We start from the raw sequence: 277,624 nt of genomic DNA on the forward strand, positions 1-277,624 counted from the left end.
GCTGGTGTAGGCAGCTTAAAAGTACCTTTTTCTAGAAGGTTGGGTAGGTTTTTATTCGTTTTTGTTGCTTTGATCTGGGGTTTTTGCCAGCAGAGGCTGCTCTTTCGTTTTAGTTCAGAAAACACACACCAGTCCCATAAGCACAAAAATCCAGGGAACCAAGTCTTGTGGAAATTGCTCGTTCTAATGAAGTCAGGAACACTGGAACGTTAAGAAAACAAACATAGTTTACTCTAAATCCTGCCCCACTCATTTATCCTCCAATGCTTCTCAGTGAAAGTTTAATAATGTCTGTTTATTTCATTCAGGTCAAAGGATTTAAAAGCTGCAACTTCATTCAGCAAATATATTGATATCTGCAAATATATTAATTTCTGCAATTAATTTTCTGCTACAGGTGGAATCCCAGTTCCATTTGTAACAACTCCTTTTTTTGTGTGTGTGAACTAAAATAACCAGGCAAAGCCCCCACCGTGCTCGGATGCACGATGCATGTAGAGCTTTCCTAAAAATTAAAAACAAACAGCCAAAAATCTTACGGCTTCAATGGCCACTTCCTATTCCTGCAATATTTATTAGGGGACTGAAGAACACGTTAAAGATAAAATAAGGGTCAGACCCATCTCAGGGACCTTTCCAAAAAGGGTAAGAGGCAACAAGAACAGGGTGCAGGCAAGGAAATTTCAACTGCACATGAGAAATAATATTCTTCCCACTGGGAGCGTTCAAACAGTGCCAGAGATGCAGTGGAATTGCGTCATTTGAGACACCCAAATCTCACCGGTTAAGAATCCAATCCAGCTTGAAGATCAGATCCAAATTTTCCATCTGGAGTAAGGGATCGGACCAAAAAATGGCCAGGCACGATCCCCTTCACCCTTCATTATTATGTAAATGTACAATATTTACCTTTCCCACTCCCTCTGGGAACTCAAGGCTGGGAGTGCCCCTCCTCCAGCAGAGCTGTGGGTGCCAAACCACTGAAAAATCCTGGGCAGTCCAGGGAGAAATCCAAACCAGAGGGCTTTTTGCATCCTGTCAGAAGGAAAAGGAAATGACTTCTTTGTCAGAGTGATTTAATATCGTATTACCCTTAATGAATCACATTTGGGGAGATTAGTGAGCTGCACAACCTTTGTGTAAAACCAAGAGGCAAATCAGAAGCTGTCAGAAAGAAACCAGGGAATTTGGGAGGCCCTGTCCAGGCTTCTGGCATACGAGAAGGAAGCTGAAAGATTAGGGAATAAATGTCCAGCTAAATGTTTATGGCAGAATCATTAGAAGCAACACAGGAAGTTAGGTGGCAGGGTAATTATCAATGCACCTTTCAAACAACGCCTCAGGGTTGGAAACATGGGGTTTGGGGATGGGAAAATGGGATTTTAAATAGTAACATTTTATTGCTATTAAAGGAAAATTAATTTCTTTTCTAAAGTAGATAGAAGAATCATATCTTCTGCTTGATCTTTCACAAGAGGGTATTAAAGAGCTGGGCAGAGCATGAGAGAGAAGAGAAGAGAAGAGAAGAGAAGAGAAGAGAAGAGAAGAGAAGAGAAGAGAAGAGAAGAGAAGAGAAGAGAAGAGAAGAGAAGAGAAGAGAAAGAAGAGAAGAGAAAAGAAAAGAAGAGAAGAGAAGAGAAGAGGAGAAGAGAAGGAAAAAAAAGCCTCCCCCAAAAAAACCAACAAAAAACCCCAGTTCCTTTTATTCTTACAATTTTTACAATTATGTGTAATATGCATACAGATAATAAATGTCCTTATTTTTTCTCCAACAAGCCAAATTCCTGGAAAAACTTAGAGGATTTCAGGCAATTCAAATGGCCCTGGTTTTCTGTAAGTGGCAGGAGCCTGTGTTTGTCTTAAATAGTCCTGGAAAGATTCAAGTCAGTTGGACAGTCCAGAGGAGAAAAATAAAAGCATTTGTGTGTCTCAGAAATAGAAAGAGAGAAGAAATGGATTGTTTCGTGAGGAAGCAGCTGCAGAATCTGGGTGCAGGGAGGCAGAACTTCCTCACACCACCCACGACAAAGAGCAGATAGCAATGGACTGAGCTGCTGGAAGGGAAACACTCCAGGTCTCAGGAAATACTGAATTGACAGGATTTTCAAAATTGCTTAAGACTTTCACCTACAAAACCTTCCTCTGGGATTATTTACCTGTCTTTTTTCAGAGGCTGGGAGGAGTTTACAGCAGAAATTTATGTGTCAGTCCAGCAAGAGGTGAAGCAACTTACAATTCACAGCCCTGCTGTCTGCAGGAACAGGCAGTAGCCAGAGCAGTTCTGAAACCAGCAGAGATTTCAAAACAATTTCTTATCAATTTCTCAATTGTCTTTCAAAGTCTGGAAAAGCTTTCCTCCCAGAGCTGTTGGAATTAATTCTGAATTATTATTTCACAATGTCTTACTATTATTTGAAATAAAACATGATATTTAAAACCATCTGAAGAAGAGGGTTTTTTTGAGCACTTCAAGAAATCCTTCAGAAGTGTGCTGGTGCTTCCTCAGAACAACAGAGGTTCATTGTCAGTAACCACGGACACAGGAAGATGCAGTCAAACAAGAAAAAGAAATTAAGTAGCTGCATAAAGCAAAGGTCGTGATCTCAATTCTATTTTCCCCCAGAACGTTTCCTGGGAAAAACCAGAAGGTAACTAGAACTCTTCACTTTTAGCACTTAGATCCAGTTCTTAGTGATTTTCCAGATCCTTCCATTATTATTGCTGCTGAGTATCACCATGAACAGATTATTTTTAACTGTAAACACTCCCAGATGAAGCATCCACGCAAAAAAACCCCACAGCAGCAGGACCTGCATTTGTCGTTCCACGTGCTGCAAGGAGTGTCAGAGGTGATAAATTTTATTACTTCTATTTCCCTTGCTCTTGGTCCAGCAGGGGCTGTTCAGATTTCCTATTTGTAGCCCAGCACCAGGGGAGCTCTGTCCCCCAGCAAGGGACACCAGGAAAACGCCCATTCTGCAGCAGCTTAGGAGGCAAAGGAGGTGGGGAAGCAAACACAGCAAGGTGAAATCGTATCCATGTATTTATGGTTTTTATTCCCTTTAACTCCCCAACAATAAGGAACAAAGATGTAATTCCTCATCTAAATCCTGAAGGATTTTTAAAGCCCCATCTTTTTCCTCACACACTTATTTTTGACACGTGTATTTTCACCTTTAAATACTCCTGCACGTGCAGATTTATCTCCAGCATGACTCTGCTTTGAAACAGACGGGATATGGTGAAAGAGAGAACCCTTCTCCCTGCCTGCAGTGCTTCTGCCTGGATTTACAAAGTCAGGATTTCCTCTAGAAACCTCATTATGAGGCTCGAACTTGTAAAGTGTGAGGTCAAATCCCATCCTTTGCAACTTCCCCATAAATTCAGCATTCTGTTCTCTTCTCTTGTGCTGCCTGCAATCAGCACAAGCATCAAGCATTTCACTTTTTATCTGCAAACACCGTGACTGGCTGATGTAGATCTGCCACCAGGACACTTTCTGCACACACAGCTTCTCTGGGAGCCTGTAAAAATCGATGAGAACATTGTTTGCACTGTCAGCTGATCATTTGGACAGACACATCCAGTTCAAGCTTCCTCATGGATCTTTCCAGGGACATTTTGTAGATATCGAATTACTGATTAGAGCTGGAGGTGACAAAAGCACTGAAAGATGAACATTCCCAGTCTCCCATCTCAGCAGCAAAGTGAAAAGCCAATAATGCCAGTTTTCTTGACTCTGTTGCTTTTCCTTACCTCCCCTCTCTACAGGTGTCCACTTCCCTCTCCCTAGAATTCCTTTGTTGTTCCAGGGCCATTGTCCTGAAGGCTTTCCCAAAGGTCACTGTGCCAAGGCTCCTTCACCTCTGCATGCAGCACTTCTCCCCACAATTCAATCCTACCATTAAATCCCAGCTGGGACTCCTTAAAGCTTTTTTAACCCCTCACTGGCAAAGGTTGCACAGAAATGCAATGTAATAAAGCACAGATAATCCAACTACCCTCCATCCCCTCTTCCTGTGGGTATCCCCAGTGGTTCTGGTTTGGAATCCAAGTCAGCTGAAAATCAACCCCAGAGGAGCCCAGACCTCTTTTTCTGGGCAGTTCATGCCCTGCCTGTGAGGACACAGCTGCGAGGAGGATCCAAGGGACAGCGTGGCCCTGACACACACCAAGAGACTGATGCTCCCTCAGTGCCAAGGGGATGAGCTTTTATTAACATCCCAGGCTCCTCGTGGGCCTTTCCTGACACTCACTGATCCAAAAGGCAGTGCCTGGAGTTCAATTTCCTCCTTCTTCTCTTCACCCCTATAAATTGTCCCACTGCCAGGGGACAGCAGGATGCTCCCTCACAGGACTGGCAGCTCTTTGAAGAGGCAGTGAGAGGTGAAACTTTCAGAGACTCTGTGCTAAATGGTAGATCAACAGGGACAGAGGGGAAAGTGAGTGTTTAGAAGGTACTTCTGTATCTTTTTTCCTTTTCTTTTCAATGAAACATCACTGAGAAAATACTCCTTGGTGTAAAAAGTTAAATATCAGCCAGGTTTTCATTTAAGAGAAGCCCTGCACATGCTTTTGTGCTTTTGTCTGTCTTCCTTTCTTGTGAACATTAGCAGGGAAGCCTTTAAAGTTATTTCTTCAAAAGTTTTCCTCCAGGGCTGAATTTCTGGGCAAACTTGGAGGGAATGGGCTAAAACCTGTGAACACCTGTCATTTCCAGGATGAAATCCGTGCAGTCTCTGGACACCATGCCAGACCTGCCTTCACTGGCTTGCCCATACCTGCTTGCTGCTCCAACCCAGACACTTCCTATACTCAGGTTTTCATCACCAGCTTATTGGAGGAACAAATTCTGTGGGGAAAAAAGAATTCAGGGCAAATGCAACTCTGTGCACATGGGCTGGCCCTTCACTGATGCCAGTCTGCACCAAACAGAGCTCCCAAAAACAGGGACAGTCATTCACACACGTGTTCCTAACTGCAGCCTTGCCCAAGACCAAGCACACTTTGAGGTTACAGCATTAAATGCCTTCCAGTTCTGCAGGTTTCAGAGATATTCTTTGTTTGACTCGAAGCAGCAGTGGCAAACAACACTCCTGGGTTTGTTGATATTGCTGACGGCCCATTATTCCCTTCTACTACCAACACTTTGGTTTATTTGCTTTAAAAACCAAACAGACCTGGGCTGCTTCTTTTTCTAAACTTGAAACAAAGTCTTCAGCCACTCTTCCTTTTGGATTTGTCTCCTCATTGAAGCTGGTTGTTATACAGACTAATAATAATAATTATAATTATTCTATTTCTAGGTTCTTCCTGTAGTTTTCTTTCTTTCCATTCCCTCTGTTTTCCCAGAATTCTTCCTTCCTCTGATGTCTTCATCATCTTTATGACAAAACAAATGGAGAGAGAAAGAAATTAGGTTCATGAAAAAAAAAAAAACCAAAGCAGAAAGTTCCTTCTTTGCATTCAAAAGTAGCCAAGAATGACCAATTTTAAGGACACAAACAGGACTTCAGGTAAGCCATGGTCATCAATTCTGGATCTGCAGCAATCCTGAGGTAACCCTGGGACAGGGTTTGTGTTACACTGGGCATGGCTCCCATTAAAAGTGGAAACTGCTTCCATGCAGTTCTGACCAGGATTATGACTTTATTTAAGTTTTTTCTGATTATTTCCATGGTGTACATTCAAACCTATCAGTGTGCACAGAAATGTTCTATATATTTATTATGGAAATCTTTCCAATGAGTAATTTGCTTCTGTAAATTTTGCATCACCTCCATCTGGACAGAGCATTACCAAAGAATTCCACCATGGAAAAAGAAAAAAATCCTCCTCCTGTAAATCAAAGATGTTTCCTCATTTCCAAGAAAACAGCCAAAAAGGAAATTATATACCTGACTTAGTTCTATTGTATGAGATTCGCCTGAAGTATCCTTGGCTAAAATTAAAAATTCTCAGTATTTGCTGGTGGTGCCTGTATTACCCAGGAAATAACAAGGTTTTAAAGCAGAAAGGAGAGCAGCATCCTGTGGGGCAGCTTCTGCTCTGTAACTGTACTTCAGAAAGGCCTGATGGAATCAGTGACTGTTGTTCAAAGCCACTTCCAGTGTGCTTCTAGATAAATTAGAGGATTCTATAATGAGCTAGCTAAACTTATGCAGAGAAGTATATTGCCACCTTTCCTGTGAGCTGCACTGTGTGACCCACTGGAATGAAGAGATCACTCCTTATCAAAGGACCACGATGATTTCCCTGGGGGCAGGCTCAGGGTTTGCTTGTTTTCTGCTCCTGTTCTGATCCCCAGGAAGAACAGGGGACTGGAGGGCTCTCAGGAAGGAAACAGCTGCGCTAATTTGGGATCCTAAAGCTCTGTGGCTGGAAAAGTGAGGGGATTTATCCCTGCTCATTTACTGGGGGAAAGAAAGTACAACGTTTATAAAAAAAAATCCTTAGTTTGTAAATATTCTCGATTTAGAGCAATGGCTACAAAGTGGAATGATGACACAAGTCCCAGGAGGGGCTGAGGGAGCTGGAAAGGGGCTCAGGCTGGAGCAAAGGAGGCTCCGGGGGGACCTTGTGGCTCTGCACAAGTCCCTGACAGGAGGGGGCAGCCGGGGGGGTCGGGCTCTGCTGCCAGGGAACAGGGACAGGAGGAGAGGGAACGGCCTCAGGCTGGGCCAGGGGAGGCTCAGGGTGGACAGCAGCAGGAATTTCCCCATGGAAAGGGTGCCCAGGCCTTGGAACTGCCCAGGGAGGTTTGGAGTGCCCACCCCTGGAGGTGCCCAAGGAATTCCTGGAGGTGGCACTCAGGGCTCTGGGCTGGGGACAGGGTGAGGACTGGGCACAGTTTGGACTCGCTGACCTTGAAGTCTCTTCTAATTTTTTATGATTTTATGTGGAGAAAAGCACTTTGGGGACATATCACCATTACTGAGCACTTCCTAAACTCTCAGGGCACAAAATAATTGGATATAAATTTCCAGTGTCACTCCAGCCGCTGCAGCTCTCGGCTCACCTGCAACAGCACAAAGGTTCCTGCTCTGGAGTGGAGTCCACAGTGAGACTGTTTGGGCATAAACAAAAGGCCTTTGTTTCTCTCTTTTACAGGGGTGCTAACATTGTATTACCCCTTCAATTCAAACACCCCTTTACGGCACAAAACTCGTACACAAAACTGGTGCTGCAGGCAGAAAACGGTGGGATCAGGCTTCACATGGAGGCAGAAGAGCTGAAGAATATTATATTTTGCTCCCCATACCCCATGGTGTACATTAAATGTTCAAGTGCATGCCTGTGAGCAATGGACAAAGTTTATTTAGCAGCTTTCTTCCCCTGGAATCATTTTCTACTTTGTTTCAGTTTACCATAACTGAATATAATAAATACAGTAAATATTATATATATTACAAATATATATAATAAACTTGTTCCTAGGCTAAGCTTAGGTTTGTTAACTTCAGACTACTTCAGAGCAGTCTATTTTCAGAATGCTTTCTATTATTAAAATTCTGCCAAACTTTGCCTCAAAACAAATTTCTGTGAGGACAATAACATTAATGTTACTTGTATGAACAGAGAGATAGCAAAATAACTTCAGAGAAATACACAGAGATGTGTAAAGAAAGGAGAGGAAAGGAATTTTGAGTTCCAGCAATCCCTTTCTGAGCTCAGCTAAAGCTGCTCTAGAAAAGTTTGCACCTTGAACCCCCTCCCAGTTCCACCCCAGAGCTGCAAGAAAAAGTGCACAGATGAGACCAACTATTTTGGAAGCAAAATAATAAACAATACATGCAGTAGAAGATGAAAATAAATGGATAAAGTGCCTGAAAAGGCACTTAATCTTCCACTGAAAGCCTGTCTCCTTGAATCCATCTTGCAATTATTAAGGACCCTTTTTATCACTCATAAATATTTATTTTTTACACAGGTTTTATACCCAGGGCAGCATGGCTTCTAAGTGGACTCTTAGATCCAGGGCAGTGCAATGAATTCCACAAACACCACACAACACAGCACCAAAACACCACAACAGTTTCTGGTGCTATTCATTGGGTTTTTTGAGAATACAAGGCAGTTGTCAGCGCACCTTTTTTTCCCCTCACGAGTACAATTCACTTTGTTTACCACAGATTCTCCTGGGTGGCCTGATTGCTCTTCCTCACAGCACAGAAAAAGAAAATCACTCTGATTCATGAGGAGAACAATTCCCAGATTAGTCAAGACATGAGGATGCTACCTTATATTATTCTATATTCTTATATTATCCTGAAGTTAACATACGTATTTTACTGGAAAGAGCCCTGAATCACCTAGAAAAGTGAATTTATGTGACTGTATCACAAGGATCTGTGAGAAATTTTCTACCCATTTTCTGCATTTTCTACATTCCTACATGTCAAGAAGCTCTGTAAGAACCAGCAGGGATGTTAAATGAAACCTGCCACCAGATTTTTAGTGCCATCTTTGGTCATATGGAACACAACTAAACCAAATAATTTGGATTCAAACCTCCTTGAAGTGTTTCAGCATTTATCAGCTTTCAGCCCTGAAAAGCTTGTGAGGAGCAGCCACGAGGAGAATTCCATTGATGGGAAGAGACAGCTCCCAAAGCCAATGCTTGCAAAAGAAATATGCAAAATGCTGCCAAAACCAAGCCTGAAAGTGACTCAGATTCCTTCTAAGACTGCTGCAAAAACAAAGGGGGAAACAATCTCTCCCCTCAAAAGCTCCAACATAACCTTAATTGTGAGAACAGCTGAAACCCATGCCTTCCTTTGAAGTTTAATCCTGCTGAAAAGGGATTTGGAATTTTATCAGCTTTTCCTTCAGTATTCCATAAAACATTTTCTGGAAAGGATATGTAAGCTGCAAATAAAAGTATTTGCCAACTCCACATGCCCCAAAGGGCTGACACAGCTTCTGCCAACCCACACTGAGGTTCCTCAGATGCTTTTTGTGCCATCCCCATCCTCAAGAAGCATTAATGAAACATTCCAAACTCCACATCCAGAGGAGCACCCCTTGGTTGATTTTCCTCTGCCCTCAAAGCAGACTCGAGTGCGTGATCAGAGAATCATTTAGGCTGGGAAAGGCCTCTAAGATCATCAATCACACCCAAAATGGTCAAGTCCACCACTAAATGATGTCCCTGAGTGCCACCTGTAGCTGCCTCTTAAATGGCACAAATACATTTATTCCTCTGTCACAAAGAGCATAATGGAAAATTAAAAGATAAGTATTTTGTTCTGACTGCCAGATTTCCTCCTATTGCTTCTTCAGAGCCAAGCAATAATTAGGGGACAAAAAGGATTTTAAAGGGAGGAAATAATCCCAGTTTAAGTAGTTCAAGGTTTAGACCCTGCATTTATGACACTGCAGAGATCTGACATGACCCAGGGTGCTTCCATTTCATCAACCCTGGCGCAGCTACAGCACCTTTCTCCACAAGTGATCATATTCAGAGATTGTATAAAATAATTTTCCTCACAGAAATTGTTGGCTTGGTTAGGAAGGCATCTTGGCTTTAACCTTAATTCTTAGTGTGGACAGATTTCACTTTCTCACTGAAAATATCTGCCAGTTTTTGGAACCAAATCCAGTATAAAATAAAATAAAATTTTAAGTTGTTCTGGTAATTCCAGTTAAGTTTGAGTATTTTCACAGGTATTAGATTGAATCAAGTTACATTTTACAAATATTAAAACACCCACCAATTTGCAAACAAATCCAATATATTCTGTGTTACAAGGACAAGGATCTCCTGCTCTTTCCTCTGTCAGATATAAGAACTGGAAGCACGTGGAGTCATTTATAAGAAAGGCAGCCTGATTTTAGCTGATCACATCTTAAAGACTTGGTTTATGGAACATAGATGTCTAATAAGAAAAAAAAATTCCCAGCACTACGAACCTGCCACAACACCACTCATCCACCAGCAAAGGAAACTGCACTCAGACTCACAATAATATTTTTAGAATAATATTCTATCCACTTTTCAGACAAATTAGAACCAGCTAAGGCTCCACTTCTTGTAAGTGAGGCAATTTCAGTGCATTTGCTACTTTAAACTGATTTGCCTCTCAGACAACAATGTAGATCTGGATAGCAATTAGTGCCTTTGAAGCTCATTAAGATATCTGATGTGTGCCACATTCCCACAGCAGTTTCTTTCTGCAGCATCTTCTAACTTCAGAGAAAACTTGTTTTGCAAGATACTGACTGGTTTGGTTAGGAAGGGACACCAGAGCTCATCCCATTCCACCCCTGCCATGGCAGGGACACCTTCCTCTATCCCAGGCTGCTCCCAGCCCCAATGTCCAGCCTGGCCTTGGGCACTGCCAGGGATCCAGGGGCAGCCACAGCTGCTCTGGGCACCCTGTGCCAGGGCCTGCCCACTCTCCCAGGGAACATTTCCCTCCCAACATCCCATCTAAACCTGCTCCCTGTCAGTTTGAAGCCCTTCCCCCTTGTCCTGCCACTTGTAAATCATCTCTCTCCATCTTTCCTGCAGCTCCTTCAGGCTCTGCAAGGCCACAGTTCAATCACACAAAGCTTCTCCTCTCCAGGCTGAACAATCCCAGCTCTCGCAGCCTTTCCTCCCAGCAGAGCTGCTCCATCCCTCTGCTCATCCTGGAGCCTCCTCTGGACTTTTTCCAGCAGCTCCACGTCCTCCCTGAGCTGGCCCCAGGGCTGGGGCAGCTCTGCAGGTGGGGTCTCACCTGGGCAGAGTAAGGGTGGGTTGTACAGGTTGCTACCAGGGTTCAGAAGAGTGAGAAGCACACAAACATTACCCAGCATCACAGGCGGAAAAAATCCCAAACAGAGAAATGAAAAGGAAAGCAGAACTCGGGATTTGCATGGAATGCTGCCCAGGAAATGCAATCAGCCACTGTTGCTTCCTACTAAAACCATCTCAGGACAGTCTGAAACACGTCATAAATAAGTGAGCTCTCCTGTCAGCTCCATGCCATTCCCTACACGACTAATTCTGAATATATCATCCAGAAATGAAGTGTTTGTTTATAGATATCTCTCATATATTGCACACATCCATATCTGGGATATGCTGAACTTCCCAAGGCAAGGACTATCGGCCAATTTTCAGGATGAAAAGTTTTTCAAAAACTTCGTAATGAAGGAAAGCAGGGAGGGGGAAGAAGCAAGTTTGCATCCCTAAAAACTCAAACATGTTTGTGAAAACAACTCAGTTTCTCTTTGCTGAATTCAGTCAAGGCCATATTCAAGTTTCAGCTCCTCCAAGTCTCTTCAGGATCTAAAATAATTACCTTTCCTCTTGCCACTGGCCCCCTGCCAGTGAAAACCAATTGAATGTTCTCATTTCCACCACCTTCCTTCAACATGGAGAGCCAAAACATTGTTTCCCTTATCTTGAAGATAAAAATCTTTCTTCTTCCTTCGCAAAACACAGTTACCAAACATTAATAACTTGCCTAAATATCTAAAACTTAGGGCTTTTGAAAAGGAAAAGTGAAGTTTCTCAAGATTACACATTCCCCCAGGCTGCTTTTCAGGACGTGAAGTATTTTCTAGTATCAGTAAGAAACAGACTAAAATTATTATTTTAAAAGTGTAAGCACCAGACAGTGCCTACGAGCACTTTCATGTGGTTTATGGATGGTTAAATGGCTAAAAAGAGCTCTGTGGTTCACTAAAAAAGCACTTGTGTGTTTTAAAAAAGCATTCATGTATCAGTCCCTGGTGTGGAACGAGGCTCACCTTTCAGCTCCAGCTAAAACCAGATCCATCTCCTGCAGACAGATGGAATTAAAAAAGAACAGACTCCTCTTCCCGGCCAGTTTATGTTCATCCACTGAGACAATCAGCCAGTGTTGTTTAAAGTTCGTGGGCAATTACTCACCTTAACAGCTCCAGTGTGGAGGTAAGAATATAAATAACATTTATGGTGGAAATTGCATCAATGTAAAGCCAATATTCACTCGACAAGCATCAGAAATAAAGAAAGACAGTGGGAAACAGCAATCAAAGTCCAGCACAACATTTCTGGAAATCTCCATCAGAGCCAACTCTTAGATGCTCAAAAGCAGAGATGCAAATCTCCTCCTGCACAAGAGTCCTTAGCAGGAGGATTAATAAGAATAATCTATTTATATGGTGGCTGAACACTAGAAAGCACAAACAAACCAAAGAAACCCCCAAAAAATTCCCCTCCAAGGTGTTTCCATTCTTTACAAAAACGATAAAAAGAAAAAATTGCATAGTCAGAGATTTAAAAATAAAACAAGGTTATTTTAGTCTCTTCCTTTCAGCAGCTTCCACAATGCTTCCATGTTTTGGAAACTGATTTTTCTTGTCTCTTGTCTCAGTCTGAAGAACAACTAAACTCATCTCCATTGGAGAAAACTCAGCATAGCAACATCCGTGCATGGATGGAAAGATGGAAATATTTTCACTAGGAAATATTGACTTTGATTGCATTAGAAAATTGAATCTGGTTCATTTAGTTGTCATTAATCACAGGTGTGGCCTTTTAGGTTTTGGATTATGTTCTGTTCATTGCAGAAAAGTTGGAGGGTCTGGAAGGAGCATTATTTGGTTTTTTCACCAGAGATTCAATCTCTTCCCTTTGTATCCCTGAGTGTTCCATGTGGGAAAGCTCAGGTTGAATTGAAAGACACCAAAGAAGTTAATGACAATGAAATTTTGTCCAACTTTCCCAAACTGGCTTGTTCTGTGACTCCATCCCATGTCCATGACCATCATGATTTGCAAGATGACAGTGTCCCCTGGCTCTGTGCAAAGAGATTTAAACCATGGGTGAAAAGAGTGGTCTCAGCATGAAAGTGTGATTTCCCACACCTAAAATCATCTTTCCATATTTAAACTTAATAAGTAAAATAGGATTTTTAAAAGGCATCTGTAATGACACTTTCGTAGCCTTGTTCCCTTGGTTAAAATGTGAGAGGTTTATTAAATGTATACACAACCATAATAAATATTCTATGGTGTTAAAAAATGCCTACCTCATTCCTTCCTCCACTTCCATCCCAGTGAGACCCCTAAAGGATGATCACAACCCTTTTTAGGGTTTTACCCCATAACCTCATTCATTCAGTGCCTGAACTTCACGTCAGGGGAGCGGTGCAATACCAGAGTCACCTACACAGAGAGGAGGTGGAATTCCCATCCCTGGAAGCTTCCTAAAGCTAAACAGAGCCAGGGCTGGCCAGCTCCAGGAGGGGCACGAATCCCACTGGGACAGAGTCTGGATTAGGTGACCTCCAGAGCTTCCTCCCAACCAACCTCTCCACGAGTTTCCTTTTGCACTGTGCACAGCACAGAAAGCAAAGCAGATGCCACCCTCCCATTTCTGCCTGGAAAAGCTGGAACTGGGAGATGAGGGTGTAACACCCCAGTTCAAACAGCATCTACAATCCACTGGGAGGTGGAGCACAGTGAATGAGCAGGCTTTTCTGCCTCCAGCAGGCGCTGGATGTCTGGGAATGTGCAGCTGAACGGTTACACAGAGCCTTTGCCCCTCAGCACGCTGCTTCCTCCCCTATTCCAGAACCAAGCAGCTTTGAAACTGCAACACTCCTTTTTTTCCACCCCCCCGCTTATGGTTAATGTGTATTCAGCCCTCATGACACAATAGAGCCCTTTGAAGGACTAGAAAGCTGTTTCTTATCTCCACTGGTTTATCTTTACTAGGCAGTTTCTCTGACAGCAGTGTTTTATCCCATTCCAGAATAAATCACCAGCTGCAAGCATAAAGAAACATATTTATACAATAGAATAAATCTCCCTGTTTATCAGGATAAGGGCCTGTCACAATCTGCAAGACAAAAATCAGGCAAATTCAGTCACAGAAGACAAGTTCTCAAATGTTTTCTGAATACTACTATTTTGAGATTTCTAGGGAAATCTTACATCACAGACCTCGAAGAGTGTAATCTCTGTTAATATTCCCAGGAACTTGGAGTCAGCTTTTCCATGTGAATGTGCTTGACCTATGGCTGAAAAGCTGACCACTCAAATGGACAGGTAGGAGATTCACCTACACTTAAAAGACTTCCCAATGCATCTGGCACGTTGAAAGCACAATGGGAATTTTAAATGTCCATCCCAGAGCTCTGATCTCAGAACCCAGCACTGTCCAAAACCCACCAGACTGTCCAAAGAAAAAGCCAACCAAACAAAAAAAATCATTGGAGACTGATTAGCAAAGATACCATAACATCCATTATACCTCTGTTAATTGACTTACATTAAAGGCAGTGACAGAAAAATTGGCTGTATTAAATACTTCATGTTTATATAAAAATGCCATGGATCCATTGATAACACTGGTAACAAAGCAGCCCCCTAAGGACAAAAATAACACCCAACAGGTGGAGAACCTACAGCACAGAGGTTGTCCAAAGTCAAAGACAAATGTAGAGTCGGAGCCCAAACCTCAGTGCAGAACTCCTGGTTGTGGAGTATCAAACTTAACCCACCTGACCCATTTTCCTGCAGCCCTGAGCTGAGGGAAGGGGGATATGGATGGACCCAGCAGTGTCCAAGGAAAAGCATTTATAAATTCATTTAGAAATTCATTTATAAAAGCATTTATAAATGCACAAATGTGGCTGGGACCCACCTGTCTCCTCCTTCAGCTACCTGAATGCTTAGGATGTTCTTAGGATGACATTTTGCACCTCAGCTTTCGCTTTGCAGATGTTTAATTTGAGACTAAGGACTCAGGGCTTAATTTTCCAGTCCCAGAATGGCAACTTGGGATCTTTAGAGGTGCACAGCTTCCCCTATTTCTCCCCATTTATTGTGCTCCATCAGGAACAGCCAGTTTGGATTCATGGATTCCTTTGAAGCCAAGGTTATGCTTTGTTCTACACCTAAACATCCACATTGATATAGAGAACGAGCAACATCTCTCAGCTACAGCTCCAATGTTCTTTGCTCTGTTCCAGGATAAAACCCTAAAACACACAGAGTAAAACTGAGTTCTGCCTGACCAATGGATTTCAGTCCACCAAGGACCATGAGCCACCCACTCAACCCCACCCCAGCGGGATGAGAGAACTGGAAAAAGGTAAAACGTGAGGGCTGAGAGAAGAACAGCTTCATAATTGAAATAAAGTAAATCTTAGACTAATTATGAAAAGAGAGAGAGAGAAAGAGAGGGGGATAAAGCCAATTCAACAGGCAGCTTTTCAATCAGAAAACAAAAATTGCTGAGTGAGTTTAATGACAGTAAGTGGTCTAAGGTATAACAATAACTGAATAGTTTATGTGCTTTGGGAGCAGCAAGCCATGGATATCACTAAAGGCATAAAGCTTCCAGTTATTTCAAATCCCTGCTGCCAACAGAAGATTGCTTCCATCCAAAAGAATCATGGAAGAGAACTGGTAAGAAAATACAGAAAAACAACGCCAGCACAAATTTTGTCTACCACATACCACTACTCTTGACATACAAGGCAATCAAAAAGAACTTCCAAAGATTTACTCATCTGCATGGGTGGATTAGTTTATTACTTATTATAAAGATGAATCTTCAAATTAAATCAAAACCCTACTTTAACAATCGCTTGCAGCACTCTGAAGTTTAATACACAGAATTAAAAACAAGGAGAGGGGGCATGCAGACATTCAATGAACATTTAAACAAACTTTAAAAAACACTGACAAACACTTCAACACTTGTACTATTATTAGCCTGTTGCAGAGTTTTCCCAGATAAAGAGTAATGGCAGTGTAAATAAAGAGGGCTCCATGTCACAAACCATAATCCATTTGCTTTGTTTGAAATTCCACCAGAGCTTGTTTGAATCTCTTAATAACTCTCCAGCAAAAGTAGTCTGGGTTGGAAGTTTTTAAGAGGAAGTTTGAAAAGCCTGCTATATTTGTAATTCTGTGAAATTCTTATTTATATGCCTCTGTGAACCTGTTGGCAGGCACAAGTTAGGACAACTTTTGCAGCTTTGCCTGGCAAGAAAAATTACAATTTCACAATAAATACAGAGCTCTGCACATGAGACAATCCCTCAAGCTCCTTCTAGTGACAAGTGTAGCTCCTTCAGGCGTGGTGACCAGCAGAGTGTCCTGGGGACAAGAAGGCCAATGGGATCCTGGGGGCAGCAGGAACCAGCCCTGGGGGCACCTCTGGAGTGACCCTGTCCCTCTGCCCAACTCTGGGGGCACCTCTGGAGTGACCCTGTCCCTCTGCCCAGCTCTGGGGGCACCTCTGGAGTGACCCTGTCCCTCTGCCCAACTCTGGGGGCACCTCTGGAGTGACCCTGTCCCTCTGCCCAGCCCTGGGGGCACCTCTGGAGTGACCCTGTCCCTCTGCCCAGCTCTGGGGGCACCTCTGGAGTGACCCTGTCCCTCTGCCCAGCTCTGGGGGCACCTCTGGAGTGACCCTGTCCCTCTGCCCAGCCCTGGAGGCACCTCTGGAGTGACCCTGTCCCTCTGCCCAGCTCTGGGGGCACCTCTGGAGTGACCCTGTCCCTCTGCCCAGCTCTGGGGCACCTCTGGAGTGACCCTGTCCCTCTGCCCAGCTCTGGGGGCACCTCTGGGGTGACCCTGTCCCTCTGCCCAGCCCTGGAGGCACCTCTGGAGTGACCCTGTCCCTCTGCCCAGCTCTGGGGGCACCTCTGGAGTGACCCTGTCCCTCTGCCCAGCTCTGGGGCACCTCTGGAGTGACCCTGTCCCTCTGCCCAGCTCTGGGGGCACCTCTGGAGTGACCCTGTCCCTCTGCCCAGCTCTGGGGGCACCTCTGGAGTGACCCTGTCCCTCTGCCCAGCCCTGGAGGCACCTCTGGAGTGACCCTGTCCCTCTGCCCAGCTCTGGGGGCACCTCTGGAGTGACCCTGTCCCTCTGCCCAGCTCTGGGGCACCTCTGGAGTGACCCTGTCCCTCTGCCCAGCCCTGGAGGCACCTCTGGAGTGACCCTGTCCCTCTGCCCAGCCCTGGAGGCACCTCTGGGGTGACCCTGTCCCTCTGCCCAGCTCTGGGGGCACCTCTGGGGTGACCCTGTCCCTCTGCCCAGCCCTGGAGGCACCTCTGGAGTGACCCTGTCCCTCTGCCCAGCTCTGGGGGCACCTCTGGAGTGACCCTGTCCCTCTGCCCAGCTCTGGGGGCACCTCTGGAGTGACCCTGTCCCTCTGCCCAGCCCTGGAGGCACCTCTGGAGTGACCCTGTCCCTCTGCCCAGCTCTGGGGGCACCTCTGGGGTGACCCTGTCCCTCTGCCCAGCTCTGGGGGCACCTCTGGAGTGACCCTGTCCCTCTGCCCAGCTCTGGGGCACCTCTGGAGTGACCCTGTCCCTCTGCCCAGCTCTGGGGGCACCTCTGGGGTGCCGTGCCCAGCTCTGGCTCCTCAGCCCAGCAGGGCCAGGGAGCTCCTGGAGCGGGGCCGGCGGAGGCTGCGCAGCTGAGGAAGGGCCTGGAGCAGCTCCGTGCCCAGCACAGGCTGAGGGAGCCGGGGCTGCTCAGCCTCGAGAGGAGCCCCAGCTGAGAGGGGCCCTCAGCCCTGGGTGTCCCTGGCTGCAGGGAGGGCTCAGGGCAGGGCCTGGGCTCTGCTCCGGGGCCCGGCAGCGGCACCAGAGCCACGGGCAGGGCCTGAGCCCGGCAATTGCCCTGCCCAGGAGGCAGAACTGCTGCCCTGGGCAGGGCCAGCCCTGAGCAGATTGTGCAGAGAGCCTCTGGGGTCTCCTCCCTGGGGTTGTTCCAGAGCTGTGTGGGCACAGTGCTGTGCCCTGTGCTCTGGGATGGCCCTGCTGGAGCAGGGACGTGGCACCAGTGACCCTCTGTGGTCACTTCCAACCTGACCCATCCTGGGATTCCATGAGTTACTTTGGTCCTTTCTACATAAATGGAAATTCCACTTCTGCCTTCAGCAGCACAAAGCCCCTGCCATTCTAAAGGAGGTTAAATGCAGTTGGGAACAAACGTGTTTGCTGGGAGACAGGAACAGCTCACAGCAACCCCTCAGCATGGGTTTAAGGCCTCCAGTCCATCTCTGATAGTCCCTGCAGAAAACATTCCCCGGATGGAAGAGGTCCAAAGGAGGATAAACACAGGGAGCAGCTGCAAATTAATGTTATATGAAAAGTTATAAACATTCCTGATTTACAGCGTTCTTCCAAAGGAACCCACCTAAAACCTGTTTGAAAAAGGTCAAACAACAGCGAAGGAGACTGAGCAGGAAACTGGTGCAGAAGTGAAGCGAAACATCGTGGAGTGGGCAGTGGGCAGCATGACCTGCGAGCACAGAAGTTGTTCTTCAAATCACTGTGTGAGAGGCAGGAGCAAGAAAGGACTTTCATCTCTTGCAGAATTTTCCAGTGCAAAGCCTCTCAGCACAGAATCCCAGATCAGGCTGGAGAGACCACAGTGGCTCAGTTGGTGTCATCTCCCTGCTCCAGCAGGGCCATCCCAGGGCACAGGATTTGTCCACACAGCTCTGGAACATCCCCAGTGAGGGACACTCCACACCCTCTCTGGACAATCTGTTTGGTGCTTGGTCACTGCCCAGGGAAGAAGTTCTGCCTCCTGTCCAGGTGGAAGTTGCTGGGATCACCTCCTGCCTGTTGCCTCTTTTCCTATTTCTCACCACCACTGAGCAGAGCCTGGTCCCTGCTCTGACACCCAGAGACAAGACCCAAGCAAACATCTGTTTAGAAATTGGGTTTATCATAATTGCAATGGGATAGGGAACAATTCAAGGGCAGAAAAATTGCCTTAGTAACACCAAAAAAAAAGTAGTTAATGGCTGTAACACTTCTTTGCTGATAGAGCTGCACTTTTTGGCAAAGGATATTATCCTCTTAGACTGAGGGAAGGAACATGGGGATATCCTGTATTTTCCTGTTTGCTCATGGTGGGGAGGAATTGTGCAAAATTTACTATTCCTCTTCACCAGTTTAACAGACAATGAAGTTACCAAGTGCCCAACAATGCTGTTTGCAAAAACACCATTGCACAAATTCTTCGTGACTTACATGACAAAATTACCCCTTTGAATCCACGGAGACTTTTGTGCAACATATTTCTAAATATTTTTAAAAGTGAGGGGGAAATAAGCATGATCTTGAAGAAAGGAATGAAAATGGGTAAGTTAGTTGCAAAAACATCCCCCAAACCCTGTGTGCATGTTTAACACGGAGCAGATGTACTGGAACTACATGAATCACAAAAACGTCAGTTTAGCTGAGATATCCAGAAATGTGTTACACACTTGGGGTTTTCCAGCTCTTAAAGTAGTTGTATAAGGCAGCTCCACTAAAAGAAACTCCGTCTCTACTTCAGACCCAGTGCTGGTTATCAGAGAAGAGTGACAGTCCTGTGGCTGCTGAGGGCTGGGATGATCCCAAAGCAGGATGTGGTGTCTGATCCTCCGCAGACTCCTGGGTTACCTCAGGTGAACCCCGGCGTCACCTCCCGGCTGCAGCCAGCTCAGATCGCCACAGGTTTCCAGCCACACCCGGAGCTCTCAGGCGGGCGGGGAGAGCGGAGCTGCGGGCAGCGGGCGGGCAGAGCCGGGATCTTCCCGGCAGCGCAGCCCCGGAGAGAGGGGAGCATCACTCTGCAGCGTCCCGGAGCCCCGGGGTGGCACGGGGCCGGGCATCCCACCGCATCCACCGCCTCCCATCGCATCCACCGCCTCCTATCGCATCCCATCGCATCCACCGCCTCCCATCGCATCCCACCGCCTCCCATAGCAGCCCATCGCTTCCCGCCGCCTCCCACCGCATCCACTGCCTCCCACCGCCTCGACCGCATCCATCCCATCGCATCCATCACTTCCCATCGCGTCCCACGCCCCCTCCGCGTCCCGGCCGGCCCTGCCCAGCCCCGCGGCAGGAGGAGCGGCTCCGCCCGGCCCCGCTGCCCGAGCTGCCGGAGCCGCTCCGCGCTCTCCTCCTCGCTTTGGTGAGTGAACAGCGGCGGGGAAAGCGGGGAGGGAGCGGGGCCGAGGGGAAGCGGGAGGGATTTGAGGGATTTGAGGGATTTGAGGCTGGGGGAGCGCTGGCGGCTCCTCGGAGATCGCTCGTCCCGGCTGAGGCTGCGGCGGTACCTGAGCGCAGCGAGAGGAGCGGGGCAGGAAAGCCAGAGCAGCACAACTCAGCAACACACCCCGCTTTTGATAACTCCCCCCCAGCATTAACTGGGAGCCCTTGGCAGAAGTTTTCTGCTCCTTACCCGGCGCATCCCAGCCCAGAGCAGCAGAGGGGTGCGGGGAGCAAAGGGTCTCCCGTCGGGGCAAACAAATCTGAAGAGAAATCCCCAAAGTGCGCCAATACACCGGAGGAAGCTCAGGCAGCTTTTCTCCCCGGAGGACACTTGTCCCAGCTGCAGATCCAGCAGCTCCAAAGGCTCCCAGGTTTGCCCCCTGCCCCCGGAGCAGAGAGGAGTCGCTGGGGGTCAGGCCAGCAAGGGCCAGAGCACGGAGGGGATGTTCAGATGGAAATGGAAAGGAGGGGAAGGAAAACAGATAGATAAAGTCCGGATTCTCCATTGTACTTAATGGGCACACTTGAATTAAGATGGTTTAAGCAATTAAAGGGGAGTTCCTGTCTGTCTGCAAAATATTTACGCTCTTGTTTTAAGCATCTTTCTGGTGACTAACGGTGAGGGAAGGGATGGGGACACGGCTGGGAAAAACAGGCAGGGAGGGGTGGGTTCCTTGTTTTGAGGGAGAACGGTGGCTTGGCTGAAGAAAGAGGAAGATAGAGAACTTAGCCCTCACCCCCTCTGGAGACAATTGTGCTCTCGCGAGGTAAATGCATTCTTTTCATACAGATCTTTTCTCAAATACAAGTCCAGCACATCCTGAGGGGGTTGACACTAGAGCAGGGACATAACCTGCCCTAAACCTTATACCATTCTTGATGTAGCCTCCCCAGGCTTTCCTTTACAGTCAGGAATGATGGAGAGGAGTCAGAATTCTTGGATCAGCTGCTTTTAAACTGTTTATTTGCAAGGCACCAGGCTCTTTCACTGTAAGAAACCCTGTGGTCCAGCAGTGCCCCTTTGCCATCTGCTTAATTCAACAAAAAACATTAAAGCTGCCTGCAAAAAGAAGAAAAAAGAGCTTGTTTAACTCATATCTGTATCTCTATAAAGGAAAAGCTTTGTATTTTCAATAAGTTATTGCTAAAATATGAAGGAACTCATCATATTACTACAGTAATATAGTAATACAGTAAGTAATACAGTAAGTTCACCTGCTGTTTGAAGAGATTGATAATATGTGCTTCAAATTAAAGGTGAATTTTTTTTAAAAATGACCCAAAATAAATCTTTCAGTAACAGGGTTTCCTTTTATTGCCAGTACAAGGAGACAGTGACTCCTCAAACCCACTAGGATTTTTAAATCTGTGCATTTTTGTGATGAAGGTTTTCATACAGCTTCAAAGCACCAGAAGTTCACTCGAGCTGAATTCAAATAAATCCCCAAAGAGTTTTCATAGTGGTCAACCTCAGCACTGAAAGAACTACCAACTCTTATTCACACACATTGGCTTTTACTTTTGTGAGTAGTGGCTTACCAAGTCACTTGGAAAGAACCAGATCTTGATGTCTGAATGACAGGGTGAGTTACCTTTTAAAAAGTATATTTACTTTTTAAAAAGTTAATTGTATGTGAGTCATCTGAGTGAGAATAGCAGGCAGGTTTACCATGTTTTTTCATTTACTTTTTATCCAAAATATTCCTTGAATATTGGCAGGCATTGAATAGGGTTTGTTCCCTTACAGAGAAATAAATGAGTTTTTGAGAGGGAAATCAATCAATTGTAATCAATGTTACAATTATGTTAATTAGTGTTAAATGATTCAGAGTGATTAAACCCACTGAGTTTTACTGTTGCCAAGGGTTGGAGTCAGTAGTAGCACAAGGTGGAGTCCAAAAAAATCAAGGTTTTTTTGCCATTCCCGTAGCAAAGATGTCCTGTTACAGTGAGTTGGGATAATGGCTTCCAAACCCAGAACAGAAAGGCACCACTGCAGCTGCTCAGCTTTAAAGGAACCACATTCCTGGGAAACTCCCCTGGTTTATAAGGGATTTTACAGCTAATGGGTTTGTTTGGTGCATCACAGCACAAATTTCTTCTATTACAACAGTTACTGCACAGCTCTAGCACCCACAGCAAATGCTCTTTTTACACACAAGTAATGGAGTAAAGACTATGATTTCTCCAGCACAGCAGTACTTAAAGAAAGTAACACTTAAACACTGTTTTGCTGAGAGATCACATTGATGAGCAGTTAGTTGATACTGATAGTGTTTAGACTAGCAGGGAAAATTAATACCATATCTGGAAGCTTCAGGATTCTAGTCAAGATATGAGGTTGTCCCCCCAATCTCTTGGCAAAAATAAACCATATTTGGGAAATACTATCACAAGGACAAGACTGGACTTTGTCATGGAAAAACTGACATTTAGAACAACTGAAACTAGAAGATTGAGCTGCTGGAAGAAGAGTTTCTGGAAGTCTGAGATTACATTTTGAAGGCCAAAACATTCTTTGGAATGTGTCCATCTTCAGCTCTTTCTAATATTCATGGCATATAGGCCAAGGGTTAAAGAGAGTTGTTAAAAAATGCCAGCCAGAGTCACAAAAGTCTATTTCTATCTCCTGATGATTTCAGGTTAAGGCTCAAACTTAAAAATAATATATTTATTTAGAAAAAAAAAAAAAAGGCAGTAAATACAGATGTAGTATTTAATAATAAAAGCAGATTTATTTATCAAATAAAAGCAGAAATATTTATCTGCAATCCTGACAGGCTGTACCCTAATATCCAGATATACCAATTAAAAGAAATAGTGGGAGCACAGCAGAATCAGTGGACTGAAAAGAAAATATCCCTATATCAGCAAGTTACAAATTCAGTATATCACACAGTTATAATAATAAAGACTTTTTTCTCCTTGAAACACTTCACGAAGTTACTTAAAAGTTTCCATCCTCCTTCACAACAGGCTCTGCATTCCATCTGCTTGTTGTTCATAAGGTCTGCTTGCTCTCCTTAGCACATCACCATCCAAGCTGGAGGAGTAAGGATAAATTTAATGGCCCAGCCCAGCCCACAGCCGAGCAATACAGCTGCTGTACAAAGGGGCAGAGGGGTTGACCTTGCCCTGGCCCCTTGGCCACCTGCATGAAGGGGTCACTGCTCTGAGTGTGAGGGGACCTTTCACAGTCCAGAGCAACTGGATAAATTCATTTAAAAAACAGTCCATCTGAAGTATTTTAAAATTACCTGTGATGTGTGTTCCCAGACATAACTGAATAACCACACAGCCTGTTCACCTTCTTTAGTCAAGTGACAGGACCAGGAGAGGGTATAGAAATGCAGCAGTTATGGCACTGGGCCCTCAAGTTTGGAAGTGAAGTGTGGAGAAGGCTTCAGAAACAGCCTCTTGCCCTTTCTTTCCCCAGGAACAGCACCTTTCCCAATCCCACCGGCACACAGCATCATTCCCGGAGCATCCAGCTCCCAAATCAGCCTGCAGATCCCCAACCCAACAACTCAGACAGCAATTTGCTCCGCAGTCTGCTCTGTAAAGTAGATTTCAGCACATCTGCTACATTAGTCTTGGCCTCATTTTCCCCCTAGCACAGCATTTCCTACAAAAGCCACTGAAAATTCCCTGCCACCGAAGGAATGCAAAGCAATTAATGCAAAACTGGACAGCCAGATGTCCAGAGCTGTCATTAAGGAGCTCCTCCACCCCAAGGAAGAGTCATAACAAGACAAGGAATTAAATTTTATAATATTTATAAGTCAGGCAGCGTTGCTTGTTCACACAGCAGAAGATTTATTTATAACTCTCTTAAAAGAGGTATGTGAGGGGAAAAGGACAATCCAGCAGACTGGCAGAATTTAGCTGGTCAGACACTGCATCTTCAGATTATGAATCTTTTCATTTCAGGCTGCCTAGGGGAGACAGCTCGAGGGCAGACAGAATTCAGTCTGTCCTTTGACAGTGCGAGACACTTTTCTGGAATAAAAAACCAAAGCCTGGTCCTTGCTGGACTCAGACATTGAGTCATCTGAGTGGGAATAGCAGGCAGGTTTACCATGTTTTTTCATTTACTTTTTATCAAAAATATTCCTTGGATATTGGCAGGCATTGAATAGGGGTTGTTCCCTTACAGAGAAATAAATGAGTTTTTGAGAGGGAAATCAATCAAACTTCTAACATGCTAATACTTTCAACACCTAAAGAATACTTTTTTTAAAAATCACTAGAAATAAATGGGTTTCTTCAGTACAACAGAGTGAGTAAAGGCCATCTGAATAAAAATCTTAATTTCTGCCTTGAATTTAGTCTGATGAACAAGAATTTTGCTCTTTGGACCTGCAGCCTCTTAAAAATCTCTCAGTAAAAGATGCGCCAGCAGCTGCTTCTAGAAACTTACTCCCACTTAGGGCTTAATAGATTGCACCTGCACTAATGAGGCACTGAGGCACCCACTCAGCATCTCCCAGTAGAGCCTTGTTCCTTGGAACTGTAATACAATAACAAATGATGATTGCTGAGCCTCCTCGTAGAAAAAGCTCTTCACAGACAGCAAAAATTAAAGAAACATTCCATGGTGAGGTCATGGTTTAGAATTTCCAAAAAGCAATCCAAGGTCTTGGGCTGCTTTCTTTAAAATCTGTTCTTAGTGAACTTTGTTTTGGTGTAATTAAACTGTGCAAACACTGAACCCCATGTATTCATTATTATTGCTCTCCTCTACTGGCAACTGAGTTACAGATAAGGAATTACAATAGCTCCTGAAAAAAAGGCACCTATCCTTCTTTGGAGCAGGACTACTCCAGCTCAAGATCTGCAAGTTGCTTCCTAAATCCTGCCCTATCCAACCACAGCAGTGCTGAGGAGAAAGTTTGGGGAGCAGTCAACACCATTGACTGTGTTCTGCTCTGTTTTATTCCCAGAATCACAGAACTGTTAGGGCTGGAGGGACCTCTGGAGATCATCCAGCCCAAGCCCAAATGCAGTTCATGCATTCCATGTGCAGCTCACGAACAGCCAAGGGGAGCTGTCTAACCAGGCAGCTTTCTTTGCTGTTATTTTTCTTTTTCAGTTGAAGACTCAATCAAAGTTGCCTTTTCTCCCTTTATTTTACCACACATTTACATGGAAATACCTGGGGGTGAAGATGAGTCATTCCAGGTTCTTGCAACAACTCCTTGCCTTGGCCATGCCCTGTACACTTAAACACACTTGAAGAGGTGGAAGAAATACCGGGATATAACCATTTTCTGGACAGGCTGGTTTAAAATCCATGGAGTAATTTCTGTCCTCATTCTCAGGAGATGCTCGAGGCCTCTGTCATCTGTGAGCAGCTGCCACAGAGGAATTGTCCTGGCAGAGCCTGAAGGAATCCGGGATCACAGCACTCCCCAAGGTGCTCCTGTTCCCTCTGCCTGTGGATGCTGCTGCCACCAAGGACACAGCTCTTCTCCCAACAACACCCACCCGTAAGTAAAGCCCAGGCAAGAAGGAATTTGACCTCTCATAAGGAAGCACAAATCATTTCAGCTTAAACCCTGATTACTGGAATAAGAAAGATAAAGTTACATGAATTATTGCATCACCGGATTTCAATAGAAAATGCTGATTATTGAACAATCTCTTGCATTGTATTGCTCTGGCCATGTTTAGAGTTACGAGGGTGAGAAATCCCATGCATATCTCAGTGTCAGTTGTGTAAATACTTTGAGCAAATATATTTACAGTCTCAATTTCCTTCCTTATTGCTTTAAGAGATTTACCAGGACATAAACTCAGAAAAGCTGTGACATGGCACAAAAATGTGTGTCACCATCACAGACATTTTTCTTCAATGTACTGGAGGCAGAATTTGGTCAATGGATCATATGCTCCAAGATGTAAAATATTATTAATCAATTCTGGACTGTGCATCAATACATGAAGTTAGCAGCTGGGAAGCAGAAGATGCTTATTAATCCTGAAAATTCCTATCATTTTGTATTGGATCTAAAATAGGCCTGGCATCTTTAAATGTTTGAAATCTGTGTGAGCCTAAACTGTGTAGGAAGAGATTACTCATTACCTATAATTGAATGACTGCCTACTGACTGCCAATTGCTGGATTCTCCAACTGCTAGATGTAGGTTGTAAATAAGCACTGGCTTGTTTAAACTATTTAGTGCAAAATACGTTAATATGCTTTTTACTAACACATTTTAAATCAGTTTGCCAATATGGAGTTTATGTTCTGGTTCATGATCAGCTGTTTAATGAGATGTAATGGATTAAAGCTGTGAGGAATTAAATTTCTTCTTCAGATTCTGGGGTCAGAAATATATGAAGCCCTATGAAAACTGTTTGGGATTGGTTATTTGGGTTTCATAAAACACAAATTACCTCTGTGTAAAATGTTGTAAAAATTTGTTCTGTAGGAAAGCCCTAAAAGGGACAGTGCTAAGCTGAGGCACAAATTAGCTTTATTATCTTATTACTACAGTGATTGAGCATGGTTTTTTTTTCTTTTCTGTAGCTCTGGAAATAAAAATCCCCAAGCAACCCAACACATTTTCATCCAGGAGTGCAGACCACAACTGAACTTCCAAGGCCTGGACGTCCGCTCCGATTCTCACTCTGTGTGCCCGTGAAGAAGATGTCCAAGAACACAACAGAGAACTCAAGCAATGCTCCCTCAGCTCTTCTAGGCCTGTTCCTTGGGAGCATTTCCCTGATCACCATTGTCATGAACATTTTAGTGCTGTGTGCTGTGAAAATGGAGAAGAAGCTGCAGACAGTGGGCAATTTGTACATCGTGAGCCTGTCCATCGCAGACCTGATCGTGGGGGTGGCTGTGATGCCCCTCAACATCGTGTACATGCTGAGCCCCGTGTGGCCCCTGGGGCTGGCAGCCTGCTTGTTCTGGCTGTCCATGGATTACGTGGCCAGCACCGCCTCTATTTTCAACCTCTTCATCCTGTGCATGGACCGGTACCGCTCGGTGCAGCAGCCGCTGAAATACCTCCAGTACCGCACCAAAATGAGAGCCTCGCTGCTCATCCTGGGGGCCTGGCTGCTCTCCTTCACCTGGGTCATCCCCATCCTGGGCTGGCACGTTTTTGCCAACAACGGGCAAAGGAAGGTGAAGGAGAACAAGTGTGAGACAGAGTTCTCCGAAGTCACCTGGTTTAAAGTGCTGACAGCCATTTTCAACTTCTACCTGCCCTCCCTCCTGATGCTGTGGTTCTACTGTAAAATCTTCAGAACTGTTCGGAGACACTGCCAGCACCGAGAGCTCACCAACAGAGCTTATTGGTCTTCCTTGGAAAAAACCACCGTGCATCAGACTAAGATAAAGGACGAGAAAAATATCTGCCTCCAGAAGCAAATCTTATGCGAGAACACCCCTGGCACAGAGAAGCAAAGCTCCCCAGAGCCCCAAAGAGTGGAGGCAGAGCTTTATTTCAGGAATCCTGACAAATCTTCAAAGGCACTGAGTAATGGGAAAGTCCTGAAGTGGAGCTGTTTCTCTATCACCACGGCCAAGCCTGGGCGTGGCTTGGATAAAACAGGGAAGAAGGGGGTGTGTGCCACAAAAAAGCCTGGGAATAAGGAGCAGCCTGGCTGCCAGGACAGTGACTCCAGCGCGGCATCCGACAACCACACCTTCACTGAGGTGGCACCCCGTGCACAGCACTCCAGTTCCAACCCTAAAGGAGCCTGCTGTCCTCAGGGAAAGACTGAGTGCAGGGATTCCAGAGGGCTGACATTCCTGAGGAAGACCTGGAACACCCTGCACGGCCATCCCAGGAGCGCCCACCGGCACGGGAACAGGGAGCGGAAGGCAGCGAAGCAGCTGGGGGTGATCATGGCAGTCTTCATGCTCTGCTGGATCCCCTACTTTGTGTTATTTATGGTGATAACATTCCACGACCATGAACGGCTCTCAGAACTGCACATGATCACCATATGGCTCGGCTACGTGAACTCCACCCTAAATCCATTCCTGTATCCTCTTTGTAACCACAATTTCAAGAAGACTTTCAAAAAGATCCTTCACATTCACTGATACTGGTCTGGGTTTTTGGAGCTCAAATGCAGCTCAGGAGTTCAACCAAACAAAATAGTCCAGTTTCGAAGGACGAGTAAAGTAAAAGACTTTGGCAAACTGTAATTTATAAAGTGTTAGTAAAAGTGGGAAATGTGCATTTAATAGTTTTAACACATTTGAAGAGCTACTTCAGGTCAAGAATCTGAAAAACTCAGGGTCAATCTGTGAACTGTTACACTGTTGTCAACATTTTACCATTTGAGATCACCTCTTTCATCACAGAAATGGAGATACAAATAGGCATCTTCAGTGATTATAAATTATTCAGCCCCAGAAAAGGAAGAAACCACATTTCTGTGATTGGCCAAAACCATTTTTCTCTTTCAACTTACTCCATTACACGCAGGAACACATTGCTTGTGCAGTGAGATTTGCAAGTGGAGGTACTTTGCACAGTCAAATAACAAACTTTCAACTGTTTAAAAAAACTCCCTTATTTATTTATAGCTTCCTCCAAATCACAAACCTTTCATCAAACATCAAGTTTAAGTGTACCCTACTGTATCTCTTTGATATCACACTTACATTAACTGTACGTTAACTTTGCTGAAAAAAAGTAGTATTTTTATGTCCTAAAAGGGTTTCCATGCTCAACCTACTGTCACCATCTTCTCCAGAAGGGTGTGCTGCTGTTCTAGAATTGCAGAATACAGTTGCTTATACATGAAGTATGTTTCCCTTTTCTACCCTTCATATTTAATTGCATTTTGTAAACCTTGCTGTCAAACATTTCAGGAGAAACACACAATAATGGAATACTCTAAGTTGGAAAAGAGACCAAGAAGATGTTGAAGTACACCCTACAGCTGAAAGCTGGGCTGGATTTGATATTACAAAGAAAAAGGATGTGCTCTGATTCACTTTGTAGTGCTGATGCATTTCCCACATCCTGAACACTTTCTCGCTTCTGAAATTGCTGCGTTAACAACAAAGTTCTGACCTGTAACTCCTTCAGCTGAGAACTGCCAAAAGTTTGGGGGGGGATGAGTTGTAGGGGTGTCCTGTGCAATATCTTTATTACATCAGAAGCAAAAAGGAGTGGTTTAATGGTAAGAGGAGAAATTCTGGATTCTCTTCTCTTCGGGATCTCGAGCTGCTCAGAGTCCCTCTGTGCCACATGTGCCTAGTTCATAAAGTGAGTAAGACAAGATCACAGCAACAATGCAACACTAAGGGGAATGTGGGAAAGACTGCTCATAAATTTTGGATAGAATACTCTAAATGCAAAGTATTATTCCTCTGTCCATGTCATTTCTCTGAATTAGACACCCGAGTGTTTAATTGTATTTAAAGTATTCAATATTAAACAGAGCCCTAATACATCTGCATTTTAATAAATTGGGAAAATGTGCTAAAGGAATAAACTCCAATTCAGTCTATTTCAGTGTATCCCACAAGGTTCAGAGATTAATTGACTTTGGTTTCAAGTTGCATGCAGGAAAAACTGCAATTAGGAAACTTAAATCTGGGAGAAATAAAGGCAAAATGCAGAGAGAGAATATAAACCCAACAAAATTCATTGCAGAATTCAGGCAACTTTTTCACTGCAGGAGGAACACCTGCCCCAGTAGTAAAAGACACCTTTTTGGGGTACAGAGCAGAACCTTTTGAAACACATGCTCTAATCCCTGGCCTTTCACAAACAATCACTGAGATTCACAGCCATTACATTGTTTTTTTCTACTGTGATTTGCAACAGCAATTCTGGCCAAAATGGATGGTAATTTAGATGATCCCTGAGGAAATAAAAGTCAGCCACAGTTATTAGTGCTGAAAAACACATTTACCCAAGGGCTGCTGAGAGTCATCAAGAAATCTGTCCTGTTGATCATGAAAAGCCTTTTCTGACTTTACAATGTACCAATACACGACAAAACCTAAGCAAGGTCATCAAAAATTGGTCTAAAAATGATGGTGACTGTAACGACAAAAAATAAAGAACATTCAAAGAGCTAAACCCAGGAAAGTAAAGCTGCCTGAATATTTTTTAATCTCACTTCATTTTACCCATGATCTTAGTGTCACTGTGTTAATAACAAAGACAGGACTGGTGATAGCCACATTTTATAGCCATTAGATAATTGTAGTGGTTTGGTCCAAAATACTCATTACTGTTTACCTTCTGTGAGCAGAGAATTAGGAGAAACGCAAAGCAGGCACCAACCTTGAAAGAATATAAACAAGTTTATTAACAGATCTAAAAGAAGAAAAAATAATAATAATAAAAAATAATAATAATAATAAAAAGGGATAGTACTTATTTTAAATAGCAAGGTACCTAAGAGGATTTCTCAGTTTATTTCACTGAACAGGCAATTCCAGAGGCTCTGGATGTAAGAAAAGCAAAGCAAATTAGGGTCAGGACTGGAGATGCCTCCCACCACGTGGGGCCAAGGCTCAAGAGCATATTCCAGGCGTGGTTTCCTGTAAAACATTTTCAGTGCTTTCCAGTTAACAAACAAGGTCGGAGGACACGGAGCTTCCAGAGGACACGACGAGAGACTGGGGATTTCTTGGACTGCAGTTGTGCTGGGATTAAGGTGTGGTGGGAGGGACCAGAGGCACAAAACTCCGCTCTCGCAGCGTTGCCTGCGCCAGTGGGGACATCTGGTGGGAAAGGAGCGAGCCCCGGGATGCTGCGGGGAACTCCTCGGAAGATCGGGAAGGAAAGGTGAGTGCAGGTGCACATTTTGGCCTCTCTCCATCCTCTGAAAGGATGGGTCCGTTAAATTTCCTGCGAGACCGCTTTGTGAAAGCAAAAGAAATGAAACCGATTGAAAGATTCTCTGTAAAAACACATTTCTAATCCTCAGGTGTTAATGCAGAAGCACTGCATTAACATGTATCTGAACATTTCTAGGAGGCCCTGAGCTCTGCAGATTTTCCACTGCTAGCAGGGGTGCTGAGGACTACTCTCCTCACTTAAGCTCCTGCAGAGGAGGTGTTAAAAATTTAAAATTTAGAAGTTAAAACTGAAATGTTTCAGTGCATCCTTTCCTTCAGCCAGAATGCCAATTCACTTGGAAGTGCCAAGCTAAATTTAAATACTGTACAAACATATTTGCATTCACTGAGATATCAAATACAATGACAAAATGATTAATTTTCATCAAATTATGTGTCTACTGAAGGATTAGAACATAAAGAAAACAATTAATGTCGATGCAGTGTGGAAATGGCTCCTGAAAATAGTTTACACTCCTGATACTGAGTTGAAAAATTATTTTAAAAACATGGTGCATGTCTGATATCAAAATAAATCCTGAACTCAGTTCTTTGAGGGGTAAAAGCTGCTTCTCTGATCATATCAGGGTGTTCTTTTGGAGCATATTCCTGCTTTTTTTCCTCTACTGACTCCAACATTCAGTGCTCCAACAGATTTTTACCTTTGCAGTGTCCCACTCTTGCAGCAGTAACAGGGGTACAGCACTAAATTGCGCTTTTTTTGTAAATGAACTGATAGTTCTGCCAGGTTCTGCTTGTATTTTGTGGTCTTGCTCACTGAGAATGCTGTAAAAAATTGATTTAAGTCCCAAAATGGAAAACATTATGTGAACCTAACTAAATATTATTTTTATTAAAATCTGTAAGACAATTCAATCTGAGTTTTGGAGAAGAATCCGAGTTCTTGTTCTGAGAAGCTCTCCAAAAACATGCTGAGCCCGTAATTCCCAAGAATTGATGAGCTTGAATCTCTTCTTTTTAATTCCCAGGGTTTGAATCTGCTTCCTTTTAATTCCCACTTTCAGTCCCAGGATGGTTCTCCCTTGCTGCAAGATTTTGCTCGGGGAAATCCAAACTCCTACCTATGGAAATAGGTGCCAGAAACACTCAACAGATTTTTGTCTTTGTTTTTAAAGAACCTGTTTTCTAGTTGCTTATTATTCTTATGTTTATTACTTCCTTTTATTTGCCTATAGGAAGATGTAAAAAGAGGATACAAGGACCAAAAAGGCATAAAATAAAACCTTTTCAAGCCTGGGGGAAAAAAAATGCAGAACTGAGTTTTAAGTTCTTTATTCCAAGAGAATAAAGGCATTACCAATACTAATGAAGTGAGTGAAATGCAAAAGGAGGAATTGCAGGATTTCACTCATGTAACAGAGGTGGACACAAGGATGCAACCATCTGTAGCAAACTCCCACATTTATTCCAATCTATTTTATTTGGGAAATTCCTGGCAGGTCCATCCAGCCCATGCTCCACAGCAAGGTCCTCTATCCAAACATCGTCTCTACAGCTGAAACTTAGAATTTGCTGAATTTCAGCTCCGAAAATTTCCCTGGCCAATTGTCATTACGTGGCTGTGCCCACACTTAGCTGGTGGCTTTTCCTCCCAGGCTTCCTCCCCATTTTGGGGTCAGTTTCTGCCATATGGGTGTGACTGTAAATCCAAAATATAAGGCAGCTCTGGCAAATTTATATTCCTGATACAAAGGCATAAAGGACCTGCAGAGGTGATGCCTGTTTTTCAGAAGACGTATTTTTGTTTCGTATTCTAGAGCTGGGGGGGAAAAAAAAAAAAAAGACAAAAAAAGAGAGAAATATCTCAATAAAACTCATTAAAAGCTTCAGGCTGGAAGGCATCTCTGGATGCCATCTAGTCCCACCTCGGGCTCGAAGCAGAGCTAAGATCAAAGCTAGATCCCGGTGCTCAGAGCTTGTGCAGTCAAGTCTCCCTGGAGACCTATTCCAGCCACACCAGCCAATTTTTTCTCTCTAATAACTCGGAATTTTCCTTGGTTCGACAAGTGCTCTTTTCCTCCCCACTTTTTGTTGTGCACCTCTCAGAATTTGCCTCCCTTTCCTCCCCTAGGTCAGACCCCCACCAAACCCCCTGGAGCTCTGTTTTCCCTGGCACGCTCTAATGCTTTACCCTCAGCCCCGGGGCGGTTTAGAGGCTCCTGCGGCAGCCTGAGGTCGGGACACGGCACAGGGCTCCAGGTGCTGCGGGCCACGGTCCCACCTGAGCCGGCGGCTGTGGCTGCGCTGGCCTGGCCAGAGGCGAGCAGAGGCATGCTGCCGAGAGCGTGCGGGCACCGCCGCACCCCACCGGGACCGGGACCAGGACCAGGACCAGGACCAGGATCAGGATCAGGATCAGGATTAGAATCGGGACCGCGGCCGCCTCAGGCCTGCCCACCCACCGCGGCTCGCGGCGTCATCAGGCGGCGCCGGCCGCCTCCGCCACATGCGCGCTGTGGGTGCCGTCGCAGGTGGGAGCCGGCCGGCGATGCGGGAAGTGCGGAGCGAGCGGCGCAGCGGTGATGGGGGAGCGGGGACGGAGCGCTGCGGGTCCTGTCGGCCGCGGGGCACCGGCGCTGCCACGGCCACGGCCACCGGCACTGCCCCCCGCGGGGTCCCGGCACCGGCACAGCACCGGCGCCGTCCCCGCGCTGCCCCTTGCAGGCTCCCGCGGTCGGTGTGTCCGGGCCTCAGCCGGTTCTCCGGGCGGCAGCGGGGGCTGCAGTCACGCACAGGCCGGCGGTGGCTGCTCCGTGCCCAGCGGCCGGGGCCCTGTCGGTGCCGTGTCGGTCTCGGGGCCGTGTCCGTGTCCGTGTCGCTGTGCGAGGCCGTGTCGGTCCCGGTGCCGGTGTCGCTGTGCGGGGCTGTGTCGGTCCCGGTGCCGTGTCCGTCCCGGTGCCGGTGTCGCTACGTGGTCCCGGTGCCGTGTCCGTGTTCGGGTCCGGTCCTGTGTCGGTGCCGTGTCGGTCCCGGTGCCGGTGTCGCTGTGCGGGGCTGTGTCGGTCCCGGTGCCGTGTCCGTCCCGGTGCCGGTGTCGCTACGCGGTCCCGGTGCCGTGTCCGTGTTCGGGTCCGGTCCTGTGTCGGTGCCGTGTCGGTCCCGGTGCCGTGCCCACGCTGTAGCCTTACCGCGTTTATCTGCTGTTGCAGGGTTCTGTTCAGCAGTGATCAGCAGCTGGAACCATGGCCGCTGCCAGCGGGGATCCCGGGGATCCCGGGCTCTCCAAGCTGCAGTTTGCTCCCTTCAGCAGTGCCTTGGATGCGGGGTTCTGGCACGAACTGACCCAGAAGAAACTCAATGAGTACCGACTGGATGAGACCCCCAAGGTTATCAAGGGCTACTACTACAATGGTGGGTAGAGGCTGAGCAGGTTTTGGTAGTTCAGGGTTCTCCTGATGCTCCTCTAAATATGCAACGTTTCTCATGGTTTGCTGAGACATTAGAAAACGTGACTGTGAATTTTGAATGTTTCACTGGGTAACTTAGGTCAACAAAAACGAGGGGAGATAACCTGCACATGTCAGTTTCAAAGGAGCTTTGTTGCTGCTTTTTGTCCAGGTGATCCTTTGGGTTTGCCAGCTCGCTTGACACTGGAGTTTAGTGCCTTTGATATGTGAGTACATGCTGTGGTTTACCTTCCTTTGCATAAGATTGATGTATTAGTTAGACAAACTCTGCATGAAAATAAAGACACATTTTCATGAACTTTATAACAGTGGAGAGGCTCCTTTGAGTCCCCAACATGAACTCCTTGTGTCTGAAGTAGTGTATTCATCTGAGGGCTGAATTTAAAATATTCTTAATTCTTAAATTCACTCACTAGCTGCATGTATGTTTATATAAAACACAATTTTTTCCTATTTCCGTAGCTTTTTACATTAGGGAGGCTTTTTTAGTCATCTGACTCCTTCCCTTATAGCTTTAATTAGGATTTCAAATAGTTTTTGCAGTTCCTGGTTGGTACACTGTAATCTCTACCCAAGTATTTAACTGTTATGACTGGAAAAATACCATTTTTTGAGAACAGTGTTACAGGGGGCAATGAAATCAATCAGGTCTGTAAATTAAGGGAATATTGTAGGGTTTCTACCTAATTTATCTCAAAAATAAAACACTGTTTGCTAACAGCAGCTTCTCCAGCTGATGATGTTACAAACTATAGAAGCTGCTCAATCTTCTGTCTGGTTTAGGTTTTCTTTGGGATGTGTTCTAAACATCGAATTTTAACTAAATCTTTATGTGAGTACAACACTGACATCTAAGTTCAGCCTAAGTTAGTTTTTCTCAGGGAAAATCCCATTTGTCATGGGTAGCTTATATTTGAACAGCATTTAAAATCTTCAGTCAGTGATTTAGTGTCACCTTGCTTAGAGAAAATACCTGATCTGTTTTTGAAGTAGTGATGGAGATGTGTGTTGGCACTGGTTATTATTCTATCAATCCCTGTTCATAAAGATGTTTTCATTAGAGATGAATTTTGTTAATTTTGTTGCTGTGCCTCATCATTTGATAATTCCAGGGCAAGGTTACACCACAAGGTAGATACTGCTGCTGATGATTCTGTTAAAGGTGTTGGTATCCAATTCTCAAGAGTTTTCCTTCTTTTTTTTCAGGAATGCTTCAATACCAGCACGCTGCTGTCCTGCTTTTGGAACGTTGTATAACACCAACACTTTTGAGACTTTCAAATCTTGTGATAAGAAATCACTTCTGGACAAAGAAGCAAATGAGGTAAGATTTAAAATCAAATCACAGAGTGTTTCCTAAATCCTTTCTACCAGTTGAAGTGCTTTACTCTGCCCCAAATATTGGAGATACTCCAGTCCTGAGTAACCTCAGGATTCAGCTTATTTTGGAAAGAAGAGTTTGGTGTTTGCTTGTTGCTGTTCCCTACAAGAGTAGTACGTAATATAACCAATAATAACTAATTATGCTTGGAGAGCTCCATCACATTTTAAGCTAAACAATGCTCTTGGAGCTGCCAGGGACTTGAATTCTGTAGAGTGCATCTTTAGAATTTGTCTTGACACCCAGAAACCAGCAGGGCCTGGTTTAAACTTCAGATTACTGCAGTATATCTGTGTGACAGAGAGATGGGGAAGCTCCACAGCAGCAAGAAGGCTGAGATGAAGCAAGACAAAGGTGGGTCAGAGGGGCTGTCTGCCTGCTCTGTAACCAGGTAATTTAATGTCATGGCCTGGGGAGAGGTGAAAGTCAAATTTAAGATGCTTTACTTTGACCAGGCCTTGATTGCTTTAATTGATTGCCTTGGGTAACAAAGTTTTGATGTATATCTTCACTCAAAACTGGGAATTTTTGGCATTCCTGTGGCCTCGTGATTCCCTGTGTCTGACCTTTACAATTCTTTTAATGCAGGCAGTAGTCTGGGTAAATTCAGTTAGAAAAGATGGCAGTGAATGTTTTTTTTCCATGCTCTAAAGGTAGCTAGAAGAATTAAAGATTTTTGCAGCTGTTCTGATGTTCTCTTGGTGTTTCTCTGCCCTTTCTCTTCCTTCTTGTCCCCACAATCCCTGGCAGATCTGGGAATCAATCAAATCTGGAGCTGCTCTGGAGAACCCAATGCTCTTGAACAGGTTCCTGCTGCTGACGTTTGCAGTGAGTAGAGAGAATTTGTGTCTCCTGCTTCGAGCTTTGTAGTGGAATGGTGAAGAAGTGCTTTCTTTTTAGGAGAAATGCTGTATTAATATATTTTGGTGTTATTTTCTACCCATGTATAAGATTGCCTGATGGCCTTACAGATATCAGTAAAAGCAGAGCAGCTGTTTCATGTTTAACAAATTGAAAGTTTTACTAAATGTTCCAGCTAACGAAAACTGAAGGATTGTACACACACTGTCTGTTTAAATCTTAAATCAGGACATATACAGAGAAGGGAAGTCTTTTAGTATTTTTATGATCTTCTAAAATCATTGTGAGGTAAAGATTCCTGTGGTTCCTATGGTTAGGATCATAAACCATTAATTCTAATTAGCATTGTATCATTTACTTTGATATATCTCTTTATTTTCTAATTTTACAACTTTTTTTTTTCCCTAGGATTTAAAAAAGTATCATTTCTATTACTGGTTTTGCTACCCTGCCCTCTGCTTCCCTGATGGAATTCACGTAACTGAGAAACCTGTGTGTCTTGGGGATAGGTTCTCACTAAATCAGGTATCCAAAACACTAAATATTGTGAAGTCTGTAATGCTAACAACTTTTGTGAGCTGTAAAACTCAATATTTTGTGTTACCACACACTGAATTAACTTGAGACTCTTAATTTCTTATGAAATCTTCACTTTTTTTCGTTTCCATGTGGGTTTTTTGTTTACCTTTTGTTCCATGATTGTTTAAATTGTCTCAGTTAAATGCAGATATGGCAAACAATTCTCGAAGAGGTGGTTATGTTAAGCTATATATTATATCTTTATTTTTGATATGTATTAAGCTATACATAAAAATTAAAATGGGTGAATATATAGGTATGGTTTTGAAGCTCATTTAAAAGAAACCTTTATGAAGGAGCAGCCCCTGAGTGAACCTGCTCATTAAAATTACAAAATTATTGATAAAATGCATGATTGGACAAGAAAAAGAAGTTAATTTTTTTTTTTTTAGGAGAAAAGTTAAACAATTTTTAGTTTCTTTCATATTACACTGCAGAATTGTTCCAACTGTTGGTTCAGCTTCTTTCCACTTTCAGATTCAAGCCCTGCAGAAAGCATACGATGACCTCTGCCAGCAGGAGGGGGTGACAGCCCTGCCTTATTTCTTAATCAAGTACCATGACAATTCTGTCGTGATATCCCTGCTAAAAAAGTGGGATGGCTTCTTTCAAGACCAAGGAGGAAAGGTAATGAGAATTTTATACAACTTTATTTAATTACAGGTTTAATTTGCAAATGGTTTGAAGCTCTAATACTGAGCTGGGCACAGCAGTCGTGTCTTGAGGTTGGCTGTAAAGTGATTTTTATGCTTTTTTCCCTTTGCTTTCTTGGCTTGCTGGCCTGTGGATACAAAAATGCTGCTAGCAAGGATTTTCTTGCTATTTTCTAAGCCTGTGTGAGAGACTTTTCTCTCTCACAGAAGAGGCAGCAGAGTTCTGTAAACAACCAAACACCTGCAACCTTGAAAAGTTTTGTTTATAGTACAGTAGAAAAATATTTTGACAATGGATGTTTTAGGATTTTGGCCAATCACCCCCAAGGGGTGGCTGATCCTTTGTCCAATTAGATTATGGAGAAAAAAGTCTATAAAGAGTTTGTAAAATAATTAAATCAGTCCATCTTGCTGCACAATTCCTGCCTGCTGGATCTTCTCTCCTCCTCCTCCCTACGGCTGCGGGATACGGTGATATACCCTAGGGCATTTTAATACTGGCCTGTACCCTTTCACTTCTTGATCATCTCAAAATCAATACAGAGTTTTGGTTTGGGAGAAAGGCTTCAGCTGATGGGCTTCCCTCATAATTGTGTTTTTAAGGTAATGAGGGTGCATTTACTGCAGTGAACAACCAGTGTCCCTAAAGAAGCCAAACTGAATAAATCTCAGGGCTGTGGCAAGAAGAGTAAAATCTGGTGTGACCATATAAATATTTATAAATATGCACAATGTGTGTGTAGGCCTTCCCTGTCCCGAATTTTTATTTAAAAATGCCAGATAACATTTGCTGTGAACTGAACAGTGGATGGATGGCTTCTCATGTGGAACAATTTTATTTGCAGGTGACAGTTGGAGTTTATGATCCATGTAATTTATCCCAGTACCCAGGATGGCCACTGAGAAATTTCCTGATCCTGGCAGCCCAGAAATGGTATCTGTTTAATTCTTTCCCACAAAAATGGTTTACTGGTTGGTGTCAAATGAGATATTTTTCTCCTCATGGCATTTCACTCATATCATACTCCTAAGATTTTGCTTTTTGCCTTGGCATTACCCACTTTGAGCGATTCTGATTTTGTGCATTATTCTGTTTTTTCACTTCTGTCAGTCACAAATTCCTATTAATCCTAATCCTCACATGGATGCATGTACCTGGAAATGCCTGCTTCACCCCCTGCCAATACCCTCCAGATGTTTCAAATCTTGTTTAAAATATTCTGTGAACTTATATAATTAATTAGTGTCAGGTAATAGCAGAGTTACATTTTAAAAATCAGATTTTCTTTGGTTTTCTCCTGGTACCATCTAGAATTTTTTCGTGGGGTAGAGGATGGGAAGACAGGACACAGTTTTACACTCTGGTTTTTGGAAAAAAAAATATTAAAAGTAACAAAGAAATTGGGGTTGCTGTAACAAAACTGTAATTAGGTTGCACTTGCATAGTTTTGAGTGTTACATTTTATTCCAGAGCCCTCAGGAAGGGGAAGTGCTGGGTTGGGTGAGCTGGTTGGGCTGTACAAGGAGCTGTAAAGGCCCAGAGAGTCCTGGCATTCAGAGGGGTTTAGGCACTAAACTTCTCATTTTTGGGGGGTTTGAATCATAGGGAGTAAAATTATATTTATTGAGAGCTCAGAGGATCTTGGTGCCACAGCAAAGTCCAGCTGATGTGTGCTGTGGTGCTTTTCTGCCTTTTGTTCCTCTAAACCTGCAGTTTGTCCACTGCTGGATAAATGCAAGGACAGGCTGGCAGGGGCATTGCTTTGGAGCTGTTTCACACCAAACCAGTCATTTTCTTATACTCAAGGAATTGTTTCTCTCTCTGTGCCTGGTACAGACAACAGTGTTCAGTACCAAGACAAAAAGCCTCATTCAGAACCTGCAAAGGACTAACCCATGTGAAATGGTGTTTAAAAGAAATCCCTTTTCTGTTAAAGAAGTTGGATGTCTGTCTCTATTTATCTTTTTTTTTTTTTTTTATGGCAGGGGCAATGTTCTTCAGAGGATTGAAGTGCTCTGCTTCAGAGACAGGACCATGCAAGGGGTGAGAGACATCACACACAGCATCATCTTTGAAATCAAACTGCCAGAGAGACCCCTGGGCCCAGGTAAGCCATTAAAAACATTATTTCCCTTTTTTTATCTCCCTCCTTAATCACTGCAGACATGGAAAAATGAATTACTACTACAAGATCTTTGCTTATGCTGAGTTATTTCAAATGGATTTTAAGTTGTTTGAATTTCTGTTAAATGTCTTTAAAGGAAATGATTGTTCCTTCTTCAAGAAAGAAAGAAGAGAGAATATTCTCTCTTAATTTTTTCCTCCTGTAATTGTGCTTCTAATTTAAAAACAAGTCCTGCTGGTGTCATATAAAATACAATAAAACAGCAATCAGTCTCATTTTTTCTTGTTAAATTTGCATACAGTCCCTCAGGTAGGAAAAAGGTGATAGTGAATTTATGTGATGCAACATTTCTGGATAATTTCTAAAAAGGTTAAAAACCTGCCCCAGTGGAACTGTTCCTTCAATCCTATAGTGACACATCCAGGTGTATTTTAAAGCAATGGACTTGAAATGTTAGAACATAATCTCAGAATTAATGTTTGGGTACAGGACAGTATCACAAAATTTCTCTACCTCGTGCAAAAAGTTCTGAATGCTTCACATGTCATTGTTGCAGATTGTTTAATTACATATAATTAAGATATATAATTCTCCACTGAATCTAGAGATGGGGTCTAGGGAACGTGAAATGATGACTGAACTTGGCAAAATTTACTGAATTCTGAATTAAGAATTTGCTGAGCTTGACATTAACGATCTGATGGGGAATGATGCCATCTCTGTGCTGGGTGTGAAGCTGAACAGGCAAAAGCAGCACAGGGGACACCTGGGAGCAAGGAAATTCTCCAGGAGCTTTCAGCTGATGTAAACAGCACCATTTGTGTAGCAGGTTATAGTAGGTTGTTCAAATACAGGTTATTTACTGGCAGGTTTAAAATAAGGGTTTTTTTCCTACAGGGTTAAATCCAATAAAATTTCTTTCTTCTGTCCTGTGATATTAAGGTTTTCATTCTTTCTTTCCTTTTTTCTTGCTTTTTTTTTTTTTTTTGTTTGTTTCAAATATTTCAAACAGATTGTCCAAAAGCTGTGGGATGGGAGAAAAACCAAAAGGGAGGCATGGGGCCAAGGATGGTGAATCTCAGTGAATGCATGGATCCAAAAAGGTTTGCTTCTTACCTTTTAAATTCCCATACTTTTCATTACTTGGGTTTAATCCATACCAAGCTGAAATGTGAAATAGGTAAGAACAGACAGTAACACATACTCTGCCTGTTGTTTGGACATTCCTTTTGGAGGTGAGGACCTTTACAGAGCAGTGCACTGCCTGCAGCAGAAATCTTGGCAATTTTGGACTCCAGCTTCAAACTCTGAATGCATTTCATTTAAAACTGAGTGAAACGTAGGTCAGAGTGTTACAGGCCTGTGGTCATTTCATTGAATTCTGTAACCTGCAGGTTGGTAATGAAAATCAGCAGGGGGGAAAGTTCAGCCTTTGGGGTTTGTCAGATTGTGACAGGAAAGGGCTCAGGAAATGTGACCTTAATGGAAATGTGACCTTAATAATTGTTATCATTCTGCACATAATGTTTGGGCCATGGATTGAAAAGAGTGGGGTTACAGAGTGACTGCATCTGTGTCCTTGCCTTGGAAAAACTTGTTGGTCTCATGGTTCAGGTTCACATTTTGCCCATCAAGCAAAGCCATTTTTGTTAAGCATTTGTGGAAATTCTCAATGTCTTCCTAGACATTCAATAAAGTTTACCTCAGGGTTCTTAATTCTTTAGGTAACTTGACCTTCTTTACTTGTATAAATGATATAAGTGCTTCCCACAGAGGTGTTGGTAAAAAGCCAGCCCTGACAACTGCTATTTCAACCCCTGTTGGACAAATAATTTACTGGATGCTGAAAAAGTTTTGTTTATCATGTGTAAGGGAATGAAACTTGCAGGAATCTGAGAGCTGTGGTGGCCTGGCTTGATGGGAGTTTTAACACCCTGTGTTCTGATGAATACAAAAATCTGCCCCTTGCTTGAACACAGATTTCCTTCCTCATTTTCTTTCTCAAGCTTCCACAAAGAACTGCCCACGTGCTTTAGGGCACAAGTGGAACGTTTCATGTTAAGGGCAGGTGTAACTGGGTACAGGAGACCAGTTAGTTTAAAAAAGAAACAAAAATTTATGGACAAATTACCTGTCTTGGCACTCAGCTTAACAGGAATCTTGGCTGAGACACCATTTTTATTTTCATGCTTGCATTAATTTTGTTACTAAAATTTTAGTTTTGGATTGTTACTTCTTCAGAAGCCCTTGTATGTTTTTCATATTGCCTGTGTGTTAAACTGCTGAATTCTTTCTCTCCTTTAAAAAAAAATATAAAAATTAACTCCTTCAGCTGGACTGCCAGTAATTGCTTTGTTGCAGAAGCACAGGAGGGTTCAGAAGTTGTTGTTGTTTATTGCATGGCACAGGTTAGCAGAATCATCCGTGGATCTGAATTTGAAGTTGATGTGCTGGAGGCTGGTGCCTACTCTGGATTTGGAAAAGATTGTGTCTGCCAAGTGTCTGCTGCTGGGAGCTGGGACACTGGGCTGTAGCGTTGCAAGGACCTTGATGGTAAATCCTTAATCTTACAAACAATCTCCTGTTTCTCATAAATTCTATATTTCTTCCCTTTTTTTGTCCAGCTGCCGTGACACATCAGAGAAAAATTGCATTCTCTGCATCAAAGTACATATAATGCACACTAGTTGGTGTTATGAATTGCAGGGAAGAGGTAGGAGCTGTAGCTGTTGGAAATAACTGAAGTTCTGTGAATATGAGATAGTAAGGGAACCTTGTTAGAGTGGTACTTTATTTTGAAGTTATATTAAAAAAGAAATTCTGGTACAAATTAACAAGCTGTAAAGACCAAATTCACAGTGAAGCCCTTGAAGTAAGTGTGCTGATAATTCCTTTCAGGGATGTTCACCATAGTCCACTGAATTCAGCAGGGTTTGAGGGATTTCTGCTAAATGCTATATTTGGACCAAACAAATTTTCTGTTCCCTGATTTCTGCTTTGAATAATTGCAAAAGCTTTTGCAGCTTGAAAAAGTGGACAAAACTCACTTCTCATTATTAAATTATCTTCTCCTCTAGGGCTGGGGGGTGAGGAAAATCACTTTTGTGGACAATGCAAAGATCTCTTACTCGAACCCCGTGCGGCAGCCGCTCTACGAGTTCGAGGACTGCCTGAGTGGGGGCAAGCCCAAGGCTCTGGCAGCAGCAGACAGGCTGCAGAAAATCTTCCCAGGAGTGGTAAGATCATTATTTCTATGTTACTATCACTGGGGAAATAAAAAAAAAGTGATTTTAAATTGCTATTCCAAATTCTGGTAATTAAACATTAGTGGGGAAAAACACGACGCAGGTGTTACGTTGGTTACTGAAATCTTTCATTTCAAATCTCTGTAGCTGGTAACTTTAGTGACGCAAATATTTGGAGTAATGAAATATAATTAAGGATCATCTAAGTCATCTGGTAGCTTATTGATAGCGAAGGAAAATTTTTTCCTGTCTAAGGAACTTTGAGTAATGCCAGGTCAGACATACTAATTGTCTACTGTGGGAGGAGGTCTTGAGGGAAGTAATAAATGTATTATTCAGGTTTCCTGTTATGTTTTAGACCCAAAATTTGCAATCCTATCTAAAGTGATTTTCTACATTAGAAGATAATAGCTTAGTATTTAACCTCCAGCCAAGGGAACAACATATAGTCCCCTCTTTTTAATGTCATCCTTATATTTTATGAGATGGCAACTAAGTATTTTGTCTTGGATAATTTGGAGGCATTTTAAAACTTTTCTTAGATTCCTGAGATTTTGGAATTCTGTGGAATGAGCAAGACCTTCCTTTGGGGAAATATATGGACATTTACTCCTCCTTAAAATAATACCAGTGTGCCCTTTGAGCTTTTTTTGCCAGTGTTTGGCTGCCAAGGTGCACCTCAGCCACTCTGGCTGGTGACTGCTGTCTTTTTTTTGGGGATGGTCATTCAAATAAAATTGTTGAAGCTGCCAGACTTGTCTGTATTCCTACAGCTACAGTCCCTGGATTGAGCTTTTCTTCTGAATTCCAGTAGGATTTTAGTATTTTACAAGCCTCATTGACCATGTTTTTGTGCAGCTAACATCCAACTTATTTATTGTAATTTATTGAACAAAAATTGCCCTCCTGAGTCACCAGCAGTGTCAGCTGTGCTTATCTAATCAATCAGCACCTGTGCAGCACAGGCTTGATGAGTTATCTATGGACACATGACTCAGGTCCAGCATGGATTAAAGTTTTGTGTTCCTGCCACAACCTTTTGGAGGAGATAATGACACTGAAAGTAAAGCCTGCTCCAGAAATTTCCTGATGTCTGTGGTGATGGTATAGAGGGGAGTAAAGGTGTATCCTCTGGAATTGTTAATGCAGGTATTACCCATACTCATTTCTCCAGGCTGCTAAATGGGCCTGGTTCTTTTTATCCTCAGGGATATTTATCATATTCAGAATTATAGTCACCCTTCTGGTTAGTTGAGTCACCTGGATTTATGAGTTGTGCTGGTAACTGGTCCGTGTAAAAGCACATTCCACCAACCTTCCTTCCCTCTCTTCCCATGAAATTTTATGCTTGGTTCATCCAGCTTTTACATTTTGGCTTTTAGTTTGTTAGCTGCTTAGAGTGCAGTGACAAGCAGGGAGGCTTTGGCAAGGCTTGTGCCTCTGTAACATAAATGAGGGATCCATCCTTCCCTTCCAGCAGATGGCTGGCAGATTGTGCTCACACATTTCCAAAGGAGTGAATTAATTGTTTGCATTGTATCTGCATTGTGTATATGCTTATTTGGCTCAATATTTGCTCTCAGTATGTCTTGCCCAAATAAGGGGCTGGAAGAAGGAAATGTTTCTGCCACAGGAACAAACTCCTCCAGCATCTGCACAGTGCCAGCCTCCAGTTCTGCAGAAACAAGTCTCAGAAGTGCTTTTCTGCTGTCTAAAGTTCACACATGGCTGGGGGAATTACAGGGGAATCATCTGAAGCTGTTATTGTTCTCCTCGGGAACTGAAACTAAGGAGCAGAGTGTGTGATACTGCACACGTGTCTGACTGTGACTGAGTCAATGTTCAGCAGCAGAAATGCAGACTGCAGCCTGTTAAAATCCTCTGGGAAGGGGCTGGAAAGAGACTCCAGGACACAGGTTTTAGATAAGTTTAACAGATCATAATCATATGTAAATGTGGCTGCTTGGCTTTGTGGTGATGTTTGTAACCCCTGGGATTAGGAGCAGTTCCACTGTGTTCTTGTAGTGATTTGCGAAGCCTGGCAAAACTTTCTGAGTCTGTTCTGCATAAATACAGACTCAGAAACTTCAGCACAGTGCTTTAGTGCCCAGCCCTGCCACACAGAGAGAGGGAAAGGGCAGAGCTGCCATTCTGACAAAGAGGAATTGAGTTTGTACTGTGATTGGTGTTGAATTTTATACCAATTCAGTCACAAGGTTACCGTTTGAGTGCATGATTTTCTGCCTGCCTCCCTCCAGAGCTCAGAAGGTTATAACATGAGCATCCCCATGCCAGGCCACCCAGTGAACTTTTCTGAGGTGACAATGGCCCAGGCTCAGAAGGACGTGGTGAAGCTTGAGGAGCTCATTGATGCCCACGATGTTGTTTTCCTGCTGATGGACACTCGGGAGAGTCGGTGGCTGCCTGCTGTCATTGCAGCCAGCAAGAGGAAGGTACTGTATTATTCCATTTATTTCCTTTCCTTTCATTCTTCCCTTATTTTAAATACATTTCTGGCCCTGAACAATGGGCTTTTATTTTGTTATGAACTTTCCTTTGCCAGTGGAGAGAGCAGTGTGTTCCTTTAGCGAGGGCTTCGCTGAATTATAACTTCAGGTGTAAGGGTGTGGAACTTGATAACTTCACCAGCTCCTCCTTAATCGTCCTGTCCTTTCTGCAGCTTGCACCTGTGCTCTTCCAGCAACCTTTCAGCTGTTTAAAAACAGCACAGAAATGTCAAAAAGAGTAAGTTTGCAAAGCTGGATATTGACCTGGGAAGTGCCAGTGCCAGCCTACTCTTCCTGTTTATGATGGTTGGTAATTTTTAGCAATATATGCAGTTTTATTTGCATATTTTATATGAATCCTGTCTGGTTCAATCAGGATAGAGTGGCTTTATGATCTCCAAAACTTCCCTCTCATGTTTGCTTAGCCAGCAATGCCCCTCTACATTTTTCTTGCAGCATTCAAATCATTTTGAGGATAAATTTTGACATTTTTGGAGACATTTCTCTGTTGCTCAGTGGTGCAGTGTGTCTGCATCACAGTTGGTTGATTTGATAACATCACTTTGATAGGAGGAGATGGAATTCTCTGTCACTGGAAAAGCACAGCAGGGAAATCTCAAGATGTCCAAACAAATGCTCAGTATCTTATGTTGGTAATCACTCAGTGAGAGCTCTGCTCAAATGTGGTTTTGTGTGGCACCTGCAGATCTCAAGCACTGCACAGTTTGCTTCCCAAAGTCTCAAAAAGAAAATGAAGAACATGCTGAGTGATGGTTTGTGTGAGATGCACAAAGCCAGGTCCTACAGGTAGCAGTAAGAGTAGGTCTCCCCACTTCATCATCGAGTTGCCTTGATGATCTTTGCCATTCCTTCCCCCCAAACAAGCATCTCAGACAAACAAACCCCTCACATGTTAAATCCTCATGTCACATATTAAATCTCTGTTCTGCTGAGCACTGGAATTTGTAAAAATTTACTTGTTTTTTCTTTTTGTTAATTCATGCCAGAAGATACTTTTCCACTGTGTCTTTATCAAAACCCGATGATTTTTTTAATTAAGGGTCAATCAGCTAGAATGAAATAGTTACCAGCCAGTAAACTGAGAAGAGAGAAACAGTTGATTGCAGTGGGAATTGTTTAGCAATATTATTAATTTCTGCTAGTACCAGCTGTTACTCATATTTTGGAAGTGGAGCACCACATTCAGGTTTTACAGGTAGAGGCAGTGAGAAATGCAGTCTTTTAATTGCTGTAGCCCTGTGCAGATTCAGCAGCAGGGTTCCACTTCAGGACTGAGGAAAAATAAACTGCTACAAGGCTGAAAGAGAATATGCAGAAATTATTGGGAATACTGAGAATGATGATGAGACTCACAAGCTTGCTAATGAAGATGACTAATTCTTGAGAGAGCTTCCCTCAGAGTTGTTCTTTTAAACAATTCCTGGCTGTAAGAATGGAAAACGAGAAACTGCTGCACCAGAATTTCTATCTAAAGTATCTGCAGATGAAGCAGCACATCTTCCTTTATATTTTACTGGCTGCAGCCATTATTGTATTGATATTGTGCTTCAGATAACTCTGTGCACTTGCCACAAAGTGGAGAGCAAGGGGAAAATGAGGACAGAGTAATTGTGTAGTAATTGTGTAGCACAGCTGCTCCTGCTCCCCATGTGACTAAGCAGATGCAGATGAAGCCCGTAAGTAATCATTAATTGCTTTCCTTACTGAGCAGAAATTGTTTTGGATAACAGATGGCATTTCAGTGCTTGAAGTTGTTACTTTTTTGTCAGTGTAACAACTAGAGGGAGTCGTTCATTTCGATCAGATTTGCCTGAAAGGCACAGAAAAAGGCAAGGGGTTGTGACTTTCTGAAACAGACTTTTATTTTGCTTTTGTTTTTTTCTAAGTGCTTGACAACTGGCATTCTGCACCTTGCAGACACTCAGTTTATGGCTAAGATGGTAAATATGCAGTTAATGGGTTGTTCATCCATCTACAGTGTGTGGGTTTTTGGCATTTATAGCGAAAAGCCTCGAGGCTTTTTTTTGTTTTTCCCCCTCCCTTTTTGGCTCACTTAATATCTGTTGTTCTCTCTTTATTGTTCACAGTTGGTCATCAATGCTGCCTTGGGATTTGACACTTTTGTTGTTATGAGACACGGCCTAAAGAAACCAAAACAGCAAGAATCTGGTGATTCACGTTTCAGCAATGCCTCTGCTTCTTCTGATCTTCTGGGATCCTCACTCTTCTCAAATATCCCTGGCTATAAACTGGGCTGCTACTTCTGCAATGATGTTGTGGCACCAGGGGATGTGAGTAGAACCTTATGCAGATGGTGATTATAGCTCTCTTTTGTTGTGACTTGGATTTTTATTTGATTTTAATGGTGTTTCAGGGAGGGATCTGCTTTATGTTGACATACACAGGGGTGAAGAAATAGCTCATTTTTATTTGGAAGATGGCAGATATGAATTGCACAGCACTAGAGGTGTTTTGTACAGGGCAGCTGGTTACTTTGGAGTTATTTTTTCTTCCCTTCAGAACTGTCTGTGTTTGTAGTCCACCAGGGATCGGACACTGGACCAGCAGTGCACGGTCAGTCGGCCTGGATTGGCCATGGTGGCTGGAGCCCTGGCAGTGGAGTTAATGGTTTCTGTCCTCCAACATCCAGAAGGGTGAGCCATTACTGCTGTTCTGAGGTGTTCTCTGAGAAATAAGACAGATTTAATACAGTCTTTAGAGAGGAGGAGGAATTACACCTCAAGCAGGACAGTTCTGTAACGTTGTCTGTAAAATAATGTAGTGTGCAGTGCTTGAGGGAACTGATTCATCAAGTCTTGAGTTTTTCTTCTCTCTCTGAATTTAACCATAGAAAAGTATTGAGAATATCTCAAAAGAAGAAAATGTTGCTGTTAGTGGATCTTGGCTTTCCTTTGCTGAACGGTGTTTGGGTGAGATGAGGAGCTGTTGTAACGTGTGGCACATGAAGGGCTTCCAGATGAGCAAAGCTTATTTAAAGTTCAGCGTGTGTGATACAGAAATTACTCTGAAATTCTGCACCTTGGAAGTGAGGCTTGTTTTCTCTCTTTAAAACCCGTGAGAGAAAAAGTGACTTAGGAGTCGAAGATGAGTCTCAGACTGATTTATATATATTTATCATGCTGAATCTTGCTTCCTGTGAAACAGACTTTCCACATGGATTCCTTACTACATTCCAAGCTGTAGCAAAATTCCTGGAAGCTGACTGGAAATTCTGAGTGTGTTGTCTTGCTCTAATTTTCCCTGTTGGGTTTTTGGCAGTGGTTATGCTGTGGCCAGCAGCAGTGATGACAGAATGAATGAACCACCCACTTCTCTTGGACTTGTTCCTCACCAGGTACATTATTTCTGATAAATGCTTTTGTTTAAGAGCTGGGAACTGCTCATCGCAGATGTTGTCTCCTTAACAAAAATCAGATTCCATTCCCCAGAGGACTGACTCTCCATGCTTGTTAAAAAATAAATATAAATGATATTGACACATCACACAGGCCCAGGCAGTGTGTTCCTGGCATTGTGTTTGTGTTACTCATGGACACACAATTCCTGCTACCTGCTAAGGAGGAATTTGTTTGGAGCAGGAATGATGTGAATAAAGCAATTTCTGACTTCTCTGTTCTCCATCAGAGCTGACAGTATGAGGATCTTAAAGTTCACTTTTTAAATCTCTTCAGAGTTTGAAAACAATTCAAATAAGCCAACTCACAATTATTATATTTCTCCAAAATATTCCTGTAATTTTGGTACATTGCAGCACTTTTTTCTTCTACTCAACCCAAACTCTAGTTACAATGTTGATGATACAGTTTTTCAAAAATTCAGCTTAAAAACTTCAAAATTAAGGTATTATTGTTATTTGTATAGCAGAGTTACTTAAGTTCTATTCCTGGTGGCATCTTTTCATTGTAATAAACAGAATAAAAAGGATGGTCAGTACAAAGAGTTCATAATTGAAATGATCAAACCCTGCTGCAAAGTGCTTCCAGTGCTCCCTCTCTTAGCAGAAATAGTGGTCTGGAATTCTAAAATCACCTATCAATAATATCATATTAACATCATAACTGAGGAGTGCACAATAGCTAAATTTTCAGATTCTGGGTTATAGAGACAGGGAAAAAATGTGTTTAAGTGGTCACACCATGGCTTTTTGTTTTTCATGGCCCTTTGCACTCAGAGAAGGCTAACTGCAGATGGTGCTGTGCCTCTATTTGTGGTGAAATAGTGCTGCATTTAGGTAGTTGTGCCATTATTTGTGTATAGAAAAGCAGTAATGTTGTGCTTTGTAGAAATTTACTGCAGGTTTTACTGGGGGTGACTGTTAGAACATTATAGATATTCCTTTTGTTGAATGTATGTGTCCAGTTCATGTTGAGTTTTGGAAATGTTTAAAATAGCAATGTAATTTTTTTCTTTCATCTTCTAGATCCGAGGATTTTTATCCAGATTTGATAATGTTCTTCCAGTCAGCCTAGCATTTGATAAGTGCACAGCCTGTTCAGCCAAGGTAAGGCTGAGTTTGTCTGTGCTTTCTATTATTTTTATATTTCTAGGTCAGTTCTGGGGTACTTTTTGACATTTTCTCTGACTTCCTTAGGGCTTGGGATCTGTTCTCACTTCAGCTAACGTTCTTTTGCCTTCATACCCTTCTTTTTTACGTGTTTTCCAAATTCCTTTGGCATCACCTCTCAGCATGCTGCACTGTTTATCTTCACACAAATGCTGTCCTCAGCTGAAGAATCCAAGCAGAGATTGACCAAGACATTTCTGAAAAGTTTATCACAGAAATACTGTCCATATCTTTCAGCTTTGGAGAAAGGAATGAGATTGGTATTGTTTAAGAAATCCTTTCTGATGCCTGCTGAATAAATATCTCTTTATTTCTGGGGCTTAATGTCTTTACAAATAGGCAAAATTGTCTAAATTTATGATTTGTGATACAAAACAGACAAATAATGAACAATTGAGGGGGAAAACATTGCTTCTTACCGGTTCTTTATTGACCAGATTGTTCATTTTGCTGCTGGTGCTGCCAGTCCTGAGTCACCTCAGAGTTCCCAGCTGTTTCTTGGCTCTCTGGGGCAGCTCTTGCATTGTTTCCCTCTCCTGTGGCCTTGAAAAGTTCCCTCTGGCAAGTTTTTTCTGGCCGTGGAGTGCAACTTCCAGAAGTTTTCCCTGGGATATCTCAGTAGGGAGATGCAGAGGGTTTGACTCATGGTTTGAACTGCTTGGGAGTGCCATTAATTTAGTTCACTCTCCTGTACCTCGAGACTGACTGCCAGAAGTTCTTTCTGTTCCTTCCACTGTGCTCGTCCTCCTTTCAAACAGCCATCAAAAAATAATGGGGCACTGGCATCTTCTGGAGATCTCACACAGTATCTTCTCCTACAGTATTCCTTTTTTTCCTCTGGGCTGTCTGGGTACATTTGACAAGTTTTGAAGGATTCTTAATGTGCATTTTCTCTTCAAAAGCTGAAGCACTAAACTTGGATGTTTCTAAAAATAGCAGCAGTTTTATCTGCCCTCTCGAAGAGCTGAAAGCTCAGCAGTAGCTAAAACCTTGATGGTGGGTTATTTAAAGTGTTAGAATAAGGTTTTCTTTCTTTTTCTTTTTCTCTTTTCTTCTTCTTATCTCCACTTCAGGAAACACTGATATGTAAAAACAATAAAAATGTACATCCACGCAGATAAATTCAATGCAAGTATCAATTTTTCATTAGCAAATCATTTCCTCTTGGAGGTCATTTTAAGAGAGCCCCGTTTTACATAAACAGACTCGATGATTTAATAAAAACTGACTTGGATTTTAGCAGCTGTGCTATTCCCAGAGAGATCACTTTTCATGTGGTTTGGGTATTGAATTACTTGTGTGCTGAAAAGGTTGCTTCATTGGCTCACAGATTTCCTTACAGTAGAAACACAGCCTCTGTTTACTTTGCTAACTTTCTATTTATTAGCATAAGAATATGTCACCCTGCATTATGTGGAAATCTGATGCTGATACTTTGAAATGATAAATCCAATTACAATTTAATTGTACTCTGTCTGTTGGTTTGTTGTGTGAGGGTTTGTTTGGTTTTTAATAACGTAATTTAGCATCATTTCATCCTGCTCTATGTCAGATTTGCTGTAGATTCAGACTTTCAGCACATAAGTGGCTCTGCTGATAGAATTGAATTTGCTGGCGTTGTATTTATTGTGTTTTCCTATTGTCAGCGTTCTCCTTCTTGAGCTCTTGTCACTCTGTAACTCCTAAAGCATAAAACTAATGAATTAGGAATTTTAGAAGAATTCCAGTACATCCTGAAGCCATCCAGTCCAGCTGGAGGACTCAGGAGAAGCTGCTAATGATCTGCATGTTTGGAGATTTGAGTCCTTTTCATTTTGACTCAGTCATTCCTTCATTTCTCTGCTGTTGAAGCTGGAGAGGCCAGGCTTGCAAGCAGCCAACTTTTCTTTACCCAGAATTGTCCTGCCCAGGCCGTGTGCCAGAGAAGCTTCCCGCAGGCAATTGTTCAGGAATTTTGGGGTGGTCGCAGCAGGAAACCAATCTATTTTTATTCTGGCCAAATTTTCCTTTATGATTCCCCCTCTGTCTTATTCTGGTTGTGCAGAAGCTGTGCTGGAATGTCAAATATCCCTGTAAGAGCTCAGGGCACAGAGAGCAGGGAGAGCTCCTCTGGTGCCAGACTTGTTCTGGCATTGACAAGGGAGACTCCAGAGTTCTTTAGGATGGATATTTATTTGTAACAACTGCTTTACTTACAGGGGAAAATGTTTAGCTTATTACTGGCTGTGCTAACTAACCTGTTTACCCTGTGGAGAGCAAAATGAGGCTGTTTTCTCATTACGTTATGGTGAGAAGCATTGCAATTCCTTGGAAAAGTGGGTAGATCTGATCCTTGCAGAAAACTGGTTCAATCCTTGGATCATGAGTGTTAAAATATGGATGGATTTTAATGCAAAACTGCCAGTGTTTGTATTTTAATGAGGGCAGTGAAAATTTCCTTTTATTGCTCCCCTTTATTTCCTGTGCATCATGGTATGAACGAGGAGGCTCCACAGCTCCAGAGTTCAATGTTACAAAAGATAATTGCCACCAACCAGCCTGGGTATAGAGATGCCTCCTCTGTTTTTACACATAGCTCACATTCCCTCCAGAGTCAGGATTTAGCATCCATGTGCTGGAAAGCTGATTTGTTCTCCTTAAAGAGATTTCTCTCCTTCCCCTACAGCCGTCATTCTCACCTGTCATTATCCCCACTATGAAATTGATAAAAACCAGCATGAGCATCTCTGCTAATTTCCAAGTTCTTTCCCTACTTTCTGCTCAGTGTGCTGGGAACTTGAGCTGCTGAAGTGGCTTTTTAACCATGGAGTGAATGTCCAGTGTTTCTCAGTTCATTGTGTGTGACGAAGGGGCAGACGCTGGGATCAGGGATGGTACTGTTGGCATTACGTTACAATTTCTGTTTTCAGTCAGGATGTTCCCTTGCCCTTGCAGATGTTTTCCCTTTCTGCCATCCCAGGAATACATTAAACACTTCTGCTGTGACATTTACTGAGTGCTTGGGTTGCGTAAGTTATTTATGAGTGTTTCAGTTTTGAAATCCATCATCGTGTAGCCTCAACAATGCTCTCATTGTTCTCCTCTGCTGACTGCTGTGCGTGCATTTTTATGTGAAATCATTCTGATCACTTATGACAGCAACCTGCAAGGTTCTGTCACTTACTGATGTTTTTCAGTTGAGATAATTTTTTATTTCGATTCCAGGCCCTTCGGATTTGTCCTAACTGCACTAAGACATTCCTATTTGCTTTCTCCCAGTAGCAATGGATGATCTGTCAGGGACACTCCTTTGAATCTTTTTATATTATACATTTCTCATTTCAAGCATTGTGTGGATGTAGAAGTCATGGGGGGGGGGGAAAAGCCGTGGTCTTTCCTGTGCTAAAAAAAAAGAAAATCCTCCTGCAGAGCTTGCAGAAAGGATGAAGGAAATGGGGAGAAATGTTTGTCCTTCAGGAATGAACATTTCAAAAATTAAGAGGATGTTTTAAGAGTTCTTTCTGTAGCTGTGCTGTAACGTGAAGTCAGTGAAACTGAGTCCATTTAGAACTTTCCTTATTTCCCTAATTTACATATGTGAACATTTGACAAGTCTGCACAGTGCAGCCTCTGTCTTAGTACTGGCTAGATTTCATGGAGACTTGAAGAATGCATCATTAATACACCTGGGCATATTTGCAGCATTCTGAGTTAAACCTAGGACTTCTCTTACTCTTAAGGTGGCATAGAAATGAATTTTCCCGTTGTTGCATTTAACTTTAAAAATAGTGGGGTTTAAGGGAAAGAAGAAACCTGCCATTGTTTAAAACAGTGGAGTCATATTTCGGACAGGTTGTATTTCTGTTACATTTAAATGAAATTTTGTGTATCTAAAAGGGGGGTTTGTTTGGGTTTTTTTCCCCAATATTTCTTCTTCCAATTCAATTAAATTCTAACTACAGTTAGTACAAAGTAAAGGATTATCAATGAGGAAAAAGACAGCATCACTGCAGTTTTCTAGTATTGACATGTTCAATTATCTACCTGTGCCTAGAATATAATTTTTAATTATTTATATTAATGGCAACCATGTGCTCTCCTGTTGTCTCTCTGTGAAGCTGTTACACAATTCCTTTTCTGTCAGTTAAAACTGAACTAAAAAACTTTGCCTTGAAATACCTGCCTACAAGAACTGCAAAAACAAACTTGGAGAACACTAAGCTGGATTCAAACTCGGGAATATTCAATGTGGGGTTGCTGGGATGATGATGATGATGATGATGGTGTTCATCCCACCACTGCTGAGTGTAGGAACAATTCCAGCCCTCATTCTGTAGGATTCCATCTGGAACTCAAAAGCTCAGTTTTTTGTTTGGCTGGGTATGAGCAGTTTGTAGTCATTCTTTTTCACTTCCATGAGATTTTTGCATATTTGCAGCCTAGTGCTTTCTGTTCCCAAGTTTATTGTTCAGTTATTCCAAGGAATCAGTGCATATTCATGGAGACACAATATGCTTCTCTATTTTAATTATTATTGTTGTTGTTTCTCATATGTTTTTCTGCACCCTCATTGCAGACTTTGACAGGTGTCTGTCTACCCCGATGCTTATTTTTTTTAAACTTAACTGATCATCAGCCTTGCTTTTTGGAAAACTGATCTTTGTTTGCAAATATTTTTGAAGAGTTTAACTTAAAGTTTGACTTTTATTCAATTTGTCCACGTTTTTAAAGTGCTGCTATATCTGTGCTTGCAGAATTGTTTGTTTCATTTGAAATAGGAAGAGTGGAGGGAATTGAATTGTAAAAGATGGTAAAATAGCAGAAACTGATGAAATGCAGTAAATGTGGTTTTGAAGAAAACACTGATGCTCCTCCAGTGCTGTGTGCATAGGTATTGCAGCACATCCAGATCATAAAACCCTCTGCTCTGGAATGGTCTGCGAAACATGGATTTTGAAGCTGGAGCTGTGGGTTTGGGAAGCACTGAGCAGCTGCAGTTTCTGCCTGAGGCAGCGACAGCTTTGGGTGCTCAGTGTGGGACAGATCAGCCTCGTTGTTGAAGTGCTGCTGGCAGGGGAGGGCTGGATGGAATAAATGACTTTTCCTGGGCAGTACCCAGTCATTCCCAGCTTCTGGCTGGCTCCAACCAGCCCTGCAGAGCTGGGGCCTCTGGGGCACCCATTTGTGCAGGCAGCCAAAGCATCTTTCAGCATCAGGCAGTTGCTTTGCTGGGAGGAGAACATTCCCTTGGGTGTTGAGGAAGTGCCCGTGCTTCCCTGCCAGCGTTAGGGGTTCTCTGCAGACAATGGGGGCTGCTCCTGGACTGTTCCCTCAAGGCAAAATTGAGGGTTAGGTGCCTGTCCCTGTGCACGGATAACACAGGATCCTGCCCCGAATTGTCCTTCCCCTGGGCTGGGGCTGGGAGGGAGCAGGGCTTTCTGCCTCCCTGTACAACAGAGGGTGACTGATGCCAGAACGAGCTGGAGCCAAGCATGCTGCAACTGCTGATGAGCTCATCAGCATCACTTTTGGACAGGAAGCAGAGTGGGGATCAATGGAGTTGTAAATATCCATCCAGTGGAAAACGTGGAGCGGGCAAGGGGTGGCTGGGAGGGGGCTGAAGGATGTACCCACGTGTTCAGGGGAGGTCAGGGCACATGATCTAATGGTGCTGGCTACCAGAAAGCCCTTTTGTTCCTCTTTCTCAGTCTCTAAAACGGAGATGTTGATTTTCTTGTGCTCTCTCTTCAGCCCTTTCTTTCCTCTCACTTCTCTGTACTCCTGTTTTCAGGCAGGGAATGCCTTCAGCTTGTGTGCCGTGCAGTGAAACTTCCTTAGGCTGGCTGGAATCTGGGGATGCTGTTACATTTGAAATAATTTGTGTGAAGTGTTTGAGAAAGGGAAGAGTGGTTAAAATGAAAATCCTGCAGTTTTATCTGTCAGTTCATATCAGAAAAAATGGTTACTTGATGAAGCACATCGAGATCATTCCAGAAAAGAATGTGTGCAGCTCCCAAGAACTAAATGTTGACAAGACCATGCTTAGACTGTTATTTCTTAAATTTCTAAGATCTCTACTTTCCTCCTTTTCACCATTCAAAAGAAACTGAAAAATCCCAAGCTAAAAAAATCCTTCAGAGCTGATTCTTCAGTAAGTTAATTCTCCATTTTCCATCCATTGCAATTCAAAGTCAGGGTAGGAAGTAGCAACAGGAAAAGCTCATTTGTATCACCCCTTTCCTACTCTAAATTAAAACAGCAATCTCTTCCTTAAATGATTTTCCAGCACATTGTACTTGGATTAATTAAGGTTTTATACTGATTTGCTTTCATTTTTAGTACTGATTATGGGAAGGAAAGGAGAGACTTGTGTATATGCAGAGGGTGATTTAATGATTTGGACATGAGCCCAAAATTAGGCCATTCTTGCCTTGTGGTTTCTAAGTTTCCAGTATTTCCAGCATGGCCTTGTCGGGTGCACACCTGGAGCACAGCTTTCTGCACAACTTTGTTCTCAAAACTTAATCATGTGTGAGTGCACAAGTGTGTGTGACCATTCACACACACATTTGGGGCAATTCCTGGAGTATTATCTTTTTTTCATGCAATATTGTCAGACTTGCCTGCTCCAACCCCGTGAACAGAGGCCCTGAAAAATCATTCCATGATCCTCAGAAAAGTGCAATTTTACTGCCTTCTTTTTCACAGCTGTATCACAGCATCAGCTTATTTGGCTTTGCTTTATGACTTCTTAGGATCAAATGGCAATAAAAATTGAGAGCTTTGTGAAAAGGCAAGAGTCTGGGAATGAGGGGTTTTTTAAGGAAATCAGAATTATGGCTGTGTGGTCAAATTTTGAATATCAGCAGTGCCCAAGGTCCCAGTGGCTCAGCTTATTCTCTTCTCATTCAGGATTCTTCACAGCACTGTTGTCTTTCATTAAATTTGCTGTTTTAACAGCAGATACCTTGAATTTTGAAGAGTGGAACTGGCAAGACTTTTTCATGTCTGTCTTATTTTCCAAATGTCTCTTTTCAGCGAGTGAACAGTAGTTTTCTCTCCTTTCTGCATGGCCTGTGATAACCAGGGAGTGAACAGTGTGCAAAAATAGAAATTTGATGGGCCTGGATGTAAACAGAACCTTGAATATTGGGATTCTTTTGGGACTCTGAAATGTTTAGTGAAGTATCTGCCCCATTTGTGGGAGGGAAATGTTTAAATCCAAGCAGAGTGTAAAGTGCAGCACCCTCTTGTTTTGGGGGTAGAAATCTTATTTAGTGGAAATAATCCATCTGGTAGCATTCAGTCCTTATTTTATTTTTCCTGGGAAGTAAACAGCACCGTTTCAAGCTCCACAGATGCAAATGACTTTGAAAAGAAAAAAAAAAAAAGCCAAACCAAATGTAAAATACTGGTTAAAAAGTTTTAAATTGATGTGACAGAAGTAAAACAAGAGCCAATTTTGCATCAGTAGCCAGTTTCTTTGGGTTAGGAGCTTGTTTTTTGTGTTTTTGCTTACCCAGATATTAACTTTTCTGCTATAAAGCAATCCTGGAGCCAGATTCTCTTTCTGAATGTCTTTGTACCCAGCAATTGAGACTTCTTTGTGCAGAATGCTGTTAAAAAGAATATAACACCAGGGCTGCACATCTGTTTCTCATTTCCAAGCAAGTTCTTTTACTCCAAGCCTGTATTTTTTTCCTTCTGCCATGAGATTTGGGGGTTTTTTAACTTCAGTAAACAGGCCAGAATAAAAAGATTGCTCATAGGATGGGTTACTGGGTATCATTTACTCAGAAAGCTTTGGCAGTACATGAATTTGGTCCTGTTGTGATGATGTGCATCCACAGCTTGATTTGTTCTGTTAAAATGCCATCATGTAGAAAAGCAATTATAGAGCTCTGTGAAATGGAGACTGAAGGCAAGGTTGTGGCATCAACCTGAGAGATTTGCATGTGGCAGGAGAGGGTGGTGTGAAAATGTGGGTTCTCCTGGCAGTGTTTGTAGCAGCCATGAAATCCAGAAGGAATTGGTGCTTTCCAGCTCTCCTCCTAAGCTCTGACAAGCGACCTGCAGGTGAGGAGAGGATAAGAGTTCCTTAATAAATCCTTCCTGCTCCAGCTTGCCAGGCTGGGTGCAAGAATTATGTATTTTGTTGTGCTTTTATAGTTTTGGGTCTTTTTCTGCTTGGAAAATGAATTGCTGCATAGTGACACATCCCTGAATGACTGGGGAGGGATATATTTATTCCCTGGAAGAGTTCAGGTGGGATTTTTTACATCTGTGGTCAGACAGTAACTGGTTTGAGATCAATAATCATAAAAATTATAGCATCTCTCAAGAACATTCCTCCTGTAAAGCTATTCCTCAGGAGGATCACAGTGGGACCAAGGATGGTGTCAGCAGCAAAGGGAATTGTTCAGAAGTGCAAAGGCAAATTCATGCCAGCCATGGGCCTTTGGGCTCTGCTGGACATGATTAAATAGGAGAAAATTTCCTTTCCATGCAACAACAAATCAGTCACTTATTAAATCTGGAAACATTTTTTCGAGTTCTTTCGTGTCTATTTGTTGTCCAGACTGGCTTTATTCCTGTGTGATTATTCCCTGGGTGGTCTCCTGGCACAGGAATCTGAGATTATTTTGCCTCATTCTTTTTCCTTTCTGAGGTCTGCTCAATGGCTGCTGAACAAATCTGTGCCCTGTTCCATTTATCAGAGAAAAGCTGCTACTGAATTTGGGTAGGAAGGGTTGGATGTGGGCAGCTTAATGGAGTTCCTCCCTTTTGTGGCACTGGAAAGTTTTAATCATCTGAGCTGGGAAATAAAGTCCCTGAGGGCGCCAAAATGTTCTCCCAGTCACTGCCTGTGTTGAAAGGATTTCATTATAGTGGATATCTTCTTTAATGGTACCTGCTCAGGCAGCAAATGTGGTGCTGCAGGTGATTCTGTGGCTCCCTGATCTGATGTTTGTTGGCTGGAATTCTGGATTTAAAACTAGTTAACAAATACTTCCATTCAGCAGGCTGTCCCCATTCTAAAAAGCAAGTCATTATAATCAGCAAGTACACTTTTTAATACAGCTTTTCAGGCTTCTGTGGTTGCTGCTAGAAGAAAAAAATGTTCTTTATTGTTGTGCTTTAGGTTTTTAAGATATGGGGTGTGTGGTGAGATTTGTTACCCAAACCTGAGTTTGCCATTGTGGCACTATGGAGGGTCTCTGCCACACAGCAGAGTTGCTACAGGGGGAAAATAAATGTGGAAATCTTTCCATAGCAATAGATTTGGTCACATTAATGTATCCCAGTTCTACCCAACAAAAAAGTCTAAAAATAATGTACCTGCAACTCCTGCATCTGTGAGTTTATTAATATTAATACTTTAAAAGGCACTTAATGGGAGACTTCCTGGCATTGTCCGTGCTGCTGATGACACAAAGGGCTCCTGGATTTAATGAAAGCTGTTCCAGGTGCTCCATCCCCTGGCAGTGCAGGACCTTGGGGGTGTCAGGGTGCCTCTGGGTTAGCTCAGGAATTCCTGCCTGGCCTTGGCAGGGACTGGGCACATCTCTGAGATTAACCAGGGCACCTCATGCTCAGCACCCTGGCACTCCAGACTCGTGCACTTACTGAGGAAGCAGCACCTGGAAATTCTCACTCCAGGCTCGATCGTGGTTTTTGGGAGCGAGGATCAAAGCAGAGCTCTCTGAGTAACAAACCCAGCCAGGTTTAAGGGCTGCTTGATAGACGAGCTGTGTATAGAAAGGTTGCACTCAATTCCCCGCTCTGCTCATAATATTTGCATAGCCCAAGGTGGTTTACATCTTCTACCCCTGGAAGGGACCAAAATATCTCGCTGCTGTTGTCCCTGCATTTCTCTGAGGTGCTGTAATATCTTAAACTAAGGCTGAGCTTCGTTGTGTGCAGGCTGGGGATGGTTTCAGGGGGCCATGAACTCTGATCTGTCCTGCATCCCCAAAAATCTGGGTTGTGCTTCCCCCAGACTCCAGCAACGGGAGCATGTCGGATAACCCTGCTGGTGTGAGGAATTCCCACAGGCAGGGCTGTGAACGCACTCCAGGGTTAGAAATTGGTGTCTGTTCTCCACAAAGAGCCACATGCAAGAGACTGCTGCACTTGGGTTGTTCTAGTAGAATTCTGAAACCCAGAATAGTCATTAAATGTATCAATCCCCAGTGCAATCCCACTGTATTTAGTGGATAATATTGAGAGGACGCATCCGAAATGGAATGCTGAAGTTGTCCAGTTCTCTGTATTGCCTTGTGAACATTCACGTTGCTTCGTTTATCTCAGGAATAAAAAAACACCAAGGAAAATACAAAGAAATGCTCCCAATATTTTTTTTTTTTAAATCCTGTTTTCTTTTTTAATTTATGATTATGTTTACCAGTCATTGTACAAATCCACCAAACCCCTAAATAAATCTTTAAAGTATGAAGAACAATTTCTGTAGATTCAATAAGAGAACATGAAGTGCTGGTTTTGTTTGTTTTAGAAGAGTAAGTGTGGTCAAGAAGGCTCCAAGTGTTTGATAATCACCTACATCTGTCTCTCTGTTGTAAGGTATTTGAAACTTGATAGTGTGCCCCAGCCAAACCATCTTTAGCTATTCTTAGAGCCCTCAGAGTGGGACCAGGCTGGAATTACCCTCACGAGCTTCACCTGGCCTTTCCACCTTCAGCTGCAGCTCATCAGCCCCAGAAGGGGTTTTTAAGCTCCAGTCTGAAGGTTTGAGGGGAGAAGAGAGACAGGTTTCTATCTGCTCCCTGTCCTTTGCTGGCTTGTTGTTTGGATTTCCTGGACTAACTTGGCTGCTGAGCACTGGATGGGTTTTGTTGCCATCATCATCTCGGTGCTGCTTGCCTGGATCAGGAGCCCCACCTGTTAGAGCCCTCAGGAATTCATCGAGGACTGAAAGGTAAACTGTGCTAAATTGGGAAAGAATTGAGAAAGAAGAAGCTGAAAAACTAAATACCAAGACAGCAAGGAATAGGTAAAAAAGGACTGTGCTGCACTAGATTAAAACCAATCATATTATCAGAAAAGTGTGTGTGGAGCTCATGGACAGAATAGAGAAACCAATCCAGCAATGTGGGAGCTCATACACAGGAGTTGCAAAATGTATACGTACTGTGTTATGGATAAGTGATAAAATGTGTAAGTAGAATATCATGTAAAGGTTGTAAGATGTGTAAGTAAAGTAACATGTGTAAGTGGGGAAAATACATAAGTACTGTGTTATGTAGAAGTTGTAAAAAGTGTAAGTAAGGAAATGTATAAGTAGAGTGATATGTATAAGTAATATAAGATAAGTAGGTAGAATGTATAATTAAGCAAAGTGTCTAAGTAGGGTATGATGTCAAGTTGTGAGATGTGGGAGTGGAGTGTATTTTAAACAATAAAAAGCTTCTGCACAGTCATACTGATTCATTGATCAGAAGGCACGAGTTCCCACATCTTCCTTTCCACATCTTCCTTTCCACAGTTGTGTTTCAGTTGTTTCTGTTTGTGTTTTTTGATATCCAAGTATGCATCAGATAGCTTTGCATGAAGGTCTGAGTGAGGATCCCAGTCTATTTTTAACGATAAACTTAGAATTCTCTCATATAAATATAAATATGTTTTTTAATGAGCTTGAATTCCTGTAGGACTCAGTGGAAAAGCTCACTGGATGTGTTTTGCTGAAGAATGTTGTTGGGCTGTGCAAGTTCCCACAGTTTTATCAATGAAATGTGTATTTGAGACCATTAGGATTTGTCAAACTAGGAAAGAGTGAGATTGTTGAGAGTAAGTTGTGATTTGATGAATTCTAAAGGAACTATTTCCACTCTTGTGAAAATCCTGCCTCTTCTGGATCCAGGGTGATCCTGGTGATCCTTCCTCTGCCTCTCTGTCTCCATTGTCAAACATTCTGCTCCTTTCTATTTAAATATTGTGTGGCTTTGAGGTCCCTGCATACATCCTGCTCTGCTGCCTGAAGTTCTGTAGGAAAAGTTGTTTGGAATGCATCAAGCTCAGCTGCTTCATCTCTGAGAGCAAGGCATTAAATGACCAGAACTTGGAACAAAAATAAGGAAACAACGGATACTGGGATTGCTCAGACATAAGTTCCTTATATTTTCTGACTACCTGCTGTCACAAAACGTGTAGAGTTGTGTTCATGTTTGACGTTTATCTTCTCTTCCCTCAATCTCCATCCCACTGGGTTGAAATCAGCCTGGCAAATCCTCATCTGAAGCTCAAATAAAGCTCTTCATGCTCAGGGGTTGAGAGGGGCATAAGCTAAAACCTCACAGTTCTTGTAGGAGCCTCTAAGATTGTCCAAATGAAAGATAAACTGGGAAAATTAAAGCAGAAAAATAGAGCCTACTTTAAGATACAGCAAGCACAGAACCACGGATCTCTGGAGACTGGGAGGATGTTGGGCTTGGACACCTACTCGGGGAATTTTCCAGGCTGTCCCAGCATGGTTCTTTCCCTGAACTGATACCCTGGAACAGGCTTTTACTGTGTTCTGTGGAACTCAAATGCTCCTTTCATGGCTTTGCAGCCAAATTTTCCTTCTTGCTGTATCATCTGTCTCTTTTTAGGCTTAAAAAATATATTTAAACCAGGAGATCTTAAACCCCACTTCTCTTCCCTCTTACTTCCACCTTTCCTCGCTTTAGAAATTGAGTTGGGGAAAATGATTGTTCTGTTCTCTGTCATTTTTACCTGTTTGCAATATCCAGTCATTTTCTGAGTGTCCAGAAAGATTGTGCCTTTATTCTGTGAGCCAACTACGAGGATGAATCAGATTTGGGGTATTGTATTTGAAGTACTTTTCTGTTTGTTTATTTGGCAGGTCCTTGACCAGTATGAACGAGAAGGGTTCAATTTCCTAGCTAAAGTTTTTAATTCTTCACATTCCTTCTTGGAAGACCTGACAGGTCTAACTTTATTACACCAGGAGACACAGGCTGCTGAGGTAAGCAAATAAAATTTGGATCTTAAGAATTAACCATGTGGTCAAATGAATCGCTGATAGAATCAAGCTGTGGTATTTGATTTACAGAATGATTGACACGATGGTTTAGACATTCTCTTTAATTCGTTGTCACTTTCTGGATCTGAGTCCTTAAATATTGCTTTTAAAGGAAGCAAGTGGCTTGTGTTATGTGGTGTGAGGAAATCAACTGCAATTTTAGGTCAAGTAAAATGTAATTATGCTGCTTGATGGATTGTAATATGGGGCAAACAATGCTGTTTGCTTGCCCAGTGACAGAAAATGGAATGTGGGAAGAAACTGGGGTGTGTTTGACCTCATGGGCAGCAGCACTGCTGATAACTCAATACTGAGTTGTGATACTGAGCGTGTTCCTTAAAAAATGAAACAGATCTCTGCCCTAATACTGCATTTTAACAATGATTTGTATTCCTTCCCCCCTCTGCCAGTATCTCTCCCCTTCTACATCATAACTGAATCTTGGCGTGGCTGTATCCCAGGGATGTTTCTGAAGCTGGCTCTGAGAAGTGGTTGTTCAGTCCCTGCAGCCTGTGCAAGTGCTGGAGCTGTTTTTTCAGCTGGAAAGGGCTCCACAGTGTTGCTTAATAAGGTTTTGGGGGGATAACGATGACTTGGCTCTCTGTTTCATGTTTTAGCCTTTGAAAATAATGGAAGCAGATGCTGGAAATGTGAACTGTAAAATACCTAATGCATTCTTGAATCAGCATGGTCATACCTAGGAAAAATTTAAATATATATATATGTATGTGAGAGGGATCCAAGAAGGGAAAACAAGCACCCTTTAATGTGTGCCACTCATTAATAGTGAGAATAATTAAAGTCTGATTGCCAGGCCTGGCTTTTAGTGTCTAGGCTGCTAATGGAAAATGTAAAACCAATTACAATTAGTTAGTAATGTATTATTTTGCAGGTATTAATCCCTCTTTCAGCTTCAGAATGTGTACAGGTGTTTGTTAATGAAATTTTAGATACTCTCTACAAAATCTCGAGTCTGGTGTGAGTTTAGTGCGACTTACTGAAGTCAAAGTTTAGCTTAAAACCCAGAATTAGCATCCTTTCAAAAATCCTGGGGTTCTTTAGTGAGGTTTATGCAGTGAAATCACTGCTCAGGGGTGGAAAATCTGACATACAAAGTATTTGCAGAGCTAATGCTTTCAAATTAGGTTAACTACCATAAAACCAGGGAGCTTTCTTGATTCTTCCCTATAGGATTGCTGTATTTTTGGGAAAATCCATCTCTTTTAGCAGGGTTAACCAATCTATTGATGAATCTGTGTTTATGAATGGCAAGGGCTGACAGATTATTTGTAGATCCTGGAGCACTCCTGCTTGCTTTGGATTAAAAGCCAGTTTTTTGTTACATTTTGCCACTGCTGGCTCTGAAAAACAAAGAGGTTGTTTTGTGGTCTTCCACAAGTCTCTGTTCATCAGCTGGGACAATTTTTATATTTTTTAGGTGCACAAGAGAGTGCTTTTAATATCTTTTCTGTGGAATTACTCTCGTATCTGGAGCTCCTTTTCTCTTGTATTTCGAGCTCCTTTTTCTCACGCTGCGGCTGGGGAGTGTGAGGTCTGCAAAAATGGTTTTTTGGGTTTCTGGCTGCTTTGAAGCTGCTCTTGGCAGAATGTAGTCCTTAAAATGGAGCCATTAGATAGATTTGCTAAGATTGGTGCTCCTTTGATTTGAGATATTCTTGTGACATTCTAAAGGCTGCAGCAAAAGCAGTGAGAGGTTTCATCAGGTGTGTATGGCCTGGTTTGTGATGGGAATGTTTCATTTTTCTGGTAGGAAGTTATCTGCCTTTCTCCACTCAAACTCTTCAGAGAGATTTTGTGGATTATTGGTGCGTTTGGAGACCATAAAAATGGCTTCTGGTAACTGCAGATTTTCCTTTCCTCCTGTCTAGTAAAATGTGTCCAGTGCTATTCCAGAACTATAAAGAAAATAGACTTGTGAAGTTAGATGTCATCCAACCTTATATTTACCCAGTAACATCATAATTGGCTTGTAATTCCATATATAAAATCCCTGATATTTGATTAATAAACCTGCATCTGATAGGGGAACTCCTCAATCTTGTGCTGATTTTTAAAAGGTTCACTGTTAAAATGTGAGCATTTCATTGAACATTTCACTAAGAGTGTTTTGTTGTGGTCAGAAAGGCTGTCATGCTGCTCTTCAGTGCAATCACACACTGAACCTCTTTTATTATTAGTTTTTATTTTTAATTCACCTAAATGCTTAGCAGCTTTCATGATGTGTGTGTAAAAGTGCTTTAATGAGAAATTGCTTCTAAGTTTTGAGTTTGCCTGAAAGAGAACCTGGATAAGTTGTGCACGTTCTGTAGGAGTGACTGTTAAACACACCATTTTTGGATGGCCTGAATTTCCATGAAAACTCCCCCCACATTATTAGCTCAGAGTGTGGTTGCCCAGATTTAAGGAATACAATTTGCAGTAAGATATGGGAGACTTTTCACTTAGTGAAAATCTTTTTTTATTTGCACTGTTTAATTCCTATTCCAGGGCTGTGCTGTTGACCAAAATATTTTAACACAGATTTAGTGTGGTTTAAATTTGATAGTAGTTGCAGGGTTTTTAGTCAATAGAGCACCTATTTCTTCAACATGAGCTGCATCAGGAAATCAGAAATGTTCTCCATGACTTCCTTAGCATTACAATTAATAAATAATAACATCAACAAGCTTTTCTATCCTGTCTTGGATTGACAGTACATTTCAGGCATCTGCTCTTTCTACATCTGGCTTTAATTTAGGGTCTCTGGAACATTTTGGGGTTTGTTTTTTTTTAATCCCAGTTAGATATTTCTGTGCAGCTTGGGCAGGAGCCTCTGGTGACACGCCTGGCTTTGAAGGTCAATGGAAGCTGTGGGAAACTCCCATGTCAGCACTCAGGCCCTGTTTCCACTGGATGCAGTTCATCTGGGGAGCTGCCCAAGCTCATGGAAGCACTCAATTTCTGTTTTCCACATCACTTTGTTTCCTTTCTGCGAACCTCAACTTTTAAACTTGACCCTTGCTTGCTGTGTAGTGGAGTTTAATGGCTGGGCTTAAAATAGAGACAGCCTGAGCATCCTTGGGTTGTTAATCAGGGGCTGGAGGTGTGGAATTGGAAGCAGAAAAGTGAATAATTTCCAGGTCCGAGCTTGGCTGGGCTACCCAGGACTGTTCCAGCTCAGTGCATCCCTAAACCCAGCTGTGTGCTCCCCTCGTGCTCCAGATTAACCCTCCAAAGGGTGTTGGGTTTGCTGCTGTGAAGATGCTTTTCCTCTAAAATCTCTAATTCAATCTAAAGTTTCCTAACCCTAAATCACAGCTTTCCTGATATGCACTCAACTCATTTCTCTCTGTAATAAGACACAAATGTAAATACGCTTTTCTTACTCTGGATTTCAATTCCTGAATTACTTGGATACTTTACTGCCCTTCCTGCTTCCATCAGGATGAAAGAAGATTCTAAAACACACACCAGAAATAAAATTTTCACTTGGTTTTCTGACTGATTGAAAAACAAGAAGGGGTAGAAGTCTTGCAATCTAAGAGGGTCATAAAGAGCTTTGGGAAAAAAAGATCAAATCTGGAGCACAGTTCCTATTTTTGAATGTGATTGTAAAGGTCAGATTTGGGTGCTGGTAGGTCCTGTGTCTGTGCTCTTTTACTTCAGTGATGTTGTACTTCAAGTTTCTGTCTCTCACAAAAAGTGTGGTGTCTGTAGTTTCTGTGACAAGTTCTTGTGGTCTCTGAATGAGGCCTGTTTGGTATTTCCAAAATGCCTTTTCTGTGCTGGTTTACTGTATCCCAAACATTCCTCCTTATCCTTATTAATGAAAAAAAAAAAAAAGGATTTTTTTTTAATCTAGTCAGATACTCAGAGAAAATACAGACAACCCTATTTTATCATGTTTCTGAACTTATATGAGGTTTGTGCCTGACCATTTTTCAGTCATTTCTTGAGGAGCAAGGCTGTAGAATAAGCAGCTGGTATTAAAAAGGAACTTTGTGCTTGTCCAAATTTGGAAGAAAATTCAGAATTTCCAGTGTGCTTTGCTATTAAAAATATCCTGCTTGTTTCTGATTCTGCATTGTATTATGCAGTGTATTTGATGCTGAAACAATAACATTTGAATAGCCAAAAAAAAAACCAAACCCCAAGCAAAACAGAAAAACCCAGCTACAACAATATTGTAACAGTAACTTCTGTAACTTGACAATTTTTCTGTTAGCCAAGTATTATTCAGAATTTAATTTTATTTGGTGTTATGAAAACTTCCTAAAGAAATCATTACTGATGGGTAGCCCAAAATTAATATTTGAGACTTTTCTCTGTGTGAGCTTTTGTTTTCCTTCATGTTTTTAATCTGGTGCATTTCAGGAGAAATTCATTTTGACAGATTCAGGCCTGCCCTGGAATTTCTTTCTTAAGAGATTAAGAGATTAATTTGTTTTCTTTCAGGAGGTGGGTTGGTTTTTTGTTTTTGAGTTTTCTCATGATGTCAATTAGTGTCATCATTTCTCTTCATTCACCAAGCAGTGTTTCCCAGATCTTTGAATAATGGTAAATTTTTTCTGTGCTGAGCACAGTCCAAGTGAGAAAGAAGATTTTCAATATAAGTAAATTTGCATTGCATTGGGGTGACTGTGCTGGGTGATTCCATGCCTAAAATAGATTTAATCAATGTATCCCTCACACAGGGCTCTGCTGAACGTGGGATTTCACTGCTGCCACTTGGCCAAGGAGGGGTAATTGTTACATCAACACACAACACTGCAAACTGAGTTTTCCAGCCTTTGGACAAGCCCCACACTGGGCTTTAGAAGATACCTTCTGCTGCTTTGGGAAGGGTTTAGAAATACCTGTGAAGTGGTGCCTCTGTTTGCTGGCAAAACATGAGCTCCTTGTCTTTCCCCTGATACCTTCACTGATAACTTCAATTATTATCAGTCATTATATTGAAATGCTCTTCCTGGGCCTTACATCAGTGAGTGATGTGCACAAATACTCCTGGTTCATGACGTATCTGAGTAAATGTGTGTTTGTCCCTTCAGGGCTGGGAGGGGCTTGTGCAGTCCTTTATTTTGTTGGAGCCAAGGGAAGGACAGTTGGCTGGTAGCCAGTTATCATTTTTGTGTGAAATGTCAACTCTATGGAAAAGAAACCCACTGAAAGAAATGGAATAATGGCATTTGGGTTAGCAACAGATTCTGTTATTTAATATGGGGGTTTTTTCATGTGTTTAACTGAATTGCTGTCATAGTGTCAAAACACTGATAGAGTTTAAATCTCTGTGTAAAATTTCACAGTAAATATCATGCAACTATAAAATGGAAAGTGCTATTAGGAATAAATTTATTATCTCATCACTTTTTATGTGAGGGGAAGAAGCTTTGCAGCAAAAACCTGGGCAAGCCCTCAGTACCTTCAGCTGCGGTGAAACTGCAGCAGCCTTCATGTGCATTCTGTGTTCCTCATGAAGCTTCTGCAGACAGTAATTCCTGGTTGGTTTTTGACACTGAACCGTGCCATAAATCAAATCCCTCCTGATGGGAGAGAATTTGCTGAAAAGTCCTTGCAGGGAGTTTGAGAGATAAACCGAGATTTTTCCTTGAGTTTCAATGCTTCCAGATAGTTGTTTATTAAGTCTTATCAGAGGAACAGAACCACCAGCGTGACCCAGGTACAGCACAGAGCACAGAAAAGCAGGAGTGAAGACTCTCTATCAAGATTTATACAGCCTTTTAAAGATATTTTAACCAGTAGTTACTAAAAATGTACATTATTTTCACTTTCCTACCAATTATTCAGTAACACGGGCAGGAACTGCGGAATTCTCTATCCAATCATTCCAAACTACTTTTACTGCAAAATATGGAGTAGTAGAAGGAGGAGAAGAAGGTTTAGAGAACAACAATCCTCCATTTTGATATTTTTTACTCTTATCTATGTACTAAAAAGAGAAGCCTAAAACCTCTAAATTTTTCACCCTGTGACAATCTTACATAGTAGTCTATCACCTAATTCACACCACTGTATTTTCTAGTTCTTGTCTGACTGTTGGTAATTTTTTCCAAGGTTTGAAGCGAAACCAGTGTTGTTCAGGGGGGTAAGAACCCTTAAAAACAGGCAGAGAAATATTCTCGGCACTCTGGGCTCCTACAGGTTTTCCTCATTCTGACCAGAACTGATCAGTGCAGGTGATCAATATCAGCTGTTCTCTCCCAAGGGGACTCTGGGCTTTCCTCTTTTCATAAGAACTCCACCTCCAGTAGCATTGCAAAGGTGCACTACTTTTCTTTATGACTCATTTTAATTGCCCTCATTAGATCAGTACCTAAACAGGGAGTATTTGAACTGATGAAGTAATGTTTTGATTTGTGCCGTGGTAGTAAATGATATTAAATTGTACTTTATTTAAGGTTTTAGAGTAATTTTTGCTAATGATGAACACAACATCCCAAAATTTTGAAGGGAACTGCTGTGCTGAAGCTGCAAAATCTTTATTTTGGGGAAGCAATTCTCTTCTAGAAAGATTTTCAAACTCTGTTGACTCCTTTTCTTTTGAAGGAAAAATCTCCAGTAAAGGAGACGTAAAATAATTTAGGGATCAAATCTCTTCCATTCCAATATTCTTTGTCACAAAGAAGAATGAATAAACTGTTCAAGATGCATTCTATTATTCTCTTGTGAAGAATAAGAAATTACACAACACAGACAAGCACGCTGATGAACTTTTTCATTCTAATTAAGAACATAAATTCTACAATGTGCTTCTCAGTCCAAGAGTATATGAGCCCTTGTAGATCATTCAAATTAAAAAAAGAAAATTGCTGCTGGACAAATCAGTGCCAGATTTCAATAAACACCAATTGTTGCAGCCTTACCCAGAGGTGCTGTGAATGTCTTGGGGCAGGGCTGGCTCAGCCTTCCATCAAGTGTTAATTGAGTTACTTTATTAGGGATTAATGTGCTCTGGTCATCTTGGAGCCCACCAGAGTATTTCATTGTTACCCGTGTTTGCCTCCTCCCGACAATCCAGGTTTCCTCTGGAAGCATCTCCCGGCCTTCTCTGAGGGCATTCCTGTCAGGCTGAAGCCATGCAGTCAATTATCACATCCCCCAAGTGCATGGGTGGTTTGTTATTGGCAGCATCTGATTCAGACCACAAAACCTTTCTGCACAAACAGCAGTGGCTTCTTTTCAACTTTGGAGCTGATTTTCCTGTAAATATAGGTGGAACTAGGAGATGGTCATAAATGAAGTGGATTGCAATGTGAAGAGTTGCTGAAAAATCCTGGGGATTTAGCACAGCCTCTCTTTAATGCCAGTAGTTGCTAATTCACACAGGAAATTAAGCACCACAACTTTTAAGAACAGAACATCAATTTTAAGACGTGCTTCTCTGTGGAAATCTCATTTGGAAAACGGTTTGTGAACTACTCCTCAGCTGAAATTTTCACCATCTCTTAGGGTTTCTTCCTTTATGAACTATGGAATAATTTTACCAGCGTGAGTGTTTAAAGATTCTCATCCACGTTGCTGCTGTAATGCAGATATTGTTGGCTGAATTTTGGTTGGCACTAATTTATAAAACAGGCAGATTTGAGTAGCCTTTAAAATTAATACTAACCTAGCTCTTACTGGCCTGAGCTCTCTTTCCATTTGAATATTTTCCTGGTATTTGCACTTTAATGAACATCTCTGCAGAGTGCTGGTGTTTCCTTTCCCTTACTGTAGTTCAGGTTCTCCTGAAGTGTCCTTTTCCCAACGCTTTTTTGGAACACATTAAGGCTTGGCTTCCAGCTGAAATCTGCCATGCAACATAGTTGTTTTTGTGGAATTGGCTGGATTCCTGGAGAAACCACCTGATAGCTTAGGAGTGATAAAAATTAATGACCAATGCTGTAGTTAAAACCCAGATGTGGTTCCAAGATGAGCCACTTTGTGCCTGAGAAGATAAGGATTGGTTCTCTCTTATCGCTTCAGTGCTAATTTTTCCTTAGCAGTGACTTCTTTTAGTTGATTTAAGGTCCAGTTAGTTGGAAAGTTACATCTTGTAAATTGTAAATGGAAGTTGTTCCTGACCTCATGAAGAGACATCATAAAAGTCTGCGTTGTTATACATAAAATAAAAAACTAGCCAGGAGGAAAGTGTCTCACTTTTAAGTTTGGAGAGCATAGCATTAAAAAAAAAAGTTTTAGGATGAGTTTCTGTTTTCTTGGTCTCTCAACCTTTAAAAACCCCACTCTAGGGATTAAATAATGTGCTTCAAATTAGTGATGAGTTGTTGCATTTTGTAGTGTTGAGTCTGGGACACCAAAGCTGTTCCTACATGTGATATTTCACAAAGCCAAAGCTGTTTATGAGTTACTGAGTTTGTTGTTATTTTCACATACAGGAAAGCTTTTTGTTGTTCTACAGGTGTGGTGATGATTTTTAGTTGTTTAGTTGTTACACAGCAACCTTAAAATAATGCAGTTTTACTGGATAAATAGGAGTGGTTTTGGTAAAGGGGAAAATGCCAGACCTGGAAATGTAACAACAGAACTTTTTAAAAGTTGGGTTGAGCTGCAAGCCCTGGTAGGAAGGAAATCTGTGGCTAAGATGTGATAAGGATCAGCTCCCAGAGCTGATCTGGAGTCTGTGTGTAGCAGTTCTGCTGCCATCTCTGTGTAGGAAGGTGTATGTGCAGATGTTGTCTGGTTCTTGCAGTGTAAAATATTGCAAAGTGGCTCTTTAATGGCACAGGCCTCTCTAATACAAGAGGCGAATGGACTCTATTCCAGTTAAAACACAAAAGTAAACATCATAAAACTGGTCTAGTTGGAATGACATTAAGGCTGTGAGATTCTGGAAATAAATTTGGAGAAAAACTCTGTGTGTGCAAGTACATCAGTACTTTGTCATCTGAAAATAAGGGCTCTGTTGAAGTACTTATTATACACAAAATAAATTCCTGTAGCTGTAAAGTACTGACTCAAGCCCACCAGACAGTGCATTTAATCCCCTGCAAGTCAAGTGTGAAATCCAATAGGCTAATCAATAAATAACCAAAAAAATACATGGTTAGGGAAAAGATACAAACTGTGATTTAGGTGGAGATAACGGCTAAGAGGCTTATTTATTTTTTGGTAACTAAAGAAAGTCAGTCACAGAAAGGGAGAAGGGAGGCACAAGTAAACCTGTAAAGAATTAAGCAATCACTTTCCACCCTCTCAAGGGGATAGGGGTTAAGAGATACAGTTTTAAAAGCCTTTATGTTGTTGAAAAGTTTATTTGTCTAATGTCTACTGAGACAGTGTGCCAACAACAGCAAACCCAAATGCAAGTTAGAGAGAGAAAGAGAAAACTACTACTGGAAGAGAATATGAAGGCATAGCAAAGATATTTAGAAGTATTACAGTGCAGCAGCTGGTTTTGGTAATGCTTCTTGGTTATTTAAAAAAAAAATAATCATCTAAGTCCTAATTCCCTTTCTCTTCTCCCTCTGAGTAGCTGCAGTGTGTGAAGCTTGCTGGCCCATGACTCATTCTTCCCACTAAAGCTATTTCTTTGAATAGCCCCTGTAAAAACATGCATTTTTGTGTTGGTTGTCTTAGCTGGCAACTGGGGAGGCTTTTTTTTTTCCTCCCTGGGTGAGTGATTTATGTGTGCTAATCTCTGGATCTGCCTTTGCCACACATGGTGCCTGTGAAAACACTGGTGGTGCTGTACCTGGGAGTGCTGTGCTCGCCTTTCTGCAAGAGTAATTCAAGCACTAAAACTCATTTAATCTCTTCCTCCACAGGCAATAGGCTCATATCTAATAAATTCTGATACCTTGGGCTTCTTTTCAGGGACAGGCAGTCATGAACCTGAGGCTGGATTTTAATTCTTACTAGATCTGAAAAGGGTAACAGGCAGAGAAGATGCAAATGCAAAATAAGATGTTATTTCCAGCCTCTAAAAGAAACTTCTTTGCATGAGTTTGGTTCACTGCAAGAAATATGGAAGTAAATGACTGAGGTTCATTCAGAGGAAGAATTAAAGAGCCTCTGTTGAAGCTTTTGTGTGTGAGGGAGTGCTGGGTGTGCTATTTTAGCTGTCCCACTGTGGGCAGCCCTGGCAGTGCTCTAAAGACCGGTCTGGGGCTGCTTTCCCAGCGCTGCAGATTTTCTCTGCTGCCCCAGTGGAACAGGCAGGCTCCTGTGAGAGAATTCTCTCCTGAATTCTGCCTGCTGCCCGAGCCTGCCAGCACACATCCATCACACGGATATTGATACGGGCAGCATCCTCTCCAGCTGTCCTGGGCTCCCCAAAGGCAGGCCTGGATTAACTGGGGACAGCCTTTGGAGCGAGTCCAAACTGTAAAACACAAGCTCACATTTTTAGGTGGGTAATGAAATACCTCAAAGCCTGCCTGTCTTGGAATTACAGCTTCAGCCTTGGCTGGGGCTACTTATTTGATACTTCTGCTTTCTGGATTTAATCCAGACTTTAGTATTGGATCCAATTGTTGAATGCATGTAAGATGCAATTTAATATTGTTTAATTCATAGATTTGTGCCTGCAGATTATATTTGGATTGCTCAACAAAGTAAAATCTTGATTATAGCCAAACATGTCGATAAAGTTCAAGGAGCTGACTGTGACTTTTCTTTTTATGTGGTGGACATTAGGGATGGCTATGGGAGATTTGGGAAAAGGAAGTAATGCTGTTAAATATCATTTAGTTAAGTTGGGGTGTAAAGGTCACAAAGTTTTCTGCAAAGTGAGATAAATTCAAGCAAGGTTGGTCAGTAGTAACATCCCTGTGAGTAAGAGCTGCTGGAGGATGCTGCAGGAGTTTTCAGGACAGTACTAGAAAGAAAGTCTGTGTATTTGGAAAATTGCTAGGATTTAGGGTCACTTACGAAATAGAAGAATGTTGTTTTCATTAAGAAATTTCTAAATTGAAGAATAAATGTTTTGATCATTGAGTCCTTTTCATTCAAAGGCGAATGATATTCTCAGCTCTAGCATGAAGTCTGCAATCCTTCATTCTGGTGAGTTTTTTTCTTTACTCTCTTCTGGTTAAAAGCGGAAGAAAAGAGCTTGTGGCAGAGAGAAGTGCCTATAGAAGAGACTGTGTAGAGTTGTTATTGTAATGTGAAGGGATGAGGTAATAAAGAACAGCAATAACCAACAAACTGCAGTGTCTGACTCCAGCATCAACAACTCCGCAGGCCTGATCTTTATTGGACTTTGTTTTAAATTTGGGGGGTTGGGGGGGCTCTGATTGGCATATCTGTTTCAGGAAGAGGATCAAGAGTTCTCTAATTTCATATTTAAATCTGGGATCTGATTAATACTCGAGGCATGCAAGAGAACTCTAACATGAAGGCTGCTGTTACTATAGTGAGATGCTATTACAGACATCACAAGACTTGTTATACAAGGAAACATGATTACTCTGGATTAAAGGAGTTGCCAAAGGCTTGAAGGATTTATTGGTGCTGCTGCTTTGAGTTATATATAACTTCATTATTTTGTTGAAAACATTTAGATCTAGAATTAATGAAGCACAGTAAATGCTGGTGAAATGAATCAGCAGGTTTGACAGCTTTGAACTGACGCTGAGCAACTGATGAATTTTGTGGGAGCATTCCTTAGGTCTCCAAATTGCTGGATAATGTACAGAAAGTAATAAATCCAGCTTTTGCACAGAGAAATGAAGCTTAATGAGTGCAGTGGGGTGCATCAGAGTTGATGTGATCAAGATCTTATTTCTGAAATGATTTGTAATTCCTGAGCTTGTGGTGGAGAAAAGGGCCTGAGCTGCTGGGGATGGTCTGGATCTCTGGGATGAAACTTTCTGGGGGCAGTGGGATCTGCAGAGGTGGGAGGAGGAGGCACAGGAGGAGTGACAGCAATTTTCATGTGGGTCTGAGCAAGGCAAGGGCAAGTGGGGAATTGTGGTTTTAGAAACAAAGGACTGGAATTGGCTTTTTTCCCCCGCCAAACTTAGTCACGGGCAGTGTAATTAGAGAGGAAATGCAGGTGTGTAACAGCTCTGTGGTGTGCTGGGCTGCTGCAAGGTCTCTTTTCTACGTGAATTAGGAGTTCAGTGCATCTCACATCCATTTGATCATTTCGTTAATCTCAGCTGTGTAAAACTGGCAGCGTTTTGACATTGTTTCCCTAAACCCAGCTCAGAGAGTGCTGTGACATCCAGAAACAATTTCTAGGCAGCTGCATTCATCCCATTGCATGAAGTCTGTAGCACTGCAGAGTGTTTCAAAAGGATTATTGTTTTAACAGATGATTAATTGCAAATTATTTATTGCTTTCTTAAGATTAGCTCAGCAGTCATCATTTGCTCTTGATGCCACGATGCAGAATTAGTGCTGTGGGTACTAACGTGAGTCTGAATGAGAAATGAGCCATAATCAATGATGAAAGGGTTTCAAGTTTTGAAATAGTCTTACAACATTAATTCCTCACAAGCAATACCATAAAGAGAAAATATGGAATGGCAGAAATTGTTCTTGCGTTCCCTTTGACTCTCCCCTCTGCAATGTGACTCAGGAATTTAGTTAGGTAAAAAATATGACTAAGTCCCTTCTGCCTTTGAGGTACAGACCTGGGTGAAATCCAGAATGAGATTGGATTTCAGTGAATTGGATAACTTCTTTCCCAGTCTTTTTAACTTTGAATTTGGGACAAAACTACATCAAAAGATGGAATAGCTTCCTCATCTAACTATTCTGGGGCCGAGTGGGTTTGTTTTTTTTTTTTCCCTCTTCAGATAGTGCCTGATTACTAAATTAAGCTCTCAGCATCAATAAATCATTCCCCTGCAGAGTCAAACCTGTAATTTTTCATACCTGTTGTCCTTTGTACCTTTTGAAATACTGCTCGTGGGGCTGTGGAGAGACTCCCTGGGTAGGTACAGCAGAGAGAGAGAGAGAGTACGAGGGACCCAGGTGCATGTTGTAGTTTGGTGGGGTGACAAGCTGGGCACATTCCAGAGGATTTGCAGGAGCTGTGTGAACTCCTGGGAGCACATTGGGGTTATGGGGGTTACAGAATGAGGAGCCAAGTGAAAAACCAAACGAGGGGTTTTTCAGGAGCCTCACACACTGTGTGGTGTGATCCCTGTGGGACTCACCAGGGCACTCCAAATCCCAGGAAACGGAGGTGGGGAAGCCCAGAGGATCATTCCTGATCCTGCAGGAGCGCAGGTTAGAAACCAAACCAACCCAAATTAGGCTTGGAATGTGTGGTGGTGTCACCATTTGGAGGTAAAGCAGCATCTGCAGAGCCACCCGTGTGGGAAGGGTGGCCTGGTTTGAAGTGTTGGCTCTCAAAACCCCTTGTCCAAGTGGCACTGGAATATTTTAATTTAGGATTTCTCGTTCCATGCTGTGAGGGACATCACAGAATCAAAACTTCAACGTGCAAAAATCTGTTTGTTCTGGATGTCAGAGAGTTGGAGGGCAGAAGGGAGGAATGGCAATAATCTCTTGCCTAGATTATATGTTAGTGACAATTAGGAAAAATCTGTTGGTCCACAAAGCCCAAGAGCTGGGATTTCTCCTGCCCTGCAAGCCCTCAGCTCATTTTTCTCTCTGTATCCCACCCAAAGGTATTTTTAAAGCTGGATGGAGACAGCTCTCTGTCTCTTATTGTGCCTGGATTGACACAGTCACAGATGTCACTGCTATGCAAACCACTGCTATTATTTTTTCTCCTAAGTACTTTCCTGGTTTCCCTTTTGCTGTGACAATTTTGTCATTGTTGCTGGGAGCTGGAACTATTTCATTCATGGGCCACAAATGTTTTCTGTTAAGCATTCAAAACCTCCCATCCTCCTATTGTGCTTTTCCAGTTTACTATAAAGTGCTCCAGCCCCATCCAATAGAGTTTGGTTTAAACCTTCCTCTGTTCCTGTTATTTTTAACATTTTCTCAGTTTTGCTTTAGTTCTCCAAGATGGATCATTGCTGTGAATTTAGTGATGAAATCCTCCTGTCTCATTCACTTACTTCAATCCCATCTCTTGCTTCCTTTGTATTTCCCTGCATCCCAACACTTCTCCTCTCATGTCCTCTGTGGTCCATAATTTCTGTTTGGTTCACGCCTGCTCGCTTTGAATGTCTCCTTTGCATCCTCTGGATGTTGGATTTTAAGGGGGCATCTGCATGGCTTGAAATAAAAACATTAATCTTTTCATCTTCCAGATTTGCAAACTTACTTCAAGTTATTTCACAGTAAACTCTCAGAACCAACAGTTGTAGCTTCCTGTTATTTTTGTATTTTTTTGTCCTAATGGTAGTTGTGAGTTGATATAGGAATGCTTCTAAACAATTTACTTCTCAATAATGGACTTGGTTTTCTACCAGAATGTTCTAAAAAAACGCTGTTCATTACTGGCCCTTTTCCCCTGAGCACATTGTCATGTTAAAAAAAAACACCATAATTTTTCTCCAGTCTTTTTGTTCTTTCACAATAATCTGGTTGAGTAATGCAGCATTTATTCTATTTATGCTTGCAAACACTTCCATTTTAAACAGCTGCTAGACAAATGAATTGCACCAGTAATACCGTGGTGCTGTTATATTTAAAAGTATTTGGATTGTATTTAAATATTTAAATTTGTTCTTTACAAAGACTGGACTTAGGGTTAGGATCAGGTCCTGTGTTTTATTCCATTTGTTCCTTTAGTGACTTGCTGGCCTCACAGCACCATTGCCTTGCCCAGCATTTGTCCTCTTCTCCCTATAAAGTCAATTTACTATTCTGGTTGATTTTCCATTCTTCTTGTACAAACATGCAGCTCCCAATACTTGCATCCCCGTTGAGCAATAAGAAGTTGTCAGTACCTGTTTTTCCTGACTGTGGAGTATCAGGTGTAATTTAAGAGTCATTTTTGGGCAATATTCCTTCAGCCCATTGCCCCTTGTCAGCAGCCTCCCTCAACCCTGTGTGCCTGGGGAGTTATTCTAATCCACAGCTCTTGCCAAGGCCTGTTACCTCCAGATTTGACAATTGAACATCAAAAGTTACACTTTAAACACTAACATTTATATTTTTTTTTAAAAAAAGCCTTTTTTAATCTTGTTTTTTCTTTATCTTCTTCATAATGTAATTTCTTGGGAATTCAAGGCTGTCCACAGAATACTGATGGCCTGAGATACACCTTTTTTAGAAAATACTGTATTTGCATTGTCAGAATTAGATGTGTGCCCTCATTCAGACTAGTGAGTCCATCAGTTTCTGCCCCTGGTTTTTCTGTCAGGATTTTGTACAGGCCTTTCTGGACTTTTCACTGGAGGTTTTGCTGTTATTTCACCCCAGTTCCAAGGAAAGAGTGGAGCACAGGGAAAAGCTGAGCTGAATCTCTTGTGCTGAAGCTTTTGTGCTAAAGCTGCTGTTGGGCTCCTTGTGTGTTTTTATTACAAACCAGAGCATGTTGGCATCACTGACCGTTCCCAAATCTGTTTGCACCCCCCTCACAGAAACAAAAAGGAGAAGGAGCCCCTTCTATTCCCATTTTTTTGTCCAGCTCAGGTCTCTCCATGGCTTTTTATTGAGCAGAAGAGCCAAGGAAGTGAAATAGCAGAGAGGAGTTTGTCATCCTTGTTCTCACCATCGACTCCAGCACATTTAAAGTCGAGTTTTTATCTCTGGCAATTGAGTATCTCTTCACAGGAAAATACTGGAAGTTCTTGGAATTGCAAACATATCAGGCCACGAGCCAAGCTTTCCCTGGCTAGGCAGTGACAAAAGCTGCCAGTGGATCTGAGTTTTATGTGGTGTTTTTTTCTGTTGAGAAACTACTGTTTGTTCTCTCTGAGGTCATCAAAACTTATTGGAACTAGGATTTGATATTGGATTTTAATCATTGTTCCGGAGTTAAAATGGGAATTCTCACTTACAGAACACAGATCAGAGCTGAAGTTGTTCATCTGGAAATTTTAAATTAAGTTTTATCCCAGTGTATTAGTAATTTTAGCAGAGTGTTCTAATCCAGAATGAAAATCAGATGTGCTTCATGGAAACAGGGAAGTCCAGACAATGGGTATTGTGTTTAGGTTACAAGACTTGTGGTCTTCCTTTTTTTAATTTTATTTTCATTGTTTACATTGCAGGCAAGTCTTTGTTCATTTTAAGGAATAAAGCTAGTAGTGTTAAAGCACTATTTTTTTTAAAGTTTGTATCCAAAAATATTTCTCTTGAGTTGTATAAAAAAAAATCGGGTTTTCTAGAAATTCATTGCCCTCATGAACAGACTCCTGGTGAGTGAGGAATTTTTATGACTCCCTTAAAAAACAATTGCAAGCATTCCACAAATAAATAATGCATTGATTTGGGGGGGCATTTTAATGACTGTTGTATAATTATTTGTTCTCCAGTGTTTATTTCAGTGTGGTATGTTGTAATTTTTAACTTAGTTATCCTAAGAATTCTCTTGTACAGCGGAGAGAGCAGAGCTTTGGAGCAGGAGCCAGTTCCCAAGTGCAGACACAGGACTGACTGATATTCCATTGATTTCCACCAGTCCTGGAAGAAGAGCTGGAATAGTTCAGGCCAGCTGCTTTCTCCTTCTTTTTGCATCTTGTTTTGGCAATTCTGATCTCTTTTCCTCAGTTAGATTTTCCTCCTGTGTCTTTCATTAATAAATTTCACGTGTGATTTTTCCTTTGTTTTACTTTTCTCCTTTCAGGGCTGTTTTTGCTGAATAGTTGACCGTAGTCACAGCTCCATTGGAGTTGGCTTTTCCCCTGTCCCAAACCCTTGGGAGTGACAGTTCTGATTTTCCTGGCACAATGATGCAGTGCCCCGTTCATGCACACAGCAGCAGAAACCCTGACATTGCACAAGATGCTTGATTGTAAAATTGGGATAAGGGGGACTGAACATCTCTGGATTGCTCCTTGTCCCAGAGGGAGCAGCAGTTGCCTGCCCATTGTTGCTTTTGCACAGGATTTGCTTTCTGCTGCTCAATCTGCAAATAATCCAGCAGATGCTGTTATCACCACAAGTACAGTTTGTGATTCAGCTCACGCTCAGTTGCTGCAGTGTTTTTGCTGATTTGGAGTCACATCAATAATGTTTTGTTCACCCAGAGGAGAGCTCAGAGGGAAAATGCTAACGTTTAGAAACTGAAAGATGTTGTGCAGCCAGGATGAACCTGGTGCTCGGCGTTTCAGATGTTTGGGGTTAATTTCCTCTCTGTCAAACCTCTGTGTGTGTCACTTACGTTCTCAGCAAGTTTTTCCTCAGCTCCTTTAATCCATGAGGTGGAAATGTTGCAGTTTTTTACAGAAAAAAGCAGATTAACTGGCAGCTTTAGTGCTTGCAGCAGTTCTTGGTGTGTGTTTGGGAGCAGGAGGTGGCTGAGCAGAGAGAGCGAACGTTCCTTCTGTGTGTGCACGTAAATAAGGCAATATAAATATGGGCAGTACTGACATCAGTGCAGAGGCTGATCAGATTTTGTCAGTCCTTTCTCATTCAAGGGAGCCTGGCAGACTTTCAAAGGTTGCTGCTGTCAGAAAATGATGAAACAAAAAAAATACAAATCAAAGATTCCGTGATCTCCTTCCAACTCTGCAAGAGCATAAAGTCACTGTGTAAGAAACCAGATCACTTCTCAATTTTCCAGAGCAGCACAGGTACAGCATCAGAAAGCAGAGCTGACAGGGCTGCTCTGATGTTCAGGGGCTCAGGGAGGGAGCAGGATGCTGTGGAGCAACATTATTCCCTGGGACTTGCCCGCTCTCTGTTACAAACATGCTCACAAGGGTTCCTTATTTTTCTGTCTGCATCAGTATTTCTGACTGTGACAAAGTGATTTATGTCACAGTTCAGCACTGGCTTGGCCTCAGCAAAAAGATCAAAGAAATGGGTGTAAACATCAGAGCAAGAATAAGTAGGTGTCCAAAATGGGGTCTCGTTGGGTGTTTTTAGAAGGTGAAGTGAAGCTGGGTTTGTGTAAGTTCAAACTTGGCAGGACCCTATGATTTCTAATTAATTGATGAATTTTACAGAGGTTTTATTTCATCAACATAAAAACTCTTAGCAAAAGATAAATGTTTTTATTGTAGAGGAGCTGAGCAATCAACTTCTTTGTGTACCTCTCCACGCTGGGGTTTCTGCAAAACCCCCAGCAGCAGAAAGAGAGTCATTGAAAAGCAGAGCCTCTTGCTGCTTTATTGCTCTACTAAAAATGGGTATTTGTACTTTTTAGTCACTAAAGAATCATTGGAGGGCTTTAGAAGCACTCAGCAGTTTAGGGCTATGACTGTCCCAACTCATGGAGTGGGTGGGATGCTGCCAGCAGCCACGGGCCTGTTCCCACACATCCGAGGACAAGCCCAGAACGCTGATGCTGAGTGGGGAATCTCCCAGCCTCTCTGCTGACTGGGACGTGACTTGGGGAGAGCCACTGGTGCTGAGCAGTGTGTCAGCCCTTCCAAGGGAGTTAAAGCAGAGGGGAGCAAACTTGGGATGAAACTTGGGTGTCATCTGTTAATAACACAATACTGAAACTAAGGACCTTTCCAAATTCCAGTTGCAGTGTCTTCAGTTTTACTCAGCTCTATCTTAAAGCTACATGCACGCTGATCTGAAATAATTTCATTTATTTTGCAAACTCCTTGAAAATTTTATTATTTAACTCTCCAAACAGTTCTGCCAGCAGGGAGATTTCTTGCTGCTTTCTTTTACGATAGAAAAGCTAGTGCATGAGTGGATTATCACAGAGAAAGCAACGTGCTCCCGTTGTATTTCCCTCGGAGTTCTTCCCAATCCAAAGTGAATGTGCAGCCTCTGTTTGAAATAATTAGCCGTGGTTTGCTGGGGGAATTTTGGGACTTTCATGTTGCACTAGCTTTTGATCAAAATTTCCCTGCACTGCCTTGTTTAATTCTGGCCATCTGGATTAAAAGGCTCTCTTAATCTTAAATACAGATTGTAACTCTTTCTTTTGGAGTGCGCTGCCATAAAATTCGGGCGCGTTTCCAGCTTTCTTCATTAAAGCTTTCTTTATTATGGTTTGTCGGCCATTAAATGATTGTTATGCACAATGGGCACTTGATCATAATTTGCTGGAGCTGGGAATCAGTTACAGCAGTAATGCAGTTCTGTAATTAAAAGAAAGCGTGTTTATACCTGCCAGCATCTCCTGAGAGCTGCTGAGGGTGAGGAGAAAACAGAGTTGAAAGGCAACAATTTCTGCTAATAAGACATTTAAGGGCTTGGATCTACCAGTGTTTTGTGCTGTGCTGTGGAAGTGTGATTTTTTTTTTTTCCATAATCACTGGGTTTGAACCAAAATCTGTGGTTTGAGACAGGGATAAAAGGGCTGTTTTATTTGCCATAAATCTTCTCCCATCTTTTATTTCTGTTTGGGGTTTAGAAAGGAACGTGCATTCCTCGCAGAGAAGGAGCAATTGGGGATCCTCGAATCCTCTCCCAGTTTTGTTTCTGCTCTTGTGTGGCTTTTATCAGGGAGCTCAATCTCACTCTTACTGGTTTTTTCACCTGTAAAGTTTGAAAAATTGTGAGAAAATTGCTAGCTTTGAAATTATTTTAAAAGGGAGTTTTGTAGGTGTTTGTGCCATTTACTTTTATATTTTGGCTGTTGGGAAATGGAAAGAAGTGTCAGTTTGACCAAGCTGCACAGTTGAACTGTTATGGACGAGTGTGGCATAGCTGATGATGTAATTTAATCTGATTTTAGCAGTATGTTATGGATAACCTAAAGTAGATACATGATAATTTCATAAACATTAGAAAATATTTCCTTGTAACATTGAAGTTATGCAGCAGCTTTCTATAGTTTTTTTCCTGAACTTGTGTCTGCCCTTTCTCCTAAAATTCCATCTTTGAGATGCCTTCTAAAAAATCTGCACCTGGAAAACTTTAGTGGGAGCTGAGCTGGTGGATGTTTGGTGAGATGAAGCTGCTAAATGAAATCATTTCATTTTCGATTTTACAAGCATCTGTTTGGCTGAAAACAATTTTCTGCCCCAGCTGAGAACTCGAGAGATGCAAATGCTGTGAGTGCAACAAATTCTTGTCTTGCCATGAACCATTGGTCTGCAGGAACTGTGCACACAGGAGGTCAGGAGTTTGCTTTTTAACATCTCTCAATTTGATCTCAAATTGGAGCTCTCAAATTAATAATTAAAACATTCCTGATGGACTAAAATAGATGAATAATGTAGGTTGTGGACTAAGCAAGACTGTGCAAAAATCGAGGAAACCTGCAGAATTTAAGTGCTCTCTCCCACAATTCTAATCAGAATTCTAACAACAATTGCAATCAACAAAACCAGTTCTAATCAGAGTTGTTGATGATTTAATCAGGAGTTTTCAGTCTTGCTAAACAAGTGAGGAACACAGACTGGAATAAAACCAGGACTTTATGATTCTGCTGTTCCTCAGCAGGGGAGCCCTGACATTGTGGTGGACGCACAACTGAGATGTGGAAGTCTTCTGAGGAAAATTTTAATAGCTTGGAAATTCAGAGTTACCTGAAAAATCCTTTCTGTTCCTTTTTATGAGGGTTTTGTTTTTGTTTTTGTTTTTTTTAATACCTTTGTTGATTTTGGAAAAAGTAGAAGGCTTTCCTTGTGAATCTCATCTTCTCAATGGCAAGCCCTTGCAGTGTCTTTGCCAATAGTTTATTTCACATGTATTCAGTCCAGTTTTCTTTTCACATATGTGAAACAACGTTTTGGCAAGTGGTAAACAAAATATATACAGCGAAGAGAAAGAGACTTGTGCTTTTTATTTAAAGTGAAAAGATACACTTTATGAAATAAGCCTTCCATTGAAGTGAATATGAATAATTAAAGCTAAAATAAATAAGATCTTATAAGAGATTGCACAGCAATTATGTAACTTTTAAGAAAGGAGAGTTGATGGTAATGAAGTCTTTTCACTTGACTGGGTTTTTCTTGGAAAAGTGCAGTATCATGTGATGAGGTACCACAGTGTGTGAGAGCAGTTTGCTGGTACAAGATCCAAACATCACAAAGGCATTTCCAGAGCCCAGATGTTTATCAGTTCTCTCTTCTGGAAGGGAGCAGGGAGGTTTTTATTCCAGGTTTGCTGAGTGGTTCTCCACGGTGGGCATTTGTCCAGGGGGACTGGGCACTTGTGCATGGCCCACAGAGCATTTATGGTCGAGGAAGGAAAGATGCCCCTGTGGCTCCCTGGAAACTGTGAGAAAATCTATCCCGAGCTATTCCTGGGTCAGGAAATACTGGGCATGGCTGTGCTGCACTGTGGGCCCTGCAAAGCCTCTGATCCTTTGGGAATTACAGCACCTTTGGGATTTAGCCAAGCCCTCCTTTCCTCTTCGCAGTTTTCTGAGCTGACTGAGGGACTCATTAAGGCAGCAGTTAAAATACAAACATGCTGAGTTTTTAGGATTTTGGACCTCTCTAAGAATTTGACCCACATCTGACAGTTCATGAATGTTTTCCTGTTATATTGAATGTGAACTGAAGCAAATCAGGAGTGTCCCCAGAGTGTTTATCTGACCCCCAGAGATATTCTGAGGTGATTTGTTTTATCATTGGCTCAGCTGGTCAGAGCAAGGTGCTAAAAACAGCAAAGTTGTGGGTTTGGTCCCTGTGTGGGCCATTCCCTCAAGAGATGGACTTATATTATCATAACTAAAGATACACTTAAGATATTTTAATCACATATCTCCTTGTCTGCTTTCGCAGAATAACTGAGATTTATTAAGTTGATTTAGATGCCTAATCCTACCAGATAACATGATAATTTCAGGGGAGAAGGGAAGCTAGAAAGCAAGCAAAACCTAGTTTAAAATATACAAAAAAAGATGTCAAAACAAACCCAAGTGCTGGTCTTTATTTGCTGTGTGATAGTTGTAGTACCAAAGCAGAAAACAAATGACATTGAAACTGCATATTCTGAGCTGGCCATGCATTCTTTTACCATTTATTTCTATAATCCAGCAAAAGAGAGATATTTTTCCAAAAAACTTCTTTACCATCTATTTCAGCATTGCTGTGTTTGCTGTGCTTGGTTGGAAGTGTAGCTGTACTTGATTTGACATGGGCAGTTACAGTCTGACAACACCACAACAAAAATTCATGGCGAATTAAATGATGTTTTGGTTCCTTTTAGTTCTGAAATGTATATGTCAACCTATAATTGTAGCAAATAGAAGAATGTTTTTACAGGAACATGCAGGATCTTGGTGCTAATCAGATATGTTGAGGTCACTCCTATGCAAATATTGTGAGGTTTTGGAGGGTCTTTGTATAAAACCTGCTACCACAAGCCAAGGGTTTGCTTTCAAAAATCCAAATCAAAGAGTTGCTGAGGGCTGTGGCTCTCTCAAAAAGGCTCATTTGAGCTTTCCTGTTGTGGTTATTGATAATAAAGTCAGGATTTAAGGCAAGGTCTTTTCATGACTGCAAGTCTAAAATTAATTTATTCCTGCAGTACTTTCCAAAGTGCAGGCAGATCCTGTTACCCGTATTTAATGTAGGCATCTGTAACAACCAATTGCTGAAAAATTAGAATTTAAAGATATTATGGTATTTCTCTCTAATGTCATAAGGTGCAGTTCCTTTGCAGCCACTGTCCCATTCCAAGGGCTGTGTTTCTCTTGAATCATTTCAAACAATTTCCATCTTTCCAGGTAACTTTACAAAATACAGCTCTGTTTGATTTGTTCTGCGGGAGGGAATTAGAGGAGATAACATCTGAAGCATTTATGTGATGCTTGCAGTACAACTGTGTCTTTTTGAAGGATTAATTTGAGAAGTGAAGCCTCTGGGGGGGATTTCTCAATATCTATCAGAATTTTCACACGCAGGCATCTTGAGCTCCTTGAAGTTACTCAATGCCAGTCAATATCTTCAGGTTATAAATTAGTTCCTAATTAACATAATGGAATTTTGACAGAAATTCATGAAGTCTTGAGAGCTCTTGCTTGTGCAGCAGACTTTTCCCACCTGTCCTCTATAACTTCTCTTGGGAAAATCACAGAAATTCAAACTTAATAAGCAAGAGTGCTGCAGGTATTACAAGATTTAATTCCTAATTGCATCGTCCTACACTTCAGCTCAGTCACCGTGTCTCAAGTGTCAGTGGTTTCACACCATTCTCACATTCCCCTCTCCCAGGAGGAAGAAATGGAAGAAATACAAAGAAATTGTACTTTCAGCAGCTGGGACCCCAATATTGTCACTTCTCCTTCAGTTCACTGAGAAATGCTGTTCTTTAGGGAAATCTGTCACATTTTGCTGCCTAGCAGAGAAAAGACACTTTAGCAGTGAAGATGTAGGTGACAAATTCACTTTGGTATTTATCTTTGTTATGTTTTGTTGCTAAGGAAAGGATTTGAAAAATCCAAGCATAAAAACTCTGTTGGAAGTGGCTGAAATCTATTTTTCTCCATTCAACAGTCAAATGTATTAAAATTCCGATGTATTAAAATATTCATCTTCAGCTATTTTGGGGTTTTTTTTGTGGGGTAAAAATAGCACTAAGTGCAGATTTGGACAGTGCCTCTTGTATGCACTTAGCTCCTGAACTGTGCTACCACGTGCTGCTGCCAGTGACATTCCTGCTGCTGTTTGAAGGGAGGTTTTGTTGTTAATTCTTCAGCCAAACTGCTGGAGTTTCACATCTGTAAAGCCTCGTATCACGATTTAAACAGAGCAGTGCCAGGGTAGAAACGTCAGGCAAACAACCCAAACCTGAAAGCAGGACGTTGTCTCACCCTCTGCGTGGGGACTCAGCATTTTGGGAGCTCTGATGTTGTTATTCAGCAAATATTTGAGTGAGAGCACAGGAGGAGGGGTTTGGCTGGTGGCTCCCAGCTCCTCCACACAACAGGAGCCCTCACTTGTCATTTCCAGGCAGAGCCACAGGAAAGCAGTTTGTCAAAATCAACCCAGCAAGGACACACGACTGCAAAATAAACTCCGAGCAAGGCTTGCAGTTCACTCATGAAAACTTGCTGCAGATGCATCTGCCTGGTGTTCCCTGAGGAGCAAACGTGGAGCTCATCCTTCCCCCCTTGTCCTCCTCCTGCTCCTTCCCTGCTCATCCCAGCGTGGTTGGAGGCTCCTGGTGCAATTCCAGGCTGCCAGGACATGGTTTTATTCTTATTCTGCTCTGTTTTGGCTTTTTAGTTCATTGGCCAACTACCTGTGAATCAGAGCTGGAGCTTGTGGCACTGTGGGCCTCGGGAATGTGGGAGACAGATGGAATTCTTTGTTGGAGGGCTTGGTTTTGTTTTGTACGGAGACTTCTCTGGCGCTGGGTTATGTAAGATGCTGACCAAAATCGAGCATGTTAGAATGTATTTGCACGTAGAAACTCAGGCTTCTATTGTATGTGGTGGTTTGAAAATTAACAGGGAAAACCTTCTCTGAAAAGGCTTAGTCAGTGCTGATTTTGGGAGTATTTGTGCTGTCATGCTGTCTTTGTTTTAGTTGTCTTAAATAGAGAAATATATAGCAATCAGGGAGTTGTTCTGTGTTATATCCAAGTTGTCTTTTGGGGGATTTTCATAATTAGGAGTGTGGGATATTTTGATACTTAAAGCAAAAGAAAAAAAGGAGCTGTCATTTGACTGTAAAAATACTCTTTTTCATTTTCTGCCAGAAGGAAAGTAATCTTAAATTGAGAGGTGTCTTTGCTTGTTTGGACTTGTTGGTCTTAACTAAATAAAACAACCTCTTACCTCTTTGTTTTGACGGTGTTTTTCCTCATAGTACGGTTCCACCTGTCCGTTGTTGCCTTTATAGGGTTTGTTATGCTATTGTTTAGAGGGAAGTCACACCCTTGAATGAGTACTGAAACCTGGTTTCTGATTGGGGTTAAACTTAAAGAAAAGGAGCACTTCACAGGACAGGCTTCGTTTGTGTGAGGCTGAACAAAAATCATTCTGCTGTTGTGAATAAAAAAACTTCAGTCATAAATATTTGTGACTTTACAAAGCAAAAGTCTTGGGTTTTGTTCACAGGAGTGTGGTGACTGTTGAGATTTTGATTTTAAATTTCCAATGCAAGCAGAGGGGTCTTCATTCTGAGGGAACTTCTCATAGGATGCTGAGGAGTGGGTTTGGTTTTAAAAGTGGTTTCATTCCACACTTTCACACTCGTATCTAATTTAATTTTTTTTCTAAATAATCCCACAGTTAAGCTGCTGCACTTGGAACACAACATTTCTGTCTTTCTAAGCAGAAAACTCTGTCAAAGGTGGGGAAGCAAAAGGGTGAAGGCAGTGATGTTATCCCAGGAGGAGAAGGTTTAAATGGGATGAGTTTCCCGTAGAGTAAATGACCTCCAGGTGTCCCTAACTGAATTTCTTCTATAATTCTAAGCAAAACTCGAATAATTCACACATAGATCTGTCACTGTATTCAGTTCTTGTATTTCACTAAGCCTGCACTTGTGAAAGCTTTCGTCATTTCCAACATTTGAGCTACACTGAAGTCTCACCTTGAGCTTAAGTGTTCAGCCATGATTTTGAGTGAGCACAAATAAGAGTTCACCTTGATGGTATTGCTTAATTAAGTTTTTAATAGCACTTCCCTAAGAATCATTTGAAAACTTTTTAATTCATAGATTTGGAGCTGATGGCTTGGAGGGTGAATGGTTTTTTTCTGCAGTAGGAATGAGCTGATTTTGTGGATGGTTGGACATTCAGACACATTCTAACAGGGTTGTTTGTAATACAGGATGTGGTACTAGAAAACAAATGTTATTGTCCATATCAACTATTTGTGAATATCCTATTCTGAAATTGGGAGCTGTGTTGACACGTGCAAAAACCCCCAAAATCCTACTTTTTTTTGCTAAACTTCAGCTTTATAATTATTGGAGCTATCTCTGGTTTGAAAGCCCTCCAGTCTTGCCCTGCTGTTTCTGCTTTGTCAGGATGAGAAGTTTTAGAAAATAATTGCTGTTCTAAATTGGAAAAAAAAAAAAAGAAAAAAGAAAGAAGTCCTAGTGGACAGCATTGTTCCCTTCTCTGGCTTCCTTTTTGGAGCAGTAATTTATGCTCACAGTTCTGGTGCTTTCTGCTGCTGGGAGCAGACTGACAATTCTATAACCCTTGCATTTTCCTCATTAATGGAATATACTGTGCAGCAGACGAGGTTGGTGTGGGCATGGCAGGACTGCCCAGTGCCCAGATCTCTGAGTGCAGAGCTCACCACGTTCTTTTGGGGCTCAGCCCATGTTTTACTGCTTTCTGTGCATGGACAAAAACAGCTTCAAACTGTGCTGAGCAAGTCCAAACTGCGTTGAAACCACATAGGAACAAACACACAAAACCAGTTTGGAACATGTTGAAAATTTTATAAGGGAGCCAGAGGAAGTTTTGCTATTGAGTTTCACCCAGGTTCAAGCCCTTCTTCATCTCTTTGGAAACTGGCTCAGCTCGTGTGATTTTGGAGATAATCTAAGGGAATAGCATGACAATGGCAGCAATTTTGGTGAACTTGGGAGCTGCATAACCTTCCATAATTTTCACTGTGATCTCCATAACCTGTTTTCCATGCAAATCACATGCAAGGGAACTTGTGTCCTTCGAAAGAAATAAATATTCAGGTGTGTTGAGAAGCTGATAAAAGATTCATCAGTTTGTGTTTACAGGTACAGAAAAAGCTTCAGCAATTTAGAATACACACTTCAGGCTTGACGGTGTGGAAGTGGAGAGTTCTAGCACAGGGTATTCCAGAGGAAATTCCAAGCTGTGCACTTAGGAATTAATGGCACTAATTAAAGCACTGGTTAAAAATGTGCCCATTAATCACGTGGAGGGCAGATGGAGATGTACAGCTTTATTTGAAAGTTTAGCAGGATGTTATGTGGTGTTGAACAGGAATATTTTTGAGTTTCCCTTTCACTACATGAATAATTGAAAATCGGTTCTGGCTATTCCTGCTGGAAATAGGTTATAAACTAAATTGCTTTTCTAGATTAACTGGGAATGCAGCTTTTAAAAGTACCCCTGGGTGTAAATAATGCAGGGCTTGTTTAAACTCTAGTTTAAGCCACCCACAAAACAGTGAAAAACACGGATAATGTGTCCTAGCCCTTAAGTTTTTTGGGGAAAAGGCTCTCAGTTTCCTTGGCAGACTTGTATTTGACACTCAGAGCCTGTATCTAAATCCAATACATATCCATATATTGATTCAGGTCCTGGAACTTTTTTATAACCCAGTGAAATGGTGAAAGATCCATGGTTTCTGAGCTAATTTTCAGCACGTGTTGCAGTATTGTGTCGTGCACCGTTGAAATCCGTAACTCTCAAAAGCAGTGTTCAAATGGTTCCTGTTTTCTGTGGGTTTGCTTAACCTGGGAACAGATTTGGAGACTCAAACAGAATCGACTTCAGCTCCTTTTCCCTCTTTGCCTCAGGCTGCCAAATCAACTTTGCCATTCTCTGCATGGGTACCCTGACAAGAAGCCCCCGTTTCCTGCTCTCAGTTCTTGTGAGGGTGAGCTGGGTGACTCCCCATGAAAATGAGGTGCTGTGAGTTCCTTCCCAGGCAGCAGCCACATCTCCCTACTCCAGGAAACACCACCCACTATTGTTTGCAGATCTGATGTGCATTAGGTGATTTAATTGGGATACAGTCATTCAAACCAGAAGTTCTTTTGCTCCCCACAAAAGCACTGTATTTTTTCTTGTAATATGTATGCAAATCTTAAAACCAATTAAAATAGTCACATGGTTAGCATGGTTAGAAGTAGACACAGAGATTTCAGAATTACATTGGAATTTTATCACATCTGTATTATTATATTATCTATATTGATGGCTCACTGTAGAATATTTGGTGGTTCTTGCCACATTATTGGCTGTTAACACTAAGTGTTCTTAGGCAGGATAAAGAGTTGTTGTTTTAACATCATAATTCCTTATGAACAGAGTATTAGAATATTATTCCCTGATTTCTTACTAACCCTCAATTTACAGATGCTTCATTTTTGTTTTGGTTGTTTTTTGTTTTGGTTTTTTTTTCAGATCAGTTCACAGCTCTGGCAACTGGTTTTAAATTTTGCATTTTAAGTAAAAAATTGGGTTGGGTTAGTTCTCAAAAACCCTTGACATAATGGAAAGGAGATTTTAAGATGGGTTAAGTATGAGGATGGAGACTATGTGCTGGTCTTTGTGTCTGTAACAGAGACAGCGTGATGGGGAAACTGATATTTATAGAAATCTTGGAGCTTTCAACAGAGTGGAGAAATTGAAATTCTGGAGAATTCATGCATGTAAATAATCCAGCAAGAGAAAAAAGCAAGATTACAAGAAATGCTGTTATGTCTAATAATCTTTTAAAAATGTATTCATGCAGGATCTCTCAGAGCTCTGGAGTGGTTGTGCTGAGGATTTGCTTTCATTTATCTTTTCACTTGTGCACTCTGCAAATGCATCAAACTATGCAGATATGAGAAATGCTTGATGCTTTTTCTCTTTCCCCCAGAAGCCTTCAGCTGTCCTCACTGCTCAGCTTCTAATCCTATCTGTGATTCTAAAAAAACCTGGAAAGCAAATTGTTCTACTATGTGGTGCCCTGAAAATATAAGGACGTGGTGGTAACCAGCCACCATGGAAAAAAGTTATAGTTTCCACTCTAATTATTACTTGGTACTTTTAGAAAGTAGTGGTAACAATACCCTCAACGTTTTACTTTTTTTTTTTTATTCTTGTTTTTCATTGGAGCAATAGAATTAATTTTTGAAAAGTAAATATCCTAGCTTATCTTGAGCAGGATTCTTCCTCAAGGGGAAAACCTTGCTAAGTTCATGAACTTCTTCCAACCATAGGATTAAGATCTTGCTGGGCCAGATTTATCAAAGACGTTATTCCATTAGTGAAGATGAGAAACTGAGCAGTGTTTCAGCCCTGCTAAGTCTTTACAAGCTTCTGATTTGAATGCTTGCAGGAACAGGAATGTTGGCTAATGAAATGTGGGGAACATGTTAGTGCCTCTGCCAAGCAGCATCACTGTGCACGTCAGCTGGAAAAGAAATGCCAGATCCTGGGATGAGTCTGGGAGTCTGCAAATAAATATTTGGGTTGGCCATGTCTTTAAAATGTGTTTCGATTGATTTTATTAAGGCTGGCATCTTTCCAGAACTGCTGAACAAACACTTTGGGATCCGATCCTTCATCATTGAGATAAATGCCAAAATTCTGATTGACTTCAAAGGGAGCAGAGTTAAGATCTGAGTCCCCAAAAGACACAGTCTGATTTTTATCTCCTGAGCAGGAGGATCACATGGGAGGGTTTGTTTGACAGGCAGGAATCAGGACCTGGAGGGAGGTGGCAGTTGCGTGAGCGAGGCCTCGGTGTTCGGTCACCACTGGAGGCACGTGGCAGCCTGGCTGAGCCTGGTTTTAAAGATGCTGTCTCTCACTGGATGTGTTGTTAAGCAGTCAGGATGTAACAGCTTGCACTTAGCAAGAAACCTCCTTCAGTGATCCAATTGTCCAAATTATTGCTTGCTTCAATCTTTTTTTAGTCTGATTCTCCAGCTGGAGTTGGTGACGTGGAACAATTAATGTCATACAGCAGTGGCAGGCTGAGGGATGAGCACAGCAAGGCTGGCAGAGAAGGAAGGACCTTGGATTAGGGGGACAGAGTAGCTGGAGAAGTAGAATAACCTTTGATGTAGAATATTTATGTGTCAAGGGGAAGCTGAAAAATTTGGGGTGGCTGGAGTTCAGTTGTTTGCTGTGAGACTGATTGATTACAGCACGGCCCCGGCCTCGGCCCCCGGCCTCGGCCATCCCCGTTTCCCGTTTTTCCTGTTAGGACTGGTGTTGGGTTGGGTTTGGGTTTTGTTCCTCCCAGGTCACTTTCCCACTCCCTTCCCCAGCTGTGGCTATCCCTCCAGGGAGGGTTTGGGGCCTGAGTTCAGCAGGTGACTGGAGAGGGTTGAGGGAGGCCTGAATGAGGGGTGTGAGCTCAGAGATGGCTGATGTGGTGGGCATTGCTGGATGATTTGATGGAAACTCCTTTGCTGTTGACAGCTGGATGCTTCTCCTATTCCAGGCCGCTTTTCATTTATCTTGAGACTCTTGGCTGTAAAACATTTTCTGGAAAATTGTAGATAAAAAGCTTAAATATAGCTCCTTGTTAACTTCCTCCTTCCAAATTCTCCACATCTCCTCCCCCTTCCTGTGTCTCACTTTCTCTTCTGAGTCAATGATGGCAGCTATGCTCATTTATAATTCTCCAATTTAAACACAGTTTTCTTGCATTGTACCAAGCCAGGCACCAGGATTGTTAAGTTTTTAAGCACTGATTGAGAAGATCATTATTTTCTGTATATTACTGCTCACTACTCAGTTAATACATGGCTTCTGTAAGAAATGATCTATTTAAGAATCATGAATTGAAGAGAAAATTTTCACTAATTATCTCTATTATAAAACATTTAGGAGCAGCCCTGATATTAGTAACAGTAGTTAAGTCTCCCACACTCAATAACCTGCTTCTTTTCTTGCATCTCAAAGTCAGAATATACAGATATTTGTGGGGAGAATGTGTGCAGCATCCCAAGACCCAACTCAGAGGTAAAGGCTTCTCCTTTTGATGAGTGGCTTCTTTCTAGTTCAACAAATAAACAAAAAAAAGTTTTCCTTTGAGCCAGAGATGGGAATTTCATTCAGCTGTGGAGACAGCTGAGGTGCCTTGGGGCAAAATATGGGAAGAAACAGATGGCCATAAAAGGAGAAGCACTGGGGAATAAAATAATTGAAAATTCCAAGCAAGAGTTTATAAATAAAATCTGTGAAAGCTTACTGTACATAAACAAAAGTCCAAGTTCAGAATCCTGCATGCCGTGGAGTGTCTTAAAGGGATAACCCAGGTAACTTACTGGGGTTGCATTCACAAGCTTGGTTTGGGCTTTGTGCTCTGTGGAAATTTTTGCCATGTTCCACAGGGACATGCACATCATGTAAATAAAAAGTGTATTATTTTAGATTGCAACTTCACCTGCATTTGTCTGCAGGATGTTTTGACCGTGTTTGTTAGAGGGTTTTCTGTTCATAAAAATTAATGGCAGCGTGAGTCAAAGCATTCAGAAATTCAAATTGGCATTGCAGAGTTATGAACTCCCTTTGAATTGTGCAAATTCCTCAGACACGTTCTCTGTGGGCCTTAAAATGTCTGCAATTATAAATATTTCTTCTCAGGTAGGGGAATAATTCTTCAGGACTGAATAAGTGACTGTTCAGACTTTCTGTTCTGGCTCTTGGTGAACACCTGTGTGCATCCAACCCAGGCCATTTTATGATTCTGTGATCTTAGTCATTATTGTAATTACTGTATTTGAAAAGTCTTATTTGGGTGTAATTTGGACATTCCTGTGGGTCCCTTCCCACTCAGAATATTCTGTGATTCTTGAGTACTGTGATAAGCCACTACAGTCTGTTGGGGTTGTATCTGTCTGTCCTTAATTCTAATTTATGTGCTGTCAAAGAGGTATTCTCCTCCTGAAACTGAACTTTTGCTCACTCATTGAGGGGGCGAAAAAAAAAACCTTCCTTACCTTACATGTGTAGGTCAGCATAAAACATTGCATTTTGGCTTCCTCTCAAGAAATCCTCTTTATTTCCTCATTGGTTGTGTTTCTGAACGAGGCAAACCCTGACTAAATGAGCACTGAATGCATATCAAAGGTGCAGAGCTGTTTCCAGGGACGTGTCTTCATTTTTATGTTGTAAGAATAATTATAACGAGTTTGATTTGTAACTGCTGCCAGGGCAACTCTTCCAGTCTAGTCAACTTAGAGAAGGTTAAAAATACGGTGGGATAAGCCTGGGCTTCAGCCAGAGAGAAAAACTCTGTTCCTACTTGCCCAGCATGAAGTGCAGAGCTCTCTCCTGCCCCTCTTTTCCTTCCTCCCCCCCTGTAGCCACGAGCACTCTGTCATGTTGACACTGGCACTGCAACTGTCTTGCTTTGAGTTTGAAAGAAGCACTTTTATCATTTCTAATATGCAGCCTCAGGCCAAAACAGACAAAGCAATTTGGAAGGATGAGGTTCAGCAGGAGGCTGGAATTCCCATTGTGCAGCCCTTTGGGAATAGGACTGTGGAGCAGTTTTTTAATCAGAGTCACAAGTGTTGCTCTGCCCTGCTGGGGCAGCTGAGCTCCACTGGGGTGGGGACGAGCTCGTGGCCACCAGTCCTTGGACACAGCAATGGTTTGTTGTGATCTGGTTTGTTAGAGCTGTCAGGGTTCACCCACGTCGTTTAATCTGGTTCTTAAACTCCGAAACTCATAATATTCCCATATATCACAATATTTCAGATTTACTTGTTTTGTTTAATCTGGTTCTTAAACTCCAAAACTCATAATATTCCCATATATCACAATATTTCAGATTTACTTGTTTTGTTTAATCTGGTTCTTAAACTCCAAAACTCATAATATTCCCATATATCACAATATTTCAGATTTACTTGTTTTGTTTAATCTGGTTCTTAAACTCCAAAACTCATAATATTCCCATATATCACAATATTTCTCAAAGATGCTGGTCCAGATCATTGCTTTGACCCTTCCAGTGGAAAAGTTATTTCTTCAGGCAGATGTGCCACCAGTACTGAAGGTGACTTTACTGATGCAGGGGATCTTTGTGTGGCACTGATATTTTTTCATCTCCAGGATTCTCCCTTTTGTTAAGCCCCCTATGGCACTGTCCCTACAGTTTTTGTCTCCAGTGTTTTACCCATGTTTCACACAAAGGAATTTTTATAATTCTACCACCTCTGTGTCCTTTATGTTGTCAGCCACCATGAGCTTCTCCATGTTCTGATCTGTGCATCTTGTGACCAAACTCTCAGCTTGTCTTAAAAATGATTTTATTTTATTTCAGTCTCCTTTTGAGCTCTCATCCCCAGTGCTGTCAGTGTTCTGACACCTTCCTTCTCCTGCAGGATGCTTCCAGCCTGCAGTGATTTGAGAACCCAGTTACAAGGTTTTTCATCTCAGTTTCTATGAAACATTTCGAATAAATCTCATTTTTCAGAGAGCTGTCACCAATAATCAGACAACCTAAATATGTTTATCCTTCAGTCTCACTGCTGCATGATTTCACCAGTTTAGGTGCTGCCCTTTCTGAAGATGCTTCTAATTTCCTTTTTTTCTGGATTGTAAATCAAAGTGACACCACCGCTTTCTCCAAGTAACAAAAATTCCCTTTATTAATGTAATTGTGCCATACTCTATAAGTCACAGAACACAACTGCATCACATTGTCCTGCTGGTCTGATGTCCTTTGAGTCCAGTTACAAACATGAAGAAATGCAGGAGTTACATCATTCCCTGTTGTCTTTTAGTAACCCTTGACTCACTGCATAATTTTCCAGAAGTTTTTATGGCACTTTCCATCTTTGCATGAACTTTTCTAATTATAATAACTTGGAACTTGTTCTGCCTTTTGAATGATTTGTTGGCATTTGACTTCTTTCTTCTTGTGAGCAGCAATGCCACAATTTAAAATGCAAATTCCCCCCAATGAAATAATGGGATGTGCCTGCCCAGCTTTGTACTTGGGCTCCATATGAATTTCATTTCTCCTTGGTGTGGGAAAAGTTCTAGTCTAGAGATAAATCCCTTTTGGATTGGCTGCTCTAAATAAAGCAAACAGCAATTGTCTCTAAACTAATGGCACTGATGTTATCACTGCCCCAGATTAAGACATTGATGGAGATACATAATTTCTTTTACTGAACCTGATCTTTTAGGGTTTTCTGCCTGTGAAAAAATAAATCCTACGTAGTTGTTTCATGAGACAGAGTTTTTTGTTCAGAAGGGATGAAGTTTAAAGTAAGTTTAAAATATTGATTAAATGTATTTTTATATATTAATTAAGAATTTGGTGACATACTTATAAATTATTTGTGTCTGTGTCACATGCAAGGCTGAAAATTCTCCAGAATGCAAAATGAAGCTGAAGGAAAGAGTTTATATTTCCATATAAATATAAAAAATCCAACAGAATCAGTCCACCTTTGGGTCATACCATGCCCTCAGTGAGACAGAGAGCTCCAAACCCAGTAAGATTTGTGTGCTAACTTATATATTATTTATCATTTGGTTTAATATTCTGCTGGTCGTGTGTCACCAGCCTGGCTGAGGGTGTCCATGGAGGGGGGATTCTTGGATGGAAAAAAAGGGGTGGAGAAACAGCCTTGGAGAACTGATTGACCTGTGTGGAAAGAGCCAGTGCAGATGTGTTGTAAGATCCTTGCCCTGAGCAGACATGACTAAACAGACTTTGTCTGCTCCCAACAATTAAGGAGTTTGCCAGGGCCCCATGCAAGTTCCAGCTTGTTTCCAGCTGGGAGAGGAGTTTTTCAGTTTGTGCACAAATGTTTTAGCTGTTCATGGGCTCTTCACTTTGGGGTTTACTCAAGAACTGTAACTTTTCAAGCAACACCGTAGTCTTCGCTGCCAGTCTTTGGATTTTTGAGTTCCCTGGAAGCAGTGCTTTGTGTAGCCCAAAAAGCAGGCCTTGCTTTATGTGAGAACAAAGTCAAAAAATCCAGTGATGTTTGGTCATGACCACAGAAGGACCCTGAGAACCTCTGCTCAGGCTTTGCTTTATCGTGGAGACTCCTGAGCGCGAGTGCAGAGCTCTGCAGTGATATCCCCAGGATGCAGATTGAGGCCTGATGCTCTGCTGCTGCTGTCAGGGGCAGCTTTTGCCTAGTTAATAAGAGAAGGAGCAGGAAAATCACAAATTACAGCCCAGACAGGAATAAATGAGGTCTGTCATGCTGGATAGAGTGATCACCTGGCTGTTGGCCCAGGGACAGGTGGTTCTAGGTGGGTTATAGGACTCCACTGCCACTGAAGGTGTGGTTTGCTTGTGAAAAATAAATCCCACTCAGTTGTTTAGCAAGACATGAAGCCTAGACAGAGTTTTTGTCCAGAAGGGATGAAGTCTAAAGTAAGTTTAAACTATTGATTAAATGTATTTTTAGATATTAATTAAGAATTTGGGAGCAATCCCTGCTGTGCTGGGAGCAGTTGGAGAATCATTCACCTGCTGAGGAAGGCTCCCAGGCTGGACACACACAGGGGTTTTTGACGAGGACTTCATGCTCTCATAGCCCTCATTTTCTCTGGTAATTGGAGAGGTTTTCTGAAGTGAGTCTGACGTCTTGCCTGCTCTTCAAAGCAACCATCCCAGAAAATGAAGCGTGCAGATCCAAACCTGAGATAGGATTGGTAATGGCTGGATGGTTTTTAGCCCCTCAGTATTGCTGGTTAATGTTATGGAACTTTTGTTGTTGTTGTTGGGGCTTTAATGGGGCTGCACAGAGAATACAAAAGTTTCCATGAGCAATTCCTTCCTTCCATCACCAACGTCACTCTGAACAATGTTTCAGTATCAGATCAGCAGGAAATGAGTACATCCCACCAGGACAGCTTCATTTAGTTTTTTAGGAACCTTTTGAACTAGAAAACAGTTTCCTTGACTTTCAAAACAAGAATTGTAAAGCATGGTTTTGTACTAATTATAGATTATTTATTAAAATAATTAGGCAGTCTTTGGTTAAATGTTTAAATTTGCTGTGTAGGTTTTTCAGCTGGAAATGGAGCTTCACTACAGTGCATGCTGAGCAGCACATGAAAAACAAATGCCACCCCTCTTTGCCATAGCAATCCCCCCTCTGCCACCAAAAAAAAGATTCAGTTAAGATGCTAAACCCATTGGAGGATTCAATTGTTCATGACAAATGTGACTAATTCATCTGAGTAACATCATAATGTCAGTACAGCTTAATTTGTTTAATAACTGAAGTTATTAAATTGAGAGTTTGTCTTAGAGAAGGAAGAAATTGCTTTTTAAAAGGAGGTTATTCATTTAGGTGAATGATTTGTGACCAGGAAGGTTCTTAAAGCTTGCCTTATCTAAAAAGTGCACTGATAGAGCTCTGATTTGTAAAAATCACCACTGTAACAAATTTATTCTCTCCATTATAACTGTGTGTATCTGGAATAATTTATCAAGGTTGCCTGTGCCAGGTTTTGGGGACTATGAACTTTTATCTGTGGAAGAAACAGCTCATGTCTTTAAAAATGAAGGAAAACTTTGCTTAATCTACAATGAAAGTAAATGATATTAAATGTTGTGCAGAGGGGCAGAGAAGAATGTCTCTAATGTCTCTAATTCAGATTTAGCTCACTAGAAAATCTCTTCTGCTACCCATAATAAATAATGTGAGGTAAAACAGCTATCCCTGATGTGGAGGAAATCAAAACCTCAGATCTGAGTTGCAATATAAAAGTTTTATATAGTTATGAGGACAAAGAACTCCTTCAGTAGAATAATGATGCTTTTATTTATCACACCACAAGAGAAATATCAGCAGTACATAACAGCTCTTAGATAAATTTTGTGCTAAAGCACTTGAAAGGTTAATGCGGGAGAGGGAGTGTGAAAATACAAAATCCACTTTTCTGAGCTCCCAGTGAGGATGTTTGGGTGGAATACTGCTCCTGGGAAATGGTACTTTGTGTTACATGTCTTCTGTGGGGTTGTTTGGGTTGGGGTTTTCTTGAAGTCTCTGTGTTACACAATAGTTGAATGCAGCACTGGCATTTTGCAAGAATGTTCCATTGAGCCAAAAAAAGGGAATGAAATTTGGTGTGGAATCAGGCTGAGAATGAGGTGATTCCACGTGGAGCTGAAGATGGGATCCAGCTCATCCCTGGCAGTGCCCAAGGCCAGGCTGGACAGGGCTTGGAGCACCTGGGGACAGTGGGAGGTGTCCCTGCCATGGCAGGGGTGGCACTGGGTGGGCTTTAAGGTCCCTCCCAACCCAAACTGGTCTGGGATTCTGTGATTCCAGAAGTGTAATATGATTTTAAATGTTTATAAATGAGTGTAAACCTGGTTTTGATCATATATACATACATATATATATATATATATAATGATGAATTTTATGGAAAATCCATTGAACAGCCTAGATCTGTAGTCCCATTTTGAAACCATACTCACCCCATTTGCTGCCTGCAATCCAGCTTTTAAAAGCAGCTTCTCACTGTGTCGCTCTCAGCTGGACTCACGCGTTCTTTGTGATCCCATAAACTCATGGAATTGCAATCACAGAATAGACCCAAAGATCAAAGCCACCCCAGATGGGGGGAGAAGGGAATTCTGAGCCAAAACAAGCTGTTGGGCTTGTAAGCAACTGGAAGCCTCTGCTGGAGCACATCTGTGCCATCCCCAGAGCTCCGTGGGGTGCTTGTGTTCCTGGGATCCATGGAAGGGCTGCAGCAGGGCTTTGCTAAGCCTGACTGGGCTAAATAGACCTGGAATAGGAGGATTGGATTGTGCCAGCTGGATCAGACTGCAGGGGCTGTGTCACTCTGCTTTTTCAAAGCACTGGGGCACAGCCAGGGAAGTGCAGCAGGGTGGGTTTGGTTTGGGATCGCTGAACAATTTGCTGCCCTCCGAGAAGCCAGTTGGTTGGTGTGGTCGTGGCTTCATCCAGCAAGCTTTGGAATAAGGTTTGCCCACCACCAGGAGTTTGGGAAAGCATTGCTTTGTTCCTGGGAATGAAAAATCAACAGCAGAGCAAGTGGGACCCCAATTTGTTACAGCAGGTCCAGCAGGACAGATAAAAATTGGGAATTAAATAAGGAGATTTGATAGCTGGGACACAGCTACTTGCAGACAATCTGTTAGTCCAGCAGATGTTGAAATTCTGTGGTCAGAAAATCAAAAGCAGTTTTGAAAGGGCTTGCGGAATCCAGAGTCCTGCAAGACCCTCCAGGCCCAAAATATCGGCATGGTCTCATCAAAATTCTTGTTTGTTCAGTCGTGCCTGTATTAATTGAAGTGTTAGAGGAATAAATCCGACACTTGGACAAGTTTTTGGCTGGATCTGGGTTGGACATACGGTTTTAAATCAGTACATAAGTTTTTGAGGGAAGTGGAGGCTGCCTCTGTTACTTATTGTGAATTTATTGCACGGGCCTAGCAAATGTTCCCAGAGCAAGGCAAGGTGCTTGCAGAGCTCTCTTACTGCTGGGCACCTTCTGCTTTTTCACACTTTTTCTGCTTTTTTTGTTCTGTCCTTTTGAAACAAAACCAAACCAGAACCCTAATCTGCCTCCTCTGTTTCTAGAACATCACTGTCATTACCTTGCCTTTAATAACTGATTTTTTTCCTAGTTGAGCTTTTATACCAGCACTTGCAATTTTCTGGGTAATATTTTTTTTTTTTTCCTGTTTGATAAACCTGATGGAAAAAGTGACAGGGTTAATCATGAGGGAACCTGGCATGGAAGATTTTAATACAAATGTATTTATCTCCCCTAAGTTTCTCAACTATATATCATGAAATATATCTGATAATCCCATATCTTTGAGCATTTAACACTGCAAAACATGTTCTTTTATTCACTCAATTAATATCTTCAGAAATTATTTTAGTTTCTAACTATATGGAGAGCATTCCTTCAGTAAAAGAGGAGAGAGGACAAAGTTTTCCCTAACTTCTTGCTGCCTCCTCCACAAGATAGAAATGTTGTGTATACACCACACGTATCTCCATGGAAGCAATGATGAGATTAGTGAGGTCACTGGATAAATCAAAGTTTTAATGAATTAATATTTTGATTGCATTTCAAGTTTTCTGTTACTTACGTGTTACAGACAGCGCATGAGAGGAAGTCTGGTTATACTAAAGATGTGCACAGAACTCACATGTAAGATGACATAACTGCACGTGGGACATGTGTTAATTTTTTCTGCCAAATGTTATTTTCTGATCATGGGAATTGAGCTGAAAAGGATCCCTGTTGTTGGGTTTGGAATTATTGAGAATAATGCATATTTTGCTCGTGTTTGCCAGCTGCACTTTGTGAAGATGGAGCGTGGCTGATCAAACACGCAAACGCTGTAGGATTGAAACTTGATTCATATCTGGGTTAGGTGACCTTCCAATAACACTTTTTATTGTTATGGGAATCTCTGTCTCCTCTGAGGATGATCTGTGCTCTTTAATCAGTCAGTAAAGCCTGAAGGATTTCTATGGATCTTTTTTCCCCTTGTAGAATTTGGGAATATTTTGAAAAGAAGGGGAAGATTTTCCCAGTTCTCGAGGCGCAGTGTCTCTTCATGATACGATCTGCAAAAGTCAATCTGAGTTCCTTCTCCCACCCAAAATCTCTGATTCCATGAAGAGTGGTGAGATTGATCCTTCCCACAGCAATGTGTGCTCTGTCTGGCCAGCCAGCTGGAATTTCTTCAGAATAAATGAGGATTATCTGGGTTTTAGGTGAACAGAGCTGTAGAATTCAGCATCTTTAAGCTGTTGGAAGCGTGGATGAGTGTGCTGGTCCTGCCAGGAGGGTGTTGCTCTGTCAGGGGCTGTAAAGAAGCATTGTGAGGGTGGTGATGGTGATGATGATGATGGAAGACATATTTATGGATATGTGGTAGGTATGGGCTAATTTAACAAAGATGTTACAAGGGATGATTTAATCTCATATGTGGATGTCAAAACATTGGAGCAGGGTTCTTGGAGAGGCTGTGAAATCTCAGAAGTCCTTAAAACTCAGCTGGACAAACCATTCTGTAATTCTGTGGTGATTCTGTAGCCAGGAGCCTGAACAACACCCTGCTGGAGCTGGCCCTGCTTTGGGTGAAGGGATGGACAAAATGATTTCCAGAGGTATCTCTGGAGCTCGCTGATGCTGTGCCCCCGTGTTAGAGCACTGAGTGTCCCTGAAGTCCCATCTTCCATAATCTCTTCGTCGTTCCTGGATTGTTTGTTCCTGCAGTTCAGTTGTAGAGTTAATCTGCTGCTTGCTGTTAATCAGGAACTACCAACTTTGATTGTCGTGACCTGAAAGCTCATTTAGAGGTCTTTGACAGCAGCTCTGCATCACCTGGGAGTTAAAAAGGTGCAGTGGGACATGGCAAATTATGGATTTACAGCAAAACAAAATCTGGGCAGTTGGAGTGGCACAGACTCAGGTGTAGAAATGGTTTAATTATTCTGAGATCCATTTATGTATCCAATCCACATTTCCTGTACAAGGCTTGAAAGGAAATTTGCTTTTATATCTGTCTTACCAATTTTTTGCAGGATTTATAATCGTGATGAATATAAACTTACAGTTTTATTTTTAATGTAAAACCTGGGCACATCAAAGGGGGAAGATGACAGAAGAATTCAAAGATACACTTTTATATACTACAGTGTTTTATTTTCGTTTCAGTCAAAGGCTTTATATCAGATCTAACCATTCCTATGACAGAATTTACATTAATTGTGGCTTCCTTCAAACACACGTTCTCCTTGGATGGCTGCCTGTCGGTGGTAGCAAAATGAAGTTGAAAATCCCACACAAAACAGAATAATGGCAATCATCAAGCATGCTGGGGGATGTGTTTATTTGTTTTCACACTTGTTCGCAGTTTTTAGGAGCCTGAAGAAAAGGCAGAGTGGTAGAAAGTCTCTGCTTAGATGCCATCACTGCAACAGCTCCGGTGCTATGCCCTGAAAAATTCTCTTTTCAGCTCCAAGCACTTCTAGACAGGAGAGAAATTGGGTTTGTGTTTGCTGCTTCGGTGCTTTGGGACTTTTTCCCCCCCCCATAAAACAAGGAACAATGGAAGGAAATCTGTCTGAGGCATTTTTATACCAGAAAAACCCTGGTGTGCATTTTTGGTTTGCTTCTTTTTTTGTATTGTTTCGTTAATGGTTAGTCATGACCAAAATAAATCCTTTTTGTGAGTGTTTTCATATCATCTTCTGATGAATACCTGGGAAAAGTGCTATAAGCCCAGCAGGGACTAATTACTGCTTGGTGCTACTGTTTGTAGATCTGCTTGGAGCTGGAGATATTAAAAAGACTTTCTAGCTAAAAGTTTATTTGTAAACAAATACCTTCTGTGCTGTTTACTTGCCTTTCTCTGTTTTGGTCTTAAAAATAGCTTTCAAAGCCCGTCAGATACCAGTTCCACGAGATATTTAGGCTTTAAGGTGCCTTCCAACCCAAACCATTCTGTCCTTCTAGGTATTGTACATCTATTTAAAAAATTTCATACAAGAGGAACTTGTAGAAGAGTTGCTGTTTGGTGAGATTAAAATGAGAGTGCCCCATCACCCTGACCTTTCAGGCTGTGGGCTGAAAATACCGAATTTTGGAAAGGCTGTAAGGGCAAAACAAGCAGCAGTCAGGGCCACCAGCATTGAGAAAAAAAAATAAAAAAGGTACAAGGTTGATGGATTTGATTTTATTGCAAGAAAGTAAAGGGAACGCTGTGGGGCAGACACAGAAAAACAGAATTTGTGGAGGTACAAGAGATGCCAGGGATTTGTCATCCAGGTCAGCTAGCTGGGATAGGGCACTGTGTGCAGGGATCTGGAGGAATTATCCACCCTTTTCTCCACCTGCTGCTTAAATAAAGCAGCTTGAAAGAAATGCAGGCTTTATAAGCCTTGGATTTGATTTTTTTTTTTTAGGTTAATTTCTGTAGCTTTAAGTTTGTCATTTGTGTGTCAGCTGAAGTAGGAAATATCTGATAGTTAGTTATTCAGATTATGGCCAGAGCTGATCTTGGATACAGTCTAATTAGAGGAAGTTAGAAGGTAGTTTTGAAAAAGAAAACTGGGAGAATTACTGTAGGATGAGGTCTTGCACTGGGAGCACAAGTGGATCCTTGCTGGAGTGCATTCCCTTGGATCCTGGGCAGCGAGGAATGCTCTGAGCAAAGCAAGATCTCCCCTTAGTGCAGAGCACTGCTCCTGTCGGGTGTTCACTTGGGGTTTCTTTCCTGTGGGAAAGGGGATGGGGAGGGAATTGTTGAGCATGGAAAACGCTTGCAGTGTGCCTGCTTTGAGGGCGAGGAAGGGAAGTGCTCACTGTGCAGAGGGAGCCGAGATGAAAGGAGGGTGCTGAACTTTGTAATTATCCCCCTCGGTCTGTACCTTAAAGGCTGCAAAAGCTGCAGGTTGGAACTTGCAGGTATTTAATGAATTTCAAGGTGCAGTTTCATTTTTGTTGCTGTTGCTGAGATGCAGCCAGGGATGGAACAGGTCCCACAGGTGTGTTCATGCAGCTCTGGTCACTTCCAGCACGTTTAGCCACATATCCACACACGTGGGGATGTTTAGCCAGATATCCACGCTGTCAAGTGATTTAGGCTGCCCAAAATTCTGGTGTATTGTCTCTGTGCTGGAGCACAGAACAAGAACATGATTAACCTCATCAAAAAACTCACATTTCATTGCTGTAAAATAGCAAAAGGTTGCTTGAAATGTGTTCTTTTTTCATTAAAAATCCTGCTTGTTTCTAAATCATAGACTTAAGGTTTGACAATTGCTCTGGGAAGCCGTGTTCTCATGTGATCCTCAGCTGTGCTGTTTGATTGATGGAACATTTCATTTTCAGCCTTTAGAATTTTACTCTTTACTCCTCACCATATGTGAAGCATTTACAACACAGTAAATCCTGTGGTTTGCATAAAAAATCGACTCCAGGTCCTCCTGAGCAGAGTGTTTTGCGCCCTGTGTCTGTAAATTCATCTCAGTTGTGTGCGGGAAAACAACATGTGGGGGTTGTTTGTTTGTTTGGCAGTTTGGAGGCAAGAAACTTCTCAGAATCCCCTCAAGGTACATTTCTATTCTTGCAAGTTTATTCATAAGATAAACAGTCGTTATCTGTTTGAATCACAGATGTTAATCAGAAGATGCAAAGCCACTGCCTGGGTAGGTGAGCACCGATTTTGGAGCTGTTGTTGTGGAAGCTCAGTTTGCAGGTACCAGGTGTTCCTGTGGTGGGGAGGAAATGCAAAACTCTCTGTTTCACTGGATTTATTGAATGTGCAGTCTGGAGCTGTGGAAAATCAAGCAGTGGGAATTTGTAGGCTTCCCCCCTTACCCCCCCATTCTTCCTATTATTTACAAAAATAGTAGTTGGACTTGCAAGAAAACAAGTGTGGGAATGCTCCTCTTCTGCTGAATAGCTGTAATTTGCATGTGAAGTTTAAGAATCTCTCCAAAGAAGTTTGAATATAAAAGCAGGTATTTGAAGGAACAGGTGCATTCAGATAATCTGCTCAGATTTGTGCAGGCTGGGGTGGGGTTGACAGCTGCTTCATTATCTTCCCATTTTATGACTTCTCCTGTCGTTGCCTGTAGCTGTGTTTGGGTTTGCCTCACCCAGGTGTGCTGCAGGACAGAGGAGAAGTGAAAAAATCCAAATTCACAGCTTGGTTTGGAAGTCAGACTCTTTTACAATGATTTTACACACTGTCTTTGTAGGCTTTCTGTATTTTGTTACTGCCTCTGTTAAAAGGTTCACTCTTCTGAAGTAATCTCCATAGTCATCATCTATTAAAGTTTAAATGTCTTTTTTTGAAAACATCTATTGCTGTTAGTCAGGAGCCTGTGATAACGTAGCTGTCAGTATTTCACACAACTTCCTTTGCACAGTCCCGTGGAGCTTGTTTTCTTTGAGGTAATTTGCAATTGTTAACTTCTGTATTGAATTTTCCCCTTTTGTTTTGTGTTTTCCCCTTCCCTCTGCATGCACTTTGTTAAGATACCACTGCTTTGTTCTTTATAAACCTTTGTAAATTGGACTCAAAATCCTGTGCTGGAATTTTGGAAGTGTCCAAGGTTGGATTTGGGTTGGAGCAACCTGGACTGGTGGAAGGTGCCCCTGCCCACGGAAGGGGTTTGGAATAAAATGAGCTTTAAGTCCATTCTATGGTGTAATGGTTCTGACTGCTCTGAGATTGCATGAAGTGTAAACTGTCTTCCAAAACTCTCTGTTCTCCTGGGGGAAAAATACTTTTCAAACATTTAAAAATCATCCTCCTCAGTCCAGGATGTTTGAGTATTGGTTAAATACCTGGCAACCTCATTTTCAGTATTTTTGTGAAGATTTTTTTGTAAAAAGCCTCCTTTTCATTACGAGCTCCTAGAAAAGAGCTGCTTTAGATAGGAGAGAATTTCCTTGTCAGGCCTGCAGTCTGTGGGCTTTGTTTGCAGAAACTGGGCTGGGGGGACTGACTGAACTTGGGATTTCTGCTTTTCTCTGGCTTGAATCATACCATAAACTCTATTTAAAGATTTTGTTTTTTGTATTTATTTTCCACATCCTTGACCCTGACTGGCGAGCTGGACATTTGTGTTTGCCTTGGCAAGCTCCAAGCTGCTCATCTAGGGCAGGATGAAAACTCTTTTTTCCTTTTGTAAACAAACTGTTCCTTCAGCATTTTCCATAAGGATTTACACCACCATTTTGTGACGCTTCTAGGAATGGAGCAAATCTTGCCATTCAGAGTTTTCCTTTTACACAGCTCGTAGCACTGCAGAGAAATGTTTGATTTTATGTCTTTCCCTAGGCTGGATGTGAAGAGCTTTTTTCAGAATGTTTTTAAATTCCAGAAATAGTCCATTTTTTCCTGTAGGGGTTTATTAAAGCTATAGGTCAATAGGCATTGTTGGCTGGCTAGAAAAGGGGTTATTTGTATTTTTTATTTGTCTACCCAGTGCAGTGAGAACAGTGCCCCATTGTCCCAGGCACTGTGTGCATGTAAAACACTGCTTTGTGCCCTGAAGAATTTACAGCCCAAATAACTGTTCATGCTCTGCTGTGAGGGGGGTTTGATAGATTTTAGTGGTCAGGATGTAAAATGAGAGAATAACTCAGCTGGCCACCTCATGCCAACACACGAGTTGTGTTTTGGAACAGAGGAACTGAATTTCATTTCCCCAGGGACACAGAAGTGCTGCAGCTCCTTTGGTCAGGCCATGGCCAGCAAGGGATTTCTGGGGGCTATGTGCTCTGGAAATGGCATTTTTGTGCTTGCCATCCAAACCACTTGTCAAGTGTCATCTGCAACACTCCACAAGTGTTGCTGATAGTTTGGGCAAGTTAGAAACGCTCCCAGTCAGAGATGTGGTTTTATGTATTATAAACTTGGTGTTGCTATGTTCTTAAATCCAGCTCAAAGCTGTACCCGTGTTAGTCCTGAGCTTAAGCCCTGCCAGGTGGAAAAGAGGGTATTTGCCATGAGCTAAACCTCTAAAATATCAGAAAAAGTGCTTTAGGAGCACCCCTGTTTCTCTGGAAGAAAAAGCTTGGAGGATATTGGGAATGTGCTCTCCTCCCACAAACAGCTCTGCAGATCCCTGGTCTGAATTTCTGCTACTCCACCTCAGTGTTTTCACAAGGACACCTTGAAATTCTGTGAAAATATTCACTTTTCCCCCCACTCTGTAACCACTTACTGGCTAAGGGCAAGCCAAAAAGTAAAAGTACAATTGTGTTGTACTGCAGGAAAAAATGGTGTAGCTTTATTTCTTTTTTAAGCACTAGAAAAGTACAAATTTCCATATAACTTCTTGTCCTTAAGCTGCTGTTTATGACATCCAATATTTGAGTGTAAAGTGACCAATTAGTTCTTGAATGAATGTCTAGAATAATTTTTCTGCAGTTTAGTAAAATAAGCTGTTTATTAGAAGTTATTACTCACATGAAGTGTGTGCCAGTGAGTCAGCAAACCAGCCCAGAATGTCTGGGGTTTCATCTGAGCCTTCCTGTAAATGATAATAAATAGCAAATAGCCAAAGTGACAAATGCTGAAAAGTAGATGTTAAAAGTATCCCTAAGATGACAAATAATTATTGATGCGTAGGTTGTTAACAGAGGAGAAAACCACTGAATTTTCTGTAAAGCTCCATTGGTGCTAGTCAACAGTTCATAAAATGCTATTTATTATTCCTTTTAAACAGCAATGTGAATTTATAGGAGTGTATTAAGGGCATATTTCAACTCCACAAACTAAAATTCCTTTATTTGTTGCAGATCTGGGACATGAGTGATGATGAAACAGTTTGAAATCAGGTGGCTGAGGAGGAGGAGGAGGATGCCCTGCTCTGCACTGCAGCCCTGCCTTTTATCTCTGCTTGGACAAGTTAATGATTGCTTACCCCTCCTGGCTGCTGCAAAGACAAACAAACAGAACCCACGTTTTGCCGTGAATAACTCCACTTTCAAAGCAGTCTCTTATGGACACAACTCGCCATGTTTTCATTTTTATTGTGTAAATAACTGGAGCAATGTGCTTATGTTTAAACCTGCTCTCTTTCTTTTGGGTTTTGTTTGGGGTTTTTTTTAAGTTTCTGAATATGGCTTACATATAAAATATGCTGCTTAAGCCAATTTGGGTGGTTTGTTTGTGCCAGGTTTTATTTGGCTTGTCAATGGCCATGTCCAAGCAGCATTTCTGAATGTCTTTGTTCGTCTCTCTCAGATTTGGGGCACTTTAGTTGGAATTTGTTAAGATTGAGCATTTTCTGCTCTTGGGAATTAAATTTCACATTTAAAGGTGGGCAGGAGTGGGTAAGGACCTAAACCTGCTGCCTCTACCACATGGATTTAGGGTGCAGTTGTTCTGGATGTATCCATGGAATTGTTACTCCCTGTAAAGATGTCATCCTTTCATACCTTGGAAACAAAGTGGTTGGACTGATTTTTGCCCGGGAAAGACCAAAATACATTTGTATCATGGTTAGGCTCCCCTGAAGCTCAGAGAAGGCTCTGTTACACGGTTAAAAACTGCTTTAGGGGGTGGTGGGTCATTGATTCAGTCAAAACTTGTAGGGAAATGCTTCACTGAAATGAGAAATTTGTTCTCTGACTTTGCTGGGTTTGGGTGTGGTCACGCAGAACGTTGCAGGAGTTCAAAAAGAGCGAATCTCTTTTCCTTTTTTGGTTCATTTGAGTTTTTTCAGAGATTATGGCTGAGCACAAACAGGAGTTTGAGAATCCTTGAGTTTAAAAAACAGCTTGAGGAAAAAGGAGCTTGAAAATATCAAAGTACATTACAGCAGTATTGAAAGTGAATCTATTGGTCTTAACTTGGAATAGGTTTTAGAAGGAAATTTGAAATCCCTTTCATAGCTTTATATTGTGGGGTTTATGAGCTAATTCACTTAAAAAAATGCAAATCACTTTATCTGCCAAGCAGCCTCTGTTTCCCAGATATGTTATGAAAATTAGTTGGTCAAGCCAATTATTTTAGTTCCTTCCTTAACATAAGCTCAGAGTTTTGTTTTTTGGTTTTTTTTTTTGTAGAGAATTTCCCATCTTCTCTCTTATGCCACCTCAGAAGAAGTTCAGTCAGGTCAAGGATATCTGCAACTCCTATATTCTGATCAGAAAAGAAGATTTATTGAAACCTGCTGAGGTGTGCACCAAGTGTCTAAAATAGCCATTATTGTCTAAAATAGCCATTATTTCTATTTATTTATTGTCATAGTCATTGTATTTATGTGATTTCTTACGCAGGGGAATGTCTAGCTTAGGTAACTTCAGTGTAATATAAAATATATATGAACTCAATATATTTTAGAAATCAGAGCTGGTAACCAGAACAAGTCCTCTTTTGGTGGCCAGGCACTGGACACTGAGATTGACACCCTGCAATGTACATTTTTAAAGCACTTAAAGTACATGAAGACTTTGGAGCCATGTTTGTAGCCATGCCATAGTCCAGCTGGAGCCTTGGGTCGGTGCCAGGGCAGTTTAAAGGGAATAATCTGCTTTTTTTATCTTTGGGAGTTGCTGACCGTGGAGTGTGAATGGCTCTGCAGTTTGGGGTTATCTGCAACTTGAAAGCTGCACATCTTCCTGAACCTGGTAAACATTAATAATTGTTTTAAATACCTGAAACTCTGCTTGGCCTGCTAAAGCTCCCTTGTAGCTTTGCTTGGGACGTGTCTGTGCAGAAGAGGAGGCAGAAAGGTCCAGAGCTCAGGGTTAATGCAATGTTTCCTTACCTCTCATTCCAGTGCCATCCAGCTCTCCCAGGCTGGGCTGTTTCCTGTCCATGTGCTTCCCAGATGTCCCTGATGTGCAAACACTTCACTCTGGCTTGGAATAACTTCCCTTGTCTCACTAGAACGTTGTTTTCTTTCTCCTTGCAGACCAGAATTGTTCTCCTTTTGCACTGACTCAATTTCTGGGCATTTACTGAGTGACAAATCCCGAGAATCCATTCCCATGAATGAATGAATGTACATTCAAATACTAACAGCAGATAAATACATTTATTTGCTGCCATGTGTGCACTTAATGCAGGATTTCTGCACAGTCCCCAGCTCCAGTGTTTGCTGTTTAACAGGACAAGCTAAACTTTCCCTTTTTCATGGAGAAGGTGGGATTTTAATGTCATTTGTGCTGCCAGGAGCTTTTCCCCCATGGCACCAGTGAAGAACCTGAACTTTCACTGGAGAACCCAGCCAGGGCTTTTCTGGTGTGAACCAAATCTGTTGGGAAGAGGGAATGAGCAATCTCAGAGGATCCTGCTCATATTCCTCAACTATCTAATAGAAATATCCTGGCATTATATGGCAGCCTGCAGCTGTGGCACCCACAGGCCTCACCTGGGGATATTTAATACTGTTAGAAGATCTCAGTGGAGAGCTCTGACACCACTTTTGTACTTGAGCATTAAAGAAGCTCATGGGATGACAGCTTCTGTTGTGATTTCACACTTCTACCAGCTGGGATTTTGCTTCAGTGTCACCCCTGCAGTGTGTTCTGCTGACTGAGGTTCAGAATTTGTTACATGAACGTAACACATCCATCAGAGTGAGGAATTTGAGATTCCGTAGGAGAGTTTTCTTTTTTGGTGCCCTGAGTTGCTCTCATCCTTGCTGCTGTGTCCTGCTCTGTCCGTGGGGAATGGATTTCCCTCAGGGACACCTTGAACTGTCCTGGTGCCATCCCAGCCATGGCCAGAACCCTTCCCAAAGTGGGTGTTTTGAGTCTGAAGCCTTCAGCACTGGGCTCTGGAAGAGAGAAAGGCACAAACGTGGAAACCACACTTAGATCCATGGAGGAAGATTCATGGTGGCCCAGGCAGGTTGATTGAGAAGGTCATCAGGGGTGGAACCACAGGAGTTCTATTCCCAGGAAGCTGATGGCTCCCAAGAACTAAAGAGATTCTGCTTCAGTAGATGTCAGCAGCACTGGAGTTATTTTGGCACAACAAAGGAAACTGCAGTGACTGCTCCAGGCCTTAAAATCATTGAGCTTGAGCTTGGAAAAATGCTTTCCCTTGCCTGTGTTCTGCATGGCTTTGGTACTGTGTCCTCAGAGAAGCCCAGTGAGGTAAACTAAAATTCCCATTTTGTCATCTTTGATCTTCTTATTGCCCTTTGTGTGGGTCCCTGCCCATGGCAGGGGGTGGCACCAGATCATCTCAAAGGTCCTTTCCAACCCCTTAGCATTCTATGACTCTAATCTTGTTTCTTTGTATAAATTTTGGCTGCCCACCTTAAATAAATGCAACAGAAGTATTTGCAAAATGGAGTGATTCTGCCATCTATAAGCACTTGTGCTCTTATTTAGAAACCTCACTGAAATGGGTTTTATTTCTGAGCTTTGCTCTGTGGAATCAAATGACAGCATGCGTTTCCCTCCTACTGAACAAATTGTTCCTAAATATCTGTTAACTTGCATAACTGGGATTGCTGATGGAATCTGAGAAGCATTTGGTTGGAAAAGACCCTTCAGATCATCAAGTCCAAGGGTAACCCCAGCCCCTCCAAGCTCACCACTGCTGCTCCATCCTCACCCTGCTCTGGGCCTGCTGGGCCATGGTGAACTCGCCCAGCTCCCAACTTCCCGTTGAGTTTCTTCCCCTTTTTCAAGCCACCCCATAAAACCAGTGTGATTCTGAGATGTGTTCTGGGAACAGACTTGGCTGTGCAGGATTCTCATGGAGGCCAGGGCTGGGTGAGGTCCCTGAGCTGATGGTGATGAAGGACACCGTGCCTCTCACAGAATCTTTGGGAGCTGGGACAGAATCCATGAGGATATTTTTATATAGTTCCTCTTCAAAGTATAACCAAATTTTAGGAGTTCCAGGAGAGTCGTAGCTCTCCATTCTTACGGGAATAGGAAGGATTGCTCACATTCTTGCAGAAGTAAATACATTTCAAGCTGGCACATACCCAGCCTGTCTGCTCCTTCCACGTGCTCCAGGCCATTCCATGTGCCCCTGGCTCAGGGATTGCTGCTCTGTGACTTTGCATTCAGAGTGCACACAGGAAGAAGAGAGCAGGAGCAGCTCAGTGCTGGGATTTTACTGCCAAATTTCTTTTTAAAATCATTTCTTTTTTTAATTTTTTATTTCTTTTTAAAATAAGAATGCAAGGCTTTCCTTAGGAACAAATAAGCGTTTATACTCCAAAGAGAGCCATTAAAGAAATATTTGCAACATGGGAAATTTAGCTGACTTCATAAGAAACAGAGCCTGGAAGATGTCTCCAGCCTGTTACCATTTGGCTTCATTAATTCCTTTTTTTCTTTTTTTTTTAATTTCATTTTCAGTGCAGCTGATGTGCTCGTGCATATCCTGCTGGAATGAAACTTTCCTTCCAGAGGCTGTTGTGCACCTTTGCTCTTCCAGAGCACCTGGATTAACTGTTTTTAAAGGCAGAAATACTACACTAGGAAGACTTTGGACTGTGCCAGGGTGTAAATTCCTAACCTATGAAAACCTTGCCTACCTGTGCCATTTCCAGTTCTCCTTCCTTGCAGCTGCCTGGGCCTTCTCCAGAGCCTGACAGTGCTTCAAAACACCACAGAGGTAATGCTTTAGGTTTGAAATTCATCTAGGCTTGCCCTCTCTATTCCCACTTCAGCTTCATCATTTCTGGAAAGCTCATTTTCTTACCTGTGCAACAGTTGGCAGGTTTGGAATTAAAAACCCCTAACAGTTTATTGACCTTTTTGCTCTCATTTTACTTGTCTTGATAACCTATCAGCAATATCTCTGGGCTTTATTTTCAGTTATCCTGGGTCAAACTGTTCCGTTGCCATTTTGAAGCCTTGAGAACCAGGCTGTGGCTCGTGCTCATCTGTAGCCACCTCTCTCCTCAGGCCAGCAATCCTCATCCTTCCACCAGGCCAGGTTGTGGAGGAGTCCCTGGAATGAGTCACTTGAGGATTATTTTAACCAGGCTGAAGCTCCTCCCAGAAGAATTAACAGCACTAAGCCGGAGTGGCAATGATGTACTTTGAGTACCTTCAGGTATTCCATGTCTTTGGGCAGCAGTTTTTTCGCCTAATTTCCCAGTCCGGATGATCTCACCTCAGGATGAGGATGCAGATGACTGTTCCAACCATATATAAGTTCAAGCTGTAATTGCAGCCCTCGCTAATTATATTATCTGCCTGTTGTGACTTCACCATGGCACTTTCTCAAATGCAGTGGAATTATTTAGGACATTCTCTGAACAGATTTTCAGAACCCACCAGTTGTTTGTCAGCACAAGTTCTTTCTGCTTAATCAAGCCAGTGCTCCCTTGCCATTGGAGCTCCTTGGGTTTAGGGAGAAAAGGCATAATCAGGAGCTCTGAAAACAGCCTGTGCTGTGTTTCCTGGCTGGCAGGGAGCACACGCTCCTTCCATCTCCTGGAGCTCTCTAAATGCCTGTTTCCTCCTGTTCTTTGCATGGATGTTTATGTAGGACATTGATAGGAAGCACAATGGGCTTTGTCTCTCGGTGAAGGTCACATGCACACGTGCGTTTCATTTTAAATGGGATAAAAGTTCAAATCGCTTCTTAACAAAATATTGTAGTGAGCTAACAGGAAAGGACAGGAGCATATGTACAGTGCTGTGCTGCTCCAAATCAAAAGCACGACTTTTCAAAAATTATTCCTTGTAATTTCCCTCCTTTCCCGTCCAGTTACTTTCTGTTCTTACATTCCTTGGCTGTGGGTTGCTGCTTCAGTAGTCTGAGCATGCAAAAATTCAGGCTTGTGCGTAACTTCAGTCTTTGGCACTGGGACGTTTGACTTTTGCAAGATCTCAGCAGAGTGATTCATTGTTTGATTTGTTAGTGAAATACTACTCTGCACTACAGAAGTAGGAAAGGGGAGACATTAAACTGGAGCTCTCTAGTTTTTTCCTTAATTTCTCTTTTGGTCTAATGGTCTTCATGGTCTTCTGGTGGTCTCCACTCTTCTCTCAGAAGCTGCAGTTGGTGCATCCTGCACTGCAAGGTTCGAGGCGTGTGAAGTCTCATTGCTGGAATGCTTTTGTTTCCCAAATCAAACCAGTGTGGGCTAAAGCTGCCTGGAGCAGAGCTGCTGGAATTGTTTCCTCATCGTGGCAAGGAAGACAGGCAAGAAGGAAGGAAGGAAGGAGAGAAGCTTCCATGTCTGCTGCACTGAAAGCATTTGGACTCTGAGTTTTGACAATTTTTGGAGTCCTTTCTCTCCTCTTTTTCTTTTTCCTTTTCTCCCCACATCCCCAGTGCCGCAGCCTCCCCGAGGGAGGGCTCTCAGTGACACGCACGTTCATTTCCAGTGACAGACTTCCCACAAATTACCGGGGAGGAACTCTATAAAGCAGGCAGGATTTTCCTTGAGGTTTTTGCTTTGTCTGTGAGCGTCTTTATTTTCATTTCGTGCTTCCAAGGCTGACTTTTATCCAGTAATTCCGTAGGTGTTGCCACTTCCTCAGGAACCTGTGACTCAGGCGACGTTTAAATGCCATGACATCACCGGCAGCTCCTCCTGGAATTGCTGCTTTCCTAAATAGGGCTCTTGGCTTCGCTTTGAGGTTTTTTGTGTGTGAGGGGGGAGGGATGAGGGGGTTTAATTACTTAAGGCAGCCCTGCCATTCAGAGGATCCAGGGTTTAACCTTTTGAATTGCTGAAAATGCCAATGTTACTTAAAATGGGAGAGCCATATTTATATAGCTCTTTATGAATGAAATCATGGTAATTAGGCCTTTGTAGAAGTTCTGCTGTTGTAAATCAGGCTTAATTCACTCCTGGTGTGGAGAGGGCAGCAGCTGAGGGGAGGAGAAGGTCTTGAGCATCGTTTTCCATTATTACTTGGGAAGCAGCGCAAACAAAAGGTGTCTTTGCGCGCTGGTGGGCAGTGCAGTGGCTCTGCCAGCAGCGTGTACCTGCAGCACAGCAGACGCAGGGCACATTGCAGAGCTGCCTTGGCAGGGACAGCGCTCGCTGGCTCAGGGGGAGCTGGAGCAGCTCTGGGGCTGTGCAGGGTGTCCCCAAGGCAGCGGTGGCAGCAGCAAGGCCTGGGGGACGAGCAGCTGCTGCAGCTGTTTCCTGCCTGGCCAGCAGCCCTTGGCCACGTCACTGCAGGCAGGAGCTGGCTGGGGAATGCAGCGAGGAGTCACGGCAGGAATTCTGGCCATCGGAGGAATGCGAGGAGCTGCGTGTCTGTCTAGGTCATGGGCTCAGGGTGTTCCTGGGCAGGCTCTCGGTGTGTTGGGTTGTTTGTTGCTGGGCAGAGCAAAGGATGCCTTTGTTTGGCCTTTTATTTGGTAGTGGCAGGTTTGGAGCTCTGCAGGAACTCGTGCAGCGGAGCCTTTCGGGGTGGCTCTGCCTGTGCTGGGTTCTCACTGAGCAGGCAGAGCCTCTGTGGTGGCATTTAAAGGAAAACTCCGAGGGAAGTGGGGTCAGTGGCTGCTCTAGGTAATGGGCTTTCTTCCAGTGATGTCAAAATCTGGCACTATTACAACTTAGTTACCTTTCAGATGACACGTTAGACCAAGGTTCTAAAAAAAGTTTCTGTATCTCTTTCTACTTTTTCTGATAATTTTTTTTAAATCCATCTTATCTTCCTAAAGTTGCTGCTGAGTTTCCCTTGGGTCCTTTATTTTCTAAATTACATTTTAAATGGCTTTTAATGAAAAGCTCTCACTCAGGTCCCACCCAGTGGCTATTGGATATATCCTATTGATACATCCCAGTAATTCATCATTATTGGCACCAAGTTGGGGACACTGAGCAGTAGGTGGTGTGAATGTGATAACACCACAATTATTTGGTTACACAAAGACAATTTCCCCCTAATTAAAACATTTGCTGTTGCATGTTTCTTGCATGCATTTAGCCACTATTTGTGATTTTTCCTTGGGCAGTAGTTGGGATGAGTGAGCTGTAACTTCTGCCCTGTGGACTCAGTTGAGTTTAGCAACGCTACAAACTTAAGCCAGGCTTCTTTGAGCCTGGATTTGCAAGGGAGGGATGGAACAGGTCACTGGTGCATGGCCAGCCTTGCCCTGTGGCTGGACAGATTCATTCCCAACCACGATGGTATCTGTTAAGTTTTTTTTCCTGTGGGTAGTATTTGGAAATGTCATTAAGAGATTCAGAGAGATAACTTCAAGATAGCAATTCTTAAAAGTCCTCTGGGAGCAGAGATTAACAAAATACCTCTTGATGTGAGATACTGGAAAAGAATGGGACTCAAATGTCACCAGGGTGTCAGGAGGGGCTGACACTCAGGACATGGGGACGTGCAGCACAACATGTTTCAGAATATGACCAAAGCACTGCTTTAAAATTATTCTGTTGCTATAGCTGTAGGTGATTGTGTCTTCAGAAATTTTCTAAGCCAAGGTCTTCCATTCCAGCTTTCACAGTTTGGAGTTTGATGTCATTAATTTACTGGGCTTTCTAAAAACGCTGCTTGTTTGAAGCACCTCTGTCCTCTCTGTAACTGTCACAGCCATGGGAAGGTGAATCGAGGCAGAATTCCCTGGGCTGTGTGAGGCTGAGGAAAGTCCCTGAGAGTCTGAGTTAGTTCAGAGGAGATTCTGGCAGAGTGAGGGCTTGGTAGAGCAAGACCAGTCTCAGTGGAGCCAGCTGGGCAAGAGAATAAACAGTGCAGACTCTGGAGGTGATGCAGATCTGCCTCTCCTCTAGCACTGCTAATGCCTTGTAGCTGAATTTGGACAACTTGTCCAGGAGTGGTTACTGGAATTCATTTGCCTCAATTTTTGGATGCCCGTCTTGGGATGCTTGAGCCAGGATTTGATGGTATCTTAAAGTGGGTTTCAAAGTTCTGAGAGAAGGCTGATATCAAATGTAAAGACAATCGTACATTAAGCATGTATTTTTAAAACTTACCTGTGTAAAAGAGGATTAAATAAATCTGTTCTTCACTTTTAACTGCTCTCTGTTCCAGTTTGGCTCTTTCTTGCAGGTATGTTCTGGGCTTTGTGTAACAAATCAGCTGAAATAGAGAGGAATCACCAAAGAGCTTTGTTATTCTGATGGAAAAGAAACAACAGAAAAGGAAATGTTATTTGAATGCTCCCTTTAAAAGGAGTTTCTGGTTTTGAGGCTTGTGCTGTTTGTTACCCATCTGAGTGCCAGAAGCTTGACTTTGTCTCACAGTAAGTGATCCCAAAGGGGTTCAGATCCATGCTCAGCCTGGGTCAGCACAGCTGGAACTGGGGCTAATAGAGCTCAGCAGCCCAGGCTGAGAGTGGCAGGAAATGTTGGCTGTGTCCTCCCAGGCCTGCACTGACACAGTTCCTGTCCCCAGGAACTGAAGCTTTGCGTTCATTTGGTGTGCCTTGACTTTGGTAATGGAACAGAATTAAGAAGCAAGTAAGAATTGGGCTGGGGGTTTTTAAAATGTTCTTAATTAACAAGCATTTCTTGATCAATTTGAATCACAAATATACTCCAGAAGAGGAAAAAAAAAGGGGGTTTTGTCCACTTCCTGAGTGAACTACAGAGCAGTGTTCACGAACTAAGTACAAAGTGTAAATAAGTTGCCATGACCTGTAATTTGTTGGGCTATCCAGTGGTGTTAGTGATATTTTTGTGTTTTACAAACCTTTCCCAGTGTTGTCATTGGCTCTTTTCCCCAGTTAAACTTTTCACTAAAAAAAAAAGTACAAAACTTCCATTATGAGACAAGAGCACATGAACTGAAAAAACCTTTGAAAGCCTTGCCCACTGCCCCAAATCTCTGTTGTAGTGAAGCTCCAGCATTTCTTTTGTCGTACCATGTTAATGTTTTCCTTCCCTCTCTTGTTCTAGATGGGAGATATGAAGGGGCAGAAGAAGAGGAACCTGGAGGAGAGCCAGGAAAAACAGCTGGATGGAGCCTGGCTGGACCAGAGCTGCCCCAGTTCGGGAGCTTTCCCAGCAGAGGTACCGTCACTGGTTTGAGGAGCTGCCACTCCTCAGAGCTCCAGTTCATCTCCCTGGCTGCTGACAGGCCTTGGCACATCTCTTTTTCTGGCCAGGGTTTGTCTCTGAGGAGTTCTCCTGCAGCTCAGCACCAGTTTTTTTCCTTTGGGGAGCTCCCACACTATTGTGGGGTTTCCACACTTTTGTGGAACTACAGGTAACTGTGGCTGTAAGGCCTCAAAGGGTCACAGGCAGTACAGGTCACCCAGCCAGCTTTCACCTTCTCTTTGGCAGAAATTAAGTGCTATTTCTCTCTTGTCACCCAGCTGCTCTGGTGCTCTCAGCAAGGGCAGGAACACTGTTCTGAATTTGTACCTCCAGAGCAATGAAAGCAATAGATTTGCTTAAGCAGACTCCTCACCCACAGGCTAAATAAATAAATACAGATCTGGAAGTGTCACTGTGTGATCTTGTACCTCAGTGAACAATCCCTGTGCTCCCTGAACACCATCCTGTGTGGGAGTTCTGCAGTGTTTGGGTTTGAGGTCGTAGTGGAGCTGATTCCCACTTTGGGGATGCAGAGCTAAGCAGTGGAGGTTTCCTGAGGGGAGAATCTTTGCTTTTCCCCAGTCTGCCTCTCTGGGTAAATTGCAGCTTTCTCAACTCTCAAAATGTTGCTGCTCTCCTAGCACCGGGGTTTTGTTGTTTTGTTGTTCCTCCAATTCCCAAGGATCTGTTCCCTTTTTTCTTTAATTTAAAACCGAACCCATCTGTTTTGTGGCTGTGTAAAAAAGCCTTGAAAATGTGAAGCTAAATGGCTCAAGAACAGAATGAATTCCAAATGTTGTTATTTAGAATAACCTGATTTTAATTTTTCTCCTGCAAAATTTGGGTGGAATATTTTCTGAGTTTTGGGACTGCATAACACAGTTGTGAGATATCAGTGTTACAATTGATCACGTGAGTTATAACCAAAATAACTGATGGCAAGAAAGCTTTCCAGGCACTGCAGCACTTTGATGTTGTTCTGTTTGTTGTCCCTGGGTGTCTGTGCAGGGCAAACAGCCACACAGCAGTGGAGATTTGTGCAAGCAATAGAAAAGCAATGGTCTGTATCTGTTCTTTAGCATTAGAAAGGCAGAAAACCAATTTTTGAATGGCTGGGGAGTTGTGTAAAGAAGTCTCAAAGTCCAGAGTGATGTGTGAGCTAATTTAGCTGTGCTGGTAAAATGGACATTTCTCTGAGGGGAAAATCCATGTAATTTGCTTTGGGGATGTGTCCCAGAAGGACAGAATGGAGAGAAGATGGGATCTGCAATGGGGCAATGTTAAAAGGAACAAACTTTTCATCTAAATAGAGAATATTTCCTGCCTTCACTGGTTTCTCTTTAATGATCTCTAATGAGTGGATCTGTATTGACTTTAATCCTCAGCCTTCACCCAGGCATTTTTCACATTTCCTGTGAGAATTGGTAGGAGCAAAACTGCATCGAGTTCAGCTGCAACAGGGCAGAGCAGGAGAGTCCCACACTCCTCTTTGCTGCATTTCTAGGCAGAAATGGTTTATTTGTTGGATTAATCACTCAAAGTTACAGGCATGTCAGCAAAGTCATGATTTGATTTACTGCTGCTGATTTTGCATCTGAAAGGTCAGAGCTTGACTCACAGGCTGCATTTGTAAGCCTGGCAGCAACCAAAGCATTATTTTCTGTTGTGAGGAAATCTGTTGAAAATCCTTAAAACAAGCCCTGGGATCCCACCACACTCTGTGGGTGGTGGCTTTGCAATTCTTGGTTTTTTCTTCATTTCCCCACCTGAAAACTCCCTGTTTGAGTTAATGACATTAATTACATCGCCCAGACCAGGGAGCTGGAGGCTGAATTAGCTGTCAGAGGAGGGGAGCAAAACAGAGAGCTCTGAAATAGGACAATTTAGGCAACATCTTTAAAAGCTGAAGTGCATTTTACCTTTATATGGTTGATGATTCTGAGCCTGTATTCAGCCAGTCACATCTTTATTACAACATAGAAAATGTCTTGAGTGTTTTTAGATGTTATTTTCCTCTGGACACTTTCCTGATGTATCCTTGGGGCTTTCTCACAGCAAAAGTAGAATTACGTACCTGTGTGTGACTGTGTTTTAGGGGAAAAATGAGAATAGTGCTTACTTTTTAAGAACTATGTCTGCTGGTCTCTGCTGTTACTTTAGTAATTGGACTGCAGGTTAATAAAGGACTTCTTTTAATCATGATTTTCCAATTCCTGAGGGAAGTATGAGAGCCACTGGGAAGACGAGATTTACGAGTCACAAAAGGTTAGAAGTAAAAACCTTCACAGCAGAGGGTGACTTTATTTTTAACAGCTCTGATCTTGGGTGTGTTTCCTGAGCAGGTGCTTGTGCTTGTGTCAGGATATGGAACAGGACACGCTGGAGCAGCCAGGACAGTGCCAGTAACTCCTCACAGCCTGTGATGAAGAAAAATTACATCAACTTCACTCCAGGTATGTCAGGGAAAGCAAGGGAAAAGCCTTTGTGGTGCTGCTTGAACACACACACACTTTCTTCTGGGGAAGTTGATAAGCTGACATTTTCTGTAGCCTTAGCAGGAGCCCAGGAATTCATCCCTTGGAAGAAAAAAGGAAAAGGAAAAGCCCTTGCTTTGATCTGTAAGTATTGTTAGTTCTTTCCACTATTTTCATCTCTGCTTCCCCCCTCAAAAAAAAGGTAAGTGAATATTGGAACATGGCAGTGAGAGCAAAGGTTTAGGCTTAGGCTGAGAAATCTCTTTTTAAAACTAGTTGAATCAGTTTTTTCCTCTGAAAGCAAAATAAAAAAACCCTGTATTTTTTATACTTCCTTTTAACTACCCAGAACTACTATAACCTCAGTGGTATCTTGTGTATGTTTTAACACACAAGCCAGATGTCATTAACACAGCTCAACCCACAGTATTTTACTATTTCAGGAAGCAGGAGATGAGAGCTTTGAGTTTTCCTGGATTAGAAAAGGTATCCTTGATTCCCCACGATAGCAGAGGCTCTCAGAAGGGCTCTGTGTGCAGAGTATTTCCCCAAACTGAGTAAACAGTTTTAAGATAAGCAGCTTTTTGACTATTAAATGTAGCAGGCATTTGGCTGACACAGCTTCGTGTTGACAGATGCCTTTGTGTCTCTTTGTGATGGAGAGAAGACAGATGTTCTCCCTGGCATTTAAGAAAGCTGCTGCTTAGCAAAATGTAAAATTAGACTGAACAGTGCAGCAGTGAGCAGTGAAACTGGCTGGGCTGCAAGCAAGAGGAGATTGAAAGGGTCTCATGTGACTGCAGTGAAATGTGCTCTTGTGGAAGTCAGTAACTGCTTTGTCATTATGTGAAATTAGCCTGTGGAAAAAGCAATTCTGTTTTTTCCAGCTCTGCCACAATATAAATGCATGCCAGTGTGAATATCCATGTATAACTAATCCCATGCCAACCATTCCCAGCAGAGAGGAATGTCCCTGGCTATTGCTGCCCAAGTGACACAGCAATTAGCAGCTCTAAACCCCTGAGCCTGCCCATTGTCGTCTGCTGAACTGGGCTCCTGAGCTTCACAAAGGAAAATAGGAGAATTTCCTATTTCGTGTTCCTCAGGGATGGGTGCTGCTGTTGGATGGGGATGGAGCCTTCAGCAGGACACTGTCCACAAGGAAGGGGCAGCTCAAGGAGGAGCCTGTACTGGGAATGCTCTGGTGTTTGGCACTGCTCCCACTGTGAGTAACTGCAGCTTAAAAAGAAGCAATTAAATTATTTTGGCTGTCTTACACCCAAGAAAGCTCTTGAGGTAGCTGTTCAGAGAGGGGCAGAATGTTCCCATTTAAAGAGAGGGTAAAAAATTATTAAATTGATATAGTTTTTAGCAAGGGCCCTTCAGGGATAGAATGTGCTTTATCATACCTTGTAATCCAGCTGTGGAATCAGTCTGCTAAGGGAAGAGAGCTGGAGACCTGGGAACATACCTGGGGCTGTGTCCATGCCAGAGGACACGGATCAGGAGGATGCAGAGGGGTTTAAATTTCAAGAAGGATCTAAAGATAGTGTGAACATTCCCCTGGGCCAAGCCTAAGTGTGCCAGCTCTCGGGAGTGCACAAATAACACTGGAAATGCTCCTGGATGGGTCTTGCCCGGGTGTCACGTTAAGAACGTGAGCTGGTGGCAGTGTTTGGATACTGGAGAAGTCTCCATTCACAGGGATCATCCCGAGCCTGAGCGGTGCCACTCCCAGGCTGCTGAGGTTCCTTTAGCCCAGCTGGGCAGGTCAGTGGTCACTGTCCAGTGCCAGCACTCCGTGAGGACACAGCCATCGTGCCCAGGTGCCCACACACAGCTGTGACCTGTTGTACCACTCTAGGTCACACCAGCACGGCCCAGCTCTCTCTGGCCTCTGGATAGATTTGTCTGCAAAGGTAATTTTCACAACCAATCCAGCCTGAAGTGGATCAGAACTGCATTCTGGAGAGGGCACTCCTGACCTCTGCCCAGAGCCCAGCTCAGTGCTGATGATGTCAGGTCTGCTTTCTGAAACTGAAACAATGGTTGGATTGAAATTATTAAAACTAATGGTCGTGCCTAGGGATGAGATTACAAATGCACAGCTGGGTTTGCCTCTAATTTAGGTCTCAGAAAAAGATGCCATTACAAATACTGGAGGGCTTAATGAAATGTGTGTCTGGGCTGGTTTCTCCAGGCCACGGTGCCACCCCCCTGTGCAGGATTACTGCTTGTGCCAGTTAGAAAAACCCTTTTACCATGCAGAAAATGGAGTTTGCTGTAAGTTACTGGCCTGGAAGACAGCGATGTTCCTGGCCTGTGCTGTGGAGCCCCCAAAACGGTGGTGAAGGGATGTTTTCCCTTTTTCCTGAAGGGAAAGCAGCTCCCCTCAGAGCGCAGCCTGTGAGGCCTGTGGGGTGTGTTGTCCTTGGCCTCCCTCCCGCACACCCTCACAACATGGATTTGGGCCTCTTTCCATGGGTTTTGGAGAGGGATGTGTTTCAGATGTGTTAAACCAATCCTCCTGGAAGTGTTCTCATGGAATCTCCCTCATGCCGAGCCCAGCCATGCCAGGCCTGCCGTGTTTTCAAACCCTTCATGCCCTGCTGAGCCAGCAGCAACTTCGTGTCTCCTTCCTTTTAGAGGCTCCTTTTTTTGCACTTTGGAGCCCCTTCTAATGCACTGAGTGTTGAAAGTTCTCTGCAGGTTCTTGCCTGGTTCACTGGGCTTTCTCAAACTCAGGTAATTACAACTACTTTTTTAAGGATTAACCATCTCCAGTGCCATTGGAATGCTGCTCACCCGGAACAGAGGACAAAATACAGCTGTGTTCTCCAGGCAGGGATTCCCGTTCTCTAGGTGACACTTGAAGAAGCTGGGGGACAAACAAAATGCCAGAAAACTGGTCTTTTCATGACCAGAAATGCAGAAGCAGCTGGTGTTTTCCATGCCAGTCCCTGTCCAGGTGAGCTCCTCAAGGCCCAGCACAGCTGCTGGGGCAGCCACAGCATTTTCTATTCCTGTAAAGGGTTTGTTGACAAACTCTTGTAGGGAAACCCCCCCTGAACCCCAGGCTGAGGCTGTGGCAGCCCCATCAGTGGGGTTATGGTCCTAAAAAAGGAAGGAAAGCAGGATGGGGCCAGAAGTTTGTTCCTGCCTCCAGCTCACGAAGCACAGACACCAATTCCTCTCCCACCAGGCCATACAGAGGCTTAGGAACACACCTGTGATTTAAGAGCACTTTATTGTTCTTTAAGGCTACTTTTAAGTACAAAAAAAAAAGATGGCCTGCCAAACCTTTTTTTTTTTTTTTTTTTTTTCCAGGTGAAACAAGGCCACAAAAGAATGGTATATTACAGATTTACAAACACAGAGAGAATCTTTCAAACTGAACTGTAGATAACCTGGCTCTGTGAAGAAACTTCACCACGTCTCGTGATGGTGAGTTCAGTTAAGTGTCCTTCCACCTCCCCCCAACCCTTTGGCTTTCGTGACATTGTTGTGTCCAATATCTGTTTTACTGGACATAGCACATTAAATCTTTATTGCCCTCAAATCCATTTACCTATCTCAGATAAGTAAATGTAACCTTGTAAAACAGCTATTATTGAAAATATTAGCTTTAAAAACATTATCTTATTTGTGTTTACAAAGAAATAGAGGAGTCACATTTTCCACAGAGTCCAGCTACAGTATTAGTATTGACTGTTATACTGCTCAGTAGCCTGTAGCAATAACAAACAAGTGGCTATTAATGCTAATGCAGTGTCCTCATAGAATAACTGTGTTCCTGCACTTTTACTGTATTACAGACAAATCTACAACAACAAAAAAAAAAAAGATCAACTTTTTTCTCCAAAAAAAAAAAAAAAAAAAAAAAAAGAATGATTACAATAAAGGAAAGGGAAAAATTAAATAGCTACATATCATTAACAAATTAATTGTTCCTCAAAAAATACCTACAAATTTCTCTGTACATTCTTTACGCACAGCGTAACGATGGTCTTAAAGTTACCTATATAAAAAAGTGTTCTTTTAACAATCTTCCTACAGAGAGTAGGGTACTGAATGCCAAAGCAAGGAAGCGTTGACTACCCAGTAAGATGGTAGTGAAATGTGTAAAACTGGGGGGCTTAGGTGTTGGGTTGGTTTTTTTTGTGGGTTTTTTTTCATTTTTTTAAAGAAAACTGAGCAGCCACCTTCTCACCAAGAGTAAGAGCCAATCTCCCGATCTCTTTCTACCCTGCACCTTTTCCAAATTAAATAGCTTAACTTTAAAAAAAAAAAAACAAAACAACAAAAAGCATAAAATAAAAGCCACAATGGACCCAATACTGTAACGTAGTCCATAATACATCACGTGGAGTTCATCTTCCAACCAGTTCTCACTTCCTACACTGAGCCCATCCTTTCAGGGGACCCAGTATAAAAACCAAGCCCTAGCTGCAACTGTCCTGGGAAGATGGAATGTACGGGGGAGAGTAGTTACACTTAACAAGGAGAAGAGAAGCTCTTAGCACTAGCACAGCTGTGGTTTTATGCCTGCCTCTACTGCCTAATTTCTAGTTAGTAGCTATTAATATAGCAAATGATAATAAATGCAGTAATACCTGTATAAAGTCCCTACTGGAGGAATGTATGCTGCGACTTGGCATAGGCTGATGGATAGGCTTAAAAAAAGAAACCAAAAAATAAACAAACTGAAAGATCATCTTTCACAAACTGTAACAATCTGTTGTCCAGCCAAGATCCGTAAGGGTAGCAGTTCCTGCAGCTAGTTCAGGGTGGATTACACAGACTGGGGTTTGGGAAGCAGATCCCTGTGAAGCAGCAGTGCTGCACGAGGCCTGTCCTGAGCTGCCCTCGGTGCTGCTGCCACTAAAGTGAATAGCAAATACAAATATCATAGAGTACAACTGTACCAGCAGTAAGTATATCTAGGGTTGTTACTGACAAAAATAAACTAATTCTGAAGAGAAGCTAATAAGTATTATGATTCTTACTGTCTATACATTAATAGATACCAGCTATTTTTCATAAAACATGCATCGTTAAGCACTATGGAACCCTCCAACCTCAGCTCTAGTCTAACAAACTGCAGTGTTTAGGAAAAAATGCCCGTGTTCTGTAAATTATGCAGTCCAGTTGCAAGCACTAAGCACCTGAAATCTAAAGAGAGAAAGACCTATAACCTGTATGAGACTTCCCCTTCCAAAGCTGTTTTGCTCTAAGAAAAATCAAACTGATAGAAATGTCATCCTTAAACCCTTTTTTCAGCAGTTTGCCCTCAAAATATTAGCCTCTTCCAGAAAGTTGCTGTGCAACTTCAGTCCTCCTCCAATAGTGCAAATCATACATGACAGTTCTTTTCAAGTATATACATACAAAATTACTTCACAGAGGGAAAAAAAAAGGCAATGTAAGCAAACCAGACAAATTCTAGTCTTGAGAAGCTAAGAAAAGCAAAAAAAGCACTTGGGTCAACCAACTAAGTGTAATGGCTTTTGTGGATTAGCGTGCATTATCTTTTTAAGGGGCAGCAGATTTGCATCAGAGGTTTCTTTGGTAATTGAGGCAGGAAAAAAAGGATGCTACATCGTATGAATCTTTATGAAATAGTTCCTGCTATCGTCTTTAAGGGCACCCTTTTACAAAAAAAACAAGAAAGTGAGTACACAAAAACATGTGTCGAAAACTAACCTCCCCTCCCCCACCACTATTTAAGCACTGTTCCAAGCTCAGTCAAACCATGCAAATTCACCACGGGAAGGGTCCTGTCCTCAGGAGACCACGGAGGGCGAGTGATTGTGATTGACCATGTGGGAGGAAGGGGACGCCTGGCCCCGCCGCGACGCCGACTCAGGGCTGCCCGACACCCCGTCCTTGGCAGCCTTGATCTGCAGCCATGTGTCCCCCAGTGCTTTGGCAAAGTGGTCATCCACTGACCCTGTGATGGACACCGAGTTTGCCACCGGCTCAGGCTCCTTGTAGTTCTTGCCGAGGCTCCTGCGGAAGTGCTCCTCCACCACCGGGTCACAGGCAGTGGTGGCTGTGGGGACAGGAGGCAGAGGGGGAGTTAAAAGCCTGGCACTGAGTGCTGCACTCACAACCTGCACTTTATCCTGTTCTCTGTCACAGACTCTGGGAATAGCTTGGGTTGGAAGGACCTTAAAGCTCATCCCATTCATTCCAACCCCCTCCCACTGTCCCAGGCTGCTCCAAGCCCCAATGTCCAGCCTGGCCTTGGGCACTGCCAGGGATCCAGGGGCAGCCACAGCTGCTCTGGGCACCCTGTGCCAGGGCCTCCCCACACCCTCACAGGGAGGGATTTCTTCCCAATATCCCATCTAACCCTGCCTTCTGACAGTGGGAAGCCATTCCCCTTGTCCCATCACCTCAGGCCCTTGTCCAAAGTCCCTCTCCAGCTCTCCTGGAGCCCCTTTAGGAACTGGAAGGGCCTTCTCCTCTCCAGGCTGAACACCACCCCCTCTCTCCTAGCCTGTCACCAGAGCAGAAGGGCTCCAACCCTCAAAGCATCTCCCCCTGTAGTATAATGCCCTGTCACTACAAGTCCCAGTCACGAAGATGGCCTTCCTTACACCCTTACAGACCTGGGAGTGAAAGCAGCGGGGAACAAGGTGGGGAGGAAGGAGTTAAAATGAAAGAAAAAAACTGGAGTTAAGTATTTTTGCTTTTCTGTGACCTGCAACAGGTGAGCATTTATATATAATTGTATTTCTCCCTTAGGCAACCAACATCTCCAGCTCTAATTCTATGGAAACCTTCTCCCAAAACAATCACATAGAACCTGTATTTAGGCTTAAATGGAATTAATGATGTAAACAGTTGTTTAAAATCGGCTCCCAAGCCTGCTGATAGCAGTCAGGTGTGAGGAGACCTCATCCTAAATTGCAGCATGCCAAAAGCTGAGCTCAGGGTTTCATCTTACTCCACACACTTGTGCTGGGAGCAGTCAGAACTAAATGAATCATGGCCACTGCAGTAAGTGCTGTAAGACTATTACAAGAGCCTTAAAAGACAGGTTTTGAACAGGAACTGCAGTAATTCCTCAGACTGAACATAAGAGCACTGCAGTTTTACAATTTAGAACCAGTATTTGTATATCTCAATGAGAATTATCTTTCCAAAAATCCTTGGAACTGTTGGGATCCATGGCACTGCCCCTGTGCTCCAGCAAGGCTTGATTGATCCTAAAATAAACATGAGTGTCATGCACAGATACCTCTTCACCTGCCAGGAGACAAATCTTTTTTGGAAACATCTACCCCCTGTTCCCATGCCCACTGGAGCAGCTCCCCTGGGACCAGTAGCACCAGTTTGTGAGAAAACTTGTAACATCTGAGATCCCCAATGATTGATTTCTCCAAGAGTCTAAGGGTCTCCTTCAGCTCCCAGTCCGAGTTATCAACAGCACACTGATCTTCATAAAAATAAAAAAAATACTACTCCTAATAAAAATACTTACAATTACCCTACTATGGACTTTAGGTTGCTGCCTGCATCATCCTGGTATTGTTCCATGGACACATCCTAGCTGCTGGAGCCACACTGCCCTGGGCTTTTGGCAATGCTGCAAGTTAAAGCTCTGCCTCAGCAGGTAAAGGACTTGTAAGGGAAGGGCTGAGCTTCCCCTGTGCTTTCTGTGCAGGGAGAGTGAACAGAAACAGCCCAGGGTTCCCAGCAAGTACTGCCTGACCAGATTTCATGAACAGTACTAATTGCACAGAAGGCAGAAAGCTAAAGCTCCCTGCTTGGGTTGCTGTAGCAACTGCCCTCCAAAGCTTTTTGTGTTCTCCGTGCAGAGCAGGGCGGAGGGTACAGGCTTTGGAAGGGTATTTGTGGCTGCAGGAAAGATTTCTGCGACTGCAGCTGAATCACAAGAGTCTCCTGGCCATTGAGAGAGCACGGAAACTACAGCTCCTAAAATAAGAGCGTGGGGGGATCTGCTGGCCCTGGCTGCTGTTTGTCAGCTGGGCTAAAATAAACATAATGACTTATTTGTCTGTGTGGGGTGCTCGAGGTTTTTTTTTTTTTTAAAAAGAAGCTTTTTAAAACAAGAAGAAAGAACACCCCTCTCCCCCTAATTCTGCATTGGTACTTTCTGCTGGGGGACGCAAAGGGGTGTGCATTGTTTCACCTCCTTTTCTCCCTGGTAATATGGGCACAGTGGAGCCCATTCTGCTGTCCTGGAATCCCAGTGGGGCCGGTTTGGAGTGTGGCACTTACAGCTGGAGGGTCTCCTGTAGGCAGCCCCGGAGCAGGCGCTGTGGGCGATGGGGCAGTGGGACAGGTTGCAGTTCCGGTTGTTGGCAGAAGCACAGGTGATAACAGAGGGACGGTTCTGGAGGGGACACAAGTGTCACACTCAGGCCAGCAGCAGCAGCAATTAAACCCACTTTGTATTAACCCCCCAAATATTCAGCTGTTTCTTTGGTTAAAAATAAAAATCCACATTGCATTTCCACAAAGGTTCTTGTTACTTAAGCGAACCGAAAAAGGGCAGCGTGCAAGCAAATCTTAAAAGTGATTTTACAGTGATTGTTGCCACTTCACAGCCCCAACAATTAAACCCATAAACTACTCAATTCATATTAACCTCCCAAATATCCAATATTCTTTTATCAAAATAAAAATCCACATTGCATTTCCATGGCAGTTCTTGCTATTTCAGTGAACAGAAAAAGGGCAGTGTGAAAGCAAATCTTAAAAGTGGTTTTACAGGGATTGTGTCAACTTCACAGAGTTCCATATGCAGCACTAAATGCCAACACATTAAATGTTTGTTTCATTCTATGGCCATGCATCTTTGTCAGGACTCAGAAGGGTTTTGCACATTTTACAGGTATTTGTTGTCTTGGTGTTATAATTTTAATCAGAAGTTGAGTTATCCTAGCCCTACCTCTGTATTCCACAGTGCATCCTAATCCCATAGGATGTACAATATGAAGAACTCTGAGCCAGCCTCGACCACAAGTCCTTTCCTGTTGTAATTCACCTGCCTTTCCAGCACTACTTAATTAGCATCACTGTCATTCTCAGCACATGCAAATTCCCCAAAATGTCTATTCACAGCTACATTACAGCATCAGAACTGCACCATCTATACTTCCTACAAAGTGTAAACATAAAATGCTCTTTTCATAGTTGTTTACTGTGGAAATGTTACACTGAAACAAAGCCTTGGGTAAAGAAACGCCCCAGTTTCTCCAGGTGGCTGAAGGGAAATAACACAGGTATTGGAATAAATTTCATATATTTGATCATGCAGAGTCTATTATACTCAATGCAAATTAATTAGTAGTGTTCAAAAGATTAACACGATGTAATTTAATTTCTTGGCCATTTTACACAATTTTACCCACAAAAAAATCACCTACCCCCATACAAGGTCAGTGAGGAAGGAGGGAATTTTCCTTCTTTGGTGGTACTTTAGGCAGAGTAAGAGCAAGACCAGTAAAGTAAGAGCTGAGCTTTCCAGGGAGGTTGAACACTATTTTTGCCAGGACAAAACAGCAATGAGGTTATTTACATCTTACTGCACTGGCAGCAAAGTAAAAAACCAGTAAATAAAGAAAAAATAATGATTTAATTTTTCTGTAAGCAGTTCACGTGTGGGAGTATTTATTTTCTATAGGGGCCAGGATTTTGTGCCTCTCTGAAGTGGTGTATTTTATATTTTAATCTCGTCAGAAGAGTATTTTGGACATGCAAGAGGAGGGAAGTAGAGCAAGACAGGTAATAATGTCTCAGAAATGCACGTGCCAACACCTCAAAGACCCAAGGGACAGGATAAGGCACTGTGCAGAATCCTCTGCTATGGTTGTGTGTGTACAGAATACAGAAGCTTACACAAAAATGTTGAGATAAACTGAGAATTTAGTAACAATCACTAACTACAGCAGCTGAATACCCCTGTCCTGCTGCAAATAAAGCATTTTTCTCCCACCTGTTCATTAGAAACAGAGTAAGATGAAATCTCATTCAACCTGTTAAGGTTAAAGAAAAACAACCCCAAAACAAGGAATCATCAAACTAGGATTTCTTTTTTTCAGTACACTTTTTGTTACGTATGATTCCTACTCTGTGCTCTTAGCAAGGCCTTGCCTCAGCATCCTATTTTCCCAGGAAAAATGATTGTAATCTAGTTCAAAATGTCAAAGAGAGGGGTCCAGGGAAGGAAGAGCTTGGGTACATGGGCCAGTTTAATTTCTCAGCTGCAGCTCATCACAGCTCAACTCTCTTGCTTTGTCTCTCCACTTGTAAGAGGGATAAAAGTGAGGCTGACACATAAGAAAACTGTTCTTGCCTAACCTGCACAGAGATGGCTCAGCTTCAGCACTTCTGCAGCAAAACAAACACCATGTGCAAGATGGCAAAGAACAACCAACCAACACAAAAACCTTAACAACCACTCCGGCATATGGAAATAAGGCATAAATTAATCAAAAATAATGACTTGGCTTTAGGAAAAGTGAATTAGTGATGCAACATTACTCTGAACAACGCAGCAAATGCTTTTGGCTGGCTAAAACTAAGATCATTCAGTGTCAAATATTCCCTTATGTGTTGTACCCCTTCTTCAGGGTGGAGAGAACTGGGACAGAGGGGAGGGGACACACAGGGATCACCAGGAGAGGCACAGGTGATGCCCCCAGGCATTGCCTGGCAGGTGCTGGGGCGTCCCTGAACCACACTCTGAATTCCCAGTTCAAACACATGTACTCCCAAATAAAACCAGGCATTCCCAGGCTCGGGAATGTCACAATGAATGTCACAACGAGCTGTGACACTCAGTGTGCATTTTTAAACCACATCCTGCCTGAGGAGCAGCTTCTCCTCCCAGGCTGTGGTTGCAGCTGGGAGCCCTCCCCGTGCCCCAGCCGGGACAATGCCGTACCTGCTGCCGCTCCACGCTGCTCAGGCTGGGGGAGATGCCGACTGTCCTGGCTGCATCCATGCTGTTTTTGGTCAGTGCTAGGGGCTGCTCCATGCTCAGGCTCGGGATGGAGGCGTACATGTGGTTGGCATGGAGGCTCATGGTGGGGGCAGCCGCCCGCTCGATGGGGCTGCGGCTCCGCTCCCGGTGCTCCTTCCGGTAATCCCCGTTGGCAGTCTTGGTTCTGGCAGGGGACAAAACAGGGAAGAGGCCTTAGTGTTGTTCCAGGCCGTCCTGAGACGTGCAACGTTCCGTCAGCCCTGTCAGGAACACGAGGAAGTGCACTTTGCTAGGCGGAATCCCCCAGTGGGACATCCCAAAGAGAAGCCAACCCCCCAGATCTGCCAGCTCTGCCAACCAACACCTCTCTTCAGCCCAGAATTTCTTCAGATACTCATCTAGATGCACCAAGAAACAACTTTTTTTTAAGACCAGACCCCTCCTCATTTACCATACTATTAATTCCATTCCATCTAACACTGCAATATTCCCTAAGCATTGCTGAAGCCCAAGGAAAGTTTATTTTACTGAAAAGACATGGCTGATATCAGCATAAATGCAGGGAGGCAAGGCAGGAAGCAAAATTTTCAGAGGAGAAAATGAAGGAAAAGCAAACGACACTGCATTTATCTCAGAATCACTTAATTACAACTGCTCTTTCAAAGGAGTAATTTCCAGCTACTCCTGAACAGTAAATCCCTATAGATGTGCTCACATAATGAGCCCATCATTCACTGCAATGAAAAGAAAGCTGGGTTTGTATCTGTGTATGGGGGACTTCAGTTCCCATACAGCAACAGAATTGTCATTAAAGGCAAGCCAGTGACTCAAGGGAAGAGCACTTCCCTCCTCACCAGGTGAACGTGGGCATCCCCAGCAGCCTGGAGTCACCAGTGCTGGAAGAGCTCACACAGTGCCTGCACTGACTGGGCCTCAGTGGGGACCTGCACACTCCAGCTGCAGAGGAAAGCACCAGAAGGGACCACTGGCTCTATGGAAAATAAAAATAACAGCCTGTCTTTGGACCATTCCTGAGTATCAGTGAAATGCCCTCTGTGTCCTGTCTGCGTGTGAAATTCAAGGTGGTTTTTCCCCCGCTTTTTAAAGCCTATCATAGCAAATTAATATGCAGGAAAAATCTTTAAAAATACTGTGATGAAAGGCAGAGACAGAAAAGGAATTGGTATTCAATGCTGAAGTTACAAGTTCAAACATCTATTTCAATGAGAAAATCTCTCCAAAAGCAAGGCTGAGGGGAAAAAGTCCTGCCAATAGAGGGAAATAAGGAGCCCCTAAAACACCCACACGGGGTGTGGGGATGTCCCTTGGTGATCCTGCCCAGCCCTAAATCCTTTAGCCTCAACAACATCCCATGGTCATGGATTCCAGGCTTTAAGCTAAGTACTTTTTAAAGTCCCTTTTCTTCACAGGCTCTTCTTGTTTCTTTTTAACAACCTAAAATCCAATGGCTTGGACTGCTCTTGCCCTGACTCTTGAATTAGGAGACAAAACCATCGCTCCCCTCTCATCATCTTCCTGCCACTTCCAAGTTAATCTCTTCAACAAGCTTTTATTCCAGTAACGCTTTTTTCAAATAAAACCTGTTGCTGTACCTTTGTCACCTTTGTGGTGACCCCACACCTGTCAGGTAAGAGCTAGAAGTGACCTCCTTTCTGGACATGAGGGTCCAGATCTCTGCTGCATTCAGGAACAGCACCTTGGCTGAACTACTCACAGTTCTGTGCTATTCCTCAGCTTGCTCAAGAATCACTTGGTTGTAGAGAAATTATTGCTCCTGAATCAAATCTCAGCTCATTTTTCGTGGTAGACGCTGGGTTAACACGATGCCAGGCAACCAGTGACTTGGGAACCTCAGGACACAGGGACTCTGTGCCAAATTCCCCTGGCAGGCTGGGGAGGGCAGAGCCAACAGCATAACAATACAATTGTAACCCTTTGCATCCCCTGCTCTGCCCCCCATCTAAGGCTTGGCCCTCTTCACTAATTACAAATGAGCAGCTGCAGATTAGCAGAATCCACCGGAAAATCCAACCTTGAAGGTTTCACAGCTGGTCCTGAGCGCTGCGTGTTCCCCGAGCCTGTTTTTCACGCTGGATTTGAATAGCAGCTCACAGTTCCCCAGGAATCACTGTCCCAGCACTGTCCCAGCTCAGTTCCAGGAGAATTCAATTGCAGGAGCAGCCTCAGCCGCAAAGTTTGGACTTGGAGCGCTCTGAGCTAATGACTGAGGCAAAGTGAGTTAATGGCAGCACAACAGGCTCTATATTTAATGTACAGTAGCTCTTCTTGGATTACAGCATGGAAACAGCTCCTGGACACAGGAATGATCCCACCCCAGCCCTGAGCAAGCAGGCAGGGAGCTCACACACAGCCTGGACAAAGGGATCCTGGGAATATCCTGGGATATCCTGGAAAACAGCAGCACCAAAACCCATGGCTAAAATCACCGTTCAGCGAATGCTCCTTCTTGGTGCTGCAATGCAGAACCTTTGGTGGCTACAAGCCAAATTGTCACTTTTCAACTAAATATTAGCTGGGCTACCACAATTAAAATTACAATTTGGAAGCTGCAAAACCACCTACAGCTCCAGGAGATTCCTACTTTTCACCGTCTCAAAGAAAAAAATAATCTCTGCTCAAAATTATTCTATTTTGTTTTAGTAAGCACAAGCTGATTTTCAAAGGAAAAGTTTTGTTTACTCCCCAAAAAATGCTTATGAAATGAAACAAAACATGCATCTACAGCAGTGGTTTGGGGTTTTTTGTTTCAGAACTCCCTTTTCAACAACTTAGTGTTGCATTTACTGGGGGAGTGGGGCTGTCAAGTGCCCACTGATGAACAAACTTACTGAAATTCCCAAGCAAAATAAATTTTCCATTTTACACAACAGTGCTTATTTCACTCATCCTCACTTTAAATGAAGAGTCACAGCCCTAAATATTGTTGAACTGGTAGTTTTTCTGCCAAAAAAAACACCACCACCACCAACATAAACAAACAAAAACCCAATCCTAACAAAAAGCATTAAACACAGAAAAACCCAACAAAAATCTTCCCTAAAGGCTTTTGGAAGAAGGGACCAAAAAACTGGGCAGTGGGATCAACTTGTCTCCAGGAACAAGCACAGCAGGCAGACCTTCCCTCAAGACACCTAAAATTATTGAGTTATCTCAGCAATCTCAGCAGACCACACCCCAGGCCTTTCTGTAGGCAAATAATTCCCTCTTCCTAAATTAGAACTACTCTTCCGGGCAGGGAACTACTTACAATCCACTCCCTAAAAATCCTCTCCTCAATTCATCCACCTTCAACTCATACAGTCTCTGGAAAAAATGAAAAACACCTGAAGCTTCTACTTCCACGTCAGATATTATTTCTTCTGAGCCCAGCTGGAAATGTCCCAGCACCGTGTAGGACAGCACCATGAAAGCTCTGCCCTCGTGAAAATACCGCAGCACTTGTGAGTCCCTCCTATTCACACATAAATAGCAAATCCTACAGATACCTGACTCCTCTTGTCAGACAATTGTAAGATTACTTATAGGGCATTCATCAATTTCACATTATTAAGTAATTTAGTTTAGAACATCACTTAAAAACTAATTTTCTATGGAACAGTTGTCGTTATTATAATTAGTAGTCATTCTTGTTTTGCTGTTAGACACTGTCTGAAGGGCAATCAAAACTGCCTGTGTGTGAAGATAATCATATTTCACTGAAGTGCACGAGCTCAAACATTCCAGACACTCCAGACAAGTTCAGAGATGCATCTCTCAAGTCAAATATAAGGGCCCAAAATCACACAGAAGGATTTCTGACCAAGCTTGAAAAAGAACTTAAAAATATATACTACAAACAAATCCAGCTGCCCAAACAGCTTTGCCATGCCTGGACTCCACTTTGTCTTAGAAATCAGCATTATTTTACCAACCCTGAGTCCATGAGCAGTGGGGGAGATGCCAGTGCAATTCCAGTGCTTGAAATCCAGCAATTCCCGTGGGTGAGCCCAGAGCAGACCCAGGCACTGGGAGGCATGCCCACCACCCTCCCTCCCTGCCAACACAGGCATCCCAGCTACTTCCAGGTGTGTTTTAGCAAAATCAGACACGATCCCAACCTCCAGTGAATTTCTCCAATCCTTAAAAAGCAGCCATGGTTTTCCTGCTGCTCCCCAGTGAATCAGAGCCCGCATCCAGCGCTTACCAAGCATCATGTGCTGGGGTGGCTGTCACCAAACCCACGCACATCCCAGCGTCCCAGCCCTGCTCAGAGCAGCTCCGAGGGATCCAAAGCCCTCAGTTCCCAGCGTTTTGTGCTGCAGAACCTTCACCCGAGGCTGTTCTGCTCGCTGGCACCGCGAGGGGGGGGAATTCACACCCGTCCCACAGCAACAGGCGGCCTCTGCCAGCTGCTGCAGGAAAAGGGAAAAAAGGGGCCCAGCGAAGGGGACAGCTCTGCCTGCACTCACTTCCAGCCTGCAGAGCCTTCAGGAACTCTTGCCAAAAGCATTACTGTACCTCCAAGGGAAGAAATCACAGACGGTTCACACTCCCTTCCGCAGAACCGGAGCTCTGGCTTGAAATGGTTGTCCACACAAAGAACAAGCACCCCCTTTTCTTCACACAAACACAATGCAGAGCATTGCTTAAGAGCAAACTTTCATTTCTGAAACCTAATTCCAATATGATTTGAGTATTTTCAGCATCTTTATAATACTTGGTTTCCAACATCTTTTACTGTCTTTATTCACTAAGTCTGAAAGAAGGCAGCTGCTTTTGTTAAAGGCTACTTAAGGATTTGTAACCCACTGATACAGAATATCTGCTCCACGTGATGAGTATCATCTCCTGCAAAAGGATCTACTTGCACACATTAACTCTGTTACTGTGAGGTGGGAAAACTAGAATTTAAGGTGGTATTTCAAAATGCAATGATGTATTTCCAGAGGGAAAAATCCCTAAGAGTTCCTTACTTAGAATTTTTTAAGCAATACAAATTCACTAAACAAACAAACAAACAAAAACCCTAACAAAACCTGAAAGTAGCAGCAATTTGCTCTGTCGGCCGATTATCTGAAGTATTCATAACATGATAAAATACTCCCAGCAGCCCAATGCCCTCTTGAATGACTGTCATCTGCATACATAACCCCTTCCCATCCCACTTTATCAGCTTTGTGCTTCCCGGTTCCTTTGAGTAGCCTTTTCCTTTTCTGGCTCAGTACTCCATCCCAAAAAGCCAGCTTGCAGAGATCCTTGTTTTTGCAGGAGTCACTCCTGCCACAGAACCTGGGCATCAGATATGCTTTCCTGAGAAAGATAACGAATACCCACCCTCAAAGGAAAGACCTTTAAGTCTAAACCATTGAAAAAACACTAAAAAGAAATAGGATAATCTCACATATAAACAAACACAAGTCAGACTTTCTGTATTTATCCTCACCAAAACAGGATTTTCAGAGCTAAACCTTGGACCAGATAGTTACTTGCAAATGGAATCAAGCAGGAGAAGAGATTTCACAGTAAAAGAAATCAATAAGCTGAGAAATGCATAAAGGAGTGTCCCATTACAGCCTGCACCAAGCACAAACATTCAGATACAGATGGATTTCCCTTCCTGAAGCAGTAATATTCACAAGTATGAAAGAATGCAAGAGAACCGCATGATGTAAGACCTCAGTCCAGTGCCAAACCAACAGAACTGCAATCTAAATCTAATGTACAGTAAAATCAATTAACACAATCTCAGATCCTACTCATTTTTCTCACAGGATTCTTTTTTAATGTTTGGCCATCTTTGCTCCAACACTTACAGGATTGTTTTAAAAGACAGCACTGGTTGCTTTGTAACAGCAAAACTCAGGGATTTATTAAATTTGAAGTTCTGTCACTGCTGGAACACGTGTGCAGATACAATGCAGAAACAATGACAAAGTTACCTTGCTGCAATAGGTGCAGACTGCAGGTTACCTGCAATTCAACTTTTTTTAAAAAGGGGGAATAAATGACTCACTAATCTCTCTGCTCTGCACTGCTGCTGCTTTGCTCAGCTCCAAACATATTTCAACTCCAAACCTACTCCAACCCGTATGTTTAGGTGTTCTTTTGCCTGGTACACCTGATGGCTCATTCTAAATTTTCATCATTTTTTGAAGAGCCTTTATGTGAGGCCATTCCTGAGACATAAACAACAAAATTTTAACTTGTAATACATATACAGGAAAATTCTGAAATGGTAACTGATGTCATTAATTCTGCTGAGGTAGTTTTAATACAAATTAGCCTGTTAAGAAAATTTAAAAGATCATGAATGGCTCAAAAAGTGGAGCTAGAACAAGAGAAAGCTCCAGCATTTCAGTGTTACCACAACAGGAAGTGTCTAGGTATAAATGAATATTGCAGTAATCATAAAAAGTTTCCTAAAACGCACAGTCATTTCTGCAGAATAAACACAACCCCTTTTCACATCTTCGAAGTTGTGTTTAACTCTTACCAGGTGGGAACCAGCAGCTGAGCTCCCACCAGATCCAACTTACTTTTCAAGAATTGAGGGCAAAAAGTTTTCAGGCTCCCAACAATCCCCATCAGTCCAAGAGGAGAAACTTTTTGATCCTCTAAGCTGCAACAGGGCATCTCTGGCTTCCTTGTCCCAACTCCTGCCTAGGTACAGAGTAGTTCTTGGGAAGGAGACAGGACAAGGAACCAAGCCTGTGAGATTTATCCGATTCAGCCACCTCTCCATAACTCCTTCTTCGAAGAACAACAGTGGCTCCAGCTGCCTCTGGAAAATCCTGCACCACGCACCAGAAAAATGCTTAATGGAAGAACTATTTCTGCCAGCTGTGAAGAGCAAGTGACAGAAGACCTGAGTGTTTCGGGAGCTGAGAAAGGCCCTGCAGAGGATGTGGTTTGTCTCTGGGAGATGCTGCTACTGCACTTTGGAGAGCATTTTTTTGGATGCCAGTTTCAGCAAAACTGCAAAACTCAGACATATCAAAGTGTGCCAGAAACTCCATCCTACAGCTTACAGTGCAGCCCAGAACAAAGGTGTCCTTTCTAGCTCAAACGTAAACTCTGCAGAAGCCACCACAGTTGCCTGGGCGATTTGAGGTACCTGGGGCAGTCAAACAAAGCCGGAGAAGCACAGGGAGCCTGTCCATGCTCACACCTGGGGAGCAAGGCAGGATACTGCAGGCATTGGGATGAAGAGGATGGGATCTAGAACAGCACATCACTGCTGGAAGGGAAACTAAAACTATCCCTGCACAAGTCTGAGCGTCTTCAAGTGCTTAAGGCACTTCGGATACTTGGAGGGGAGAACTTCCAGGAGAGCAAATGATAAAAACATGAGGTAAAAGAGACACTCCAAATTTCTAACAAGCAGGAAGGAAAACCTGAGTGTAGGGAAAGAGCAAGGAGGCTTCCATGGAAACAGCTCCAAGGTCAGAGGGCTCAGAGGGACAGATTCTGTAAAGGGATTCATTTGTACCCACTGCAGTGCCCATCCAAATGCCTCTGGCACACATTTCCTCCTGCATTCTACCCATCCATCAGAGGGGTCATGTGCAGCTTTTGTAATTCCTTTTGAAGTCAAACTTGGCATGTGCAATGAGCCTTTTATACCCAGTCACTGGAAAATACCGTAAAAACTATTTATGATCACCCAGAGAACACCAGTGTCAGGGGAAAGGCTACACATCAAATGCAGCAGTGGGTCAGGTCCCAGGGCACCAGGATCAGCCACGTGCACTCAGCACTGCCAGGGCACTTCAGTCTGTCCTGCAGGCTCTGGGAAAACTCACTGGTGTCAAACTCAATGGTGAAACCTGGCAGGACTGTTAAAGGAAATAAAAAATGCCAGTTATGTTCTCTTAGAGGATTCACTAGGTTGGTCCTTACAATATTTTCCACTTTTTTTTATTTGGGAAAAAATACTTTTGATCATCACTCAATGCCTGTCATGGAACTGTTTTTGTAAAAGTGGATACCAGCTTAAATCAATCCATGAACCCCAAATTCTCACAAGTCTGTGGGATTTTACTTAGTTCCACCACCTAAAAGACTGCATCAGGTTGAATTTTACAGCAGAGGAGCAGATTAATAATTTTCTTCAAATAGATGATAGGGGAAGTAAAACACATCAACAACATGAGCATGGCCAGTTTATTTGGTAAGAGCTTTAACAACTCAAGCCAGCCTCTGAAAATAAGGTCACAGCGCTGGAATTAACTGTGCCAAATTGTCAGGAGAAAATGGGACTACACAGCCTTCCCTGCCAGCTTCAGTGGGTCCAATGAGAAAGAGGGAAAAGGGCCTGGGATCCTTAAAGCTTACAAATTATGGTCTCTATCCATCAGATACACACTGTAGCATTAGCTGATGTGAAGCAGGAAAAGCTGAGAAACTACAATAATTCACTTCCAGACATTTCAAAAATTCTCACAAAAACCCAGGCTCTTTAGGCCTTTAGACCAAGAGCAGTGTTTAAACAACCTGTTTTAAGAAATTAGACTTTTTTCACAGGCTGTTTTAAAGAAGGGATAAACATTTCATTAAAAGTTTATTGATACTGTTTGTAATTGCTAATAAAATCCGAATTACTGAAAACTCTAGAAGCACTATCAATACAGTAACAGCTTCACTATATATTATACAGCTATTCAGACCAATACAGTAAAATATTTCCTTGAAAAGCTGGTAACCAAATGGACCCCAGCAGCAGCAGCTGAGTGTTTAGAGGGCATTTCTGCAGCTCAGGCACCCCAGTTACGTCCCCCGCCCAACTCTGCAATCAACAGTCTCCTCTCACAGCAGCTTCTGGTTTAAGGGAGACTTAATTAAAAAAGCAAATCACAAGCAAAAGTGTTTGGGGATTACACTGCCTTTTGAAGGTACTGGTTTGTGAATTGTGACAGTTACTGATTAAAAACGTGACAAAGGTTTATGAAGCATCATTTGGGCAGGAGAACATCAGTCATGTCAGCAGTGTCACTCATGTCCACACAGCTCACTGGGACCCACCCACATGGGATCCACCCACACCTAATAACACCACAGTGGTGGGTTCAATCCGTATGGGCCTTTCACTAAAGAGCTGGACTTGATGATCCTTGTGGGTCCTTTCCAACTTGGAATATTCTGTGACCCACCCACACTGGGACTCATCCACACGGGGTCCATCCACAGTGGGACCAATCCACCTGGGGTTCATCCACACCAGGATCCACCCATCACACGGGGATCCACCCACACTGGGATCCATCTCCACAGCATTCCCTCTGGGGAAGGCAATCCCATCACTGGGATCAAACCCTCCAGCCCCCAATGGCAGCAAAGCCCTTTTATTCCCCTCCTCTTTCTTTGGGGATAAACCTTAAACCAACCCAGCCACAGCCCTGCACAGCCCAGACTCAGGACATCCCACAACCCCCAGCCCAGCACCGCTGCCCTGTCCCTCAAGGATTCCCTGGGATTCCTCAGCTTCTTCCCCTAGATCACTATTTGGGAATTCCATCAGTCTGCCAGCACCTGGCAATGCTGCAGCAAGGAGTTAAACCTGCCAGACTGCGCCTGCCATCCCACAACACCAGCACCACCAGCCTGGGGAACAAAACTACTGATCCAACCAGAAACTAATGTAGGGTTTTATTCCAAACCTTACCCTCACACAGTCATTGTCTATAGCAACCGTGTCCATAACAGTCTCATTCTCAAGAGCACAACTTTCTAGTAAAAGGCACATCTGTCAAACTGCAGGAAACATCTGGGAAAATGGTTAAATAGAAAGAAGTGAGATTAAACCTTTGTTTCCATGGGGTGGGATATACATCCAGAGTATGTTTGCAAAGGTTACTGGTTCTTTCTTGCCTCTTGCTGAGATCTCAGGCTTTTGGATTGGTGCTAAATTTCACCCCATGTTGATATAGGATGATTCACACAATGTAAAATTTTGCTTTTACCCTGGGGTAAAAATCCAACACCAGGGCTCGAGGGATTCCCCATTCATTTAAGAGTTGGACTCAGTGATCCTCGTGGTCCTTTCCAACTCAGAATATTCTGTGATTCTGTGGTTCCCATTCCATCCCTGAGTGCACAGGACCCCGGATGCCTTCCCCAAGTGGGTGATCAAACCCCTCTGTGCAACACTTACACGGCTTTTCCTCTCAAGAGGCAGCTTGGAGCCTTGCCCCATCATGGAAGGGTCATGCTCCTCCACAAAAGATGGAAAATGAAAGTGGAAAACATGGTATCAAAGCAGGGATCTAGAGCTGGCTAACAAACCCCTTCTGTCTGCAAGTGGAGCAGACACCTGAGCTAACATTGCCTGGTTTTTCAAGTACCTCAACACATACCCAAATTTTGACAGATAGGTCTTTTTGTGAAGTACTGATAAGCTATCAATCAAATTGCTTTTAGCCCTGAAACTGTTCCTAACAAACCTTTCACATGTGCTTCAACTGAAAGGGACTGGAATGCTTTCTGAAATTCCCCCTTGGCTAAGAACTGCAAAACTCTGTGTTAAATATTAACTCAGATATGGTGGCTCTTTCAAGTCTGTCTCTGAAGGTTCAATTTAACGTACATTTCTTGAAAACAATTTAAGAATAATTTTGTGCAGTGTGTGATCTACATTAATAAATAAGAAAATATGTCTGATGCACTCCATCATTCAAGCAATGCATACAAGAAAAGAAAAAAAATAAATTAGGAAAAGCAGTTTGAAACCTGCTCTGTGACCCTTTATCCACTTAATCAACAAGAGCCACATTGCCTCAGTTCCACTGAGGAGTTCAGCTCCAACAGGACTGCTTTGAGAGCCCCAGGTGAACCCTAAAATCCTTCAAGGGCACATCTGTGCCAAGGACTGGGTGAAAACGCTTCACTCAGCGGATGAGAGACACTTTGGGTGTTCTGAACTGTGTGCTGGGGTTTTTTCCCATCTCCAATTTGTTACAATAAAATGACAGTGAGAACATATTTCTCAACACCACATGAAGTTTGGAACCCAAAGAGCAGCAGTTGCAGCACAGAGCTTCTCTGACAACTCCCACGCTACCTCTGAGAGCCAGTTCTGCATCTTTTCAAGCCCTGCTGGAGCCAGGTTCCTCCACAACTGGGACATGATTTTCTTTCAATACTTCAGATCTTACTCAAAATTTCTCCCTTTGAGCAACTCTAAGCTTGATGAAGAAGCAGTTGAGCCTGATCAGAGTAGGAGGTTGGATGGAAATGGTCTAATCTGAATTATTCCACGGTCTTCAAATACAGGTAACTTTTAGGACACACATTTTTTAAAGGATGCCCCAGTAGTTTCTATCACAGTGTCATTAAAATGAGCAAACACCACTGGATATTCATGGTAAAAAACTTGTGGTGTAGGGCAGCTTCAGGAGTGTTTTGGGTGGGATTGACATCATTCTTCAGTGTAACAAAAGTGAAGACACAGCCCAGAATTTGAAGAGTCTGAAACTACACATCATTTTGCACAATACATGTTAAAGTAACTTATTTGTGTGCAGACCTTTTATTACAAGAAAAAGCCGAATTATGTATCACACAAACCAAGAGACAACTATCCCCCAGACTTAACAGCTGGGAACATTTTGCTGTAGGAAGATTTTTACATAGAAATTAATTGCCACTGCAATCCTAATGCCACCAAACCCAATGGGAACGAGGGGAAAATTCTCCATGCAAAAGCCCGCTCAACAAACCCCAAACGCCAACTTGCAGGCTGACGTACTCCACGCAAGGGAACAGAAATAATGGTCCCCGGATGAATTCCAAAGGACATTTCTTTGGAAGGGCCGGGCGGGCGGCAGCGCTGTGCCCGCTGGCCCGGCTGGGGACTCTCAGGGCGGCCGGGACAAGGCGGCCTTTGTGTGCCCGGGGCCGCGGAACGCGGAGAGGGGAGGGAGAGAGGGAGGAGAGAGACGCCAGGGAGGGAGGGAACACGGGAGGAGGGAGGGCGGAAACCAGCGACAGAACACGGGAGGGAAGGAGGGAGGCGAAGAAGCCGGGAGGAGAGAGGGAGCAGGGAAGAGGGAAGGAGGGAGGGAGCCCGGGAGGAGAGAGGCAGGGAAGGCGAAAGGGAGGGAGGAGAGCAGGAGAGAGACAGGGAAGGAAAGGGGGAGGGAGAGGGGGAAGGAGGCAGCCCGGGGAGGAGGGAGAAGGGGAAGGAGGGAGAAGGGGAAGGAGGCAGCCCGGGAAGGAGGCAGAACGGGAAGGAGGCAGCCCGGGAAGGAGGCAGCCCGGGAAGGAGGCAGCCCGGGAAGGAGGCAGCCCGGGAAGGAGGCAGCCCGGGAAGGAGGCAGCCCGGGAAGGAGGCAGCCCGGGAAGGAGGCAGCCCGGGAAGGAGGCAGAACGGGAAGGAGGCAGAACGGGAAGGAGGCAGCCCGGGAAGGAGGCAGCGGCGGCCCCGTGCCCGGCAGCGCTGCCCCGCTGCCCCCAGCGCTCCCCGGAGGGCTCAGGACGGAGCCACCCGCCCCTGCAGTACACAGAATTTTCATGTCATCCTAGTTCCCAATCACTCCGCTGTAAATCGCGGTGGTTGTAGTGAATTCACGGGAAAACAAAGCCATGTTTCAAGCCGAGCCTCAAAACAAGCTCCCTTCTCCTCCACAGAGCACCACGCAGCCAAAAGCACCTCTTACTTCAGCAAGATTTAACTTCAGGGAATGCATTTCAAGTAAAGCACCTGAGGGACACACCAGAAAGTGTGAAATTCAAATAAGGGAATTCCATATTACCAATAGTCCATGTTGCTAGGTTTAAATTTGGAAGTGCTTGTTCTTCCCAACTGAGTATGGGTGTTCACAACTTCTATCACCACAAAAATACAGAAGCATATTATATAAGAAAGGGAGGCAATGTCACATGCTGGTTTTTTAAAAAATTAATCCACAAGCTCTAAAGTGTATTTTATTATCCTAACGCTGAGAATTCTCTCCTTTGAAAAATCACCTTTGACAAATTGCTCTTTGCACAGAAATTCCATTACACATTTGAGGATCCTGCTAGGCTTGCCAGGGCATTTGATTCACTCTGCTCCAGAGACTGCACTCCAATAGTTGTGTTTTTCCATGATAAAAGTAAACATACTCAAGTACAGCTCACAAATGATACTTCAGGGAATTACACCTGAGCAGGGAATGTCTCAAAGCGCTCCCTTTCCAAACAAAAGGCTGACGTAACTGGATTTCTAATAACACATCCAAAGCCTTTAAATGGATTCATTCCCACTGAAGCACAGTGGGGAGCTGCTACCTCAGAGTTAAGATCAAATTGCTAACGAAAGGTTCTACCATTTATAATGAACCAAACACACAATTCTAGGCCGACTTAATCACTTTCCAACCACGAGATGCTGGTGTTAAGTGGATGAATACACAACTGCTTCCCACAACACACTTCTCATCTCCCAACCAAAATTCTTAGGACAGATGCACAGGGTTTAAGTAACCAATTTCTACTATTAAACCAGAACACCAGAATCTGAAAAAGAGGGAAAATATGACAAACAATCAAAAAATAACTTCATTGGAGGCAGTGGCAGGGAAGTGAGAGTTAAATTCTGAGAATGTTTACGAACTTTCCTGATATATCTGAAATACAGATAATCAGCTATTTCAGATGTATCACAAACATTTGAGATTTTGTAATATTCTGCTGAAAGCATATTTTTGTATGGCCAGATCAAATTTACAAAATAAAGTAGTAAAATAGATGGCTCATGGATGCTATTTAGATTATAATTCATCTTCAGCAGATGGTTTGATTGAAACAGATTAAGTCACATGAACCCTGGACAGAAAACCAGTGCTTTTTATTACAAGAAGATGCCTGTTTCATATACAAAATCACAGAAAGAATCTATTGAGCAAAACCATAAAAATGTGTGACACTGGAAAATATTAGACAGCTCTAACATATAGCTAAGGGAGCACATGAAATAACTGCCTGCATCTTTTAGTTTTGAACCTTGGTTGCACATGAGTCTGTTGGTTCAGACTTCATTATTTTTATGGCCTCCGCTGTATAAAGTGTTATAATGTACATAACTGCCAGCTGTGTTTTATTTCATCACTAGAAAATGAGCCTGAAAAAAAAATAAAAATCACACTTTTCCCCCATAAAATTACATAACATTTCAAAAATGCCATAAATCTCCTCGGCTGTCTCATGCATGTGCGCCCCAGAAACGTAGTGCCTGGCTCTACGCACTCCTGGCCCCAGAGAAAGGCTATAAATAGTTAATTTTTTCGGCGAGAGGAGGAGGTATGTTGTAAATGAGAAGTGAGCTTTTGTTGTTTTGCATTACTTCAGCGCTGGATTCCCGATTTGTAACAAATTCCAAGGCTGCAGACTGCGGGCCCAGGCTGTGAGTAAGGCGGTGGTGATTTATGGGAGGATAAACCCCTCTGTCCACATCCCATGACTGCACAGCGCAGCGTGGAATGCGCGGAATGCCGGGGCTGCGGGAGCTGAGGCAGCAGGGACAGGAGCACGGCGCTGCTCCATCGCTTCCTCCAGGCAGGAATGACAGGAATTCTCCCGGCAGTGCCAGCCAGGCTCGCATTCCCAGGAATGAGCGCACGGCAAGAATGGCATTTGCTGATTGCCCAACACATGCACCTCGCTCATCAACGCCTTACCTGGCCGGCACATTCCACATCTGACTGTCAGAGCCGCGCAATCCCGGCAGGAATGTTTAGCAACAACTGCCGCTTGCCCAGTTGTCAAGGCAGCCCAGGGAGCAGCTGGCTCAGAGCTCCTGGCCTCAGAAAAATGCAAAGCACTTGTGTTCCTCCTCCTCCTGCTGCTGCCTCCCCACCCCCAGCCACAGAGAGCCTCAGGATCGGGGGAAGTGAAAGCAGCGCTTTACAAAGAACGAGGCAACAATACTCCAGAAATCGCAAGGTGAATACGTATGGTTTGCTATAAATAGTTAAGCTGAGCTAATTCCTGTTACTTCACGCTGTACGAAAACAAAAGAAAGCAAGAAAACCCATCTAATCGCGGCGGCTCTTGTGCGGATCTCCCACACAAGCTGGAACAAAGGGAAAAGCCGAGCGCAAAGTTTGAGCCAGGATGCGATTTTAGCGCACGGCGCTCAGTTCCGTGCGGGCACAGACGCGAACAGACACTTACAGATGCGGGTTGAACATCCGACTCATTTTCGAGACGTGGTCGTTTTCACAGTCCAGCTCCTCGTCCCCTTGGTCCATGCTGAGCTTCCTCTTGCTGGGGCTGATGGGCGGGGGGCCCGTGCGGTGGTTGCTGAGCGCGGGGGACACGGGCAGGGGCTGCATTCGGGGCTCGCCTCTCAGCGCCGCTTCACCTGCCCGGGGAGACACACAGCGAGTCACCACCACGGGGACAACAGCGACAACCCCCCGCCTCGGCAGCGCGCAGGAAAACCCCCCGAAATTCCCCCAGAAAAGGTCCCGAACCGCACATGTGTGAGGCGGCTGTGGGATGAACGAGGCATCGCAACCCGCACTTCGTGCTGGGACGAGCGGTGAGGAGAGGCAGCAGGAGACGGGGCAGCTCACCCCGGATGCTCCGAAGGGCTGAACTAACCCATCCTTGCGACAGCTTTTTCACTCACATTCCCCCTCGCAGGCTGCAATCCCAGCGCTGGGCTGTGATTACCTCACTCTGCAAACCGTGACTATTCACAGGGAAATCAGCTTTGTTCCTCTTCTTATGGTCGCGGTTATAAATTCCAGGGCTACAGTTCACGTTAATGCCAAATATTCGAGATCTAAAACTGAATAAACGCTCAGATTCTCAGATGATTCCCTTTATAAAAGGCTGTCCAAAACAAGCTTGTCTGGTATATAACTATGCAAGGAAAAAAATTAGGGGGGAAATTGGAACTTGCTGATGCAAGTTTTAAGTATGTCCTTAAATGTCTTTCTCTATACTTTAAAACTATGTTTGGAGCCACAAACAAAAGAGCCCAATTCTTCAGCAGAGGAATTGCAGAAATGCTAATTTCCAACGGGGTGGCAGACTGAGTAGATGGTAAGTTTTTATATAATCTAACACTTCCCAGAAAAAGCCATTCCCTGCATATGGGAGCTGTGTATAAATAATTCCTGCAATGATACAGTTGGCTGTGCTCAAACATATGGACAGATCGTTGCTAAGCAGGCATTAAAGCGTGGCCACAGCTTTTCCCATTTCAGTTAAATGTCTCACTGCTCCTGCAGCCTGAAGCACAGTGCTGCACTTCACCACGGACAGACTTTACTGGAACTCACATCCTCACAGCCACAGGTCATTTTTAGACCTCACAGGGATTTAAAGATGTTTAAAAAGCGCTTTTGGGGCTCCATCAGGGGCTTGGAGAAGAGCTAAATTAACCAGGCTTACCTATTCTGGTAATATCCCTGAAATAGCTGCTTTTGCTAGAGTTTAAAATTTGTATTTTTCCTACACTGCCAGAAGCATTTTGTTTTCTACACAGCCATAATTTCCAGACCTAAAATTAGACCCAAGTTAACTCCATCTAGAGCCCTGAGGTACCTGACAATGGAAATCTTTGTGTGCCACCACACATTTTCACATCATCACCAAGGCAGATGATTTATAAAATGCTGCCTTAATTCCACACACGACAAATAACATTTTGTTGGAAAAAGGAGGAGTGAGGAGAAAACCTCCTGAATGTTTACCAGTAAAAATAAACATTCTGCCAATTTAGTCAGCATAATATAAACTAGCAAATATACGCTGACCTATAATACACCACAAGCCATGATTTCTATTAAAGACTCTGGCACCAAATCTAAATAGGAACTTTCCATCTCAGCTCTAAATAGCAAAAACTGTGCCCTGCTGCAAATGCTCTGGGACAGACATCCACAGCTCTCCTGTTCCAACCAACCAAACATCAATTGGGAAGCCCCCACAACCACCCCAGTGCCACGAGAGAAGCTTTTATCAACACAACCTCTCATGGAAATTGTCTTCAGATCAGTAAATTTGTGCATTTTTTCTTCAGCCTTCGTATTTTGCCCATAGAAACCCCCACCTCCATAGTGTTCACATTCTAAATTTTCAATGCAAACCACATCACACCAGTTCCTCTCAGTGAGGAATCTCCCTCACTTCTGTCTTTGAAAAGGAATAATTTAAGACCAGTGTCAGAAGATAAAGCTTTCAGCACCTGAGGCTGGAGATTGTGTCCTCCCACCCATGCACCATCACTCTTCTCCCTGCAGTATCTCCCAGCACTTCTGGGGACTCCAACCCAAAATTCCACAACAGCAGTTACAAATTCCATGGAGGCACCTGACTCCTACTGACTCCTGAGCAACTCCTGACAGGAACAATTTAAATACCCATGTAAAGCTAACTTGGGTGTTTACAAAACCCCAAAAATCTCTGGACACTGTTCAATTCAGTGAATTAGAAACTTGCCCTTTTTCCCCAAACAGAACCTGATACTATACAATTACCAAAATGGGACTTTTTTATTTCAAAATTTAAAAATTCATTTCTTCTGTGTATGGTAACAACAGCATTTATATATTAACATCCAGACTGAGTATAAGATCTGATAAAAATGCTATTGTATGCTGGAAGAAACCTGTTTTAAAGGAACTTAGCAAGGAAAGGGAGGGCTTCTAATTAAAGCCTATCCAATTTGGTAATGAATTTTGCTGATTATGCAGGGAACACCAAGACCTTCAGCTAAACACACCAGGATCTGACCAGCACCACTGGGCCAGCTGGCCAAAATTAATCAAATTAACCAAACTTTGAACAGGTGGGAGCAGTGAGAGTCTCTTAAAGGGCAAACAGGACAGTTCAATTTGTAGAGCCCATCCTGCCCACTCCAGGCAGGAGAACAGTGCCAAACCAGAGTCCAGACAACAGGGAAAATTGAGAGGAAAAATCTCTTTATGTTGTTCAGAGGGATAAAATGCATATTCCTCTACTGGTTTTGCACAGGACCGTGAGTTCTCATGGATCCTGCACATTTGATTAGGGCTAAAACTGCTCCTCATTTCAATAGAATTCCTTCCCCACTACTCTCCTCCTTACCAAACGTGAATTTAAAGCAGAGAGAGAGAAACCACAGAGGAGACTGTGGCCCCAAATGCTGTTTTAGGGACTAGATTTGTCTCCCCCAGCTGACCACACTCCATGGAAACCAGACTCGCATCACACAGCTGGCAAGACAACACTCTGATAAAACAACTGTGTTTTATAAATTCCCCAACTCCAAACTCCAGGCTTCAAAATTCATTACTGTGACGGCTTGTGTCTGCCCTGCAACTGAGAGCAGAGATAGCAAACACATTTATTGTGCCTCTCATAATGCTCCTCTTTGTTTCAGTCAGCAGCTGGTGGAAGGCACTCCAGATCTGCTGCTTTCAGATACTTCTACTCACAACTATTCATACTAGCCCTCTTTTTTTTTTTTTTTTCCCCCTCCTCCTCCTCTTTTTTTATTAAAACTGTTGGGCAACATGATAAAGCACAGACAAGCTAAACAAAGATAACACCGTGACGTAGTGTCTGCCTATAGAGCAGCTCTGCTCTCGCTTGACACCAGCCCATGCAGTCAGCAGGAATGTGCTTTACTTTAACCGCTTCGGAGCCTCAGCTGAAAGTGCTCTGAACCAACACATGCAAACGCAATGTCTGTCAGGCCAGCAGGGCTCTTCCCAGCCCCGCACAGCACCGGGACAGCTCTCTGTAAAAAACAGGGCATGTCCAGCTCTGTTTGCCTTTCTCCGGTCAGCGGGAGCCGCGGCCCCACCGGAACGTCCGCACAAGGCAAACACCACAACAGCAAAAGGCGTGTTTTTACAAGTGTGCACTCGACAGAGAGACACCAGAGGAGTCTGAGATATGTCTGAGAGCTCCAGGAGTCACCAAAGACTGGAAAAAAAAATATACACCACTCTGGCAGCAAGCTTCCTTCCTGTGACCCAGCGACTCGGTATGGGCTGCACGGAGCCGGGGCTGCCATATCCTATCCCCCTCCCAATTTCCTCTCCCCCGCTGGCTGCCTTTAATGCAGAAGGTCTGAGCATTAATTACAACCCAGAAATGAAAGGCTTTGTCTTGCCAGCTGAAGATTGACACGATGCAGACCTTAGGTTAGAATAAAAACTCCTCAAAAGAAAATCCCGGCACTGCCCTCGCCCGTTTTACTTTTCTGTTCTGCATCTGACACATGGATTTATCCACAAGAGTGAATTCCTGACAAGTTTATTAACTTTTAGAAAAAAACCCCAAACATTTAAAATTCCTCAGTTGTGGTGTTTGTCATGAGGGTCCTCACCTTTAAGGTCTTGGATTGAATTACAATGACCTCAGGCCATTCTATTGATTAAAAACATGGACAAGAGCATTTAACAGACTTTAATTAATGGGCATCACACCTTTAATTACCTTTTCCAATACCTGCAGACAAATTCTCATTAGTGAAAGGAGCTGCCTCATGTTCTTAAGGCCAAATTCCCAGGAATGAGTAGTACATGAAGATCTTCAAGGGCAGTTTTTTCTATTGATTCAAGATCAAAATTAACTTTCATGGCATATGCTGAAGAGCCTAGATCTTCACAAAAGCAACATAGATGTGAAAAGGATACTATAAAATAAAATTTATTTTATTTTTTATCCCTATATTCTAAAAATCATTAGGAGATTAAATAACAAATAGATTGGAATGAATTTATAAACTATTGCATGTTTTATTCCACTATGGCAAAGACAGAAGCCAGTCTGTGCCAAGATAAATTGGGATAAATAGCATAAAAATTTCAATTCATGCACCAAAAAAAAGAAATAATCACATGATTTGAGATATCAAATACCAAGCAGGGAAGTCACCACAAATTACTCAATTCAACAAGTCATCAAAACAAGTTATCAACACAGAACTGCCATGCAGCACCAGAGTCCCTGTGCAGATGTTGCCAGCTGCCTGCTCTGGGTGTTCTTTCACCTCACGCTGTATGGTGGGAGAGGACTGACAGCCCTGGCACTGGGAAATTCCCCAGGAATCAGAGCTGTGTGAAACAGGCTGCAGGCAACCTTAAAACTGTGCAGTTCAAGGCAGATTTGCTTCACTTGCTTGACCAAAGACAACGAATTAATCCATTCATTCTCCCCAGGAGGAAACCTTTGGTCACCATGAAAGGCATCCCAAGAAGAATTACAAATTATATTACTTATATCATTGCTGAGCACTTCTGCAACCCCTACTCAGACAAACAAAATCCCTTTCCCAAAAACCAGCATTCTGCACCACTACTTTATTTCTGGGTTGCTTCTACAGAAGATCTGATTTAAGATGAGCTTAAATAAGACTTAATTCTGGGAATCAGTGTATCAAACCCTGTAAACAGAGTCACAGTAGTCTGTATTTCCTTTAGAGTACATTAAACAGGCCTATCTGGAGAGCATAATAAAACAGCAAACTGCAGAACAACAAAAAATTAAGTATTAATGGCAACAGCCTGATGAAAAAACGCTGCTATGAAATCAGATCTTGAAAATATTCTCTATTATAATTGATAGATTTCTTTCAGCAGCCAACTTACTGATTCCTTTATCTGACACATATTTTACTGGCTTTCTGCTATGATAATAAAAAACTAATTTAGGAAACCAGAAAGTCACATATACATGTGGAGAAAAATTGGCAAAAGCCTCCTCTTCTCCTCCGTTTACAAAACACATGAAAAGCACTTACTCCTGGAACCAAGCTCTGGCTACCACTGTGCAGAGATCTGCACGCCAGAAAACCCATGGCCAAAACCAAAATACAGTGATTAAAGTGACTGCTCTGTGCTGGCTCCTCCAGCTGCCCCTGCCTGCCAAGGAGGGACACGTTATGCTCCACACTGCAGGCAGGGACATAAAATAGTGACCTCTGCATTCAATCACCTCCACCCACTTTCCTCATCTTTCCTTCAAAAGCCTCACAAAGGAGCCAGAATTTGGTACAGCAGCATCACTGGCAGCCTGCAGCAGGCTCACTTGAGGATCCTGCCAAAAATATACTGTTAATCAAAATTAGAGATGATTTCTACTTAATAGGTCTTGAAAATGCTGTATTGTGTACCAAAAACTACAGTGCAACAGGCAGAAAATGGCAAACTGGCCTCCCCCGAGCCAACATCACCCTATTTGTTCCTTCAAAGGTAGTGTGAAAAACAAACTACTCATCTTAAATTCTCTCTCATCACGCTGTAAAAGCACAGCTGTACAAAATACCATTGCTACATCAACTGCCTTGGCTGGGGAACTGCTTCAGTTCCACAAACTATTTCACACGTACATAAGATTAACAAAAAGTCTTTGCTGAACGCTTCAATAATGGCTGAAAAATTCCCTCGCTCTGCTAAGCAGGTAGCAGCTGAGGGAGTCTCCTTGGTAAGGAGGCAAGGATTGATGGCATGGGAAGAAGGAGGGCAGCAGATCTGCCACAGGGAAAGCAGGATGGAATAAATTCTAATGCTGTGGTCTGGCAGAGCTGCTTAAGATTTCCTCTGTCAAACTGCAGCTTTCACACCTCAGCAGTGTGACTGTGAGGCTGTGTTCAGTGCCAGCCCAGCAATGAACTCAGGCTTGGGTCTAACTTAAGAGCATGAGATTACCTCATAAATTTGCAGCTCTCACTTGAAGATAATGTCCGATTTAGGTAGCTCTTACAAAACTCTGAAAGAAGTGTTCTTTTCTTCTGCTTAGAGTACCTGTACTCGTGCAAACTGTGGCTAAAACAAGATTGTAAATATCTGGCAGGCAAGATTTGGATGTAATCAATGCTAAACTACACTGATCTCCAGATAAATAACACCAGGGTTGTTTACAATACTTGTTAACATCAATGTCAGAAAAGGATTTCTCCGTGTTCCAGACACAGGATGGGTTTGTGCTCAAGGAGCTGGGTTCCTCCCTAGGAGCACTCCTTTGAGCCTTTGTGCCAGTTCTCCCAGTAAAAACCTGCATCAACCATCTCAAGTCAGTTAAGAGGGACTAAAAATTAGCACAATTATCATTTTGTGTTGGCTCAGAGAAGAACCAAGCTCTGGGCTAAGCCCAGCTACCGAGTTCAGCCAAGGGCAGCAGTTTGGGCATCCCAAACACAGGAGGGGAGAATGGAAGACAAAGGGAGAAGAATCAGCTACATTTCCTGCAGAAAACACTAAATTCCATACTCTTTTATGCTTAGCAAACAGGACACTCCTCTCTACTGGGCACCAAAAGACACGTGTGATAATGTGATATTATTGAAAATGTAAAAACATTATCAATAAAAAAAATTTAGTGAATGAAATATAATTAAGGCAACATGTTGAAGATGTTGTTTCCCAGACCAAAGGTGGTTTCAGAGCTAGGTGCTCTTTTTTTTGTCACCCAGTCTGAGAGTCTTAAATGACTTTGTTATATAAAAGATGACAAAGCTAAACTGATCAAAGACCAGCCTGTCTTTTAGCTGAAACAATCAAAGCCAGACCTGCCATCTATTTCAAAAGTAAATCAAAGTCACAGCAAGGTCACAACAGAAAGAATTCTTAGATTGGGGGCTAAGGCAGTATTTCAGTGCACTAAATCCTACCTTAGAGCAGTATTTTCATGGGATGGCAAAGAGAGACAGATTCAATTTGTGAAAGCTCAGATTTGAATAATTCCCCCTAAAGAGAAAATATTTACGACCCTCCCTCTGTTTGTTTGTTTTTTCGATATTATTTCTATTAGTGGATACTCAGGTTTAAAACAACCCCCTCTGCTCTGATGGCTGATATTCCATGGATATGATCCTGTAACACAAATTCTGGGTATTCAGTGTCCCTTGTGGATATGAACATAGTCAGGATGCTCTACAGCAGCCATGCTCCAAACATTAATTCTGAGATGTTCACTTGCAATGGGGTCATAGTAAAAGTAAATCCAATAAATCATGCACTCTTTCCTTCGTAAGGATTTGAAGCAAAAGGTGCAACAGAAAGGTAAAAAGAATATTCCACTTACTTCAACTGGAGCCTATTCTTAGCAATACTACAAGCTTTTATTACAGTTTAAAATAAACATGCTCTGAACACCTTTTCTCACATTATTTGCCTTTGGTACATGTGGAAAAATTTGGAACACCAAGAAAATGAGCTTTCTAAAAGAGCTGTGAAATCTGATATTGCGCTTTTCCAGCAATGTTTCTTTTAGTCCCATTTTATTTTTCCCCATATTCCCTACCTGGAAGGTAAAATGGCCCTCAAGAGAGGATAGAAATGCTTTAAAATATGAACAGAAAAGCAGATGTATTTAAAATGTTAGCAAAAGACATGCACAGGTGGGTGCTGCCTTTGGGATGGATCTGGAATAATGCAGGGTCACTCTGCTGGCTCCAAATCCTCAGTGCCCACTCCCTGAGGGGATCCCTGGGAGTTGCACCCAAGTGACCAAATTCTCTTCCTAAACCACAGTGAAATGAGAAAAAAAAAATCACATTTGGCCCCATGAACACAGGAGAAAGTTGGATTTCCATTTGGTTTTGCTACCTGATGGCAGCCTCACAGGCTCCCGTGTGAGGGACACGGAGCCCCTTCGGCCACGCTGGACAGAACAGCCAAGATTTTAATCCACTGAGCAGCAGAACAATTCCAACCCATCTCCCACAAAGAATTCATTGTGGAGAACAAAATCCCTTTGTCCTTCAGAACGGGCTCCAAAATCCCTTCTGCAGAGGGAAGCGAGGGAGCAGTGACAACTGTGCAGGGCACTCGAGCACTGGGAATCCTCAGCAAACCACAGCAGCCATTCAGAGGGAAACAAGATCGTCTTTTGACCATGCTCTGGCCATGGAAAATGAGCAGGACGTGCCAGTTCCTCATGTGCAGGGCTTTGCTGAGGCTGAGAGAGGGCCCAGCCTCTGCCTCAGATGGTAAAATAGAGCAAATTGAGCTCAGCACAAGCCCTGCAGGGTGGATAATAAAGATCCTTCAGCCCTCTGGATTTGTGTTATTCTGAGACACACCTCAACACTCGCTCAGATGCTGCTCTCATGCAGCATTTTAATAACCAAGAACTTGCAAAGGCTTCTAGAGGAGTGCAGAGAACAGAGCAGCTCGTGAGATACAGAGGAAAGGATTCCATGTAACTTCTCCAGGGTTATGGGTGCTGGTATAAGAAACATAAAATCTAAAATATCACCCTTGTTCCTGTCAGGACTGTCTTCCAAAACAAACAGGCACACACCACCACTAAGAAAAAGATGTTAATTCTGTGCCTCTGACATAGCAGTTTTTAATCTTGGGTTCATGACACACAACTACATTAAATTTACTGGGGAAAAAAAAAAAAAAAAGGCTATGAAGAGATGTACAGAAAAAATTTAGGGAACCAGAGAGCACAAAAGCTTGAAAACTGTTGCTGCACTAGAAGATTCAGCTGTGAAAAAGCTGGTAGCAGAAAATTCATTCCTGCCCAGAAGGACTGAAGGTGGTGGATGTGAATTCAAACACCCTCACCCAGCCCAGCAGCAGCGCTGGGATTGCTGGAGGCTGTCCCAGGGATAAAAGGGAGCCAGTCCCGTGGTGCCAGGGGATGGATGGCAGCACTGTCCAGCTCAGAGCCCGGCTGTTTATTTCATAAGCACGAGGGTGGTTTGCGGGGCCAAGCTGCAGGGTCACTCCAAATCAGTGTTCTCTCCAAGGGGAAGCTAGGGCAGGGCAGATAGAGGGAGGGATTGTGTTTGCTACCAAGAAATTACATGCTGCTGAGCAGCCTTTCTCACAGTTTTCTGGGCACTGAGGACAGGTTTTCCAGAACTCTTGGAAAAGCAAGAACAAGCAGAGGTTCTTATTTTTGAAGTTATCTTGACAGCCATGGGGTTGGAAGGGGTGAGCAGTGCCAAAGTTACACTCTGCAGCTCAAAGACCTGTAATTAGGGCTGTGTCTTCCTGCCCTATACCTACCAGTCCTTAGCCAAATCTCCCTTTTGACAACAACTCCAGGCTCCTTCTTGATGTATTCCAGAGAAAGAGAAGCAACTCACTCCTGACAGAACCCAGAAAAGAGAGGGAAGTGCAGATGGGTTGGTAAAACAGAGGTAACAAAAAAATGTCAGCTGTGTGTTTGTGACTCACCACTCACATCACCCTATCCCCACAGGAGCCAAACCTCTCACTGCATTACTGGGATACCATTCCCCAGTGAAATACCTGTTAAATCCTTCCCTGTCTCACTTGAAAAACGTTTCTGCACATCTCTACCCCCTTATCACACGTTAAAGATGTGCCACCCCATAATTAAGCAGGGGCTGTATTAACTGTGAAGCCTTTAATGGAACCAAACAGCAGTGCTGGGGGCAGTGAGACACTGCATTATTAATTAAAAGGTTTGGAAGCACTGCTTGAGGTCATAAATGGGCTCAGCCTGGCTTGCACTGCACGAGCACAGCTGGACTGCTGTTTCATTAAGTCTCTGATCCCAACTCATCCTCCAAAGAGAATATAAAAATTAACTGCCAGCATCCTGGGCACATTCCTTTTCTACAACTCAACAGGCTCTGATCTAAAGGAACAGACCTGGGGAGGTCCTGTGGCTCAGACAGGGGAGCTTCAAATTCTTCCCAGCATTGTCTGTAAGGGCTCATTCCTTTCATCAGCTAAACGAACTCAACTGCATCCACTGAAGGAGATTCCATCACCTCAGTTTGGGTGGGGTCCACTACAAAGGGGCCAAAGTCACAATATTTTGGTCCAAAAGCTCCTCTTTCCCCTCCATGACTGCTGAGCACAAAGCAAGGATCAAGTCCATACAGCAGCAGTCCAAGTCTCATTGTTTGGTCTGCTTAGCTGATTAATTGCGTATTTTATTTGCACATCTCAAACAGGTAAAAGTCATTTTCTTTAGTAAGAGGTCACCATAAGGTTTAGCAGCTATGGCAAAATATTCCAACTGAGGCACTTGGAATGCTGCTGTCAGCTTTATCCCAGCTTTCTGTGAATTCAGCCACTTACAGCTCTTAATTCCCCACTGTAAATAAGGATAACTTTCACTGTTTATTTCACAGGAGTGGCTAAAAGTTGAATTAACTGAGCTTCTGTGAGAGCAAGGATTCTGCAAAGAGGATTCAAAATATATGCAAATGTGAGTATTACAGTGTTTGTTGTCATACTTGTTTCTAAATGCACCAATTGAGAAACACTTGAACTCAAATGGGGTAGTGTTCAATTTACTGTACTGCAAAGAAGAACTCAGAACTCAGCTGTTAAGGCAAGTATAATGTACCTCAAAGCAGTAAAAATCTTAGATACTTGGACTTCTGAGGGTTTTTAAAGAAAGATAACTTAATTTTTAAATTTTTTTTTGTGATGAGCTGAGTTAAATACATGGATTATGTAACATCACAGAGAGAAGCATTTTCAAAGATACAGAACCCAGCCAAGGCTCTGTAAACATCCTTGCAAAATGCTGGAATGCCCCACTTTTGCCACCCTTGGCAAATAGCTCAGTGTGATGCCTAGAGAGGGACAAGAGCAGAGTGCTCACCTCTGGAGCTGCAGCCTGGGTTTGGAGTGTGCAGCAGGAAAAGTGTGCACGTCAGCATTCCCCCAGCCGGCCCGAGAAGATTTAATTCACGCCAACCACAGAGGGGCTGTGAGAGCTCCAAGATGCCACAGCAGGAAAACTGCAGGGTGGGGGTTAAACAAGCACCAATGCACACCAGATGTCTGGGGAGGACATCTAAAAAAGATCCGGAGCAGGAGGAAGAATATTAAAAAAAAAAAAAAATCAATCCCCTTCAATGCCATAAATATTTCTACTAAATCCAAGGAACTGGCTGAGTTCAAACTTGTCCTATATGAATCATACAGCACTTCCCTCACCCCATCTTCATTTCATGTGTTCTGGATAAAAGCTCCACAAAGGAGGTGCCACAGTTGTGTCAACTTCTTTTTCTGTATGGTAAGAGCACTTTTTGTCGAGCTGCTTTACAAGATGTTGCTTTCCAAAGAATATAAACACAACAACTAAACAGTCCTATTTTTCTTGGCTAGCTCTTGTGCGGCATTTACTGATCTTCCTAGATCATTTAGATTCATAGAAATAGTTTCCTTTTGCCTGGACAACATTAATTTTCGTTATAGGTCCATTTAATTACAATTAGCAGAGTATCACAGAGAAAACAGCCCCCATGTTGTAATCTGGAGCCAAGAAACCATAATCTTCTGCTCTGAAAGTGTCCAAACCTGCTATTGTCACAAATATCTTAATTTACTTTCAGAAGTGAGACCTACTGAACATTAGCAATTAAATAACATTAATTGGAAGTCTCAATACCATCTCTAAAGTGCAACCACAGCGTGTTGATATCATTTGTAAAAGAAGTAAATCCCCACTCATTCCCAAAAGAACAGCAGCTACTCAAAAAGATCCATTAGGCAGCTTTGGGTTTCACTCTTCTCATGCAAAAGATGTCTGGGCACTTTGTAGGTTGTACAAAAGCTATTGCCAATCTGCTGGTCTGGGGTTTTGAGTTAAAACAAAATATAAAAAATGTTCCAAATTGGCTTATATTCCCATACAGCAGTGCCATTCCTACCCTGGGCAAAAAAAGAGAAGTAGGATTATTTACTAAATCTCTCTCACATCTAACTACAACCCATATTTAAAAGCAAAAAAACCCCCTATTTCTGCATGCTGAGAAATAAATATTAAGCCTCACAAAGCAGGAAAGTGCAGTGCTGGGAGGTTTCCATGGCTGCCCTGTCAAACGGGTTTCCAGGAAAAACTACTGCTTTTTAAACACAACCGGTTCCAAACTTTTCCTGGGAGAGCAAATATATTTCCTGGAACCTGCTAGCAACGTTTGGAAGAATAGGAGGAAAGTTATACACTACAATGCCTGGTTCTCACAGCTGACAGGGAACACTCCAAACTGACGAGGAGTGAAAAGGAACATGTCTTTAAATAATCAGAGACTCTGGTAACAACGGGAATTAGGAAAGAACAGGAGCCACGGGGTTTGTGAGGGAACTGAGCTGGCACCAGCCTGCTGAAGGCAACTTCCCTTTCCCCCTGTGTGCCACAAAGGCTGCAACATTCCACTTTATCCCGAATATTACCTGCCTCCATCCATGAACACCACATTGTGGATGAGCTTTTCCTCCAAAACCAAAACAAGGCACAAAGCATCACGTAACATTTTCAGGGGGAAAAGCTGGAGTGCACCAAGTGCTACTATGTCTGACAAGTTCTTGCTTTTAACAAAGCAACAACAAAGTTTAAAAGGAAAGGAAAAAAAGAAGTGTTACTTAAAAAAAAATCTGATACCAAACAGTGCCATGAAATTTAGGAAAGGAAACATTCTAAACTCTTGTTTAAAAAAAACCTGATACCAACCAGTGCCGTGAAACTTAGATAAGGAACGACTCTAACCTCAGTTTCACGCTTTTGTGCCCACCAGCCATATTTCTGAGATTTAAGGACTGCCACTCCTATTAAAACTAGATCTCTGAAGATCTTTGATGCAATCCCATCACCTCACCGAGGTTTCTGGGTGACTTTTTCTTTGGCTGGAGCCAGTGCTGTGGTGGTGCCGGGTACCTCAACTGCACCAAGGTTGCACAAGAAGCTGCACTGAGATGTTTCTTAACAAGCAATGACCTTTTCTAAGGAAAAGGCCTGAAGCTGCATCAGGGGAGGTTTGCATTGGAGATCAGGGAAAGGCTCTTCCCCCAGAGGGTGCTGGGCACTGCCCAGGCTCCCCAGGGAATGGGCACGGCCCCGAGGCTGCCAGAGCTCCCAGGGATGCCCAGGGTGGGGCTGTTGGGGGGTCTGTGCAGCGCCAGGAGCTGGACTGATGGTCCTTGTGAGTCCCTTCCAGCTCAGGATATTCTGTGATTCTGAGAACTAAAGTCCCCCAAGCTCGCCTTACCCTACAACCAGTGCCAGACTACTCCTACTATTAAGACCAAACCTCTTCCAGCTCCATCCATCTGTGACATGAGGTTTACAAGTGGACAGAGATAACCCTAATTAAGAGCTCAACTGCCTGTTCAGTGCCCTGAAGGATCCGTCTCCCCCCATCCCTCCCAGGACACACACCAGTGCTCCCCGAGCTCCACACACCGCTGAGCCCACTTGTAGGACAGGAGTGAGAACTCCTAAAAAAGCTGTGAGATGAAGCACCAGAGGAAATCTGCCTCCAGGAAATCCAGAGGGAGTCTGTTCCTGTCCTCCAGCCTCATCCCACAGTTCTCCCCAAAGGCAGGGACAAACAATGCCCCTGTGTGTGCAGCTATCCGTGCTGATCTGGGGAGCAATTTCCAGGGAGATGATACAGGCTGCAGGAAAAGCTGGCTGGCTTTAAAGAAGGAATTCAACCCCAAACCCCTCACGGTTCTTCAACACTGAGGAAGTATAAAGCCATTTTTGTAAACACTCCTCCAGGAACTTGTGTTCACCACTACCTCACACTATTATCAGTGAGAAATTATAGGCTCTGTCCTGCTGGATTATTGTTAGTGTAAACAACTTTGCTAAATTGCTTGGCACTCTGTCTGCATGCAGCATGTTCAAACTCTGTAGTCTATTCAGCCAAAATCAAATATAAAGGCCCATCTGTATTAAACCTCAAGAAGAAATTAATAGACAACTATTTTCATGCAAAGCAGATATTTAAAAAAGGCAAAGCCAATACATATGGATGAACTTTTTCATTCATAATTTTAGATGCCACACAATGAAGACTGTTGTTTAAGCTTTATTTTTTCTCTAACAGCTCTCCATACAATACAGTGCATTGTTCAAACTCTGGAGCAATTTAAGCTTTTTCAATGTCTCCTAAAATCCCTGGATTTATATCCAAAGAGACCTGGCACTGTAACAAATTTGACTTGTGAGTAACAAGTTACAGCCTTTAAGCAAATTGCTCATTAACACAGAATTCAACTTACTGCTACAAACCTCACTACCTTTTATCTCAGGAAAAAAATATGCTGCTTATCTTATCTACTGAAAGCTGTGGGATAACACTCTATTATATTTGGGTTTTTAATTTCCTTGTTTGAGTTCTCAGTACAAATGCTGAACTAGCATCCAGGGCGAGAACAACAGAACTCCAGGGGAAAAAAAAAAAAAGGTTAAGTATGACCTAAATCTATCCTGCCTTTGATGAACGAGGAAAATAAACTGAATTTTGATGTCAGTACTGAAGAGGATATTCCCAACTTCATGCTAGGAGGAAATGAGTAAGAAAAGCCCAACTGTGAAGCTGGGGCTCTTTGTTTTTTCCTGAAGATGAAAGAGATTGAAAAAGCAAAACTCACAGAATGGTCTATAAATGGGGAACATTCTGTAGGTGCATCTTAATTTACACGGCTTTGAACAGAAATTTTACACTGCATTACAAGTAAGAACACTTAATTCGCCGTGAAGGAGATTCTTATCCCATTCTTAGCAGAAGAACAGTGCTAAAGCCATTTTATATATTTAGAAACTAACCCAAACTTTGGAGTTAATAGGAGAAACTGATGTTACAAACGCAGAGAAAAATGCAAGGTCAGCAGAGAGAGCTGATGGAAACTCTTCTTTAGAACTTAAGAAAACACGTTGCATTTCATTAAAAAGCAAATGAAGTTAGCAGAATCTGTGCCTCTGATAGCAAACATCTGAAGTGGCCTTTTGGGGAAGACAGACACATATTCAGGATGCCTTGCAGTGCCCTGAGAGGACACTCAGCTCTGCAAGCCAAGAACACTCCAGCATTACAGGAAGTCAGTGAAATAATTATGTAATATGCCACTAACTAATGAAAGCTGTCCTGAAACCGAAAAGGGGTGTTTTTCTAGAAGTCTGGATCCAATTTTCTTCATTAAAAAAAAAAAACCAAAAACCAAAAATCCCAGTCTTCTAGACTGTCCAGAGAACTCTGCATAACTATTTTGAGTGCTCCAAGTCTCGTAACACGCCTGGGGGATTTCTTAGCATCTTATTGCATTTCTTTATGCCTCTCCCAGCACAGCAGTTCCAGCCCTGAGAATGCAGCAATAACCCAGAGCATCTGAAACTGGGAGAGAGAGGAAGGAAGGCAGAAATCTGCCTTCCAACACACCACCATCTGTACACTCCCTCGGATAAACAACAGAATGAAACAAATCTGCCTGGAGACTGCACCTCCTCATGCATATTCCGTGGGAAACCAGGAGCCAAAACTCGCTGGACAGCCCTGGAGTCAAAGAGCAGGATCACCTGTGCTCTGTTTTGTTTAACTCTGAGCACTCCATTACCTCACACACCGGGCTGAGAAAGAATATCGAGCTGGAGTTAAATGAGTTTCCACCACAAAACAAGATGCAGCTGTTCCAGCCCTGAATACCTGCCCGGATCAAATGCCTGTCATTTGATAGGAAGCACTGGGAATGCCAGCCTGCCTCAGAATGGTGCTGCTCCCTGGCCTCTGCACCTCAGCGAGGGCTCCCAGGAGCTTTCTGATGTCCCTGAGCTCATTAGGAAGAAAACAATGATATGAAAGCACTCCTCATTAAACTGGCCGTTGTTGATCACTGGCAGCAATGTTGAGTAGAAGAATATCAGATGTATTCACATAAAGATAAGCATCCAGATGCCAAGGCAACGATTCTCCAATTATTTCTTCTTTTCTTTCCTATTGCACCAAATATATTACAATATATTGCCTGAAATGGTCAATCATCACTAATATAACTCATTTTCCATTGGTGAGGATTAAACAATCCCATTTGAATGATTTAAAAATTTTCTTTCACTGGGGAGGGAGACAAAACTCAAACGTCTTCTTTACGCAACTTGTCAAAAAAAACACCAACTCATTGAAATTCAGATATTCCTCCAAAAGCATCAGGTGGATTTGATATTATCATGGGACATCATGGGGGCTCAAAACTAGTAATAAGGTTAAGAAAACCCTCAAAAGGATACAAATTATCAGTGTAAAACAAACAACCTTCAGGAAAGGAAATGGCTTTATCTGGGCTTCAGAGTTATGGACCCCCTCTCAGAAACTCTTCCCCCTCATCCCTGGTTACAATCCTTTTCCTGGCTGTTTTAATTACATGAGTGTGCAGAAATTTCCAAGAGGCTAAAAGGGACCTCTAGAGATCACCTAGAAACCTCCTGCTCAAAACCAGTCTCAGCCAGGCTGGGATGCTCAGGGCTCCAGGTGGGATTTGAGTATCTCCAAAGGTGGAGACTCCACAGCCATTCTGGAGAACCTGTGCCAGTGTTTTACCAACCTCACAACAAAACAATAAAAGAAATCATCCCATGGTTGAGAAAACAGCCAACCTCAGGTCAGGTTCCACCTGCAGAGCTAAATCTGCAGCACAGCCTCCCTTCTGAACAGTTAATGGGGAGAACTTCCAGATCTGCCACTCCCAGCCCAGCCCCAGCAGACACCCTGCTGCCCACAAGGCAGATCCCATCTATGTTATCACCATTTTTCCTCTTCCCCCAGAGAGGAAGGCAAGATCAGAAACGTGTTTAATGACCCAAACAGCACCTGGACACTGTTTCTGTGCTGGAAACTCCATGGCTGGAGTTGCCTTGATCATGAATGGCACGATTTAGGAACAGCAGGAGATGAGGTTCTTGGGAGGTTCCAGCCCCTCCCAGCCAGGGAAGGCTCTCCAGGGCTGGCATTAACTCAGCAGCCTGCAGCTCACAGATAACAAATTGCTATCTGTGACTCTTGCTGGGCAAGAAAAAGCAGGACTCCTCTCGGGATGCAAATTACACTGCTCTGCTCCATGTTGAACTAAAGGGTTGCCAAAGGCACACGGTGGAGGAACTTTCCCTATTTATTGCTTAGGTACCAACGCATCTCTCGTGCACAGGCTGCAGCTGCAAATCCAATAGTTGCAGTGCCAGAGCTGAAAGAGTAAAACCACCAGTAAACTTCATAAAACACTACTGACCCATCTCACCAGCATACCCACCATCTCAAAAAACAAAACCAAGTGTTTCAAGAGGGAATCTAAAGGAATAAGGAACACATCTATTTCCTGTGGCCTACAGGCCCATCCTTCTTTCCTCTGAAATTTCAAACCTGTTTTCCCATCACATAATGTATTTGTATCTTATCCTGTATCTTCAAAAGTACTTTTCAGGAAGGCATCAATTTATAAGTAGTTCAAGTGTGGCCTTCAGTAAATCCTAATTAATTGAGTTTGAAAGGGCGTTTTGTTGTCAATATAGTAACTGCTGCAACAGTGTTCCTGGAAAGACAAGATCCATCACTGCTGACACAACTCACTTATAAAATAAATACCATGGCAGAGGCCTGGAAGATCTGTAGGCATCTCTAAAACACCCTTTGAGTTCAGAGCAGATGTTGCCAGTGTTTATACTTTTTAAACCATTGGGATATAAACACCTCGCTATAAACACCACTGAAGTTTTGCTTTTCTTTTCTTGATTTTGTGTGTGTTTATTTTAGTGTTAAAAATGTTAACTTCCAGAATAAGGAAAATAGCAACAGATGTCTAACCTAAACAAAAACTGCTCTAGTAGAGTGTATTCCTTTAGCTGTTCTTTTGCTTTTGAACCATTAAAGCTAAGATCTGGTTAAATAACAATTACTGGAGAAGAGGTGGGGAAAAAAAGGGGGCTGGAAAGAATCTTCCATAAATGTTAAGCATAATTACAATGAATTGAACTAATGAGCCAAAACTACAGATCAACAAAACTTAACAAAACACTCAGAAAGATGTATTATGTAAATAAAGCTTTGCATAAAATTCCATGGTCTTCACCAGAAGTTATCAATTGCTTCCAAAGAAAACACTAATTACTGCAGGGAGCAAGCAGTGAAAAATTTAAACGGTCCTGAAATTAGAAAGTTAAAGGATCCTGAAGGTTGTTTTTCCTTTTCCTTTTTTTTTTTTTTTTAACTAGTGTTCTTGCTCTAACAAAGAAAGTATGGGATAAGAAAGAAGTTGGGACCATTGAATCCCAGCTCTGTATTATTCAGTTCAATCTTCTGTAAAAGAGCTTTACTCAAATGAATATATACATATTTGTGCAGGAAAGAAAAAGAAGGAATAAAAGGAGAAACAAAGATATTAACAGTACAACAGGGAGCCCCTCCACTTCCTGAAGGGAAGAAACCGTGCTGATTTAAGGGACAGAAAAGACTGTAATTTCCAAAGTGAGATTCAGCTGCCTGTGTTCTGGCCTGGCCTTTTTCTGAGCAGTGTGAACAGAAATCTCCTTGCCCTGTGCCTGCTCCGCATTGTTTCTTTCCTGACAACTCCAGCAAGTTTATTTTCCAAACGAACATGGAAAACGTTCCTGCTGAATCAGAAAAAAAAAAAAAAAAAAAAAAAAAAGCGCTTTTCGCCGTGCTTGTGTGTGGCTACAGCAAAACCAGCCCCGCTGCCAAGCCGAATTAGCTCAGCGGTGCCTTTCTCTGCAGGCAGAGCCAAGCCATAACCACTTCTCCGAGCCGCACGTAGAGAAAACTCCGCGAAGATTAAGAAACTGATTTAGCCCTGTTACCTCAGGCGCCTTCCCAGCAGGGCCGAGAGCGCCGGCAGCGGGCGAGGAGCGCGGGCCGGCCCCGCCGGGCACCGGGAGCCGCGCTCCAGCAGCGCGGGCCTTGTGTAAGGCCGGCGGGGCCAGGCCGGGGCGGCGCTGGGGGAGGCGGCTCCGGGGGCCGAACAATGGCCACGGCCCCGCGGGGACACGCCGGACACTCGGCCCCGGCAGCGGCCGGGCCGGGCCCACACGTGTGCGGCCGCGACCCGGCCCCGCGGCGGTGGGAGAGACGGACAAACCCCCGCCCGCCAGCCCGGCCTTTAGTCCCAGCAATGCGGCCGGCGAGGGAAAGTAAAGCTGGCGCTGAAAACGCGGCTTGTGAAAAAAAAAAAAAAAATATATATATATATATATAAATAAATAAATGAACAGAAAAAAAAAACCCCTCAAATGGAAAGAAAGAAATCCCTGCCCTGAAACAAAGCTCTGACAACAGCCCGCGGGGCGTCCCGCACCGGCGATCTCCGAAAACATCCCCGCTGACAAACAACAGCGAGCACCGCTCGACGAAGGGATCCATCCATCCCTCCCCGTGCGAGGGCACCACTGATTTCCCGTGGAGAGGCACCATTACCTTCGTAGCACAGGATGCCGATATTGTTGTTCATCTTGTCCAAGTACTGGTAGTTCAACAGGTCCATCCTCATAAACAGCATTTATCGGGCTGGCGGAGAGGAGCGGCTCCGGGAGGGGGAGGCGGCCGGGCAGACGGTGCCGAAGCGCTCCCGGCTTCCAAACTCCAGCAGAGGCCCAGCCTGGAGCGGGTCGGGAAGGGGGAGCGGGCTCCGAGCGCTCTCGCTCCGCTGCCAGCCCGCCGAGGGGAACGCGCTGCGCAGCGGAGGGGGGGCCGGGGGAGGGGGGGGCCGTGCGGAGTTCTTCCCAGTTCAAAAAAAAAAAAAAAAAAAATTAAAAAATAATGATAATTAAAAATAAGAGTGTAAAAGCAAAGCAGAGGCGGCGGGGCAGGGCAGGGCAGGGCAGGCAGGGAGGGAGGAGGGCAGGTCCGCAGGCGCAGCCCGCTGCGAGCGCCGGCGCTGACAGCGGCAGTGGCCGGCACTGCCCGCGGGCCCCGAGCCCGCTCCGCCGAGAGCCCGGCCCGCCCCGCGCAGGCGCTGCCGTGCCCGGGGTGCTTTGTGCTCCCGAGCGGAGCGGGGGGCGGCAGAGAGGGAGGGAGGAGGAGAGGAGAGGAGGAGGGAAGGCACGGCCGCGTCAGAGCCGCTCGCACAGGAAACACCGCCCGGCAGCAGCGGGAGGAGGAGGCGGCTGGAAGGGGAGGAAGCGGCGGCCGCGGCGCTGAGGGGCCTCCCCCGGGCACGGGCGGCAGCGCGGCAGCTTTGGGGGGCGGATGCTGATCCTCTGTTTCAAACTAATGCTGCCTCTCCAACGCCTGTTTCACCCCCCAGCACGGCCTCAGTGCCTTACAGCGAGAAGTAATGCGGTTCTACAGCAAGAGGACAGACCAGCAGCCATGGAATGGCAGGATGGCATCGCAGGAATGATAAATGGAATCACAGGAATGAGAGAGACAATTAAAATAAAAGGCGTGAGCCAGTGGCCATTTCCCCATGTATATAGTTTGTATATAAACAGTTTAAAAAGGTTTCTCTCCATGCATATAAACAGGCATCGCGCACATTGCTACAATTCCACCAGGGCACAGGCAGATCGGATTTTTCAAGGGCTATTAGTGGTTAAACGTTCCGGGCTCTGGATCTTTAGCAGCTGCCAAAGCTCCAGTTGAGGTGACAGAAATGATGGAGACTGGTGCTGCAACTCTCTCATCCCGGGATGTAGAAGGAATTGATAAAAAATAGCCTTTTTTCTAACCCACCGATGATGCCCTTCTGCAGTCCCAACCTGGAGCACAAAGCCTGCTCAGACAGATGTGTGCGACTCATCTGGGAGGGCAGAACATCTGGGAGGGTGGCAGCATGCGCGAACCTCATGGGCACCGGTTTGCATTTCCTGCGGCTGATCAGCACCTCAAGTCTGGGGTTGATACAAAAAGAGAAATAAACCCCGGGGAAGTTTGCTCCAAGAGAAACTAAAAAAGCTATTGGAGTCCTAATGTTCCCTCTGCCCTCTTCAGCTTGGAGCACGGCTCATCCCTGCCTGTCTGGAATAGAGAATCTTCATGGTACACACAAGGGCAGACGGAGAGAACCACTAAAACACTTTCATTTGCACCCTGAGAAGTTCTCCCCTCTGCTCAAGAAGGGGAAGGTAGGACATGACAGAGCCAAGCCACAGGGTGACATTTTGAGAGTTACTGCTTGAATGCTCTGGATATTTCAGTGAGAACAGGTGGTTTAAATTTACTGCTAGTATCTACTGAATATTCTAAAGAAGTTTGCCTAGAACATAAGAAAGGTTTCTCCTCACTTCAGATACACAGTGCTGAGGTAACAGCACGTTTCTTGAATGGTATCCAATAAAAAGTTGCAGTTGTTCTGCAAAAGTTGCAACCACACAGACCAAAGCAGCCCATGCTATTTTCTAAAAATAGAAATACCTTTAATAAAGAGTAGAATATGGTGATTTTTAGGCAGGGCACTAGAAGTTTTGCATATTGTGCATACACAGAGATACTCTACACCAATCCATCAAATTAAAATAGCTGTCTGTTCAAGACATCAAGAGAAGTCTGAGCCCTCTAAGATATAAACAGCAATAAAAATCCACACGTACATCATTAAAAAAAAAGAGAGGCACGCTTCTTCAGTATGAAATGCAAGCTCCTCACCAATTTTGGGAACAATATTTTGATATGTACAGTTTTTAACATAGAGAGCATCCCTGAATTCACCTGAATTGGATGCTTGGGAAGGACAAGAAGTATTTAATCTTTTCACTTTAAAATACTTGAATTTTTGTGGGAGGTGCAGGAGATGAGGAAGAAAAGAAAGCACTATTTAAACTGATTTAAAGCAGTGCCCTACTAGACAGGGGTGCACATGGGCATTACAATTCCAAGTCCAATTTGAATTCTCCTCTATATTTAAAGTTACATATTTCTCCAAGCTGTTTGGAAAAGCATGGTTGGGTGTTGTCCACAAACCACTGACTACTCAGTGCTGTCCAGACATTAATAAAGGAGTTAATTCTCCTTTATTAGACCAGCAGTCACTGGTGTGCAGGTTTTTGGGCAATAATGATCCCTGTTAAGTGAATGGCTTTCAGCATTTCAGTGCACACTCTGATCAGACTTGTCAAATGTTGCATAACGAGCAAGCTTCACAACAAATAATCATAAACTGGTACCAAACACCGGGAGCTTTTTGAACTTCTAAATTAAAATATCTATGCTGAAAACAAGGCAATGCCTACTGAAAGAGTGGGGGGAATTATCAATGTAAACCTATCTCATATTACATTTTAAACCCAAGATCCATTCTTAGGGAAACTGTCTTTGGAAGAAAATGTATCAGCTCAACAAATCCAAATCCAGCAGGCATTGACCTCAAATAGTGACAGGGTCACTGTAAAGTACTTATTTCCTGTCAGCAAATTCTCAGTTCGGATTGCTGCTCATCCATCTGAGCGTCCTTCCACCGAACTGAAACCAATAATCAATGCAGCATCGGTGGGTTAGAAAAAAGGCTATTTTTTATCAATTCCTTCTACATCCCGATAGCTGCAGACACAGTTCCGTGCTGTGGTATCCCTGCCTCACACTGTCTGGAGTACTTCCTCTAGGATTGCACCCTCCCTCCTCCTGGCAGGCAGCGAATCCCAGATCTGGGATCCGCCGTGAACCCACTGAACTTTAACACAACAGCAGCCTCTAGAGGTAACGGGAAAGCCGCGGGCTCCGGTGGGATTTACATGGGATTTCAGTCTCATTATCCCACAGAGCAGGGGACAGACCTCAGCCTCTCAGGGATCTGCTGCGCTTCAACACAGACAGCAAAAATTCAGTCTGCACACAACAGTGTCTCACCACAGAAGTGTTCTGAGGCACAAAAAGCAAAATAAGGAAAACAAAAAAGAGCAGGTCAATCACCACTGTCAATAACAGGACTTAATATAAAAATAAATCCTTACAACTGGATATTATTTGTTTAACTGAATTTTTGTAGGGGAAAAAAGTCTCAATATATCAAGCCTATGATGTCAGATTTGACAGTGAGAGTTTATATGGGTTTTAGAGCATTTGAACATTACAAACATACAGGGAGTTGCGCTTTTTTTGCCTTTTCTCTGCCCTCCTCCACCCTCTTGTCCCTCTGCTCTCTCACAAGTGCTGCTGCCTCAGGCAGTGCTGAAGAGCCTGAGAAAATAAAATTCCTTTGGTGCCTGCACTCCACATCATCTTCCAGGGGGAAAATGGGCAACACTGGCCAAGAATCAACCCCGCAGATGGGAGACAACTGAAATTCCACCCATGAAGATCATCACAGAGAGCTACTATTGAAACAGCGACCAGTTCAGCAACTGAGAGGAAAAAATAGGCTTTCTAGAGGTGAGACACACTCTGATATGTCTGTGTGGCCACACAGTGCTGCTCAGTATCATTCCATTTTTGAGTGGATAATTATCAGCTGCAGCTCCTCAGGTCAGACAGGCACCTACTGAAACCTCAATGCACACCGAGGAGGAGGTGGAGGAATAAAGCAAGAACATTTAAAAACAGGTTTTGCCTTTTTTCTTTCCCTAGGAAAGGAGCGCATTGGAGTTGAGGGTTGCTAGGTGGCGATGTGCCTGAAGGAAAAGGCTTCTCTTTTTCTGCACACTCCACTGCAACACTGCTGCTCTCACCACCCCAGTTCTCACATTTCTGTTAGAATGGATTTCACAGGAGAAAAGGAAAATAAGAATTCTCCCTGAAGCGAGATGGGGTGTTTGCTTTGAAATCCATTCAGGTGTGATGAGGAAATACAGTTAAAATGGACTGAGCACGCAGCAAGTCCAGAAAAGTACCACAAGGAAAATGACATTTCAAGTTCCTTGCAAGCAGCAATCTCACAGCTGAGCCTCTGAGATCCACAGAGAGCAAACACAACTCTTCCCTCAGTGAGTCAGACACCACAAAACATAACTTTACACACTTCTTACAAAGCATTAAGTACTCACAACTGCACCAGTGAACAGAAGAGATCAAACCACACATTCTTCCCGATGTGCATTCTTCCACTTTTCTTTCAAGTCATAAAGTTGCATTGCAAATAGATTTTAATCACACCAAACTAGCTGTTCCCTTAAAATAAATAAAAAATTAAAGAAAGCCCTACCAGGCAGAGCATCTCTGAGCTAAAGCTGGTGCCTTCCTTCCTGTTTTACCTGTCCCCCAGTTAAAGGTTTCACCAACGTGTCAGACATTAGAGAACACAAAATTATCACTGGAGCTTCTCAAGACTGAAACAGTAGGCTTACACCCAGTATTGACTTGTAACAAAAGAATGTGTATATTCCACCATTCTTGTCATACCCTAAACTTAGGCAGTGCTGCTTAAAAACACCAAACACAGCATGGTCTAGTGAGGAAATCTGTTTATGAGTGTGTGTGTCACACACTGCCAGCTAACTTAGGAATTCCCAGCAGGACCAGGCCACCAGAGAGCCTGGCTTCAGTTCCCACTGAACAAAACGCCAGGGAAACCAAAAACATGGTGATGCCTGAAAATATCTAGAGCTGCAAGCACTTGTAGGGCCCAGGAATAGATGGTAATGACTTGTCTGGACTGGCAGATGGATTTTTAAATTTTTTTTTTTTTTTTTAAATGCCTTGCTGTAGCGCAGTTCTTATTCTGTACTGCAGTTCTTATGCTGTACTACTCACTTTCTCAAAGACACAGAGGTTTTAAACATCACTGTGATGGTAAATAGAAATTTCAGATCACTTGTTTGTAAATATTTAGCAGTTTAGGACCAGCTATTTCACACCAGATCAGAAAACTCCAAGGTATTTATCAACCCAAAAAGCTTTTGGTGAATTAAAACCTGCCCTCATTAGCAAGAACTATTTGTCTCCCACCCCAAACTAAACACACCTGCTGTCCTTCCACAGCCCTTTTCAGGTGGGAGTTGGGGCCAGGAAAGGCAGGATCCAAGGCAGGGCACAGACAGAGCTTCCCTGAGATCCCATTGGGGCTTGTAGGGGTTTTTTGGCAACAACCACATTTAAGTTTGAGTGAATATATAAAATATTCACAGAGGTGCTGTGTGAAGCCTCTGATTTATCAAGAATGTTTGCCATTTTTCAATGGTATCTTGCAGCTCACAATTTGCAGTAGTATTTCTCTTTTTGTTTTTTCTTAGGCTGGGCTGAGAACACTTCAAAAATGCAGCTAAAGCACACACAACAGATCAATCTAGTTTATCTGGGTGGAAAAGTTGTTACATGCTAATTAAAAACTTGATAATCTTTTCTGTTATTTGCATACTAATTTAAATTTCTGAAGGGTTGATGATAATCACAAACATAATTCAACTTGAACTACAAAGAGTCTCAAACACCACCAGAGCCTCCAGATGCAAACAGTGAAGTGCAAACATTGCCATGCCCTGACACTGTGTTAGCAGGGCAAAGAAATTACTTTGTATTCTTCCAATATGAGGGGATAAAAAAAAAAAAAAGGAAAATAATAAAAAAGAGAGAGTACTAAAGAAAAAAAAAAAAACTATTTTAAGTCAGCTTGATGCTCAGGCATCTGAACAAGTTTTAACTTAGGAAAATTAGGAGCCAGACCTTGTTTAGAGGTTAGATTTCAAAATTACTGTGCATATCCCTCAGCTTTGGGAAGAAGCAAATCCAGTTTCCAGAAGCCACTAATTACAGGGTTTAGAAATAAAGCAGAGAGCTCCAAGATCACGAGAGCTCCAAGATCACGAAAGTCTTTGAAAACATTTCCCCTTATAGCTCACTTGGCAAGACATAAAATATACTCTTTAAAATATAAATATATATACACACACAGGGCCTAATTGAGCTTAGATGTCAACATATGTAAATCTATGGAGCTGACCTTGCTTGCACACAGACTGAATATTACAATAATTAGAACTACCTTATAAATGAGATAAAACCAGGATTCCCAATGCTGTCCCATGCACTAAAATCAATCACCCATTTTCTTACAAAACAGAATAATTTTGGCTTCTACACATTAAAGCAATTACTTATCCTAAATATTAAGATTAAAATATTAATAAGTACCTATTGCAAAACCCAATTATAAAACTTGCAACCTAGTCCATTAAATTTAAATGAAATTTCATTCATGCTCTAAGGCTGTTCTTTTCCAATTGAGGGTCTTGTTCTCTATTATTGAAAAAGTATTTGACCTTAATAATATTTTTTACCACACCAAGAAAAAAAAAATTGCCCAACCTTAAACACACTCTCACTTATCCCAAACTGCAGTGCTCACACAAACCCAGCCACCCAGAGAACCTTTGCTCAGGATGCTGAGGAGCATCCTCTGGATCAATAGAAGAAAAAAGAACAATGAGGTGATGCCCTTGCATTGTTTATTAACACAAGAAGAGTAAGTTTTAACTGTATCTGATTTATTCACACACACACAGATGTGTGCAGTGCTCTGTAGGACACAAGTGGAACGTTATCAATTGTATTAATTCCACTAAATGAATACTGCAGAGAATGCCCTTGCTGTCCAAAAGTACAAATTCAGGTCTCAGAAAGAGAGAAATAATAGGAAAAAACCTCACAAAAGTAGCCAAGCCCTCCCTGTTCCAAAACACAACCTTCCAACATTGCTGCTCTGCAGCCAGGACAAGGCCTGACAGTGAATGGGAGCTGAAACCCTTTTTCCAAAGGATCAAAGTCACCATTTCCATTTCCACAGCTACACAAGGCAAGACATTTTTCCTTCCAAAAATGAAACCTAGAGAATGCTGAAAATTCTCCACCAAAGCTGTTTTTCACTGGAATCAATGCTAGCTTTTCTTATTGTGCTTGTGCTGTTTTCACTTTAAAAAGGGGGGGGGGGGAAGGGTTTTTTTCATGTTTTGCATTAAAAAAGACACTTATTTGTTATTAACTTCCAGCTTTCTGCCAAAACAGTAAAGTCTTTATTTGCATTTCCTGTCACTTCCCCTCTGCCAGCTCTACCCTGCTTTTCTTAGGGATCTCACAACCATCCCTCACCACCTTTAGCAGAAGGGACCGTTCTTTAACCCCAAATGTTGGCTTTTAATTTACCAAAAAGTCATCAAAATCTCCCTCTGGTGAGCACTGCCCATGCCACAGGTTGTACTCAAGGCTATGAGGAATCCCAGGTGCTGCAGGAATTTGCAGTGACCACAACCCAAGCTTTGCCATGTTTCAGCACTTGCTTGTTTTTAACCCAGAGAGGAAAGGATCACGACTCCCAAATTTTACCCACAAAAAAAAAAAAAGCCTGGGGGCTGCAGATTTATGGGTACAGATCAGTTTTTTCCCCCAAGGCTCACATCTACCACCCCTTCACTTCCCGAAATCCAATTTTTCCCAAATGCCACAAATATTCCACAACGTCCTCAAAATTTCCTCAGCCTTTTCAAGGGTTTCCCATCTTAACACCCCCTTCCACTCACCTACAAGCTCCTCTCTCTCTCCCTCTCTTTCCAACAATCTCAACACCCTTCCTCAAGATGTGTTCTCCAGACACCCTAAATCCCATCCCTCTCTTCCTGAACGAAGAACTTTTCCCAGCAATCCCACCTTACCCGGAGCCCCCCCATCCTCTCTCACCACAATTTCCCAATCAAAGATTAATTCTTCATGACCCAGGATTTAAAAATTCCCTGTTTCCCTCTGAATCAGCCACAGCTGCTCAGCTCCCCTGGTTCTGGCTCCTGGCAGCTCTGGAGCCACAGGACAGCACCAAAAGCTACTCGGTCATGGGACACTGAGATCCCCAAACTGAAGTGACAGATCACACTCTCAGACTGCCTCCTTATCTCTCCCTGTCTTGGTCCTTTTCCTCTTGACCTTTAATTTCCTTTCTCTCGAGCTGCAGGTGCTCTCAGATACGTGAGCTCAAGATAAGCAATGTTTGCTTCTCTAACTCAGTGATACTCCACCTTCTTTCCAAAAAAGCTGGAAAAAGAGATGTCCTGAGTATACTGGAGTTCACATCCTCCTCCTTCCAGAAGAAATGGTAAAAAAGGCATTATTTTGTGACAGGACTGGTGGCTAAAGAAGCAGAAGAGTCCTAATGGTCCCAGCAGCTCCTTCTGATAAAGACGCCACTCCCCTATAAACAAATCCCAGCTCCCAAGCAAGAAAAAAAAAAAAAAAAATCAGCTGTAGGTGGTGAGCTGAGCTAATTACGTAAATCAGACTATTGCCAAGAATTCTGGGCTTGTTGCTTCCAGAAGTTGGAGAAATTGAACTGTCATATGAAAATGAGTGCTCGGGCTGGGCGAGGACAATTAAATGAGGAGTCACATCCCTGGTGTGAAGCGCTGATTTGCTGGAACAATGATAAACCAAGAGGCAGAGAGACACGGCGTGCACCAACAAGCATTGCAGCCAGGCATCAAAGTCAGGCAGTGGAGCCTCAGAATCAAAAGCTCCCAGTTTACGACCTTAATATTGAGTTTATGTCAGCCTTGGAAATGTGTCTGGAGCAAGAGCGGCTGCCAGGTGTGTGAGCAGCCCTGAGTAACTGTTCATGAGCTCCAAAATGCTCACACACACACACCCCAGGAGCAGCCTGGTGCTCCCAGCACTCCCAGCTCAGCTGCTTTGCTGTGCTTCTGGTTTAAAAGAAGCAGCAGCAAAAAGGTTACAAAGCAGAGTTTAACAAAAAGCCAAAAGTCCTGAGCTGGAGACGTTCTGCTCTTTACCATGACATGCCTTAGGAAGCTGTTTTCAGGATAAATAGTGTAATAAAATACAGACATGTTTAAAGAGTATTGCTCCTTTTTTTCCTGCATGTTCTTTATGTTGCAACTTCATAATATTGCAAAGTTTTGCAATACTGATGCTTTTCTTAAAGCCCCTTTTCTCCCCTGAGCACCTGAAGATATTGCATACAATTTATGTTAATGTTTTTTCAGCTTTTAAATCTAACAGATAGAAAAAAATAATCATGTAAATTAGGCCTCAAAGTGAATCCACAAGCTCAGAACTGGAAATTAGTGAAAACCTTTGAACTGAACATTTTTGAAGGCCAATCGTGCAGCGCCAAAATGTTTGGGTTGGGCAGAACACAGCAACTTTTAAAAAGTGCAGATGGATAGACTGTCAAAATACATTTTCTTCTTAGGTGTCTCATTCATCAAATGCACTCAGCCATGAAGATATCTTCTGTCTCAGAACAAATTCACTATCTTGAGCTTTCTCTGAAGCCAGATACTTAAACATCCATAACACAATGGAAGAAATTATTGTATGTTCCAGTTACTTTCCACAAAGAGAAGAAAGAACGCACCTAGACCAAAGCCATGTATTTTTATTTTTGAAAAGGTGAATTCTCTAAAATCTAATACAGACAATAGATTAGAAATATTACATGCACAGAACTTCTATCTGCGAGGAACCTCACAAGCATGAATACATTCAGATTTCACCTGAGGCAAGTATCCACCTCTATGGCAGCTGGAGAAATCCAGGCAGGAAGATGAGATTTCCCTGGAGGCACAGAAGCCAGTCAGATCCTGACTCTCCTCGCCGGGCCAAGGACCACGCCTTGCTTTCATCCACTCTGGTAATTACAAATAAAAGAACTCTTGGTCTGGATGTTCTTTTCGGGCAGAACCTGTCTGACCTGTTAATGCACTGACAATGTGTTCAAGAAGCCACCAGCCAGCCAGGGGAGCAGCTTTATTAAAGGAATCCTGGTCCTGCGCGGTTCTCGTGGAACACCCTCCTCCTCTTCCTTGCTCCAGCCTGTGCTCAGGCTGCAAACTCCTCTCTACAGCCTTGTTGATGGGGGATATAAACTCAGATTCTTCCAGGGACCACACGGAAGGTTGGATCTCACAAGAAAGTGAAGCATTTACCCTCTGCATAAGAGAGAAGCAGCCAATTCCTGCCTGTGCATCCTGATTTGCAAGCCCAGCGCTGCAGCAACCAAAATGTTACCATTTGGGAAGCCGGTTGAGTTGCATATCTTCCACATTCCCGGATTCTTGTGACCCTTCACGCATCTCAGTGAGCACAATCTGCTTCTTAACTTCAGCTAAAAACCCTGACTTTAGTCTCAGGAAGATGTCCACTCACAGTTTCTCTGTGTGAGGTGAGATACACCCAGATCAAATATAAGAACGAGGACTCCACGTCCACGAACCTCACAATAATTAGAATTAATTACTGTTCATGGGAATAAGCCCTGGCAAGGCAGCAGCCTCAGTAAAAAAATCTGCAGTGCAGATGATCCCAAGATCAAAGTTCACCTCAGACTTATCAGCAGCAGGATGCAGCTACAAAGGGAAACTCACCATCGGTTATATCAGATATCCCCACAGATTCTCCCTGTGCACACATCCCTTCCACAGGGAAAGCCAGAAGAACATCAACCAGGTGTCTGTTGATTTTCCCAAACAAATAATCCTCCCAGCTCAAAAGCCAGTAAGTCCTTGATACTTTGTCAGGCTGCAGCAGATTTGCCACAAGTAAATTCATGTCACTAACAAAATAGGAGATCAGCTGTGCTGCCAGCGTACAGCAACACTCACACATCACCCTGCCAAACCTTCTGTCTGAATTCCTATTTTTATTGAATTTTATGCCACCAAGAAAATCCATCTCTGGTGAGCTGTGTACCATCTCAAGGCTGTGCTTATTCCCTGAACACAAATGTGTACATGTGGAACACGAGTTTTTAAAGTTTAACCCACCCTTCGCAGCCTGGCAGCTTCGCTCTGCTCCCACTGCAGTCACCCTTCTCATGTCATTCCTATCTACTGAAAGGCAGTAACAGACTGGTTTTTATACCCCACTTTCTCCTCGGGTTTTCCACATACTGAACAAATACGGAGCCCTCAGAGCTCTGCCAGCCTCAGAAGTGTTGGTAAACTGTGCTGGAGCTTCTCTCCAATCAGACCAACACAGGAGACAACCATCACACTACTGAATACTTCAACAACACCGTTTCTGTTGAGCTAATTTAGGCTTTGTTTTATACTTCCAGACAGGCCAACCAGTTCAGCTTAAAGCCTGCTCGATTTAGGTTTCCTTTGCTTGCTGGAAGATTGAATTTGTGTCAGGAATGTCCGTGCAGTGAAGACAATCCCAAAGAAACCAATTAGCCACAGCAGCCTGCACAGCAGCTGGCTTGGGACTCAGCACCAGGAGTGATATCTGAGCACTGCCAGAGGTTATCAAACACCCAACAGTTTGCAAAGTCTCACAGAAAAAAAAAAAAAATACTATAAAAAAGGGATCCAACTGGGTTTGCTGTGTTGCATAACAGAGGTTCAGAATAAATCCTGCACCTTTGGATGCCAGCAGCAGAATTGAGCAATATTGTTTGTGATAAGCTCAGCACAGCAGTGATTGCAGACAAACAGGTCCAAGCGCAGGGTGTCAGCAGATGGCAGAGAGGCCTCCCAACTCAATCAGCACACACAAATCCTGACAGAAACAGCAAGTTCTTGTCTCCTCACACTTACATGTCTCCTCTAATATTCCAATTACAAAGCTTACTCTTGGTCTGATCTGACTGAAGTGCAGTGAGCCCTCTGAAGATTGGAATCAATGAAGATGTTTGTATATTGATACAGTGTGTGTTAATCACATCATCAACTCACTGAACTGATGCTGCTGTGTCATGATAAGGGTCTGGTTTCACAAAGTTGGTTTCCTGTATTGTTTTCCAAGTAAAATTGATAATACACAGCCTAAAACTGGGAACAAACTAGGGGGGGATGTATTGATGACACCAGGATTTGTCCTGCTGTTATTTAATCCCTGATATTATTATTTTATCCCTGCCATTGCACCAGCACAAGCTGTTGTCACTGATTTAAATCACAACAGATTCAGCACCTGCTTCTCAGTACAGTGACAAATGCAAACCCCACAGTCTGAAAAAACAGTGATGGGCTAAAATATGATTGTAGCAGACTTTAAGGAATAATGCTGCAGCTCTTAAAGGATCTTTTAAGTTGTCAGTTCCTTTCTCCCCACCTCCAGCTTAATTCCCTGTAGAATTCCCTATGCTGTTCCAGTTTCCTTCTCATACTTTTGCTTCAGAAGAACCTGGATATTGAACCTTTTAAAACACTTACATATCTAAACTCATAGCAATTATGAGCTAAAACAACAACTCACTCCATGGCAAAGAAATTGTACTAAGAATGTTCTAACACAGGACAGCCTTGTCCTTCTTTCACCCCCATTTTCACCATTTCTCACCTCTTCTTGCACTCACTGTTAGAGTTTTCCACCTTTGGAAGAGCAGCTATCAAATTGCAGAGGTACATTTCAGTTAAAGCTGATGACACAACCCTCTAACTGAAACAAAAGTACCTTCCAATTATTTCTTGCTATTTCAACAAAATGCAAAAGAAACTCTAATTTAAAAAACAACAGCTATTGCTTAAAAGCATTAAATATTTTAAATGTTTCATTACATTAATAACAATTAATTTCTGCGCAATCAAAATAATCTCAGTTACTTCACAAATGACATTGCGTGGATTTCCTTACAGCCATACAAAATCAAGGACACCAATTCACATGGAACATCTAATTAAATAGCTGGCCCATGGAATTTAATCCCAGCAATAAGTTGCACACTCATTTGCAGCCTCCAATCTATGACCCACACACCTCTGCCTCCATAATGGCAGGTAGAAAGAAAATTAAAAATAAGACCTCAGAGAATGCAGAGAGTAAATTGAAAGAGACCTTTAAAAAAAAAAAAATCTTCATTTACAGCTTCTATTTCTCACAGAAAACACCAGTTATTCTACAGCTACCAGAGAAATTACTTATCTTCTCTATGTTTTAACAATCAAAAGTCACAAGGTAGCATCATTTGCATAAATATTTTCCTCTTACTTCAATGAACATGCGATTTCAGCAAATTAAAAAGGAAAATTATGATCCCTTTCCAACTTAATGAGGAGCAGGAATCCAAAGAGGAAAGGGAAACAAGGAGTTTGTAAAAGTATATTTGGAATCTGTCATGTCAGAATGAAAAAAACTTTGTCCTAGCCAAAACCAAGATAGAACCCAATCTGAGAAATAAATAAAAGGTCTTCCACAAAACTCTGCTTTGGTACTTTACAGATGTTAATTGAAATTACTGCAGTGCTACCAGAACCTGCTGTTATCAATAAGTGCAGTTGAGAGGGGAGCACAAGGACATGGGTTGGAACAGATCAACAAGGGAACAGCCTCAAGCAGTGGTAAAAATCTACATTTTCCTATTGTCAACCTTCCTCCCATTACTAATTAATATTTGAGTATGACTGAGAGCAGAAAGTGGCATTAATGGGATTGCATTAAGGTCAGTGGAACAGCTCCTAATGCCACTGGGCCCTATTTCTGAGGAGCAAAAAGAAAATAAATTTAGGATAGAGCTGCCAGGTTATTAAAAGGTCAGACACACATATGCATGCAAATCTGAACAGATGACCATAAAAAACAGTCTAGGCAGGGACATCTAGACTGGGAACACAGCAGAGTACAGGCAGAGAATAATATCCAAGTTTTTATTACAACATGACACCACTGCTCTACCTATAGGCATGGATAAATTTAATCTTGAATTCTTGCAAAAACAGAGCCCTTAGAACCCCAGTGATTGTGTCTCTGGCCATTCAGAACCCCACCACATCCTAATTGCTCACATAATCTCTGTTCTGACATGGCACTACCCCTTTAAAACATGCCCTGCCAGTTGTTGTGGAAGTGGGTATGGTGAGATTGGGTTGGATAACTCCGGAAGTGAACAAGAAATCCATGAAATTCCATTCCTGATGTCAACCCACATTCCAGCTCTGAACTCTGCTGCATGCTCTGGGAAGTGAGGAGCCAGCCTGGACAGAAAGTTAAAGTGACCTTTAAAGGCAAACCATCTGTTGGGAGTCATGAGAAGCTCAGCCCAAGGGATGCGGGGAGCTGAGCCGCTGCCCGTGGAGCCACAGGGTGCCCGCGGAGCAGCTCCTGGCAGGAACCCGCCTGCCAGGCTCATCAAGAACAGACAGCTCAGAGCTCTCCACTGAGATTAGTAACTCTCATTTCAAAAAATGCAACAAACAAAAATCTAAATGTTTCTCAATTTTCCAAATTCCTCTTTCTTTCCGCAGAAGGCAGCGGTGGAAAGCCCGTTACTTTCCTTCATATGCAAACATTGACAAATGATATTCTTAATAAGCTGTGCACCTATTTTATTTAACATAGGAAAAAATTATTGATTGATAATTTTTAAAGCTAAGTAACTACCCAAATATACTTCTAAACTTGGAGTTCATCATTTTGAAATAAAGCAATAGTTTGAGTAGGTATAAATGTAACATAAGACGATATAATTATGTAAGTACCAGCATTCTGCAATAAATATACTCTGAAATAAAAATATTCTGAAACAAAAATATTCTGAAATTCTCCCAAAGCCAGATCCTTGCACAGTAAGATCCCAGATTTCAACACTGCTCAACTTGAACATACTGGAATTCCAGAGCACTACTGGAAAACCATTATATTGTCTATTGATGAGGTAAATCTAAGGATAAAAACAACTGAAAGAGGTCCTTAATAGACCTCATATTTTGGAGGGGAGTTCAAATGGGAAAGTGGAAGTTTTGCATGTTTTATAATCAAATATTTTTCCAGGTCAGGCTAAGCAAGAGGTGCATTAAGACACAGAAACTGGAGAGAGGGAGGGACGGAACCATGGATGAACTGGGTACTCTTCTGTCAGGAGCCAGATCCACCCAGCTCCAAAGAAAGCAAATAAAGGCAGGAGATTTCCAGTAATAAAGTTATAGTTGTAACACACAGATGTTTTCACACAAACCAAACAGACAGCGTGGGCATGACCCAGAAAATAACAGTAGTTGCTGCTCCTGGCACAGCTCCAGCAAAGCCCAGTGCATGTACTGAAACTGCTCCCTTTGAAACTGAAAACACACAAAGGGCCATTTCTGCCCAACTGTTCAGGATTTCTCTGCCTTACGGAGCAATAAATGTGTATCTAAAGCAAATTTGTGCCAGCGCTATGAAATTATTATCACCAACAACGCTGTTGCAGGGGATGCACAAAAATCCTCTTGTGGTGTTTTGGGGCACCTTTCAATGAACGTGTCATTAAGCTTGAAGTCAGAACAGAAAGGGAAAAATAAAATCAGAGGAGAGTAATAAATCACTCTCCACTCTTCAATTTGCTAAATAAGAAGCATTTCTCCTTTTAAGCTTATGGATGACACAAGTTTCTGTGGTGACATTGTTTATAGCTGCCCTGCCGATTTGTAGCCAGAATTCTGCTTTCACAAGTAATTGATTTTTGAGTCAGCAGCAAGAGATGGGGAAAAAAATAAAAGTAATTTTGGTGTTTGCTCCTTGGGGAAAAAAATAAGTTCTCTTCAGGCTGAAGCAAAGCACTGCTGCTTTTTTTTTTTTTTCCTTCTTGAACAACAGGACAAAATGCAGAAGTTAGTAAAGCAGAGTGTTAATTGACTGTATCCTCTTTTTGTTTCACAAGCCATTCCATCGGATCACGCACCTTGGACTGGAAAATCCATGTTCAGATCCCTCCTCCTGCAGGTCAGAATTTGAATGGCATTCCAGAAATAAAGTCTGGGTTCCCAGCCAGGGAAAAGAAAATCCCAAACAGATGCTCATTAACTAAGAACTTGCATGTTGCTTTTTACAGCAGAACTGTAAAAATTCTATGATGATTTCACTAAAGACTGTGTGACTGAAAAGGGAGTGAAGGTTGCATAGGACCACCTCCATTTTAAGGCAATTTTAACTGCTTCTAAAAGAATTGGGTTTATAATGCTGAGCCTGGTTTAAGGCACGGTGTTAGAGGCAACAAGGAAGTTGCAAAGTGCTCTATTCCAACCCCTCCAGACACTTGATAAAGTGCTGAAATAAGTACCTACAGAAACAAGCACAAAAAAAAAAGTAGAGAAAGTAGTAAATATGCCAAATCCAAAGTGCTGCTGAAATCTTTTAACTCCTTTCCTCTCACCAGTTCTGCCTCGCTGCCTTTTCGTGTGTGGCACTGCCATTTCCAAGAATGTCCTGTGTGTCCTCTGTGCTCTTACAGGACATCCTGGAAAGCACCCTGCATTTTTCTAGTCAGCCTGCAGTACTTCTAATTAGCAAAGAACTACTTTTTTGCTTCCTAAAACCAAATTAAACACACCAAATCCTACGGACCACGAGAAGAATGGGCAGATTTCCACAACCTAGCACATTCCAGTTGTAAAACCTGGTCCATTTCTGCAGTTTTCATCCCCACCAGAAAACTTCACAGACCGAACCTAATCGGTGAATAATTTCCCTGCGTTGCTGGGGAATTCAGGCTGTAAGAAATCCGAGTTCTGGTAAAACAGACAAGCTGAGCACAAATCCCAAGCCCAGCATTAGAGACATGACAATCATTTAGGAGCATGTGCACTGACAAGTTCCATATGGGATGTGCTCTCACCCTTGACAGCGCGGTATTCAGCCAGCTGTGATTTTCAGAGCCCTGCCTGGTATCTGATGACAAATTCCATCCCAGCGAGAAGATTCCTCCCCCTCCACTTGCCAGACAACATTTAAAGAGAGAATGTTTCAGCAAACACCGTTTACGTGGGTGGGGACACCACCAGCCCCCATATTTTATCCCCAATGAGCTGAAAAGGGCTCAGGAAGAAAAGCCACATTGTGTGGCTGCCGCTGCTCAGGAGCTCTGGGCAGGAACATCTGGGATGCTGAAGGATGCTAGGACGTGTTTACAAACTGCAGGCTGCTGAACTTTTGAAAAATTAATTCCAAAGGAACACGCAGGCCCTTTGTTCCTGCAGGAATTTCCAGCCCTCCGCTGGCTCTGCTAATGGGGCTCCCCTGCTACTAAAACACATCGAGGCGCCAGGCTGACAATTGCCCCATTTTCCAGCCTATTTAACAAGTTGAAAACATTCTTTTATTTTCTTGCTACAATAAACTCGGAGAAAAAGAGGGTGAAACTTTCTGGGGGTAAGAATAATTCATTGTTTTTTTAAAACAAAACAAGCCAAGCAAGCAGCTGTCCTACGTAACACTCCTTCCAAGAAAACCCTAAAATTAATGGGATGGCCCTGACACCACTCACAGGAAGCTACTCTGTGAGATACTGAGTAATATAAACAGCTAAAGCTTTTGGAAAGACAAGAAGTGGGATATCAGGAACTCACTCATTCAGATATTTGACTGAAAACCAGATTTACTGATACTTAAAACAGAGACAATATTAGTATTTTCTGTGTGGCTCATCAATTTCAAAGCAGAACACTCTGCATGTTATTACTCAGAGTTTTATTATTTCAAGCTTTTGGTATTCGTACAACATCAGATGAGTCAGGCTGCATCTCAAGGATTGAACCACTTACGCTTTTCCATCACATTATTACTCAGCTGAAACATCACATTTCCATGTTTTTCCCCTTCCATAAAAAAAAAAAAAAAAAAAAGGATTATTTATGTCACAAATTCCACTCCAAAACTAACAGGACTCCACCACTGATCAAATATTACTTAAATGACAAACTGATAAATGTACTTTTAACACCTCTCATAGCTGTTAAGGGATTACAAATGTAGATTTTTGCTGACACTGCTCCTCAGAAATTAGAGCTTCTCCTTCAGGAAACTTCCGTTTCTCTTTTGCTGGACAGCACAGATAAGCTCTGCCCACAAGCACAGTTGCTAAATCATAAAAACTATTCTGTTACTTAATTACATATTAATTTCCACAATTAAAGAATTCAGGGTATCAAAGTGAGTTGCAGAACACCACAGTCTAATCACACCTCTCATTTTTAAGACTTTTTGTGTATATCAAATATCTGCCTCTTCTCTGAACCGACCTGGCAAAAAGACAATCAAATCAATATTTGAATTAGCCATAAAAGAAGAAACAAACATCCATGTGGTGAATCCATTTATATTCACATGAAAAATTATCCTGGAAAACTTCTTATCCTCCTCTCAACCAGACGAGGTTCTGAAGAAGTTGGCAAGCTCTAAATCAAAGTTCGTGCTGGGTTAATTAATAAGAGACACCCAAGAGCTGACAAACCCTGATTAAAAACCCCCAAACTCCGAAAGCACTAAAAAGAACACACATACAAAATACTGTTAAATTTATTTACAAAACGCAAAAGAAAAATCTGAGTTCAAGTGGTTGTGTTGCCCTCAACCAAGCAGGATTGCAGCAAGTATTGTCCCACAAAACAAAAAACTGCATTTCTGGAGGAGTCCTGGAAGTCACAGGAAGGAAGATTTTTAGTAGAAGCATCATATACAACCTTTTCATTCTAAGGAAAATTCTTATTTAGGCTGAATTGGGAAAAGCCAAGACAGGGATTTAGTCAGTCTCTGGAATGACTCGCAGGTAGAGGAGCAGAACCCAACACCTTCCAAAGCAAGGAATTTCTTAAGGACACAAACATATTTTAGATGTCAGAAGAACCCTAAACACGCTCCAGGATGCTCTTCTTAAACCAACTGGATTCCCTTGCACCCCTGAAGCAAAAGCTCCATGAATGAGCAGCAACACTGAAACCTCTCTGCACTCAGAACACAGCCAAGACCTCTTCCATTTATTTCTTTGTTACAAGATTTGCTGGTTTGGACCTACCTGTGCCAATGAAAGTACAAAGGGCAAGCTGTATGATAACAGTGTGCCCCACTGGAAATTTTTCATTTTTCTGAGTAATATTTTGCCATAGAGTATTTCTTGTCCTTACACTACAATTCCTCCCAGTTCTACTTGGAATGGGGGGAACTTGTGAGCAGAAAACAAAGCAAGATTGTGACACGAGACTGCTATTTCACTTCTGTGCAAAAATGCCCTCCTGTTCCCCATTTTTCTGAAGCAGGTGAATCTCTAGAAAAAGGGAAAACAAACCCCACACAACCAAACCAATGCTGAAAAAAACCTCAGAATCCTCCAAAAAACAAACTGCAAATGATCCTTGAGACTTTCTTTGCACCAACTGCATTCATAGAGCAAATTCCATCCAATTCCTCACTTTTAGTCACCCAAAACACCTTCAGGATCAGTGCTGATGTAACTGTTCCCACAGCAGGATGGAAGCTCTTTAAAGTTCTGCAAACATTGACATTAAAACCTGCCTCAGGCTCACTGCCCATAATTTGCCATAAATTTACACAACAAACAGTAGCAGTGTGGGTGGAAAGTCATGGTGATGCTGGAAATATTTCATCATTAATATCTTCAACACAAATAACAATACTCAGGTCTAATTCTGCTATAAAAACTGCTTGTTTTTTATTTAAAACAGTAAGCTTAAAGAGTCATCATCTTCCTCAATAGTGCTAAAAAATAATAAATTCTCCTCAACTCAGCCTTGAAGCAGGATCTTTTTTTTTGGGATTAGCTATCCAAAACAAATAATCATTGCATATTTATTCATGAGGAGGTAGCAGCCAGCACAAAATTCATGCTCCTAATGAACTCCTGATACCAGTGAGGAACAGTAAAAACTCATTGGTGGCTCTTGTCTACATGAGGATTTTATTACAAAGTGGATTAGGGCAGGGGATTTTAAAGCACAATAATTCTTCTGTACTAGAAGTATCAACTGTATGGTCTGGCTTAATTATTTGAAGTGGATTAAACTAAACCACATAAAAGCAACTGTTGCCAAACAATAACACTGTTCACTGGCAAGAAGTGTGGAACAGCAATTCCAGGCTTCCCTGCACGCATGTGACTGATGGCACATGTGCAAGGAGCATGGCTTCATTAAAGATAATTCCTTTTTTTTAATGCAGCTCTGTATCAGTTTTGCAGAACATAAATCAAGGCTCAGCAGGTATGGACTCGGTTCAAGGCATTAAAACACAAAGCTGTTACCCAGGACTTGGTGGTGCCATTTATGAGCTGTCTCCAAACCTTGCATTTCCTTATGGAAGTGTATTTTCTCCTGCTTGCCCACAGCAGACTTCACTAAATTATCCTGAGGGAGTGAGAAAAGACATGGTTTGTCTCATTCTTTCCCATATTTTTAAACTGGGCTTACATATTGGAGCTCAAAATCCACACAGTGCTCACAACACAATCTGCAAGCACAAGTCCTGCTTAGTATTTTCCTTCCCTGTTTTCTCAATAGCAAGATTATGCTATTTAAAACTCTGCTTATAACTGCAAGACCAGTTCCCAAACCCCTTATATGAGATAAATACAAAATGCTAATCCTCCTTACTGCTTGAATACTTGCTTAAACCCTACCAGCTTATCCTGTGCTCCTCTAAAAGCAGCCAAATTGAACCCTGAGCAGATGAGAAATCAGAACAACTCCAGCAAGAACAGTGCAGGGAAAGAAGAGGGACAGAGGAGTAACAAGTGTCAAGCACCTCAACGGAAACTACAAAAATCAAGCTCACAATACCCCAAATTCTATAAGGTTTAAGGCATGATAACAATGAAAAACCAGCACAGATGCACATCATAGAGATGGTTACTTCTTCTAAATCCCATTCCTGAAGCCCTGGAAAGATCCCAGCAAAACCTTACAGGTTCCACTTAGAGATGAAATAGTTGCACGTTACCTATAGCTCCTCCTCAGGATAGACAGACTTTTTATGGCCTTTCCTCCACTATTGACAAGTCAGAAAGGAGTGACAAGCCTTTAAATGTCTGGCTAATAATGACATCAGTGCCTGTGTCCCTTCATTCAGCCTTCTCTTCATTTTTTATTACAGACCCACTGTACCATAAACTTCAGTAACTGCTTACATCTCTGTGGTAAGAGTTAAAATCCAAAACTGCAGTAGCCATTTCTGCTCCATAATTAATCTTTCCCGTGACACAATAGTTAAACAAATGTGGTTCATAAGTTTGCATTGCTAACAAGTGCAGGATGATTTAAACTGGGAGCTGTTGAAACACAGTCCACAGTTCCTAAACCAGAGAGGAGACAAAGCAGCATCCAGGGTTAACTTATCACTGACCAAGGAACGTCCTGCCCAGTATGGAAACTGGGGGAATCAACTGGGGGCCACCCATCAGTGCTGGCCATCAGTCAGTGGGTCTGTCTTGGGTTTTATTCCTCTTTCTCTTTTCATTTTCTCTATTATAATATTTTATTTCAATAATTATATTGTGCCTATCTCAACCCACAGGTTTTACCCTTTTTTCTGATTCTTCTCCCCATCCCAGCAGGGCTGGGGACATGTAAGGGAGCAGCTGTGGCACCTGATTGCTGGCTGAGGTTAAGCTCATTTCTTTAAGTACTGCTAAGTTGAAAAGCATTTGTTTTAAACAGTTCTAAGACACTCCAGTATTACTTGGCCCTGCAGTGAGTGCCCAAGGAGATAAGAGGATCCTTCACATTTCAAAGCATTAAATTCATCAACACTGGTAATATTCCTGCACCCCTGGTCATGGCTGGAATACTGGAAACTCTGCAGAATTCTGTTTTAGACAGAGCAAGTGGGGATACAGAAATGCAGACAGCACCACTGCTAGAACCTCACTGAAAGCTCAAGCCTAACTGCTAAATTCAAGATCAAAACTAACTTCCAAACTAAATTCTTTTTACCCAGAACGAAGCCCTAAAGCTGACACAGAAAGGCACAAGCTCAGGGACTGCTCTGCTCATTTCTTCCTCTCAGCAGCTCCTCACGCTGCAGCATTTTGGGGTGTGATACAGCAGCAGGGCAAGCTGGAGACAGCACAAGTTAGAAGCTGCAGAGTGGCATAAATCTAATTAAGTCTAAGTGGTAGGACTAAAGGAATGTAAATTAGAACCAGATACACATCAGCTCCCTCACATGCAAGTTGCACTGAATCAGACTTCCTCTGGATTCTCTAAATCCAGCCCAACATTCCTACCCTGTGCAGCTCAGAATCAAACTACAGTCTTAGGCAATAGTTAACCAAAAAGAATGCATTTAAGCTCAAGAAAATTGAGAATACATATTCAAAATATACTTTTTAAAATGTAGCCAAAAGAAATCCCCCCCCCAGGCCAAAACCATGGTTGAAATTATTTCCTCAAGGAGCTCCACTGCTGTTCATTTCACCAGTAATAGTCAATAACTGGGGCAAATCAACCAGATCATCCCTCTGTAGTGGCACCACTGAAAACTTGGTACTTATCCAGCAGCAGAGTGAACATGCAAGAACAGCAAAACCAACGTTCATTACAAAGCAGATTTACAGCAGTAAACCAATTATTTTATTCAACATTCAAGGCAAACAGTTTTCAAAAACATCTACGGAACAAAGACCAAAAAAAGAAAAGCTGCATTCATCTTAAAAGGTGATTTTATGCTCAGAAGCTACTCACAAAAGCAGCTTGAAATCCAAAATAGAATTTTTCTAGTCAGCACCTCCTGAGGTTGATACCCAAAGTGCACACACTGCTCAGAAAGCACCAAGGACACTCACTAGTGAGCATGCAGGTGACAATCTGATCTGTGAGGTGGCACTGAAGCGTGGCAGAATTGAAAATATTGTTCTAACGTTAGTTACCCCACCTGAAACTCTTACCCTGAATGGTAAAAGCAAAAATATTACCCAAAAAATGGGCAACGTGAGCCTCTGACTGTGTTACAGTCCTGTGACTCCCTTTTGCTGAAGTGAAAGGCAAATGAAGAGCTCCTCACTAATGACAACAGTCACTCCAAGAGTTATCCACTGAAATCTTTGCAACCCCCTGGTGCCCACCCAGCTGTGTGTTCTTAAATGAGAACAGGTCTAACCAAAATTATCAGGGAGTCTGAGTTCCCGAACTGGCCTTAGTTTGGCAGCAGCTCCATCACGGCTTTTTGTCTGCTAGCAATGCAAAAGCAACTGGGAAAAGAGAGGAACCTTCACATGAATTTATTTTAGAATAACAGCAGGGATTCTCTGCTGCCCACTGACCAATTTAAACACAAGGTGTTGGGTTTGCACCAGGGGAAGACAACCTCTGAAGGGTTTTCTTCACCTCTACATGACCCTGAAGACAGTTTTCTATACATCTTGGGCTCAGTAAAATTCCAAGCTGGATCAAACCAGCCTCTAGGCTGATCCACAGTGCAAACATAAAGCAGCTGGATCCAACAAGGCAGGGAACTTACGTTTCTCATCATCAGCGTGTACCAGAGATGCTGCTCTCGACAAAACATCCAAGGGAGTCTCCATTCTTCTCTGGACCCTGCAAAATTCAGAACCAAGGTTTCAGAGAGTAAACTTAAGGCAACGCTCTGGGTGCTGTGCCAGCTGTTGAGAACACCCCACAGCAGGTTTACAGAAGGAAGCAGTGATGCACAACAGGAGCCCGGCAGCAAAAGCAATCAAAACCCCAAGTTTCTGCTGCTCTTTTCGTGTTATACCAGCACAGGACTCACTAGAAGTGTCATTGCTGAAAACACTGGGATTGGCTTTGCCACCAGCTGCTCACCCAAACAAAGCAGAACACCAAGCCCCTAGTGCTGGAGCTGTTACACTGCTCACACAGCTGTAACAGGGTTGTTACCACCTGCTGCAAGTGGGTTTGCCTCCCACCCCAAAAAACAGCTACTGGAGACAATACCCAAAGGTGCAGGGACAGCTGGTCTGGATTGCTACAAGGGCATGGATTGCTTTAGATCCTCAGGATCCCATAAACTTCCCCTCCATACTCTCTCCTATGCCCAACTTAGAATCATCCAAATTTTATAATTTTATTAAGATTTTTTTTTTCCCCCACCAATAAACACATAGTTGAACTCTGGGTATGTGTATGTAGAACCACACACAGAACTGTATTTTTTTCAATCATAATCACACTTCAGTAGCTGTTTGTTCCCTGGGTTTTGCCCCTTACAACACACAATTCCCATGCACAAAGAATTAACCCCACCACATTAAAAATGCCTACTCCAGCACTACACCAAGCAACAGACTGCCATAACACCAATGATTGTATAGCAGCTCCTCAAAAAAAAGTCCCAATATGAAATTCCAAAAATATGAAAGGGAAAGGAAGGAAGAGAATAACATGTTGTCAAGATGTTTTTGTTGTAAGGCAAACAACTTATATGTGTTTCCAAATAAAAAGGCAACAGCACAGGCAGAACTGTTAAGAAAAAAAAATGGGGAAAGAGGAAAAAAACCAGAACAACTAATGGTTTTGTTGAGGTTTTTCCACAAAAAACTTTGCAAAACTTCTCCCATAAGAACTGTTTACTGTAACTTACTTTACAGTATGATCTTAAAAAAAAAAAAAAGGTAGTGGCAGCTCCAGAAATCTCAAACACATGTCCTGCATGTACATTGACTTAACAACAAACACATGTTTGGGAAGCAATTTCCTTGCCTTTGCACTAAAACAATAAACCTCACTATCCTCACTCCCTAAATAAGTCAAAGTCTTTCAACTAATCAAAGACTTTAAAGCCTAAGAGAAAGGATTTTAAAGCATTTGTAAGTTGAAACAATGTATTTTTAAGCTTAAAGCGTGTATTTTTCAGTTTAAATAATGAAATCCAGTAAGATTTCCATGGAGCTGTGCAAGAAGAAGAGACAAACTTACAATAACCAAGAGACAAACTTGTGTTAAGGATTAGAACATGCTTCTCCCTCCGTGCCAGAACCAGCTTTTGCTCAGGAAGAATATTTTAACTAAACTCATAAAGTCAATTAACTCATTTAAAGACAGTACCTGTGGGCAAGAGGGTTTAAAAAACAAGATTTTACCTTATTTTACTAAGTTTGTCTTCATTATTTATTCCTTTCACACCTGGCCACATTCTCCCCCAAACCAAAGCAAAGACTGGGAAGAGGGTGTTCCCTGAAAAGCCTTCAGCACCATCCCACTGCATCCCTCAGCCCTTGATGCTTTATTTCTTTCATATTTTTGTTTTCTTGGAGTTTAAAAGAGCAGACTGTCCATTAGTGACCCTGTCACACAAATTCCTCTAACAGAGTGAAAATGCAGCTGGAAAACGATTCAGGTTTGTCTGACCAGGGGGATGCAGCTACACCAGACTGAGGTAACTCAGGATTCAGTGCTAGCTTTGTCCTACACTTCAAAGACAGTAATACAAATATTTTTGGTCAACTCTTTAGGAAAAAAACCAGCTCTTGCTAAAGAACAATGTAAAGGACAGTAAAAATGTCTCATTAAAAACAAATTGCCCTTTTTCTTTCAGCTTTCCAGTAATTTTCAAATAATGGGAGTAGCAGATGCCCAATCCCTTTCCGGAGCATGCTCCCAGTAAGAGAATTAACTGGTGACAGAAATCCACACTGGGAGAGGGAAACAGGAACCAAGTCTTAATTCTGCTCAGGAAATTAGACACTTTAAAAACAACTCAACTAAAAGTGGCCTCAATAGAGTTCTGCAGTTTTGTGTACCATTGAAGTTCAGATCATGAGAGAGCTGCTGAGGTGCTCCTCTGAGATCGAGGCCTTGTGAAGGATGCTGTGTTCATTCAAACCTGCAAATCCCAGGGTGCAATACCACATATTCTGTGACTTTTAAAACAGATTTTAAAAAATTACCCGCAAGGAGCTGTACACTGCCAGATTATTTTTCAAATAGTGTTAAATATCCCTTTATTTTTCAAACAGTGTTAACTATCCCTTTATCCCTAAATTAGACTAACAAGTTGGTGCTTACAGTTGAGGAAAGAAACAAAGGTTGCCCAGGAGAGTGAGAGAAGAGGGATCCTCTCTTAGCTCCAAGTTTAAAGCCCTAATTTGATCAGGGCAAGGTCAGCAAGTGCTGCAGCTGGGCCAGGGCAGAGAGCAGCCCAGCCATCCTGGGGGAGTCACATTTCAGCAAGGAAAGACCAGTGCACTTCCCAGGGTTCCAAGAAATAAACAACAACAAAATTTTTAAAAAATGTAAAAACCAAACGAACAAAAAAAGAAAACCACACCAAAAAAAGAAAGAGTTAAAAAGGAGACTCCTGACCAAATCCAGCTATTTCTCAGTGTGACAAAAAACCTGTCTATGCAGCAGAATCCAACCTTGAATTGTTATAAGTGTCCCCCACCAGAACCCAACTCTGTGCACGCACTCCGTAAGGGAAAGCAAGCGAGGAGTGAAACACAAGATACAACTGGGCTTTCCCTGGCTACATCTGATTTAACACCATGGAAACAGTTTCCCGAGTGTATCTCACTGGTTACAAAGTCTGAACTGTTAGACTCGAGGAGACGCGAACCAAAGCACTTTTACAAGCATTCAGGATATTTTCATCTACTGTAATTTCAAATATTAGTTTAATGTCTCAGTCAGTGCTCTTATTTATCAGTTACTGCTCCCACTCAACACTGCCCTGTTCTGGCCTTTCACCTACACAACAGCAAAGAAACACTCTGGAAAACAGTAAGGACATGAAATGTGAACTCAGAGATGTCTAAAAACTCATCTAAACACTGATCCACCTGCCATTTTTTATGCAGCACTTGGAGCCCACAATACCCCACCACTGAAATGAAATAGCACGTTATTTTCCCTCTCCTTTTCACATTTTTGCAGGTTCCAGAAACACACAGAGTACTCTCAGCTTTGCAAATGCCTGCTAATGTGTTTTGGTTTTTTTGAAAGCTATAGAGAAGTGAAAGCTTTAGAAAATGAACAGTTAAGTGTTCTCAGGGATTTATACATCACCTCCCAAGCACCAGGAAGAGCGTGCAGGGAAAAACCCTGAGGTTGCTTGTTTGGAATTCAGTCAACAGGCAGCAGAGCAACCAGCAGCACTCAGCCTGAACAGAGAGACAATTATTGAATCCCTCCAGAGTTAATATTCACAGTGGGGGATGTCAGGAGAGACGGGAGATAAAGAGAAGAGCTTTACACTTGATTTTAAAATAGGGGGAATAGCAAAGGGAGAGAAAGGAAAGAGAAACAAAGATGATGTTTGGGCAGTGATCTCATTATGGAGTTGGCATGGCTTTGGCCTAGCACAGACCTCAGCTCAAGTCAGATACCAAAAACAAGGGCAAAATTGGGTGGTGAGAACAAGAGACATGAGTGCAGGAAAGACAGAAAGAGAAGAATGTTGATACAGTTTGGATATGAAATGCCAAAGGGAAGTCTCAGCCAGGACAATGCCTGGATTTCAGGAACAGCAGCACAGGCTCTGCAAACACCTGAGGAACACCAGAAACAGCCACTCAAACCTGCTGAGACACACATCTACACCTGCCAGGGGGGAAAGGCTGAACCTTCCCATGATGGACACAAAAGCCTGGTACTTGAATTCCCATCTGGAGGAATTACACAGAAAAGGTTGGAGGGAGAAGAGGAGCATTAACAAACAAAGCCCATTAGAACAATGAAAAAGTGATTCAAGAATGGCAAGGCACTCGAGAAACCATCAAGACTGAAGTGTAGATAAGCACAAGTACAGGGAAAACAAGATTAATTGAAAAGTGGGGTCAAATAGGTCAAGAGCAGCTCCCACCTGGGGAGATACAGGCACAGAAATGCCCAAATTCATCCCCAGAAGTACCTAGAAAGAGACAAACTCTGCTGATTTCAATGGAAGAAAGTGAAACTGAAGAGGAAATCCAGATACAACTGACCAGCACAATCAGTTAGTCCACAGAAGGAAGGGAGATAAAGCAGAAGTTTGATGCTAAATAGATAAATATCGTTTATTTTTTATGACTGGAGAGAGCAAAGCATATTTGCCCCATGAATGAGAATAATGATAAGCACGTTGTAATCAATAATTTTTTCAAAGAGTCACCATACATTTAAATTTCTTCAGCTATGCTTAGACCAGGGCTTCTACTTGTGGATGGAAAAATGCTGTGTTGGCATACCCATGTGAAATGTTAAAAAGTGGAAGAGCTCTCTTTAGGTCATGATTACCAAGTAGCATTGATCATCCCCTGCATTTACAACTCACAGTCTTGAGTGTAAGTTCAGGCTATTTGGTTAAATACCACTTTTTTTTTTTAAGTATTTATTCACTACTTTGGGGTTTTTTAAAACCATGCTTGTTATGCATGTGGAAAATGTGTTTGAACAGGCAAACCTTCAAACAGAAACAACGTTTTAACTCATCACACAGAAAATTATAAGCTTAAAGCAGAGCTTTGGTATTTTTCCTTGTGCTTTTTGTTGTCTTGTTGCATAAATCCCCCTTAACAAGGCAACATTTTAAGAAGAAAGCTATTAGTAATGCTATTTGAACTGAAAGCTAACAAAGCTGAGAAACTTAAGGTGGGAAAGTCCAAGCTGACCTTGTCTTGTACCTACAAGATCACCCAGAGCATCCTAAATGTTACACAATCTGCTGCAAACACATTATGAAACGTTTAACCACAGTAAAGAGAACTGAACCAAAGCTCCCTTTTCCAGCAGAAAACTTCCAGGTGTCTCTGGAAACAAACCAACTCACCACTGCAATGTGGAGATGCTGAGAAGGTTAGCAAAGCTACTCATATGTAAATAAGAAACTGATGGTTTATTATGTGAATGCTCTTAATTAACCTGCCCCAAAGGTCTGTACAAATGTTTTCTATCCTATTTTAGCTACCGGCCTTATTCTATACCAGACTGTCGGATCTGCCCCTCTCAGCAGCACTCCTGGGCGCTCACCACTTCAGCTCTGGCCCAGTTGCTGCTCTAGGGTGGGTGTAAAAGCTGGCCCCCATCCCACAAAGGGGTTCCTGTGCAGAGAAGGAACAGCATCCTGCACCAAAACATCCCATCCCTGCTCCCCACGGCATCCATCCCCCACAGGGGATGCTGGGGATTCAGCAGCAACTCTTCCAGCCCAGTCATTTAAATAAGAAAATGCAAAGGTACAACAGGCAGGCTCAAATTCTACCAAGAGTCTAACGGGTCAGATCCATTTCTTGTGGATCAAAGTAGTTCTTGTAACTGATCCCAAAAAGCCTCATAGCCCGATCCCAAATATCACGATTATAACTGTGTATCGATAAGAAGAGGTGTAGAGAATTTAAGCTAAACATTCCACATTAGCAATCTCCTCACAAGTTCACAGATAGGAGAATACAAATAAAGGCCTTAAAGCCTGGAGAAGAGCCTTTAAAAAGTTTGCTATTGAGGCAGGGGAGGGATATTGCTGCCCAATTTTATAGAGTTTTGGATCCAAGGGTTCTCAGTATCACTGCCTGCAAAGAGTTTCACTCAGGTTTCCCAACTTGCAGCTTGTTTCTCTGTGAGGAATGCTCTTTAAACAACTCTCTGTTCTAAAGTCAGAGAAAATCTATTCAGAGATATTAACCTGCAGGAGAAATCCTGGAACTCTTGATCAGCCAAGTCCTCTTTGGTTTAATTTTAAAAATGACCATTATTTCTTGTTCCTGATAATCCTGAAGCACCTACACAGCAGAAGGGAAGAGAGCTGGCTTTATGGATTCTCCAACGCCAGTGGAAACGGGTGTTAAATTCCCATTCATCCACTCTCAGAAAAGGGTGCACTGGTATCAGCGCGGACAGCTTAACCCAGGGAATTACTGACTGCTGATCACATCTGGGGAACACACAGCGAGCCCGACCCCGCACTGCTACAGGCTAAATTAAAAACCTCTGCCGATGTAATATAGAAGATGCAGCGCCAAAAGCCTTCACAGCGCCCTTGGGACGCGTTCTAGAAGGTTTCACCTCTGCTACCGATACGGCGCCGGGGATTTTCCCTGCCGGAAGAACGCGCTCGGCGGGAGCCCAGCTGCGCGCTGCGGACGGCAGGAGCGTCCCGCTGCTGGGGATCCCCCGGCACAGGCGCTCCTGCCGGGGCAATTCCTCCGGGTCCCGCTGCCTGTGACCCCGCGCGTCCCTCCCCACCTGGAGCCCGACACCGCCGGCAGAGCTCGGGAGCTCCGCGGCCGCCCCGCGGGGGTTCCCCGGCCGCCGCCAGCGCCCGGCCCGGCGCGGCTCCCGCGGGGAAAGCCCCGCAGCGCGGAGAGGACGGCCCGGGGCAGCCCCGTCCCGGCCCCGTCCCGGCCCCGTCCCGCCCGCCAGCGCCGCTCCCTCCGCCCCCGCGGCCACCTGTGCGCGCTGTCCCCGCGCGGCCGCTCCCCGCGCACTCACCGGCGCTCCGGGCGGGCGGCGGGGCCGGGCGGCGGCGGCAGCAGCGGGGCCGCGGCGCCCCGCGGGCCGGGCCGGGCCGGGCCGGGCCGGGCGGAGCGGAGGCGGCGGTGTGGGCCCGGCGGCGGCGCGGAGCAGGCGCGGCTCGCCCGGCCCCGCTGGCTGCGCGGGCCCGCCGAGGAATCCCAGGAATGATGGAATTCGGCTGCGAGCAGGTGGGGAGCGCCGCCCGCCCCCATTGGCCCCGCGCGCCCTGACGTCAGCCCAATTAGGGTAATGAGGCGCTGACGTCACATCCTCGCAGGTAGGGAGAGCGCGGGCCCGGCCCCGCCCCCGAGGAGGGGCTGGAGGGACCCGGGGGAGGAGGGGCGCGGGTTCGAGCCCCGGGAGGGCCCGGAACGACAGGGAGGGGACAGCAGAGCGCGGGCGAGGAGAACGCTGCTTCTCTCCCACCCTGCTCTAACCCTAAACCTTTTCCTCCCCCCGCAGGAAAAACTACAGGCAAACAACACGAACTAAACTACACCTACAGGAAAACAACACCAAAAAAGTCTCTCTCAAGAGGAAAGCACTTTTTAAAAGCAGAAATGCGCGTTTCGAATTAAAGCACACTGCCACAGCATCTGACAAAGCGGCTCGGCAGCCCCAGCCGCACTGAAACACGCGCGAGTGACGAGGAGCAAGTGTTTCAGAGCCTGATGGAACTGGCTCGGCTCGGCTGGAGGATGGGGGTCACATCCACGCACCCCCCGCGATTTGACGGTAATTGGTGTGAGCAGATCCGGCACTTTGTTTCCTGTTTACTGCTCGCACTGCAGCGGGGTTTTACAGAATCCCTGCTCCCGATATGACTCACTCGGCCCTCGGAGGAGCTGCCAGCAGCCAGGCGTGTGTGAGAGCAAAGCTGAGCCCTCGCCATGGCCAGCGAACTGCTCCCCTCCCCTTCGTCTGCAGGGCAGGAGCTCCTCGGCACCGCTGCACAAAACCGGAGCGTCCAGGGCGATCCCGTCCCCGCACACCGCGCTGCTGGGAGAGGATCGCTCCTGTTCTCACCATCCCGGCCCTCCGAGCACCGGCACAGCCCCGGCCATTCCCATGGCAGCGCTCATTCCCACTGTGCCATTTCCAAGATTCCGGCAATTTAGGAGCCAGTCTGGCTGGAGCACTCTGCCTGTTTTCAGCAGTGTTATCAAATCAAGCTGTCGGGCAGCTTGTGCATCGGGAAGAGCCGCTTCCCAGAAGCCAAGCCAAGGTTTCTCCAAGGCATTGTGAAGAACCTGGGAATGCTGTTTCCAGCAACAGGCTTGCAGAAATTAATTTCAGAGCAGGAGAGGATATGGGAAAGTGTTGTACTGACCATCAGTCGTCACCAAACAGGTCCTAGAGTGCTGCATTTTATCCTCACAAGGATCTGAGGTCGCCTCAGGCGGCTCTTGGAGCGCATTGCAAAGGGAAAGACAGACAACAAATCAACCTGAGCCCCACCAAGAGCCTTAGGGTTGCAGATTTGTGGTGGAACCCAAAAAGAGCACAGGGCAGCAGAAATAGAGAGGGTTTCCATGGAATTCTGCTCGTGGCATTTCTCCTGTCCAGCTCCTCCTCCCTCAGTGTGACAATAAATGCACAAGGATAGAAAAGGCACCACAAATGTCTGTGTTTGCTCAAGGAAAAGAAGCACCCAGGCACAGCAGGGTTCATTTTAGATGCTGAAACTGGGATTTCTGCATGAAATGGTGGAGGGAACACAGCTCCCAGACGGAGCCAGAGGTGCAGCCAAAGCAGCAGCCCAGCCAGGCAGTGTGGGAGGTGCAGGGCAGGGAGTGGCCGGGGATGAACCCACACACCCTGCACTTGGATTCCTTGAAAGATCCAGAGCCCATGAAGGCTCTGCGCTGCCCACTTTCCATTTAAAAGTCCATCAAAATCATGCAAGAATAGCTGACACTGAAGTATTTTCATATCCTTGCAAGGACAGGTCATGAGATCTCCGGGCCACCAAAAGCTAGCCAAAAAGCACATTCCAAACCTAAATTAAACCCAGATTTAGACTCCACACACTCAGTATATCTAATAGGAACACTTCAGTTGATAAAAAAAATGAAATGCATGCAGTGTCGGAACAACCATGAACCTCATTTCATCCATGTGGCAAAGCCACCTATGACACCTGTAACAATATAAGGTAATATTTATATATTTTTTTAAAATTGATATTGTATTAATAGACTAGTGGAGATTATTTTCATTACCAGCAAGCAAGAGGAGTTTGATGATCTAATATTTGGGGAAAAAGTAGTCAAAATAGTAATATAAAACTTGTTTGAGAAAACAAGATACTGGACAAGAAAAATACCATGAAATATGGAAAACAAAACCACAGGCACTGAGAAAAGATCTGAACTAGACATTGGTACATATCACAAGAATTAATTGCTGCAGACTAATTACAAGGGTTTTTAATATGTATCTCTGAGAAAAAAAGTCTGCCACTCCTGTTTATAACTGCTGGAGGGAAGAGGTGGGAAGGGTTTCTTTGTTTAACCAGACAGAGCTCCTGGGATGAGGAGGAGCTTGAGAAAGGAGAGGTCAAAACAGCTTTTGATCCTTTGGAGCTGCTATTACAGCTCCCAGCAGAAGTTTTAGAACAGGATATTTATTAAACATCTAAGGAGCCTGAGGAACATCAGCTGGCTGGGAACAGCGACCCCGTGCATTCCCCTGCAGACAGACTTCCCACTGCAGTGAGGTGTCAACATCTGGAAAAACCAAAAAAATGAAGTGCAAGTTGTCAAACATTGGAAATCTTGGAAAACAAACCTTAACTCAGCATTAGAAAGCCTTGTTGGAGCTGCTGAACTCAACACATGCTGTTCACTGGGCAAATTCACAGATGACAAAAGCAAACCCAGTCCTGGGTGATGAGCTGCATTTTGCTTTGCTCGGGTGTTGGGATTTGTCTTCATTTAGCACAAACTTTCTAACCCAATGGCATCAAAGGCTCTTTGCTGACTCAGATACCAGCACAAATTTATTCTGCTCAAACCCCAAAACTGACCAAGATAGTTGAGGGTTTGTAGCTGAACTAAGACAAAAGTAGTGCTTCAGCACCCAGGCAAGGCACCCAAGGCATGATGCAAATCCTGGGCCAGACTGCAGCTGCCAATCCTGTTCCAAATGGATGTTAATCACTAAAAATTAAGCCCATTCTCCACACAGTGTGGCCAGTGCAAGAGAAGGCTTAACCCCTGCGTGAGGGAGCGGGGACTGTGGCTGGCCATGGATCTCAGCTGCCTCAGGACAATGTTTTAAGACTTTTTTTGGGGGTTTTTTTCAATATAGAGGCAGGAAAGGTCCTGAAACCAGAGGGGGGAAACCCATATTCTAGCAAATGCAGTCGCAGTCTGCAGGGAGACCCTATGGCCTAGTCCTACAGACCCTACTCAACCATGAGTCCTGTAATTATTATTGAAATGAAGCCTGGCATCTATTCCATGACCAACCCAGAAAATAAAGCATTTCCACTATAATAAGAGTTTCTTACTGCCATCCCATTTTGTTTTTCGAACAGCAACAATACAGATGCTTATTTTCCAGCAGCCAGGAATGCCTGAAGTTCCCTGGAGTCTGCAGAGAAGCCCAGTGTGTACCAAACTCCTCACAACGATGATGAAATTGGTGCCAAAAGCAAACACCTTTCCCAGAGCTATCACAAACCCCATCATCTGTCACAGGTTGAATAAGGCATGGCAGTGCTTTGCCACCTCTGTCAGTCCAATGCATGCTTCCATCTATCTACACCTTCTTTAAATAAAACTGCTTAATTTTACACCAAATGCCAGCAGCTTTTAAAATCAATCTCAAAACATGTATGATCACACACAAATTACCTGGCCTCAGAAGCAAACATCTTTCCGGCAATGTTAACACTCCTAAACTCTGAAACTAAAACTCTTCCTGGCAAAAATCCACATTCATCTGCACTGCAGCTCAAAGCTGCCTTATACAAAAACATGCCCAAAATTTAAAACACATAGGATTTAAATTTTCTTGAAGATAGTTTATTATTTCATTACACCACAATGTGTTAAATTGCAGTAATTCCAGCCGGACAAGTCGATCCAAACTGTAAGTTGATGGAGATGGTTATTTATTACCTGCTTCAAGACAAAGCTTGCCCTCTTCATAATTGTCTGCCCCATCATCCCAAGGAAGATGAAAAGAGACAGTGTAATTTCAGATGGAGCAGGGTCAGAACAGCAGCATAATCTTCAAGCAAACAATGAGATACTTTCAGACTCAAACAGAACCATGAACACCACTAACTCTGCTCTTTCAGAACATTTAACCACAGGAACTTTTTGCTTGCTTTGTTCTAGAAAAGGTTTCACCCCATGGAGGTTCCCATAAGATGAAGACAGACAAGGTAGCCGAAAAAAAAAAATTAAATACAAAAGGAGTGTCAGATTAACAAATTAAAAGCAACCTTTGGCCACAAGCCACTGGTTTTAATTTGTTAAAGTTTTGTTAAACGATGATAAAAAGACCACAAATGGTTCACAGCAAAACTCCAAATGGCAAATTTAGTGTAAAGGGAAGGTCAGTGTAGTCAGTGATCCACAGCTGAAGGTAAATATTCAGAGGAACCTCTTTGTTACACACATTTTTCTTATGCAGTAAACATCCATATAATAGATTTAACTCCCTATTTGATTTGTATCCTATCTCTCACACAGGACCAGATGAACTGTAGTCCAGGTGGCATAATTAAAATCATGAACAGGTTGCAGCTCAAGATGAGATGCAAAATTATTTTCAGATTTTCCACATTAATTCATGGTAAGCGACATCATTTACATACATTTGCAGGCTGTAAGAAAAGGTTCTTCAGTCAGCAGGTCGGGCTCTGCTGGCAGGGAACAGGGACAGGAGGAGAGGGAACGGCCTCAGGCTGGGCCAGGGGAGGCTCAGGTTGGACACCAGGAGGAATTTCTGCATGGAAAGGGTGCCCAGGCCTTGGCAGGGGCTGCCCAGGGAGGTTTGGAGTGCCCATCCCTGGAGGTGCCCAAGGAATTCCTGGAGGCGGCACTCAGAGCTCTGGGCTGGGGACAAGGTAGGGATGGGGCACAGCCTGGACTCAGTGGTCTGGGAGGGCTTTTCCAACCTGAATCATCCTATGATTCTCTAGTACAAATAGCACAGCAATTTTCAATTCTATACTGGAAGGGGAATCCTGCTAAACTTAGTCACAGATAAACAACAGAGGAGACATTCTTTAAACAACAACAACAACAAAATAAAGCAAAATAAACCAGATCTTTACTTTAAAAGCAGCTGTGTGAGTACAACCCTCCAATAGAATCCACTTCAAATGCTGTAAGAATTTCAAGTGCAGGGATGCATTTCATCCTCTGCTGTTGTCTGCAGGGAGCTCACCTTCAAACTGCCAAAGTGCTGCTGACTCAGTCTGCTCCTTGGGAAGGGTCTCATGCAGGGATGAAGGGACAGAGGGAACAGGGGGGTGCAGAATGAGCACAACCTCACCACCTGTGACCCAACACCAGACTCGGGAGGCAACGAGGGGAAAGAAAAAGAGGGAAAAAAAAAAAAGAGATTGTCCAGAATTTCTTGTGCAAATAACTTGGTTTTAAAAAGCTTTCCCCCAGGCTGTAAAGCCAAAGCACTGTGACAGCATCATGAGGCACACACTGCTCTGTGTCAGCCCACCCCCTCTCCTGCAGCACTTCTTGAAGCATCCTAGGAAGGTACAAACTTCTTGGCTCTCACTCTTGTACAGGGAGTGAGCCAGACATCTCACCACTGCTGAGAGCAAGACAACTTGAGGGTGGCAATATTAACAGAGAAAACCAAAACCACAACCAAAACCAAAAAAAAACCCCACTGAATGCTCCCCTTTCATGCTTCACTATGAATTTTAAAATAGGAGGTTTAGAGAAACTTTGGCAGGAGGCAGAGATTAAGCAAATAATCACTGTGTGGGAACACAACCTTTCAAATTTACCACGTGCACCATGGAGCTAAATAGGTCCCATGTAGAGAAGTAATACAAATTAATTCAATAATGAGATGTTTTACTATTTATTTGGCTTATTTAATTGAGTAGGGGAGGTATCCTAAACATCAGGTTCAAGGCTGTCAAAGGTCTCACAGTACAACAAAGGGAAGCGAAGGAACCAAAACACAGAGTGTTATGATCAGTTTTTGGTTTGTTTTGCTTTTAAAGACAGCTCCTTGTGGCTGCAAATTTCTAAAAATCAGATTTATTCAAATTTAAAACCAGGAAGAACCCTCTATACCCACCACACTTGCACAGATTTTCAGTCAGATCAGAGTGTTGTCTTTGCCGCTGCAAGACCTTCCATTTCTCAGAAAAAAAAATAGGTGTATAATCATGCAAATTGTCCCCACCACTACTGGAAAGGATTTGGCAGAATGCCGGATTATGAAGGCAAAAATGACATAGAAGTTCTTAAACTAAAGAGATAACTAAAATGTTTGGAGTTTGGATGAATAATTTCAGAATGTACACTGTGAAGCTTCCCGTTCATGTACTAAAACTTAATCCACTTTTAAACATTTCTGATTGAACCAGGCTGAGTAAGAGGTTAAACCACGCAGGAGAAAAGCGATTACTGCCTCTCCCTAAGGCAGTCATTAAGTCCAGGATCAGTTAGCAACGGTGGTGGAGATTTTTATCTAGAAAAACAGGTAAATAAGGTCACTGCAAAACTTTATGAAACCACAGTACCAAAAGTGACAGAGCAGCTGTTGGCTCAAATGAAAAGCAGAGCAGAAAATAGCTGTGTAGAGGTTATGTCTCTTCTGCTGCAGTAGGCAATACAAAGAAAATTCATTTTCTACACAGACTGTATGGCCAGCAGAGTGACTTTGAAAATGAAGAATACTTTGTCCTCTCTCAACACCTTACCCACGAAAAGCTATCAGACACACACTGACCTGATATTCTGACCTTCAAAGCATATTTCAACTTCAATTCTATTTTTAAAATAATTGCTGGGAAAAGGCATGAGTCACAATGCTGCTTGGATCCCCCTGCACTGGACACTCACCAAGGGCTGTGTTTATTCTGAAGTTTCCCAAGTCAGAACAGGCTCTTGCATTACCACCTCAATGTGAAGAACAAGGTCCAGTTCCCTCAGCCACCCAGGAGTCCTGGCCTCTACATCCATTCTGACCTTCCCCATTCTGGCATGGATGTGTGTTGCAAACATCAGGAAGCCCTGGGATACTGCAAAGGATTTCTACCAGAGAGGGATCCCACTTGCTCAGCTGTCTGCTACCTTCTTTATGCTCAGGTTGCAGCATTTACTCCAATCTGCTGTCAGTGAAAGTCAACAAAATGCAAAGAGAAACCTGAGGGAAGCACAGGTGAGAAATACAGGCTCTGCACTTAAGAGATATAGGTGGAATTTGAAGGGTCCCACAGCCAGGCACCTGGAGAAACTCCCTGCTCCAACACTTGGAAAAAGGGGAAACGTGCAAGCGATGAGGAACACGTCACACATGTGCTGATGGAGGCCAGCAGCCTGGGTGGTTCAGCTTTGTGCCCTCCCCAAACCGAGTTTAGGAGCAGCCAAATGATTATGTATCCAGTCAAATTTTGATTTCCCCTTCTTCCTGTGTCATCCAGTTCATTCCCTCTGGAGCATGAGGCTGTTACACACCCCACGAGCACTGTGGATGTCAGAGGCAGCGAGGCCCATGCTGCTGACTCACCTACACAAACCCTCAGGAGTTTGATTGGGTCCAGGCTCTTCATTACAAAGAAGCCTTTTAAGACATCAGAAATAAATCATCTGCCTGGTTGCCTTTAATGAAAGCTCTGTTACACAGGAAAAAGGGGGAGGGAGCATGAAACAATATCCATGGTGGAACAGCCAAGCCAGAAAAGAAGGATGTCTGAAGAACAGAATGAAAGACTTGAGAATTAACTCAAGAAGAGAAACAATAAAGCAGCATGGAAATGGAGCAGGAAGGTATAAACAGGAAAGTTACAAATGGAATGAAAGGCTAAAGTGGCTTTTTTTGTTGTGAAAGAACAAACACACCTCATTAGGACAAAGAGTCAGTAACATATTCCCATGTACCAACTTCCCGTGGAACGATCCCCCGTTATTTCAGTGGATTACAGCTGTATGACCAGAAGAAATCATTTCCACATACTGGTGGGGAACTTCAAAAGCAGCTAACAAGGCTGAAATCAATCTCTCTTCTCTTAAAAGTTTTACATAGCAAAGCCTTGTAACAACTGCCCCGAGTATTCTCTTAACAATCGCGAGGAGTTCAGAGCAAGCTGCTCAAGGCTATGATTCATTCGTGGCTCTCTGCCAGAAAAATAAATACATCCAAGACCAGTGGCCCCAAGGGGAAAGGTAGGCCACTCTTTAAAAAGCACAAGATAAATGATTTACAGAGCAGAATCCAGTTTTCAGCCTATGTGCAGGAGGAAGAAGGACTTTTTTACGTCTCCCAAAGATTTAGTGCACAGACTTGGATACTGGCAGTGCATCAACAGATGGAGGGAACCAGGAACTATCGAGCTGGGATTTGCAAAACTCACTCCAAAGAGCAAGAAATGACCCCTTATACTGCTGTACACAGAGTTCATAAAGCCAAATCAAGACGTGCAGTGGGTATCCAGCAACACAAGACAAACACAGCTGGCTCAGGTTACAGGGAAGTGCAGTAAAGTCACACCTGTGCAGGGATCCTCTGGCAGAGTGACAGTGACAAACAGCTCAGAGGTGGGCAGGGCCTGACGCCACACAGCCCCTGCTGCACATAAAAATGGTTAATTAGCTGCTAAACAACAAGCAGTACCTTACTTTTCTTTTTTTTTCCCCACAAGAACATTATTTCTGGGATAAATGCTCAGCCAGGGAGGTGCAGGATGGAGACTGGTGTTTCACTGGCTCATTCTCACACCAGACTGATTTGTCACTGCCCTCTAATGTTCTTTCATCCAGAAGGTCAGGGCTCCATCCTGAACCTTTTCATTTGTCCAAGAGCTTTGGAACTCTCAGGGTCTGCTTCTACCACTGGGATCAGTATTTTCTGTTCCTAACCTTCCCACTGAGCACACCTGAGCAAGTCAACACCTGGTTTTAGATTGCTTTTCATAAAGCTTATGCTGAAAGATAAAAAGTGCTTTGGCTGCTCCAAGTCCTCACTACACAGGAGGTTAATACACTCTACCCACCTTACAACTACATATTAAAGACTTCTAGATTATCTAGAAAGGAACCCTTCATGCTAACAAAAAAATCCAGCCAAACCCCAAGGTTGAGTTTATTTAAGTGGCTTCAATTCCCTAGTTCCATTTTTTGTAATATAAACTTTTCAAATTGGGGACTTCAGCCTCTTACTAATAGGACAGAGAATGCCAGGCCCATACAACCATTCTTTGTCCCCATAAAAAGTTTAGGCAGCCTTGTGCCATCAGCAAAGGGGCATTTGAGGGCGTTTGGTTTACACTTTGTATCACCAATGGATAATGCAAAGTGTTAGGTATCTGCCTCTGACGTTAAAAAGCTTCACTGTGATTTATTTCCTATTTCACAGTAATTATTTCCTGAGTCTGGATTAAAATTTCACATTTTAATTTTCACATCTCAAATATTTAAAAAGAATCAATATTTAAAGTTTCCCTGTGATTAGAGCAAGCCTGCATGAGTCATATTACATACAACAATGGGTTTTCTATTTTCTTTCTTAAATTTATGCTCTGAACTTCTCCCTGAAAACAATTATTGGACAACTTCATTGAAATAATTTCTTTTTTAAAGTGAGATCACTAAATCAAATATAGTTTCAGAGATGATGATGATCACATAATACACAAGAAAAAACCCAAACATGCTAATCAGGAAAGATAAATTTTATTTCCATTTTTTACCATTAAATTATTTTTATCATTGACATTCCCACAAGTAAAATGAAATCTTTGCTGAATTTATTTCTATTAAGAAAAATTTCCCAAATTAGCAAACCCACCTGAGTCAGTGTGAAAAATATTCTATTTACAAAAGATCCTGCCAATTTATTGCACCAGACATGGATACTGCCAGTAATGCCCATTTTTTCATGGCAGGATTAATGTAAAGAGTCATGTAAAACCCCAGTTTTCTTTCCTTTAGCTAATTTAAAGGGAGTACAAGCTCCATCTTTGTGGGCAGTATTTTCAGGGGGGAAAAAGATAATCAAAGAATTTAAAAATATATGCTTTTGTTCATAATACTCCCAATTTTCCAGTGTTTGGATAGAATCTTCTGCCAAACAACACCTATTTCATAGGTCTGCCCAAGCAGAACTCTGATTTTCCTTCCACCTCTGGCCCTTGTGACAACGCCTGTGAGTTGGGCACTTTTCATCTCAGCCTCATGAGAGGAACACGCAGTTCTATTGTTATTAAATATCCTTATTTATTAACATTATTAAATATTCTTCTTAAAGGATCTGACACCGGCCAAGCTGCTCGTTTCCCTCTCCCACACTGTGGCAGCTTTTTGGATTCAGGATGTCACACACCTGAGAAATAATTTCCCATTCACAAGGTCTGCCCTGCAGCAGCACCCAGGGAGCATCCTCAGGAATTCTAAGGATGAACCTGGCAGTGCAGGAATGGCAGAGGACAGTTCCATACCTCCTTCAAACTCCACGGATTCTCCAGTTCTGTAAATCCCTGAAAGGACTAAATTTGGGACATTTTATTATTTTGAAAGAGACCTTGAGGGTATTTTGGGAAGTAAAGCTAACAACACATAGAAAGTGAGTGACTTTGGGTTTTAATCCATCTGTACAATCAATGTTTTTTACTTAGAGTTCTTCAAAATTCAAGCTCTAATATACAGGAAAATTCATTTCAGTATTTACAGAGTATAATTCCTTTGCCCTATTGCCAACAAGCCTCCCATTAAAAAGGAAAATTGGGCATTTAAATCATCAGAACAGACTTCTTAAATACACTGTAATCTTCTCAAGTATGCAAAGTCACATCTGCAAAACATTTAGAGAAAAAGTACCATTTATTTACCCATACACAGTATGTAAAGACTCAAGATGTCTTCTTTAACCCTCCTTTTGTCATCTTATATAATTTCTTCATACTGTAAGTTATGGATTTCTTTGCCCCTAAAAAGCAAAAAAAAGAGGAAAAATATCAACATTTAGGAAGGCTGACTCAGAAGGTGCTTAGTACATCAAATGAAGTATTTCCCCGGGGGAATGACAGCCTAATCCAGCAGGCAGACATGCAAATAACCTTCCTGTCACAGTCATAACACAGTAAATAATGACACCAAAATTACTTTTAATGCTATCAAAGCAGAGAAAATAGAACAGAATTCTGGTAAATACCATGCCATTGCACTTGGCATACAGCAAAGGCAGAGATCTCAATTTTCAGAGATACAGCAGCAGTCGTTGCCTCCATGCATTGAGGAGTTTTAGATATGATGGGATTGAGGATGACCCCCACACAATTTGTAAAATGTATTCTCGGAGTTAAACAACTTCTGAAGTTCTACCAGAGATGAGCCTTCTCTTACAGACCTAGAGTAAAAAACCTACAGCCTTTTGCTGGGTTTAGTCATCGAGTATTTGTAAATTTAAAAACAAAACACTGTTAGTCTTGGCATTTCAGGGAGGTTCTGAGATCCCAGCCAGTGCAGCTACTTGCTTTTCCTTTTTTGTTTAAAAAAATCACCCCAAAACAAACAAGTAAAAAACCCAACACAACACACAGAGTGACTGTTCAGGTTACAACTCAGTCTAATCACACCCTTACAAATTCACAACTGAAAAGGCAAGTTTTTAATGCTGCACAAAAAGCTCTACTTTTGACACCTGCACAGATTAAAGGTATAGTAGATTACACTTACTACAATCTTTGCTATGTTTATTTAATTGAACACCTGATAACACTGACTAAAAACACACGGAAGGAATTTAGCCAGAAGTCAAACAACATTACAGACCAGAACACAAGGAAAGATCTGCAACAAACAAGCAACCTCAACCCAAGTTTAGCCATGCGCTGCACTGGATTTTTTAATTTTTTGGGGGCATAATAATAATTGATTTGGAAAGACCTCAAGAAAAAGAAAGAAAAGAAAAGCAAAAGAAAGAAATCATTTAAAGATATAATATTTTAAGTGATAGATGCATTCAAATTTGAGTTGCAAGAAGTCAAATGAGTAGGCAGCAATACGGAAAAGTGCACACTTTTATTTGTGAAGGAATGTGACAGAGTAAGAAGGCTCTGATAACAAACAGGCTGCAGACAATCAGTTCTGCACTTCTCATGTCTCCAACTGCAATTTAAATAAACACAACTTCACCTTTTGTAAGAAACCATCCATACATGTATTTTGAACTTACAAACCCATGTGCATCCCATATGTATGCTCCAACTTTTCCATATTTAATAGGTTTTTGTAAAAGCAAGCACACTAATGAAGTCATGACAGGCTTTTCTTTGCAGCATCTCAAATAACAAGTAAATAACCATGTAAATCCTCAAGTGCCTGACATATCTGCATGGAGCTTGCACACACAGCAACAATTCCTGTTGCAGCACAAGGCCAAGCTGAGCCCTGGCACAGCACAAATAAAAGAAGTGGTTCCAACCCACAACGTTAAAACTGTGGCTTTGAAAATACCCAAGCTGCTGGATGCAGCCCCTCTGACAGAGGAATTGCTCTGCCATTCCAATGAATTCCAGGTACTTCTGGAAGTGCAGTCCAGCGTGTGGCAGAGCCACTGCAGCACAGCTGAGCTGGGCTGGCACTGCAGCCTGCAAGGAAAGCGCTGCTCTCAGCCTGCCCGGCTGCTCTCAGCCTGCCCGGCTGCTCTGCCCGTGCAGCAGCTCAGCAGCAGGAGAGCGCTCTCCTCCTGCCCCTCCGCTCCCTGAACTCCCCGCACCGCATGGAACGAGCTGCTCGCACCGCTGCCCCAGCACAGGCACAGCGCGGGTTTGTCCACCCAGCTGCTTCCCTAAAGCAGCCCTCGGGCTGATGAATCACAGCTGCAGTAAAAGTTAATGGTTGTAATTACGGCTCGCTCTCAGAATCCGAAGGAGTTGGACCACATGAAAATGTCTTTCTACTTCAGCTCTGAATCTGGGGACTTGGTGGTTCCACCTCCCCTTTGGATTTTTCCACTGTAGGACGCAGAACAAAGCCCTGATGCACATGGGACAGAGCCCACAGCATTTCAGTGTAAACACGACTTGTGCCTGGTTTCACTTAATCCACGTTGAGTTTTCTGCAAGTATCAGTGCTGGAAGACAGCAATTTGGCTGTGAGTCCCCCCAAAGTCTCCTGGTAGGTTTTGCCCAGCTGCAGTGCCCCGTATTTCCTTTGGAAAAGGAGCACTGATGCAGGTACTGCTGAAGAGCTGCCATGTGGAGCAAATAGTTTATATATTTGTAGTGCACATGCAAACCTTGTACAGATATTTACAGTGAAGCCAGTGGCCTGCAGTATCTGCTCAGGCAGCTGCTGAAGAGAGTAGTCATCACAAAACCAGAGTATTTTATATGTAAACCTGTTCCTTAAAAAAAAAAAAAATCCTTGAATCATTAAAAAACAATCACTGTTCAGAACATTCGTGCTAACTTTAAAAGCATCTTGAACAAATGCTTCAACTGATGATTTAATCTATAAGATTGTATTTATAGAAAAAATTTCAAGGCTTGCAACATTCCTTGAGTAAATATAGAGAAGAAAGAAGCTAAAGAAGTACCAACATCTTCAGAGGAGCTAAATATAAGAGCTGCAGAGAGAGTTCCCAAAGCCCAGGCAGACTCTGGCTATGTGGGAAAACAAATCAAACCCTGGTGCCATCTCTAATGGGAAACAGAGAGGCAACCTCACCACAGACTCGAAGAAATACACAGGCGCATTTTCAAAAACTAAATAGGGCATTTAACAACAAACAAAAACAGAGCTGGAGCTCGACTTGAAAACCAACATTGGCAGAGAAAGAAAAAAGTTCTCTCAAACTGGGTTGAAATTCCTTCTTGTGCTCGTGCTTCTTGGCAGTAATGTTAATACCCAGCATTGGCATGTCAGCACAGCTATTGCTGATTTAACATTGGAATTTGGAAATGCTGTACCTTGCACTGCCATGCTGTGGACCAGAGCAGGCATCTCACCTTTGCTGGTGTTGTTAAGATAAAATAATCAGCTAAGGAAACAGATTGTGTGCCTGTAACCACTTCAAAAAAAGGGATGGCCAGCTAATGAAAACTCTCTTTTGCAAGCAAGTGATTTGTGTACGTTACTAGGAACAGCAATAAAAAGTCAGAGCTTACTTCATGGAGCCACAGATTTCATGGATCTCTTTTCATATTTCTTTTATTTAAGCTACTGTTCTTGACATAAGCACTGTAGAAGGTCAGAACCTTATACTTTTCCTAAAGTCTCTGCTAGAAAGTGTGAGAACAGGTCTGAGGGGAACAGAACAGTAGACAAGATTTGGATAAAGAATAAAGAAAGAAATGCAGCATCCTTAGGGACTGAATTTCAAGCTCCACATTTCCTGTAAAACACATTCCTTGCCCGAGTCAAGCAAATACTTCCATGTAGGAGCCACATTCCTGTTTTCTCTGTGTAAATTCTGTATCCTATGAACATGGAGAGCCCCAGGAGCTGGCACAGCCAGGGCAGCAGCAGGAATGCTGCCCTAGGGATGCATTTTAAATTAAGAAACCATGATTGGGAGAAAATCCAGAAGATACTGACAGATTTAACATAAACTCAATGGTGTTTGGATATCTAAAAAAAAAAAAAAAATTAAAAAGAGCAAACAGGTTTTTGCTAACTAACATCCTAAAGCCATGGACACCCATCCCTCCTCAATTCCAGGGCAGAGCACACAACAACATCACACCTCAAAAATACTGAGGTGACATCCCTGATCAGTTAAATTTCACTCCTCAATTCTGTCACTAATGATTTTGGCCAGATTCTGGCAGAAGAGTGTAAATACATTTAAAAAAACCCAAACCTGAAAAAAAACCTAAATTATGCAAAAAGTAAGAAAAAATCCCACTCACCCCAAGCCTCCTTGCTCAAATTTGGCTTGTGCTGGAGGCAAAGGACCAAAATTGCTTGCTCATACCTGAATTAAATCATAAAAATACGTTTCCACCACTAAAACCACTAATAGAAAATAGTTTTCAAATACAACTCTCCATAACTGACTGATTAGAAGGAAACCATAGTTTGTTTTAAAGCTAAAAAACCCCACTACATATAAAGCAAAAAGCAGTTAAGACAAAGGGAAATAGAGACCTTTCACAAATAACTGGTTTCAGGTGCACAAACCATGATAAAAATTACAAGTGCTATTCAAAGATGCATTAGGACCCCCCAAAGTCCCAGTGCCAAGAGAGGCTGTCAGTGATTTACTGCATGACACACAAGAGGAGCTGACGAGCCCCAGAGGCGATTTTCTGTCCATCAGAAGAGGTAGGAAGGGAGCATAAATAATCCACACAGCTTAACTATTTCTGCTCCTACTCCTGCACTTACACAGAGAGCTCTGCCCACGGGGCACTCAGGATAACCTGAATTCAACAGGAATAACAGCCTTTAAACCCAGTAATGGCACCATTTGAATATCATTGCTTTAGTGGAAGAATTGGGAATAGGTATGAATGAGTTCAGAAATTCATTTGAGCAACTTTAAGCCTTTTGAATACAAAAAGTGAAGAACTAGTGTCCATCAGCCAAATCTGGCCTGCAGAGAAAATAAAATTGAACTCAGAAGCTGTTTTTTCTTACTTTTGCGTTGTTGAAGGGTTTGTTTGTTTATTTAAGAGTCACACAGACTGCAGTTCCTTTCAGCATTTTATAATTTTGCAATAGTTATAATAAAGCCTCTGCTTTAAATGTTGCTTTTATTTTCCAGGGACTTTTAATTAAACACACAAAAAGTTTATTCTTTAAACTCCTGTAATGAGACAGTCTGGGGGCCCTGTCATTTTTCCTTTGTGAAATCAGAAGGCCCATGTTGACAGAAATCACACACATTCTTACCAGCTGTCAGGATGGTTTTAGCACTCTGCACTATACTGGAGGATCTCACAATTCCTGAAATGCCTGCAGAGGGAAAAGCACACAGATGTTACCCATCTCAGCACTGGTGTGGGGATTTTTTTTACCCTCCACCATGCACAAATTAAATATTGTTCCAGTTATACAATCAAGCTAGCCTGAAAGTAAAACATACACCTAACACAGAGAAGATTTGAGTTTGCTCTGCTTTTTCATGCTAATTAAAAGTATTCTCTAAACTATTTAAAATTATTTTATGTATAACATACAGAAAAAAACCCCAGATCAAAATTGAAACAGACAACAAGCAGTAGGAATTGACTGAATCCATTTATTTAGTGCTCCCATTAGTTCTCTACTAAGATGATTAATCACAAAGGATTCACAGATGTTTCATCTAAGTGCTGGTAAATTAACATTCTAGAGCAGAACAAATTATACTCCCTGTTTACTTCAACATGAAATTGAGATTTGGCACTTCTCTGATCAAGCAGACCTACCTCTGTCGTGCAGTGCTTGCCTGACTTTCCTAAATTACAGCTTTTGGAGATAAGGCTTGTTTACCACTTTGCACTGTGGCACATTCAGTTCTCATTGTCCAGTGGTTCTTAGGTATTAAAAGAATAGTACATAAAACCTTAATTTTTTTCAAAATGATTAAGTTGTATTTGTTCTACCATATATAAAAGCATACTGATATGTACAAAACTACTCACATCACTAAATTCACTAAATAAACGAAATAAATGTAGAAATGCAGCAGTCCCAGAGCTAGTCTTCCAAATGGACACATTCTGCACTGACCCATAGAATATAATTTCAAATATTTTTAAATACTTCCTTCAAAGCTACTTCCATAATGAAGAACAAAGCTTAGCATAGTCCATGTCCAAGTAAGGATACAATGTTCCACTGGAAAACCATTTGAGGGGTAGGAATAGGGAAGAGAAAGGAACAAATCACGACTACGTAGCAAAATATCTTGGGACAATGCAATTCAACTTGAGTAATCAGCTTTGTCTTGTAGGATTCCCAAATGGCTTGGCCTGGCCTTCACCCAGATTGATGAATTAGTAAAATGCTTTGGCCACAAAAGTAAGAGCATCTTGATTTGTTCTCCTAAGAGTTTAAACTGCTGGGCCTGAGAAGACCTGTCCAGGGTTTGACACTGAACTGCTGCTCCCTGTGCAGCCACAGCTGTGCCTGCCAGAGCTACAGAAACACAACCACCAGCATAATGAGCTCAGGGGGGGTGACTCAGAGCTCTGTGTGCCGCTCAAACACTACATCCCCTCCTCCCAGATCCAGCTTTTATCCTGGTTTTTATCCCATAATTGTTGCAGCCCAGCACAGAAGGTGTCATGAAAGAAGCTGGACACCTCCATGTCCAGGTGCAGTTCATCCCATGCTGTCTGTGGAGAACTGCAACACCCAGGAGCTTTGTTTGCCCCAAAGGAATCAGCCTGAGAGCTCCCTCAGCAGCTGTGTCCAGTGGCTCCCAGGCATCTAGGGAATTTTTGTTGCGCTCAGGGAGCTTGCAAACTTTGCTATCTGGAACAGAAAATGTGTCAAGTTCTTAAAATACATAAAGGACTTCAAGTACTAAGCTTTTTCATTTCTCTGCAGTGTACCAGAACATCGGTGTCTGCAGCATCAGCTTTAACTTGCTCATATGACATAATCTTGCCTCAGAGCAGTTGTGCTGATGAGAAGCACCTCAGCCTTTTCCCTCCAAGCTGGAGCTCTCTGCCAGGGCTCACATGTCTGGGCTAACCACGATGACTGGGAAGGGTAATGTCAGCAAGTCAGAAAATGACCTCAGCCTTGCAATGTATGACTGGGAGGATATAAAGCTTAATATTTTGATGAAGTTTTGCCTGAAGATGGAAGCATCAGAGTTAGGTGATCTAAGCAGGCCACACTATTCCCTAAGTGCTGCCTCTTTCAGGACCCAAACCACAACACATCTTCCTGTATCACTACGAATGCTATTGATAGTATTTCAGATAAGCTGGTGGCAATCAAATCCAAACCCAGGCTTTTAGGAACGTATTTCACGATTAATCTCCTGGATCTTTTCACCCTTCTCTTTAAATCATCCTGAAATAGAAGAACATACACAATAGATTTGTATATCTATCGTGTCTTAAAGGAGATTACAGACATTGGTCCAGACCTACCTTGATTCACCACAAATCCACAGTCAGGGTCATGGGCCACTTGCAGTAAAATTTCTTCCACATCTCTGTTCTTTCCAGGAGGGTTTACCAGAGCAGTTATCTTTTGTTGCAGAGTCTTTGGCAAAGCCATAAGCTGTGTAAATTGACCTTCTGGACTTTTATCAATCTGAATGTTATAAAAATAAGACATTAAAAACATTCAGTTCTCTTTTTTTTTTTTTTAAAGAAGTCAGAAAATTGACCTGTGATAAATATCTCACGGAACCTGATCCATTTCACTAGAAAAGGTCATTGACAATGCTAATAAAAACTTCCCAAGCACAGGGAAATGCAGTATCTCAGGTCTCAACCTGAAAAATGACTCAATGCAAGGGTTTTTTATTCAAGGGAAGACACACATGATCCTGCTGTGTCTGCAAGTAAGTTTTCATTGAAACTGTATCATTTCTGTTGTATCCAATTTCCTTTGGAAACATAAGTACACTACAATAAAAAAAAGTTCCCCAAAGACCACTTAGCTGAGTTTCTTCTGCCTGAGTATAATCAAACTGCAGACACACACACATTTCAAGTTCAGCTTGAAAACCATTTTCTCTGCTTTAAACTCAAACCACATCCGGTTTGTATAATTTGAAGAAAACATTCATCCCACATTTTCCAATCTAAATCAGAAATTCAACGACCCTATTTTGAATACAATGATACCAACATGCAGGCCTGTACAGATTTCTCCAAAATGTAATGCAGGATGGGGCAGAGCTCTCCAAAAGCCGAGGAAAATCTGAAGAGCGCCTTTCCTCCCACACAAGGTTTTAGACACTTCATGGAGACATCAGACAGGAGTCTGGTTGCCCTCTCCACTCCCTTTTGTCAGTGTGGAGAAAATGATCTCCAGATGAGTCAGCCACAACTCAAGAGGCAGCCGACAGTGAGCAGCTCTGAGCACTGTGTGGGAGGAATCCGTGCCTGAACCAAAACTCAGAGCTGGGGTCTGCCTTGCCTTGGTTCTGAGGGACCTTTGAAGGAAGAAATTTTCTCTGTAGCTCTGCATGTCCTGGAGCAGGGGGTTCTATTCTGTGCTAACTGCACCCCCAGCAGTAGTCAGCCACCTTTGGACTCCACTGGGGAATTACTGCCAATACCCAGAGGAAGGTGTGAGCAATAAAGTATTAAACACTTTGCTTCAAATCAACAGCAAAATGAGGGCATTTAATCAACAGTCTTGATGACTATTGTGGGATTGTGGAGAGATTTATTATCCAACAATAAATCTGCAGTATGCTACCAGGATTTGTTTAAAGGTAAAACAACAGGGAGTTTTTCGTTGAAGGAAGTATTACTAATTCTTTCCCAAATTCATTTAAATACTGCTTCCACCAAACTGTTCACAAGCAATAAGAAAACATGGAGACAGCTGCAGTACAATACAGATTTGCCTATGTTTTATTCCAAAGCATTGCAGTAAAACTCTTTACTGTGCTCAAGCCTGTAGTTTAGCCAGTTTCTAACAAAGACACATCCCAAAAAGGTGGCATTTGGGAAATAATTACCCAGGCTTGAGGATAAAGAGATGCCCATGTCCATGAGACAACTGGTGCTATTTGTGACTTCACCATGAAGTTTATATCACACTTGAATGTTCACACAGGGACATGCAGATTACAAGAGGAAAAATTGCTACTGACTGTGGCATCTCTCCCCTAACTGCACTGTTATACCAGAAAGGTGGCATTCGAGATACTAGTCAATCTAAGGAAAAAATGGTTTTTTATGGGTATTAATGCCAGAATGTCACTTGGGCTTAGTCAGTTGATCGTCATAGCTAGCACTTGATGAGGTTTTTCATGAGTTTTTGATTGCAGAAAGTTGCACCTCTGAGTTACAGCCTGATCTCTCTAACACAAACCATCTGTTTATTCCTCACTTCCTCGCCTGTTATTTCCATATGGAAGTCATTAAAACACACGTTTTACAATGATCTGTGCTGGTTGCCTTGCTGGGGTCTAGTTCTGTGCCCATACTCAGAAAATGAGCAGTAGTTCCTCCATATGAAGAAACTGGTATGTAAGGCAACTCTTCTGGTGGCAGAATGAACCAAACAACAGAAACATAACAAACAGCAAGTACAGAGCCTACAACTGCTCTCCTTTGTGTGTGGCATAATTCCTGCCTTCTGTAAGTGTGATAAAGCACTTCCACTTGCTTGGTTTAAAGCTGTTTAGAAGGAAAACACTTGCCTCTAGCCTTCCCAGATGGTGCTTGTACACCACTTGAGGGCAGTCCTGGAGTATGTTACTGTACAGCTTCTGGAAATGGGCAACGTTGGGTTTCACTATGTTCTGCACTTTGGATTTGTCTTCTCCTATTATCATTCTGAAATCACCTAGTCAGGAAAAGAGAGAGTGAAGCCATCAGGAAAAACCCAAAATCAGAAAGAAGGAGAATATAACAGATACCAACATAGTACAGAGCTGTCATCTAAAACTCTGTTCTCCAATACTATATATGCCTATACAATCCACAGTAAGGTTCACCTAATAGTGAAAAGAACTATTCAAATACCTTCAAGCACAGAAAAAATGTCCTTGAAGGCACGTATTGTTACGTGGCCTCTGATAAAAATGTCATCGGCCCATGTGCCCACATTTTCACTTGGGCAACAAAATAATTCCAGCTGCCAAGTGGCAGTAACAGTTACATTCTTTGCAACCACACCTCAGACTCAACAGATTACTAAACAAATCGCCCAGTCCTCATAGTTAGTATCCACAAGCAAATAAACTGAAATTTTCCAATTGGAGAGGAAATAACTTGCATTGTTTCTGCACTCCAAGGGCAGTACCTGGAGTTCAGCTAACGGCACTCATGGTAAGATCACTGGATCACCCTTTCCTCTGAGCCATGTATTGTGTTAGATGTTACAAAAAGAAATTCCTTTCAACACCACTGTTACATTACTGGCCTTCGCACTTTCTTTTCTGATACATGACTGAAAAGTTTCAAAGAGAATAAGTGAAAAGACAGTCAGTCTGTATGAAAGCATTCCACTACCTCTGTTAGGTACTAGCCTGGCTGTTTCCTGGGTTTCCAGCCAGGAGTTAGATGCTCAGTGTAGCTTGCACCAACAACCAAAATTCTGAATCAACTCCTTTTCCCACTTCCCACATTCAGGAGATAAATGTTGTTGAAAGGTGGCAACTTGCTAGCCTTCCTTAGTTTATTTCAGTTTATGCCAAGCCACAAAACAAACACTTCGTATATAAATGGTACTGACTCAGTGCTCTCAAAAAATGCAGAAAAAAATAAAGGATAAACATTTTCTAAATTAAAGCTTGAACAACTCTTTCAGCAGTCTCCAAGGAGACTGATTAGAGTAACACATAAAATCAATTTTGTCTACTAGTACAGCCTCTGAAAGACTTAACGAAATGGCAGCAAAATAAATATCCACAAGCTGCCTTTTTCTTGTGCATTCCCAACTGGGGGCTGTATTGTTTTAGCTTTGTTCACACAGCACAGCCAGTCTCAGCACTTTACTGGTTTTTGTTTAATTGCACTGTTTTGAAGAGTATATAAAAAGTATCTTGGTCACTGGTGCCCACCAAGAATCCAATGCCAGTGCTGGGCAGGCTTCAGGTGGGCAGATAAGCAACAAACATCCCTGGCTGGCAATCCCACTGTCAGCACCCTCTTCCTGGTGCTCTAAAATGGGCAACAATTCAGAAAAGAACTGCTCTGGAAAAGTGAGTTGTAATTTGAACTGTGCTCAGAAGTGTTACATAAAACAGCAATGCTCCTCAGAATGGCCAAGCTGCATCTTAGACCCCCCTGTGCTTTCTTTAAAAGCCAAACTTGCATTTCTGTATGAGCAAAGGAAGCGCTGTGTAAAGCACAACTCCAACCAAACTTGCTCACAGTAATTACAGTAAGGATGTCAGCATTTAAAAAGCAGTGCTGAGTTAAATTGTAACAATTACATCTTACATTAAAGAGCGATTTGCAGTAGTTCCTTCAATATTTTTCTACCAATTTCCTAATTAATGACTGAAAAAAAAGAAACTCAACAAATACCAACCAGGAGTGTTAAATGTACATCAAAGAATCATAACCTGGATCTACAAGTTAACTAAATAAGAACCTTAAACACAGCACACTCAAAAGGAGATGACAAGGTATGAGTCAGACTATCAGATGACTCAACATTGCACTGAGTGGAAAGAAAAAATTTTTTCCCAAGGTTTTGAAACATTACACCAAAATACAATCCATGCAAACAGAAGAGAACCCACATTATTTCATCATATCCAATCACTCACACTTAGCTGTTCATAAATCAAGCAGGTATAAGCAGTGTTGCTGATGTACCTACCCCTATTTCCTCTGAATCAGCCCAATTAGTGTTCTGGAGCTGTTATGTAAGCCACCATTCAGACAGAATTTTTGATGCACACAGCAGTGCAGGCCCAAAGCAAGAAGGCAGATAATTTATCACACATGAAATTCCAGCTGTGGTACAGCAGCTCCAACTACAGCTCTTCTCCTCAGCCACTTCAGACCCCACAGACTCACCGGAGTAGGAGAGTCCTGCAATCTGCATGTAAAGGTCCTCTTCAGAGAAGCTCTCTGGCAACATGAGAAAGGCTGCTGTGACTGCACTCTTCAGGTTGCTGACAAGAGCAGCTTGCAGCTTGCTGTTCTCATTCTGGGCCAGGATTTTCACCTGGAAAAGCAGAGCCATTGGAAGCAAAACTTCAGGAAAGCGCTACTGGAGCTAGAAATGTTATTTATTTTTCATGCTGAATTGTTTAAGAAATTAATTTAAGATTAGATCTTATTAGTATGGTACAGTAAGTACTAGAGTATCCCCTTCTACTTACACCATGTGAGAGAGAGGAACATGTTTTTAAGAATTAACAGTCTCCTGGAAAAGGCTGTTTTTACACACAAGTTTGGAAGTGCTATATGCAACAGACATTAGCTAATCTCTGACGAGCTAGTCACCTTTTCATATTCATCAATTTAAGGTTAATCAGAACAGGAAATATGAATGCATCAACAGAAATACTTCATATGGCATTGTGCAATAACAAAAAAGACTATTGTCACACTGAAAGAGAACAGAATGCCAGACAGAGATAAGTTTTCTTATTCATCTTCATTCTTTTAATTTTTTTTTAATAGAGGACTCCCCTATCAAATGCTTCAAGTAGTTTCTCAGACAGAAGTTGTCCTAGAAGAAGCAGGGCTTTATTTCTGTACTTTGCATGAGAAGAATGTGAACTCGAGGGGATCTTCACTTATCCATGAAGAACAGGTCACTTGAGTGCCTCTACCTGCCCCAAGAAGTGTTTATTTTCGGGAAACATTGAAACTGTTCAAGACCAGCTACAGAATCCAGTCACCTAGGATATGGAAATATACTGCAATAAAAGGCAGATGTTCGGTAAGAACTGAAGATAGAAACGCACTGTTACAGAACACCAGGCACATGAAGGCAGCCTGGTTTAGGAGATGGATAACTATGCACTTCTGGAAATAACTCCCCTAGGAATCCCTGCTTGGTGTGAGTTTGTCTTTTTCAAGTGTTCTGGTTAAGCAATAATGTCTTGCTTACAAAAGATGTCTTTTCAATATTTATCTACTCTACAACACCTTAAAATTCAAACCCACTGGCCATTGTGAACAAAGGTATTCCCTTGATTTTTCTCAAATCCCATCAACCAATTCACTTAGATGTATGTTCCTAACTTGCTGCTACAGGGAAATCTAAGGAAAGTCAGAACAGAAAAATCTGTGGCGCCCCAAGCAGTCACACAGGTGACTGCAATACCTTAGGATTGGCATGGAAACATCAGCAAGTTATGGACATGTTAAGGACAACACAGTTAGAGCCTTTTATAACATGAAACTCAGCAGAGACACTATTCCTCCTCATGGAAGACCCCAGCCTTGTCTTAGAGAAGCAAAAGGAATAACCTCTTCCTTTTGTAAAAATCACCCCCTAATATAAAGCTGTTTTTTTTCAAATGAAAATAATATGCTAGGCTTCAAAATCTGAATGCCTGAAACACTGATAGCATTTATGAACAAATTTGCAACAGTTCAAAGAGCTGCAAATCTCCCAGGAAGTCAGAGTGCAATAGTTATCACCCTGGTACAACAAGGATGAATGTTGATTCCTGGGGTAAATCTGAAAGAGCACCAAAGTTAAGGAAGGCTTTTTCACAGTACAGAGAATTTATATTCACTGTACCATGTCACAAATCAAAGCAGCAGCAAATGCAGTCACACTGAAAATAGCTATTCACTATTCACTGTTGATATGACATCCAGAATTCTTCCTTCAGTTATCTTCCTCAATGTATTAAGTTTCATTCTTCACAAAGACAACAGCTGCTCTAACCTGGATCATGCTGTAATATATATCTGGAGATAAAGCCAGCAGTCTGAGACAATCTATTCAAACTTTCACTCCAAATTTTTTAGTTAAAAGTATAATTAACTTGTGTTCCAAGACCTGAAGGGATTTCTCCTCTAATTCTCCCCCTCCCCTCCTAACAAATTTTCCCTTAGCACTGCTGCCATCTGCTGAAAGCACATCGAGGCAGGCACAAGGGGAAAGCAAAGACTATTTTTTATGACCCAAATATGGAGGAGAAAAACCAACGTGCAGAACCCATGGTTCATTCAATTATGAACCAGACAGTAACTGCACAGCAAAGCTGCTTTCACCTTTAAAGATTTCCATTCTTTAACTGTGTTAAATTTTGGCCACCCCTATAATCTGTTATAAAAGGCAAATAACACATTTAACATTGAAGGGACTTGGCATTAAAAGAGTCCAGTTATTCAAGATCTACTACAGGCAGAAAACTGTTATTAATATACTCACCTTTAGGGGCTCTTTTTCCACATTACACAGAATATCATTAAGAACCACATTTCACCTCCTTTCTGAGAGATTATCCCTCTAGGGCTACACCCCTAAATCAGGGCAGATTATTTGTGCAATACTGATGCACAGATCCCTAACAGATAAAGTTCAAACTCCAACTGATCATTTTCCAGCCCTGTAATTTCTTGCATTTCCAGAGAGAGAACTGAGCAGTTACCGGCTTTTGTAGGCGCCCAGCGACATAGAGAGTTTTCCAGTGAAACAAATCCTCAATCAGGGCATCAGTGCTAATTACTCCATATTTTATCATCTGGAAAAAAAAAACCCAAAGCAATATAAAGGCTTTTGAAAAAACCTATACTTGCATTGTTTTCCCTACATGCCATAGCTGTCCCTAATTCTAAGGAACACGTACCTCCAATAAAAAACTGGATGCATAATAGGATAATATTTATCTGTTTTAATTAACACACGAAGTAAGAGAAAAATTTCCCATTCATATGCAAACTTTACATGTTGGAATAATTCACATTATGATATTGAAAACACTCAAGAAATAGTTTTTCAGAGACCTAAATTAAAACCTACAGACATTTATGTATCCTGTTATTGGGAGGTGGGTGTGTATCAGGGAGTTTTTTCTCTTGCTCTTTGATATTAGGAAAAAAACCTGTGATTTTGTAGCTTATTTTATGTAACTGGAAAAGTCATGGTAGTTCCCACAGTTTGTTATAAATTTGTATTACCTGAATTTCCAAAGATTATCACCACAGCAAGGCAGCCAGCTCTAGAATTTCTGGACAACAAGGGACCATAGACTGTAATATGACTGAGTTGTTAGAAAATAAGACCAGGGCATAAAGAGCCAAGAACACAATGCCATGGCCAAGACCACTGGTCCTTCCAATGAAATCCCAAATCCCTTTTTACATCAAGCAGATAAAGCTTAAATCCCAAAATCTTGTACAGGGACAAGAACACCAAGACTGACAGAGTGTTTCTCTCACTCCTGACCAAACACAGAGGTGCAAGAACAGGACTTGCTGGATGAGAACCACTCACCAAAATTATTAATTACACTCAAGCCTCGCAGGTCAGGGCATTAGACACTAAACCACACAAATGTCAATTCCAGCTTGCTGTGTTGGAACTTGAATTTTGTATCAAACAAATGGTAAAAGACCACTTTGCTGTTACTACATGGTCAACTGCTGAAATTAAGCACCACCAGAACTTTACCACCACCAAAACTGGGAGACAGCAAGGGATAAGGAATATAAATCCAGTTCCTGAAGTGCTTTAGCTGTAAGTTCCAAACACTGCTCACACTTTTAAGGTGCAAGACCAGCTGCTCTGTTTGCTTTTTAATTAAAGTGCTGTTGGTGAAGCAGTTTGAGACATAAATATTGAAGATACCACGAGTTAATCTGCAATTACAATCTGCAATATTTGCTGCCTGAAATCTGCTTTAAGCTAATAATTTTAATGCTTCACAGACAGAAATATTTGACTTAACTCACTCAGACTACTTGTACTTACCCTGCCATTGCATGGCACTAAGGTGTTGTAGTAAATTCCCGCTCCGTATCTTTGTATGGTAGTTATCTTTTTGGGGCCAAAAAATTTTAGGAAGGAATAATGACTCCTGTTCTTTAACAAGTTTGTCATATGCCAGCTCACAGCATCATCAACAGCAAACACGAAGTCCAGCATATTGTTCTGAAGATAAGGAAAAGAGTGTTGGGGTTTACATGTCAAGAAGAGCCAATGTTATCATAATAATTTAAGATATACACAGTATCAAACTTCCAGCTAATCATTTTTCATGAGTGAAAAATAAAAATAAAACCCAAAACGGAAATATTAGTGTCAGATCCTGCTTAAAGGTTCTAATGAAGTTGTATGTTTATTGTCAGTCTATCAGACAGTCCAAAATTTTCCTGTCCTGATCATGACCAAGCTTCAACCCTCCAAAACAGGGGAGCAGGTGTAAGATCTCCACCACCCTAATTCACAGCTCAGTGGAACAGCTTACAGTGCTAATGAACAGCACTTTTGGGCCATGAATGGAGGGATGTGGGCAAATAAAAGCACCACCCGAGAGCTGGCAGCAAGGAACTGCATTTCTAGCATATTCCTTTCTAGTGCATTCCTTCGCTTTTGTCAACAAAACAACCCAAAGCATAAAAATAAACATTATATCCAAGCTGTTGGCCCTCAGACGATGAGGAAGCCCCCCAGACTGCCATTTCAGTGCGGCAATATATTTTAAATTCCCCTCATACGCTGCACAGCAGTTGGACAAGCTGCAGTAACTCTCTTTAAAGGCAGTGGTAAATAACCTGACACACATCGGTACACACTGGGCTGAAAGGGGACCCCGAGCCCCCCACAATGACAACCCCGCTGCCGGGACCACGCCGGGCAGCCCCTGGGCACGGACCGGACCCCCACCCCCCCGCTATTCCCTCGGGGATTTGGGATCTTCGCCCCTTGCCGTTCACACACCGCAGGGCCGGAGGCGGCTCCGGGATCCGGAACGCCGCGGGGCCCGAGCGCTCACCTCGCCGTGCTCGGCCGAGGCCCCCGCCTGCCGGAACACCCCGGAGCCGTAGGCGAAGGCCAGGCTGAGCTCCTGCGGGAACTGCGCCAGGACCCGCCGGAACTTCACGGCCGAGCTGGACAGCACGGGCAGCGCCATGGCCCCGGCCGCGGGCCCGCCCGGCCCGGCCGCTCCCGCCCACCGGCGGCGTGAGGAGAGGCCGCGGCGGGGGAGCGGCGGCGCCGCGCTGCGCCCCCTGCAGCCCGGCGTGGGCATGGCGGGCTCGGCCGCGCCCGCAGGGGCTGGGCCGTCCGCGGGGGCTGGCAGGGACCCGCTCAGCAGCCCCTCACTGATCCGCTCAGAACGCCCTCAGCGCTCCGCTCAAAATGCCCTCAGCGCTCCGCTCAGGACGCCCTCAGTGCTCCGCTCAGAACGCCCTCAGCGCTCCGCTCAGGGTGCCCTCAGCGCTCCTCTCAGAACGCCCTCAGTGCTCCGCTCAGAATGCCCTCAGCGCTCCGCTCAGAACGCCCTCAGCGCTCCGCTCAGAATGCCCTCAGTGCTTCACTCAGGATGCCCTCAGCGCTCCGCTCAAAATGCCCTCAGTGCTCCGCTCAGAATGCCCTCAGCGCTCCACTCAGGATGCCCTCAGCGCTCCGCTCAGAATGCCCTCAGCGCTCCGCTCAGGGTGCCCTCAGCGCTCCGCTCAGAATGCCCTCAGCGCTCCGCTCAGGGTGCCCTCAGCGCTCCTCTCAGAACGCCCTCAGTGCTTCGCTCAGAACGCCCTCAGCGCTCCACTCAGGATGCCCTCAGCGCTCCGCTCAAAATGCCCTCAGTGCTTCACTCAGGATGCCCTCAGCGCTCCGCTCAGCGTCCCCTCAGTGCTCCGCTCACAATGCCCTCAGCGCTCCGCTCAAAATGCCCTCAGTGCTCCGTTCAGCGTCCCCTCAGTGCTCCGCTCAGCGTCCCCTCAGTGCTTCACTCAGGATCCCCTCTGCTCCACCCAGGACTCCCCTCAGCCCTGCCTTCAGGCTTCCCTCAGGGTCCCGTCATGGTCCCCTCAGTGCTCCACTCGGGACTCCCCTCAACGCTGCCCTCAGGACGCCGCTCATAGTCCCCTCTGGTCCCCCTCAGGCTCCCCTCAGGCTCCCCCCAGGGTGCCCTCAGTGTCCCCTCAGTGTCCCCTCACTGTCCCCTCAGTGTCCCCTCACTGTCCCCTCTGAGTCCCCTCAGGGTCCCCACCCCCGAGCTGTGCTGTCCCACCGAACCAAGCAGCCCCAGCACAGTGAGGTGATGCTCAGCATGTGTGCCTAACATTTAGTCTTCCACCCCACCGCTGTTCCGGCTTAATTTTTTTAGGTCATCACAAGTCTGGGCCCCTTCTTCGATTGTTTTTCCTCCTCTCTTTTTTTAACTTTTTATTTTTTTAATTCATGTTTTATCCTGTTCCAAGGCTTTCCTCAGGACTTGTTGCCGGCGTTACAGTTCTTCACACATCCCCCGGGGAACACAAACACAAACCCACAGCTTTTAATCATCGTGGTTGTGCTCAGGGCTGTCTCACGCTCTCCGCGTGCAGAGCCTGGCTTGGTTTGAATGTTCGAGTCCTAAATAATAAAGCTCCGTGCGAGTGCTAGATGTATAAATGTGCCTCATGAAATTGAAGCGTGCCTTGTTCCCTCATGATTTTACACTTGCCTGAATCTGGTACCCAGAAATCACATTTTACCTTCCTGTGGTTTATGGCTTTCAAAATTCCTTACCTGAGCTCTGAGAAAAGGCTAGCAGTCATAGATAAATTTATGCTCACACTAAATTCCAAACACAATTAGATCTTTAAACATCACTGGGCTCTTAATATCTGCTTAAAACAAACATGAGATGTTCTGTAACCCCGTTACACCCACGGAAGTTTGATACACACAGCTAAGTCACTGTCTATACAACTGTTACTCTGATGGCAGATAAACACATGATAAATCAGCCTGTGTGTGACCCTGGGCATCGGGAATTTTGGGAGGCAGCACCTGAAGCAAGAGAACAATCCTTTTATTGGCAAATAATGTAAAACTTTAATGGTGTGAGGTGGGTTCCACCATAAAACTGCACCAGACCTCAACTTTTCTGAGCTTTTCTACGTCAAATGATGCAGCCCGACAGACCCTTCTGAAGTCTCCGTTCTACATATCCATTTTCAGAGGAGAAAACAGCATGCTAAGAGGAATGTGTTTATATTAGAAAAAATCACATTGTAACTAATGAATTTTTACTACTCTGAATAATAAGATCCCAAAGGTCCAATTATGGCTGGGGTTTGGAGACTTTTGTTCTCCCCTAGGATCGTGATTCAGTGCCCAGTAATGTCTCTGAACTGATTTAACTACTCATAAGTCAGATCATGGACCTTGTTCTTTCCTTAGTAAAAGTATTTTAGTTATTAAAGGTATTAATAACACATTGATATGAAACACTACATTATTATATATACACTATAATTAATAATTATTATTTAAATGCTTCATGGCACACAATATAAAGAACAGTAGATTTGCTGAGCTCACATTTTAAGTTTTTTCCTGCTGCTTAGGTTAGCCAAAGGTTTTGAAGTACTTTTGAGAGAATGATCTACACAATTTATGGAAGTACACAAAGAAACATTTTGGTGGTATAAGTAACTGGTATTGCTTGGCTAGTTCTTTTTGCACAACTGAGAAAGTTTCATGCAGAAACTTTCAAATATCTACACTGACTTACTGGTCAAGTTTGTTTTCTAAACTCTATTCACCTTCTGTGCTGCTATAAAGAAGTCTAATTTCATTCAGTCAAAATAGAAAAATAGAAGCTGGAGGCCTTTATATATATATATATATATATATAGTTATGGATGGTACGGAACTAGAATACACTTATTCTAATAAATAAGTAAAAAAGGGGAAGCTTCTTTGAAAATTAACGGGCTGGTAACATTTCAGAAGGAAGTTATATTGTTGGCTGGCATTAAAAATTAGGGTAACAAAGCAAACTTTTGAGAGGGTATGATCTCTGGGACATTTTACCTTGGATATTTGTGTATTAGAGGAAATCTGGGGAAGAAGTTGCTCGAGTGTTGCAGAATAGTCCATCTCGACCTCTACCTTGCCAGCTCAAATTGTCTCCTTGAGGCTTCCAAGGTGGATTTTGTTCAAAAACTTAAAGGCCTTGTTTTTCAGCTTTCCTACAACTTTATTCTTTGACATTCCTCCTTAGCTGACTTTCATGTATTTTAGGCTAAATCTAAAGTTTGTCTCTTGCATCTACTACTGACTTTGAAATTGATTTTGTTTCCAGTAGCGCAGTCAGTGTCAAGACTAATTGTCATCTGGGACAAAACTCAGAGCTCATCTGTAAGTTTATATAAAGCTTTCTTACACCTCATACTGATTCTGAACTTGGCCTCTAATCTGTTTTTCAGTGGAAGTTTTGCTTTGCTAACTTTGGTAAGAAAGCCTGCAAACACCAGAAGGTCTTCAGTTTGATTTTCACTCTCAGCCAGCACTGCTGATGAAGGGAGCAGTTTTCTTCTACCCGCTTGTATCAGTGTAGGTGTTTGCGTGGCTGCAGATCAGAACAGATTGGGGAATTGATGTGGGTTCAAACCAACTGTTTGGGGTTGTTGGGGCTTTTTAAACCAGTCTAGTTTTAACCAGGTCACTGATGTGCTTCACCACACATGTTTGTGTTGGTACAAGCAGGAGAGATGAGAAGATTTCTTCTTCTGTTGACAGCGCTGGTTCAAAAGAGAAAAGTACTTGTTTGGGGTTTTTTAAACAAAATTCTTGCACTTAAAATCTTGGCTGTGATTAAGTCCATGCATGAAAGTTGTGTAAGGAAGGGAACAACATTCTGCATGTTGCACAGTCCATTGCTTATACTCATTCCTTTCCAGCCAAGTAAGTTCTAATACTTACTGCAGTATATGAGAGAGCACGACAGGAGTGTGACTTTGAGCCTTTATTTTATTTTTTGGCAATAAAATGCACACTTTGAATAGCCCCCACACAACTGCACGTGTAGTTTTTGTTTCTGCCTTGCCACCCCTGTGTTCTCCAGCTCCTTAGAGTGAAGGAGTCTCACAGAGGTTGACTCTGTTCAGTGTCTGAATTCCAAGAGATATTTGCAGCTCCCTGTATCTGTTGCCCTATAGAAAGTTCCAGTCTGGGTCTTCACAGTTATCTTAACAACAGCATCTTCAATTAAAAGAACAATTTCACTGACTTACTGTGGGAATCTGAATACTCACAGTCTGTCAGTCCATGGGTTGGTGGCAGTCTGGAGCTGGGCTCAGCTCTCCTGTGTGGACCAGTGGCTCCTCTCTGCAGCATCAGGAATGCTGTGATTTGGGAGGTGCTGAGCACCTCACTTATGGTGGTTTTGCTGCCCACAGTCTGCTCAATTGGTTCTTCCTCTGCTCTTGCCTCCGTGGATCTTTCTCCAACAAAACTGACAACTTTGTGCCCTTCGGATTTTCAGTAGTGGGGAATCTGTCCTACTTTTCCATAGCATGTGTCTGTTTGGTGGAGGTGGCAGACTCCTATGATTGTAGAGTTGCTACTTCTTGCCTGTAACTGTTGTAAGTAAAAAAATTCATTTTCATAAAGTAGTGGCAGCATCTGGAATCAGAAACTCATGTTGTTTGTTTGAAATATCTGTGTGTTTCTGTGATTGCACTATTTTAAATTCTCCATCACTCCATCTTTTATTTATTTAAAGCATGGGTTCTGTTAATTGTTGCTGGTGCAGCTGCATACACATCTGAATTAGATTGCTGTTTTTATATGCTAACAACTAAACACCACCAGGTGTCCTCTGTTTCTGTACCAGATCTGAATTACCTCCTGGAGATCCTCCTCTGGATTCGAAAATATTCATTTTAAACAAACCCCAGGGGTGAGGAGTGACACATAACCCTTTTTCTCAGCTTTGAAGAGGTTGTGATGTGCAACCACTGGGGAGTGTTAGGGGATGTGCACTCTGGTACATTCTGGCAGTACAGCTTTCCCCCTCACCCCCACAAGCTTATTTGTGACCCTCTGACTCATCAGTATCCAAGGGATTATTTTCCATCAAGGACAGAGATGCAGCTGGATATTTCCAGTTGTCTCTTCCAGACCTGTTGCCGAAACCAGCTCAGCCACCACCACACGCAGGCTCATCCTTCTCTTGCCCAGAGATTATTAGCAGGAGCAGTTAGTAGCAACCAACAAATGCATTTTTGCTAGGCAAGAATAATAGTCGAGATAATTGAAATTAAAATGAGCATAGAAGTTGGTTAAGTACTGAAATTTGTGTGTTTTCTTCTTGCTTTGGTCCTGCCTCCTTGCTTGTTCTAGTCAGGAAGGGATTTCTGTGACAGACTGGCAATGTGTGAGAGAACATGTTTTCACTCAGCAACACATCCCTCTGTGGGATGCAGTGAAGCACTGGGAGATGAAAATCGTGCTGTGTCCTTGCAGGTGGTGCACTGCAGGCTGCTGCACCCCAGGCCAGGGAGATTTATTTTGCCCCCAGCCACTTCCGAGCCCCGGAAAACTGACCTCTCTCTATGGGAGCAGCTGAAATCCCCGGGGAGATGGGAGCCCATTTTGCAGAACTGATCAATAGCACTCGTTCTTCTTCCTGAATGCTTTAAACCATTTTAAGTATTTGGATAAGCAATAAGAAAAAAACCCCACATTTTATGTTTTTTTCCCTCTCTATGGAGACATCAAACAGCAACAAATGAGGGGGTTCCATTGCGCCATTATTAGATGGAACAAACAGGAGCCGTAGGTTATCCCCACTCCAATACTTTCTATTTCAGCTCCCTACTCCTGAATTATTCAGAGCCCTGGCTCTGGTAACAGAACTCCAGCTGCACTCCCAGCAGCATTAACCTAGAGCCACACCAGATGGTGGCTCGCCAACGGCTCTGTGAGGCACGTGATGAAACCACCTGAAGGTGACTTCAGAAAGAAGTGATTTCAGTGATGGCAATGCTTTCAAGGGCACTGAGTGTGACAGGATGCTTCCTTACCACCCTTTTTTTAAAAAAAATTTCATTTTGTGAATACTTCTAAACATAATTGGGTGATTAACCGTAATGTTTGTTCCTGTGATATGTGTAGATGGTGATAAGTCATGTAAGGGTGTCAGGCTGAGGGTATGATGGCTTGAATTGCTGAATGATCCCCATGGATTCTGCAGGGGTATTCCTGTGTATTTTAATTGATCAGCTGTTAATTACAGCTTAGCCACATTTGATTGCATACTAATTCATGAAAGTGAGATCTTGTAGTTAGATCGTACAATTTGTGTGCTGGAGGAACTTTATTGGACAACAGCTTGAATTCAAGTGTCTGAATTAAAGTGAATTTAGCTGCCTCTGTTATTACTAATATGCTAATATATTTAAATCATAAGGAAGGCAGCTATACAGCTTCAATACAGGACATTATTCATTAGCCTAATAATTGTAGCCACCAAACTGCATATTCTCATCATGATGAATTACCAAAGCAGAATTGAAATTCTGTGCACACACAAGAAAGAATAAAAAGGATCATTAAGCAGAATAAACAGCAAGTGACACAGAAAAATACATTACAGTGATATTTTAAGCTAATGCTTGTGTGGGCTGTGCGAAAGCACAAAGAGTTTATCTCCTACAATAATTTCTGCAGTTCTGCTACTAAACAAGGGGTTTGTTCTGCTGCTTCCCTTTACCTGGCCCGGCTGGGTAAGGCCCTTCATGTTCCGAAGCAAGAGAGGGAGGACAGCAAGGTGACAGGGCTGCAAAAACAGGGATAAAGATGAGGGAAGGTGTTGATCTAGAAAATGACTATCACACAATTGGTGGCCATTTCTTCAGAATGTCATTTTCAAAAACCTCCATTCATTTTCATAAAGAGGTTGGTCTTAATCAGGAGGAATTTTTCGTCCCTCAAAAAGTGTTCATTTATGTTCTTTATCCTTTCTAGGTTCTAGTCCAACTGGAGGCCCTGTGTTGGCATAAACAGCCTCATTCCACAGATGAAAGGGCAAATTGTCATTCTAATTCCTCCTTTATGACAATATTCACTTGCGTTACATTGTTATCAGTGGAATCCTAGCTGCTCTTCCATTGCTTAAGCTGATTCACTTGAAATTGTTATAGTGGGAGATGCAATCAATGGAATTCATATTCTGTGAAAATTGGAGCTTTTAATACTGAATATAGGTTATAATGTCATGGCAATAATGTATCATGATCATGAAAAATGAGAATATGCATTTTTTGGCATTTTGTAATAATTTAGAAATGACCATTCTTATCTGCATTTCACATGAACTTTGTTATCTGTAGTGGAAATGAAAAATATTTAGAAGGCCATTTTCATGTAGCTAATCAGTGCTATAGTGTTTATGTTTCATTTCTCTCACCATAAATGCTGCTCCTTGAAGTGCCTAAGCAGTTCTGTCTGAAATGCCTGCAGTCCACATGTGCAGTTCACCTGAGTTGTGGTTATATTTACTTTCCTATTCTGCACTTAATTCCATAAGGCTTTGTTTTCTCTGCTTCGAAGAACCTCAGAGGATTTGAACTCCATTGCAGAGCAACAGTTACACACTAAATCTTTCTTGTGGTGAATATTTTTCCTTTGGTCTCTCTTGCAGTTATGAAATCTTCAAGACTGTGTTTAACAAACATCTCTAAACTTCAGTGCACTCATAAATGGATAAAGGCAAAAGATAAAGAACTGAATTTCAACTTTTGTTGAAAAGGCTTCTCTTTGCTTTCATTTAGAGGTTCAAAACTGTTGCAAAAATCCCAGTGATGAGCTCATTTTGCCACAGCTTTGCAGGCTGCCTTGTTTGTGTGTCTTATATGATAACTTATATGATCCATAGGTAATACAACTCTGTAAGAATATAGCTTCACTTTTGCTGGGGAGGGTAGAGCTAGCTGCCTCTAATTGTTACAAATTACATTAATCTCATAGTTAATTAGACTTCTAAAAAGAATGATATAGAATGAACACAAGTAGTCATTCATAAATGCTTTCTGTATTTCTTCTCTGTCGAAAATAAATTTCCTTGGGCTGCCACAACATCCTTGTGACCAAAATGGTGAGGGATGGGCTGGAACAGAGGGGACAAGCTGAGCTGCCAGGCTCTGAGGGGAGCAGGCAGTGGGGCTCAGCTGGAGTGGCAGCTGGTGGCAAGTGCAGCTCTTCAGGGAACAAAACTGAGTCCAGTGTCCCTCCATAGTTTCATAAATGGAGTTTGATGCTGTCTGAACACCCTCTCTCCCTGCCCCAGGAGTTTTTTCATCCAGGTGAATCAGTACCTGTACCTGGGTTTGCTCATTCAATCAATCCAGGCTCATTAGCTGCAAGCAGGCGATACTTCAGTGCTGAAAAATCCCCCATATCGATGATCAAAGCCCAACCAGACTAGTGCTATTTTTCTAAAAGCATCACACTTCTATTAATTATTGGGATTTATTTGCCTTTCAAATGTGTTGGTGCTGAAACAGCAGCTTCTATGTGCAGACCAGTGAACATCCCAGTGTGGCCAACAAAGCAGTTTGGGTTGTATAGCTGTGTAAGATTTGTTGTTGCCAGAGGGGAAGTAATTAGATGTTCTTGGCCTTGTTAGTACTCTGAGATCCTCAATAACCACTTTGATGTGTGTCTCTGTTTGTACATATGTTTTGCGTAAAATATTCTCTGGATTTCCAGTCTGCTTCAGATTCCAAAACAAAATGGAACGTTACTGTTGAATTTCTTTGAAGAATTTGTGATAAGCTGATGAAACCAGCCTTGCACATAGGTGCTGAAGCAAGAAATTAATAGTATAGATCTGTAAAATACATCTTAAATGTGTCATGTCCAAAGTAAATAGTTAAATCTGGAAAAACCTTTTTATTACAAGAAAAATGAGAATTCCCTGGGAATCTTAACTTTGAGAATTCATCCCGAATCTTTGAGATGCTCTAGATGGAAGTGTTAAATTATCTGGCACAGTGTTTTAAAATCAGGATGTTTCACAAAATCTCATTAGTGTTTTATGATGGAAATGGTATCAAATGGTATGGAGAGGTGTAATTTTAATTCAGGTAGGTGGTTGGGGGATTTAGCACTGCTGAATTGAAATTAAAAAAGGAAGAGAGATGAATGCATTTCAGGATAAATGATTTATTACAGGCCTACCAACTTCCCCACGGAAACAGTAAAAGGAGTATTGTTTCATGCATTTGGAATTCCCTCAGATAAGGTAGTAGAGCAGCAGGAGGGAGCAAGAATTTCTTGGGAGAGCAATACACCTATGAAAAATCTGAAAATTGACCTGATACCCCTTGTGTATAACTAAATCACTGCCCAGTTTTCTTCAGATCAACCTGTTTGAATGCAAGTGTTGTGCTGTGGAGGAAGCAGCATGAAATATATTCTTTTTAGGTACTAGAACAGCAAAAAGTAATTTCTGATTGTTGGATTTTCTCTAAATTGAAGGGCTCTAAATATTCAGTGCAAACTGCACTGAGCTACTGAAGAGATGGAAGCACATAAAGGTGAACTTCAGAAAGGTTTTGTCTACTTCTAGTTCTTAAATTCTTACTTATTTTGCAAAAATTATGTGTTCCAAAGGCTGAGAACTACCTAATGAATCCAGTAAAAAAAAGCAAACTGTGGATAAGCAAATAATTTCAAACCAAAACAGGTTATTAAAGGAGCTTGAAGTGGTTTTAAAATTTTTCTGAGCTCGAAAGCCACAACTTTTGAATTGGATAACTTGCATTTGAGTACCACCTGTGTGATGCTCTATTGGCCTCACGTTTAGGGTTAGTAGGAAACTGGATTTCTAGTTGTCATCAGAGAATCTGAAATTTTGACAGCTGTGAAGGATGAAGATGAAAATCACCTTGGTCGATTCAGATGCACATAGAATGCTCTTTCTGACATTTTCTGTGACATAAATCATATTTACTTAAATACAAGGTTGTTAAATAGACAAATACAGACTGTATTACTTAGACTCTTGTGTCCTACATGTAGTTTACATAGCCTATTCCTGTTTGGTTTGCTTTTAGGACTACTCTTATTAGCTAAATAATAGATTTAGAAGCAAATTCTTGACAAGATTACTAGACACCTTTGCTGGAGTGAGACCTTGCTTTCATTAATTTTGTCCAGTAGCCAGAAACTATTGTTGTAATGTATCTCTTTATTGCAACTACATATTTGAGTGCCTGAGTTTTGATCAGTAATTTGGGATGTTCTTCTGATTCCCTTTGGTGTGCCGGTAAAAATTGGGAAGTAGCATCATAGCATTCTAATGAATCTGAAATCTGAGAAGTCTTGAGATAATATTTCAGTTCAATCTGAAGTAGCAATAATATTGAAGGGTTGTATGTTGCACAGAGCAAAAAGTTCCACGGTTTCTGACCCGTAGTGTTAATGACATTTTCAGGGGTTTATTTATGTATTTGCTCTTTGGACTATTGCTTCTTTCATTTGCTGTTTTGTCAGAGAAAAACCACAGACTTTTACCAGAAGTCTGGAAACACTAAAAAGCTTTTGCTTCAAATATCATTTACAGTTCATGGACTTAGATCAGGAGTTGTTTTTCCCAGCAACTTGGATCTCCTGCTCTCAGAACATATTGAATTTTGGCTGTTTGCTCTGTTCACTGAATTCCTGAATTACTTAATAATTACTTGCCTTCAGCAAGGGATAAAACTCTTCTCACCTTAGTTATCCATCTTATTTAGGCAAAAGTAGTTCTGGTAAGTGGCAGTGTTCGTGGCAGAGCACACACTGAAGCAGTTGTGTTAGTCACTGCTCTCAGTCAGCACAGAAGGTTCTCACGTTGAATCAGGGAGATGTCAGCTGCATGGCTGGGTATTTTTAGTGCTTTCCTTAGGTCCTAATTAGCAGTGTCTTAAAACACAGCGAAAATTCAGATGATTCCTGGACTGGCTGTTTATCTTCATAGTAAATGAGAATAACAACTGTTTCTTGGTAGAAAAATGCTGTGTTTGACTGCCCTGTTGGAAACAGTCTGTTCTAATGCTGTAGGTCAGCTTCTGTAAAGATAAACAGATTTCCAGCAGCAGTTCTTGGAAGGGTCACTCTCTGCTCTAATGATGTCAGGATTTAGATGCGTGTTTAAGGAAACTGAGGCGCTCCTGTAGCCTTTGGGAAAGGATGTACAGCTCTGCTAGCCCTTCACTATAGCATTAAGGTGTACCTGCCTTCATTAACATCGGTGACCTAATTATTCTATGCACACCTGGGTTGGGAACCTTGGATACTTTTTGAGCCCAACCTATGGGATGTTTCTGTTAAACCTTTTTTCAGTATAAGTGATTATATAGCAAATATAAGCCCAAACTTAAACTCTGATATTCTTGAATTTTGGACAGCAGTTTTTAGAGATTTGGTCAGTGCTAGAATCCTTTCTCCACCCTTATTTTAAGTTAAAGGGGTAAGCAAGCTTTAAGGGTTTTATTTCAATATGCTGCTAACAGTTTTATAGGTCTGTTTGGCAGACTAAATTACATATTACTGAGGAGAAAAAGGTGTCTGTGTTAGTTAAGTGAAAGATATCTTCACCTTTACAGGTACCCCGAATTGAAGGAGTAGAACATAAGCTGGGTCATTAAAGGGAGCTGCCAGTGCTACTGTTTGTGCAGTGACTGGAACACATTTCACACAGCAGGTGACCAACTTTGGCTGGCTAGAATCTGCCCAGTTCATGACTAGCTCCTGCTGTTTGTGCATCTCCAAAGAAAGAATATCCCTATAAAATGTGTAGATGATTGCTATAATTCTGAATAATTACAAGGCAGCACAGGAGGCATTTCTCAAGGTGAGCTCTGCAGTTCATTGCCAGAAGCGCAGGAGAAGTCGGAGCAGCGACTTCGTGCTTTCTGTTGCTGGTCTCTGGCCATGTAGGAGGTTTAATTCTCAGATCTATTTTTCTGCTGTCTTCCAAGAGAATTGAAATGTCACCGCTTCAAACTCATGTTTTCAGAATAAAATGCACAACCTCCCAAAATACAGTATTGACTGAGTAGTTCACCCACTTTAAGCCAGATTTGTAAAGAATCCAAGCCAATTAAGCTGGCTCGGATCTCACTTCTTTAAGACTCCTCCATTCCAGAGCAAGAATCAATGTCAAGTGTTTCTGTTGACATTCTGGGCACTATTTAAAAAACCCAGCCCAGTTTCCTTCTCTAATAACAATAGACTGATCTTTCTACAACCTTAGGGTTGGATTTCAAACCAAAAGTTTCAGTTTTGATTTTAAAAAAACTATATAGCTCAAGGAACCAAATAATAAAAGCACATTGGCAATGCAGGATACTTCACAGCTTGGCACTGAGTGCTTTCTTTTACATGGTGACATGTGCAGAGCTTCTCAGACAAAAATGAATCATGAGCAAATGATTTTCTCTCTTACAGAGAGCTTTGGGGAAAAATAGAACTGCAAAATACCAAAAGATGTTTCCCACAGGACAAGTAGAGGGAAGTATATCAGGGTCTTGTTCAGCAGAAGACTCTTAATGGATTGTAGAAATTTCTGCTGGCACACAGGGTGGCTTTTCTCGAGCTCTGATCTGGGCAGATGCAGCCCATCAGTGCCAGGGAGCCAAGAGCTCCTGTCTGCAATAATGAGACCTGCTGGGGAGCAGAGTGTGAGAATTCAAGTGCTTGCACTGCCCCTGGGTGTGCACAGCAAACCTTTTCTGCCTGTGACATGTCCTGCGGACATACAGTTAAAATCTAACCTGCTAGAAAATTGCTAAAATGTGAGAAACCGCTCATTATTTAGTGAGTCATATCCTTAATACAGCTGTAGGATGAAGAATAATAAAGTAATGTGTAAGAAAGAACTTGTGTTATTCTGAAGGGAAGGTGAATTAGTCAAAGTGTTGCAGAAGAACTTGAGCATCTGCAGCATTACTGGAATTTTAAATGCAGGCACAGATTTATTTTTTGGTTGAGCATCAAAAATTCAAGTCTTGTGTATTCTGCAGGTAGCAAAAACTGATTAGGGATTCAGACAGACGTAAACAATATTCCTGTCAAATTTTCCCATGGAAGAATGTCCATCTTTACTTCAATCAAATGTCCGAGATTGTTCATGTACAGATTTTTCTTGGGGCACTTCTCATTGCATCAGGTTCCCAGAGTTTTATTTCAGGACTTTCCTTTAACCATATTCCCCCCTCTTCCTTCACTGTACCATCACCCACCCTTCATCTCTAGAGTTTATCACAAACTTCACTTTCCCCTGCAGAGTGTAACACTCAATATATTTTCCTTTGCCTTTCCTCCAAGCTCTGATAAGCCCAGCCTGGGCTGCCTCTCTCACACCTTACCCTGCACATTCTGGCAGCATTCACCTCGAGCTGCTCCACTTGCCTTGGGGTTCTCCTGCACTGCACAAGGACACCCAGAGGCTCCACGCAGGATGGTGACCCTGGCATTCCCTGGGGTGCAGCATCACCATCTGCTGGCCCCATCCCCTCTGGACACTTTGCTAATGCAGAAGGGGAGGCAGAAGAAATGGTCAGTGCTGTTCTGTGCATGAAAGCAATTCTTTGGTGTTCTCCACCTGCTCTGGGCTCTGAAGTAATTGTTGCACTCTTCTTTCCAAGAAGAAAGGTGAGATATGAAGTCCAAACAGAGTATTCCTGAGGTTTCCCATTCCTTCACTCAGGATGGTTTCAGGAACCTGGCTCTTATGACAGCAGAGAGACATTTAATATCTGAATGACTCTTGCACAATGAAAAAATACTCAGAGGTCCAAAGTTCTTTCAGACAAAAACGTACCACAGTATAATCCAGATGTACCACTGATAACATAAATTAATTCCAGTGCATGAGGGCAGTCAAGGTGGTTAATGTCTGTATGTTACAGAAACATGTCCTTTTCTTATTGTTTTTTTTTTTTAATCCCAACTTTATGGATCCTATCCATAAAAAAAAGTCTGTAACCTTTGCCACCACAAAAACCCCAAAAATTGATTTGCTTGCAGATTGTGAAGTTTTCTGTGGAATTCCAGACTGTTTTAACTTTCTGGCTGTGGAATAATGACCATAATTCTCCCTCCCCTCCTCCTCAGTTTTAGTGTCAATACTGCATTTACTACATATGAACAATTTCACATATGATGACTATATGAAGTTGTTTGTTCACTACAACACAAATATCATTTGGGCCTTTTTCCTTGTGGTCAGTCCATGTAGCCCTCATTACAGCATGATTTAATAATTAAAATGCTTCTCCTCCCAAAGTTTCCTTCCCTTGCTGAATTTTAACAGGAAATTTGTGGGTAATCAAATATACTGAGCACTAAGAAGAGGAGGGGGAATGTATATTCTCTCAGTCTAGATTTATACAAACAGTCCAGAAATAATTATAGAGTGAGGAACAAGCAGACTTCAAGAGAAATTAAAGAGATTTTAATATTCATGTAAGAGAATATGTCATATAGTTTATTTAAAGATATTTTTTAAGATACCCATTAAAATTGCCTTCGGATCCAATTTTGCTTTCAGTTGCCAAATATCTTGCTGATTCATGTCTCTTAAAATTTGGTGTGCTCAGAAGGAACTTGAAAAGAGTAATCAGTTCAGTTTTGCAGCTGATGATTTCTGCATTTACCCAATTTGACCATTTAAAAGAGCAGCGTAAGTGAAATAATCTGTTCCTATAGCAACACCGAGAGTCTGGAGGAGCTTCCATGGTGTAGAGATGATATTGAAACCTTAGAAAACCCCACAAGATACAAACAAAAAGTATGGATTCTGAGAGAGCCCATCTATAATGAGCAGTAGGAGGACATAGCTTGTGTTAGGCATTACAATGCCCTTTATTAAGGTGCCTTTGACTGTTTCTCGGCACAAGTTTTGGGAATTGCAACGCTTGCCTGACCTCACTGCTGGGTTTGCCAAGCAGCTGATGGTGGCAGTGGCAGCGTGCCTGACTCAGGGAGCATACAGCATGAGCCATGTGTTTAAATACTGAGGTGCTGGCAAGAGGCTTCTTGTGGAGAATTAGAAAATGATCGGTTGTTTCCTTCATTGTCTGGCTTTTTCTTGATAAGTCAGACTTACCTTTCTCATTTATTTGTTGGTTGAATCCTTGAATTCCAAGTAGAGTACGGTGATCTCTTCATTTTCTTCTTGTACTCCTGCTTTCATAGTCGAGAGACAAAACCAGTCCTTGTTGAAAGACAAACTCCAAGTACGGATGAGCAGTGAGCTGTCCTGGTGAACAGTGCTGTTTGTCTGCCAGTCTCCTACAATAAAACACACAAGGCAAATCTGTCTTTTCTCATGGGCATCGCTGTAGAACAACATCAGTGGAGTGTGAACCTGGTGAAGCCAAAAGGCTTGGAAGGGCCTTTACTTGGAGAGACCCCAAGGTCAGAACTTCAAATACAAATAAGTGGAACCATGCGAATGTCTGATAGAAGAAGAACGATGGTTTTCTGTTAATACCATTTCTAAAGTTTAATATAAATGCTGCAGTACAATTCACAGTTGCCAAATTATAGTTTGTGTTGAAAGTCTGTAATAAAAATTTCTTCAGTCCAAAGTGTCTAAGATGAGAAAAAAATTTATGAAACTGAGAGAAGACAAGGTTTCTAGCAGTTGAAAACCTCCATTTTGTTACACACACGATTAAATTACATATAACAGGATCCAAAGTTCGGGGGGGGGAAGCTGAAGTTTAATACTAAAGAGAGCCATAATTTAATGATGGAGATGTACTGGATTAAGAGCTCTTCTTATTGAAGGAAAAAAATCTGGTGATTTGCTCATCCTCATTTGTTCCTCACTATGATCCTGCCCCTCTGTGCCCCTTTCCAGCCCAGCTGTAGGGGTTGTCTGCGGGCTTAGGCTGAGTCAGCTCCAGCACCTGGGTCAGCTCCAGCACCTGGCAAACTGCTCTGAATTGGGCTGCCGCTGCTTCCAGCAGCAGCCAAGCACCAGACAGCCCTCAGGCAAGCAATCCCTGAGTGTGTGGAGATGGGAGAGAGTAACAAAGTGCTCCCCTTTCAGGTCAGCAACCAGGGTTTCTTGCTTAATCCAGAAGAGAACTCTGAATTCATCTGGAGTTTTATTTATGTCTCTAACAGTCTTGATCTTATAAAGATGTTTACAAATAAATGTATTGATAATTTCTTATTTAATTTTATTTTTTAAAAGAAATTTATAAATTTGTACAACTCAATAAAAATCCACTGTCGTTTTTTTTTCTGAGTTCTTGCATAGCTCTCTAAGAGCTACACAGAACAATTCTTGTTGTTTGAAATGAGTTCTTGACTCCTTTTACTGTGGTCCTAACAGTTAAATTGTTTGCTTGTGTATAACATTTATAAGGACCATAATATGAGTGCTTGCAGTAGCTCAATAACATATGTTAATCCTAAAACAGATTTATTTTGAGTTTCCTTACCATTTCTGACTGGTGAGGGTAGAAAACTTTGGATAATGGAAGCATGAAATCTATAAGGATGAAATCTGTAACTGTTTGTTAGAGTGCAGTCTATTCTTCTGTCTCCATTGTATTTCCATTACCTTTCCCTAACTGGAAAATGATCTGAGCTAATCTAGTACATTGAGAATAAAATTAGTGTTCCCTGTCTTAAAACAATTGGTTTCAACTTGCATGTTAACATTTAAGAAATGCAGTACAACTTTAACATTGTGTATTCAAACTAGAAGGAAAATTTCTGTCTCTTGTTGGTTAATCCAGAAATTCCATTTTTCTCTCTTTTTTGTCCTTAGAATATGAAAATGAAGTCAGGTTTTCTAATAAAAATTACTTTTTCATTCTCTTCTTTGTACCTTAATCTTATTATATTATTAACAGCTAGACTAAATAATTTATTTTTTAAACTACTTGGAGAGCACTTTCTGGTTATTCATCCTGGTATTATATGCAGTTTATATAGATATATAGTCCCCACTAGAACTGTCCAGGAAAGAAAAGCCTGAACACAGAACGAAACTCTAAAGCCCACTTTTTTTTTACCTACTAGAAACACGTATGCGTTGCAGGGTTAAGTTAGAAAATCACTTGGGTTAGGGAACTTGGAATTTACTAAGTGTAATTAATTGATAATATTAATTTACATTACTAACATGCAATTAGGAAAGGTGTTACAATAAATCAGAAGATGACTTGGATGTCCACGATGACGACGACGACGCGGATGACTGAGATGACAACAGTCACTTGGATGACAGTGGCAACAGTGATGACTTGGACACGGCCAGCGGTGACTCAGAGGCTGACTTGGATGTTCACTTGGATGAGAGCAGCTCAGATAAGGATGTTGACTTGGATGGTGATGAGAACAGCTCAGATTGTGATGACAACTGGGGCAATTCCAATGCCAACTCCAACTTGGATGACTTTGGTTTGGATGACACCAGCTTGGACAACGTTGACTTGGATGACTTTAATGTGGATGGCAATGAATTCTGAGCCGTGACCACAGCACAGGGCTTCGTTCTGTCCCACATATGAAGGGCACTGGGACTAACTGCTGTATTTAGCTGTGTCATTACTCCAAAAATGCCTTGCAATAAAATGTTCCTTCATTAGAGACTGTGTTCTCTTCCCTCTGCTTGTACACAGAGCTGGCCTGTGAGCAGTGCTTTATTTTGCAGGCTGTGGCACTGAAAGGTTTGACCAAAACCTCGTTGCCTTGTGCAGGGTTCAACAAAGGAATTGGCACTTCAGAACTTCTTAGCATGAATACAGTTGTTGCCTTAATAAATTCATTAAAGTATTTTGTCTGAAAAACCACAACCACATCCTTGAAGCCCCAGAGCTTTTTCCATCCTCCTTTTTCTGTGTTTGTCATTTGTGCTTTTCGTCTGCTGATGCTTGGCGTGTAGGTAATTTATCTCATTTGATATGTCAGGCAGTAAAAGCATTAGAAATGTCTTGCATGCAAGAGGAAATGTATTTTCCATCGTGCAATGCTTTCATAATTTTTCCAAGTGTTCTGTGAGAGGACGGTAAGGCAAAAGAGAAAAAAGAACATTCTTTCGAAATGTTTTGAGTCACTTGCACTTCTATTTTCTGTACTAATTTCATCTTGTGCATCCCTAAATAGGTTTGAAAATCAGGATAACACAGGTTGCACACCTGTATCACAGACTGCACACACCTGTAGGCAAGGGTAAATATTCTGGTCTGCAGGTGATATTCAGCTGCTTATAAGTAGTGGGAAACAAAAGCCAGTGCTGTAGAAATTCAATCAGAGCTCTGGGCTCTCTATAAAACCCAAGGAATTAGACCAGGAAGGATGTACCTGGTAAATGTGGAACACAGTCAGAGACACTTAAACTGATGGATATGAATGTAAAACCATGTTTGAAGAGGAGCATACTGCACTGTCCATGTTAACCAGCCAGTTTAACAGGAATGGTGTTTTGCACATCTGCTGCAAGCTCTGGGTAAATCCTGGAGCTTCTTTGGGGAACACAGGAATAGACACAAACTCCTGCAAGGCAACGAGCAAAATGAAATCCTGTTTGCCTTTGCTTTTTCTGAGTGAAATAAGAGTCTGATAACTCTGTCAGCTCTAAGTGCATCAAACATGGCTGAAATGTCTGCGTGGGAAGGAACTTGGATTCGATCCAAAGGTTTTGAGGCATTGCAACTGGAGAGAATTAGTTCATATTATACGATGAGTTTTGTTTAGATAAGTTCAGGAGTATCTTTCATTCTTATTTAACACTGTCTGTAGCCTTTAGCACTTGCAATATTCTGATTACCACATATGAGGGTGAGCCAACAGAAGGTTCTTGCAAGTGCAGAACCACAAACAGGCAATATATTCAAAGTTGCTCACAGAAACATTCTTCCATTCTACAAAATCTTAGGAAAATATATATCCCTGTTCTTCACTGGGAGGATCCTAAGACTTTCAAAAACATTTCTGAGAAATGCACTTTCAAAAACATTACTGAGAACAGTAAGAAGACATAAATAGAGTGAATAACCTGAAATATTAGCGTATTTCCTCTCTCCAGAAAGAGTGGTCTCCCATTCTACTGAGTGCCTTTATGGCTGAAATTTTGTTGAATTTTCCCAGTTTTCCTTTTTGGAGCAGTACAACCATGTGTAGCTATTTATATTGCCAAGATTCTAAGCACCTGAAATCCATGCTCGGAAAATCTTTTTCTGAATTGTGAATATTTACAGAAGATTAAGCACATGAATTAAGAAAGAGCTGGCCACAGGGCAAACTGTTGGCTGGAGAATTACCTGGGAGCATGGGAGAAGGACGGAACAAGGACTTAAAGTAATGGTTTGCACACTGCAGCCAGTTGTCACAGTCAACAGACTAACGAGTTCCTTTTGGCAAACTCCCCCCCATGTCTAATTACACTTCCCCTGAGCAGTGGGTGTCATGGCCAATACAAACTAAACAGGGTTGGAATTTCCTCTCTGCATTTCCAAGTGTCTGACTGTCCTTTTCTTGTTTCGGGCCTTGCATGCAGCATCTGCTGGGCCACTGACCTGCAAGAGTGAGAGCACTGTGTTTCTGTCTCCAACAGGCTGCTCAGAGTTCCTGCTCTTCCTGAGGGAGCTGTTCGCCTGCCCCTGCTCCCTTTTTGCCCATCCCCAGCACAGGGACCTCATTTCACAGGCATCTGTGCATATAATTTGCAGCAACAGTGAATATACCCATGTGGAGACACTGAATATTTTTGTCTCTATGTTAAAGAACTGAAACTTTGTTATGCACAGTGCCCTGTATGTGCCTTTCACTGTTTAATCAAGGTGAAGAGCAGAGCTCCTGAGGAAATTCTGTAAATAAGCACACCGAGTGCTGAGCAAAGAAATTAGCAGTCATTATTTCTGTATGGTTAAAAATATCAGACAAACCTGGGTTTTGATTGCTTCTTCATATCGATTCACCTGTTCTAGAGAACTTAAGTATTGTCCTTTGCCTGGGTGTCAAATCTGTGCTAGGGGCAAGCTTGGCAGCATTTGCAATCCTGCAGCACTTTCCTGGTTTGTTTTTCCCCAAGTGACAGCCATCATCACATCAGGAGGTAGAAGTGGCAGTAAAAGTGGTGGTACCTCATTTTGGCTCTGAGTAGTTATGCTTTTTAGCTATGCCTTCCAAGGAAAATTAGGTGAGATGGATGCTAAGTGTCGGTTGAATGAGGTACAAGAGGTACTGTCAAATAGCAAAAATAAATCTTAGTCTAGATTTTTAAGTTCAATTTATGAGAAATCCCTGGGTGGAGGTGTGGGTGGACTGCCTGCCTGGCCTTGCCTGAGCAGCGCATTCTGTAGGGTGGTACCCAAACCTCAACTCTTCTACTTACACATGTTCCTTTTCTCATCTAATGGGCAGCTAACAGGAGTTCATTTGGCTCTTCCCAGAACTCCTTCTGTTCAAACTCTTCTCACTTACTGGATTATCCAGGAGCCCCTCTCATGGAGCCAGCAAGATGACTCTGATTCAGTAGCCATATGAACCAGATATCCCTGTATTTTTAGAGACAGCCTTAATGCCTGGCTGATGCTCCCATTTTGTGCTTTGGGGCATAAATTGATTACTGCTGAAATCAGAAGGGAAGGCTATCTCTGAATCTCTGCCTGCTGCTCCAGGGAAACGGGCTGGACACGATATTGGCAGACTGTATTCCTCTGTTGCTGGCTTCTAACTCTGCTGTTAACGTGAGGTTTGTTCAGAATGTAATTACAAATTGACAGGTACCTATTTATTGTAATTACATTTCATAAGGCTACCTAATCTCCTTAAAGACACTGAGTCTGCACAGCGTCTCCGTGTCACAAGCAGTGACTCATCAAAAGAAGGAGGAGAACACAGAACTTTACATCTTTATGGTGCTCTGTCAAAATCTAAATGGGCCTAACAAGATATTCTATCTTTAACTTTGTAATGAGTCTCCTTTGCAGGACACTTTCAGAACCTACTATTTCATTCTGACATTAGATGTGGAACTAAGTTATAATATGCACTTATAAAAATATCTGGAAACCTTTTGTTTGGGATTTGATAGCTGAACATCAGGGGTTTTTGCAGCAGTCCTAAGCAGTGCTTATTTTCTGTTCCAACAACCAAATTGCTCTGGAGAGGAGAGGATATGTGCATAAGGGGAAAGAATAAAGGAGTCAGTGCAGTTAATAAAGCAGGATTTATAACAAATCAGTTTGACAATTTCATTATGCTTCCACTCACTAAGGTGATGTAACAGAGCAACGCCAGGCAGATTGAATGATCTTCCTACATCCATTGATCACTTATGTGCTTACTGATTGCTTAGCTCTAAAAGGAATGTTTTGGGGAACATTTGCAGATCCTTGGAGGGGGAATGGAGCTGTGTGAGATGGGTGTTCTGTTAGCACGCTGACAGCGAGGATGGTTCTGGCAGAGGCTGCAGGGCTGAGGCAGCATTCCCTCAGTCACTGCACTGAAGTTCTTACACCCTTGAGGTGTTTGGGATCCTCTCTGGGGGCCGTCTCTCACCTCGGGGAGTGGGACAGTGAACAGCAGCATGAAAGCTGAGAGAAGTGTCAAACAATGCTTCCAAACAAGCTGGAACCTGGCTCTTTTGGGCTCAGTTCTTACTTTTGCCAGTTACTACTGGTGTTTCTATCTTTCCAGAAGTGATATATAAGAATATTCATGTATATACACAGCTAGTCCCTTGGGCAGGAACTGGGAATGTGCCCACCCATGGGGAGTCAGAGCTAACACACCCCTTTTAGCAAAGTCGTGGGCACCTTAGGTGCTGAACAAAGATAACCACTTCATAATGAATTGCTTGGCAGTTTTGCCAAGACCTTAGCCCAAAAGCTATGTTTTTCCCCCAACCAGAATGATGAAAAGAAATCTGCATTTTGAGAGCGGCACTCTTCCAAACAGGCTGATTGTCCCCTGGATGGAGTGGGTGTCTCTTACAAAGCCTGAAGGACGCTGCTGCCTGGCCAAAATGTAACTAGAGGCTTTAAATAAAATACATTGTTTGGGCTGACTTGCCCTGGTATTTATGACAAAAAGCCCAGGGCTCATCCCCCTGGGCTGCTCTCCCTGCACTGGCAGAAGACAGGACCCACCTTTGGGGAGTTTATTTTCATAGAATCCTTTGGTCTCAGCACCATGCAAACTGCAACTGCAGAGCTGGCACCAGCTTGGGTGCAGGCAGGGCTCACCATTTAGCCATCAGACAGTGATGTCAAGGCAGAAGATTAAACTGGGGTCAGAAATACGGGTTCTGCTGCTTCCGTATTCCCAGGAATAGGACTAGCACAGGATTAACAGCTTTGTGTTAAATTAAAGCATTTCTTAAATCTGTAAGAGTGAAAAGTATTCCAGTAGAGTGTTTTTGAAAAGTACTAGATAAATACAGTAAATACAGCCTGAATGGCCTTTTCCAGAAATTCTTATCACAGCAGCTAATGATTAGAGCGTTGTTTAATTGAGTTGCTAATATTAATTCATTAGCCGTAATTTGTTTGTGGCTCAAAGTTAGCATCCTGCTGTAAAAACATGAGATGGGACTTTTAAATTGAAGTCCTATTTAATGAGTTAGTGTTTCTGAAATTGGGAAGGTTGTTGCTTGGAACCTGGGATACTCACCTGGCTTCGTGGGTTAATGATATCTCTGAAATGAAATATAGAATATTCTTCCTAGTGTATATTCAGCAATCATCTGTTCTGTGATCCAAATAATCTTCTACCCATCCATCATCTATACCACTGAAAGGAAAGCTAAATGGCAGCCTTTAGCAATGAACTGGATGAGATGGGATAGAAATGATATTCTCACTTCCATCTGACAAGCCATGTGATTGACAGTGAAAAAATTCCTTCTGAAGCCTGAGCCAATACTGCAGGCAGGGCTGGGGTGTTTGTGAGAGTTTTACAGAATTCCTCGTCTCAGTTAAACCTTAGGAGACAAATCCCTGTGAGCTTCTGCAGAGGAGCAGCCACACTTCTGATAGAGAACAACACAAACCCCTCTTATCCCAGATCCTGTGTAGATTCTGTGAAGGGTGTGGGTACAGAGGAAATCGTGGATTTGGATTTAAGGGTATTTGGGGCAAGAGAATCCAACGTACAGTTATATTTTTATCTGCTAGACATAAATAAATCCTACCAACATTTCAAGCAAACCAAAAGTGAGTGTGATATAGGTAGCTGGGATTTTTCTGTGCCATATTTTGAAACATGAATGTGCTGCCTGGAGGCAGGCCTGGGAGAAGATGCAGGGGCAGTATTTTGCTTCCCATGTAAGTGATGCTGGTTTCCTTTGCATAGCTCCCTCAGAAAGTACCAATTAGAATGTCAGCACATGGCTTTGCTCTCTGAACAAGGCAAATATAACACTTAACACTGGGGATTTAAGATCTTAACTCAGCTCCCTGTTGTGTATAATTTAGAATGCAGTCTCTAATGACATGATCACGTTCGTTTTCTCTCGCTCTCTTGCGCACTCTGTTTTATTTTGGTTTTTCTGCTCCCTCCCTCCACCTCAGTGAGAGCACTGACAGCTTGGGCAAGATGAGTCAGAGATGTTCAGTAAACAAAGACTATTAAATTTCCCCTTCCTATGCTAAAAAAAGTTGCATCACCTATGTCTAAATAGCCACCTCTTCAAAATTGTAGAAGTGGTTTTCAAGAGGATTTTAATCCTGCTATAATAGACCAGTTGCTTGCAAATATTGAGAGTATAAAAAAAAAAAAAGGCTGCCTGGACAGACTGATAAAAACAGTGGAAACTGTTGAGTCATGCAGGCCATTAATTACAAAAAAAAAAGGGAAAACATCAAGGGAATGTTGTTAAGACACAGCTGCCTTTTTATGAGTAGAAAAAATCAGGCTAAAATGACTTTAAAACATAGTGGTTGGAGTGAGTGATGGTGAAAAGAGATGGAAAAAACCACCTTTATATGATCATAGGTGTTTTGATTTAAAACAAGATGAAAATATTTGTTTAGCTTAGTCTAAACACTTATATGACACATTTAGCTTTTAAAATGCTTGAATCTCTTTGGCATTCTTTTACACTGGCATATGGAGTGATAAATGTGCCACAGTTTCTCAATTCTGCCCTTTACATTCTAATTAAAGGAGAAACAACCCACTTTTCTGACTGTTTTCCAGAAGGAGGAATGATGAAATTTATGCTGCTTTGTGAGTTAGAGCCTTCTCCCACTTCCCCTTCACAGGGCCTGAGAGAACAGAATCTATTTCATAACTGTTAGAGGTAGGAATCTTCTAATGAGAGAATCTTGACATAAAAATATCACAGCTTATTTCTTATCCTGAGAGAGGGTAAACAATGAAAGATTTCTTATGTTCTCTAGTAATGGTGGTATTTTGGATGAACCAAAACCAGACTCTTTCTCTCACAGGGCTAATTGGACATGTGGCTAGTCATTCTAATTGAAACCAAATTAATGTTCCAGTGTTGTTCCAGAGTTTTATGTGGGAAAAAACCACTTAATATTCTCAAAGGAAGTTTCTTTACATATCACTCCGGTTTATCATTCCCTCACAGAATCAGAGAGTGGAAAGGACCCCGGAGTGCTCCTGTTACAACGCTTTTGCTGCCTGGTAATTGTAATTAATGAGACTAAATGCCCATAGTCTGTCCTCTGGGTGTTGCTTCTATCTGTAGGAGCTTTATCTTGTCCAGATCCAGCAGAATGTGCAGAAGGCAAAAGCAGGGCTAAACAAAAGAAAAGAGTGCCAGAACCAAGAGCAGCTCTAGCGAGGCCCAGGAAACGCTGCTGGTGAAAATGGGCATTTTCACCAGGGAAAGGCACCAGGGATTTCAAACCAAACTTGATTTGAGGCATTCTTCACAACTGAAGGAGAGTATGAAAACATTCATGTAAGTCAAATAATATCAGCAAGATAATTGCCCGTAGTGGCCATCCAGGGGAAGGCCAGCAGGGACAGAATTTTTGCAGAGTGAGCCACCAGAGGAGCACCAGAGGCTGGAAGGGTTCTCTGGAGATCACCTGGACTAAGTTCCCAGGCAAAGCAGGACTGTCCCTGGTCCTGGACGAGCCAGCCAAGGGCGTGAGCAGCTGGCCAGGGGCAGAACTCCATCTCTCAGGGCACTGCCCAGGGCTGCAGGGCTGCTGAACACGTTTCCCTTCACGGCCCAAGGCAAAGACCCAAGCTCCAGGCTGTGGCTGCTGCCCTGGCTTTGCTGCCTTGCAGGTTTTGGCCAGTTGTGTTTCTGGCTGCCCTACAGACAGCTGTGACCTCGTGTCAGATGCCTCTGTCCCCTCCTCTTCACCAGATGAGCCACCAACTGATAGATCTTCAATTAAGCCATTTAATTAAAAACAAATGCGCTTCTACTCTCTCTCCCACAGCGAGTATTTCCTTTTGCTTTAGGATGTAACTGCTTCTCACTCACATTGCAGGACTTCCTCCAGTTTCCCATCTCACACCATTGCTATTCCTGCTTGAGGAATCCCTGCTGTCCCTGTCCTTCCCACAAGACAACTTCACTCCTTACTGGGTTTTTTTCCCCTTCTGTTTATCATTTCCAATCCATCTGTGTTTTTTGAGGTGGGACAGTGGGAAGTCACAGTTCCCCCAAGTGTTCATTACAGGAGTGTTATTAAGTAGCAGAACACCTTCTAATCTTCCAATTTCTTCTTAATCCTTTTCCTATTACTTTCTTACATTTTCAGTGTCTTTTCTTGTTAATCCTGTGTTCTTAGAGAGCCACCAGAGCATCTTCCATATATTATCTGAGAGGTAACAGCTAATTTTAAAGCTGTAATTGGGTAAGCAAAGGAATTTTTCCTGACTATGCATTGCTTTGCACTTCTTGACATTGTGCATTTGATTTTCTCATTACTCAATGAGATCCTTGAAGCCTGCTTTAGATTTGGGTAGTCTGAAAAACTCCGTGGGTTTCACCCTTTCAAAACTCAGTGGTTTTTGCCCTTTCTTGCAGAACATTCCTGCAAGTGTTTAACTGTACCAGTCCCAAACATTGTGCTTGGTGACCTCCATATTAATATTGCTTCTTTGTGAAAACTCTCTGCTTATTCCTGACCTTTTTTGTTTGTTAAAAGATTAGTCCATGCAAAGGCTTTTCTTTTTGTTCTGAGGGGATTTATTTTCCTGAAGAGCCTTTGGTGGGATGTCAGAGGTTTGACATCTCCCATTGCCGTGCACTTAGGTAATTTTAACTGATACACTGATTCCTTTTAAGAGCTCTAGAAGATTTCACTCAGCCTTTCTGGGAGGGCTGCATCTTCCCTTTTTGCTTTAACTTACATTTTTCCAGAGAATTTTCTGCTCTCTTAGAGTTCGTGTCCTCATTTGCTTTTAGCGTTTGTTTGCTTGTTTGTTTGGTTTTTCCCCACCAGCTATCATGCCTAATTACATGGCTTAGGTTATTTTAAGCAAATATGGGATGCACAGAATGAGCTAAATGGTGGCAACAGGAGAGCTGTCATTGTAGTTTTTAAAGAGAAGCCAATTAATAAATACAGCTTTCAAAACAAGGCCTGAAAACATTATGGAAGCTGACTGGACTGAAAGCAACAGAAAGTGGTTTAGGTGTGGCTGATTAAATAGAAGCACTAAATTCTCTGGGTATGTCTGTGCACAACCTTACAGAAGAGGTGGTGATTTTTCATAGTCGCATTTATTCCATTTTTTGTAGCTGCTCACTGCTTCTCCAATTTACAGCTGGAGCAGATATTGTTACATAACTGGGTTTGTCATTGTATATGGATGGGATTTTCACACAGGAGCAATGAAAGGGCCCCTTTCTGTGCACGATTTTCTGAATTTCCTTCAAGAGAATTAAATTTCTGAGCCACGCATCCCAAAGGTATGGGCTTGTCATTTGTTGGAGTGACAGTTGTGACACTGATTGACTGCTGCTGGAAATGAGAAAATGAAAATATTTGTGCTTGGCAGCTGTCTGGAGACAAGACCCAAACCCCTGACTTCGTGGTGACACAAATACCCACATAAAGAGGAAAACAGGAGCTACAAAAGGAAGGGCATTATTGCTATTTTAAACCTCTCCATTTTCCTTCTAAAAGCTGAGTGATAAGGGCCACGTTTCCCATGGCAAACTCAGCATTTGCCCAATCATTTTCAGTCACAGCCCTGCAGGGAGGGCAGTTTTTGCAAAGCACTGATTTCTGTTTATGATCAATTACAATCGTAAAAGCGCTGCTGACCAATATGGAAAAATCCTACCATAGTGTTCAATTTCCTACATAATCCCCAATTTTATTTTTCTGCAGATGCATCAGATACTGTGCAGTAGAAATATCTGCTCCAACAAGGGAATTGTGAACAGGTTTAATAAATTGTAGATGGGAAAGGCAAGAAAGAACTCACACACTGGTAACTTGCACATGTGGGGATGCTGCTGTTGTTCTGTGCAGAGGACACCTCCAGCAGCTGTAAATCAGCATATTTCAGCCCAAAAAAAGCCCTCTCTCCTCTGAGTGTGGTGGTTATGGACAGTTGCAGCATTTATCCACTTTTAATTTCAAGTGGTTTTGGGTTTTTTTACTAAAAGACAGATTCATATCAATAGCCTCTATCTTAGCCTGAAGTTTTTTGCCATATTGTGGAATCATGGGATGGGTTGGGTTTGGAGGGTCCTTCAAACTGATCCAGTGCCACCCTTGCCCTGGGCAGGGACACCTTCCACTGTCCCAAGGTGCTCCAAGCCCTGTCCAACCTGGCCTGGGACACTTCCAGGGATCCAGGGGCAGCCACAGCTTCTCTGGGCACCCTGTGTCAGGGCCTCCCCACCCTCACAGGGAGGGATTACTTCCTAATTTCCAATCTGAACCCACTCTCTATCAGTTTGAAGCCATCCCCCTTGTCCCATCACTGTATGCTCTCCAAAAAAGTCTCTCTCCATATTTCTTGTAGCCCCTTCAAGCACTGCAAGGCCACAATGAGGTCACCCCTGGTCTCTTCTCCAGTCTGGACAACTCTCCCAGCCTTTCCTCCCAGCAGAGCTGCTCCATACCTCTGCTCATCCTGGAGCCTCCTCTGGACTTTTTCCAGCAGCTCCAGGTCCTTCCTGAGCTGGCCCCAGGGCTGGGGCAGCTCTGCAGGTGGGGTCTCACCTGAGGGGGCAGAGGGGCAGAATCCCCATCCCTTTCCCCTTGCTGGGGCTCAGCCCAGGGCACCGGGGGTTTCTGGGCTGGAGCAAGTCCGGGTTTCACCCATCAGCACCCCAAGCCCTTCTCCCAGGGCTGCTCTGGAGCTGGTCATCCCTAGCCTGGATTGGTACAGCAGATGTAGCAGCAGAAGCCTGGTTTATGAACAGGTGGTGTTTGTAATGCACAGTCTGCAGCTGAAAGGTCCCTAAACATTGTTTTCACCAGGCTTTGTTCCTACAAATCGCTGTCTCTCCAAGTGGCATCAGTGTGGGAAGGCAGCTGGCAATATCATGTGAATCAGAATGTGACTGCTGGCAAAATATTCCGAAAACAGTGAGTGTCACTGGAGCCCTATAGATTGAGGATTTCATCTGGGAGGTTTCTCAGCTTTTCTGGGAGAGCTGGGCTCTAGTCTTTGAGCTGTGTAGTGTTCATCTGTATCAAGGAAAGCTTCCAGCTGTAAACACAGCTAAGGCTGTCTTCATGGCAAAGGGAAACCTTTGGAAAAGAGGCAGGAAGCATAAAGTAATGAGTGGGTGCCTTATATGGCAACAGGGCATGCTTTTAATTACAAGGTGCAGCAAAACCTCTGGGTCACCTGCTTTTCCCACAGGTCCAGGCGAGCATCCCTTTGTCCTCATGCCAGTCCTCGCCCGGACAACCTGGCAGCCCAGATTCTTTGCGTTGCTCCCCTTGTACATTCCTTTCAATATCATCTTTCAGTTGTCTTATTTACCAGAAATGTCTTTACAGAATTTGATTCCAGCTCCCCATGAAGGCAGGGAAATAAACAGTAAAAAGCCAGGACTCGCTCCTGTTTTACCTATCAATGGTCTCATCTAAAAGTTTAACTATAAACTTGGCTGCCTCCCACAATGGCTGCACAATACAGTTAGGTAGGTGCAGTCTGTTCTTTTCAACAGATAACTTGAATAAAAAAACCTCTTTTGGTGCCTGCTTTGAGGGAAAACAGCAGCATGAAATAAAAATGTGGGGCCTGTGTTTGTCGCAAGCGTAGTCTCTGCCACCTTCCATGTGTGATGGCTGCTTTTAAGAAACACAGAGCTTAAAAAAATTCCAAAGTGACTGCAGAGGTGAATTATGGACAATGTTCTTTGTTCAGCTGCAGTGTAGCAATTTTTCTCCCTCCAGGGGAAAAGAGAACATAGGATAGGTGAGTAGAAAGGTGGGAGCAGCGTGTCCTCCTCCAGGGACACTTTGGATAGAGCATCATCCTACTGATAATCATCTGCTGCCTCTGAGAACGGCCTGTTCCTGGGCTCTGGAGTTACCCTGGCCCAGCAATTCTCTGTGATTTGCTTTGTTCCAACAGGCCCTATAACAGGATACTTATAACTGGAACACAAGATTTGAGTCGGGCTCTTTCTGAGCCTTGGATTTTATTGGGAGGTGGGGAGGGAGGGAATCCTTTTGCTTTCAAGTGTAAAACAGAATCAGCAGTTTGTATGTTTTGCTGGTATTGCTTTTTTAAACATTGTCCTAGACATAAGTGGTGTTGAATCTTTTCCATTGAAGAAGGTAAACAGAATTGATTTTTCTCTTCATGCATATTTATCTTCAGAAAATCATTTATACATTCTCTAATTTGTGTTAATAGTAAAAGGCCTCAGATGTATTCTATCAATCTCTTTGAAGGCTGGTACATAATTTCCATTAGGGAAGCCTAAGAGGAATATAAAGTAGACTTTTCTGATATTTTTTTAACTCAATGAATAAAGACATAGATATAGATGTGGCCATGCAAGATTCAGAACCTGTCCCTGAAGAAAACCAAAGTTAATACAAAAGTATATTGATTTGGGTTGAATGCCAACTTTGCTCAGAGCAAAACCCCTGCTCATTAAAGTGGGTCCTCTGAAACAAAAGCAACAAAAATGTTGTGTATTTTTGCCTCTCTGTCCACCTTCCCACTCCTGTCCTGTGTTCCTCTCCCCCTGTTTCTCCTCAGGGGGAGGCAGTGTGGCTGTGCCCACCTGAACCCTGGGCTTTTATCCTTTTCTTTATCACTGCAGGTTGGCTGCTGATGGAATGCTCTGGGCCTGAGTGTATCTCGTCAGGAAATCACAGATCTTTAATCTGATAAATATTGTCTCTCTGATCTTGCCATGAGTCTTGTTTAAGGAATTGAATAACGCGAGGGTAAACCAATCTTGTTTAAAGGGGCACTGTGTGAACACAGTTTGCCTTCCCCTCTCTGACCATTTATTCTGCAGGGCAAATCATTAGAACTGTGCTCAGTCAGGACAGGTAAAGACTACTTCTGCTTTGTCACCAAAGATCCAGACCAAATTCCAAGATTCCCATGGAGATTCCCAGCAGTGCTGGTTCCACGATGCTTCCTTTGATAAGAACTGGATCTGTCTCTGAGTTTTGTTGTCTCTTGCTGTGTGACAGTGGTATCAGGAAACAGCTGAGAAGAAGGAATACATTTGTCCTTTAAAAAAAACCAGCAACTGTTCCAAACTGGGTCTGTTTAAAAGTAGGGCAGCTATTAAGACTTTTTCCTATATGTTTTTATTTACACCGTGGGCTTTTGTAACCAGCTACAGGTGGGTTTGTGTTGTAACTAAAAAATGTCATGGCTTGTCCTGGTAGGATAATCTGAGTTATACAATTTAAATAATTATTAAAAACAAAGAAACCACACCCACTTAATCTCTCTAATAGGAACATTTGGAGAGGGAGAAGAAAGCTTGTGTTGGATACTGATCTCACTTGTGTGGATGGAGCGACACTTAAGAAATAAGGCTGAGAAATGGAACTGTGCAATCCAATTTTTATAAAGAGATCATTGAAAATTCCTGCTATGATCAGTCTAATTAATGCTAATTATTTAAGGCTTTTGGACGCAAATAGCCAAGGGCAAGCCATCGGGTAGTATGTAAATACTTGTGAAGGAAAGATGTGAAAGATATGGGTTTATTTCACTCATTCATGAAAGCTTATTAAGGATGTGGCAATGTTGTCAAATCAATGTTGTTAAGCACTTAAATTTTATCCGAGTTTGGAATCCTCAGGCAAACCAGGCAAAGTGTTCTCTCTCCTTCTTTGGGATTCTTCAGTACTCCTTATGCTGACCTCTGCAGAAATTCAGCGGAACAGAAGTACAAATCAAATTTTCTCTCTCTTTCAAGCTCCTTGACATCCATTTAGTCATCTTTTGAAATGATGAGAAGAAATGAAAATACCTATTGTTTCTGTAAATCCCTTTCTGAGTGCTCCTGGTCTGCAGTGACATTGTGCCAGAGCAGGTGGGAAGGAGAGCCACAGCAGAGGCATTTCCCACAACAAACTGTGGATTTCTGTTTAGAAAGCTTAGAACCGGTTTTGAAAGCCACTTCTGTAGCATTTGACTTTAATAATCTTTATTTATTATTACTTTCTGGTGAATCAGTAGGAGATTTCCATAGTTAAGGCCTTTGTGGTCATGGATCATGTTATCAGAACTTTCCCAGTCAATGGAAAATGGAAATGCAATTGTTGGCAATTTCTTAGAGAGGAAAGGAAATCTTAAGAAAGGAAGACTGGAATGCTGCATGTCCACTGAATAATGACCTTGGAAAGTTCATTTGTGTCTTATACTTTGGCTTTCCACTTGCAAAGGCAAATACTGACTGTGTTATCTACCTCTAATCATCAGATTGCAGGTCACGAGCTCATTTTGTATTTTTGGGCCATGCTCAGTATGGAAATCCAGCTCCAGCTGAAGTCCCTCCATACAGCACAAACAACCCCCCTCATTCCCTGCTCATTCCCTGGGCACTTTTGGAGCCAGCACAGGCAGGCAGTGTTTCTGCAGGCGTCTTTAGGAGCAGACACGTCAATCCTGACCTGGGGACTCTGCTTGCTGTGTTTGAGCAGTGGATTAAGGCTGTAAATGCCCTCTGGCTTGGAGTGGCAGAGAGAGCAATCCCATATTGCATCCCTGTGGGGCTCAGGATTGCTCAGCCACACGTTGAGTCCCGGCACATTCCGGAGGAGTTGTGCTGTTGTCTCGGAGACATCTGGTGATAGATCATTGAAATCTGCTCATTTGATTTGTGCTTTATGTGGGTTCATTTCTGACAGATCTTATTAAAATAAAATAAACCCCAAAGCATTCCTGCAAGTGATTTCTTGCTTTTGCCTTGTTTCCAGGTTTTTCCGTAAGTGTAGCTTTGCCTTGTGCTGCACAATAGATGTTCTGAGATTACCCACACTGAGCTGTTTTAAATCCTGCAATTACCAAGTCTTTCGCTAATTTTTATCATTTCTATCAAACGATTTATCTTTTGCTTATCAGGTGTTTGGGGGTTTCTACTGAATTATGAGGAACTATTTGTGTTTTAGAGAGACACTGAAATTACGTGGGAGAATGAAAAGAACAGCTTTAATGTACTTCATCAAAAGTGTATTTGTCTCTAGGATTGTCAGTGACATGTGTGAGGAACTGCCAGAAACAGAAAAGGTGGAATACTTAGGATAATCACTCTGAAATACTGAGCCTATATTTTATTTTAGGTGCTTGGACAACCAGTAGGATCAATCTATAGCTAACAAAACTTATGAGTCACATTGTTACAGAAAATTTCCTTACAATTCATTTTTCTATTATTATTATTTTAATCTCCCACTCCGAGTGCAGAAAGAATCCCAGTAAAAGGATTATTACAAACCTTGGTATTTTCTACTCCAAGTATGAAGGGCACGACTTCCACATTTCCTCCCCAACCACAAGCACATCACAGCATTCCCAGTTCTGAGTGTGCTGTGAGTGGTGGGAGTGTGGCCAGGGCATGAGAGAGGAAACAACCTGTGTGTGCCAGAGGTTAGCCAGGCTACTTAATACACACAGCAGAGAGTGTTTAGATGGATGTTACTGCCTGACTGAAGTACTGAAAACACAGCAGAACAATGAGGGATGTGTTTGATGACAGAAAGGTTTGGCAGAAAAAACCTTGACTGCCAGTAATGCATGAAATCTGTATTTAGTTTTGTAGTGTTTAAAGATTATTCTCCATGTTACTCAAACCCTACTCCTATCATTGTTTAGAGTTTCCTGCAGTCATAAAGTTCTTTTCCTCTCCCAGCACTGATGTGCTGGCATACCCTTCCTCTTTTTAGAGACTTCCTGTTGCAATATCACCTGACCTGGGTAAGAACCCAGGGTGAAGGGGTGATAACCTCTGTGAAAAACTCTACAGAAGCAGTTTCATACCTGATTATTGCAATCAAATACACAAGTAACTTATTCTTGTTTCACCTCACCAGCTACCAAGGTACCAACATTTTTAATAGTTCTCCTTCTTTATTTCACTGGTGAAACTCCAGATATTTGTGTTTTCCCTGAGCAAAAGGGCACTTGTACAACATGCTCTGTGCTGCTGGTGACTGTTATCCATCAGCATCCTGTCATGACTCAGTCTTTCTATCTCCATTCAGAGCAATATTCTGCTAGGTCATCTTTTACTGATGAATGTGAGAAATGTTCAAAATAACAAATGGAAACTGATTCTTAAAGTGCAGAGCCAGACTGACTGAGACACAGAGTGAATGGCAATGAGCAGTGGTCACAGAACATCCCTCCGAGGAAAATCAGAGCAGCAGCAGTGGGCTTTCAGCTTAGGGCAACATTTGCTGAAGTCAAACTGCCTCTGGCTCAGAGAAAATGAAAGTGCCATTATTGGCCTTCAGGAGAATGCTGGAATGGTGTGTGTGCTGTTCCTTTTGAGAGTATTTGCTTCCCATCTGACACACACATTAAGAACCAAGAGTAAATACTCAGATATCTTAATTATCTTGCTGCCTTTATTATGCTGTGCTTGGTTTTCATCCTGGGAAGTCATACGTGAAAGTCTTGCAGGATCAGCCAGACAGAAAGTCTGATTTGCCTTCCTAGAAACAAAACAGAAATCACTTCCAAAACAGAGGTCAGCCCAAAGCGGGACTCTGCTGTGGCAGCCTTTGATAATACTGATGCTGTGCAGCATTAATTCATAGTGCACACAGCTTTTATTTGTAGTTAGCAAAGATGTGCACCCTTGAGCCTCATCTAACCTTTCAAGAATAGGCTAGAATTCGAAGTCACTGGTGGAGGGCTCATCTGTTAAAAAGCAAGGAGCTGAGCTGCTTCTGGGTTTGCTTTCCTTTCTCTGCAGGCAGTGAGATGCCGGCTTCTTACGTTTGCAACACAAGTCCCATTTGCATTAATAATGCCACAGTCGATGCAGTGAAGTAAAAGATGCAATTAAATTTCCCTCAATAGATGCAGAGCAGGTTGTAAAGTGCTAAAAAGTAAATCTGGCAAATGAAGTGCCCAGACGAGCAAACCAAGTGCTGACATAGAGATGGGGTTCCTGGGAAAATCAGGTTTCACTTGTGATAATTCAGTGTCTGATTTAGGAGATGTTTCCTGTAGAATAGTATGCAAAACCATTCCATCATATATTTAATCCTATCTGACATTAGTTTTCTGAGAATTGTCCTGCACAGGTAACAGGAAAGGCAATACTGAAATAAGGATTTCCTAACAATCTTCCTTAGCAACTCCTAAATTACTTCTGATGCTCTGAGCCTTCCTCAGTCTAGACTTGCACTTTAGCTGCTGTCACAGAACCTTTCAAGACAAAAAAACCCAAAACAACACCCCCCACTCTAATCTAGAAAGGATGGGTTTTGCCTAATTAGCAATAAACTGATTTTTAATCAGCATAGTTGAAAAATTTGTAACAGAACTTTAATGTGAACTAACTGCTGCACTAGATCTGCTGGTCTTTGACTCTCTGTGATAAAAGACTGCTATGGCATTTCGTTGATATTTGGAAGATTTTGTTAATGATCCCAAGGAGTCATTATGTAAACTTTAAAGAAGACTAGACTAGACTAGACTAGAAAAATGTGGTGTTTGTGTTCTGCAGGTTTCACTTGTTATCATTCCTAAAATTAGTCAGGGAGTCTGAACTCATTTTGATGTTACTTTAGCTTATTTTACTTGTAGCTAAATTGAAAAAAATGTGTCTTGTACAGGAAATTAACTTCTCAGACTCTGGAGCAACACTGTGTCTATCGACATCTGATACTCTCTGAGCTTTATGCCACTATTCAGGCTGGATGTAGATTCAAATTTGAACATGCAATATCTCCACAGTTGGGACTGTAACAGATCTCTAGTGGTCACACGGTAGAGCAGAACTCCATCCCTTTCTTATTAAAATCCAAAGATTCCTCTTGACCAACAAGTATTTTCCTTTATGTATTTCTGGTATTCCTTCATCTGCTGGACACAGAACAACCTTCCTTGGTGTTGTTTAACTTTCTGTCTCCTCTTCAGAGTCAGGAAGTTTGCAGAGGTGATGCTGAAGCTCAGAGTGAGCTGAGAAAGGAGCAGGAATATTCTGCAACAGGAATATTCTGCCACAGCACTGAAAATCCAGCTTTGTGTTCATCCAGAGCCATCCTGACCCCTGGCAGGGAGAATACCACACTTCCAACTCGGTGCACTGCTCCTTGCTCCTCTCTTCCCTCAAAGCTGCATTGAATTCCCTGCATTTAAAATATAACCCAAGCTTTATATCTCGTTTTGTGCACAGAACTTCTCAACTGGTAATTAAGCAGCCATTTAATTTGCAGTGAGCAGTTTGTCTACCAGAAAAGACAAAGCAAGGAAGACTTGTTTGTTAATGACATTGTCTCACTGCTGGGGTTTTGTTGCTGCTTTGTTCTCTCAGTCTTCTTAATAGGCAGCAAGGGAACTGAAACTAAGTTGTTCCTGGTGTGCAGGGAGTATTTGGGATAGGATCCACCGAAAGCTTTGCATTTTAATCCATCTTGTGTTTTCAGAAGAGACCAAAGAATTTTCTGAGGCTCCATAATCTCCTCTACTGCTGCATATTTTGCCGTACCATTTACATCTAGGGCATTTTCAGACCATCTGGAGCAAATCTGTGTGCAAAAGGAAAATGGAAAAAAACTCCATGTTCCTTATGGAAATCTATTCCGTGAGCCCCTCCTCTGAGTGAGGCTCTCAGGTTTTCGCCGTGTTTTTCTCAGGATGGATGGAACTCTGCTGCTTATGTAACAAAGCGACGAGTTTGCCTTTTAGAATCAAAAGTAGGGTAACTAAGCAACAAAAATCGTCCTTGCCCTGAACACAAATTGCTTTCTGATCGTTAGGATGCTAACACCAATACTTTCAAGAATTAAACACTGTGAGCAAGCAGCTTTCAGCCTTCTCATTCTCATTATGTTGTTTTAGTAATGCTCAAATGTTTTTAGATCCTTTCTTCTTGTGCAGGGAGAAGCTATGGTCCAGCTCTTTACTCTAACCCACACAACTTCCAACTAAATGCTGGATCCCAGGATCCTGGCTTGCTGTGTTTATCTGCATGTGTAAATCAGGATACAGGCTGCAGGTACTTCACTTGAGTAGACTTTTATTCCATTAATTCAGATTTGTTGCTACCCTCCCAGTGCTAGCCTTCAAAAACTGAATGTGAAGTTTTAAGCCAGGGTTTGCTGGCACCTCAGCTGAGCTGCCAGATGCTTGGCCTGGTGGTCACCTCCAGACAGAGGCTTTTAATAAGCCAAGAGCTCTCGTAAAACTCCATATTATCCACACACAGAACACAGGACAGGGCAAGCCTTGGTTGGAAGTACCACCTAGGGACACATGAGCATTATGACACTTTCTTACATAGCAATGTGTGCTGTATGTGATAAAGGAATTCGGTTTAAAGATACCATTAAAAAAAAAAAAATAAAGAGTATTGTAGTCAAATTTTGAACCACAGGCTTTTTAGGGACCACAAATGGCAGAAGGGACTTTATCAACTGTGGACGATGAAAATTTCCAGACTTACTTCAATGCAGACTTTCCAGTTTTTAAGTTATTTCAATTTCTATTCCTGTAAACAAAGGCTTAAATAGGAAAGAGGACTGGTATGGCCACAGAAGACAGCAGCAGGAATGGGGAGTCAACAAGGCCATGAGGAATTTTGACATAGCCCTTGTTTCCTCTGGGGTGGAGGAGCATGGATGCAAAATTTGGCAATACAAACTTTGTTTTCCTTCCCTTCAGAACACGCTCTGTCAGCTGGGGCCTGCCTGCCTGTGCCCCAGACAGAAATTTGGTGCTGTAAATACACTTGTACACTGATGTTGAGAGCTTTGGGTAAGGAAACTGTATCTTGATATGGAGGGAAGGTTGTCAGATAAGTACACACTGGAAACCAGCACTGAAGAAATTAACAAAAACAGGAATTAAGGAGACGATAACCAAAAAGACCTAAACAAAAAGAGAGGATGTGTAGCAAAGAGTAGTCTGGCAAGTGGCCAGAGAGAAAATATCTGAAATAAAACACTGCATAGAGCAGCAGGAGGCAGAAGTACCCATCAGAATGGAAAGAGGGTTATCCACAATTCCCAGTATCCAGGGGCTGGGGCAGAGAAGCTGAAGGATAAATGCCAGATGTGGAAGATCCTAAATACAAGGAGCAGGAGAAGGTCTGTTGCAGTAGCACAACCGAGTGGTGAGCTGTGTCTGCAGACCCAAGGGAGGGAGCACGTTTTGGGGTTTTGTATCCATGCAGGCTTGGGCAGGACTAAAATCACTTCAAAGCTGGAGCAAAGAAAGAGGGTTTGCAGGAAAAGTTATTCAGAGGATGAGATCCTGACCACACTCTGCCATTTGCTGCGTTGTGCTGACATTAAAGGGAGGAGGGAATGAGAGCAGCAAAATCCCCATGTCTGGGACAGTGGGAGCGGGGCTGGGAGCAGAGGATGGGAGCTGGATGATAACCAGTGGAAGGTGAGCTGAGTACAGAGGAGAGAGGGATTAACTGTCTCACCGGATCCAATAATTCTGGGATTTACAACTCCCTTGCTTTCAGTTTGTGCTTTTCATTTGTCACATGACACACGTGGGTCTGTTCCTGACCAAAGCTCTCTCACTGTACCCTTCTATCTGATAGGAGCTGCAGGACCTTGCTGTGCAATGACAGCTCAAGATCTTGGGAGGAATAACAAGAAATGGGGTTGGATTTATCAGGATGGAAGCAAATAGTTACGTTTAACTGCATTACTACATCAATACTCTGCTGAATTTTCAGTACACTGTGCTTTGAAATGGACATCTTTATCAGTTCTGAATGAGTCCATGCAAAGCCATTAGAGGTTATTAAAGTACAATTTCCCAAACTACCAGGAAGATGGCAAAATAAAAATCCTGGGCATGATCATGCTTCAGCCTCTTGGTGCCTCAGTGAAATGGGTACCAGTTCCTCCTCTCAGGGATCCTGAATTCCTTAATTAGTACTTTAAGGGCTGAGTGATTTGGGTAGGCTTGTTGTGCAATTACAAAGTATGAATTTAGCATTAATATTGCCCCTGGAACTTTACTGCTTTTCCTAGATGTTTCTTACCATCCTTTCACTGTACTCTGGCTGCACTGCACTGATTTCCACAGTTAAGCTCAGTTTCCTGTGTTGTGCTCCTGAAGAACAACTCACGATCTCTTGCTTTGCTTTTCATTAAGAAATTGATTGCTTCACTGAGACTAACAGGAAAACATTCTTTTAGCAGCTTAAGATAAATCCGTAGTACTCAAGTTTAAGTAAAAGGTATTTTCGTTTGTTGTTTCTCTATGGCAAAGCCTCTGTAATTCTTTCCCATGTCATAAATTCATTGTGTAGAGATGTGAGGGAAGCCCAGATGAGAACCTTTATCCCAGCTCTCAGGAACTTTCCCTTTCCCTCTCAGGAATGACTGTTTCTGAGAGCTTCCACTTGCAGAGAGCTCATCCACACCGTGCATATTTTCTAGGAGTAAACTGAATTACTGTCAAAAGCAGCATGGGATGGAGCTGTTGGGAAGCTTTTGTGGTTGTGTTTCACAAGCTCTGCAGAGACCTGAGCCTTTGTGGAGAACAGCTCCTCTGGGCTGTGTGGGATGGGAGTACCCAGTGCCTTTGTAGATGAAGGAGAAACAGATGATATTTCTAATTCCTCTGCAGTCACTCTGCGCTCCTCTCAGTGTCTCTGAAGAAGGAAGGGATGGGACTGTGTTGATTTGTCTATGATTTTGTATTCCCAAGCTTTCCAATGTGTAACTTTCCCACGTGCAGCTTCTCCCTGGGCTCTCCCAGGTGTTGCTGCTTGCAGCTCTCTGGGGCTCCCAGCCCCTCACACCTTCAGGGTTATACCAGCACATTATGGGTTTTTAGAGTATTTCCTCCTTCATTCACTTCTTCTAAATAAACTTTGCATGTTAGACACTTAATGAGAAGAAAACTGCCACGAAACAGGTTGGGAGTGCAACTGGTAGACACTGAATAGGATTTAATGGAAATTAAATATTTACAGAAGCTGATAGCTCTACAGATTTCCCTGCACAGTCCTGGGGACAGAAACCCTCTCCTGGCTGGCCTGGCCCCAGCAGAGTGCTTATGGCACAGGGGGAGTTTCCCCAGGTGGGTGAGATTAGGGATGTGTGTTTAAGTGCTTTGCTGGACTTCAGCCCCGCAAACACTCTGCTTTCATTTCAATTCCCCTCTTAGTGTTTATTTTTATGTAGGGATATGAATCTTCATGGGTTCATTGCCTCAGACAGTGACACCAGCGAGAGACAATATCAATCCGTAAGTACCAGTCAATACCTACAAACTGAAATGAAGGCTGGGGTTTGTTTTTTTATTTAATAAATATTTAACAACTGCCCTTAAGAATCACTAAACCTCTTCCCTTTTTAATAAATTACCTCCAAAAACAAATTTACTTTTGGGCTAATGGGAACCAGTGTGTTCTGTTCTGGGTTTAGTTTCATGGAGGAAAAAAAATGAATTTGAAAGCTTACCTGAGTCCCTTCCAACCACCTGAGTCCATGGAGCTGCTTCGAGGGGAAATTGGTTCTGGGACAAGCTGTTTTATTTAAGTGACTGCTTATGAGACAAAAGGTGTGAGATGTGAGTAAAGTGTCTGTCCATGCTTGGATGCCACTATAAAATAGAGTTTCTTTATTTAACCCTTTTGGTGAAGACAGTAAATCAAAATACTGATTAATACTAAGTCATTCTCTATCAAAGCCTAACTGGATCAAAATAATTACCTTTAGTGAAACTATTATTAAATTAATAATTTATTTTGAGCAATGATCAAAATAGGAATTAATAATTTACACAATTACGTGGAATGCTGAAAATTCGAATTTTATTTTAAAAAAGCAACAGCACTGCCAGTAAACATCCCACAGGGAGTATGAAAATCAGTGTGTTACAAAAAAATCAGATACTTAAATAGTGTTCTTAATCTAATAATCTATTTAAATAAGATCATGAGACAGTCCACAGGACAACATTTACAGTTATGAAACCTTGATGATGAAGATAAATAACAAATGAATACAAAATCCATTTAGTGAGACTGAACAGATGCATGGCAGCAAATGCTCGCTTCTGTTTTGCTCGGATAAACTCACAGGAAGTTTTCCTGCACTCAAAATGGGGGAATTCCCCCACTGGAATCCACCCAGGATGGTTTTGCCTTAAAGCTGGCATTGGGTGGTTTGTGCTTGGTTCTCTGGCAAGAATGAGCCCTGTCAATAGTTCAAAGCTCTCCTCAGAGTTTATTTGTACCCCGTGGTGATGAGGAGCAGTGTGTGACACTCCAGCAACAAAGCACCTGCTGGCACTGGCTGAATATAGAACTCAGCCCAGATAATTCATTGATTTAGGGGAATGGAGCCTGCCTGTCACTCTGTGCTCTCTGAGAAGGGAAACACTGGGCAAACTTTTGAGTTGGGTGGTTCAGGGTATTTGTTTTGGTTTTGTGGGGTTTCAGAGGGAGTTTGAAACTTAAAGAACATAGTTTTGGGGTTTTTTAATGCTTAAACATGTTCAAATACCTTTTTTTTTTCCCTTTACATTCCATGTTACTGGGCCCTAATTTTGCATATTCGTAATATTGAACAGTCTGAGTGTCAATAACTCCCCGGGGTTTTTCTCTCCTGGCAGTAATTGACAAAACTTTCAAACTGTTTTAAGTCTAGACTTAATTCCACAAATTTTCAGTGGGGCAAAGCCTTCTTTAACCACTTTGGTCCTGGATAAATACTTTATATTTGCTTTAGACCACCTATGTTAAAATGTGTTTATTTAAGGCAGCAGCCATAGCAGAGTTCTAACAGGGGAGCCACAAAAAGAGGGTGAAATAATCATGCAGTGAAATAATAATGCAGTGAAATAATCATGCAGGACTGCCAGGGGAGTCCTAAGAAGCTGTGAAAAGAGAGAATTAATCCCTTTGGGGGTAAGATGATGGAGGGAGGGAAGAGGGACTACACAGGTCACAATGTTTCATGGTTTGAAGGACAGAATGATGAGAGAGAAACCAGGTTTATCAAAAAGGAGGCAGGTTGTGCAGGAGTCAGATGTGTTGTATTGGGGACCAGAGATCTTTGATGGGTGATGATTTATTTATTTATTGTACCCGTTTCTGACTACCCTGAGTTGAAGGATGTTCTTAGATAAGCATCAGCACTGAAGCTCACTTTGAATCAAAGCTCAAATATAAAACACAAAAGCCCTAAGAACGTAAGAGCTCAGTGTCAGCCTGGATGGTTTCTTGTGTCTAAAATGAAGTTGTTGCCTGATTTGCTAAATTCAGTCTGCGTTCTCTCTTACAGTAGCAGACTTTAAAAGCAATGCTGAATTTTTTAAGACAGGTGACCTTTTCTCACTTGTTTTGACAGCAGGGAAAGGATGTGACTGCAGAGGGTGTGCAGGTCTGCTCAGCTGTGATTGCAAAACTTTCAATTTATATTACTAAAGCTTAAAATAAATTGGTTTAAATTATCTCCAGGCAAGTGAATGAAGAAAAACACCTGTAGGATAAAACTGCGTTGAAGCCCTGAGCATGGATTGCTTTCATTACACATGCAATTAAAATTGTCAGCACTATTCTTTTGATTGGGGAGGATCATTTCTAGAGCCATAAAATATTTAAAATAGAGATGGGATAGAAGTTAAAAGGAGAGTCATTGCAAAGGTGGTTTTTAATGTTTCAACACTTGTTTACTCATTTCTTATAAAAAGAGAAATTGAAATGAAAAGCTCTGAAAGGCCAGAATCAACTTGGCGTGAAAGAACACAGCAACTTGAAATAATTAAAACAAGGTTTTCTGAAAGATAAAATGGTAATGTGAAAATTAGCTGCAAAGTATTTTATGATATTAAAAACCTCCTAATATTTAAAATCATGCCTGTGAACCTTTCCCCACGAGGATTGCATACCAAAAGCGAATTCTACTTTACAAGATCTAATTGAAGTCACAGTGCCTCGTTTTCAGGAACTTTTTGTTTGGCATGAGATGCATCCAACAGAAAAAATAACAGCATTTAGTTATTTTGGACCTATTGTGGAGGACAGTGAGGGGAACGACTGAGTGAGCAAAACCTTTAAAGAAGATTTGACTTTAGGGCTGAAGCCATGCCAGCTCCTGACCTGCTGGGAAGGTTGGTGGGGAGAGCTTTCCCCTCTCATCCACCTCGAGGCTGTGTTTGCCTGAGATGCCTGCGATGTCCATGGCTTTTAATCAAATTAGTGGGGTTTCAAGCAGCCTGACTGCTGCATTTTCAGTGGCACTCCTCTCCACAGGGTGCATCTGTGCTGCTGTGCACTGCACTTGAAGCCTCTCACCTACCTCACTGTTCTCTAACCATGCCTGTGCATTATTTACGTGTGTCTGTGCAGACCCACTGTCTTCTGAAGGAGTTCTGACACAACATCCCATAAACCTGCCTGAAAATGAAAGACAAGGGCACGGAGCATAGATTTTATAGCATTTTTGCTGCATAGACTCTGCAGCTGAAGGTTCAGGACTGAGCACTCAGCCGGGGGGGAAGTGTCCCTGTCCCTGCACCACTGGAGCAGGCACACTCTGAGCGTGCTACAGCTTTCATCTCTGCTGCTCCTTTATCTCAGCCAGTGACTCATACTGCAGTGCAACCAGAGGCATCCCATTTGCATCACCCATCAGCTTATTATTTAGGGCAAAGTAATTGTTGTTGGCATCTTAAAATACCCCACCGAGTCCTTCAGACTTCGTTTGTGAAATATTAGGATTTTTCCTTTGAACCAAATCTCTTCAGCTTAAATCAGCTTAATATGTCCATGAAATCCCCCTGGCTCTCTTGTTAATGTTATTTCTAATGATATATTTTTTTGTTCTGCTGGTTTTGCAACAGCTGGCAGGGTGTGTGTTTGCAACCCCAAACCTTGTCTGAAGGAACATGTCTACAGTATCAGAGGATGAAGATAAAGAGCCCTGGAACCTTGTAGAACTTTCCAGGCTGCTTTCAGACCAAGATTTGCTGATGGAATATATTGCCAGAAGTAGAAAAAGGTTTTCAGGATTGGTAGGTTAAGAGCAGACATTGGGGTGTTTGGACCAAGTGTAGCAGTGAGTTTCCTATGGAAACTAAAAATGCCTCTTTCCTTCCCTCTTGATTTCTGTGTAAAAATAATTCTTTAAACTTAAGTTGAACTTAGTTTGTTTCTATTTTTTCCTGGTCGTTGAACGTATAAAAACTGATTTTCTTATAAAATACCTCTTTTCAAAGCGACTTATCCTCATTTGTGACAAGGTTATCCCCAGTCTGTTTGGTGAGTTTATTATACTGTATCTGCAGGCTGTAATTAAAAGGGTTTCAGAACTAATCACTTTTCCAGATGTTTTGCTTTTTAATGCTAACACACAGCAGGACAGCAGAGCCAGCACAGGGGAGCAAGCAAGGTGCAGAGCAGACAGAGCAGCAGATCTGTGAGCTGTTCACACAAATTGTATTGTCCCATGTGTTTCTGCAGCCCTTCAGAAATGTTCTGCTTTCAGCTATAGCCATCAATACCCAGTTCAATTAAATCCACCTCTCAGGACGGATTTTGCAGGGACTGGATTTCAGGATGTCCAGCTTCATTACAGGAAGATTCTGCTGCAACACTGAGGTTTTTTTTGCTTTTTACCTGCCACTAAACCCCTGTGACTGGCCCAGAAATATTCTGTCAGTCTGCATGTTTCTACCAAGAAGGTTTTATTTCACTATCCCTTAAATTCTCTTTAATACCTATGGAACCACTGCCACAGGACCTAGTCCTGCTTTCTTATTAATGAAGCAAATTGGAGCAGGTTTTGATGTGTTTCTGCCCCAAGTTATGCTGTGTGTCCAGAGAAACCTGTGAAGATTTCAGTTTCAATCCAATACATCAGCAAAGCTGTGATTCAAGTCCAATCAGAAATTGGAGGTGCAGCAGCAGCCAGAGTGGTGCTGCCCCAGCCTGGTGCTGCACTTTGTGTCTGTCTGTCTGTCTGTCTGGCAGCAGAGCATGCAGCAATGAAAAGAACAACACATCTGTGTAGGTAACTTTCTTCCCAAAGGCCCTGCACAGCTTAATCCTCTTCACCCTGAGAGATGGTTTAAGATTTGCATCGTGCTCATCAGTGTTTGATGTGTGGCCCTGGAAATGATTGGGGAATTCAGCAAAATGCAGCTCTTGGTGGCCTCGGAGAGCAGAGCAGAAACGCTTCCCTGTGCTGTGAGTCGGGACACAAAGCTCTGCTCCTCCCAGCTATTTGCTTTTACCAGGGCTGAGCTGTTTCACATCACAGAACTCTGAGCACTGTTTGGGAGGCTCCTCGGTGGATCTGCCATCCCTCTGATACGAGAGAGCTCCGTGGCTGGCAGATATTGCAGGGTTTGTGTGTTTAACCACAGCCAAAGTGCTCCAGATGTGTTACAGCTGCCACGTGAGCTCATTTCAGTGTTCACAGTGATGCAGAACTACCGTGATGCAACCGCTTAAAACACAAATGCAAGTGAAATAACAATCCATTATCAGAGGTCCAGAGCTCTCACAGGATGTGAAGGAACCATGAAGAAACAGCTGCTGAAAACACAGATATTGGTTACTACTCCTAGTGAATGACTATTCCATCCTATTATACTGTAGTAGCAATAACCTATCAAATCTGGGAAGGTTTTGGTGTGCTGCAGGGTGCTACCACGCAGGCCAGGTGACTCAGATGACCAAATTCATCATCCTATTTTCTCCTTTTTTTTCTTTTCCCCCCAGGGCTATAATCAGAGCTATTTGTGAGCCTTCAGACTCATTGCTGGACAAAACACAAGGCTCTGCTACATCATTAATGAACTGAGGGCTGAGAGAACACCCAGTAAAGGATTCCTGGAGGCAGAGACATCAGATTTAAGGGTTAATTTACTGCACAAACCCAGCACTGACTGAAACTCTGACAGTGTGCAGCACACTGCTCTATTTTTATGACTTAACCTTTCCTGCTCTGCGTCTGTTAATCAGCTCTATTTTATGCACATGATATTAATGTTTATAAAGATAGCGTTTATAAAGATGTTCATGAATGACCTTGGTGCTCACAGCACAAGATTTTTGGGTGCTGTTTTTAGTGCCATTCCTTGATGGTGCTGCCCTCATCTCCTGGATGAGGCTCACTGATCTCTCTGCTTCCCACTGAGATGGGACGGTTGCTCCTATAGAGTGACTCAGCTAAGCTGAATTATTGACTCTTCTGCCTGAATTTGAATATTTTGCCTGTATATGGAACTAAAACACAGGATATTCTATAAAAATATACTCACAAGGAAGTCCATGTTAATGACATGTAAAGTTACCTAATCCCTTTCAAGTACTCTGCCAAATTCTGTGAAAAATCAAGATTTCTTGCAAGGTGTAAGCCCCTGACTTTTCCTGTCAGCCTCATTGCCTTATATTTACTATTAATAGTTTTCCATGGATTTGGGTATGTGAAGAAGCATCTTATGGAAAGCACCCAGAGCCCCTGACAGCAAGTTAAAATTGCTGTGCATATAGGACAAATAGTATCATTCTAGAAATAAAAGAATCAGGCACTGAAATAAAAAATCTCCCTCAAAGCTTTCCTAGCTGGCAAAAGTGATGTTCCCTCACAGCTAGCTGCCATTCAGGATTCCTGCTGTGGAGGAACCCCCCGTGTTTGCACAACTAGTGCCCTGTTTGCTGGAGAGAAAACAGCTGCTCCTGGAGGAGGCGCTTCTCTTACCCCAGTGTTCTCCTGGAAGAGCTCCTGCCAGCTGTCAAAATTATTTATTTGCTTATTTACTGGGCAGGGAAAAGAGTACAACTTGGGCATCTCTCCTGGTCCTAGCAGATGGCAGAGAGAGAGGCTCACCTTTGGAGTGATGCCCGTGTTTCTAGAACAGAGAAAACACCAGTGAAATAGAATAAATGCATTTTGCATGAGTACTAAAACCTTGTTTTAAGGGTTCTTGTGTCATCTCTAATTTCCCATCCCATGGCATTTCATGTTTTTCCTCCATGCTCTGCTCTGACTTTCACTCACAAGCTGCAACTGTTACTCTGTGAAGGGGCAGGAAAATTCAAGGGTTTTTCATCCCAGAGCGCTGAGAAGTGCCTTGTGCTCAGATCTAAAGGTGTGAGAGGGAGCAGCTGAGAAGGACTTACAGCCAAGCAAAGGTCAGTGACTGACTGTGGGACTCCCACACAGATAAGGTTTGCAGAGATCCATAACCTATTTTACTATTTAAAAAAGCTTTAATATTAATCCCTTTAAGCAGGAACAATGGAACTTTGTTTATGTACTTTATGCAGTAGTTTTGTTTTATTTCACACTGGAAATAACAGGAGTAGCACTTCTGTAAGGAGTGGGAAAGGTGATTATTGCACGAGTTTTAAAAAGCCTTGTAGCATTTCTGAGTGTCAGATGCCAGAGATCAGCTCTTGTTCCCTTTCAGCTCTGTAAAAGAACCAGAATTAGTCTCCAGACTCTAAAATGACTCTGAGAAACGGAGTGCTTAAAGCACAATCACCCTCAGAGTAATTTGAACATATGACAAAATAGCTATAACATATCAAAACTTTGAAATCTTCCTGATTTGCTGAGACATTCAAATCTTCATAAGGACCTAAACCTGCTCCTCTGTCCTGCCCTTTTAGCCCTCTTGATCTCCAAGAGCATGTTGGAAAGGAGATTTCTTTCAGTTTTCCTCCATTCAGCATCTCTGAGTATTGCACTTACTGAGACAGATAAAATTTAAAAACTGATGTGACAGTTTTAAGAGTAATTACAGCACATTAGCAACAGTTGCTTTATGATTTCAACTCCCAGCTTCATATCAACATGCCACTGTGATGCACCAGTCTTCATGACAACACCCAAGTAGGCTGGGGAGATTGGTATCCATATTTTGTGTAGCTGTCTCCTGGTATTTTTGACTGGGAACATGGTGAAGACCAGCCTGTAGGGAGCATTCAGCCTTGTATTTTATGTCCAGCTGATTATTGGTTGGGTTCTACATCCAAGAGCAGAATGGAACATGTGCTTAAGGCTGTGCTGCACGATTGCTCAGGCTGTGGTTAGTCCAGAAGCCTGGGCTGGAGCAGAGGCCTTTCTCAATTGTCTGGGGAAATTAGAACCCTCTGAAATTGTCTGTTCTCTGATTGGGGGGCAGCTAAAGCAGCTGCACTGCTTCAGATGGTCACAGATTGGTGGTGGTGTGGCCACAGGAGGATTTCAGGGGCACGAGTGATGACAGAGGGCTCACTCCATGCAGAACTTACAGCAGAAGAGTTTGTACAGCGTTAAATTTCCTCAGCTGGCGCCGAGTTATTCTGGTTAAGCACAAAGTGGAAATCACCTGCTAACAGCAAATAAGTTGCCATTTATTGTGCAGTCTCTTGCACAGATTTAATCAAGGATTTAGCCCAAAGTTATCAGCAGATGCTCAGCTCCAGGGCAAGAGGAGTGTCCCTTCTCTCATGGCCTTACTCTGGGTACATGTGAGGACATCCAGGTTTTAAATCTCTGTGAAAGGGAATCTGTGCAAATTCTGTGTATCTGTAGAAAGAGAAAGGGACCTTTTTTTGGCTACTCGTTGAAATCAGCTTCTCCAATTCACACAACTCTAATGGGCAACAAACTCTTTCCCAGCAAATACACAGTGCTAAACTTATTCTTTTTATTTTCAGATCACTTGCCCTCTAAATTTTTTTTTTTTGTTTTGCTGGGTTAAAAATTCTTCGAGTTTTCCTTGCATAGCAACTGGATGATATTATACTCACTACAAGCAGAAAAGTGGAAATAATTTTCTGAAGAACACCGTGAACAGAAATGTGACAACACCTGTGCAAAATGCTGAGGGAGATAATAACAGAGTATTTGGCAGCACTGCCAGAAGGGACACAAAAGACACCTAACAGCTCTAAATGCGGGGCTGGCTGCTTTTAATTGCAGTGAAAAGACCAAAGACACCTGCAGCTCTGTAATTCTTGTGGGTACACGGCCACTCTCTGCATTTTAAAAATAATTTTTAGCAGTTAATAAGTTCTTAACTGCTTAAAAATGTCTAGAAATCTCTCAGTAACCTTCTGTCTTCAATGCTGTGGCACACAGGTATCTGAGACACGAGATTTCAGGGCAAGAAGAAGTCTGTATGCAGTTAAAGGACAGAAATCAAACCACAGGCTTAATATGAACTTTTGTCATCTTGATCATGGAATTAATAGTGGTTTTCCCTTACTGGGAGTCCCTACAAATTTATTTTTTATTCCTAAACAACGATGTAATCAGTGTTGGTGACTTCTGTCTTGTAGGAAACTATTTCTGACTCTCACAGGGAAGGATTTATTCCCAGTATCCAATATCTCAGCTAAACTGTCTTTAAAAACCCTAAAATTGTATGTAAGACATATCAGGGACTGGCTACCCCAACCTGGGTATCTCTTCCAGGCTTTTAGAGGAAAATATTGGGCGTGCCAGTAACAGTATCTGCAAGTTTATATGGTGAGTATCTGTATAACACACATGCAACAGCATGTGAGATTGACGTTGTATACTTTACCTGTTACTTCAAGAGGAGTATTTTTATTTTTTTCTTTATCCTGACTTATTTTTATGTCTTTTTGTAGAATTGATCAGCATTCACTGACGATGGGGAGGTGGAAGGTAATTTTTAAATCCAACACACACTGCACTGTACTGGCTTCTGCTTTATTTGAGGAAAAAACAAGTAATAAAACTTAATTTTATTGTTCAGCTCTGTGCTGTCATCCCTTCAATTCCCTGCTCATTTTGCATGTTACACTTACCAGGTTTTCACATACGTGGTATTCAAAATTAATTTGTGGTAACTAAAGCAGGCAATTAATTAGGTAAATTTGCATTCATCTTCATAATTTGATTAGTCATTTAAAAAGAAAATTGCAGTTTTATTGTGATACCAAACTGGATTTAAATGTCGTATTTGTTTGCTGCATTTCAGCTCGAATTGTGGTTTACAGTGCTTTATTCATTTTTATGAGAAGCCAGTGCTGGGTGTATTTTGCAGTACAGGACTGTGCTGCAGTTGGTCTCACATTTGTCCATTCAATCAATTAGAATATGAGTCAGAATGGTAGGACACTTTCACTCTAAATTTCATAACGTGAACAAAACATTTGCAAAAGAAAAATGTTAAAAAACCCAGACCAAACCACTTTTGTGCTGATTAAATTGATTATCTGTGATTTGCCTGGCAGACTTCTTCATCTTCAGGGGATCTTTATAGACTGTTTAACCTCCTGTTTGGAGGATGAAAATTGTACTTATTTATCATGGGGCTTTCTCAGATTGGGAAGATCTTCAGGTCTGACAGGCCAAGAATCCCAGGCTGTGTAAGAAAGTGCACCTGGGGTAACTCAGGCCCCAGCTCTGTTCTTCTTTTGTCTCCCATCCCTTTTCTCCAGCATTTTTATAGCATTTCTTGTCATTTCTATTCTTTAGATACCAAAGTGAAGCTCTAAATGATACAACAAGCAGCAATACATTAACCAGAGCCTATGAGGAATTGATCTTTTTCTGCTTTTCAGAAATCTGTTTGCTCTGCTGCCTTGGTCACGTTCCAGGGTAACATTCATATATGGCTTGTTTTTGTTGCTCTGAACATCTGCTCTTTGTTGCTTTTCGTGATGGTGCCTCTCCTCCAGGCTGAGAAATGTCCAAGTTTTGTTGACAGGATTCTCCCTACGTGGTACCTGCAGTTTGCAAACAGTTTGTTCAAAAAGATCTGCCTTTACTCCTCTGCAAAACACTGAACGTGTCTCGCTGGTTGGGGCTTCTGTAGCGGTTTGTTTGCTGATTTTTCTGTGATGCAGAGCATGGGTTGTAAGAGGAAGAACAGCTCAGTGAGAGGAAAAGAAATAAACCAGCTGTTTCTGAGATCCAGAGTAAAATAAAGGCAGTGGTCTCAAACCCAAAACCCAAGAAGTGCAGTAGGTGATAGAGGCAGAGCAGACTCGTTGCTGCATTCCTCCAGAGGTACAATGCCACTAAACACCATTTATATCTATTTTAATATACATATATTACCACACAAAGTTATGTCTGACACACACCTCTTCTTTATCTGTCCAGTTTGTCAGTCCAGACGTGCAATGGTTGTATTATTTTTAAAGAAATCGTATTTAAAATTAATTATTTAGACTTCTGTGGCTTGAGTTCTGAAATACTCGCAAGACTGCCTTCAGCTTTTACAGAAGATTAGTTTGAGTAAGGGCAGTGGTATTTGAGCTTTAAATATATGTTAAAAGTGTTTGAAATTCCTTTGTATTTGTATGAAGGTATTTTAAAAAAATAAAATTTAAAAAAATGTTAACGATGATTAAAGAACAGAATATACTGAACCAAAAAACCAGATAATTTCTTAGTAGGAAATGGGAAGATAACTGTTACTGCTACCATCACTTCAGGTTTTGGGAGAGACAGAATTTCATCACCTGTAATTATTTATCTGACCTGTGGTTGTCACTCACACGGGTTGTCACCTGCCTGTTTCTGTTGCAGGTTGTTCTCGTGTCACACACAGAATTTGTTTTGAACTCCCTCTCACATCCCAGCAGGAATTATTCATGAGACTACAAAACCCTCTTCTGCAGCATGAATTCATCCCTGTTCAAAGCTTGCAAAGGTAAAAGTCTGGTGTCTAATGAATTATGATTTATGAAATGAATTGTGGTGGGGTTTCTGGATAAGATTTCATGGACTGCTGAGCACAGGGGATGGACAATGCGGTACCAGTTTTGCTGTTGCTCCCTCAGGAACATGGCCATCACTCAGGAAGTGACACCTGACAAAAGCCCAGTCTGGTTAATTGTGTTCCCTGATAATGTTCATGGATCAAAGCACGAGAGCCTGGGCTGGGGAGGGAGGCTGGAGCTGACTCTGTCCTTTCTGAGGCCGTGGGGGAGGCAGCCCCTCGCTGCTGGGGCTGTTTCTGACACCTCTTCAGATGGCTCAGCTGCACCT

At 42.6% G+C, this 277,624-nt stretch overlaps 4 protein-coding genes and 3 long non-coding RNA genes across 21 annotated transcripts; 4 read left to right on the top strand and 3 right to left on the bottom strand.

The window, feature by feature from the left end:
* Positions 1–19,227: 19,227 nt before the first annotated feature.
* HRH1 (histamine receptor H1) lies at positions 19,228–29,456 on the top strand. The gene is made up of 3 exons (XM_032121243.1): positions 19,228–19,914; positions 25,316–25,483; positions 26,527–29,456. Exon 3 carries the CDS (start codon positions 26,647–26,649, stop codon positions 28,057–28,059), a length of 1,413 nt encoding a protein of 470 aa, XP_031977134.1. The 5' UTR covers positions 19,228–19,914; positions 25,316–25,483; positions 26,527–26,646; the 3' UTR covers positions 28,060–29,456.
* Positions 29,457–32,102: 2,646 nt separating this feature from the next.
* LOC116449601 lies at positions 32,103–33,248 on the bottom strand. The gene is made up of 2 exons (XR_004242463.1): positions 33,068–33,248; positions 32,103–32,605 (listed from the first exon to the last, which is right to left on the bottom strand). It is a non-coding gene; the product is annotated as an uncharacterized LOC116449601 (long non-coding RNA).
* Positions 33,249–33,298: 50 nt separating this feature from the next.
* Positions 33,299–109,992, top strand: ATG7 (autophagy related 7). Of its 8 annotated transcripts, none has more exons than XM_032121147.1 (19): positions 33,299–33,317; positions 33,996–34,197; positions 34,405–34,459; positions 35,460–35,577; positions 36,385–36,462; positions 36,904–37,020; positions 37,552–37,701; positions 38,573–38,661; positions 39,714–39,835; positions 40,866–40,956; positions 42,262–42,406; positions 42,931–43,089; positions 45,357–45,551; positions 47,714–47,917; positions 48,165–48,280; positions 48,906–48,981; positions 50,068–50,148; positions 63,053–63,175; positions 105,937–106,714. In XM_032121147.1, exons 2-19 carry the CDS (start codon positions 34,029–34,031, stop codon positions 106,171–106,173), a joined length of 2,325 nt encoding a protein of 774 aa, XP_031977038.1. In that variant the 5' UTR covers positions 33,299–33,317; positions 33,996–34,028; the 3' UTR covers positions 106,174–106,714. The 8 variants fall into 8 exon arrangements, with proteins under 8 accessions (XP_031977038.1, XP_031977036.1, XP_031977037.1 ...); XM_032121145.1 differs by having other exon boundaries at positions 33,308–33,343; XM_032121146.1 differs by having other exon boundaries at positions 33,311–33,365.
* A 1,392-nt stretch (positions 109,993–111,384) lies between these two features.
* On the top strand, positions 111,385–125,603 carry LOC116449528. 3 transcript variants are annotated; one of them, XR_004242411.1, is made up of 4 exons: positions 111,385–118,665; positions 119,104–119,217; positions 121,587–121,697; positions 121,794–125,603. It is a non-coding gene; the product is annotated as an uncharacterized LOC116449528 (long non-coding RNA). The 3 variants fall into 3 exon arrangements; XR_004242412.1 differs by having other exon boundaries at positions 111,385–118,448; positions 118,601–118,665; positions 121,587–125,603; XR_004242410.1 differs by having other exon boundaries at positions 121,587–125,603.
* Positions 124,947–198,395, bottom strand: VGLL4 (vestigial like family member 4). 4 transcript variants are annotated; one of them, XM_032121154.1, is made up of 8 exons: positions 198,361–198,395; positions 191,438–191,514; positions 159,223–159,417; positions 147,850–148,039; positions 132,640–132,862; positions 129,969–130,083; positions 129,208–129,312; positions 127,682–127,770 (listed from the first exon to the last, which is right to left on the bottom strand). In XM_032121154.1, exons 2-7 carry the CDS (start codon positions 191,499–191,501, stop codon positions 129,227–129,229), a joined length of 873 nt encoding a protein of 290 aa, XP_031977045.1. In that variant the 5' UTR covers positions 191,502–191,514; positions 198,361–198,395; the 3' UTR covers positions 127,682–127,770; positions 129,208–129,226. The 4 variants fall into 4 exon arrangements, with proteins under 4 accessions (XP_031977043.1, XP_031977046.1, XP_031977044.1 ...); XM_032121152.1 differs by lacking the exon at positions 129,208–129,312 and having other exon boundaries at positions 124,947–127,770; XM_032121155.1 differs by lacking the exons at positions 129,208–129,312; positions 159,223–159,417 and having other exon boundaries at positions 124,947–127,770.
* Positions 198,396–198,482: 87 nt separating this feature from the next.
* Positions 198,483–201,889, top strand: LOC116449578. The gene is made up of 2 exons (XR_004242450.1): positions 198,483–198,661; positions 198,847–201,889. It is a non-coding gene; the product is annotated as an uncharacterized LOC116449578 (long non-coding RNA).
* Positions 201,890–208,255: 6,366 nt separating this feature from the next.
* Positions 208,256–226,285, bottom strand: TAMM41 (TAM41 mitochondrial translocator assembly and maintenance homolog). Of its 3 annotated transcripts, none has more exons than XM_032120885.1 (8): positions 226,096–226,284; positions 225,072–225,251; positions 223,750–223,842; positions 221,207–221,357; positions 218,875–219,020; positions 216,638–216,803; positions 214,440–214,502; positions 208,256–209,526 (listed from the first exon to the last, which is right to left on the bottom strand). In XM_032120885.1, exons 1-8 carry the CDS (start codon positions 226,231–226,233, stop codon positions 209,450–209,452), a joined length of 1,014 nt encoding a protein of 337 aa, XP_031976776.1. In that variant the 5' UTR covers positions 226,234–226,284; the 3' UTR covers positions 208,256–209,449. The 3 variants fall into 3 exon arrangements, with proteins under 3 accessions (XP_031976776.1, XP_031976775.1, XP_031976777.1); XM_032120884.1 differs by lacking the exon at positions 208,256–209,526 and adding an exon at positions 210,090–211,947 and having other exon boundaries at positions 226,096–226,285; XM_032120886.1 differs by lacking the exon at positions 208,256–209,526 and adding an exon at positions 210,090–211,947 and having other exon boundaries at positions 226,041–226,100.
* Positions 226,286–277,624: the final 51,339 nt, after the last annotated feature.

Source organism: Corvus moneduloides, chromosome 11 (assembly GCF_009650955.1).
Source record: "Corvus moneduloides isolate bCorMon1 chromosome 11, bCorMon1.pri, whole genome shotgun sequence".
NCBI lineage: Eukaryota > Metazoa > Chordata > Aves > Passeriformes > Corvidae > Corvus > Corvus moneduloides.

Coding starts and splice junctions, on each gene's coding strand:
- TAMM41 (XM_032120884.1), bottom strand. CDS start 226,233: ATGGCGCTGCCCGTGCTGTCCAGCTCGGCCGTGAAGTTCCGGCGGGTC. Junction 223,843..225,071: donor TAGTGCCATGCAATGGCAGG/GTAAGTACAAGT, acceptor TTTTTTTTCCAG/ATGATAAAATATGGAGTAAT. Junction 221,358..223,749: donor CTGGGCGCCTACAAAAGCCG/GTAACTGCTCAG, acceptor CTGCTTTTCCAG/GTGAAAATCCTGGCCCAGAA.
- ATG7 (XM_032121147.1), top strand. CDS start 34,029: ATGGCCGCTGCCAGCGGGGATCCCGGGGATCCCGGGCTCTCCAAGCTG. Junction 36,463..36,903: donor TCCTGCTGCTGACGTTTGCA/GTGAGTAGAGAG, acceptor TTTTTTCCCTAG/GATTTAAAAAAGTATCATTT. Junction 38,662..39,713: donor ATCCTGGCAGCCCAGAAATG/GTATCTGTTTAA, acceptor TTTTTATGGCAG/GGGCAATGTTCTTCAGAGGA.
- HRH1 (XM_032121243.1), top strand. CDS start 26,647: ATGTCCAAGAACACAACAGAGAACTCAAGCAATGCTCCCTCAGCTCTT.
- VGLL4 (XM_032121152.1), bottom strand. CDS start 191,501: ATGGAGACTCCCTTGGATGTTTTGTCGAGAGCAGCATCTCTGGTACAC. Junction 148,040..159,222: donor CCCAGGCTGCAGCTCCAGAG/GTGAGCACTCTG, acceptor CTCCCCGGGCAG/GTGAAGCGGCGCTGAGAGGC. Junction 130,084..132,639: donor GCAGCGTGGAGCGGCAGCAG/GTACGGCATTGT, acceptor TGTCCCCTCCAG/AACCGTCCCTCTGTTATCAC.